Genomic DNA, 288,358 nt, shown 5'->3' on the forward strand with positions numbered 1-288,358 from the left:
TTATTTTAAAATTTCTTTTCTTCTCTAGAAGGGGGTTACAGTTCCTTGTGTTTATTGAGTGCATTGAAGTTTATTGCTGAGCTCTTTGGGACACATATAAGAAATGAAGCTGGGGCATTTCTCCCTATTTGGAAGTGTTGCTGGATTTGGCTTTCTCACCACCTTAGCTCATTGGTGTCATAGCCGCCTCCTAATTGTGAGTTGCTTTTTGTGGCACCTTCTGATTTAGCATAAGGTTTTTGTCTAACATGGAAACGTTCCTTGAAGGGGAATGCTGCATCCTAAAATCTCTGGACAGTATGTGTGTGTGTGTGTGTGTGTGTGTATGTGTGTGTGTGTGTATGTGTGTGCAAACGTGAGGCTGCGGAAGGAAACCATAGGCAAATCCCAGAAGAGCAGGGGTCACCTCTCTAGGACAGAGCGGCTTGAATTCTAGACCATAAGGACCCACCCAGGATGGTTCCACTGGACATGACAAGATTATCACATGCCCTGTAACACTCATCTGCTCCAACCAGCCTAGGCTGGTTTCCTATTAGTAGAACCATCAAATTCCCAGCCTTCTTCTCTGATCCTCCACACCCAACAGCCTCCTGCATCTTTGGGGAGGAGTGCCCACCTCCCAAATGTGCAGGAGTTGGGAGTTTCCCCAAGCCACCTCTGATCCCTTAGTTTCAACCCCTCGTGTTTTCTACTTGTCCATTTCTTTGAACAAGACTTCGTTACCTATATCTGTCTGTTTTTCAATCAGAATTCAGGTCTCTTTCTTTTATTTATTTATTTATTTTTTCATTTTTCTTTTATTATTCATATGTGCATACAAGGCTTGGTTCATTTCTCCCCCCTGCCCCCACCCCCTCCCTTACCACCCACTCCACCCCCTCCCGCTCCCCCCCCAATACCCAGCAGAAACTATTTTGCCCTTATCTCTAATTTTGTTGTAGAGAGAGTATAAGCAATAATAGGAAGGAACAAGGGGTTTTGCTGGTTGAGATAAGGATAGCTATACAGGGCATTGACTCACATTGATTTCCTGTGTGTGGGTGTTACCTTCTAGGTTAATTCTTTTTGATCTCACCTTTTCTCTAGTTCCTGGTCCCCTTTTCCTATTGGCCTCAGTTGCTTTAAGGTATCTGCTTTAGTTTCTCTGCATTAAGGGCAACAAATGCTAGCTAGTTTTTTAGGTGTCTTACCTATCCTCACCCCTCCCTTGTGTGCTCTCGCTTTTATCATGTGCTCATAGTCCAATCCCCTTGTTGTGTTTGCCCTTGATCTAATGTCCACATATGAGGGAGAACATACGATTTTTGGTCTTTTGGGCCAGGCTAACCTCACTCAGAATGATGTTCTCCAATTCCATCCATTTACCAGCGAACGATAACATTTCGTTCTTCTTCATGGCTGCATAAAATTCCATTGTGTATAGATACCACATTTTCTTAATCCATTCGTCAGTGGTGGGGCATCTTGGCTGTTTCCATAACTTGGCTATTGTGAATAGTGCCGCAATAAACATGGATGTGCAGGTGCCTCTGGAGTAACAGTCTTTTGGGTATATCCCCAAGAGTGGTATTGCTGGATCAAATGGTAGATCGATGTCCAGCTTTTTAAGTAGCCTCCAAATTTTTTTCCAGAGTGGTTGTACTAGTCTACATTCCCACCAACAGTGTAAGAGGGTTCCTTTTTCCCCGCATCCTCGCCAACACCTGTTGTTGGTGGTGTTGCTGATGATGGCTATTCTAACAGGGGTGAGGTGGAATCTTAGCGTGGTTTTAATTTGCATTTCCTTTATTGCTAGAGATGGTGAGCATTTTTTCATGTGTTTTCTGGCCATTTGAATTTCTTCTTTTGAGAAAGTTCTGTTTAGTTCACATGCCCATTTCTTTATTGGTTCATTAGTTTTGGGAGAATTTAGTTTTTTAAGTTCCCTGTATATTCTGGTTATCAGTCCTTTGTCTGATGTATAATTGGCAAATATTTTCTCCCACTCTGTGGGTGTTCTCTTCAGTTTAGAGACCATTTCTTTTGATGAACAGAAGCTTTTTAGTTTTATGAGGTCCCATTTATCTATGCTATCTCTTAGTTGCTGTGCTGCTGGGGTTTCATTGAGAAAGTTCTTACCTATACCTACTAACTCCAGAGTATTTCCTACTCTTTCTTGTATCAACTTAAGAGTTTGGGGTCTGCTATTAAGATCCTTGATCCATTTTGAGTTAATCTTGGTATAGGGTGATATACATGGATCTAGTTTCAGTTTTTTGCAGACTGCTAACCAGTTTTCCCAGCAGTTTTTGTTGAAGAGGCTGCTATTTCTCCATCGTATATTTTTAGCTTCTTTGTCAAAGATAAGTTGCTCATAGTTGTGTGGCTTCATATCTGGATCCTCTATTCTGTTCCACTGGTCTTCATGTCTGTTTTTGTGCCAGTACCATGCTGTTTTTATTGTTATTGCTTTGTAATATAGTTTGAAGTCAGGTATTGTGATACCTCCTGCATTGTTCTTTTGACTGAGTATTGCCTTGGCTATTCGTGGCCTCTTGTGTTTCCATATAAATTTCACAGTAGATTTTTCAATCTCTTTAATGAATGTCATTGGAATTTTGATGGGAATAGCATTAAACATGTAGATTACTTTGGGGAGTATCGACATTTTTACTATGTTGATTCTACCAATCCATGAGCATGGGAGATCTCTCCACTTTCTATAGTCTTCCTCAATCTCTTTCTTCAGAAGTGTATAGTTTTCCTTGTAGAGGTCTTTCACATCTTTTGTTAGGTTTACACCTAGGTATTTGATTTTGTTTGAGGCTATTGTAAATGGAATTGTTTTCATACATTCTTTTTCCGTTTGCTCATTGTTAGTGTATAGAAATGCTAATGATTTTTCTATGTTGATTTTATATCCTGCTACCTTGCTATAGCTATTGATGATGTCTAGAAGCTTCTGAGTAGAGTTTTTTGGGTCTTTAAGGTATAGGATCATGTCGTCTGCAAATAGGGATATTTTGACAGTTTCTTTACCTATTTGTATACCTTTTATTCCTTCTTCTTGCCTAATTGCTCTGGCTAGGAATTCCAGTACTATGTTGAATAGGAGTGGAGATAGTGGGCATCCTTGTCTGGTTCCTGATTTTAGAGGGAATGGTTTTAATTTTTCTCCGTTAAGTATAATGCTGGCTGTAGGTTTGTCATATATAGCTTTTATAATGTTGAGGAACTTTCCTTCTATTCCTAGTTTTCTTAGAGCTTTTATCATGAAATGATGTTGGATCTTATCAAAGGCTTTTTCTGCATCTATTGAGATGATCAAGTGGTTTTTGTCTTTGCTTCTGTTAATGTGGTTTATTACGTTTATTGATTTTCGTATGTTGAACCACCCCTGCATCCCTGGGATGAAGCCTACCTGGTCGTGGTGAATAATCTTTTTGATGTGTTGCTGAATTCGGTTTGCCATTATTTTGTTGAGGATTTTTGCATCAATGTTCATTAAGGAGATTGGCCTATAGTTCTCCTTTTTGGAGGTGTCTTTACCTGGTTTTGGGATAAGTGTAATACTGGCTTCATAAAATGTGTTTGGCAGTTTTCCTTCCCTTTCTATTTCATGGAACAGTTTAAGGAGGGTTGGTATCAGTTCTTCTTTAAAGGTCTGATAGAATTCAGCAGAGAATCCATCAGGTCCTGGACTTTTCTTTTTGGGGAGACTCTTGATTGCTGCTTCAATTTCATTTTGTGTTATAGGTCTATTCAGGTGATTAATTTCCTCTTGATTCAGTTTTGGATGATCATATGTATCTAGAAATCTGTCCATTTCTTTTAGATTTTCAAATTTATTTGAATATAGGTTCTCAAAGTAGTCTCTGATGATTTCCTGGACTTCCATGGTGTTTGTTGTTATCTCCCCTTTTGCATTCCTAATTCTACTAATTTGGGTTTTTTCTCTCCTCATTTTAGTCAGGTTTGCCAGGGTTCTATCGATCTTGTTTATTTTTTCAAAGAACCAACTTTTTGTTCCATTAATTCTTTGTATGGTTTTTTTGGTTTCTATTTCATTGATTTCAGCTCTTATTTTTATTATTTCTCTCCTTCTATTTGTTTTGGGATTTGCTTGTTCTTGTTTTTCTAGGAGTTTGAGATGTATCATTAGGTCATTGATTTGGGATCTTTCAATCTTTTTAATATATGCACTCATAGCTATAAACTTTCCTCTCAAGACTGCCTTAGCTGTGTCCCATAGGTTCTGGTAGGTTGTGTTTTCATTTTCATTGACTTCTAGGAACTTTTTAATTTCCTCTTTTATTGCATCGATGATCCATTCTTCATTAAGTAATGAGTTATTTAGTTTCCAGCTGTTTGCATGTTTTTTGTCTTTACTTTTGTTGTTGAGTTCTACTTTTACTGCATTGTGGTCAGATAGTATGCACGGTATTATTTCTATTTTCTTATATTTGCTGAGGCTTGCTTTGTGCCCTAGGATATGATCTATTTTGGAGAAGGTTCCATGGGCTGCTGAGAAGAATGTATATTGTGTAGAGGTTGGATGAAATGTTCTATAGACATCTACTAGGTCCACTTGATCTATTGCATATTTTAGATCTTGGATTTCTTTATTGAGTTTTTGTTTGGATGACCTATCTATTGATGATAATGGAGTGTTAAAGTCTCCCACAACCACTGTGTTGGCGTTTATATATGCTTTTAGGTCTTTCAGGGTATGTTTGATGAAATTGGGTGCGTTGACATTGGGTGCGTACAGATTGATGATTATTATTTCCTTTTGGTCTATTTCCCCTTTTATTAGTATGGAATGTCCTTCTTTATCTTGTTTGATCAATGTAGGTTTGAAGTCTACTTTGTCAGAGATAAGTATTGCTACTCCTGCTTGTTTTCGGGGGCCATTGGCTTGGTAAATCTTCTTCCAGCCTTTCATCCTAAGCATATGCTTATTTCTGTTGGTGAGATGAGTCTCCTGTAAGCAACAAATTGTTGGATCTTCTTTTTTAATCCATTTTGTCAAACGGTGTCTTTTGATGGGTGAATTAAGTCCATTAACATTAAGTGTTAGTACTGATAGGTATGTGGTGATTCCTGCCATTTAGTTATCTTAGTTGTTTGAAGGTTTGATTGTGTGTACCTAATTTGATGTTACTCTCTACTGTCTTGCTTTTTCTTATCCTGTGGTTTGGTGCTGCCTGCCTTTTCATGGTTAAGTTGGGTGTCACTTTCTGCGTGCATCATCCCTTGCAGAATCTTTTGTAATGGTGGCTTTGTGGTCACATATTGTTTTAGTTTCTGCTTATCATGGAAGACTTTTATTGCTCCATCTATTTTGAATGATAGTTTTGCTGGGTAGAGTATCCTGGGGTTGAAGTTATTTTCATTCAGTGCCCGGAAGATCTCACCCCACGCTCTTCTTGCTTTTAATGTTTCTGTTGAGAAGTCTGCTGCGATTTTGATGGGTTTACCTTTGTATGTTACTTGTTTTTTCTCTCTTACAGCCTTCAATATTCTTTCCTTAGTTTTTGAACTTGTTGTTTTAATGATGATATGTCGTGGAGTAGTTCTATTTTGATCTGGTCTGTTTGGTGTCCTGGAGGCCTCTTGCATTTGTATGGGAATATCTTTCTCTAGATTTGGGAAATTTTCTGTTATTATTTTGTTGAATATATTACGCATTCCCTTCACTTGCACCTCTTCTCCTTCTTCGATGCCCATGATTCTCAAGTTTGGTCTTTTGATGGAGTCAGTGAGTTCTTGCATTTTCTTTTCACAGGTCTTGAGTTGTTTAATTAATAGTTCTTCAGTTTTTCCTTTAATTACCATTTCATCTTCAAGTTCTGAGATTCTGTCTTCTGTTTGTTCTATTCTGCTGGATTGGCCTTCCGTTTTGTTTTGCAGTTCTGTTTCGTTCTTTTTTCTGAATGAAAAAAGAGGTTTTTCATATCCTGGCTGTTTTCTTCTTTATTGTTGTCTATTTTTGTCTTGAGTTCATTTATCCATTTATTCATTGTGTTCTCTCTTTCACTTTGGTGTTTATACAGTGCTTCTATGGTTTCCTTTATTTCTTCTTTTGCTTTTTCAAATTCTCTATTTTTGTTGTCTTGGAATTTCTTGAGTGTCTCCTGTACATTTTGGTTGACCCTATCCAGTATCATCTCTATAAAATTCTCATTGAGTACTTGTAGTATGTCTTCTTTTAAATTATTCTTGTGGGCTTCATTGGGTCCTTTCGCATAGTTTATCTTCATTTTGTTGGAGTCTGGATCGAGTTTCTGTTCTCTTCATTCCCCTCTGGTTCCTGTACTAATTTTTTGCTGTGGGGAAACTGGTTTCCCTGTTTTTTCTGTCTTCCTGTCATTTTCCTTGGTGTTGTTACTGTCCCTGTACTGTGTGTAATTAAGTATTTTCTAGCTTGTAATAATAACAATGGTAATATTGAGAATGGAAGAGTGAGCTGAGATGGAAAGCAAGAAGTTAAAGAAAAGGGGAAAACAAATATACAGACAAGAGGGAGAAAGCAGAACAAGGTATCAGACAAGAGAGTTTCAAAGGTATAAACAGGGAGTGTTAGTGTACTAATCGACAGTAAGCTGAACAGACAATAGAGAGACAGAGAGAGGATTGAAAATCAAAGATAAAAAAAATAAAAAATAAGTATATGAAAGTAATATCTATATATAAAAATGAATTAAAATAAAATGGAAAACAGAAAATTAAAAAAAAAAAAACCAAAAAACTTCCAAGTTTATATGCAATGCAATTTCAGTCTTAATAATTTGGATGTCCGTCTCAATCTCCAGTCCTGGAGTTGGTGCCTCAGATGTTGTTCTGTAGTTGTCTCATCAAAGGGGATGCATAAAGTAGAACAAAACTACACTCACACACACACAGAAGAAAAAAAAAAAAAAAGCCCCACCAAGTGTCCCCAGTTCAAATGCAATACAGTTTCAGTAAGTTTTTCGGCTTGCAGGTGTAATTCGGTTGTTCTCTCATCAAAGGTAGGGAGAAAAAGAAAAAAAAGCGTCTGGAGGCAGTTCTGAGAGTGGTATCTGCAACTGTGGCTTGCCTGCCTGCTGCTCTCAGCCTGTAGCTGGCGGCGTTATTTATGCAGATCTCTGGGGTGAGCTAGCACTCACCTGGTCCCACAGGCTTTGTTTGCTCAGAGTTCTCCTGTGCCGGGGCCTCTGCCACAGGCTTTCCCCTTTCCAAGCACTGGGAAAGGTTCCACTGCCCCGCGTTGTCAGGCCTGCGTGTTTATTTACAGTTCACGTGGGAAGTGGGTCTTCCCTCCTCTCACAAGCGTCCCTGCTCCTGGTTGCTGGGCGCGCGCCCCGCTCCCGCCAGAGCCTCTCCGGCCCGCCTGGCCTGTTTATTTACAGTCCCGGGAAGGGTTCCCTTCCCCCAATCTTCAGCGCTCAGGGCGCCCCACCCTCTTTCCAGCGTGTCTTAACTGTTCTTATTGCTTATTACTCAGTTTCTCTTTTTTTTTCCCCGGGTGGAGGTCAGTCTGTCCAGGGGGCTATGCTGCTCTGGCCCAGGCTTGTCTGTGGGGGAACCGCGGTACCGCGAAGCTCACCTGGTCCGCGTCTTCCCAAGCCGTATGGGCGCCGGCCACTGGCGGCCCGGGGGGCCCTCCTCGGTTCTCCGTTTAACGTGAAGTGGAGATTCTCTGCGCCGGCTGGAGATGTGGAGGAGTCAAAGTTATGCCTTTTCTCGGTGATTATGCCTGCAAAGTGTGTCTCCAGCATCTCTCCAAGATTTCACTATAGGAGGCTCGCTTTCTGCTTCCTACCTCTAGCCGCCATCTTGGAATTCCGATTTCTCAGGTCTCTTTCTGATTAAAGGCTTCTGAAGACTTCTTGTCGCCTTTAGGACAAAGGCTAAGCAACCAGGTGCAGCAGTTGAGATTTGTGGAATCTGGCTCCTGTGTGGCAGCCCGACTTCCTCCTCCTTCTCCCTTCTCCTTCTTTTTTTTTTTTTTTTAATTTTGTGCTGTGGATGGACACCAGAACCTTATGCATTCTAAACACATACCACTGAGCTACAGCCCTGCCCCAACAATCTCTTTTCCTAATTCCCCAACCTGTTTGGCAAAGTTTGAGTCTCTTTGCCTTTGTCTGTAGTGGTCCTTCAGTCCGGAATGCCCTTCCCAAATTTTCTGTACGGCAAACTCCCTTTGGCCTTTAAGCACCATCTCTAGGGTTTTCCCATTCTTCCTGGATGATAATAAAAACAGTTAACGACCAGTCTAATTGGATTCTGAGCAATTGGAACAGATGCTGTGGAGAACTAGTGGGATGGCCTTGCTTCAGTGTGTCAGGTAACTGTCACATGGATCTACCCCACCCCAGTTGAGTTGTCATGCCCTCCTTCGAGCCACAACAATCCATGTGGAGGCAGATATTGGCCATCCAATATTTATTCAACAAACATTTAATAATTGCCTATTGTGTTTAGACCCTGGGTAAACCTGGGAATGCAGTGACTAACAACACAGTGTTTCTGCTCTGGAGATGCTTGTAGTACAGTCACAGAGCATTCGTCCTTACACGGTCATCTTCTGTAAGACCAGGAGCTCCTCAGAGGGTGGGGACCAACTCTTTTCTCTTGGCATCTTGGGCGGCATGCTCAGTCAGTCAGTACTTGTGCTGTAAGGGTGTGTGACTGATCTGCAGCATCTGGGCCTGTGGTTCAGGGTGTCAAGGGATGAAATTGACTCAGGGTGGATTGGTCATGGGCAGAAGGGCTCTAGGAAGAGGTGTAGGTAGCAATGTTTATTTATAAAGTTCTACCTGAGAGAACCTGTTCCTGGGGCTTCTCTGTTCCCAACTCAGCCTTTTCTCCTTTTCTTCTCCTTCCTTTAAGAATGGAAATAATGTCACCCACTCACTGGTTTTATATAGCGCTCACTGAAGTAGAATTCAACGGGAATCATGCCTATTAATTAAAAACCCAGAATGTGGGCAGTTTTTGAACTGCTAATTAAAACGCTTACCAATTGGGTTGCACTTGTGGTTTTAAACCTTTTTCTTTTCCCCAACCTAGAACTTTCCTTTCAGAGAAGATGACTTTGAAAAGGATGATGGCCAAGAAGGATGGTATCTTGTTCTTAAAAATGGCTTCATGTGCCTCCAGTGAAATCTGAGTCGGGCATTTCCTTGGCACTGAGAAGGTTGTTAGTGAAGGTTGCAGGGGACAAGAGGCTTCCAGGTCCCCTCCTTTCTGCTTTCAGAGAAAAGTTTGTGCCACCTGCCCTCTGCAGATAGCACAGCAGATGTTCAGTAAGGAAGATGTCTTCCTCCTCAGGTGGGTCAAGAGGACGCTGTCTCACCAGTTTCTAGGGGACCCAAATGAATCTTCTGGGCACAGGTGGTAGGAGACTCCAAGGACTTGGGTTCTGCCCCTGTTCTGCCTGCATCGGGACCGGGTATCTTCTGCAGAGCCTGTGGATGCTGATGCTCATTCAGGAGTGTGACTTTCTGGGCAAGGTGCCAAGGACTCACACAAGACTCCCTGTTCAGTCCAGGCTCCATCCTAGCCTGACCTTTTTGGGGGTAGCCCAGCAAGGCTCCCCTTGTGACTATAATCAGAGTTTGCATGGGTTCCCAAGAGGTAGGCCTACGTGAGGGGCGTGTGGTGGCTCCAACAAGTGGCCCCATTGTATCCTGGCCTGGGAGGGCATAGAGAACGGCTTTTCTTGCAATGGAGGAGCCCTGTGTTTTGGTAGGGGTGGATTCCATGGAGCCAAGCGAGGCCATGTGGGGAGCATGTGCTGGGGGCCGCAGCGGGGGCCATAGCTGGCCATGTGGTTTGAGTTTGGGTTTCCTTTCTTTTTCAGAAGGTGGTGGATTCATGCAAAATGCTTAATGGTGCCTGCCATGTACCACGCGGGGGATCGGATCCCCTTTGATGTACAGGGTCTTTTTGGAGGTTCCAAAAAACAGTTCAAAAGGTTTACTTTGGACACCACACCTCCAGCACATGTGAAAGTCAAGGCCAGGCTCCCCAGGCAGCACACTGGAGAAAACATCTTGTGGCGGCTTCTTCATTCCTCTGTTTTGTCTTTGCTGAGCACAGGTTTTAAGACTTTACATTGTCCTGGTGGTGAATAGGGAGATGCAGCTAAGGAAAATAAGCGGCTTGGAGCTTTTGAGCCTCCAGGGAAGCAAGGGCACACTGTGTCTTCCAGTTCTGCTGTGAGTAAGCAGTGAGGGCGAAGCAGATGACTGTCCTGTCCTGAGGCATCTTCCTGTTAGTGCCTCTGAGCTTGGAGCTGTGGGGAAAACAGGCAGAAGAGAGGCCATCTGGCTGTCCTGGGTGGGTCAAACTGCAGCTCTCCCTGGGTTTATTTTCAAATTGAAGGCATGGGTCTCTTCTTGTCCACAGTGTGTGGACTTAGGCGTGGCTAGGTAAGGATGGAGGTGCTGGATGCACATGAAAGGGAAGATGGGGACTTGCAGGGAAGTCATTTACTGTTTTGTACTTCCTGCCATGCCCTGTTCCCCAGGCATGGGCACAGTGCCTCCAGCTCTGCTCACAGGCTGGAGTCTGTCAGGGTGAGGTGAGGTGAGGAAGCAAAGCAGAGCCATGTCTTATTGTTGACTTGGCCATGACCTTGGAGTCAGAGGCTTGGGACAGGATTTTCTTCCTTTTCTTCTCTCTAATTCTCAAGATCTCTTGAGTCCCTTGGCAGGGGTCATTTTTTGTTCTATGGACTGTTTACCCATTGGCTGGGGTGGATGTTTCTGCTGTGACCAAACTACTGTATACAAGCGAGGAGAACCAGCAGAACCCAGATGCCCCAGTCCTTCACTCTGATTTGAAAATCTACAAATCAAGGGACAGCTCAAGCTTCCTACATGGGCTTAGCACAGGTAGACAAGAGTGCCATTGAAGAAGGGAGGAGAAGTGGAGGCTCCCACAGCCCTGCCATCTGTACCCTTGGAATTATATTTCATTTCTCTCCTCTCACAATGTAGGTTACTGCCCCTAGCAGCCTCTAGCCTCCTCATCAAAGCTGGCTTCTCTGAAAGGCCACAAATGCTCAGTCAGTGTCCCAAATAATTTACCACAACATATGGAAGTATCTGGGCCAGCCCTACAACCATTTAGCAAATTATCAGTACATAGAATCATATACTAATTTTTATTCAGTCTACTCAGACTTTTGTGTCACTCTCCAGTTCCCCTTTTTGGATTTTTCCTTATGATCCTTCTTGACTCTGATAAGGAGGGTCACCCCCACTACACAGCCATCATGTCTCCGTTAGGGCTTGCTCCATTGTTCTGTTCATAGAAGAACTCAGTAAGTGACTTTTTCTTTCCCTAGCTCTTGTCCTTGGAGATTCCCTCCAGTGTCAGATTGTTCCCACACACTTTCTGTCACTTCATGCTGTGTCTTTGCCAGTTTTCTGAAATCTGCCCTTTGTAGAGAAGGTAGGTTTCTGCCCAGGAATCATTTTCTTTGTCTTTATGTATCATACGCCACTATTCTTTCCTCCACATGACTCTAGGCTCTTATTTTTATTCTAGAGCACGTGGGAGCATTCTTTTAAATGTCCACTTCTGATTGAGTTAGCAACTAATGATTAGTTACTCTGCAGCAAGCAGTATGCTAGGCACTTTCATTTATCAGTGGCTTATAGAAAAATTCTGCCTTGCTCTTCCATTTTTACACACAAAATCTTGTCCCTTCCTAAGTTAGGTTGGTAGTGAGTAGCTGCTTTAGCAGAAATCAAGTTCTCTTTTCTCTGTATCACACATGGTTCCCCTCATAGCTAGATGGAGAGCTCTCTCAAATCCACATAAATCTGGAAAATTTTCCAAATTTCCACATAACAAACTTGGAGATATAATTAACCCAAAGTGATAGATGAAGCTCTGCTTCACATGTGTGTGCTTTATTTAATGTCAGCCAGTATGTGAACTACTTCCTCTTTTAGTGAGCAATGAAATAATTGATTAGTTTAAACAATCAGTTCTAGATTCCCTTGCCAATGACATACAATGAGAATCAATCTGTATTCGTCATTTCATCAGTCTACTTCCTGGTTTTGCTCAGGTTTGCTTATCTTTTCCTTTCCTTGCTTTTGTGCTTGGGCACCCAGGCCAATTTTCACAGCCACTTTTCTCTGGTTCCTGAAAAGCAGTCATTTAGCACGAAGCACACAAAGGTCAACACACCAAAGCAAGAAGGTTTGTTGTTTGGGTGGCAGGAACAGAGGCTCCACGAGATTATCTCCAACATTAGAACAAAATATGCCGTGGGGTGGGCTCACTTCCATGAACTCTAGGACCAGAGAGCGGATGACATTGGACAGGCTGGGGAGCTTAGGTCATAAAGTCAAAGAGATGAGGTCATTGATAGTCATACTGGGACCATTTCCTAACCGGAAAGTCTGAGGCAGAGGGGAAATAAGTGACTCAGGAGAGGGAAAACAAATTCAAACACCACACAATCCCCTTGTTTCAAATTGGGTGGCCCTAAGGAATGTCGTGATTGATGAAGATCAAGAAGCATGGCTATATGCTCACCAATGGTGCCACTTGTGTGGAGCGGAATGATGTATCAGGCTGTTTTGTGGTATTTTTGTGTCTGTCTGGTCTTTGTGGCTCCGGACTAAACTTCTTGAGGGCTGGATAATGTCATACATCTCAGTGCCAGTTATAGTGGCTTGAATGGAGAAATATTAACTGATTAGGAAGTCAACTGAGATATAATTAGCATTTAATTGAACAAGAGACTTGAATAGTTTGTTGTTTAGGTGTATATTCTATCATCAGTATTCTAAATCGAAAGTCCTGTCTTTGTTAGGGCAGGCTAAGGTATGACAACAAAGAACTCAAAATACAGAATTTAAGTTTGCTATTCTCTTATGTAACAGTTCAAAGGTGAGGTCAGTAGGTTGGGACGGGGTCCAATACATCCATGATAGCTGTAGCCAGCATGGTGGAGGATAGAGCCAGTGTCGGCTTGTGTTCCAGGGCCATAACCTGGAGAGGTACCTATCCTGCTTACTTGCCATTGGCTAAAACTTAGTGATATGGCCACACTAAAGCTGCATGGGATGTGGGGAAATGTAGTCTCTAGATGAAGCCCATGCCCAGGTACGAGTTAAGAGTTCCATTATTAAAAATGTGGAGAATGGATATTTGTGGGTAAAGTAGCCTTTGATATAGTTCAAAAGCTGAAATTTCTATAAGAGCCTACCCTTAATCTGAATCAGTTGCAAAACATATTTTGAGAGGAGCCAGCTTTTATTTCTTACTATGTGTGGGTGTAGTGGTTTTGCTTATTTTGACAAAGTGGCTCTCATTTATAATTCTACAATTCCATGAAAAAAAGATTTAAAAAACTTTTCACAGCCCAGAAATTTATATTTTATTTTTTATATGAAAGATACTCCTCCATAACCTAATAGGACAGGCAAAGTATACTATCAAGAAGACTCTTAGATATCCCAGAAAGGGATATTAAGAAAGTGAGCCAGGATGAATTGGTAGGCGGAAAGAAGGGTACAAGAATGCTAACAACCAGGCTTCTATAGTTTGGAGTGTCCACTCTACTTTGTTTTAGCCGTCATGTGAGCTAATGACCATATTACTTAACTCCTTTGATCTCAGTTTTCTTTTCTGGAAATATGGATAATCATACCTTATACTTCCCATTATAGAATAACTCCCAAGAATAAAAGAGTTAATGATGGTCAAGCATTTGTGCAGACTGTAGTTCACAGAAGTTACTTGGTGAAACTTTGCTCACTCCTTCCCTCCCTTTCTTCTTTCTTAGAGACGGGACTAGTATTGTCTTTGTAAAGAAGTGGAATGAAACACCTAAGTCTTTCCCTGTGATTACCCATGAATACACTCAACCTGGGAACAGTCCTTCACAAGTTAACTAAAGAAAATCTTTTAAGCTCTGATCTAAACACAGACCAGTGATCAAGCCAGTCAAGGGAGCTCAAAACAACGTTCAGGCAACTGACTGCACAGGAGAGATTTCCCTTTCTTTGCAATGAATACATCTGTCAGTGGTCCCGGCCCTGTTAAATTGTATAATCAAGAGCTGAGGGCATGCAACAGGTGTCTGGGAGCTGGAGAACATGATACCCCAAGCCCTTTAGAAGCTGTGCAAGGAGGCTGAGAATGTTGGGGAGGGGGCCCATTGTAAAGTGAAAACAGAACCCACCTGATGAAGGTTGGAGAAATGAGACAGAAAACAGATGGTTACTAGAGAAAATAGGCTTAGCTTTCTGGGTTGGCCTATCTATTGGCTTGTGTAGCAAAGTAAAGGCAAGGGTTGAAAGTTCAGCCAAGCTTTGGCTCCAGGGCTCAGCTGGGAGGCATGACAGAAACGGTGAACTCTTGGGAAGCTGGAAGGCCTCCTTCAGGGCTGCAATCCCAAGGCTGTCTTAGCATCCAGGGCCAAGGGAGGAAAGCTGGAGGGAGTTAGACACAGTGGGAGATGGTGGATTTCTTCCATGATGAAGGCAGTCCCTCCTAGAGGCAGATGCTCTTGTTTGTTTATAATGTGGAAGGAAATACTTGATTCTAAGCTAGTGTGCTAACTTATGCAGGGGAGAGAGGTAGAGAAAAGTCCTCAGGAAGCAACTATTGTGATAATACTATTTTTTAAAGCTTATAAACTAGAACCTATTCATTTGGAGACAGTTTTAGAAGCATAAGTACTATCCCATCCTTCCTTTGGTTCTTTGTTCCTTTTCTCCTGACTCCAAGAGAAAAAGGTAGAATACCTTTTTTCCCTCCTTCCCCTCCTTTCCTCCTTCTCTTCATGCTACCCTTCCTCTTCCAACAGACATTCTAATAGACATTCATTCTGACTGATTACTTGCCAGACACTGTCATAGGAGTTGGGGAAAATAGGGCTGAACAACAATTACAATTCTGACTGGGGAGTCAAACAACTAACCATCAATTGTTGGCTTAAACCGTCTCTGTCTTATTTTTCTGACGGCCACAGCTATGCTAGTCCGTAACAGGGCAGCTGTAAATGGCATTCCTTAGTAGTCAGAGGGGTGATATGCTTTGCAAGGAGGTGTCAGGGAAAAGAGCAAAACGGCTGCTGAACACTCTTTGTAAACCTCTTGTAACCTTAGAGATGTTCACACTACTGAGCTACAACCTGAACTTGAAGTCTCCTCCCCTGGAGGCGTATTAGAGATGGAGATGAAGTTAGATGATGAAATCTCCTGAAATACAGAGGTGAACTGTGGGAGACCCAAAAGATTTCTGCTGAACTGAGAACTGGAGTAACTGGTTGGTTACAGGGAACATTTTACGATGGACACAGCATTGTCAAAAACATTGTGTTTGATTTGTATTATGTTTCATCCATTAAAAAATTAGTACACATGCAATTTCAGACATTTAAGGTTAATCTTTTTAAACTTGGGATGCTCCTATATATATATAGGATAATGTATATATATATATATATATATATATATATATATATATATATGTTATAAATAGATCTTCCACTGCTGAGGTTGGTTTTAGGTACAATGAAAGGAGATTTGGACTTTGACTCAGAAGACTAGGCTGTGAATGTCTCATTGTGACCATTTTAGCCACGGTGGCTAATCTATGAAATGAGAATAACAGAAGAAGATTTAGAGAGGTTATGGTAACAAAATGTGGTATGAAAATACTTGGAAAACTTTCAAGTGTTATACAGATGTTCGCTTGTGCCATGATTGTTATTATTGCTATTCAAGTGTCAGTTTACTTTTAAACAATTTTGAATAACCTGGTATCAACCTGGGCATTTGGAAAATCAACTACTAATTATATAAAACTACAAAGCTATTTGTTTTTTTTTTTTTCATTTTTCTTTTATTATTCATATGTGCATACAAGGCTTGGGTCATTTCTCCCCCCTGCCCCCACCCCCTCCCTTACCACCCACTCCGCCCCCTCCCTCTCCCCCCCCTCAATACCCAGCAGAAACTATTTTGCCCTTATTTCTAATTTTGTTGTAGAGAGAGTATAAGCAATAATAGGAAGGAACAAGGGTTTTTGCTGGTTGAGATAAGGATAGCTATACAGGGCATTGACTCACATTGATTTCCTGTGCATGGGTGTTACCTTCTACAAAGCTATTTGTAATGGTTGGATTGGGACTATAAAAATCAGCATCCGGGTACCTTTTGATAGAACAGTTCTCTCAAGTATTTGGAATTGTCCTTAAAGATATCTTCAAGGTTCACTTTCTTCCCCAAGACTTAGGTAATTGTTTTGGTGAAAAAGTACATTTTTTAAAGTGGAAAAACATATCTGCCCCGTGATAGTAGCCATGAAAACTTCCTGGCTAAAAGTACCCGTATGTGACTTCTTTCTTCTTTCTTAATGAGAGGGCAACTTGTAGAAATCTTGTAACTAGATGGTGAAGTTTTAAAAAAAATCAATGAATGTGTTATTGAAGTTCACTTGCTTATAGATGATGTCATTATGTTAGCTGCAGAATACCCCAAATAATTCCAAGATCAAAGGAAATCCATGATAATACAAACAGCCCTTCCCTTGGATGGTTTTTATGGCTGTCACCCGGAGCTGGTGATATAGAACAAAAAGAGTCTGAAAGCCATGCGTGTATTCCTGAACAATCCTAGCCTGAACAGAAGACTCATCTTTTCTCTGTGTCGGTTTCTTCCTCTGGGGAATGGGAATCTTTGCTGGATTCCTATCCTACCACCTTTTTCTGTGGCGTGCTACAAGACATTTGCATGCCCAAGGTTGGTGGCTTTTAAAACTACCTGGTCTTGGTTTAGAAAGTGCTAGAGGAGTCCCTCTGTGAGCTGAAAGAAATGTATTCCAACTACTGGACTTTGCAGCCCACACCTTCTAGGAAGTAATATGGGCAAGAAACCAATGATCCACCTCCTGCCAGGTAGAAAGCTATGCCTTGGGAGTCAGATGAAAACTATTCCTGCCTCTAAAGTGCCATTTATTATCTTATAGAATGCTCATTTTGTCTCCAAAGACCTGACCCAGTAAGTAAAATAAAACAAAATTAGCTGTACAGTCTTGTAAATGAGACTGTTCTGATGACAACACATGGTGATAAAGAGATTGCTAGGAGCTGTAGATGTTCTAGTTATTGTAAGCATAGCCCTGTGGTTTTCACGGGATTGCTAGGGAAGGAATCATTCTCATTGTAGTATCTGCATGTCAATCCAGTCCTACTTGTATTGAATGCCAAAGACTACAGTTGAAACAGTTGGGATCTTCACTCCTCACTGACAGACTGCCAGTGGAGACCTGCTGTGTTCTGAATTGCAAAATGTGGGAGGGAGGGAAGAAGAGAGGGAGGGGAGGGACTGGGATGGAAGAGCCGTTGCTGCTTGTGGCACTGGTCCAGTTGGTCGAGCGTGGAGGTTGTAGGAACCTAGAGAGAGCCATTCTGATAGGCTTGGCTTCTGGGTAAGCATATGGCTGGCCACAATCCAGGCATTTGGTTTCTGACCTTCTTGGTGAAGCCAAACCACATGCATTTGGTTCTGAGAAATCCAACCTATAATCTGAGAACCAATTCCAGGACAGCCCAGCTGACAGTTTTATGGAGGCTAGTGAGTCTGACCATATTTTTGTTGCTCTGCTGTCTGCTCTTTCACTTGCCTGTACTGGGTTCCATCTGTCTTTTACCCTGGCACAAGGACAAGCCCACACTCTGCTCTGAGCTCACCCCACCCATGACTTGACACACATGTACCTATTTCTTGAAAATGCAATAGCCATGTGGTAAAACACGGTTAAGGCACCAGAGCACATCTCCTATGCCATTTGTCAATAAATATGGTTCATCTCTATCACCTCCACCCAGAGGACTCATGTTGAAGATCAAATCAGGAGTGGACTTAGGGTTCATTTTCTAATCTACACTCCTCACTTTTCAAGATGAGGAAACGGGGTGGGGGCGGGGCCCAAGAGTTAAAGTGACTTGCTAAGACCGCGGCTGGTCAGTGGCTGAGCTAGACAGAAGGGCCCTAGTTCCTGCGTCTTCCATGTCATGGTTCACAGCCCCAGGATATGATGTGATAATGGTCTGGAGTTGTGTTATGACTCCTAGTCTACTGTCCTCTCAACACCAGGCCTTTGGGATCATGACCCTTTTCTCCTTTGTCCTTTCTGTGGAGGTTGTCACTGCTATGGTTTGAATGTATGAGTCCCTCTAAAATTCAAATACTGGAACTTAACCCCCAAGATGATGGTGTGAAGAGACGGGGCTGTTAGGAACGGATTAGGCTATGTGGGCTCCACTCGATACCTTGATAGGGTTAGTGTTCTTATAAAAAGCTGTGAGCAAGTTTGCCCCTTTTTGCCCTTCTACTTCCGCTACGTGAGGGTACAGTAAGAAGGCACCATCTTGGAAGCAGAGTGAGCCCTTCCAAGATATTGTATTATCTGGTACCTTGATCTTGAACTCCCCAGCCTCCAGAACAATGAGAAATAAAGTTTTATTATTTATGAATTACCTAGTCAAAGGTATTTTGTTATAGCAGCAGGAAAGGACTATGAAAATTACCTCATGTCACTGGGCCTCTGTGTGTTGGTCAGCTTTCTGTTGCTGTGACAAAATACCCAAGAAAAACAACTTAGAGGGAGGCTTGTATTGCCTCACAGTTTCAGTCTGTGATCACTTGACTAAGTTGCTGTGGGCCTGGGGAAGCACAGTACATCATGGTGGAAGCTGGTGACCCAGGAGGTACTTATCCAAGCACTCCACCACTTGAGCTAGGCCTCCAGCCCTTCTTGCTTTTAGTTTATTTTTCGGATAAGGTCACCTGCTTTTGCCTGGGCTGGCCTCAAACTGTGATCCTCCTGAGTAGCTGGGATCTCAGGCATGCACCACTATGCTCAGTCCTTAGGCTTTGCTTCTGAAAGTTTATAGTACTTCCACTTCAGGCTGGGGACCCCAGGCTGGGGCACCAATCCTTTAGCATATAGGCCTTTGAGGGACATTTAAGATCCAAACTGTAATACTCTGATTTCTCAAAATAAGAATCTTACACAAATCAATGAATCTGTTGGCTTGATATTCGTAAAAATACCAAATAGAAAATGTCTGTTGTCGTTTTAAAGCATTTTGCTGGCATAAGATGTGTTAATATAAATGCCTACTGAATAACATTGTCATTCTCCTTTTTTTGGCCTGGAGCTTCTTAATCCCTAGGTTGGCCTTAATTAATTTCAGGTATATGATTAATATGTTAATGATGCCCTCCTTCAGCCCTGGGCATTTAATTGTCCTACAATCTCTGGACCACCAATTGAGTCTGTAGTCTCAAACTCAGCAGGGGACAGTCTACCTTTAGCTCATTTTGAAAATCCCCATTCCAACAAAAAGATAAACTGAAGGACTTATCATAATTACTGCAAATCAGTTCCAGAGAACCATTGATGAGGCTCTGCTGGTGCACAGAGACTGGCTCAAGTTACAAAAATTCAATGAACATGTGACTGCTGTTTAAAATTAGGAGAAATACGGTTTTAGCCTCAAATCACGGGGATCTTAGCAATGAATATAGGTAAATGGTGAATCTTGGCAGGGTAGGGAAAGAGTTTAAAGTGGCCTTCGTGACGAAGGAAGAAGCATGATATTTGATAAACAAATTTTAAATCAATTCATGTAACTGGGCTTACATGACCCATTCCAGCCTTCTCCTTTCTCTATGACTCTGCTGTCTGTCACTCTATGGGTGACTATACAGGCGAGTTGTCTGTATCTTCTAGGATATCTATAGGCAAGAGAAAAAAGGAAGTGTGTAAAAGTTCTTATTTTAAGAAATTCTTTCAGAGTGCAGCCCCAAATGTCTGCCTTTGTCTTTCTTATTTTGCTCTGGGAGGATTTGCTGTCTTTGCTTGTCTGGCTTGATGGATAATTTTTCCAATATGGAGGAATACTTCGGACTGGAAAGAACAGAATCTTAGGCATTAGAAAAGCTTGAAGAATTCGTTTTTCATACCTGCTGCCATGTGTTAATGACCAAAGGTTACACAGAACATGAAGTATTTGGAGCTCCTGATACGGAAAGTTAGCGAAAATGCTTCATGCCATTTTCCATGGCTGTTCCAAGATCACATCTGTTTGGAACTGAACCGTGCATGTGTGCTGGGGAACCTGTATGAAATTAACTTTTATAGCTGACTTTACAAGCAGGATCTTTTATTGTCTACAACTTGGCTGGGATTCAGGAAGCTCCCCAAATGATTTATTGTCTTATGCTCCTATTCTATGGCGGCTGATGAAACTGATATATTAAGGAACATATGCAGTCATTCTGGCTAGAGACGACAGATCATCTAAGCCTTTTATCCAAAAGGATCGAAGCGTTCACATTGTGGAAGGGGAAAAAAAAAGTCGAGTATTTTAAGTGAAATAATTACTTGCAGGAGCAAAACATTTGTTACCAATCCTGTCATTCTTTTCTGTTTGCCAGTAAAGTAAAAACTTATTAGAATCTAGAATATATTCTTTAAATAAATATTTTAAGGTCATATTTCCCCAGTAAATGTTTGATTGCATTCTTATAATATCTGAGATGCTGAGTTCAATTTATTTGATTATGATAATAAGAATAAAGATCATGAATTTAAATATCTTTCAGGTTCTCTAACGCAACTCATTCCCCCAAACCTCTTTTAGTTTAACGGAGGGCTTCCTTCTATCCAACCATCATCTTCCATATGGTTAAAAATAATTTTGGTGAGGTAGTGGATAATACAGTGGAGTTTCTCTCTAGTAGGAAAAAAATCTCAAAAGCTTGTTTTAAATTGATGATTCAGGGGACTTTCCATACATAGATTGGTTATACTTTCCAGAGCAACTATTTGTATTTGTTTAAATAAATAAAAAGATTAAATATAATTCTAGAATCTGCTCTTACAGCATCTAAAACTTTTAATACTATGGGAAAATCTAACATTTTGGGATTCAATATGAATTGACTCAAGTAGCTAGCTAATTGGCACACATCCATCTTTCAATTAGAAAAAAGTAGTCAAAAATCTGAGCGTTTCAGATGGATTTTGGAAATGAAGCCTCAAGATTCCAGACCTTATAGGACTGTGTTATTCAGTGAGAAGACTTAGGTCCAATTTTCACGTTACAATGTCAGTAGAAAACAAGAAAATCTCTAGGTATTATATAAACATTGTCTAACGGGTCATTTGTAAGGCAACGATTAGTCACTCCAAACGGAATTAGTTCTACTTGAGTTTTTGTTTGTTTGTTTTTTGAGACAGACTCTCTCTATGGGCCCAGCTGGCCTCGAATTCGCAGTCCTTTGCCTCTGCCTCCTGAGTACTGGGATTATAGGTATGTACCACTATGCCCAATTTTTTCTCCCTTTAATGTACACACCCACTTTTTGGAAACAGAATTTGGAGCCCAGTTTTGGGATCCTGCCTATTCTACGCTAATCCCCTTTATTCCAAAACAAGTTTTTGTTTAAAATGAAAGTCATTTACATATTACCACCTCACTCATCTTCATAAGAAACTTAGTTGTCAGTAGATATCATTAGAAAGATAAAAACTGAATTTAATGAGTTTAGGATTGATCACTTAACTACTTACTATTATCCCCTAAATTCTGGCACTATGTTTCTGTCTTTGACCTGATCATAGAACAAGAGTGAGTCCTGGTTGTGCAAATGTCTTGGTTATTTTCAAAATTTGTCTTCCATGGCTTTCATGTATTGTCAGAGTTCCATGGTAATAAACTGATTTCCCCAACAGGTGAGTTAGCGTCACATGGTGAAATAATCTTTCAACATGGTGGACAAGCCCCCTAACTCCAGGTAATCACATTGGAACTGTATGATTCTGTATTTAGATGGACTAAGTAGAAAGGGATGTCTCTGTAAACTCTGAACTTGAGGCTGGCAGCAAACCGTTCTAGTGCACGTCTTATAGGCAGGCACATTGTCTTTTTGTACAAAGAAGGACAGCACATTTTCAAAGGACTTTGAAACAGTTGAATTTGAGTAATGTTAATTTGGTGTAAAACTTCCAGTGGCACGTTACTAAAGCTGGAGAACAAAGCGATCGAGGATCTGGTGACTAATTACTAACAGCACTGTCACTATTTTATGTACGTGTGAACAAGAATCATATGTTTCTTATAGTTCATCCTTGTTGATGTACTTAGCCTTGCTGGTGAAAGTATGAGACTGAGGAACTAGCAGATTACTGAGAGCTGGTGTGGACTCCTCTCCTTAACCATGTTTTGAACTGAGGCCCAGAGGCCCTGGGGGCAGTGGACATTCTTTAACCAAATGAAGCCATTTAATAGCTGTGATTTAAAAGCAGTATCACAACTTGAATTAGGAGACCCTGTGGTAACAATCTGAAGCTAACAGAGCTCTAATTTGGTATTGCAGGAAGTGGCAGAGACTACCAAACGTGGCAGTCTACATGTCGCATGCAGTGTGTCCTGCCTGTCCTGGGAATTCTGGTCTTGCTGTGGAAACACAGTGAAGAGATATGTGTGAGTATGGGGGATGTTTAAGGATTCCGGGTGGAGATGGGGACTTTGAAGACCAAATCAGTGGCTGTGGATTCCTGGCTTATTGTAAAATTTACAAAACATGTTTTATTCAAGAATCAATGCTTATGATAGGACAAAAAGTATTTTACTCTGCAATTCTGGTGGTTATGAAGTGAAAGGACTTCAGAGCAAAAGCTGGCTGTGTTTGGTGGCATATACTTATAATCCCAGCCCTTGGCAGCTTGAAGTGGAGGGTCTCAATTTTGAGGCCAGTGGACTTAAAGGAAATAATTTATAAAATGTGGGGCTAAAAGTGATATAAAGGCAATTATTTCATCTGCCATTTAGCTGACTAGGTCCAATGACATTAGGATCTCTAGTGTTAGAACTAGAATCAAAGTGTCTCCTTTGTCCCAGTCCCATTGCTTATCACTTCCTTAAGAAATCTAGCTCCTCAGTGCTAAGCCCATCCTTACCAAAAAAGCAGCTGAGTGCAATTCGATCTTTGAGTCGATCAGTCCCTCAATAGATAACTGTAGACCTATGTAGATATCTGGTCTCCTGCCTGACACATCTCACTCCTCATTGCTAATGAGCAAACATACCATCTGGGGTGTGCCTTTAAGAAGGTTCAACCACTTCCTAGGGCCACTGGACTGGGAATCGGAAAATCTGGCCTCTGGCCTTATTTCTGTCAAGTCACTTAATCTCCTAGGTCTGTTCTGTTATTTGTAAAGTTAGAAGAATGATTGGGTGATCTCCCTTGGCCCTTTCAGCTCCAAATTGCTAAGATTCTATTTGAACACATTTGAAGAAGAGACAATGGGGCTGTTTCAGGACAGGGTTGTGACTGTCTTTTTATATGTAAATGAGCATTGTGAGTTCCGAAAGGGACTGTGGATATGAACTACTAACGGAGGGGCACTGACCCAGGTGGCTTGACAACGCCAGAAGCCATGTTGGAAAAGACCTAAGCAGTCATTGAATAAAATGATGTTTAGATGAAAGGAATGACAAATGAAACTGGTAAACAGAGAACCTAGGTTAAGTTCATGGAGGGCCCATGGGCTGAGGGCATGGGAGAAGCCAGAGCTTTGAGTTTCTCCAAGTCTATCCCAAAAATGTGATAAGAAAAAATTATTGTATGATCACATACATTTTTATAACACTGAGTAAAACAAAGTTAAATTGGTGTCTTTAGGAAGGATTTCTCAGAGTCTTCGTCTGTCTGTATGTATGTATGTATGCATGTGTGCATGTATGTATGTATGCATGTGTGCATGTATGTGTTCACTGAGACAGGGTCTTAGTATGTAGCCCAGGCTGGCTTTAAATTTATATAGTCCAGATTAGCCCTGAACTTGCAATTCTCCTGCCTCAAGCTCCTGGGTGCTAGAATTACAGGCATGTACCACCACACTTGGCATTCAGAAACTTTAATATGATTAAATGCTTTAGGAATCTAAGAGGTGCAGAATTTCCCAGATATGTTTGGTGATGGAACTCATTGTTTTCTGGTATATTCCATGAGAAATGCTGTCCAGGAACAGATCTGGACAGAGCACAGAGGAGAATTTGAGGTCATCCTTTAGAACTTCTGGAGTGATGTGGATCACTCTGACACCAGAGCAAGTCCAGAGCATATCTGAACTGGGTGCTGGTGGTTCACTCCTGTAATTTTAGCTATTTGGGAGGCTGAGATTGGGCAGATCAACCATTCAAGGCCAGTCTGGGCCAATAGTTTGTGAAACCCATCTCCAAAATAACCAGAGCAAAATGGACTGAAGACATGGCTCAAGTGGTAGAGCACCTGCTTTGCAAGGGTGAAGCCCTTAGATTTGAGGGCTGGTGGTGTGACCCCCATGGTAGGGCACTTGCCTACCATGCATGAGGCCCTGGATTTGATCCACGGCACCTAGGGTGGTGGTGGTAGAGCATATCTGAGCCTAGGACCGGAGGAGCACTGGAATCTGCAAGGTGGTGGAAGAGAATGTGATCTTGAAATGAAGGCCCATGATAGAGTACATGCCTTCATAGTAGGTGAACAAAGCTCACACACTGTCTCATGCTTTCAATGGTACCAAGCAGGCTGGGCTACTTCCAGTTGTTTGTTGAGCTGTCAATGGTACAGCAGAATATTCTGCTGCTCACACTGAAGCAAAGAGTAATTTTTCTCTCTATAAAAATTAATTTTTCTGTGTGCAGTTTGGGGGTAGATTAGAGCTCCCAAACAAGGTCTTGGATGAGGTCATGTGAACCTGAAGTCCTTATCTTGAGCTCCGTGAACACACATTGCAGGATCAACAGATGCATGATGGGCCCACCTACTGCTTCTCTGGAGCAGTGGCTTTCATCAGATTCTTGAACGATCTATGCTCTCAGAAGTGGTCAACATGCCTTACTGTGGCTCATTGTACAATGTAAGAAACTAAGGGCCAGAGATGTCAGAACTGTTTTCACCTGGTTAATGGCATTGATGACACTGAGAGTTGGTAAGCAGCAGGTCTGATGGCGACTCCGCCAGGAGTTCATCTATGGTTGGTTCCGGAATTGCCCTTGAGAAAGAATGTGCTAGGCTCTGTGATGAACACCACATTCCCCATCTTACAGGCAGGACACAGATAATACAAATGAGTCAATGAAACTTGAATGTTTGCACTAGAAATCCCAAATCTTGACTCTCAGAAGAAATTACTTCTAATTAATGTTATGCCTCCCATATAGAACAGACAAACCCAGGAATGAATTTTGGTTTTAAACATAGGATAATAATGAAGGTTTCCTTTGGGTACAGCATCACACTGTGCTTTTGCCTGAGCTACCACAAAGATTTTGAAATCAAAAAAGGTGTTCATTTTACCTTTCAGGAATGTGGTATAATTTATCTGCATGATTGCAGTTTAATTAGCACTCCCACTGCCTATTTAAGCATGCAAAGATAGAAAGGGAGACACCACACAGGAAGACACATAGCCAAGGTGTGTGCTACTGTGATGTTACTGAGCACTGCCTTGGGATAAAACTAAGTTTAATAGCGTGAACTGGCTCAAAACACACCCATTCGTACGCGTGATGTTGTACATAGGGTTAAGCTGCCTCAGCAACTGTTGACACTTAGGAGTCTTGCACAGCTCTGAGGATCTTTGAACATTCTTTGGGGGTAAATCAGCCATTTCCACTATTAAAAACCTTAAAAATAGAAGAGTTTTATAGGGTGCACAAATCTTGGGTGGTTAGGTGATGATCTGGGGAACCCTAAAACAACATCAGAGCTCTACCTGTGGAAGTGGTGTTGGGGCTGGGAAGGGGAGAGGGACAGATGCAAGCTACAAAACTGACTTAATTTTGGAGGGAGGTTTTAACTCTCCTTATAGCACAGAATGAAGCAGGAGCTCAGCACAGTGTGTGCTGCTGTTCTGAGAGCCTGTACTTTTCAAAATCCTGAACTAGGCTATTGAGGTTAAATAAATAAATAAATAAAGGTAAAGTGAAGAGAATTTGCCCTTCTGGACCAACTCAGAAGCCTTAGCTTGAGCAGCACACTAAGTACTCCCTTTGTGGGTTCAGCTGATGGGGCTGACTCCATCTGCCTTTTTTGGCTACGGCTAGTCAGATGAGCTGTAACTCAGCCTCTGGCCAGTTAGCCATGATTATGCTTTCTCTGTTAGCTTGCAAAGTTAAGTTGAGGGGCTGGGTGTTGTGGTGTATACCTGTAATCCCAGCTCAGGAGGTAGAGGTAGGAGGATTGCTGTCTGAGGCTGGGCCTGGAAAAAGTAGAAGAGGCTGCGTGAAAAACAAACTAAGGGCTGGTGGAGTGGCTCAAGTGGCAGAGCACCTGTCTAGCAAGCATGAGGCCCTGAGTTCAAACCCTAGTACCACAAAAAAACCCCAAAAAACCCTAAAAGCAAAAGTGGGCATGTGGCTCAAGTGGTAGAGATCTTGAGTTCAATCTCCAGTATGGCCTAAATAAATAAAATTTAAAAAAACCTAAGTTGATAATTGATTTATATAATAGTGTATAAATATTTTATAAAAGGTAGTCATGCACTACATAGTGACATTTTAGTCAGAGGCAGACCACATATATGACAGCGGTCCCATGAGGTTACAATGGAGCTGAGACATTTCTGTCCCCTGCCGACATCATAGCTGCTGTGAATCTAGCATGGTTTATTGCTCACATTTGTGGTGATGTTGCTGTCAACCTACTGTGCTTCTAGTCACATAAAACCATTACCTACTATCACATGTGGTACATACTGATAACACATGGCCGTGTTACCTGTGTATTTCTTAGAGTGCACCTTCTATGGTACGTTAGCATGCACCTGTATTTCACAGATTAACTCTAAAACAGTGTACTGTGCTACACCGACAGCACCCTCATTTCCCTCATGCTTGCCAGTCTCTTGATCATGATGTCAAGAAGCCACATTGAGTGATTGACCTGGCCATCTAGGTATGTATTAGTACACTCTATCCTGTTGGGAAAACCGTGAAGTCACCTAATGGTATGTTTTCAGAATGTCTCCTGGGGATGAGTGACTCATGACCATATCTGCTATAAGATAAAATGAAATAACTATGACAGGGCTTGCTCAAGTATGCGTTGTCACCTAAGGCTAGGCTTCATTGAAATGAAGTACATTCACTCTTCTCTTAAATCACATCATGACCAAAAATCTCTAGAGGAAAAAAACCTCATATACTATGTAGCTCTGCAAAAGAACCTGAAGCAAAATTAGAACAGGTGACACCAGTCATTGTCAGCCCTATGATTGTGACATCTTATTGAACAGAACAAATCAATTGGCAGAACTATATATATATATATATATACACACATATGTATACATTTATATATACATGTGTATGTACATATACATATACATCTATATGTGTATATATATCTTGGTGGCATTGAGAATCATGCATCTTTCAAAGGCAGTACATTTTCCATACTTGGAGTAACACACCATGATACAGAGTTTATTCAAAAATAATTTTGTAGTGATTCAATTGCTCTAAAAAAGCAATAGTTATTTCTTGTATGAGATGTCCTTTGTATCCTGGGCCCTAGATATGATAAATAGCAAGAGAGACTTGACCTCTGAACTCTTAATGCCTAAACAATATACCTTCAACTCAATAACTGACATTACTGATGGAAGGGCCCCATGTGATGACTTACTCGTCTTCTGCCATCAAATTCCTCATAAAAAAAGAGGGAAGGGTGGACAAGGAAACAAGGGAGGCAAGCCAGAATGAGAGTGAAAGCACACACTTTCTGCTTTTTCTCTGCAGGCCCATTGAGCCTTCTCTCTGGTAAACAGGCCTGTTGTTGCTTTTGTTTCGTTCTCCTCCCTCCCCCATTTGTTTAAAGCATTGAAAGTACTACAACTGCCAGTGGCCATCATTCTCCCAGAATACAGCCTACACAATGGCAGGGGGACAATGGCCATGGGAGGCTGGCTGGATCCATTTGTGTCTGAGGGTTTATAGGGATTTGTCAGGTCAAAGCAGCCACTGTCCTTATGTACTCCTGGGATGGACAGGTGGAGCAGGTTCTCTATGGTCCATCTGTAGGAACACATTTTTTTTTTTTTTTTGCCATTTCAAAGTGTCATGGAGTAAAAACAGAAAGTACTCCCCAGTTCTCACTAGTTCCTGTTGTTCTGACTTAGCCTGTGTAGGGTACTGGGTACTTAGAGATACAATGCTCAGTACTAGCAGTGTCTGACTCTCAATGACATCTAGGGCTTTGTTGACCCTCAGGCCTGCCTCTACCTCCTTTGCCTCTGTTGTGACTTCACCCAATACTTGGTGGCATGTCCCAGGCTTGGAGAGAAAGGGAAGGAAGATGACTGTAAAACCAGAGAAGATGTCTCAAGACTACCCATGAACAGTGTGGGTCTTGGTCCAAAAATATTCACAGCTTTTCATTTCCCATGCACTGTATTTTCCTAAGATCTGGGTTGGGTCTTCAAGATGTTGTGTGATCTTACATAGGTCACTTATATTCTCTGCATTTCAGAGTTTTCAACAATAAAATTAGAGTGGGTCAGTGGTTCTTCTCAAAGTGTGAACCTTGGACCAGCAACATAGCAGGGGAACTTGTCAAGATCCCAACAGAGATCTGAATCAGACCCACTGGGTGGGGCCCAGCCATCTGTGCTGTTTCAATCAGCCCTCCAGGAAATGATGATGCAGGATCAAGTTTGAGACCCCTTGAGATAGAAGTACTTATAGGTTCTTTCTACCACTGGCATTTCTATTTTCTTTTTGGCAGTACTAGGGATTAAACTGGGACCTTGAGCTTGCTAGGTAAGTGCTTGGCCCCTTGAGCCATGCCTCCAGCCCTTTTTGCTTTTAGTTATTTTTCAGATAGTGTCTTGCACTTTTTGCCTGGGGCCAGCCTCAGACTGTGATCCTTCTACCTATGCCTCCCATGTAGCTGGGATTACAGATGTGTGCTACCATGCTCAGCTTTAGCAACTCTTAGCTTCAGTTCATCAAACTGAATAACTGACTTTCAATGACCTCTAGGGCTTTATTGACCCTCAGACCTACCTCTACCTCCTTTGCCTCTGTTGTGGCCTCACCCAATACTTGGTGGCATGTCTCAGGCATAGAAAGAGAGGGAAGGAAGATGACTGTAAAAACCAGAGAAGATGTTTCAAGACCACCTGTGAACAGTGTAGGTATTGGTCCAAACACACATTGATGTTGGGCAGAGTGAAATGTGTCAAAAGCACCAGCTGTGAGCATCTGTGCTCACCCATCAATGGAGAATATCATGTGATGAAAGAGACATGTGAACTAGCTTGGCAGTAAGAGCAAGCCACTGCACTCAAACTTCTGAATCCCTCTTAAATTGACTCAAAATGATTTCCCAGGATGATAAGAAGTACTCGACTCTTGTTGGAGTGCTTTAAGCTCCAGGTACCCGTTTGCTTGCTCTGAAAACAGAAGTTTTTTTGTTCGATCATTTGTTTTATTTATCCAGGAATCATTTCTTTCTTTCTTTGATAAAGATGGCTCCAGAGCATCAACAATGTCGTGTGGCCTCGAATGTTAAAGTAACTTCCATGTTAAGTCTTAAGGGTGTGTTTCGTCCTTGACCCTGCTGATGTCGGCTTCAGGGTTAGTACAGTCGAGGTCTGACCCAAGGCTCTGTCCACAGCAAATGTGATTTCCCCTGCTTCCTATGCGCTGCTCTCTCCTTCCTCCTTTCTTCTGTAACTTCTTAACTCTCGGGAATTTGTAGGATATCAGTCTCTCAGGACGCTCTTCCTGACCTTCTACAATTGGGTTAGGAGCCCCTCCTCAGTGTGCCAGGGCCCCTTGTCTTATCTGTAACACAACCATCAGCATCGTGGATCATCCAGTTCCCTGAGTCAGTCAGCAACCTAAGGACAGGGATAGTCCCTCATTGCTCATTTCATTCTCAGGGTCTGCCAAGGTGCACCAGGAGTTATTTATGTACGGACAATGGCTCCATGTCTTGGCCAACCTGTTAGGTTAACTATGCCTTCTTTCCTTCATTTGTTTATATATTGATCAATCAAACTGTGGTCTGATGGAACATAGTGCTGGGTGCGTCAGGGATTTGGAAAGGAGCCATTGTAGTCAGTCCTTGAGGACCTCACAGTCAGGGGCTTCTTTGGCTTCTTTGTGGTTTATTTTTGCACCTCAGCTGCAGAAGGCCAGGCAATAGCATGCTGAAAGCCCTTGTCTTCCAAGGCTCCTTCTTAGTTGCATAATTTCCTTTTACTCCTGTTCCTTGCCCTATTATTGTCTTCTCTGCAGGCAAGTAGCTTAACACATCTATGTGTAGTCTTTTATTTGTCTGTAGTCTCATAAAAGATATGTTTTTGTAAACTTGTGTTTTAAATTTACATATACAATACAGAAAAATTCTCATTCTAGCTGTGTATGGTGGTGCACACCTGTGATCCTAGGCTGAGGCAAGAGGATTGAGAGTTTGAGGCCAGTTTGGCTGCAGAGTGAGTTCAAAGCTAGCCAGCCTACATAGAAAGATTCTGTCTCAACAAAACAAAACAAAACAACAACAAAGAATAAAACAAACCAAAAAATTTTCTACTGCTTCTGCCTTTTTCCTGGGCATGCAAAGTGTCTATGCTGCTGTGTGTACCGAGCTGGCACTTGCTCACTGCTCCCTCCAATTCCCATTACCACAAATGCTTCCATGATTGTACTCATAGATGTCCCTTTGGTGACCTACGAGGGATCCCTAAAAATCAGCAACGTGTGTGCCCTCTGATTTGGGGGAGGGATTGCTGGATCAAAACATGTGTATGCACTTACATAGACTGAGTACTGTCAGATTCTCTTACCAGTGATGTCCTAATCTTAGAGGTTTCCAGGAATTTGTATTTACAACATAACTTCTACATTATAGTCTTTTGTGTGCTTTGACATTGAAATATCTTCTTCTGAAGTGTTGTTAGCTTTGCTCATGGTCCTTTGCTTCAAGAAAAAAAATCCTTTTGATTTCTTTTTTCTCCCCTTCTTCAAGATGTACAACAGAGATGACCCTAAATGATCTTTTGATTATGAGCAGAAGTGGGTATCTTTTCATGCTAACATAAGTTTTGCCTTAGATAGCATCACACACATATGGACCTCAGAATGCCTGAATGAGTTAACCAGTTGAGCCGAAATGCAGAGAAACACTTAAGTATTAACCACAAAACTTTCGCCTACATGTCAGACTATTTTGGAAATAGGACTACAAGTGTTGTAAGGAAGTGTTACAAGGAAGTCATGCACATTTGCGATAAGCCCTATAAATAATCAAAACAAGAGAACAGAAAAGGAAAAAAAATCGTGAGAAAGTATTTGTGACGTTGGAACTTGGAGCCTAGGGATCAGAAAGACCCAAAAAGCCAAACTGGTTTTCCATTGGGCAGGCCTTTGGATTCTTCCTTGTTGAGAATTCAGGAACAACACTCCAAGAGTTCCTGTTGTTTCTGTGTATTTTAGTTTGGCCAGCAGGTAGTCTGTTAGAGTTACCAAAGCTTCCAAGGACTGCATGTATTTTCTTCTTTTAACATTTGTATTAGCATATATTAACTGTACAAAATAATGGGTTTCATTGCAGCATTTTCATACATGCATATCACGTGCTTTGATCACAATCAACCCCCCACAATTACTTTCTCTTATGCATGTTTCTTTGTTTTTAAATTCAAATCTCTTGGTATGTGTTAAGAGCCACCTAGCCTCAATTACAATCCTATGTGCTCTTTCTAGGCCTTCCTTCTCCTCTTCTGGTTGATGAAAACCAACATCAAGTCACATATCACAATTCCCTTTAGCATGTCACTTGTGTGCAAGCAAGGCTAGTGTCTCAGCCTGGAAGAGATCTGCCTCATGGATTTTTTTTTTATCCATGCTTAAGACCCAGTGCAAGTGACATCTCTTCTGTGAAACTCCATAGTACCCATAGTATCCCATGCATCAGGTACAAACCTCAATTAGTGTGTATATTACAATGCATTGCTCTTGTTATGTGTCTATTTGCTCCAGATCCCATTTAATTTCAAGCTTTGAGAAAAGAGTAGGGTCGTGTTCACTATGTGTCACCAGTAGAATCTCAAATATACAGTGAAAACTCAATAATTCTCTCCAACTTGAGTGAGGCCATTAAGATACCATCTGATAGCCCAGGTCCTTAAACTTTTAAGATATCAACTAACTAATCTGACGAATGAATTCATATTTTTATGTTACTGACTGAGTGTGTAAAATCTTCCACATGCTATTTGCATTTTAAAAGGAAACTTTGCAAACAGGGGCCTCAGAAATATATAGAGGAATGACTTTAATAATGGATTTGATGGGGAACAACATGGTGGCTTTGGAAGGATAGAGGATGTTTGGGGCAGGCAGTCCTTTCAATGCCACTGGAATGACTTCCTCTCTGTAAATTATCAACACCTAGAGAAGCCCTGGGTACATCCACAAAGCTGACTTTCCCCTCCAGGGCTTTATACTTAGAGGTTTCTCAATAAAGTGGATAGGTGAGTATATGGCACATGGGGTCTCTGAGTACCTATACTGATATAGATCAAATTTCATGACAGCAACAAAACACTGATGCTTGCCTCTGAATAAGAGTTGTTTGATGATTTATTTTTATCACCAGAAGAGTAGGAATATTTCTCTTCAAGATGAAGATTCACTTCTCAGGATTCCCAGTGAATGCTTCCCCTTCTCCAACCCTCACTTCTCTTCCTTGGTCCTGAACATCAGTGGAAGGGTCCTTGCTCCAGGGATGCTGAAGTCAACTGGACCTATCAGCCCTAGAGACAGGATACTCATTTGTTGGACCATTTGACACTCAGGCAGAGTCTTTCTTCATTTCTCTTTTCTATCTCTGTATTCTTGTTTTATTTTCATTTCTTTGTTCAGCATGGTGGCTTCATCTTCCCCTCAGTTCACCTGGTGGAAAACACAGCCACACCCTTTTGCCTACCACTGAAGTCGTATTCCAAAGTCCTAGGGTCTAGAATTTGGGATTCTCACTTATCTGTGATGGGTCTGGTGCCCACTCTTATCCCAGTCAACATGGCCTGGTGTACAAGGTCACATTGAATGGACATGGCTTCTGGAAGCTTCCTGTGAGCAAGGCAGGTGTAGAGGGAAGCTCTGGGAAGAACAGTGTGGGCAATGTACCAGGCATGAGCTGTGGTGGCGATCTTTCCATAAGAAAGGGTTTCCTAGGCACTCTTGAAAATATCCAATTTTGAACTGGGGTGTGGGTCGAGTGTAAGACCCTGAGTTCAAATCCCATGCCACACATACACACACACACACACACACACACACAAAGGTTAGAGATATATCCATTCCTTTTCATCCCAATACAAAGGAAGGAAGAAAAGAAAAAGGGAATGGAAAGTACACAACCAGGAATGTGTTACAATAAAGGTTTTGTTTTGCTCTGTGTAATACATGTATCTGGGTATGATGCTGTGTGTACATATGTGTGCACACGTACAGCAGTGCACATCACCAGAAACACTGAATTTCAAACATATAATCTCTCGGGAATCCAGCATTTGAGGTTTCCAGTGCACACCCCATACAAAAATTTTCCAAGGAAAGCAACTAATTTCAAGTTTTAGGAAAGACCAGAATTTGTTATGATAATAACATTCAACAAGTGTAACATTCTGCACTCAAGGCAAATGTCTTGTGGGGGAAAAAAGTGCTAAAAAGGCTTGATTGGGATTTTAATGAGAAGTTTTTTTCCCTCTACTCCACCCTTCATTCTCCCCCACCCCCTGGTTATTTTCTCTAGCAGGCCAGTCAAGAGGCCTGTGCTTTGGAACCTGGGAGATGGTTAGCAATTCAACTCTACCAATTAATTGCAGGAACTTTCTTCTTCCAGCTCAGCAGGGTCTCTCTTGCAGGCCGCTGAAAACATAACAATGAGCCTCACCATTGTGAATGCATAATGATATGTTCATCGGGGGAGCTTAAAAATCTTTGGGGGCTACAATATCTGCTGTTGGGCCACATTATAGAGGCTAGAACATGTCTTATGTGGTAGCAAAATATGAAGCAAGAATGCCCTCTTCAAAGAGAAAATGCAAACCCCACGGAATACAGGGCTGTACATGGCTCTGACTTAAAATACACATGTGAACACTCCCTCTGCATCTGGTACCCTGCCAGGAGTGAAATGGCTCCCTCAAGAAACAGGCTTGTATTGTAGGGGGGCTGTCACACTCCACATCTGCATGAAAGTTTTAGAAATGGAGTTGGCCAGTGAGTTTTCACCAATAGAATTAAGCTCAGTGGTTGAGCACTTGCCTAGCATGTCTGAAGCCCTGGGTTCAATCCCCACTACTGTAACAAACAATGACTAAGCCTAATATGTATTGAGAACTATTAAGGCTGTATCTCTGTGTTAAGAGAGATGAAGAGCAACTGAGTAAGTATAGGTCCTACATTTGCAGTGCACAGTCTGGTATTGGAGACAGTACAGAGGTAAGGGGTAGATAGATTTAAGGGAAGACACGAGGCTGAGGATAATTAAGTACAAATAAGAATCAGTAATAGCTAGGGCTGCTCTTAGCCACAGCTCAGTATAAAGGAAGAAGGGAGGGGGAGAGAATTGGATTTCCTTGAGATTCCTCTGTTTTTGCCTAATTGGGTATGATGAATGTGTTTGCCCCGGAGTGGCACACAGTGACTTAGGAAAGGAAGTGATAAATTCTGTTGTGAAAACAGGGACATGTAAAGGGCCCCAAAGGAGTTGGTTTTTAAGATCCAGCTGAATTTCACTGTAAACTTTACAGTTTGATGTTGTATCTTTAAACTAATGATTCTTAACCAGGGGTTGTTTTAACTATTGAAGGTTGGGTGGGAGACATTGGTTGAAGGGGAAAAGCAGGGAGAAAAGTCTGAAATCTCAAGAGCATGAAACAGCTGTGAGAGAATAGAGGGAATGCCTTCTGCACAGAAAGTGCTCTCCAGGTTTACAGTGGTTCCACTTACGTGTAAAGTACAGGGATTTGGTTAAGACAGCACCCAACCCATTTCCCTTGTACCTGAACCTCATATTGATGACTTTGGTTCTGAAGTGTTTTGTATTCCCAACACTGCTCTCTCAACCTGTAGAAGTTTATCTACATGGATAGGGAGTCTTTTCTAGGCTGGTCTTGGAATGACAGAGAGAAAGGAAGGTTTGGATCATGTTTTCAATGGTGTTCTTAGGGTCGGGGGAGGAGTTCTGGAAGGGTAAATTCCTCTTTCTTCTTTATACTCACCTTACCTCTTAGAGGACCCTTAGTTATCCAAACAAAACAAATCAGAAAAATGGAGTCAGAGCCTGTGCTGTCCATTGGGAATGGCAGAAGGAGAGCCATTTATAGCAACTGTGGACATCAGACCCAAGTAAGAGTAAAAAATTCTATCATACTACTCATGCCAGAGCTCATTATTCTGAAAAGGGCAAGATCAAAGTCACATAGACTGTGGGGATGTCCATTCCTCCCAGGAGATTACATTGTGATGTCTCCAAAGAAAATTAATGCCTGACTTGGCAAGATGCCTTTTTTGCAATTCCTAAGGAAACCAGTTGGGAGATAGCCAGAGTGCTCCTAGGTGGAGATTAAAATATTAACCAGAAGTGGGTCCTCAGTTTTATTCTTATCCATGGAACGGGAGCTCATCTTCTGCCCCACTCATGCCCCGGATCAGCTAAACTTAGGGCATTTGCAAGAAGCAAGCAGGAACCCAAGGGTTAGAACTCCTCCTCTTCCTGGCTAAGAGGGATGGGATCTACAAAGAGGAGTAGGTACTCCGCATTAGGAGACTTGAAGAGAGGAATATGGAAAAACAAGACAGGGTCAAAGAAACGGGGAAATTCAAGAGAAAGAGCTTCCCAACTGGACATTATCCTCACAGAACTTCAGCCCTGGAGGACCTTCTTCCCTTATTGACAGGAAGGAATAATTAAGTTAAATGATTTTAATTTCTACTGTTCTATACTGGTCAGTTCACATTGAACTCATCCAGGAAATATAGTTTAAAAAATAAGATGCCATTCCAACTATAATAAGAATAAGACAACATTTAAGAATTGGTTTAACCATGATTACATCAGACCTCTATGAAGTAAAGCTTTTAAGCCTCTAATAAGACACATAGAAGTGATATAAATAAATGCCATATTCTTGGATGAACAATTTAATATTACAGAGATTGTGATTCTTTCAGCTGGGTTATTTCAGGAACTCAATAAAGTTTTGAAAGAATAAAGGTTTACCATAAATCTTTATCAATATTTAAAAAGAAAACAAAAGTAAAAAGGGGGACTTATTCAAGTATTAAAATATACAACAGAGCCATAGTAATACAAATCATGTGTAGTCATAGATACATAGACCTATGAAAGAAATTAGAAAGATCAAAGGTAGACCTGAGCATTTTAGGAACCACATTTTTGTGCTTCAAGTCACAAGGCACTATATGAATTCCTTAGATGACTGAGAAAAATAGTTCATTGTTCAGAAAAGATGAAGGCAAGAATCCCCACCTCATTCTACATAGAAGGGTGAACTCTGGCTAGATTAAAGGCCTACTATAAAGCATGGGTGAAAAATAAAGCTATCAAGTTAATAGAAGAAATTTTAGGGGAATATGTTTATAAGAAAGGTAAGAAAGGATTTCTTAAGTCAAATTTAAGAAGTGTAAACCATATAGCAAAAAAGATATAGGTTTGTTTATATCATAATTAAGAATTATTTCTTAGCAGGACATTATAGACAAAGTTGGTGTAGAAATAGCAGAATGGCAGATATTTCACTATCTAAAACTGACTAAGTATTAATATGTTGGATATACAAAGAAGGCATGCAAATCAACTCAAACAGAAAATGAACAAAAAGTAAGAAGACGTGTTTTAGAAAGGAAGAAACCCAAGAGGCAGTAAATATTAAAAGAAATGCTGAATAATCAGAGAAACCCAAATGAAAATTAGATTTTGCTTTCTATTAATTTATCCAAGAAAAAACTTAAAATCTGGGTGATGTAAATTGATGGTGAAGAAAAGGGTTTGGATTATCTAGAGTTTTTCATACACTGCAAGTTAGATATAGACTGATATACAGCCACCTTCAAGTGAAATAAGTTACCACCGGGATAAATAAAATATCTGTATAGCTGTGACCCAGCTATTCCATAACTTTTCATATGTCCAAAGGAAATCTCTATAGTGGTCTGTATGGGGGAATATATAAGGATGCTTATATCAATGCATTGCCATATTATTGTGTTGATGGAGAGTTACTGGCCATCTGGCCACCTAGAGAGTGACTAGGTAAAATGGGGTAGATGTATGTCATCTATGTGAATCCTATGCAGTGATTAGAAGCAATGGGCTAAGGGTGCAATAGTGACAGGATTCTCTCAGAAACATAGTGCTGATTGAAAAAAAAGCAGCTGAACATAGCAGCACATGCCTGTAACCTCAGCACTCAGAAGGCCAAGACAAGAAGATCTTGAGTTTAGGGCCAGCCTGGGCTATATAACGAGGCTTGTATCTTTAAAAAAAGGTATGAGACAGATTGTGCAATACACAGCATTTCTGTGAGTTAAAAATACATGTATACCAAAGAGCAATAAGCATTTTGTAAGAAAACATACAAAAAGATGGATGTAAAATATCTAAGAATAATTACTTATGGGGAAGGTCAACGGGGGATAGATAAACAGAGTGACAGACAGATAGACAGACAAGAGAAGGGCCAACATATGGATCAAAGATGATGCTGTGTCAAGAGCTATCATGTATGACTGTATACATCAGTGCTGCACATCTAAGACTGAAGAAAGATTTAACTGACTTGCCAGTAAGGACTTCCCTAAATACCCGTCAGAGTTGAGTGAAAACCAGAAAGTCAAGAAGTAACTGGAGACAGATAACGAACACCTTAGTCATCTTGGGAGGCACAGAGAGGTGGGTCTGGGATGAGTGGTGTGGACAGGCACTGGTCTCTCCACAGGTTAGTGGGTTGAGTCACCAAAGTTAGGGCAGTGGCCAAGAAAAAGTTCCCAGCACAAGAAGCAAAAAGACTGAATTCCTTGAGTATTCTCCTTGGTTATTTAGCTTATACTCTTAAGGCAGAAACAAGGGACCTTACGTCTATTACACAACAAAGCTGAAAAAAAAAATTAGAATAGAGGGAAGAGGGCAGGACATGTGAGGCCTGGGCGGGTCTGGAATGGAGGCAGTGAATAAAGTCAGCCAGAAAGAAGCCAAAAGAAACCATGGAGAGGCATGGGAGATCAGGTTATGGAGCAGTGGGAAATGAGAGGCCCAGAGCTGCAGGCATGGGAAGGGCTGGACTTGGTGATGTAGGTACGGAGCAAGTAGCACATGGTCCATGCCTTCAACCTTTCTGTCACATGACAAGTCAGCCATTCCTAGTAGTTCTGGCCTGGGAAATGCCACTTTCAAATGTGCTGCCTAGACACTTTAGTCCTGTGTGGACAGCAGGACAAGGCTTTGTGTCCCAGGGTAATGTATGCCTGTAAGAATGCAGTGAGTGCTCATGCTTGTGTGGAAATCCATCTTCCTCATCTGCTCCTGAGTACATCCAGGGAACTTCTGATAGCCCAGTTTATTTAGGATTATTTTTGACCAGGCTCCCTATGTCTCCAGAAAGCCTGCTCCTTTCTTTCCTTGAGGGCACCTGGGCTTGGAAGGCATCCATCCGGTTCCTTAGCACTTAATTCTTGTCTACAATTCTCATTTTGTCTTCTCTACACCTCCTCCTTCCCCACCCCCCACTTCCTTTTTCTTATACACTCATGTTCTACTGTTGTGTGTGGGGGAGATGACAACTGTTGGCTTAATTACAATGACATCCTTCACTGGGCTTTCATGATGTTGAATTACATACCATTCTTCATGATGCTTTTGACCTTGGGAAGCTCAGAAAAACCAAGGCTGATCACCCAGAGTGATCTACAGCTAAAATCTCTAGGTAGCATGACAATGGTGTATACGTAGGGACAAGTAGAGGTGAATGCAGTGTAGAAATACACTTCACCTTGGTCTCTACCCTTCTTTCATCTGCCTTGCTGACCCTCTCATATTAACTTCAGTGAAATGTAACTACATTGTCAAGTGCAGGAGTTTTGTATGTCTGAGTGTATCTAGACTTTGAATATATTTTTGTGTCTCCATGTTTCAAAAACATTTCACTTCAATAAGAAAGAGGCTTGGTGTTGCTAGGAGGTTTCTAAAATATATCATTGACCTTCATGAGCTCCACCATTGCCCTCCTGCTTTTGCTGATGGAGGGAGAGATGACATTTTCACCCCCCTTCAAGAGGGCGTTTGTAAGAACCAGGAGGCAAGCACACCTTGGAAACGCTGGGGGAGGCTGAATGCAGAGGGAGAGGGCTCTCAGAACGATGGTGGTACAAACCTGCCTGGAGCTGTCATATTTTTTTAGTTGGTCTTTGAAAGAGAGGGTGTTCCCTGTTTAGCGCATACCTAAACACACATGTGTATACATGTTATTTCTGAATCTTCCCCCAGCCCTGGAAATCACACGTTTAATCCCGTGAGTTTCAGAAGGAAGGAAGGAAGAGAAAATCTGTTGGGCCTGGCTAAGGAGGGATTATTTTTAGCAGTAGGAGGAAGGTGACGTCCGGAACAAGCTTGCTCTTTGCAGGGGAGGGACATAGTCAGATGGGGTTCACCCTGTGTCTTAGTCAAATCCAGCTGCTATTGTGAAATACCATAGCCTGGATGCCTTAAACAACAGAAATGTGTTTCTTATAGTTCGGGAGGCTGGATGTCTGAGATGCTAGTATGGTTGGGTTCTGGTGAGGGCTCTCTTCCTGGCTTAGAGATGGCTCACCTGGCCTTTTCTAGCTGTGTGTGCCTGGAGAGAGAGAGAGATTTCTGTCTTTTCTTTTTTTTTTTTTTGTCATACTGGAGTTTGAACTCAGGGCCTTGCACTTGCTAAGCAAGTGACCCAACACCCAAGCCATGCCCCCAGCCCTTTTTGCACAGCCTGGCCTTCAAACTCAATCTTCCTAATCTCTGCCTCCCAAGTGTCTGTTATTTTAGGTGTAGGTCACTGTATTTGGCCTCGTCTTCCTCTTGTCATGGCAATGTCTTAATCCATTTGGCTGCTATAACAAAATGCCTTGAGCTAGATAATTTATAAACAATAGGACTTTACTATTCACAATTCTAAAACCTGGGAAACCCAAAATCAAGGCACCAGCAAATTCAGTGTCTGCTGAGGGCTGGCTCTCTGCTCTAAATATGGCACCTTCTTGCTGTGTTCTCATGTGGTGGAAGAGGGGAGGAATCTCTCTCCAGCCTCTTCTATAAAGGCAGGCAGAATCCCATTCAGAAGGGTTCCATCCCAATGACACAATCAGCTTCCAAAGGCTCTACCTTCTAATGGCCACACCTTGGGGGTTAAGTTTCAACCTATGAATTTTGGGGGCTTACCAACATTCAGATCATAGCAGTCCTTAATCTGGAGGGACCTCAGCTAAAATTAATCACCCCTAAAGGTCCTACCTTCATTTATCACTGGGGGCTAAGGACTTCAACATATGCATTTTTGAGAGGACACAAACAATACCTTGGTAGGCTAGGAGGATCTCAGTGCCCAGCCTGCCCACAGCTACTCTTGCCTGGTCCCTTCCAGCCCTACCAGTGGCACTCTTTGCTTTGTGCACCTCCCCTCCTGGTGGGAAGGGTCACAGTTACAAGGAACCAAACTGGGAGAGAAGCAGATGTAACTTCTAGGAAATGTAACTCATGGCTAGCACATTGGTCTTGGGTTTTGAACTAGGCAGCTCATTGGGGGCTTTCTAGTTGGTAAAACAAACAAGCAAACATACAAAACAAGCAAATAAAAAAGCAAAAAATAAATTTTAATTGCCCTTATACTTAAAAAAGTACTTAGTAAAGCTTTTTATTATATTAATTTAATAATTAGATGTCATATATAATTATGATATGATCTAATATGGATTGTGAACAGCAACATTTTCTTGTCATTTTAATTAAAAAATTTTAATCATTTTATTTCAGTAAGGCATTTTTCTTTACACCATTTAGAAGACTTACCTATCCATTTAAGCAAATTCTAATTTTTCTTTTGTATCTATTTCTACTTTTTTTTTTTGAGACAGAGCCTCACTATGTAGCCCAGGTTGGGAGAACTTTCAATCTCCCTGCCTGGGATTACTACCATGTCCATCTTGTATCCATTTCCCCATCACTCTATTCCTGGTGGTACAAAGCAGTGCATAGGATGACTTATTCTTTTACGAGGGCCATTTTATTGTAAGTTATTTTATTTTTAATTTCTCTTTAGCACTGTCTTTGGCAATAAAAACCTTGGACTATGCTTGCAGTGGGTGTTACTTCCTGTGGGCTTGAGTTTTGCATAAGCGGAGGAGGAAGAGGGGTCCCCTGATGCTGAGATGCAGCGGGGGAGCCTGATGCAGGGGTAATGGAGGCGATGAGGCTCCCATTCCCTGGCAGGCCTACACCATCAGTTTGATTACCTCTCCATTCAGGGCACTCACCTCCTAGAGAGGGAAAGAAGATGAGGAGCAGAGAGAGTTTATTTTACTAGCTGCATAAAAGTCTCTGTTTTTGTTTCTTCTTCCTTTTCAATTGGATTTGCATCAAATTCTCAGTCATTTGTCACTGAGAGTCTACTGTAACTTCACGTCTTATCCCAGTAATCTGAGCCTGAAAAGCACCTCTCATCTTTCGTTTTTGTGTGTGTGTGTGTTTTTGAGATAGAGTATGTAGCCCAGGTTGAATTCAAACTCTCCATCCTCCTGGCTCAGCCTCCTGAGTACTGCAACTTTCACCATTTGAAAAGACAAAGCAGCCATGAGAAAGACTGACTAGTCTCCTTCCACGTATGAAAGCCCTGTCCAGCAGCACTGTAACCATGGCAGTGTTAATGCCTCATTTGCTTTAAGCAGATACAGAGATTTGCAGTTTTTGAAAACAAATTTAATTAACACCTTTCCTTTGAGGAATGTTTCTTTTTTGCCCTTCAAAAGTCATTTACCCCCTGTCTATTTATAGATCCGGGCTGTTGGGGAGTGCTCCCCTCACCCGGGGCTTGTCTATGGTGAAATAAGTTGTAGAAGTCAGCCCTTTCCAGTCTCATATTCACAGTTACTAAAGGAAACTGCCAAATTATCCTCCTGAATGTTGGAAGACCCAGGCTGACCCTAAATTGTGCCGTGAGAGGAAACAGATGGGAAAATAAAAGATGCCCTTTTAAAAAGAAATCCTTTCTTGTATCAAGAGGCTTCTATAAAGAACTGTCCCCCCATTCCTAAGAATGAGGGAGTCTAAAAAAGCCCCATGCTGCTGATTGGCTTAAACAATCTGGTGGAGGGACAGATATATTGCTTGATCACTGCATTGTAATTGGTTTTGAAAACACATTTAAAAAATGGCAGGAAGCCAAACACTCGCTCTCTGCCTTGCTTTCCATTCTAGAGGGCGTGTTCTGTATTGAAAGTATTTTTCTTCTCTGTGTCCACTAAACTTCTTCTGAAGAGGCAAAATCTCCCAAATCTTTATGACTGGGTCCTGGCTTCCATCAGCCTGCACCTGATGAAGAGAAAACAGAGCTCAGGTTTGCTTATTTTTATAGCAGAGTAGAACTGGCCAACAATTTACTTGTGTAGTGCAGCGCTGGCTCAAATATGAAGCAGATTGGATCATCTACAGACTTTTGGGGTTATGATGCTGGACTCAAAGTCTAATAAAAATAGAGACAAATAGCTCTTTGAAGGCCTAGGAAGCATATGTGGGCATGAGTGTGTACATGTCTGCATTATTTTATGGCGAGATTGCAACAAGTGAGGTGGGAAGGTTGGAATTTTGCCGGGATTCTGACGTCTTTTGTTCCCTTAGTGCCTCCAGTTCAGAAGCCAGGCTTAACCTCTCCTCTTCGGAGGACAAGGGGGAATCCCAGGTGAGAGTGAAACCTGTGCTCTGTCTTGGTGACTGGGGTGTCTGTGCTGAGATGTCAGTGATGTTATTGTTGTGATGGCATTGGAGAGTTATGTGATGGTGCTGTGTGTGTATATGTGTATCTGTGCACACACACACACACACACACACACACAGACACACACACAAATGTGAGTAGACAGAGAGCTTCAGAATTAGATTCTCCAGTGTAGAAGTTTCGGCCTTTGTTTTAGCTTTTGTGCTATGAAGAGTTGCACACAGCTATAAATATGATTTGCAATTGGCAAAATCTGAAGATTAAGAAAAACCTATGACGGGCACAAAATACTCTGTCTAATCACATATTGGCAGTGTCTATTCATAGGATGAACATATGAACATTCTGGAATTTGTCCCTGCCCTCCTCCCTGCTTTTATTTATTTATTTATTTTTGAGACAGGGTCTCTCTATGGAACCCAGGCTGGCCTTGAACTCTCAATCCTCCTGCCTCAGCCTCCCAAGTGCTGGGATAACAGGTGTGAGCCAGCAAGCCTGCCTTTCTCTCTCCCTTTTTTAAAGGCTTACTCCTTCTCCATTTATGTGCATTTTTCTTCTCCCGTCTCCCCTTTCAGAGCAGACTGACTAGAGATATGTAAGTAGGCTAACTTTCAAGATTGTATCTGTTTAGATCAAAGGGCAGGGCTATTCCCTGGTGTTGGCAAAGGGATTATTTCACAAGCAATCCTCGCAGTACAGTGTCAGTTTGACACATGGGATGACATGGCATTTGGGGGAAAAAAGGTATAAGTCAATATTCCCTTACCAGCTTCAAAGTTGGAAATCTTTTTACATAAGTTATATTTTATTCCTTGTCTGTTACTCCCCCATTGGAACTGACACCTGAAAATTTTCACATGCTAATTTTTTATTGTGACTTTTGCTACCAAGCTACTTCTTTAAAATCTTGGCTGTAAGATTGCCTTTGTGAAACAGTGGAGGCATTTATGGAATCTGATCCCCCTTCTCAAGCAAGAATGGAAGGAGGTTTGCTCTGTCTCAGGATTTAAACTGTTCAACATTTTCCTGCTTTTTACACTTTCTGATTCAGGAGTGGCTGAAAGTATTGGACATCTACATCCCTTTGTATTTTGCAGAACCAAACCTGTTAGGGGAATTCTTGTGAATTTGTCACAGGTGACAGCCAACCTGAGGAGGAAAGACCAGATCACAACCATTGGGAAATAGGCTATTTAAAGTAAATGTATCTGCTTGAAGGCACATCCCAAGATGGACTTCTAGCATGTAAAAGACTGTGTAACCCTTACTCTTTAAAATCTCTGACCTGTCTCCTTCCCAGAACCTGGAAGACAGTTTGAGAGGAAGGAGACATAGGTAAGAAAGAACATTTCAAATATTCTCCACAGGCTGCTCAGATGCCAGTGTGCATTTGAGTCCTTTGAGCCTCTTGTTCAAGTGCAGGTTTGGGGAAGATGGGGCCCAGGATTCTGCACTTTTGAAAGTGCCTGGTGATATTTGTGAGCCACGCGTAAAGGCCTAAATGATCCCCTCTCTTTTCCTTGAAGGCACCGGGGTGGGGGTGAGGGGTGGGATGAGCATGTGACAGGGTACACAGGTTCTGGAATATTCCTCTGACTGTTCCCAGCCCCAGCAGTGTGCTGCTCATTTGCAGCCCCTGGCCAAAGATATTTGGAATCAACTAAATAATACCATGCTCTTTCAGGAGCCAGCCTGGGGGAGAGGATTCAGAAAAGAATGAGATGAGACAAATACAGAGAAAGATAAGAAGTGAGTGAGGCAGACAGCCTCTTCCTTAATTTCTGTCACTCTCTATCTCTTCCATCCTTTCCTCTGTTTCAATTTCTTTTTTTTCCATCTTGTTTCCCTCATTGCTTTTCTGTCTGTTGTAAGATAACAGAGTCATTTCACTGAAGCTCAGAGGCGGTGGGGACTTAGAAAACAGCATCTGAGCCCCAGCTCTGCCACCGGGTGTGGCTGGGCCTCAGTTTCCTTTTCTGTACTGTGAGCAAGGTTGGTTAGAAGGTCTCCAGGCCCTTTTTCAGCTCTGCAGTACTAAGATTTATAATCCATATAAATATGTTTATCTGTTACTTGGGGCAAATCTGTTTAACTTTCCATGTAAATGAGTTAACTATGATGTCCGCAGGGTTAACCAGAGAGCGTAATTCATAGTTCTGCCGGCCATGTAAATGTCAGCTCTGGGGTGGGAATTGGCCCCCAGCACTGCTGGTGCAGGCCAGTGTGCCTCTGTCTGAACGAACCGCCCTCTGGATGTCTCCGAATTAAAAATCTGTTCTTCCACAGGGCTTTTGCAGCTTTTGTCATCCAGCAACTTTAAAAATTGTCTTTATTATTATTCATATCATTCGAGGGACAGATTCTTATCTTATATCCCCAGAGTCAGAGCACTCACTTGGAAGACTTCAAAGCTACTAACCGTGAAGCTTGTTTTATAAATAATGTCACGAGTCGTTTCTTCTTGGAGAAGGAACCCTGTTGGTTTAAGAGATGCGATGTGGTGAAGCTAAGAGTGGGTGAACCATTGCCTTTCTTTTGCTTTTCTTTAAGTTGTCAGCTTTACAAGTGCAATAACCAACAAGTGACCCAGGTACAAAAGCAGTGGGGAGAAAACAAAGAGAAGCCATTGCAGCACTGGAGTGTAATAAAAGAGTCTGACACCACCAGGAAAGGCCCCAGCCAGCTTCTATCCTCCTTCCGGTGACCGGAATCTGTGGGAAAAGTGAACCAGTTGGGAGAGAAGTTGATGTTATTCTGGAACATTTGATAATGATGCAGAGAAGTAGTGCAGCAGCTCAGATAGCGTCAAAGAACAATACTACAATCATTTAATGTAAAGATCTTAATTGGCTTTATTTTTAATACTAGACATGGCATCACTTGATTCCATAAAACAGATTCCAGTGGCTGAACAGAAGGGGCTGGTTTTACAGAGAAGGGCTGCAAAAAGCAGGAACAAAGAACAAAACAGGAAATTACTTATTTCTAAATTACCTTTCTTGTAAGGTACAGACAGGAAGACAGAGCTATAGTAACCTGTTCAAATTGCCTCAATTTACATTTTTGGGTAAGGATTAATTCATTATCAAGCCAACTGAAATTGGACTGGTTGGGAAATTTGGTCCTTATCACTCTAATCCTGATTCCTTCGAGGGTCAGATAAAACTACTTAGTTTTGGTTTTATGTCACAGAACTTTAGTGTGAGTGATGACTCCATTTTGGTGTTTAGCTTGGGCTTTTGGGACCAGAATAGGAATCTAGTCCAAACCAATAGCCTCCTGTAGGTAGGGGTGTTCTGAGATTGCTTTTTAGGACTGGTGACTCACAGGAGGCTCTTCCTTTGTGTTGTCAGATTCACAGGTTTATGGGGACCTGAGATCACTTAGCGAGAAGGGGTGGAGCTAAGACAGCAGCCTCAAGTCCCAAGCTTCACATCACCCTGCCATCTCAAAAGCAGCCTTGACTTGAAAGGCCAGGAATAGTTGCCTTTTTTAAAAAAACAAGAAAACAAAAAACAAACCCAAACAAGAAATACTAGTCTCACTATGTAGCCCAGGCTGGCTTGAAATTTACCATCCTGAAGCCTCAGCCTCAGTCCTGGGATTACAGGCATATGCCACCAGACAGTGCTCAACAGTTGCCTTTTGATGTTCAAACAACTGCCTGATGAACAGAAGATGGCAACTCTGTCAAGAATGCAAAGCTGCACTGTGGGAATAATGTCCAGATCATCACCTGCCTTTGCTGGACGTTAGCCTTGACCCTGTGCCTCAAGTTGTATTCATGAATGAGCAGCTGCTGGCCAAACTAAACATGCCAGTTGGGCAATCATTTTCCGGAATTGCCTCTTTGGAGAATTTTCTAGTACATTTGTGGACATAGGAGATAGTTGTAGTAAAAGGAGCAGACAAAGCTGGCCTGGGAGGGGTGTGCTACTGTCCTGGTGGAGTTTTGTTGTGATTTTTCTCTTTATTTTTTCAGGAGGAGTTTCTATGAGCTCATCAAAGCTAGCTAGCCATCCTAGCTGAAGATGCTTCCACAGGTCGCACATTGCCATTCAGAAGTAGTCTGCATTTATTTACCTGTAACATCTTTTCTAGGGGAAAGGCTTGGAAGTCTCTTGGTCAAAGGTCCTGTTCTGTCCTGAGTCTTTTACTTCCTTACAATTTACTTCCTAGAGTGTTGCGTCACTGTTTCTTTAACGCTGACACCTTAAATATAAAGATGGAGAGCAAGTCCCTTTGAGCAAAGGGACAATAGTCTCCATCTTCACCACTGTCTGCCCACTCTGAGCTGTGCACTTACAGTAGCTTCCCCTCCCCACTGTGGTGCTGGGGATGGAACCCAGGGCTTCTGAGCTACATCCCCAGTGACCCTGCTGTAGCCTCCTGATAGACTTCGACACTTGCCTTTTTCCCAAGGAGTCTCTTCAACGCAGCCAGAAGGATGGTTTTGAACTGCAAATCAGATCATTCTACCGTCCATTATAAATTGCTTTAATAACTTCTCATGGCTATTTTTAATTTTTAATATAATAAATACCTAATATTTATTAGTATTTATTTGTATTATTACAAATACGAATATGTTGCCCACAAAAATGAAACATGTAAGATGTTCATGTGTCTCAGAGCGCTGTGCACCATCCCGTGACTCTGCTAACTCACTCCTTTGGGCCTGTATTTAACTATTCTCTCACTTTATGGAAATAGGTTTTGCAAAAAACTTTTTGTAAATATATTTACACATATATGTAATGTCTAAAAAATGTCTTGCTAAATTTTGGTTACCTTTAACTTTATGAAAATTTCCTCCTGCTCTGTTTTATCTTCTGGAACTTGCTTTCTTTCATTTACTCTTTTGCTGAGATTCATCCACACTGCTGAGTGTGTCTGTAGTAGATTCGTTTTCACCACCTTTTAATATTCCATTGTATGAATATACCATCCTTTATCTATTGGCTCTCCTGCCGTCTTTTGGTCACTTGCAGAGTTTCTCCAGAGTTCTACTGTTGATTTTGAACAACCTTCCACTTTTCTAGTGTGAAGACAAAATCCTCAAAGTCTCGGTCTGGCCTGACACTACCTTCTTCTCTACTCTTGCTCATTTTTACTCCCCTGACTTCCTATGCTTCCCTTCATTCCAGCACAGTAAAGGGAGGAAGAAAGATGTGGTCAAGAAATTGAAATAGATTACTTTTTTCTTCCCTTTGTTAACTTCAATATTTCCTATAAACTCCAGATAATCATTAATTTATACTTTGATATTCCAGAACAGGAAGTCAGTCACCTCTTTTGTTGCTTCATGCACCTCCTCTTTGGAATCCTGGCTATGTTAACCATCTTTAGCAATTGGCATTTGCAGAGCTGTGCGATTTACACCTGCTCTTCTGTTGGCTTCTGAGCTCTGAGAGCAGAGACTGTTGGTTACTGTTCACAGTTGTAACCCCAGGACCTAGCACATTGCCTGGCACAAAGCAGAAGCTCCATATAGATTTTAAATAAACAAGAGTAATCTATAAGGAGTCGAAACACAGTGGAAATGCAGGGTGACACATGGCAGGGCTTAGTATGCTCCTTCCTTAAACTCTGGAGCAGGAGAGGTCAAACATTTTTTCTAAAGATCAGAGTCAATATTTTAGACTATGTGGGACACACAGTCTCTGACAAAAGGACTCAAGGTGGCTGTGTTTCATGAGAGCAGACACAGATAACATGTAAATGAATGCAACTGGCTGTGTTCCAATGTAACTTTATTTATAGACACTGAAACTTGAATTTCTTATCATTTAAATTTTCATGTGATGCAGTGTGATTCATGTGTTATGAAATATGATTCTTTTGATTTTTTTCAACCATTTAAAAGTGTGAAAGCCATTCTTAACTCATGAGCTGTACAAAAGCAGGTGGTGGGCTGGAATTGAGCTGTGAGACGTCATTGGCAAACACTGCTCCAGTGTCGCCCTTGCCTGTGCAGAGACCTTGGATTCAAGTCAGCCTTTATCACTATTTGTAAATAAGTACAAAAGACAGCGAGGAAAGGCCTACAGTTAGTGCCTTATTTAAAACTTTTAAAGTTTTTTTTTTTTTTTTAAACCCGTTTCTCAAAAAGTTACCAAATGCCTTTCTTACTGAAGGGTATTAGAACTAAAACTCCACCATTTAAAAGGGCATCTTATGGCAATCATATCGTCCCCCAAATTGCATAAGAAAGAAACTGCCCATCCTCTCACTTGCAACAGTTCTTTTCCTGGCTCACTCTGGCTCACTCAACTGACCTATGGGCTGTAGCAGCAATTCCCTGACGCTTTCACATAGCAAGGTCCTGGCTGGGCTGGCACCCCCTGGTCGGTCTACCTTCACATGAATGCAAGCATGGGCTCACCAACATTACCCATAAACTGGGAAAGCAAAGCAAAACAAAACAAACAAAGGCTTCTGCCTTGCAATATTTGTTAATATAAAGCCATGTTGACATACTTTTTAATCTGTCAGCAGACAAACCCTGGAAGGTAGCCCATGCTGCTGGCGTGTTAAGTTGTTCTTGTTCACTGAGATGGAAATATTAATTCGTTGGAAGGGATGTGTATCTGTACAGCTCTGAAGAAGCGGTAGTGTGCAGTCCTGGCGTGTGTCATTGTGGGCTGGAGAGAGGAAGGGAACAAGGACAAGGGATGCGTACCATTGTCCTATCATGGGCCTGAGTTGCTCAAGATGGCAGAGACAGACTCTTGTCTTGACTGACAGAGGGGAAACTGTTAGTGCCATGTATCCCTACTGACGGAAGATCATTTAATTCTGCCCTCTGCATCCAGAAACTCATCCAAGTCCTTTCCTGATCTCTACTTGAAGACTGATGGATATTCAAGTCCCTGTTGTCCCTTCATGCTTCTTGGTGGGTGGTCCTCAGATAGCTCTCCCTCACTGAGCAGTTCTGGGACTGAGAACCGTTTCCTGGTTCAGATCTTTCAAAAGTCCTACTTGGCTAACTGCTGTATATACCTGATCACAGTTATCAGAACCCCATCTTCCATGCCATATCATTGCCAGCCTGAATTTTTGTATGAACTGGTAGTCTTGCTTTTCCTTTTTGTTCTAATAATCCATTCTTCACTTAGACACCAAAGTGATCTTTGAAAAACAGAAACCAAATCTTACCCTTTGTCTACTTAAAATCCTCCAAGGGGTTACATTTAGAATAAAATCCATATTTCTTATCCTGTGTTATGAGTTGAACTGTGCCCTCCTCTCCCCCATACCAAAAAAAAAAGACACTGAAGTCCTAAGTACCTGTGAATTTGGGCTTATATGGAAACAGGTTCTTTGCAGCTGATCAAAGTTGAGATGAGGTCAGTCAGATGGGCACTAATCCACTATGACTGGTGTCCTTGTGAAAACAGAAATTTGAACACTGACTGACATGTGTAGAGGTAAGGCAATACCAAGGCAGCCAGATATATGCCCAAGGCCACCAGAAGCAAAAAAGAGAAAAGCCTGAAACAGACCGTCCCTCAGCTCCCCAAAGGAACTGTGCTAGCTTTCTGTTGCTGTGACAAAATACTTGAGAGAAAAAGCAGAAGCAGAAGGAGGAGGAGGAGACAAATATCCACTTCAAAGTCATACCCTCAGTGACCTATTTCCTCCAGCTAGGCCTCACTTTCCAACTTTCCACCACTTCTCAATAGCACCCCCAGCTGGGAACCAATCCTACAACACAGGAACCTTTGAGGGATATTCCAGATCTAAACTACAACAGGAACCAACCTTGGTCTTGGACTTCTAGTATCCAGAAGTTAATACATTTTTGTTATTTAAGCACCCAGTTTATGGTATTTTGTTACAGCAGCCCTAGGAAAATTGTATATCTGCTTAGAATGGCCCATGTGACGTGGGGCTCTTTGGCCTCCTCTGGAACTTTGTTGTGGTTTCATATCTCTCCACAGGACAGCATTACAACTGCTCAACTGGCATTGGAAAAGTGTGTGCATGCATGTGTACTGTATAGTTTTGGTAATCAGAACTAGGAGCTTTACTGGCATTTAATGGTCAGGGAGACCAAGGATGCTAGAAATTTCCAAATATATGGCATTGTCACTGTTGGATTCATTGGGATTATTGCACCATGCTGGCCTTTCTTCAACTCTGTGAACCTTTTCTCTACCCTCACACCCGCCCCTTCTATCTGGACCACTGTTCCCTGCTCTTCATAGCATTAAATGTGACCTCCAGAAAGACTTTCTCTGACTGTAAAGTGCTCACATGTCACTTCCTTTTCATGTTAGTCTTTAAAAATACTCCTGCATAGAGAGCATGATCACTAGCAGATATTTTTGGCCTGTTGGTTTATTTGTTTGTCTCCTCCCATGAAAGTATGAGCTTGGTGGGGGCAAGGACCATGCGTAGTTGCCCAGGATCCAGAGCAAAGCTTGGCACCTGGTAGGTGCTGAAGTATAAATGCTGGTGCTTGAATGAATCAGAGGGTTCTGATGCTGAGAACTGGTGAGAGCCTAAGGTCAGGGCTGGAGGATGAGGACTGTGGTAAGAGACAGGGTAGGAACCAGGAAAGAATTAGTGATACATGGTGGCAGAGGCAAGAAGGCACTGGCAGGGCAGTGGACTTAATAGTAGCCGGACTCAGACTGAGAAACCCACGTGACAAAAGTACACAGTCCTGGAAGAGACTCTGCTACCACACACTTCATATAGCAGTAAACAGGCTTGTAGAGCTCATGTTCCAAAAAGATGGTGGAGATGGAAAATAAGATGGCTTCCCTATGGCATAGAGAAACTCATGCACAGCAAGTTGCCTTTTATTGAGTTATTTAGGATAATTGGGAGCCAGGTATGGGAGAGACCCGATTAAAAAAATTGACATTAAGGAAGACATACCGCCTTCTGGATAGGATATGAACTTCTCCAGTGTGACCAACCTTCCTTTCAGATTAGGGACTTATCTCTTTTTTAAATAGAGACTGAATAAGTATTCAGCAAGCTTCTACAGGGACCTTCAAATTGGCTCATTTCAAAGGACATATGGTAACCAAAATGAGGTTATTTTTCAAGCCAGCTGAAGCTTTATTATTCCTGCAGAAGCCCTGTGTTTTGCTCAATTTTCTTTATATAAAGTTTCATTTTCCATCTTGCTGCAGACTCAGAACTTTGGAGAGAAGGGACACTGCCCCTGGTTGGGCAAGGGATGGCCTGGGTTGTAATTCTACCTCGGCTGCTAATTTGCTGGGTGACCTGTAGTGTTTTACTTAACCTCATAAGGGCCTCAATTATTCTATAGAAAATTTGACGAGAGTATGTTACACTCCAGGGAACTGGTGATGGTGAAAGAAGGAAATAATATGTGTGAGAGCATGGTGAGGAACTTTCTGCAGTAACTTTCTTTTTCTTCATTTTATTGTTTCAATGCTGTCCCCAGGCCTTTTCCTCTGGGTAGCCCTTCACCTTTCCCTCATCCAGGTTTTCCTAACTTCAGTCATTCATTTACCAAGTTTATAATCTGGTATATTTGAGTACTAACTGCATTATTCATTGTGTAATATCTTCCTTAGTTTGCTTCACTTTTTAAATTAGTTTATTTAAAAGGGATTCTGTATTATATCAGTGTATATAACAACCATCAGTTTGTCAAGTATACACATTTATATTGCTACATGATCATTACAAATGAAAAATGCTGACACTTATTATAGTGATTATGGAAAACACTGTGGAGATTCTTCAAAATATTAAAAACAGGACTTCGATATGATCCAGCAATCCCACTTCTGGGCATATATCCAAAGGAAATGAAATTAATATGTGGGAGAGATATCTATACCCCCATGGTTCATTGCAGCACTGTTCACCATAGCCAAGATAGGGACTCAGCCTAAGTGTCCATCAATGGATGAATGGATAAAGAAAATGTTGAGCATACATATACAATGGTTATTTATTCAGCCATTAAAAGAAGGAAACCCTGCCATTTGCAACCTCGAGGACATTATGGTAAGTGAAATAGGCCAGGCACAAAAGACAAATATTGTGTGAGCTTATTTATATGTGGACTCTCAAAAATAGAGTTCATAAAAGTAGACTAGAACTGGGGGTACCAGAGGCTGGAGCAGTGAGGAAGCAGGGTGGTAGAGTTTATTGGTCAAAGGTTACAAAATTTCAGATAGACAGGAGGAATAAGTTCAAGAGATCTATTGTGCAAAGAACTGACAGCTAATAATAATATATTGTGTACTTGAAAATTGCTAAGAGAAGATCTTAATGTTCTCAAGGCAAAAAAATGGTAAATGTGGGAGGTAATGGATATGTTCACTAGCCTAACTTAGCCATTCCATATACACATTTCAAAGCATCATGTTTAATACCATAAAAATATACTGTGTTTACTTGTCAATGAAAAAGGAAAGCCTTTATCTATAGAGTCCTGATTTAAGTACCCTTTACTCCGTGTCAGTTTCTGTAGCGCCCAGGTTGTGTCAGTCCTCTCTGTTGTATACCTGTGCATCCTCTTTTGTGACATTATTCACATCCTCCTATACTTACCACCTCATATTTACCTCCTCCACTGGAATATGAGCTTCAAGAGGATGGGAACAAGACTTGTATAGTGGGATCTGACATAGTATCTGGTAGGTAAAAGACGTTCAAAAGTTTTTTGTGGAATTCAATAAAGAGGTCACTTCTGTACTGACATAAGAGACTGGAGACCACTAATGGAAACTGCAGTATGCAACACCTTCTCTTACTTTTAGCCCCATGCCTTCCAACCTGGGGACATTTATGGTACCCGTGAGCAGCCAGGCCAGCAGGAATTCATAGGAAATGGTGGGACACATAGCTAGAAGTCTAAGCACTTCCTCCATTCATCCTAATTTTAAAGATTAAAATATGCAGTGAGCAAAGAGCGTAGGCCTCTGAAATTCTCAAAGCTATGAGTTATTGGGATAGATAAGCAATGAGTAACTGGCAATGTATTTTTCTGTCCAACAGACCTCTTCCCACTAAGGTGTTTTCCCACAGGGAGTGTTTTACTATTGATGATGATGCTAGGCAGTAGTTAAATTTCCATGAGGTTCCCCACAGGAGGCACTGCACCTTACTCACATCTGTTGTTGCCTTGACCTGCCACATTAGAAGTTTCCACGAGTTTCTGAACATCTGAGCAGCAGCAATGGTGCAGGTATTGTAGATGTGTGGCAGGTGTCTGATTCTGCATGGGTACTGAGTCCTTGACAGTGGTTTTCTAGAAAAATGATGTGCTCCGTATCTATTTGCTAATTCCTTCCACATATCACAAGACTTTTCTGTAAATTCCCATCAGTCTTGACAAAGTTATCTTGTAGACTTATGTAGTGATTTTGATGGCTGCATAGAGCTGTTTGTCTTGTTCAGAACTAAATTAATAACACCATGATGGCACCTAGTTTAGCACCAAACTTCTTAAACTCTCCTAATGTACTAATCAGCATGTCAGTGAAATATTTTTTTTCCGGATAAAGACAAGCCTGGTGAAATGGATTAGACACTCACATGGCATTGTGTAATTCAGCATGCCAGTACGGCGCATATGATTTGCATTAATAGCCTGCACTGGAAGCTGCTGCTCATAGGTTTCTCTCATTAGGTCGAATATGGAAGATTCCAGACTGTCAATCAATTACAGTAATTTCCTTTTCCATATTTATTCCATCACTATCATTGACAGCTACCATTAAGTGACATTAATACAATACAATATCATCTTGCATTTCTACAGAACATTTCAGGATGTCTCGTGGTTCCTCTCCAGTCAAGAAATCATATTACAAAGGAAAAAGCGCCCTCATTCTCCATGAAGAAAACATTCTTCCAGCTCTTGGATATGGTGGGAGTTGCTCAGGATCTCCGGAGATATTCCCAAATTCTGGGCAGGAGTATTTATTTTTCTCTTGGTCCACAATGTCCGAGACTGTGACTCTAGAGATGGGGGTGGCTTAGTGGGTATTGTCGGCTTTCTAGGGAGCACATTCAACCACACTTCCCACCTCTGCCCACCTGTCACTTAGGACATGTTTACAAGGCAGGGCTGGTGGGGACCTTTGTGAGGAAATTTAATTTTCTTAGAAGGGCAGCAGTTAACTGTATGTATTATTTTGCAATATTTTTTTCCTTCAATGCCTACCTGCTCTACTTGCTTTGCACAATCATTTGAAATGTGATTAGTCACCTTGACTCAGTAGAACGGGGAAAAGCCCTCCTTTGCTTTTGTGTGTGCAGGTTACCAGCATTGGCGTATTCTCTCTTCTTCTCCTGTAATCAGGGATTATTAGAGTTTTGCAGCACAGAAGCCATCTCTGGTGTCCAGGTGTCATTGATGGATGTATAGATTAATCTCTTGTTCAGTTTTGGGTGACACATCCAAAACCCTACTAGGGCTTTCTGATAAAACGTGGAATTCCCAGTTATGTTTGAATTTCATATAAACAATGAATGTTTTGACGTACATATGCCCCAACTATTGCACGGGACATATAAAATGATCCACTGTTTATCTGAAGTTCAAATTTAACTAATCATCTGTATTTTCTTATTTGCTAAATCTGTATTTTTTTATTTGCAACCTCACCCACCAGGTGACTCAAAGGCCTATGAACCAAGCCAACTAAAGTATTGAAATCCTAGGTGAAAGCAAATCAAGGTCATTATGTGTACATTGAACCAAAGTACTTGCAAAGTGCTGAGCTTACAGCTGTGAGAGATGCAAAACACTGTCAGGCCTGGAAAGAAAACAGGATAAGAGAGGAATGGCTACAGGTCACAGAAAGATCATTGTACTGGTGGCAAAAATTGACTGAGGACCTACAGAAACACAAAGAGGTATTAAAAACCAGTTTCGAGTGCTCTTCTTGATCTATAGCCTTTTGTGATGGATTCTTGCAGTGGGAACTTCTTCACAGTCCAGAGGGCTAGAGAGACTGGAAGACAGACTGTGCTGCTTTTTAAGGAGGCTGGTGGACTTAGCACTTGCCCTATCTTTCATGACTGAGGTGGGGCACCCATCATACTGACAGGCGATTGAGGGAGCTCCTGGGAATAGTAATCATTAGGTATTTGTGAAGTGGATGGCTAATAAGTTTTTGACCAGAAAGAATAGGATGAAAGCTATCTTACCAAGACTGTTTTGGAGGGATTATGGGAGAGAACACAGAGGATGCAAAGCCCCTTGGAAAACTGGGAAAAAAAAAATCATCCATCAACCATGATGGGGCCAGTCTCCTACAACGGACAATACCCAGCATTGCCATCCCTGCCCCTCCAATAACCTTAGTGGCGTGGGCATCATGTGAAACAGATGCCTCCAGCACTCCTGGCTATTTTAGCAAATGATTGCAGTGATGCTTCTTCTGAGAACTGGGAGGATAATTATTCACTATGAGTGGAATTTGTAGAAAAAAACTACAAGACAGAATTATGGGAGAGAAGGGACAGCACTAAAAAGGGTGAATTAGTTACAAAGCAGATTAGCTGTGAGAATAGCAAGCCATTTTAATTTTTTTTCCTGATCAGTTGAGATTAGTGTGGTTGGGGATAAGGTACCATCTAGGACTCAGCATCTACTCAGTGCCTCACGTGAGTCAGCTCCGCATTACGTAAGAAGTACTTAAGACAAGGGTTTTCTTCAGCTCTTAATTTCAGAGGTTTTAGTCCATGGTCACTTGACCTTGTTGCTTTGCGCTTGTGGTGAAGCAGCATATTACAGCTCGTGAGTAGAACAAAACACTCACCTCATGGTGGCTGAGAAGTAAAGAGAGAGGAAGAGGAGAGGCCAGGGTTCTAGTATCTCCTTCAAGGACACGCTTCCAATGACCTAAGTTTTTCCCAGTAGACCCCATCTTCTAACAGTTCCATCACTTCCCAATATCTGTACAGGCGAGTGACAAGCTTTCAATACATGTACTTTTGGTGGATGCTTGTCCAAATCATAGCAGGCCCTGTATTTTTGCTTCTGTTATCTGCAAAGGCTAACTTTATCCTTGTTTCACTGACTTTTCAAGCAGTCAGATTCCTTCATAAGAGTGTACAGCAGCAAGGGCCAAACCAGCACTAGAGAACAGGTCTTTCTCACTCCCAGACTTATTCCGGCCCACTTCCCAGACTGCCTGTCTTCCTGTTGAAAAAACTGCTCTGCAAAGCTCTGTAAACATCTTGTCCAGTCTCACAGACATGAATCCTCCCAGACACCTGCCAACCTATCTCTTTCATGTGTGTGTTGCATTTTATTTTGCTGTTTAGCACAAAAAGAAACTTCCACCATGGATTCAGTATGTATGATACTAATGACCTAGGCTTGCCTCTGTGAGAATTTTATTGCAGAGATAATGTTATAGAACTCCCTCCCATTTTTCACTTCCTACGATGGCCAACCTTTCTATAAAAAATGGTATTTCAAGTAGTGACAATGAGGTCACCTGGCAATTTGGTAAAAGAGTGAGCCATGGTATTTCACAAAAAGAACTATAATTAGATGTCTGCCTGCAGGAGGAAGTGCAAAGCACAAAGGAAACATATGTCATCTTTTAAAAGATATGGAGATTTGTTTCTGAGGTGATGGAAAGGCCTTGGAATTACTGGGAAGAGAAAAAGATACTAGAGTTGAAAATGATCTTTGTGGTACTTCAAGGTGCTAGAAGGTTTGGGGAGAATGAACATGATGACACCCACATGATAAACCTTAGGTGGTCACACCTTTCCTACAGAGCCTGTTTAGAAATCAAGAAAGTGTATGTGCCTCCAGATTTTCAAAATTTAGTAGAAAAGAAGGACTTCATCCCCTCTCCCACTTCCTCTTCCATTATGCTTTGTTTAGCTTCATCACAGATTCACATTTTAAGTAACTAATAGTCAATAAAAGGGTACCTGCTACAGCCCGTGTTTTTGCCCTTATGCCAAACTTAAAACAGGGCTCCACACTTAACTTTCCCACAAGGAAAATTTGTTCCACAATGGAGAGAATGCAGCTTTTACTGAAGACTTTATAAAGAAGACCAGAGAGGAAATTTTTACCTCATAATGCTGAGTTTCGTTCTCCAAATTGCTGTTAGACATCTCTTAACTAATTCTATTCTCAATTGTTGGTTTTTGGGTTTTTAAAACCTTCTACCAAGTAACTTCTTAAGTTCTCCAGTTCAGATCATTCTCCTCTACTCATGGTTCTCTTTTTTTTTTTTATATTGTTTTTATATTTACTCACATGTGTATACATGGTTTGGGCTCATGGTTCTTTTGCCAAACAAATTTCACTTTTCCTTACCTGTTATAGTCTTTGACACCTGATCACCACAGGCCTGAGACCCAGCCTTGGTCTGGTTTATCAAAGCATCCCTGTAAATATGCACATCTTTTCTTGCAAGCAATTTGTGTAACCACTGCTAAGAAAACTGAGATTTGCTTTGTACTGTTACAGGAGTATAATGTACCAGGGAACACTATCTGGTAAACTTTGCCACATGCTTTGGTTTTCCTCCTTTTTAGATTATTTTCTATCTTCTTATCCAAAGCTGGAGGATGGGTGTGGTAGCAGAGGAGATGAATGGAATCTTGTCCAAGCATACTTTCAGAATGTCATCAATTCTTTTTCCACTCTTAAGGGAATGTTTCCAAAGCGTTCTGAGTTGGTATTTCCCCAGGAGATGAGAGAGAAACTGGGGACTTCTTCATCTGTGAGGAGTGGCCAATGACTTTTCATCCTTCCCTTTGTTTTTGGGGCAACCTTCCTTAGGATTTCCCAATGTTGTTCATGGAGACGATGAACTTGGGCTTTCAACTGTGATAATAATTTCTTTATGCCCACATTAACTCCCAGATTGTAAAATCGTAGAATTACTACACTAATTTTCAGGCTTTAATTTCATACTCTCGGGGACACAGAAGACAGTGACCCTGCACTTGTTCCATAGCTTTGGGGGAGTTCAATATGTTTGCTCTCAGACTGGCTTAGCAAACTTTCCTCCTGGCAATTCAGGCTCCTGCAGTTTTAAGTTACTTTTGCATAAATGGTGCTATTAAGATCATATGCTTTTGAAGTGAAAAGCAGGCTTAATGTGTACTTGACATGCACCAGGATATAGCAAAGATTTTTTTGTCAAATCTGGAAAATTCAGGATGTGTTGTCTATAGATCCATGAGAGCAATATCTGTTCAGAGGCCATTATGTTTTGCTTATTTTTCGTCCCTGAACTTTTTTTTTTATGGCTGTCATTTTTCCAAACCTGAGTGAACTCTTTTTCTCCTGTGATATTCTTTCATCACCTCATCACTATTTTATCAGCAATTCTTCTAACGACCTCCAATTTTCCCTCTTCTTCCTCAACATACTGACTTTTATGGTATGTTTTCCTTCTCAATATTTTTTCCTAGGGCAGGCATTTTCCCCAGTCATCCTTCATTCTTGTGTGTGATGCATGTCACATCTGAGGGGCATCAGCTGCTGCATCCACCCCTCCTCATTCCCCTCTGTCCCCACAGGACCTTCCTGTAGCTACTGCTGCCACATTTACTCCATGTCTTTCTGCTCACTCTACTTCATTTCTACCCTTGTCAGTCAGGGGCAACAGTTCAGTGATCTTTCCCCTTTTCTGTCCACTGAGTTCATATATAATTTACAATCCAAACAGTTTCTGGCTGTCAGCTTGCCTGACTGTGACCTCTAATATTACCCTGCTCTCCCTGCCTCCAAATCTTCCCTATCATCCTTCATTTCTGGAGTTTGTCAATATTCATCCCATGTTGTTTCTTTCTTTATCCTTGTCTCTCTCTCTCCTTGTACTTTTTAGTTCTGAATAAATGTAGATTTGACAACAAAGGTAATTCAGAGTGAACAATTTACCAGTGTACCCTTTACCCAGTTCCCCCCAATTGTTACATGTTTTTTCTTTTATTAGCAGTATTGGGGTTTGAACTCAGGGCCCCATGCTTACAACCCTGAGCTTGCAAGGCAGACACTCTAACATTTCAGCCACCATGCCCCGAGCCCAATGGTCACATCTTATGTAATTATAGTCTGGCATCAAAATCAGGAAATTCATATCAGTAAAGTGCATGTGTATAGTTCCATGCCTCTTTATTATACATGTAGATGTATAGATACAGAACTACTTCATCACCACAAAGATCTCCCTCGTGACATCTGCGAGACTTTGAATAACTGTCCTCCAAAGGCCTGTGCAACGAACGCTTGGCTACCAGCCTGTGCTGCTACTGTGGGGAGTTAGAACTTTTAGGAGCTGGCCTAGTGAGAGGAAGTTAGGTCACTGAGAGATATTGGGACACTGACCCCTTCTTTTTCTCCTCCTTCTGTTTCCTGACCACTGTAAAGTGAGTAGCTTTGCTCATGATGGGCTCCCCACCATGGTGTGCTGCCTCCCCACAGGCTCAAACGCAATAAGGTTAACTGATCATGAGTCCATGAAGTCTTAGTCAAAATAAGACTTTCTTCCTTAGAAGTTGATTTATCTCAGGTATTTTGTTATCATAACAGAAAACTAATTAACATAGTATCCTTTTGTAATCAAAGTCACCTATGATCTGTCACCCATAACAACCAGTAGTCTGTTCTTCAATCTATAATTTTGCCATTTTGAGAATGCTATGAAGGTGACGTTGTACAGGATATGATCCCACTGACACTGGCTTTTTTCAGTTCAGCTTGATGCCCTTGAAGTCCATCCTAGTCATTGTGTGTAATGGTAATCCATTCATTGTTATTGGTGGGTAGTGTTTATGGTATATCCATATGGTATGTCCACTTGTTAAGGGACATTCTGGTTGTTACCAGTTTTGGGCTTGCAAAAAACTTTTGCTCTCCTTTTATCTTTTTCTTATAGATTGTTCCTTCCTAGCAAGTATTTGTAGGAAAAGAAGATCTTCAGGGAGAGGAAGACTTACCCATTGGTTATTCTGAGTCATTCCGGCCCAGGTCTATCCAGAGTGACTGACACTGCAGCAGAACAGATTCCTTTTCAGAAGCAGCCCTGAATCTGGACTTAGACCTTTTTCCAATTCCTGCTGGTTGGTCAATGCCTGCCGGGGGTGAATGCATTGGATCTCACTCCACAGAGGTGTTCTAATCTCTCTCTCTTGCAATTGGGGTTTTCAACTCAGGGCCTCATGCTTGCTAGGAAGGTGCTCTACCACTTGAGCCATACCCCCAGCTGCCCCTCCCCTTTTTTTTCTTTCAAATAGTGGCTCCACTTAGGACTGTGATTCTTCTACTTATGGCTCCGGTAGTTGGAATTACAGTCATATGACACCACACCCAGTCCAATATAAATCTTGATCACAAACAAAAATGAAGCTTAATTATTTTAAGTTGAAATATTAATTTAAGATAACTACATTAATGCAAGAGCCTTGGTGCCCTTCAGAAAAGCCTTCCAGTTCTTTTTGACAAAATGGATTGAATGTAGCAGCCGTTAGAACTCAGTGCTCACTGGGAACCGGACACTGAACTGCAGCTGCTTATCTGGAAGAAGGGTCACCAAGTGGCCTTTGCTAAAGAAAAAAATTCAAAGGTTCATTTTCCAAATGAGTGTAAGGGTCAGAATTTGGTTAGCCCCTGTGTTCTTTGGGAGGGCACTTCTGTGCATAGGTGGGACTAGTTTTTTCAAGGTCCTGCTAAATTAGAGAATTTACTTGGTGTTTTTGGCACACAGGGATGAAGGTTGTCATGGTTTTCCCTTTGTGAGTGACTTAGTTTCCTTTATATTTGAAGAGTTCCGTATTTGCATAAAACCTGAGTTGAGGTGATTACATGCCAAAGACACGAAAGTGCAAATATTTAAGCATTACAGGATATTTTGCAGTCTTTCAGGATGAAAGAGGGGTTTAGGATATGTGAAGTGGACATTTGGATAGCATATAAAGATTTCCTTTCTTTTCTGTTCTTTCTTAATTTCTATCAGAAATATAACATTTTGATAGTTAAAATAATAGTTAGAATCTTCTCTATTTTGTTAAGTTACTAGGTCCTCTTTGCTTTGTTGGGACATTCACTTTGGTTAACATGTCTGTGAAAGTAAGACACCCCCTCTTGCCTCCTCCTTCCTTCACTTCTCCCCACCCTGAATCTGAATGCTCTTTCATTCCTGTGAGGTCAGAACATCTTGTATGGAGGGGTGGAGTGGGTGGTAAGGGAGGGGGTGGGGGCAGGGGGGAGAAATGACCCAAGCATTGTATGCACATATGAATAATAAAAAAATAAAAATTAAAAAAAGAAAAAGAACATTTGTATGTATAAAGCTTGAATCAGGAGGAACTGAAAATGCTTTGTACATTTCATGTAACAAATTCATAATTTCTCCCCAGGTAGGCAGAGGAAGGTGAGGATGGACGGGTCCAGTGGAGGTCTGCGAGACAAGTCCTGAGTCATTGAAGGCGTCACAGGCGATGGGAAGGGAGCGTTCCACTCAGGCGGGCATGGGTGTTTTTAGCATTTGTTTTCACAACATCCCAAGGTCTCTTCAGTGTCTCATGAGGTCACTGTAAGATTTGCATACCAAGTTTGAATGAATTTTAACCACAAAAAGCAAAAGAACAAAACCACAATCACTTTTGGAGAGTTTCTTAGGACACATTGTAGAACAGACCACTTTACAACTCAAAATGTCAGAGACATGTTCCATTTATGCAAGCTCTCGCTCTCCTTCCTCCCTCTTTTCCTCCCTCCTTTCTTTCCTTCCTCACTTCTCTTCCTTCCTTCCTTCCCTTCCTTCCTTCTCTCCTTTCCTCCTTTCTCTCTTCCTTGCTTGCTTCCTTACTTTCCTCTCTCCCTCCCCCCACCTCTCTTTCCTCTCTTCCTCATCTTTTGATGTGTCAAATCCTAGAACTAGGCCATTTAGGGAAAAGGGAGGGAAATCCAGCTTCCTAGGAAGTTGCTGGTCAGAGTTCTTGGCTTTCTTTAGTAACCTCATGAGCCTATCACCGGCTCATATTCTAGGCATCAGGATCCTTTATTAATCAATCTTCCTGCACATCTGCAGTGTGAGAATTGATACTGGCAATAATGATGGGTATGAACCATCTTGATCTTGATTGAGAACCAAATTTTACCATGCTTATGGTACAAACACACAGTTGGTGCTCCTGCCGTCTCTCCCTATGTGAATCCCTGAACACTGGAACTTTCTGAGACTGGTCATAGTGGCAGTCTAATGCCCTGATAATGTGTACATTAAGATAGACCTCACTCGTGTTTGTGGGTCATGGAAGCCCAGTTAAAATACCTCCCAGGCAGTAAGACTTCTAATCCCTAAACCATCTGAGAGAGTGGGACGTGGCTGTTAGCGTAAAAAGTATTTTGAAGCAAGGCAGGGATCTGGGAGAAATAGCGTACATGCTGAGAAGCAAGGCAAGCAACAGGAACTTGCACTTACTGATATGTCTAGAATGGCCCAAATATTGCACTAGGGTTTTTAATACATGTGGTCTCATTTGTCACTGAGAAATGACAACTAAAAAGTAGCAGGAGCTTCACCAGAGGAGGTTTTGGGTAATATGGTTTCAGTAGAAAACAGCGTGAATTAGGGTGCTTGCCTTGACAATTCATAGATAATGTGAAAGTGGCTTAAGCGATATGTACACTTACTGGCTCAGGATAGGTTGATCCATTGTTTTAATGATGCTCAGAAGTTATCTCTGAGATAACTGGGGTTATCTCTATGCCTGCGTGTGCTGTGTTGACTTGATCCTGGGACTGGTTCTCGTTGTGAGCATCAGATGTTTACCAATGCCTTAGTGCTAGAGTTCCATTATCCATGTCCAGAGAAAGACAGTGAATGCAAGAGAGAACTGATTGCTACTACTTCTTCCAGGAAAGCAATGTACCTCCTTTTCCAGAAGCCCTTTACCCTTTCCATCTCATTGGCCAGATCTGGATCATACGGCCTATCTTCAACTGTTATGAGGAAGATGAAATTATTATTCTCTGAATCCTTTACTGCTACCTCCATTGAAGTCCCAAATCATTTCTTACCTGGATTATGTCTTCTTTCCTGCTTTCTCCCCACCTCCCTTTCTCCATATTGCTGCCTACATAGAATTTCAATCTGGTGTCTCCAAAACCAAAAAGCTTTCACTTTTCCTTCAGGACTATCCTGCTTCACTCTACCTTCTTCCCCCAAAAGCTCCTTTGCCCTCTGGCTTCCAGCTGGGTTTGGACAATGGGGAGTACTGGTGAGATAGGGGATCATTTATCTCCCTCACTCCTTCCCTGAAGCTCACTAGAGGTTGGCTGACTCTGACAATTGATGTTGACATCTCCCATCACATGCCTTCACCGACTCTCTCCTCCTCAGTGACTGTTTCTCTCCTTATTCTTCCAACTCCAAGGATGGCAACAGGGCCCCTTGTGACTTCCCCACATTCTGCCCACACCTTGAAGTAATCCCTTTATAAGCTCTTCTTAAATGACCAATTTCAGCATGCCATATGTTTCTTGCCTGGACCATGACAAATATATCCATGCTCAAAGTATGTCACTGGCTCCATCTTGCCCAGAGGAAAAATGCAGTATTCCATGCTGGGGATGAAGAGTCTGATTTTGCTGCAGCCTCATTACCTTGTGATACACATGTCACACTGCTGCACACCAATGGGCTTTCAGTTTATTGAACACATTGTGTCTTTTTCTTCTTGGAGATTTGTAAGTGATGATTTCTTTCCAGATTTATCTGTCTGGGCATTATCTTTTTCATCCTTTAATATTCTTCTCAACCATTACCTATTGTTTGTTGGTTTTGCTGACTTTCCCTGGCAGAGTTAGTTGCTTCTTTCTTGATATTCCAACATCACATTTTATATGGGTCCATTAAAGTGCTTATCATCACTATAATTATTGGTTTATGTCAATTTTCCAGCTATTCTTTCTCAACTTCTTGACTGCATAGACTGTCTGCTATTTTCTTTGATCTCCGAGTGCCTGCTGTTGTTCCTGGTAGGCTTAATAAATATTTTTGAATGATTACATTTTATTTGTGGACTATATTATTTCTCACTCCATTCATATAAACAAGATTACTGCAACGAAATACTACCTTCATTATGCAACTGTGCACATCCCATTCTTCTGTTTTGATGAATATTTTTTTGTTTTGTCCTCAGGATAATGATGAGAGATGGTAGATGGGAGACAAATCCCTCCCAGTTACCCAGATTGTTAGAGGCAGAACTATGCCAAGAATCTAGACCTCTTGATACTGATTTGCTTCTCTTCTCATGAGGTTATTTTTGCCTTATGAGATTAAAAAAAAAAAATCCAACAAGACCCAGGGGCAGGCTTAACTAATGAGCACTACCCCAAGGGCCACTTCAGATGGAAGGCAACTCAAGCTGCCATAGAGATAACTGCACGTGATTACAAACACATGTCAGGAAGGCTGTTTGGACAGCATTTGTTGTCAGAAGGGTCCTAGCGAATGGAACTGGTCACTTTACCGGAACCCAACTTCCTGTTGCATGAGAGTTATGTCTGATGTAGGCTTCAGAGATGACCAGCAGAACATAACACTTGGATTAAAATTAGGATATGAACATCAAAAAGAAGTATTTTGCGACCCTGGGGAAGGGCTGGCAACCAACAGAGGGAGGAACGGGTTGTTGCTGTAATTCAAACCATGTCTCATGAGAAAGTAATTTATAGGCAGCAGCACAAATAAAGATAAATTTGAGGGCATTTGGGGCAATTTCTGCTATGTCAATAGAAGACTTAAAGGTTCTTCCTTCTTTCTGCCTTCGGGGATGAACGTGATGTTGAAAGCACTGCTGATAATGTAACTCACTTGTAAGGAACACTCACAGAGTTACCATCAGAGCATTTCAGAAGGAGAAGGGACTTTGAAGGTTGTCTGATGCTAGGCTTTTGACTTTTGGATCTTTTCCAACAGGAAGGAAAAAATGATATCTGTATACTCCAGTTGGTTGAGGGTGAGGACAGACTAGTCTCAGAGGCAACGGGTAGGCACTCCCTGACTTGATCTTTGCAACACCCTATGTGATAATGTGTTTGGATCTATGTCAGAACCTCAGAAGCCAACATGACACACTCTTGATAAACCAAAACACTCCTCACTTGTTTGTAATACCCCCTATTCTCCAATGAAGACAGAGAGGTAAGTTACCCAAAAATAAAGGAAATAAAGAAAATACATTTCTATGCATCCAATTTTCTCTCTTAAACTTTCCCTGCTGTTGCTCTTGAACTTAAAATTGTGAAAGAAATGCACAAGTTGTCAGATTCAAAATGGAGTCATTTATGTCAACCCGAAAGAGAAAAAAAGTAAATAAAGCTGGGAGATTATGCAGATAGGGTTCTTATGCTTGATTCCATGGTGGTAACTATCACAAAAGGCTGCCAGAACCACAAGTTTGCACAGAGGCCACCACAACCTTATACAAGAAGTACTTCTGCAAGGACATCCACCCGGCAACTGTCTGTTCAACCTTGGACTGAAGCCACTCCTGTTATTAATCATTGTGACCAAGGATTATTGTTTCAAAATATATGATATCATCCTCTTCCCCTCTATTTTGTTTTCAAAAACTTCTCCTTGACTCTGTTTCTCTGAACCCACTCATGATTTACTATGGCACATGTATTTATTCTCATTGTGGTGTTCAGCTGTTCCCAAATAAATCTCAGTATTCTTTGGAGGATCTTCCTCTGATGACTTTTTATTTAGGTTGACAAAATGTTCCCATCTTTTGGCCTAATGATTCCCTTGTTGGGAATTTATCTTAGGAATCTAAGAAGAATTGTAGACAAAGATCTGGAAGAAGCTTAACTGTCCAATAACAATAAACACATTAATTAAATATTATGATAGAATATTCCACTGTTATTTGCATATGCTTGAGAGACATTTACTCACCTAAAGGTGCTTATGATATAAATGAGAAAAGCAATGTACAAGCCTATACCTACGGTACAATCCCTGCCTAATTTTTGTAAACCTTTTTTCTCTGACTAGACACATAGCTCTAAAAATAGAAAAATAGCAGAAGGAAAACCTCAAGATGAATTAAGAAAGAATTAGAGGTGTATTTTATTTTCTTCTTTGTGCTTAATTCATTTTTCAAAGTTGATTGGTATAAATTGGAAAATAATTTTAAATTATATTGAAAATCCTTCACTGGCTTTGCCTTCATTTCTCAAGATAAAATCAAGACCTTTAGCCTATAAATAGTGGAGTTCTTAATGGGTCTGGCTGCCCAGTTCCCTGGCTCATCTTTCTCTACTCTTCTTGTCCTGCCATCTAGCAGTGCTGATGCTAAATGCTCTGTGAAGGTCTCATCTCAGTTCTTTCAGCGTAGGGATCTTTGTTCATGTTGTCAGTATTTGCATACTCCAAGGGCAGCTCAGCTCTCCTGTCTTTTGTAAAGGCCCTGTAGAGGATGCTGCAGTGTGCTGCCATACAGCCAGGCTTGACGAGCTCGTGGCCTCCACATAGGGGCATTGTCTGCTGCTGGCTCACGGATAAATCTCCCCCTGAGAATTGTCCTAGGCTCAAGGGAGCAGGCTTGCTCAAGGCAGGCCAAGGACCTCCCTTGTGGTACTGCCCACATTTAGCCAGTGGTCTATGCAGAGTACCATGGTCTGGTTTCTTTGTCTTAATGACATCTCTGAAAGTCCATCTCAGCATCAGAGGCAGCTCCCTGTGGAATCAGCTAAGGTCTCTGGCAACTTCACCCATCACTCCTTTAACAAGTGAGTACTCTCCAGGGAACCTCTTGCACATAGATCTGAGTCTGTTTCTTGGGGAAACCAACTGAGGACTCCTCCTGTGACCTCTAACTTCATTCCCTAAATTAGAGACCTCTCCTCTGGGCTTCTCCATTTTCTTTGTTCATCTGCATGTTAGCACATATCACATTGTGCTGCAAACAATCACAGTCTTAGTGCCTCCCCACCCATCTCCCTTAGAAGTCTCATCTCTTGGTATTTGTAGCACCTGCCATAGGGCCTGGCTCCCAGAAAGTGATGAATGAGCAAGTGTGAGAAAGGAGCTGATAGTAGAGAGAATAACGGGGACAGATTGAAATAGGGCATTGAATAAGAACATTACTGACAAAAATGAATGGCATAAATCCTCTGCATCCTTCCAAGTGCAGTTATATTTCCTACTCAGCCTCTCTGTGCATCCACAATAAACAAAGCTCTGGTTTTGAGTTGCTTCGTAGCTCCTCTGACTTTAAACGCCTTGGAGTTTGTCCTTTCTTTTTCCTCTTGCCCTGTATTTGCAAGACTAACCCTCCTACACTCTCTTTCTTCTCTTCTTTCTTTTTCAAAGTATGCCTAACATCGGCTTGTAGTGTGTGGCATTACAAAGATGTCATAGCCAAGGACTGGTTCACTAATAACTCCTGTTCTTCAACAAGCTGCAGAATGGGAGGTGAAGGTAGAAAAATTCCATGACAGGTTGACTTCAGGCAAAAGACCATATCTGAAATATAAGCTAAAAGCAAAAAGGACTGGGGGTGTGTGGCTCAAGTGGTAAAGCACTTTCCCAGCAAGCTCAAGGTCTTAAGTTTGAACCCCAGTACTGGAAAACAAAACAAAACAAAACAAAAAACCCAGAGGAAAAGTTGGTGCCTTTTCTTTGCCATTCTTTGATGAGTAATTCTTGGAGTAGGGGTGTCCTGTGTTCAGGTCTCTTGTTTCTGAGGAATGATTCAGATGAAGCTCCCCCAGGAGAACTATTCCAGGTTTCAAAATTAATCACAAATGTAGATTAAGCCCCTGGCTGTATGCTCTCCAAATTGAGTCAGTAACACCCAACTCTTAAGCCACAATCAGAGAATCTCCTCCCTTCCCATCTGTTTCACTTTCATGGGGCCCGTTCTTGGATGAGATCTCTGGTGCTGAAAATGTTCTATGTGGTGACAAAAGACTGCTTCACATTTATTCTAGTTTTTAAAAGAACAACACTAGTGTTTTCTTTTAACATGGAATCATCTCCATGCCTGTGTGAAGTGGAGTTGAACTATTCAGAAACCCTTTCCCATTTTACACACACTTGGACATCACTGGGGCAGAAGACCCAGAGGACAAATGACCTTGATGACCTTGAGTCACTATACAGCTGCTTAATACCAGTACTAGGATCAGAACTCCAGGCTTCGAGGCATAGGTCTGTATCTGTAGCATGAGCCCTTGCTGTGGGCAGTCCCTCCATGGATACATTCACACCCCTCAGATTTGAGAGTTGTCTTGAATCCCAGAACTATAAAGCATGACCACAGAAATGAGAGCTGTGAGTATGTGCAAATGTATGTTTGTATGTGCATGCTTGTGAGTGTGTATGTGTTTGGTACCTCAGCCCTTAAAGACAGTCCTCCCTATTGTAGGAATTAGATGGGAACATTTATTCCTCACTCTTCTTGTTTCCACTGGGCATCTGCTTGCATTGAGTAAATCTCCTGGGCTTTCCACATCCTGTCCTTCACTTCATTGGAGGAGGAGGAACTTCAGTCTGGAGATGCAATTGAGCATGTGAGCCTCAACTCTCTCTCTCTCTCTCTTTTTTTTTTTTCGGTGCTCAGGACCGAACTCAGGGCCTTGCCCTTGCTAGGCAAGCGCTCTTCCACTGAGCTAAATCCCCAACCCCTCTCTCCCTCTCTCTCTCTCTCTCTCTCTCTCTCTCTCTCTCTTTCTCTTTTTAGCCTAGCAAGAAGTAAGCATTCACTGCTTCTTCAGGCCTTAAGTTTTAAGGGACAGATTTCCATGTGGCAAAGGTTTCTGTCATCTACCTGTCATTGGCTGGGTGACTTGAGTGGTAGAATATTAATAATCCCAAAGTCCTGAAATCATACTTTCCAACCAAGACTTTGTCAATTTAAATAACAACAATATTCTCCCCTCTATCTGACTCTGATTCCTATGCTTTTTAACTGATTTAGAACTTAAGCAGGAAAGAGGGATTCTATTTATTGGACACCTTAAAACCTCAGCATCAGGGAAGGCTCCTGGTTGCTTTCAACCTTGGCATGGATAAGGATTGGCTTTTGGAGATCGACCAAGAATTTGGGGGAGAGAGGTTGCTATAGGAACATAGGTGAGCTTACATGAGATGCTAACTGGGCAAGGGTGTTCCGTCTACAGTTGATGACTAAAGCAAGATTCTGACTCACTTGGGGCTTAGAAAGAAAGGGAGTGTCCTTCTCAATAAGTCACCTACTCTTTAGGTGCAGTCATAATAGTTGTGGAATAAACAAGTTTCTTGCCAAAGTGCTTCCCTGTTCCTGCAAACTTTTAAATTTGAGTAACTGATGAGCAAGGAGGAACCCAACAGTGCCTACAGCACTTCTCTTCTGGGTTCTGAAATCCAGTTCATACCTGAACCATTAAACTAATCTGTCTCATCCAAGCTTCTATACCCATTGTCTAGAACTTGTGTTTGAGACTCATTATTCCTGATTCATTTTATTATTGGCTCAGTCATTGTGATGGTGGTTCTGTGCTGTCTGCACTTGCTCTAAAATTCAAAGGTTTTTATTTTTAAAAATTTATTTATTTCTGGCAGTACTGGGCTTTGAACTCAGGGCCTTATGCTTGTTAGGCAGAACCACTGTCCCAGCCCTTTTTGCTTTAGATATTTTTTGAATAGGGTCTCACATTTATGTTCTGGCTGTCCTGGACTGCAATCCTATTTATGCTTCCTGAGTAGTTGGGATGATAGGTGCTTACCACCACTCCCAGTTTTTTACTGGTTGAGATGGGGGTCTCCCAAACTTTTTGCCCACGCTGGTCTTGAACTGTGATCCTCCCAATTTTTTGTCTTCTGAGTAGCTAGGATTACAGGTGTGAGTCACCACATTCAGTGATTTTTAGTTTATTAATTACAAGAACTATGTCTTATACCTCTGGATTTTACCCTACCCTCCAAGAGTCTGACACAGAATGTACTTACCTTTGGTAGTATGAAGAAAAATGAAGGTCAACCAACAAAAAGTAAGCAAAGCTGTTTATTTAGAGCTTGCTGCAGCAAGAGAGTCAGCCACTATACCTGTGTTTTGGCTGTGACTCAAAGGCAGGCAAAGCAGTGGGAGGGCTTCAGGTATGCGCCCCCGCCCCCGTGGAGGCTGTTGGTGTGGTGAGGCTGGGGGTGGGCTGACTAGAAGTCAATGACTGGTTGGGTGCATATTTGGCTTTCTTTGGTTGATTCTATGTTGGAAACAGGGACAAAAGTGAGAGAAGCTGTCAGTTGTTAGCCAAGCTCTGGCCATTTGGGGCCAATCATTGTAAGGTTATTACTCAGCTTGCTGGATGGTTGATAGACAGTGGTCTGACTTGTTACAAGTCTGACTTATGATGGCAGGGTGGCTTCCTGGATTGGCTCTGTAGATTTTGGGTCATAGCTCTATTTTACATGTAGCCCAGCCACTATCCATTTGTATATCCATTATCCATTTGTATATTCAGGCTCTCAGTCAGCATCAACAAATATTGGTTGTTTAATTAATGGATTTCTTTGACTATGGTTAGAAGCACGTCCTTTGAATTGATGTTAATTCTCTTTCTTTTTGATGCTTGAAAACTGTTTATTTAACAAATATTTCTCAGCTCATTTTTATAACAAGATCCTAGGAATGTCACAAGGGAGAAGGAAACTATGTTTTCATCCCTTTCTAAATCATTATCTTGGAGTTTGAAGCACTGGTGAAAATGCAGTCACAGTGAAAATTGCTTTAGTTCAAGTCCCTCATTTTATAGATGAAGAGACAGAGGCCTGGAGACTTGCCAAGGTCACCGTTCAGTGTTAAGCTAAGACTATAAAGGAAGTCACCATGGAACAGGTAGATGGCCAGTCTCCAGTTCTTGCCTGTGGAAACTTTGTGCATCATGTTGAGGAGAGGGGAGAGAGACCAACAAAAATTTCAGGTGGTTTTTAAAAACTGGAAAAAGTTCAAGTTCCTGAGAGTGGAGGGTTTGAAGAATGTTGCTTTGGAAGCCATGAAGCAGGAGTGCATATGGTGCAAAGTTTGTTGGGTTCACCATCATATATGTGCGGTGCGTTCATCTCCATGGTGTCCTTTACAAGGTATCATGATTGGGAGGCTTAAGACAACAGACATTTATTTTCTTCCACATCTGGAGGCTCAAGGTATGAAACAAAGGTGTTGGCAAGACTAGACTCCCTCTGAAACCTGTAGGAGAGAATCCTTCTTTGCCTCATTAAGCACTTGGCATTTTTCTGACAATGTTTGGATTATAGATCCATCATTCCTACCTCCATCTCTTGTTCTTATATGTCTCTGTCTCTGAATTTTCAGTCATATTGGATTGTGGCCCTCCCTATTTCACTATGACTTTATTTTAACTGATTACATTGTCCACATCCCACTTCTAAATAAGAGGGGTTGGGGGTTAGAACTTCAACATGTCTTTTTTGGAGGATGTAGTTAAATTCATAATACACACCACCAAGCAGAGCTACATCCTCTCTATGGACCTTTGGAGTCATGAGCTCCTGGCCTTCTGTCTGTTTCCTGTCACTGCCAGCACATGAGGAAGCAGTGCTTCTCCAGGAGAGAACAGCAGTGACTAGAAGGGCTGCAAACAGGCAGCCTGGAGAGGAGAGTAATAAGAAATTGTCACTTAGAATAAAGCCACCCAGTTCCTTTGTAAATATGTGTCAGAGGGCATTTAGCATTGTCATACCCCACCTACTGCTGCACGTTGGTGGAACTATTAAGTAAATTACACACTCATGTCTTTTTTGGGAGTGTCTTATTCACAATCTTCTCTGAGCCATATTTGTCTGAGGGAGTGTGTTCACCCACCTTCACGTCAGCATTTAACCTTGTCTGTTTTTAAAATTCACACTGTCCCAAATTCCTTTGCATCAGACCTGTCACCTCTGTTAGTCATCTCTTACCACTTTTCTTTCTTTTTACTCTTGCAGGACGTCATGTTTCTGCTCAGGTAAACATGTGATAAGAAAAATGTTTTGCTTGTTTGATGATTCATCCCTTTGCTTTTTACCATTTCTAAAGGCCGGGGGGGGAAAACCATTTTATTAAGGACATTAATGGATGAACTTGGTCAGTGGGATGAGCAACTGTATCCCAAAGCACCTTTGACGCACAGCAGTGATCTTGCTCATTTATCTTTTTATTCTTCTGGACAGTGGCATCATGGTTCTAACGCCCACTGGAATCCATGAGGCTGACTTCCCTAATGAGAGACTGCTTTCTACTGACGCTACCAACCTTCCCACTTCCCCATGCTTTGTTGTGTATGAATCATGGCAAGATGGATGTCATCTGAGCATTCCACACTCACTTCATTTGTGGATCCCAGCCATAGATTCAGAGTGTGTGTTTGAGTCGAGAGAGATCTGAGTTTATTCAGTTGAATAATGAGCTCCTCAGAGGGTGTTATGGGGCTGAATTGTGCCCCTCCAAAATTTATATATTGAAGTCTTAACCTGATGCAGTTGTATTTGGAGATAAAGTCTTTAGAGAGATAATCAAGTTAAAATGAAGCCATATGAGTTGGCCCTAACCCCTTCTGAATGGTGTCCTTATAAAAAGAAGATTAGGACACAAAAGGAAGATGACATGAAGACAGAGAAAAGATAGCCATCTACAAGTCAAGAAGAGAGAGCTCAGAAGAGACCACCCTGCCAATACCTTGATCTTGGACTTCTAGCCCTCAGTACCATGAAGAATAAATTTCTGATGTTAAATCATCCCGTTTGTGGTATTTGCTATGGGTATTTGGCATTATGGTATTGCTATCTTGAATGGGATATCTTCATGCATTAATAGAAGGCATTAATAGAAGCAGAAGTCTACAGTGGGCCTGGGACTTTATTAGAGGCTATGAGCCTGGTGCCAGTGGCTCATGCTTGTAATCCTAGCTACTCAGGAGGCAGAGATCAGGAGGATTGTGGCTCAAAGCCAACCCAGGCAAATAGTTTGAGAAAACTAACAAAGCCCTATCAAATGAATGGAGAGGGAGACATGTTGAACATGTGAAGTGTGCCTTTGATAGGCACCATATCTACCAGGGTCAGACCCTGACTCCTGATCCAGCTCTTACTCTTATTTTCTGATCAGAGATTGTGTTTGTTATGAAAAGATCACACTTTCCTACTTCATTTTATGAATGTAGCTTAATTGGCATCTCAGTGGTGGCATCAATTCTTTTGCCATTTTCTGCAATACTAAAAGAGAATTTTCTAAGCTGTTTTTTTTTTGAAAGCTACAAAGATGACAAATGTTATAAACGAAATCCAACCAGAGTATATTTTCATCCCTTTTCCTCTCGTCATGATAAGCCAGAAGTATTTGTTGCCAGAAATGGAAAACAGCTTGCTCATCAGCCAGATGATCACAGCATTCAAAGTTCCACTCACTTGCCATGTGTGAAAAGTTAAGAACTGAAAACAGACAGGCTTACTCTGCTTAAACCGTGAGCTCTGTGAAGCAAGAGATATTTGGATACTAGGGGAAGAGCTGCAGAGATGGCATTGACAGAATGAACAGGGTTGACTGCTCTGAGATGGGGCCTCCAGGTTGACTTGATAGTGTATATCACTATTCATCAACTGGTGAAACATGAGCCTAAAGTTATGTGTTTTAGAACAAATCCCAGGGTACCATGCAAACCTGGCTCTTAGATTCCTGTTATCTGACTCTAAGTTTCCTAACATTTCAAATACTCTTGAATATCTTGAAAGGGATATCTTTATGAGGCATTAGTAGAAGGCAGAAGTCTACAGTGGGCCTAGGATTTCATTAGAGACCATGAGCCTGGTGCCAGTGGCTCATGCCTATAATCCTAACGACTCAGGAGGCAGAGACCAGGAGGATCGCGGTTTGAAGCCAACCCGGGCAAATAGTTCAAGAAAACCTATCTTGAAAAAAACCCATCACAAAAAAGGGCTGGAGGAGTGAGCTCATGATGTAGACCCTGAATTCAAAACCCCAGAGAAGAAGAGAGACAAACCTTCAGGTGCACCTTCTTCTTCTGGGCTTGAGTCAGCTTCCTCTTTCCTACTCTTTTTCAGGGTCTCAGGTTTTGAGTTTGGCAGAGTGCTCAGCAGAAGGCCACAACTCTCTTTAGATGAAAGGACAAATCAGAAGGTACCTATTACATGTCTGTGAGCAGAGAAACAAAGGCCTGGCTGCTGACACCCTCCCACTAACTTGGGTTTTAATAGTAGGTTTAATTTCCTCACGCTAGCTGAAAGAAAGGGAAAACCCAAAGCAGAGACAGCCAGGGTGTGAGTGGCGGCTGTGGGGGGGAGGTGACAGCTGTTGTATTCATGGTTAATCAGGTGTGTCTGTCTTTGTGTGGCATCTGTCTGCTACTGTTGCCGGGCCACATGTGAAAGGGGATGGAGGAGAAGGGCCATTCATGTTCAAAGCCACTAGCACTGACCTCTGCTTCGGTCTCCTCGGGGTAGGAGAGCTTGTCTATTTAACTTTCTCTATTATAGGAAGCTGTAATTCTACTCTGTTAGCCCACCCTAACCATTTTGGCCTGACAAATGCAAGCTGCATCCAGAAGGCCGTAAATCTGCCTGAAAAGGAGGCCTCCTCTTGCCTCCCCATGCTTTTCCTTTGGGATTCTATTTGATTTGTCAAATGAAAGAACACCAGGAAGAGAGAAGCAAATGAGAACTAAGGGCATCTTGGTTCACCCTCCATCTGAAAGCCACCTGACACTGAAATATAGATTTGCCCTGCTCAGCCAGAGCCGTGAGACTTCCTTGTAGCACGCCTAGAACACAGTTTGCCTCCAGAATTATTTGGCTCACCAGTCCACCCCCCCAACCCCGCTTGTGGTGCTTGCGTCAGATCTGAGTCATCTCCCCTGCATCCCTTAGTGCCCTGCCTCCCTGCTGCCTCCATTCAAAGGGACCAGCTATGGAGGAGGAGGCTACTTCCGGTCTTCCCTGGAGCTGGGCCCGTGCTCTGGTTACTGTTACCCAGGCTTGCCAGACATGACTCTTATTGGCTGGTGCAGAAAACAGCTGAAATGGGCACCATCCTGCTCTCCACCCTCCAGGGCATCAGACTGCATTACAGCTCAGTGTCGGAGTGCCCATGTCTTTTCCAGCTGGTGGCTCAAAGTGATCCCCTGTAATCTGGTCTTTTGAGGCTTTCGTCTCATCTGTTAGGGGCTGCTTTGCTTCCAGCCCTTCTACTTTGGGGCCAGCCCTTGTGTTTCTTGAAGTAAATGGTAGTCACCAGCATTTTCAAGCTGGGGGGCTCTGGCCCCAACTTTGGCTGTGCTAGAACATGGTCCGCTGTAGACTGAATACAGAGCTCACAGGAGCTTGCCACCGCCTTTGATTTGGACAACCACTCAAAATAGGCACTGACCTTCACCACTCCTGGTCAGTTATTCTAATGGAGAAGCTGGAGTTGGGCTTTGGGATGTGGCATATTCATGTGTGTGCACACACAGTTGTCTGTCTTTTTAAAATCAAAGTGGTTACTTTCCTAGGACCAGTAGCCACTGAGTGTCCTCTGTCCACGGGCCTGTGCTGATTGCCATGGCTACACTGTTGACCTGCAGCTTTGAGATCAGAAAGCCTGTTTTTGCCTGGTGCAGATGGACATTGGAAAACTATCCCACTGCCCTGTGTTCTGCCATCCTCCCTCTGATGCCCCCTGGATCTCCAAATTTCAATGGTATCAATGGGCAAAGGTTCAGCTCCTCATAGAAACCTGGTATTTTGCCAGGCTCTGCAGGGCCTTTGGGAACCTGTCATCCTGTGAGATGCCCAAGGCTGAGTGAACCAAACAAGCAATAAAGTAAGGCTGACCATGGAGTCTAACTTACATACAGAACAGGGCACACATCATAAACACCCAGCTTGGTTTGGATTATTTCTAGGTGAATATACACATGGAATTATCACCCAAGTTAAGAAAGAGAATATTAGAAAATTTCCATTTATGTGGGCACCCCACTATATCTAAAACTCTTCTGCAACACAAAGGGCACAGAGGTTTAGCTTCTGTGGCCAGCGAGGGTCAGGGATGGGATGATTTTTATTGAGTGGGAGGGATTTGCCACAGCAGGATTTGAATGTGATGAGAGTCGGCCTCTTGTATTGACTTTAGAGACCACTGTGGGGCTGGTGCTCTTGGCTCTGTGGGAGGGTATAGAAGATTTTGGCAACCCTTTCCCCCTTTTCAAGTTGTAATAAAATACACATATTTTATACATAATATAAAATTCACTGTCTTTAACTATTTTAAGTGTATAGCTCAGTAGCATTAAATATGTTCAAGTTGTCCTGCACCCAGTCTTCAGAACTCTTTTAATCTTGTAGAACTGAAGAGTCTCTACCCATTAGACAAAGACTTCCCCCCAGCCCCTGGCAACCACCATTTTACTTCCATTCTCTATGAATTTGACCACTCTAGGTACCCATAGAAGTAGAATCAGAGAGTGTTTGTCTTTTTGTGACTGGCTTATTTCACTTAATGTTCTTTAAGTTCATCCATACTGGAGCCTGTGTCAGATTTTTCTGCCTTCTTAAGCTGGAATAATATTCCATTATATGCATATGTCACATTTTGTTTATTCATTCATCTACTGATGGACACTTGGGTTGCTTCCACCTCTTAGCTATTGTAAATAGTACTGTCATGAACATAGATAGATTTCGAAATATCTCTTTGATTCCCTGCTTCATTCTTCTGGGAACATACTTGGAAATAGAGCGGATGAGTCACAAGGTGATTCTAATTTTGCTTTTTCTGGGGAATTGTTCCACTGTTTGCATCACAGCTTCACCATTCAGGCCTTCTCTTAGATTTTCTCCTAACCTGCCTCCTGGGTGACATCAGAGGGAGCCTGACACATGGACTGGGGTCGTGGTAATAAGACTGTGGCAGGGACTCTATCTGTGGCTGGTTTGGAGAACTTAGAACCAATGAGAAAGGATGGGGGACAGTCAAGGCAATCCATGGTGAATACTTGGAAAGTCCAGTGAGCAGAATTTGAGTCATTTATTTTGCACAAAGATGAATAATTTTCGCCTTTATTTTTTGGAGGATGGAGGGTGAGAGGTTTATTGATTATGAGATAGTCACAGGCCTAACACCTGTTCAGTGTATCACTTTCAGAGTATCTTTGGGATTTTAAGTCTACGCATTGGAGTATTTTCAGAACAGGTGATGGAACTTAAGCAGATTAAAAAAGAATAATAATAAGAAGAAGGGAAATGGCAGCCATTAAAACAATAGGGGATGTGAGAGCCTTGCGCTTTTGTGTGCTAGGGCCTGCAAGGATAGGGGTGCTAGTTGATTGGATCTAGGGGTGTGGTGGTATGGCCTTAGTACTGGATTCTCATGCCAAGAGCTGCCCTGTATAGAATGCTCAAGGTTCCTTAAGCAATTGTGAGTACTTCTGCATTCTAAGTCTGGCTGCTTTCTTGCTAGGGGTAGGTGAGCATGAACATCAATCAGAAGAGGGATGATGTGGAGGACAGAGAAAAGTCTTTAGCACTGTAGATTTTGAGGACCCCTTTGTGTTGCTAAAAGAACACCCTTCTTCCAAGTCCCTTTGCCTTGGCCATCTCCCATTTCATCATGGAAAAAAGTCTCAGTGAAATTACTACATACTGAAAATTTTTTTTTCCAAAAAACGAATGGCTACCACCTAAAATGTATAAAGGAAAAACATAAGTGCCTATCTCCAAAAGTAACTATTAAACAGCTTGCTTTATTTTCTTCTAAAACATTCTGTATACATTAAGCACCCACATATTCCCACTCATTCACATATGCTTGATGTGACAGTTTAGTCTGTATGAGTGAACACCACCAACAGCACAAAAAAATACATGTGTGTCTCTTTACCATTAGATATCATTGAATCTCATCAAATTGCAGTAGCTCCCCCTTATCTGCCATTTTGCGCTCCAGTTTCAGAAACCAGCAGTCAATGGTGATTTGAAGATGTGAAATGGCAAATTCTAGAAGTAAACAATTTATAAGTTTTAAGTTGCTTGCCATTCTGAGTAGTATGATGAAATCTTATGCTGTTTGGCCCCTTCCAGCTAGGGACGTGAGTCATCCATATCACACTGTACCTATGTGTAGGGAAAAACAGAACACAGAGAGAGTGTGGTGCTACCCTTGGCTTTCAGTGACAACTGAGGGTCTGGGAAGGAATCTTCCATGGGTAAGGAAGGCTGCTGTATTCACAATTGGTATTATTCTCACTTAACAGGAAAGAGAGGGTGGAGAGATTATGACACTGTCCAGATTCACACTATACACTTGAAATGTAGTTGTGTCAAGAATTCAGGTCCTTGCAGTGAGCTGTAAGTCCACAGATTCTGTAGTGACCATTAGAGATCGGACCACACCTTGAGAAAGATTCAAAGAAGCTAGCATCTCATCGTCATAAAAATTTCACAATCTTATCTATCCCATGGTGTCAATTTACAATCTACTTCATCTTCTATTTGGAGGCACTCTGAACTCAATTACAAATAGAGTAAGAATTGAGATTGTTGGGATAAGCATAACTCCAGCAGAATTATAAAGAAGACAACTGTTAATCTGGAAAATATTTTTAATTTTTATGGGTGTGTTGATACCAGTTTATTTATGACGTTGTTTGGATAATTGGCATGTCTTGAACTCTATTGCAGAAGCTGATGAGAATTAATATGGAGTCATCTTCTTGCCTAACTGTGGTAAAGATTCAATTTCAGAGCAAACAGTTAAGAAATCTTCATCTGACTTTAAAGCAGCTGAGGCCAATAGGAGAAGGGGACCAGGAACTAGAGAAAAGGTTAGTTCAAGAAGAATTAACTTAGAAGGTAACACACATGCACAGGAAATCAATGTGAGTCAACTCCCGGTATAGCTATCCTTATCTCAACTAGCAAAAACCCTTGGTCCTTCCTATTATTGCTTATACTTTCTCTTCAACAAAACTAGAGATAAGGGCGAAATAGTTTCTGCCTGGTAGCAAGGGGTTGGGGGGGTAAGGGAGGGAGCAGGGGGGAGGTGGGTAAGAGAGGGGGCTGGGGGAAGGAGGGAGAAATGACCCAAACATTGTATGCACATATGAATATAAAAAAAAAAGAAAAAAAAATAGAAATCTTCATCTGGCTGTATGTTATAGTGCAATGAGTAGCTTCTTCCTGCTCAGTATATTTTTGTCAAGTATGTAAGTTAATAAATAACCATGTAGGGCAAGGTGCTGTGGCTAATGCCTATAATCGCAGCTACTCTGGAGGCAGATATAGGAGTATGTGGTCTGAGGTCATCCTGGGCAGAAACATGAAACCCTATTTGAAAAATAACTAAAGCAAAAAAGGGCTATTGGTATGGCTTAAGCAGTATAGCACCTTCCTAGCACATATGAGGCCCTGAGTTCAAACCCCAGGACCACCAAAAATATCAATAATAGCAACAACAAAATCCCTATAAAAACACATTTACCTAAAGATATGTTCTCTTTCCTATCAAGTGTACATTGAGAACACAGCCATATATTTTACATAGTGATAGAAATGCTTCTGCAAGTTATTTTTTTCTTCTTACAATAACTGTGCAGGGAATTGTTGATACTTCATATTTTATTTCTTTTTGTAATAAAAATTTTTGCAATACAGCTTGCAAAAATAAAAGTTATAAGTTGTGTATCCTTTATTTGTTGCTCCCTCTGAGAAGGGTTAAGAAAGTGAAAGAAGATTCAGCAACAGCCATGGTAGGTGGATGAGAAGCCACGAGTAACTGATGGACAGGAGGGGGAAGACAGTTCCTTTGGTGCACTGGACTGATCAGGATCAAACTCATATTTATATAGGAGAAATACCTTGCAACATTCCCCCAACCTCCAAGTTAATTTCTCCCTCACATAAAAACCGTTTAGAGTTGGTACTCCAGGGATGGGATGGTTCCTCCATGAGGTTGTCAGATATTCAGTTCCCTTCTAATTCATTAGTTCATCATTCTTAGATTGTAACTTTTGTCTTTATGGTCTTTATGATTCAAAATGGCTGCTAGGACTCCAGAGATCATCAATGCAGTTCTTTTAGAAAGAAAGAACTTCCCAGAAAATACTATGCCTTTGTGTCCAGAACCTAGTTATGTGGCCACATTGCAAAGAAGGCTGGGAAATACAGCTTTTTTTTTTTTTAAGTAGGTGACAATAAGCTGTAATAAAAGTTGATTTTCTGTTGAACAGGAGGATATGGATATTGAAAAGGAATAGTATTCTTTGATCTGCTACCAAGATACCCATGCAAACTGTCCTTTTACCTTCTCACTGCCTGGATTGTGATTCTAAGGACTGGACTGTCAACACCACATTGACCATGATGTAAACTTGGGAATGAAAGCCACACATGAGAGAGAAATAAGATGTACTTCAGCAGAGTCCCTGGCACTTCTAGATTTTTGTGTGAGAAAGAAGCACACATCTATTTGATTAAGGCACTTTTTGTTTTGATGATTGCTGCAGAGTCTAATTTTTATTGATACAAGCATAACATAAACCAACAAAGTAGCTTTCTTTTTAGGGTTGCATCTTACTTTGCTTGCCAGTGCAGCGGACTGACCATCCACCCAACCACACTGGCTACTACAAGGTCACAGGTACACAAAGATGACTAATGTAGACCTTACCTCCAGGAGCTCATGGGCAGCGAAAGGTTCCAGTTGTTTCAGTAGAAATGCACAGAAAGTACAGTGGAGCCCAGAGGTATTTGCCATAATTCCTACTGTCATCTTTAGGATGGCAGAGCCAAAACCAAAACCAAGCAATAAGATTTATGAGTAAGTTTGGGTGTTGACCACAGCATAGTTTTTTCATCATTAACAATTACCATCTTATTAATCTCCTGTAATTAATTTTCAGCTATACAAAATTCAGGCTTCATTTTCTGTTGATATGGGGAGGGTGATGTTATCAGATTAAATGCTAATTTTCCCTTGAGAATCTTTCAGTGTACAGGAGTACAACATTTTGCATAAAACTGAAGGTAGGTTGACTGACCATAATCTTGTTCAAGAGATGGTGAGCTAAGAGTCTTAGGTGAGAAGAAACGCACTTTTCTTATTAAGTCTTAGATAAAATGTCTTCTTATTTACTTTTTGTATCAGATTGTGATAATAATCCTCATAGTATCTCTGTGTTCCAAACAGCTCTCAGCCAATCTGTTTTACAGATGAGGAAACTGAAGTTCAAAAAGCCTTGGTAATTTGCCCAAGGTCACCCGGCTGGTAGAGTGAGTCAGGATTTGATTTCAGGTCTGAAAGGCTTCTGAATGTGATTCATGTGATGATAATGACTTTTCTCTAGAGACTTAGTCACAAAAGCTGATGTAGAAGACGAAAAAGGTTCAGATTGTTTGAAGTTTCCTTGCTCAGCTAGGAGACACTGCTGCACTTATCAGGTAATTGAAGTGTCAATGCGACACGGTGAGAGAGGCTGGATGAATTTGTTCTGTGGCTCTGTAGTGAGCTGCACACACAATTGCAGTGCTTAGGTGAGGAGGCACCCCGGCCATCCTGGGGTTTCTCTTCAGATGTAACTCCGCAAACATGCAAAATCAATGTCACTGAAGTTTTTGCTTATGTTACTGCCTTCAACACTTGTTTGATCCTCACATAAAAGAGACATTTGTCTTTTGGCAAGACTGAGACTGGAAAGAGGTGGTGGAGGCTTCTCCCAGCTGGGTCGTACAAATGTCTGCTGACTGCCTGTCCAAGTTCCCTGTGGCATGTTTTCCTAGATGGGTCCAGGTCAGGGAGGGCCCCCCCACCCTTTGCCCTTTGACTTTTGACAATTACTGCCCCCAACTCCTGACGTGTTGGAAGGACAAACCTCCATCATCTTCCCAACTCTTGATCCATTTTCTTCTTCCTGCAAGTGTTTATCAGCCAATGTAACTGTCCTTTCCCTTTCCTGGTATCCTAAGTTCTCTGTCCTGGCCGTCACCCATTCTCATGGATCAGAACTTCCAGAACTAGAAATGTGAGGAGTTTATGGAAAGCTACTTGAGTTTTTACTGCAGGCTCTTACTTGACCTTCTTCCAGCGGCCTGGGCAGTTGATCTTCCGGGCTGCCTTGTCTCTCACAGCTTGTTTGCCGTCCTGGAGGGGTGAGTTGCAGATCTTGTATTTGGGCATCTATTTCTGCTACAGCATCTATCTTTGATGAAATGTGAGGAATTATGGGTGATTAGGATGATGTCAGAGGCGTACCATAGAGGGCTGGAGGAAACCAAACTCTAAATGTTAGTTATGTGGCAGAGGCTGTGAACATATGTTCAGAGGCCTGAATGCCCCAAAGGCAAGGTGAGATGGCGGGGGCTCTGATACAGGGGCCCTGTGCCCTACTGTGTGAAACTGCAAGAGCAGAGAAAGCCTTGGTGAGCCCCTGAGATAACAGGACTTACAGCGTGCATATCCAGGGAGGGAAGCAAACATGGACACCACCAAGTTCACAGCTGGATAACTAAAGCCTGCCAGAAATGGTGCCTTCTTTCATTCTGCCACTTGAGTGGCCCCTTCTCCTCTCCTACTGCTGCCTCTCCCACCTCTTGCTCTGAACCTCACAACTTTTTCCCTGTAGGCCTTGTGGCTTTGGCTCATTGCCACTTCTCTTGATGCCTGTTGGCTTACTTGCTGCTGTCCCAGCTGCTCTGACTGCTGCTGCTGACTCTGACTGACTCTCACAATTTCACCTACTGAGTGGAGGAGACCCAGCTGGACAGGACTAACTACACAGTGCTGAGGTTGCCTTTCAGGCAGGCTGTCCAGGCTCCATCTTATCAGAGGCCACTGTCAGCCTTGCCTGACTAGGAGCAGCTCCTCACATCAGATGAGCTGATGGAGGCAGGACCTGGCTGGATGATGATGATCTTGAATGAGGAATTGACCAAGGTGAGCCCATTCTTCAGAGAAAGGCTGTGCACTGTGGTAAAAGGGAGACTTTGGCTTGTATTGAGCAGTTGTGACTACAAGTTTGATCTGAACTGCTCTACATAATGAAGAGAAGGTTGATTTCTGGAAGTAATCCTTGAGAAGCAAAGACGCAGGTGCTGGGGTGGAGAAGGGCAGGCGATGAGAATCCGCCCACACACCGTCCTGGTGTAGCTGAGAGGAATCTGGTAGTATGGATCATGGATTCATTATCTGTGTGGGATGTAAAGCTTTCTTCTTGCTTCCCTCTCTAAGTGCTTGTTAATTACTCTGTAGGAGTGGTATTCAATACAGGAGGGGGTCAATATGACACAACTGAGGGACAATCTGTGAGGGGCCAGAGACAGAGGGCAGGCATCATGGGAGAGGAAGTCCTTTAGATGGGCTGAAATTAGAGGGGAGACTGAATGTTCAGAGGCCTGGGATTGTGGTGTGTGTGTGTGTGTGTGTGTGTGTGTGTGTGTGTGTGAGTATGTCACCCAAATCTCCAAGGGACAGGGAGGTCCTACCACACCTATAGGTGTCATATAGAAGGCTGTCTTGTGGGTAAAGAGGGTAGACACCAAAGGCACAGTCCAAATGACTGCTGAGTCCAAATGGCTAGATGACATGGAGAATCAGGAGATCAGAGTTGAGAGGGGCAGGGTGGCACCTTCATGGAGGACAGAAGGGACCCAGAGCCACTGGAAAGTGTAGACAGGGATTTGTGCATGGGGTGGCCTCACCAGTGAGTGGAAAGCATCCCTTGGGGACCCTTCAATGACTGAGGAAAAGAGAAGCAAGGAGGATGGAAAGAGCCAGGCACTCAGTCAACACCAGTCCCTCCCTAGTGGTGCCTGCTGGTAGGTGTGATAAAATAGCTAAGAAAAACACTTCCCAGATACGCTTTCCTTCTTTCTCCTTTTTAGTTGATTGTCTCCACTTCCGCATTCCCTTGGGCCCTCTGAAAGGTAGACGAATCCTCAGTCAAGGCTTTGTTACAACCCAACCTTCATACACGCCACATAAATGAGTGAATGAATGCCAAACACCGAGGAAGGAAGACACAGAGTGGATTTTTGAGATTGCATTGGTGTTGGTCACCTGCTTCCTTTTGCCTGTAATAGGAGTCATGCAGTTTAAAAACCCTGACTGTTGATTTGAAAATTTACCTCATGCAGTGATTGATAATAGAAGCTTTCAAGAATGAATAAAAAAGAGAGGGGGAGGGGACACAAGCAAGGGCTGGGGAAACGTGAATAAATGTTCAGATGTTGAAAATGAGGATGATTAAAACTTAAACCATTCATCTTCACGGAGTGTGGCTTCAAACATCCAAATTCTCCATGTCTGTGTGACAGATAGGGAAACAGAGGCACGGGGAAGGAAAGGCGGCTTGCCAACTCAAGTTCATCTTGGTATCATTTTCTAAATAGCCGTAGTGTCCAGATCACCTCTGAAGGCTTGTTTTGAACCACCCATGGCCATTCACACAATCTCCTACGTTCTTAGTGGCCATTTGGCCATTCCCGGGGTGTTGCTGTGGGCAAGGGGCCATCTAAAGAGCTGAACAAGGCAGAAGTCTAGAAACCAAAGCAAAGCAAAGCAAAACAAAAGACATTTTCTCTGACAGAGGAATTCTCCAAAGAGGGAAGACATTCTCTTTTTCTCTGCTAGCTTTGGTGCAGGAGCTTTTCCCTCACTTGGAGTTTTTAGTTAGTTTTTTTGAGACCCTTGGTTCTGTTAGAGATTTTCTTAGGTACCATGCGGGGGTTCTGATTTTAATGGAAGCATGCTAGGTGGGACATAGCCTCACTTATACTGAGCTAGGGACCAATGTGAATAATGTTCACTGTTGTCATGGAAGAGAGAAAGAGGGAGAGGAAAGCAGAGAGAAAGGGAGATAGGAAGAAGGAGAGAGCAAGGGAGGGAGAGACCGGATGGCATCTATCATGTACTCTGATTCTTAGAAAAACAATCTTAAAGAGTCAGCATCCTGGAGGGAATTGAGAGCCTAGAATGTGAGTTCTAAAATGCAGCTGTGTGATCAAAACACTTGGAGAACTTTTGAAAAGTATAATGCCTGGGCCCCTCCCCAGAGATGCTGATTTGCTTGGGCTGGGGTGGAGACAGCATGGGAAGGAACCTTGCAACTCTCCCAGAAGACCACAGTGTGCAGCCAGGGGTGAGAATTGCTGCTCTAGATGGTTCTTTCCTAGCATCCAGGAGCAGCTGTTTGGAAGCGAATCTTTGGACAGTGGGGTTCCTGATGTTGTGAAAGTTGGACACTTGCGTGGGAAAATGCTTCTGCAAGCAGAACACTATCAAGAGCTTTGAAACCCAACCAGGTGACTGGGAAGGGACTTAGTTGAAAAGTTCTTCCCTATGACCCATTGCAGAGGAGCTTGGATTTCATACCCAGGGTTCAGAAAGCAAAGTGCTTGCCACCCTTGTGAGCAAGCTTGGAAGACAGAGGCCATCCAGCCTCCTTCACTCCGCTGCTCTGTTTCCTGGGCTTTGTGATCTGTGGTTTGGTTTCCTGAACTGACCTAGCCCCTAGGGAGGGAGTGCCCTGTACAGACAGCTGGTCTCAGTGCTTGGGCCAGGAATACAGTAGAGCCTTATATAACCCTGCGATTGAACTCTTGGAAGGACAGGCCTGCCCAATGTGAAAATGTTTAATGAGTGGTGAGCCATTAATGGGCGACGGGCTCTGTTCCCAGGCCGACTTGGAGCAAGTAGTGCCTGGTGTGTGGGGGCCAGAGCCCTCACAATGCGGTGCTCACTCCTGACTCATCTGTGACTCACCCAGCACACGCGCTGCAGGCAACCCAGATGTCCCAGTGGTTCATCCTGAGGCAAGGATTCTGTTTCTATCTTGGGCTTGCCCTGAAAACTTGGTTTTGATATTTTAAAGGACTGGCAGATAATATCTTCTCAGAGTTCTTGTGTGGATCTGTTTTTTCTGTTGACACTGGTTGTCTGGCATCTCCTCTTCTTCCCTGGCAAGTTAGTCTCAAACAAGAGGAACTGTTCTCCCATCTGAGTCCCATGTACAGCAGAGGGACCTCCAGCTATTCTCTCAACTTTCCTTGTCCTTGGTTTGCTCACTAAAGACGATGAACTTGACCGCTCCACTGCTCTGCCTTGAGAGCTGAGGGCAGACTTAGCCTTGTTACAGGTACAGATCTAGAGAGTTGGCCTAATAAAAGCCACTTGAGTACTTAAAATAAATGTATTAATAAAAGGAAAGCCACATTGGTTCAAAGACTTGCTTTAAAAAACTATCTCATATAAGGTGCCACTGTAACTTCTGCATGAATACAACTGTCGTTTCAGTTCTCTCTGCTTTTGGGTCTTATGAGCCAGGGCTCTGGTTTCTAGTATTGATATGAGAATAATAACAGCTTCCCTTTTTTTGGTGATACTGGGGTTTGAATTCAGGGCCTTGCACTTGCTATTCAGACACCCTACCACCTCAGCCATACCTTCAGCTCTTTCTGTTTTAGTTTTTCAGATAAGGTATTGAATTTTGCCTGGGCTAGCCTTGAACCGAGATCCTCCTGTCTTTGCCTCCTCAGTAGCTGGATGACAGGTGTGCACCATAGCTTCTATTTTTAAGAGTTCAAATCAGGCAATGGTATCCTGGCTAGCCTAGAATCCAGGTCTAGAAGCCAGGATTCTGGAAGGCCTATCCTCTTTTCATTACGTGGTACTTCTTGAGTAACATTGCACTTTCTTCCCTTGATTTTGAAGGGTGTTTCCTAAAAACCCAAGATGATTCAATGTTTAGCGAGGCCTCTCACAGGTTAAGTCTTTCAAGAGTAGGACAGGCAATCAGAGCCCAGAGAGGACTCAGATTCAGTTGAGGTTCATATTATATACCTTGTTTAGACGTGAAGGGGGCTTAGTTGACATGGTAGAACTTTCCACTGACCAAGCCTTAGGAGAATGGGGCGTCATTGTGGTGCCAAATCCCACTGAGCTCTTTTTGAAAAACTGTTACACAATCAAGCTTCCTGGGTCACCATGACCCATGGGAATGGATAGATGTGTATGCTGTAAAGTTAAAGCTACTATGATTTTGGATGTTTCTACTACACTTTGTGTTTTATTGTCATCTTTTCCTCCCACTTCACCCAGATCTACCCTTGCCCTCCACTCTCCATCCTCTGGTCAGTGCTGCTCAGTGATCCTTGCATGGGCTCTATATGTAATTGGCATGATTACCATCCCCATGTCACAGATGAGGACTTCAGGCTCATCCCACAGTGGGGAGGAATTGCAGGGACAAATCCAGAGCTGGTGCAATTGGGATTTGCATCTGCATCAGGTGACTCCGTATCTGCTGCCTAGCATTGTGCGTGAGCTCATCCACTCACGCTGTTTTAACATTCGTCTGTGGTAGGTGGTTCTCAAGGTACATCTGTAAACTAGATGTGCCTCAGGCTCGGGTCCATCTACCAACAACATGGTCACTTAGTGCCACCTGGACTTCATACCTCATGACCCAGTCAGAGTTCCAGATTGTCCTGTCCCTTTTCAAGCATGTTCCTCCCCCAGAATCCCCACCTCAGTCAGCTCATCTCCATTCAGTTACTCAGACCTCAGCGCGGGAGTCACCCGTGACTCCTCTCTTTCTTTCACAGCCCACACCCAAGTCATCAGCCAATCCAGTGGGACTCCTATATCCAGGATCCAACCACTTCTTACCACCTCCACAACTACCGCTCTCCTCACAGCTGTCAGAGTGAGTCAGCCTTTGTCACTCCCTTGTTCAAAATCCTTTGTGGGCTTCCTGTCCCACTCAGGACTTGTTAGTTATTAAGTTATTGCCTCTCAACTCCAAACCAATCCTTTTACACTTGGTTTTATGTTGCTGGGGCTGGACCCCTGAAAACCTCATTTCTCCTTTGTCAGCAGGCTTCCTGTTGGTCTCAGCCAGTAGGGAGCACTAGAGGCAGCCTATGCTGCTGGAGGAGAGGGAAAGGCCTTGCTCCTTCCTGTTCTGTTTTCTGTGGATTTCCTGTTAGTCTGCAGCTCCTATAAGCTTCACCCCAGTCTGGCTGCTTCACCCTAGCAGTGGCAGTTTCTTCTTGTAGCAACCATTCAATTTTCCCCATAGCAACTATCACCACCTGTGTTAGTTTTTTGTTACTGTAACAAACTACCTAAGATAATCAGCTTATAAAGAGGAAAGGTTTATTTTGGTTCACAGTTTTGGAGGTTTCAGCCTAAGATCATTTGGCTTTATTGGTTTTGGGCCTGTGTCAAGGTAGCACATCATGGGGAAAATGTGTTGTGGGGAAGCTGTTTACCTCCTGGAAGCTAGGAAGCAAAGAGAGAGGAAGAAGAAGGGCCAAGGTCCCAATAACACCTTCAAGGACATGTCTCCAGTGACCTAACTTCCATTAGGTCCCACTCCCTAAGGTTCCACCATTTCCTAATAGCACTATGGGCTGTAGAGGACATTCAAGATCCAAACTATAGTACCATCTGATAGTCTGTCTATTGACTTCTTTACTTGTCATTTACCCCTGTCCTTAGACAAGAATATAAGTTCCTGGAGAACAGAGAGTTTTCTTTCTTTAGTGATCCCTACATCTCAGATTATCTAATGGTCTCTGGCACATAGTAAATTCTTGATAAATATTTGTTGAATGAATAAATACATGGAAGTTCTGAACTCTCAAGACTAAGACTGCCCAGGCCAAGGTCTGCTGCTGTAGGGAGGATTCCAGAGAGGATACTGATCTTACAGGACAATGGGTACACATGCTTTGCATACCAATGTGTGAGAGACATCAGGACTGATAGTGTGCCAATCCTGGTGTATGTCTTTCTCCAAATTGCTGTTGCTAGATCTGAAGAAATAAAGCGTAACAAAATTTAGATGCTGCTGCATCTGTGACATCTCAATTTTACCTTCAATTTGTCCTCCAATGGCTTTTGAAGTGACAGATACGGAGGATGCATCTTACTAGAATATTATCCTGGGGACTCAATAGAGTATCCTAAGTGTTTACTGCTTCTATGAGCTTAACTCACAATAAAAGAGCCTGGGAGTCTGGGTTGTTGGCTTTTTGTTGTCACCTACGTGGAGACTGTGTCTGTGAGGCCCTGTTGTGAGGACTCCCACCCGTTCATTTCTAAGGTGGAGCTTTGTATTCTAATCTAGGAGAGCTGACAACAACATTTGCAGACCAGGAAGAGGCAAGAGAAAAATTTATCGTTGGAAATTTCACAGGGTCGAAGGTTGAATGGACCCTAAACCCAGTTCATTGCAGGTTATATCCTGCCTTGTTGGATTGTGGGTGAGCTCCTTGGATTACAGTGGCAGCTGTTGGGTTCTCACCACTGTGATTCATCTGTTCAGTCTTGTTTGCCTTGGATTTCAGCCACCTGGGTTTTAGAAGGTGCTGAGCTGGCCAGTGTGCTTGGCTGCAGAACACAGGTGTGATTGGTGCCATGTTAAATGCTAGCGGCAATTATGGCTGCTGATTTGAAAGGAAGCTGAATGTACTGGCTTTCATCAGGTCAGCTTTGCTTGGCCACATTCAACTTTCCACTTAGGGAAATGAGGGCTGAATTCTTGATCCAGACAGACTCTTTCAAGGTAGTGTGTTTCTGCTCTCAAATAATGAAATGAGACAACCCTGTGAAGTTGGGGGCTGTCTGCACGGCCACTGAACTTGGTGCCCCGTGGAAGGAGATTCTTAAATACACAACATCTTCCCCTCAAGTGTTTGGATTTTGCTCATTTTTGGCTCCAGAATTTGCTCAGTTTAGAGCTACTCTGACCTTAATTTATTGTGCCATATTTGAAACAAAAAAACCTCAATTATGCTTTAACTCTTAAAATGCAGAATGGATAATGAAAAGGCACTTCCAGAACACCTAGCATTGTGCTATGGTTGCTGGCCTCAGGAAGCTCCCACTGTATTTAGACAAGTAGGAGGTAGACGCATTCATAGACGCAGTAAGACACGAATACACACAAGCACTAAAACATGGGTGTAGACAGGAGTGTTATAGATACCCAGAGAATGAACACATAATTGTTGACCTGTATTTTCTGGAGAAGAAATCAGTGAAGTTTGATGTGGCCTGAGAAAACAGAGGTATTTGGAGTGATAAGGAGAAAGGGAAAGGCCTATGACTCCTGAACAGGGTTTGGTGGCAAGACTGTGTGGCATACTTGGTGTTATGCAAGTGGATGAAATCTCTCCAAGGGAGTCATTAGAAAGTGAGATGAGCAGATGGGAAAGGACAGAGCCTTGGAGGACACCCAATCTGGTTGAGTAGATGGAATATGTGCAGAAAAAGAGATAAGCCAGACTGTTGTGTGTGCAGTTGAAAATATTAAAAGAAGAGTCAAAGGAAAAATGATAAGTAATACTTGACAAGAGCCTTAAAAACCAAATGAAAGATACAAGTAAGGAGTGCTTCAGGACCTCAGAGGAGGAAGGAAACACCAGGGCTGGCTTTGGAGAGGAGCACTGAGAGGGGGAGTAAGTCTTAGGATAGGGTAGGACTTATGGTGGGTGAAGGGGCTATCAAAGGCGAAGGTTACTCTAGAAGGTCTCTGACTACTTGTGAGAAAGGAGATGAGAATTTCAGCCAGCACTGAGGTCTTAAAACAAGATGAGGCAGATTAGCAACAGTCATTCTGGGGAAAGAACTCAGGGAACGGATGAGGAGCAAACCTCAGGGTAAGCACTGGTTAGGGCCAAGTGGCGTTTGTCTGGTGTGAGCTTGTTGTGGGCTAGGTCTGGGGAATATGGGGACCAGCATTGGGAGGAGGTGGGGCTGCCTGGAAGGGAGGGCCATGAAAGATGAAGGCCAGTTGCTGATGTGCAGCCTTCACAGCCAAGTAGGTCTGGTGAGCAGGGGAAGATTGGGGGAAAGGGGAAGATTGAGTTAGGAGGCCATTGTGGAGATGGGGTCAGTTGTCTTGCCCTGACGAGGTTCTGGGGAGACCTTGTTGATGAACTTGTCAATGGGCTGAGAGGAATAAAGCTAGAGTAAACTAGAAGGAGATTATTTAAGATGAAAGCAGAACATTAAATACTTGCTTTGATACTTCTCTACGTTAAGGACCTTGAAGTCATCAACATTACTATGCATTCGTGACATGATAACAAGCTAACAAAATCTCACAACCAGTTATCCCCCAAATTTCTTTGGATTCTCACTGGTTTTTGCCCAAACTCATTGACCACTATTTGGTTAATATTGAGTTTGGAAACTCAGTTGCCTGATTTTCTAATATCAGGCTATGGACAAACTACCTCACCTCTCACCCTTGATTTTTCTGTTCTTTGTTTTCTCATCTGTGACATGTTTCTGATGGAGCTGTCATAAAGGTGAGCATTAGGTTCCCACAAACAGGGACCACTATTATCTTAAATCAGATGCAGAGAGTTTGTGCATTTCATGTGAGCTGCCTGCCCAGCATTCAGCTTTGCCCATCTTTCCTTTCTTCCTCATCCCTTACTTAGTAAACATGACCATTGAGAATTGTGGCTGGGAGTGTGGACTGCTGAGCCCTGTTTACCAGAAGTAACCATAAGTTGCTAATTACCTCACTTTTAGGCATGGTAAGTGAAAAAATTAACCCGATGAGTTGGGCCATTTGTCTCAATCTTTTGAAGCCAGTTGGGATTTATCTCTCCTAGATTGTCATCGGCTTTGATGACTGTCCCTTCCCACATGGACTGAGTCAGTGGCTGCTATGTGCTGAGTAATGTGACCCTTTCCTGGGAAAGAAGTGGGCTGACTAGTCAGGGGCCCTGAGAGTAGATGACGGTGATGTCGTAGGAAACTCTAACGAGCTCTGTGAGACTCATGTGTGGGTAAAATACACATGGTCCCTGAGTAGAGTTTCCAAATCTAACTCTCATCTGTGAAATGTATCAGAGAAAATTAGAGTCCAGGCATGAAACAAGTTCAGATACTTGAAAGATATGAAAGAAAGGGGAAAAAAAATTCTCCAAAAGGTTTCATTTCACTTTTCACTTCTTATATTGAAAACAATTTTGCTTCTCTGTCTTTTCTTGAGGTACATTAGCAAAACCATACTCATTAGCCAGCTATGATATTTCCACTTTAATATTCTGTGTGAATGAGGTTCAAGTTCCTCGTTTCTTGAGAAGTTCTGGTTCTTTGGCAGAGGACATAGGGATTTGAATGGGATTTTGTTTCTCTCTAATTTAACTTATATAAATTACAAATGAAGATATGGTGGTCTGAGGCCATGAAATCACACTTCTTACTTGCCTAACATTTTTTGCCTGTTGTTCTCTGATCTGGTATGGGTTACTTTTATGTTGCCCTTACCAGAACATCTGAGAACAACTTATTTAGTTTGGCTCATGGTTTCAGAGGTGTCAGTCCATCATGACGGGCATGGCAGAGTAGAGCAGTTCATATCATGGCACCTGAGAAGCAGGGAAAGGGAGACAGAAACCAGGGACAAGATATAGCCCCAAGGACACACTCCCAGTGACCTACTTTTTCCCATTAGGCCCCACCTCCTGAAGTTTCCAGAACTTCTTAAAATAGTACTACCAGCTGGGGACCAAAGGGAATAACACATGAGTCTGTAGGGGACAATTCATATTCAAAACAGAACAACAGAAACTTACCTCATCAATAAGAGTATTTGGGAAGACAGGTTAACATTAAAAACGGATTATAATTCAAGCATTTCCATTGTATAAATTTGTCAAAGAAACAGATCTTGTTTGTGTTGTCCCTAATTTCTTTGCTTTTATGAAGAGTCCTGGAAACTTTCTTACTCTAATACACAATCAAAATGAGTATAAAGTTTGGTCATTTGAATGTACTTGGGTGTCAAACTCTGCCACACAAAGCCATTGTAAAGTTACCCATTGGGGTATAATTTTGGTGCCAATATATGGGAAGGGGTAGCAAAGAATTGTTTGTTAAAAGTTCAAAATAGGCATCTCTTGCTGTTGAACCTTTCATCAACCAAATCTTTCCTCTCAGATCTTGGGAGCCAAATTGATTTAGATAAATGAGTCACTCTTTGAAATTTCAATTCTTGTTTCTCTGAAACGCAGGAACCAAGTAGATTTCTTCTTTTCCAAACCCACTGTCCAAATATTCCCTATCAGAACTTGGAGTCAAGTAAATTTAGATAACGAGGGATACTTTCCTCTTCTTCTTGCTTATTAGACATCACTTATATACTGCAGAAAATTAGGAAAGTACACAACAGTGATGACAAAAATGACTCATTGCCAGAGGTATAATCCTGAATGCTAATTTCCTGGTAATGGTTGATGGCAGGAAGCCTTCCTTTCCCTCCTCATTCTCTCCTACTCAAAAATATTCAGAATCTGTGAGAAATTAAAAATGATTGTTTGATTGCTCAGGTGTTGGTTTGAAGGCCTGTTTGTGTTTGACCAGCAAGTTGTATGCACTGAGATTTTTTCATTGCCAGCCTTCTGCACTTGAATCATTGAGACTTCTTTTGGTGGCCAGCTTTCCAGTGTTAATCTCAGGCACTGGAGGACAGTCTACTAGCATGGTTTTTCAAGGTGACATTTGTAGTCATGGGATCCATGAAAGCATGTGACCGATCATTGAGAGTAACTCATCTCCCTAACTAGTATATGGGGATGAAAATGTCAAGTTGAAATTCAGCTCGAAGTCCAAGCACAAAGAAAGTCAAGAAATTAAAGTGATGCAGAACTGATGGCACACACTGACTTAAAGAAGTACCTTTTCCCCCCAGACCCACCCCAAGTGCTTAAAAAATAACCACCATTGCCTTCTGGTGTCCAACTGAGTGCATAAGCAAAACAAAGCCAGATGTAGTAAAGCATCCTGTGCAACACTGCGTAAGGGACACCAGTGTCCCTACTGCACTTATTTTCTCTAAATAAGCCCCATCAGTTTCATCTGCACTGCTCTTGGGGATGTGGCCACAAGTGAAGGAGCAGGAAATGGAGAACCTAATTGGTAATGTAACTAGAGTGCAAAGGCAGCTCGCCATCCATTGCACATGCTGGTTCCCAGTATCTGAACAAAAATGCTCATCCAGGCTAGGACTCCCTCCATAGGAGCTATTTGCAAATGTTTGCTTCATGTGGCTGTCTGCAAAATAGTATTAAGTCTGAGAGTTGCTCCATTTCTAGCTAGGAATCAGGCTAGACAGATACTATTGGGTATCTGTCAGGGAATTAGCACTCCTTCTGGGCTGATGAACCTTCTGGGCAAGGAAGCAGAGAGCAGTGGCTTCCCCCAGTTGGATGCAAACCTGCTCAAGGCAGAAAGAGGATTTGGCCTTAGCTTCTACTTGTGCCCTTTTGCAGTTTTCAGACTGCACAGTCATACGTGCAGCCTGGTGAGGTAGCTAAGCATTGGCCAGAAGATATTGTGGATGAATTTCAGATCACACACAGACACTTGTCTTGCATGGAGTGCGGAGTCCCCTGCCTGAACTCTCACTGTTCCTGTGCCCTCAGGGCAAAATTTTGGCTTCATAGTCAGGCAAACAGAAGCCCAGTGAGAGAGATTACTTACCAGAGGACCAGGGAAGCCTGTGGTCCTGCTGAGACCAGAACCCTGGTCTTTTAACTGGTTCTGTAAATCCTCTCGTGGCACTTGACTGAGATTTAATTTAGTTTTTAAGTCTTGGCAAACTGGATACTGTGTGTTTGTGTAGCATTGCTCCATTTAAAAAGGTTCATGCAGTTTAGATCTTGCATGTAATTTGTTACATTAGCTTTGGGCAAAAACATTTGCTTTTTGGTCCTTTGTGGTTAAGCTTCTTCTCAGCATTGACCTGGCATGTTAGAGAGAGTGGCGCTGTGGAACACAGCAGGATTTGGGAGTTTAGGAGAGAGTCCATGCAAGAAAGCGTGTTACCAATGGCAGCTTTTCAGACTGTAGGCGTGCATGTGTGATTTTCCTGGGTTAGTTCGTTGGTTGTTTATGTATTTTGGATATTAAACTGTTGAGAGTAGGAAACTGAAGCAGATCAAGTGAAACTTTCTAAATTTGAATTAAGGTTGGGAAAAATTTTCTCCTGATATGTTGGACTAAGTAAGTATCACTTTGAGTTTTTTGCTCAAAGTGACATTCACATATTGTAATCAACCCAGCACCTCAAAGTTTGGCCATCTTTGAAGTGAACAGACACAGGAGGGGTTATTGCAACCAAGAATCTGGCTGTCTTTTTGGATTCTCGACAAAAGTTAAGCCGGTTAGTACTGCAGAATTAGTAATTGGATCTAATGCCTATGTACTCATTTTATGAGAGGGGTAGCTGCAACACAGAAGAGACAGTAGTTTCCTCTTATCCATGGTTTCAGTTACCCATGGTAAGCTGCAGTCAGAAAATGTCAAATGGAAAATTCTAGAAATAAGCAATCCATAGGTTTATTTTTCAATGGTGGGGACTGAGCCCAGGGCCTCACGCATGCTAAGCAAGCACTGTAGCACTACCCCACATCACAGCCCAATTCATAAGTTTTAAATTGTGTATTGTTCTGAGAAGCACGGTAAACTCTTGAGCCATTTTGCTCCATCCTGCCTGGGACATGAATTATCCCTTCGACCAGCATGTCCACGCTGTATAGGCTACCTGCCCAGTAGTCATCTGAGAGCCATCTCAGTTATCACATCCACTGTCAGGGAATCACAGTGCTTGTGTTCAAGTAACCCTTATTTTATTTCACAAAGGCCTCAGAACACATCACTGCTGGTGATTTGGGTCTGCTGAACAGAAGCCAGGAAGTTCTTCCTTTAAGTGAAAAGCTGAAAGTACAATAAGATCTTTTCAGAGGGAGAAGATCACAGTCATGTAACTTTTATTACAGTGCTTTGTTGTAATTGTTCCATTTTATTATTAGTGATAATTATTTTTGCGCTCTCAGGGTTTTTTGATTTTGTTTTTTTTTTTTTTCTTGTGGTGCTAGGGATTGAACCTAGGGCCTTGTGCATTCTAGGCAAGTACTCTACCACTGAGCTACATTTCCAGTCCTTGTTGAACTCTTATGGTGCTTACTTTACAAATGAAACTTTATTTCTGTACGGATAGAGAAAGGCACCATGTATGTGAGGTTCAGTACTATGTTCGGTTTCCGGCATCTGCTAGAGGTCTTGGAATGTATCCCTGGAGGATAAGGGTGGGGAACCACTGTAACTACATTACTTATAGAGTGAATCTCAAAGCACAACTTGGCTATTCTGGAGCTAGCCTATGAGAATAAGCAGCTTATGAGCATAAATCTTGTAGCTATAGTAATTTTTAGCAGTTTTCTGCCTCCCTTTCTCAATCTGCCCCTCAGCCTCTGTCTCTGTATCTGTTTCTGTCTGTCTTTCTTTTTCTCTGTCTTGTTTGGTAAATTGATGAATCTTCCACAGTAGTATATAGCACTGGCATGTGCCATATGGCAGATTTTGGTTCTTATGTAAGCATGGAAGGTGAGAATCTATATATGTTTTTTAAATTCATCCTTAAAATGTCTAAATTTGCCAATTTTGTGTAGCATACATAGTTTACATAGCACACAGTTAATGGTATATAAAATATGTATATACTTAATATTGCCTAAGCAGTAGTTAGTTTTACAGTACCATATCTTTAAACCTTAACATCTTACCCAAAGGCTCTGAGAGATAACTGAGAGTGAAGATTGATTCAGGACAGAGTATATTTATATCTCTTGTCTGCTCACACCAGGCAGGACATTTGCTTGCAGAATAAAATAGTTGGTAGAATTGCCCACATAACTAGACAATTTCCTGTGTCTCTTCCTTTCCCACCTTCCCTCCCACCCTATGTACACCTTGTTTTCTTTCCCTCTCTATTTTCTTCCCTGGATGGATATAGTTGAATTTGTATAAGGTCAATATACGTGTGGTATCATTTTACTACATGTCTTACTGATACTGCTGTAAGTCAATGAATGTCATTATGATATATAAGAAAAGAAAAATAAAAGTTCTTGCTTGTCTGTGCTCATTTGCAGGAAAATGGCCTGATAGACTTTGTGTTTTTATGTTGGAAGGATCAACCTACCATTGCAACATGGGTTTATGGTTAATGCTAAGTTAGTAGTTTACACCAGAATGTTAAATTGTTTAAGCTAATGAGATCAATGTCCTTTTAGAAAAACAGGGCTGGTGTTCTAGTCTGGGGTGCACTGCACCAGGAAAACATACTTATGAGCAAGCACAGTACATGTTAAAAAGCATTTAGGGAAGAATTCTGGAACTTCCACAACTGAGTATTGTACAACAGGATCTTTCCATCAGACTGTAAGCAATTTCCTCTCAGTTACCCTAAAGCATCAGTACCATACAGCAAGGTGTGATAGTAGCAGTGGAGGTAAGGAACTTCAAAGAATTCACAGACAAGGAGAAATCCCTCTGGAAAACCATCTCTGCAACCAGCTCCAAGACTGTCTGCTTCATTAGCTATCTGTTCAGTCTCAGATCCGTTTCTCATGTCCCTGCTGTTTTTTTTTTTTTTTTTTTTTTGGTTTGAGTACTTCCCACAGGAAACTCAGGAATTATTCCTTTTATTTATTTACTTATTTATTTAAATTTATTTTATTCATATGTGCATACAACATTTGGGTCATTTCCCCCCACCTCCTCCCTCTCCCCCTTACCTCCTCAATACCCAGCAGAAACTATTTTGCCCTTATCTCTAATTTTGTTGAAGAGAGAGTATAAGCAATAATAGGAAGGAACAAGGGTTTTTGCTAGTTGAAACAAGGGTAGCTATACAGGGAGTTGACCCACATTAATTTCCTGTGCATGTGTGTTACCTTCTAGATTAATTCTTCTTGATCTAACCTTTTCTCTAGTTCCTGGTCCCCCTCTCCTATTGGCCTCAGTTGCTTTTAAGGTATCTGCTTTAGTTTCTCTGCGTTGAGGGCAACAAATGCTAGCTAATTTTTTAGGTGTCTTACCTATCCTCACCCCTCCCTTGTGTGCTCTCGCTTTATCATGTGATCAAAGTCCAATCCCTTTGTTGTGTTTGTCCTTGGTCTAATGTCCACATATGAGGGAGAACATACAATTTTTGGTCTTTTGGGCCAGGCTAACCTCACTCAGAATGATGTTCTCCAATTCCATCCATTTACCAGCGAATGACAACATTTCGTTCTTCTTCATGGCTGCATAAAATTCCATTGTGTATGCTGTTCTATATTGCTTGCCACTGACCCCAGATGACATTGCCACGTTTGGCCAATGAGAGGCATTGGAAGGTAGGAGAAAGGAAGAGGCCTAGATATTTCTCCCAGTTTTCTGCTTGGGATAACATATTTGGGGTTACCTGGGTCTCATCTGTGGAGCCATGCCTCTGTGGTGGCTCTGTTGGGTCACCCTCACCCTGGACACTTATTTCATTGCCTCCTCTGCTTATTTCCTCATGCTGGAAGCAGAGTAGCTTCCTGCCATTGCTAATCTTTGGGTTGGCTCACAGTCCCATTTGGGTTTGTACAACTAAATGTTCTATATATATATATATATATATATATATATATATGGTGTACAACATGTATATATGAGTGTGTGCATAAATACACACATTGTGAAATGCTAAATCAAGGTAATTAACATATGTGTGACCTCACATACTTATCTTTTTGTTGTTGTTTCAGCTCTTCTAACACCTTTGCATCAAGCATCTCATATTAAATTGTCTTGATTGAGCTACTTGATGTGGACTATGGTTTGTTATTTGTTTGTTTTCCTCAGACCCCAGTTAATGCCCATCACATTCCAGCTTCTATTTGGGGGTTTGGGTCTTGGCTTGATGGATTTTTCCCTAGGTCAGACCTTAGATTTAACCAACCCCTTGTTCCTCACATCTGTCCTACTGTGGTTGGTTGCTCTTATGCTACGTGCTCTGCCAATGGCTTTGACACTTTATTTCCTTCCCTCTACACTTTCATCTCTGCAGGAACAATACATCATTTGAGGTCTGAGGTACTGAGTTTTACAACCAGAGGAGTCCTTAGATATTTGACTCTGCTCCTTATTTTTAACACTGAGGACACTGATGCCTAGGATGGGTAATGACTTCCCTCACATTGTCAAGTTCATGGTGGAAAGGGAGGACAGAAGAGAAGTCTCACACTTATACGTAGATAAAGATTGTAGCACCTTACTCACTGTACCTTATGACAAGGTTTGAACTCTTAACAATTGAAATATTGATTACCCAATGACCCTTCTCATTTCCTGATCTTTGCCTTTAAGCAGATGTTTTATACCAAGTGAACAGAAATACTAATTAGTTAGTTCAATTCATATTTATTATTAATAAGGGCAGAGCTTAATGTTGGATGCTTTGGGAAGGACAAATATGAATAGGAAATGACCCACATCCTCAAGACACTGTCTTTCTAGAAAGAAGTATTACATATATATCAATGATTCATATGTATATTGTGTATGTCATACCCAAGATAAAAGCTATAAGCTCCAACCAATGATTCATATGTACATCGTGTATATCCTATTCAAGATAAAAGCTATAAGCTCCATAAGAGAGGTGAAAATAAAGTGGAGGAGGGAGAAAATTGCTTGTTTGAGTAGTATTAGAGAAAACCTCACAGTGCAGCTGGTAGGCAAGGTATGGAGGAGGAGTGATGAAAAGCAAGTGAGGAGGTAAAGAGTGGTTCAATGTGGCTGGAAAGCTGATTGCCTGGAGGGATATTTCAGTAATAATGAGTGATAACAATCATAATACACATTTAGTGGACTCCTACCACATACCCAAGCACATTGCTGAGGGGTTTTTGTGCTTTATCTCATTCTATAGTCAGGTATTGTTATTTCTGTCTTGCAGAAGAGGAAACTAAGGCTCAGTAAGATTAAATAATTTCCCAAAGTCACCCAGTTAGCAACTGGTGGAGTGGAGATTCTACAAGGGTTTGCCTGATTCTCTTTGGAGCATGAACCACTAATACAAACAAATAAGCTGTACAGAAGGGTGAAGGGTTTATCTAAAGTCTACAAATGTAGAAGTGAGTTCTCAGAAAGCTATTAGGAAAAATGAAAAGACCAAGATGCAGAGACCTAGAAACTTCCTTGATCCAACATTTCATAAATACATTTTAACATATTTCTCAACATAATGAAGTACAGATGAAATCAAAATATTTTAGAAGCATATTTTTAAATTTATTAACAATGCAAAAAACATTTTTGCTTTCACGAAAATAGAGGCTTTTAAATATTTATCATTAAGCTTAGTAAAGTTTTATTAATCCTGGAATATCCATTATATGACTTTAGGCATTGTGAATATTTGCTCTCAAGTTCTGCATTCTTTTCTTTTGATGTCTTCCTGCTACTATGCCAGGCTACTAGCTAAGGTCACAATAGATACTTAAGGCAAGGATCATTACTAATTAAACCCAGGACCTCATGCATGCTAGGCAGGTGTTCTGTTACTTGAGCCACACCTCTAGTCCTGTTTGCTTTAGTTATTTTTCAGATAGGGTCTTATGTTTTTGCCTGGGCTGGTTTGGACCATGTAACTGGCACACACCACCATACCCAGCTTATTGGTTAAGATGGGGTCTTGCCAACTTTCTCCCCTGGCTGGTCTTAAACTGAGATCCTTTTGATTCCTGTCTCCTGAGTAGATTTTAATGTTTGTAGTATTTTCAACCTGTGGTTTCTTTCCGTGAATCTCTTACTGTTTTTCAATGATTTGAGGGCTAATTTAGTTAAGATTACATATTGTAATGCACATAGGCACTGAACTAGGTACAAGTAGATAGCAAAATGTGCTAAAATGCAGACATCAGGCAAAAAATCCCTCCATGTTCTGGGAAGTTCCTCCATTGCTTTCTTATTTTAAGTATTACTAATTATGTGAAAGGTCTAGGTCAATCTGAATATAAAACATTGGCTAGGCTTAATTAATTTATTTTTAAAATAAAAATGTATCATGATAGTCTAATGGTTTAAATTCCTACAGGCTTTTATTTTGTTGAATAACCAAAACTGCCCATTTTTGCATGCAACTTACCTTTCTAGAGAAAAATATGAAAGAAGAAAGGGACAAAAATTCAGATAATGTCATTTCCTCTAGAAAAATCTAAAATGTGACTCATAGTCCTTGAAAAAATTCTCTGGAGTTCCTTCAGGTGTAGTTGACTAAATGCTATTCTAAGAGGAAGATGCATTTCATATGTATAAATGTTCATGATTCCTATATATTAGGGTTGAAGAACTCAAACATTTACAGGAAATTAAATCCTATTTTCATTAAAACTCCCCTGTTCAGAATCCTTAGAGTAGATAGCCTGACATTTAAATTGGAATCCACTCCTTTCTTCATTTTTGTTGACCAAAGTAATGCTGGGAAAATATGGGAATTATCTGTTTACCAAAGTGATACCTATCTATATCCAGCTATGCTAAACTAAAGTCCAAAGCCTGGTGCGTGAAATATCTACCTCCTGTTAAGGCCACCAGGTTCAGTCCCCACTGGGATGGCAGTTTTTTCAATTAAATTTCCATTAACTTTTTGCCTCTGTGTCATTAGACACTAATTCTTAGGTATGGCCAAGATGAAAGAGTACAAGGAACTATCGAATTCATGCATCACGCTCCTGACAAGTGAAATGTGACGATGACAACTTTTTAATGTGGAAACCAGCAAGGAGACACTGACCATGGCCCAGGAGTAGCAGCAGCTGTAGCAGGGAAGGCAATTTGGAAGATAGTGATCATACAGTAGGGGCACTCAGGCTGCTTAATGCAGGGATGTGGGGAATGCACTGGCAGACAGAACAGTCTGTGGGAAGCCTCCAGCCCTGAGGAGGGGTGGTTGGAAAGCACAGGAATGAGGAGAGACAAGTCACTTCATGAAGGGAAAGAAAAGAGGGAAGCTTAGAGTCAACCACTTGGTCCATGCAAGTATTCTTAGGTGAGCAATAATATATAAAACATCTAGAAAAGCAAGTAGCTAAGAGGTACTAAAAGTGGTTCATGTATTTAATCGTAGAAAAGATAGGAAATGTAGGCTGTGAGAAACAGAGGCTATTTGTTAGGTAGCTTTCTATTATTGTAACAAAATACCTAGACAACTACCTTAAAAAGAGGGAATGTTTATTTTGGGGATTTCACTCCATCGTTGCTTTTGGGTCTATGGAGAGGCAACCTATCATGGCATGAGCACACAGAGGAGAAGTCTGCAGCTTATGACCAGGACCCAAAGAGAAAGGAAGATGGAGACCAGGATTCCACAATCCCTCAGAAGCAGGTTTCCGATGACTTAAGACCTCCCGCTAGGCTCCACCTCTTAAAGGCTCCACAGTCTTCCAATAGCATCACAGGCTAGAGACTGAACCTTTAGCACATATGCTTTGGGGGGACATTTAAGATCTGAACCTCAGCAGGCTGCAACAATTTTGCCAGTAGGAAAAGGAAAGAGAAGGAGAACGAGGAGGAGAAGGAGGAGGAGGAGGAGAAGAAAGGAAATGGTTTTTAGAATTTCAGTACACAAATCTTAAACAAATGAGGCTTGACAGAGAATTTTTTTTAAAAAGCAGAAGCAAAAGAATTAGGGACAACTTATTCACTAGAGGTTTCTGTGTACATTTGAGGTGATGAATATATAAAATCTGGATGATGCAATTTAAAAATCATCCCATGTTTGAGAATTCAAGGTTCAATGCAAATGATTGCACATACATCTCACATATACACACACACAGCACATGCATACTTTATATGTATTTGTGTATATAAAGTAGAATTGACTTTTCAATGCCTACAATCCTGCCTTTATTGAGTACTTACTGGTCCCTGCACTATTTTAAACACTACCCATTTACTGTGTTAAACAAGATGCATTTAGGTTGTTCATTATTATGACTTGATTCGGGAGTTCTCTGTTTCCTCCCACTTTCCAGATGAAAACACTAAGGTACAGAACTCCAAGTCCAGGTTCATAGGGTCACTAAGTCTGGTCACTGGTCCAGCTAGGATTGACAACCAGGCTTTCCAGTGTCAGAGCCTATGTTTATAAACATGATTTCATGGAAGGTCAGTTAATAATTTAAAGTTTACATCTGGAGTAGGTTTGAACATGCCTTTGTGTAATGTTCTGAGAATATTTACTTCAAAATAAAGTAATAGAGCCCAAGTTGAAATAAAATAGAAAGGCTGACTCAATTCAGGGGTAACTATTATTTATTTTACTGCTGCAAAGAAACCACATCACTTCTTAGAACGATGGAAGACATCAGTTTAAGATAAAATAGGTGCAAGTTTTTGTTCAAGTCTTGACCTTGACTGGTGTCTAACCCCGATGCTGTGTGCCTGTGCACACCTTGCGGTGTGCTTCATTATCTCCCTCCATGCACTTGACCGTTTGGAGGTCCCATGCCTTGGATCTATCTGCAGGGTTGCTTTAGCTTCTCCTGTATAGGTGTCAACATCTTGAAGAAACCTGGTTCCACTAGGCCATTGTGTTGGTTTGGGGAATGCATGTGGCACAGCTCTCAGTAGCTTAAACAAATAAGGGTATATTTTTCTCCCGGAGTGGAGCGAGAAGTCTGGATCAAGGCAGTCGCTGGTACTGGTTTAGCTGCCTGGCCTTATCAGAGTTGGAGGCTCCGCAGTGCTCTTGGCCTCTCCGTGGTGTGTGCAATATGGCGATATGGAACAGGCGGGAACAGGCAGCAACAGCCCTGTCTCTTCTCTTCACCATGCAAGCAAACCTTCTTAAAAGAGCCCCTGCCCTGCCCTTCTCCCTCGAAGCTCCAGGGACTTGGCTAGGGCCTGGTTGTGCCTGGCTGCAAAGCAGGCTGGGAATGTATTTGGGTTGCAGGGGAGGAGGAAGTTGGATATGGGTGTGGAATAGCTAATCTGCAGCGTTTGCCCTGGCATCCAAATAGACTTCCTGATTTAAGGAGTAGACTGAGTCGCAGAATTGGGTAATAGATAATCAAATAACTTTCAAGCTTATGTCATGAGTCAAATTGTATGATCTCTAGATTGTTTACTTTTTTTTTTACAACATCGAGTTCATCTTCTTAGACTTTTACCTCTAAACTCTTATTTAAATTATTTATCTTCATTGTCATGAAGAAATGTCTTTTTAAGCAAGAATAAACTTCAATTCAGATCCTATCTAAGTGATCTCAAATTTCAAAACGTCGGATTCCAAATGAGTGAGCTTTTACTACACTCCACTTATTTGAATAATATTTACTTCTGCATCTATGCTCACTTGGATGAGATTTACAGAGCAGAACTCAAATAAAATTACCTTTTTCATGAAACTTAGAAAAAGTTAGCAGTAGCCATTATCATGTTTCACTCTTGGAAACACAAAATATATTGAAAACAAAATTATTCAATATAATTTCAAATAGGAAAATTAACACATGTGGGAGTTGTGTTTCTGCAAAAAACCAATCTGCCCATAAGAGGAAAAATTTAAATACATTATGAAAAAGAAACAAATAAGATTTTAAAAATTATTTTAGATTTTTTATTAGGATATATTCATTATATGGGGGGGAAGTCATAGTGACAATTCTGATTAGTTTTATATTGTACATTATTTACATCCTCCCCATTGTTTCTCCCCCTCGGCCTCCTCCCCACCCCACTTAAAACAATTGCGAGAGGTTTTTTTGTTCTGTTTCATATAGGTATATGAAGTCCTTCTACCATATACCATCACCTTAATCTCCTTCATTCACCTTCCCCCTTCCACTGGTTCTCCCCTCCCCCGCACACCTTGTGCCTATTTTTCAGTCTTGATTTTTGTTATTAATATTTAAGTTGACGTTCAAAGGGGTGTCTCAATGCATGCCTGCTGTGGGTGTGCTTTACTTTGGTCTATTCAATCCCTTTGAATACTCTCCCTTACCCTTTACCTCCACAAATAAGATTTTAAAGGCTGATTATTATGAAGAAGGCCTGTGTACTTAATGACTGACAGTGGATCCTACTGGGGAGGTGGATGATAGGTAAAGGAGCCACACATTTGTTATCTGTACAGGGACAGTTTTAGAGTGAAAGGAGTGCTATTAAAACTTACCCCAAGATGACAGACATAGACTGGCATAGTTTCAGGCGGAGCAAGATGGGTAGTCACCCTAATTGGACAGGGGTTTGAGTCCAGACTCAGAACTTTGTAACTTTCAAGATTTGTACCATGTTTTCTGAAATGTTTGATTTTGTACAGTCTTATAGTATATGTGTCATTTGAAAAAGGTCAATAAAGATTTTTAAAATATGGACCTGTGAGTCTTGCATTAAAAAATATTCAGTAAAAATCATTGTATTTTTAACCCACGCTACCACTTCAGGTAGCAAACTGCCAGTTGTTGTAGACTTAGCACTTAAGTTTTTAGTTCACTTTTTGTCATTCATTCAATTTGAGTAATATTAACTAAACCCATGTCAGAAGCAGATTTTACCATGCATTTTAATCTATATGATGTTGCTACAAAGTGAGCCTTCTTAATTCAGTTTTTTTAAAGAAATTTAATTCTGTAAAAATAAATGTCTTGCCCAAAATTTCTTGCCTCGTATATAGTAGAGCTTGAATTCAACCCAAAGTCTAATACCTTGTGCTATAGCGCTTTTGGTTTTTTGGTGGTAGGGGGGTTTGAACTTAGGGCCTCACCTGCTAGGTAGGTACCGTACCCCTTGAGCCACTCTCTCAGCTTGTATAGCTCTTTTGAATGTTGTTATTTATCAGGGTTCAGTTTTACCTTTTGAAATATGTGCTTAAAATGCGTGCTGCCTTCTTAAGTGCACTTTAACAACTACATTTCAGGGCCAAATTTGTTTCCACTGGAATGCGCCTCTAATTTTATAATGGTATCAGTGGGAAAATAAAAGAAGGCTGTATGGAATTTTGCTTTATTGCCAACCCTGTGGGAGAGGTGTAAGAATTATAAGCCTAGGATTTGAAGACAGAAAAAAAGTCAGCCATGCCAAAGCACGACTGTTATCAATAGAAAGTATTCGAAAGTAGCAGGCATGTTTATTTCTAACTGGATCTCCAAGGATCCTGACCTTGGCCAAAATGCAGTTCCTTGTAAAGTAGACGTGACGTAAGATGGGAAACATCCAATACCTACAAGAGGGGTTTAGCTCGTTACTCAAATCCTGTATGTGATCTAACTTCAAAAGAAAGCACAATATGGAACCTTATGGTGAGAATCTCATGTCACTTTTATACATTTAGATGTGAAAGCTTTTTTAAAAAGAATTTCCAGGTCAATTTACCCAGCACTAAAATAAAGATCTCAATAATATATAGCATCTGTTTAATCAAGTACAGCAACACTGCACAACACTTTGGGGCAGGAGGCAAAGATGAATTATACTGATAGGCTGGGAAGTGTCAACATTATTTGTGCTTTTTCTTTTAACCATCAGTCTTGCCTTCTCTATTACCCGCTTCTTTGAAACGATTTCACTGAAGAATGCAAAATAGCTCAATCCATTCATTTTCTTTATGTTCCCTTAAAATAAAACACCAGCACTGTAATTTGCTAATCATATTCCATCGTTCACGACAGTTGCCACATCAAGTAATGGTTGGTGAAATCGCTAAGCGTCTGCTGGGCTGTTATTGTATGAAGAAGTCCTGTTTTGGCAATGGGAGAATGTATTGATCAAAAGCAATTCATAGCACTCCAGATTCCATACAGAAATGCAGGTCCCTGTTAAAGATTTATTTTTACCCCATAGTGGCTCTCCACTTTCTATGACAACGATGAATGTTATTGACCTAATTGTTCAAAACAGTGGATTTATTCATCCAGTTGAGTGAAGGCCATGTGAGTCGGATAAAAAGGAAACTCTTGCTTTTACAGTGGCTCCAATTCCAATGAAAAATATCTCTATTGGTGACTTCAGCAATGGTCCAGCTGATTGGCATGGTGGCTGAACAGTCAGGGACATGCAACTCTTGACATGTGGCTGGTCTGCGATGTGGATGATGTGGCTGACATCACTAAGAATGCATTCTTTTAGTCAGAACAGACATGATCTTATGAGCAAAAGCATTTTGCTGAGGCCTTCAGCAAATACATCATGTGATTCATTTGATTTCCCAAGAATCTGAAGTGGTCAGCAGTAGTGTCTTGTGTTATGAAGGAGGAAGCTAAGGCTCAGAAAAGTTCAGGTCACTTGTTGGATTACACAACTAATAACTGCACTGTGTTTCATTTCAGATTACTGTCCCCCAAGTTCATTGTTGTTTTCTTTAGACAACAGTGGTATTTCTCAGTAGCTGGCACTCATAAGAAATTTTCCTGGGTAGAGGACAGACTCAAAGGCAGTCAGCAGATGAAGGCTGACTGCAGTTAGGTGAGTGAGCATGAAGAAGTACATGCTCAATGAGCCTTGGGTCGACAAGTAGTCTGTCTCATTCCAGAATTCCTGTAAAAAGTGTGGACTCTTGTGGGTAGGTTGTGCAAACTGTTTCTTCTCTAGGAGAATTTTCATTAGTGTAGCAAACCCCTTTGCCTTCACCCTGGTGTGGAATGATCCAGTCATTGGAGACATTTGCAGAACAGGTATAACAGATCCTGTAGATCTGATGGTGTAGACAAGCATAAGTTCGGCTGATTCAATGTCTCCTTTTTAGATTTTTTTTCATTCCCCCTTCCTCTGTCTCCTGTGATCTTATGTCTCATGTATACTCCTGCACTACATAACAGTGTTTCAGTCAACAATGGATTGCATATATCACAGTGATCCCATAAGATAATGTCACCTAGTGACATTGTAGCCATCTTAGTGTGTGTAAGTACACTGAACATTTGCACAACAATGAAATTGCCTGACACCACATTCCTCAGAATGTGGAATGAATGAAACCATGACTTTCCGTGATTGAGACAAAATATCTGAGACAATTGATTTTTAAGAAGGAAAGGTTTATTTGGACTTATAGTTTTGGAGGTTTTAGTCCAAGGTTGCTTGGCCCCATTGTCTTTGGGCCTGTGGTAAGCAACATATCATGGTGGGGAGCACATTGGAAGGAAAGGTGTTCATCTCATGGCAGCCAGGAAGCAAAGAGAGAGGCAGGAAGGGGCCAGGCTCCCAATATCCCCTTCAAGGGCACACCCTCAATGACCTAACTTCCTCCCACTGGACTCCACCTCCCAGAGATTCTACCACCTTCCAATAGTGCCACAGGCAGGGCACCATGAGCCTTGAGAGGAAGGGGGACACCCCAGATCCAAACTGCAGAGCATAAGCATCTCCTAATGAGAGGTCCTTTCTGTAGCATCTCTGGTATGACACCAAATTCTTCCCACAGAATGTGGGTTTGTGTCTTAATGTTTGTTCCTTCTTAGATGAGTGACTTTGGTCAGCTCACTTTACCTCTCTAAGCTTCATGAAAAGTCACCTGCCCCATAGGTATTGTGTGAAAATCATTTAGGAAGGTGCAGACAAGAGCAGTCTGCTAATCATGAAATTCTCTACAGACCTTAGATACTAGGTGTCTGCCACCTCCTTCCTCTGGAGCCAGTTACCCTGTGGAAACTTCCTCCCCAGTGTATCACTTAAAATATATAAAGGACATTTGGATCTGAAACTATTTGAAGGATTCTAATTCCAGTGATAGTAAAAATTCTTGCCTTGACACAATAAGGACTCTGGACCTCATTCCTACAGTGTCTCATATTTCTTTCCCTGTGGAATTCACCCCACAGAATTGTATCTGTTATTCTATTCCCTTTCCTTAACAACAAGGAGCCAAGGTTTGTATCTGTAGTACTTGACTGACTTTTGCACACAATAGCCACTCAATAAATGTTTGATAAAAATAAATAACATCTATGTCAGTTCACTCTGTGTTGCTGCTTCAAATGCTTTCATATTTTAATTCATTTATTCCTCTGGTCAACAAAATTACCTTCATGTTGATGATGGAGCATAAATTCAAGGATATATTAAGTACTTGTTCAAGTTTATTAGCTCATAAATGACAGCTTTGGAGTGTCTCGGATGTGAACTTTGGTCATCTAACTTGAGACTGCTCTTAACCATTACTTTCTTTTTTTTAGTGGTACTGGGGTTTTGAACTTAGGGCTTTGTGCTTGCTAGGCAAGTGCTCTCACTTGAGCCCAGTACTTTGTGGCTTTAGCTTATATTTCAAATAGAGTCTTGTACTTTTTGCCTGGGCCAGCCTCGGACCCTAATCCTCCTTCCTAAACCTCCTGAGTACTTGGGATTACAGATGTGTACCACCACTCCCAGCCTTTAACCATTACTCTTTAACCATTACTATCTTTAAGACATTAGCATTCATTGTGAAAATTTGAACAATAACATAGCTAGGAGAGAAATATTATTTCTTTTACTATTTTACATATAAACATAATTCTGCCACCTAGAGATAACTGCACTCATCATTTTTCCTCATTCTGTGGGTGGTATTTTGTATGGTGGAGTTTATACTGTAAATGGATTTATAGCTATTTTTTACTTTTAGCAAATCATAATCATTTTTAATGACGAAAATATCCTTACATGAATGGATGGATTATTATTTACCCAAACATTCTCCCATAATTGGACACTGTATTTTTCCTTCCAGTTTTAAATGATTGTGTAATTAACATTTTTGTGCATAAATCTTTTGTGCATATTATATTTCTATGTGGTTCACAGAAGAGGATGTTATTGATATTTTTGACACACATTGCCAAATTGCTGTCTACAAAGATGGTGCTAATTTACACGCCCACCAGCAGGGTCTGAGCAGGCCTCAGACACTGGAGAGAAAGTTTGCAAGGAGGCATGCACAGGGATTTGAGATTCTGCCTAAGGAGAAGGAGATAGCACCGGAAAGCAGGGAGTTAAGCAGCACTGGGCTTGAACAACCCTGCTCTTTACCTCCTTCAAACAGACGGAATGAAACAAAAGCTGCCCCCAGCCCCAAAGTAAACTGAATTCTATTGCCTCAGGCAGGTCCATTTTGGTCTACGCACCAGAACTGTTCTAGTCTTGCTAAGTGTGGCAAGTCATCAGGTTTTAATTCATCAGCAGAATGATGTTATAGTTTTAAATTTGACCAACAAATAATGAAGCACCTTTCAAAGACCTATCAAGAAAATATTTCTGTCTCTCTACATCTCTCTCTCTCTCTCTCTCTCTCACACACACACACACACACACACACACACACACACACACCCCATACAAGGCAGTGGCAGTGTGGGGATATCAGTTTGAGAACAGTTGCCGGTAAGGGGAAATCAACTGATCAAAGGACTTGACTTTGCCATTTTCCCGGGTTTTCTGAGCTTATTTTGTTAGCTTTGGCACACTGCAGTGAATTTAGGGTACCACACTGTGGTCTTTTCATTAATTCCTGGGAGGCTGTCTTCCAGCCTATGGTGCTCCAGTATAAGAATTAGAAATATATGATTCACTGAGTGTCTAACTTCATATCCTGTAAGGCCCCAGTTTTAATTATCCAAGAGAAGCATTTACTTTTCTCTGCCTTTATCTTGTGTTGTGAGTTGGTGTTTTGGCTTTCCCCATCTTTTCCTCCTTCCTTTCTCTTCTTCTTAACTCTAGCAATTGTGTCTTGACTCCAGGGCACTCAGATTTCCCCCCCAATATATTCAGAGACTCCACATTTTTATTGTTTGTCTTCACAAACAATTGTTTATATGTCATGGATTTTTTTTCCTTAAGTCCCAAGTAGCAATTGCTTACCTTGCTTAGCAAGAAGAGGGTTTCTATACACTTTCGAGCAGCAGACCTGGCCACACTGTGAATGTGAATCGGGAGCAAAAGAAGCTACTAATTATTTGTTGCAACAAAATTACCTCCATTAACAAAAAGGATAAGAACCCAGTGGGAGAGAATTGGTAGCATTTTTCTTGAGCCTGTGAAAACTTTTCATTTTGGCAGGTACCATTGTAATTAATACCATAGGTTTCAGAATCAAATTACTCTAAATCAGAGGGCTGACTCCACTTAACTGTTTATGAATTTAGCAATATTTTCTGAGTTTAGTTACTTCATCTACAAAATGGAGATAATGGCATTTACCCTATAAGGGTGGTTGGAAGGATTGAATGAGATAAGCCATACAGACCAGTGAGTGCAAGGCCTGGCCTGTGTGCTCCATGAATGTTGACTGCAATTATTTTCATTATTATTTATTATCACCATCATTATTTATTTGACTCATAGAATGAATTTCTCACTTGGCCTATCCTGTAGGATGAATTATTACTTTTTTAAATGTAGCCTCTATTTTTCTGATACTCTTGAAAGATAAAGGGTAAGTCCTTTCCTAGGAACCTGTTAATACTGTGATAACAATTTGCACAATTGGTGTCATTCTCTTCCTTTTGCTATTGTTTGGGAATGAGCTGTCTGTTTCCATGGTTCACCCAGCAGTGTTTGATTATGGGGTTAACTGATCCCTAAATGGATAGGGAGGGACATGGAGACACCAGAGGAAATATTTATGGAGAAGAAAGCATTTCTGACATAAATATGTATCTAGTTAGTAATAGAATTGATCTAGCCAGTGCTTGGAACTGCCACCTGGATACATGGCTGAGTACTTACTGAGGCAATTTCACATAGTCTCGCTTATGGTATCTACTATAAAAACAATAAAATAGTAATAACAGAAAGGGGGTTTTCCTGAAAATTCAGCATGTTACAAGTTGTATGGCATTAACAGCAATTCTATAAAGATGTAATTTGAGGTATACATTTTCAAAAAGAGCCTACCCCAAATCTATGGCATGCTTGATTCAAATTGACTGCTGTGGTCTAACGTGTCTCCTTGAATTTTACCTTTCATTGCTCGAGTCCTCTTGCACAATTTTTCCCTTCCCTTTCCTCCTACGATCCATTTCCGACTCGCACAAAGCATCAAATCTCTGAAAGGTTGGCTTCTCAGTACTTAGCAAAGCTGTCCGTCTTTCTCCTCTGTCATTCTGGGAGGCGAGGGGAAAAGCAAGAAGCCTTTAAAGTCCTTGAGTAATTTTTCTGTGGGTTTTAAAAAATACTCTTTTTTTCTTCTGGGTCTTGAATCATTTTAATAGATTGTCCACAAACCACTTGGGCTTTCTTCTCATGTAATAAACTTAGTAGAGGACCATGAGCCTGCTTGGTTGGAAGCAGGTGCCCCAGGGTAGATGTCTGACCTCCACGTGGACAACTGGCCTCTCTGGTTTCACCATCATAACCTCAAAAATTGCCAGTCAGTAACTGGAGGAGAGACTATGATTGGGCCGCATAAAATCACCCATTTTCATATGCCACCCCCACTCAAGTCCTCAAGAAAGACAACCGAAGGTATTTATCTTCTGGTAGTAGTGAAATGGGCTCATTTTACATGTGAATTCTTTGTGGGATGAGATAGAAATAATTGCAACTTTTATAACTTTGGCCCAAATATGACTTTTTTGAATATTTTGGTGGCAAGGGTGGGTGGGGTGTGATTGACAGATATAATTCATCTTGTAGGTGGGAAAATGACATAATGTGAAAAGAGATGTTCCAGACGCAGTCCTTACACAGCTTAGCTTAGCAGGAAGTGCTAGAGTGCTCTGCTAAAATGACAACAAGTTGGGGAACAATTTGATGTTCTGTATTTGATGGTGAAAGTTTGGAGAGAGGGAGAGCACCGTGGGACTCTTACAGAGTGATATCTGTGTCTCAGGGTATATTTGTAAGTTCCTGTGCATTGACTCATTGAATGTTCACAGTACCACACTGTGGTAGGTGCTGTGTGCATTTGTAAACAGGAATGTGTGCATTTATTGAGGTGAAATTCACGTACATAAAATTAGCCATTTAAAATGAACAATTCAATAAGATTCAATACATTCTCAATATTGTGCAACCCATACCTGTATCTAGTTACAGAATATTTTCATCATCCCCAAAGAAAACCCACATCCATGTATTAGTTTCCTAGGGCTATTGTAACAAAATACTATAAACCGAGTGGCTTAAAACAACAGAAATTTATTGTCTCACAGTTCTGCAGGCTGAAAGCCTGAAATGCATGTGTCTGTGGCACCAAGTTCCCTCTGAGATTCTGAGTAGTCTTCCCTGGCCTCTCCCTAGCTTATAGTGTGGCCAGAAACATTTGGTGACCCTTGGCTTCTAGTGCATTGCTCCATCCTCTGCCTCCATATTCAAATGGCCTTCTCATTGGATGTATGCACACCATCTTCCTTCTGTCTCTGAATTCCCCCTTCTTATAAGGACACTAGTCATTGAATTAGGCACCACTCTAATGACATAATTTTAGCTTGATTACCTCTGAAAAACCCAATGTCCAAATATGGTTACATTCTCAGTTGCTTGCATCTAGGATTTCAACAAACCTTTTTGGGGGAGCATAATTCAATCTATAGTATTCATTAAGCAGTTCCTATTTTTTCATCTCTCTCTCTATCCCTGGCATACACAAATCTGCATTCTGTTTCTATGGGCTGAACTACCCTGGATAGTTCATATAAATGAAAGCATATAATATATGATCTTTTGTATCTGCTTCTTTCATTTAGCTTAATGCTTTGGAACTATGTCCATGCTACAGAATGTTTTCTTTCCTCCCTCCCTCCCTTCCTTCCTTCCTTCCTTCCTTCCTCTCTTTCTCACTTAATTTTACTTTTTATGGTTGAGTAATATCATACTTATTTTCCAAATGAAGCAACTGAAGCATGCAAAAATTAAATAATATGTCAAAGGTCCTACAAGACCTTTGAGCAGATTTTGGAGGTGGAAATTGAACATAAAAGGGTAGTGAAAGTATCTATGTGTCTTTTAGGAGCAAAAAGGAAGTGAGCACTGGAGAGGGGTCCAACAATGCAAAGAGAGTGTGGCTAGAGAAATGTCCAGAACCAGGAAGTATCCAAGGGCTTCTTAAGAATGATTCCTAACCTGTAATTCCAGCACTTGGGAGGCTGAAGCAGGAGGATCATGAGTTTGAAGCTAGCCTGGTGAGACTCAAAAAACAAGAACCCCCAAATAATGGCACCTCATTTTCAATGTTAAGCTGTTCCTATACTGTTCTGTACTGTGCACCTTTTTCATTCTTCCCACAGTCCTCCTAACTTTACTGTTCTATTAGATGTGCTCTGAGAAAACAAGAAAAGGGCATGCAGAGTTGAGGTAGGAATTTGGAGATGAGGAAAATATAAACCCTTGGATACTTTATGAATTGACAGTTGTCCAAGTAAGCCATTTGTGGAAGTTTTAAGGGAAAGTAAGATGCCATGGGGGCGGAGGACTTGGTGAATAGACTCAGATGGCCTTGTGTCATCACGGAGAAGCTCTGATGTATAATCCTGGCCCCTTCACGACTGAGACACATTGCATCTTCTTAATCTCCCCTTGGACAACTGGATACCAAAGGGATCTGTGCTACAAGATGATGAAGTTGTTCCTATGTCAGGTTGTTTCCAAAATAGTTGGAAGATTTAAAAAACTGTGTGAGCCAACTTGCCAACCTAGGAGACAGGGCTCTCTACGAGGCAATTGGAGGCTATATTTGGAAACTTCCATGGACTCGTTTCAGGAGCTAGGACAACATTCTGGTTTCTTAAACAGTTATGTGTTTGCTCATAGTTCTGGAGGCTAGATAGGGTGTCAGAACAATTGTTCCTTCTGGGAGCTCAGAAGGGAGTCTGTTTCACTTGGATATGACCAGGGACAATGAACTTCTGGTCTAAGTCCTTGGTGGGAAAAGTCATCAATCCTTTTGCTCCTGCTGGCAACGTGAGAATCAAGCCAGTTGTGTGTAGCTGTCTGAGATCATATGCCACCAGGATATGGAGTCATTGCTGTCTGAGGTAAAACATGGGTCTACAGCCATACCACCCTGAACACACCCAATCTTGTGAGATAAAACATGAATGTTTTGGGTTTAGGTCACGTGAGATATGTAGAGGAAGGAGAGGCTGAGTAGACAATGCAGAGTGTAGACAGAATGGTCTGAATGGTATTAAAGTTGCTACCTGCTTGTTTTTGTCATCTATTGTAGGGTGTTCATTTAAAATCTATGCACAGTCAGTCCTTTCCACAAGTTCCACATCCACAGATTCAATCAACCTTGGATTGAAGATCCTTGAAAAAAATTTCATGTGAATTAAATATGTACATTTTTCTTGTTATTCCCTAAACAATATAATATAACAATCATTTATCTGGCACTTACATTGTACTAAGTACTACAAGTGATCTAGAGAAGATTTAAAATATTCAGGAGGACATGAGTAGGTTCTATGTAAATACTATACCATTTTATATGAGGGGTGCGAGCATTCACAGGTTTTGGTACTCATTGTGTGGGGAGTGTTAGAACCAACCCCTGTGTATACTAAAGGATGACTGTATCTTATTGTGTAGGTAATACTGTTTCCTCCCCTTGTTTTAATTTTTTGCAAAGCAAAAATAAACCCTTTCAGTTAAAAAAGAAAGGTGCATATTTAACGAAAATTTAAGTACTGATGTTTTCTCAAGAATGTTGATGAGTATCTAGAACCTTGTCTAAATGCTTGTCCACATTGACCCTACACGTTGAGGGGTCAGTAACATAACTGACCACAGGTAAACATGGAAGACAAAGTCTCATGGAAATGCTATTTCAAAAATGAGTGAGTATTTTAAGAAGGTTGTTATGGTGGCTTTGCTTTAACATTTAACACATGGAATTGTGTTTGTCACTCTGGGAAGCACAACTCTCCAGTTAGGTTAAACGATCATTCTTCTATGCTTAATTTTGATTTTTACCTTTTCTTGTGTGCATAAGGAATGAAAAGTGATACTATTAATGAGATGGTGCCATTAGCAGAGGAACTTCACAAGTTGTTAAGTGGTGCCATTTCATATCAGTTTCTTCAAGAGAAAACCTGCTAATTGAAATAATGGCTTGATTTTTTTTTCCCACCCAATTCATGGAGTCAAAGTAAAGCTTCCAGAAGTTCATTCTGTCAAAGATAAAGCATCTGACATTATTGTAATTTATAACTTCACTTTAAAACAATTCAACAACAAAACTAGCAGAGGTACTACAGATACAGATTTTGGTGGAGCACAGCAACATAGGAAAGGGTATCATTGCTAAATTAAGAACTCTATGGAACAGAAGCATGTTTGGAATTAGATGCTGTACGTTCATAGTTCATAATTGCATCCAAATAAACTGTGATACACTCTCAACAAAATCGAAGCTGTAGTTGACACACGTAAACATTTCTATTTATACACAGAGTAATGGAATTACAAAATATTTGTGATAGAGACCATGTTGAATTGAGAAAGTGCTACAGCATGGCAGAAAGTACTTTCCAAAAAAATCTTCTCTACATGTCCTTGATTTTAGAAATGTTCAAATCTTTGAAAGGCTACTTTGAAAACTAACTCAAGCATACTACAATAGATATTGACCTTTATTTTTTATAAAAAAATAAATGAACCCTCTAAATTTTGTTTGCATTTTGTTTAAATCAGTTGATAATCCTTGGTTGAGCATTCAAGGTAAATCAAAAGACTTCAGCTCTTGAAGCTTTTAGGAAAATGTGATTATTAAAAACAGAACTACCTACAAAGTAAGCTAAGCAAACAAATTAAATAATTTAAATTTGAGATGAATATTATGTCTGTATTATCTTGGTTTATGGGAAGAATATTTTGATGGAGTTTTGACATGAAGTTGAATGAATTGTATACCACAACAGGATACAATTGAGAAAGCCTATGATTTTTAAGCATCTAAATTTAGCAAGAATATTTTTAAAAATTATAAAGATCACTCGTTTAATGAGATTTGCTTTATAAAACATTTGTCAAAGAAACTTTTGCTGAATGAAAGAAAGAGGGCAGATGCAGTGGTACAGACCTGTAACCCCAGCATTTAGGAGGGTGAAGCAGGAGAATGGTGAGTTTGAGACCAGCCTGGGCTACACAGTGAGACCCTGTCTTGAAAAACAAAACCCAACCAAACAATAAACCAATAACAAAAACAACAACAATAAAAAAACCCCAAAACATAAAAAGAAGAAAAGATAATGAAAGAAAAAAAAGAAAAGAAATATAAAAGGACAATATCCACAAAAAGATTGGGATTGAGATATTAAGACATTTCAATAAGAAAAAATAGAATTGAGAATATCTTCATTTATTAGAATTAGTTCTCAGTTTATAAGGTGACTTAGAGCTTACAGAAGGAGTATCTTCTCTGTTAAAAGTACTATGGTCTCTGGCTGGTGGCTCACGCCTGTAATCCTAGTTTCTTGGGAGGATGAGATTAGGAGGATCATGGTTCAAAGCAGTCCTGGACAAATAGTTCATGAGACCCCATCTCCATAGTAGCCAGAGCAAAATGGACTGGAGGCGTGGCTCAAGTGATAGAGCACCTGCTTTGCAAACATGTAGCCCTGAGTTCAAACCCCAGCCCCACCAAAAAAAAAAAAAAAACCAAATAAATAAGAATCTATGTTAACTGAGAAGAGTCAGTTAAAGGGTCAATTGTAAATTTATATTTCATTTTATATACTGTAAAATCTTACTTTGAAGCAGATTGCAGTCAATTTTATGAAAAAATTAAAAATATATATTAAGGTATATTCTCTAAAAGAATAGTAATAATACAGTATCAAATATGTCTCCAGAACTGATTAAAATGATTAGGAGCCAAGAATAATATTCTGCTTACATTATTTTTAAATGTTCATACAAAGCAATCTAATGAATTTTAAAATTTGTTTTAATATGCATTTTTTTTATTTTTAGAAATGATTTTACCTAAAAATTATTTTACAATAATTTATGACTTGAACTCTTTTGTAGATTTATCATTATATCAAACAACTGGTCAACTTATAAATGCAGACTTGAAACATTACATGGTTTTATTTATTTTTCTCTCAGTCTTAAAATTATACCAGTGTGGATAATAAACTATATAGTCATGCAGTTAAAATAGGTGTCTATCTTGAGTGCTGTTTTTTAATTCCATTGCTTCATTTATGGTTTTTGACAATGATTTGGAGTCATCCATCTACTTCCAGAGTCCTGAACGTCAAGGAGTGAACACTATCTACTAATGAGTAGGAAATTCTTCATCTGGACAAACGTGTACTATGGCTTCACCACCCCCCCCAACTTTGACTAATCTCTTCCCACAATCATATCAGTAATAGTGACTTCATCTCTCACAGGGAACTCTTCACTCAGTAATTAATCATTTTTAGAAGTTTATTTTGATAATTATATTTACATTCATTATCTTTAACAAATCATTTTATTGTTTGTTTATATTGCAGTATATGATTCCTTTCAGTGTAGAAGGAAAATGTAATTCCTTCAGTATTATCTCATACTATGCACAAACACAATCACTAATGAGTTCATTAAGAGTCAAATAATTTGGTAATTGGTGTTTTAAATGCCCTCTATCACAGAGAAATCTACAGTGGGCTGTGTTATAGGTAATTAAAAAATATAGGTGACATACAGAATGAGTTTTTCTCTTTAATGTAATACAACATGGGCTCTTGCTGTCCCAAAATTTACTATTCAGTGCAATTTCAGAAGAGGATTAGATTCAGATAGTGGAGATCACTTAACATCTGTCGAGTGACTTTTTGAATGCCATGTTCTGTTCTACACAAAGGGGATTCAATAGAGAAAACAGTAGACAGTCTATCTGTATGGAGCTTATCTTTGGAAGAAGGAAAGAGATGTTAAAATAAACATATAATATGAAATCTGTCATGGGGAGATGCATACGAAGAAGGAAACCATGCTAAGTTAGAGGGACACAGACACATGGGAGAGGTGTTACTTTATTTGGTCAGAAAGTCTTTTTGGTAAGGTGTATCGACCTGGATGAAGTAAGAAAGGAAGCCAGTGGGTGTGAGGCAGGTCAGGTAAGAACTGAGACTAGAAGGGACTTGGCATGGTTGAGGAAGAGAAGGAGACAATGTGGGTGGGAGCCGCGGGAGAGGAGGAAAGGACTGGAGGGGCTGGGGATGGGGGAGATCTTGGAGGACCTTATAGGTCAGAGAAAGGATTTTGGATTTTATCCTGAGTGAAATGAGAAGCCACTGAAAGTTTTGAGCAGAAGAATGACATAATATGACTTATATTCCAAAGGATCATTCTAGCTACTGTACAGAGGAAATTGCGCGCGTGCGCGCGTATGTGTGTGTGTGTGTGTGTTGGAAAACAGAAGAAAGGTAGAAGTAGGCAGACCTGTGAGAAGGATCTTGCAGTGATCCAGACCACATGGTGGAGGCTTAGACTAGGGTGGTCACACTGTGGTGGTGAGAAACAGTGGGATCTGGACATATTTTGAGGGCAAATCTGGTATGACTTGTGATGAATTAGAAGTGGGAGGAAGGTGAAGGCTATTTGTTTGAATGTAAGGAAGAGTGGAATTACCATTTACTGAGCTGAGGAAGACTGGGAATGGAATAGGCTTGGATAAGGTAGAGTGGGGAAGGCAAAGTTTAGTTCTGGACTTGTTAACTTTGGAAATTTATTTAGGACATCCAAGGGGAAAAGTTGTGGTTGATGACTTACTTCTGTTCTCTGGTTACTTCATCAGTAGATTGAGGCTGCTTTGGTTTTGGTTTTGCTTTTTTGAAGGTACTAGGGTTTGAACTCTGGGCCTCGTGCTTACTAAGAAGGCACTCTGCCTCTTGAGCCACACCCCAGCTCAAGGCTATTAAATATTACTCTGTAATAGGATCACTGTGGACATTAAAAGAGTTTAAACAGGTTAGTGTTTCTGCAACGTTCACAGTGGTCACTCAACTATTATCATGAACATCTTTGATGAATTAATATTTTCTAAGAAAATTCATGCCAAAAGAAAGAACAATGTACTATGTGCACTAAAGTGTATACAGTCACAAGTGATCTTTAATCTCCACTAATGCAAACCCTTATTTTACAGATGAGAAGACCAAAGATGGCCAAGAAGTATCCTGGCCAGTCTAGAATCCAGGTCTAAAAGCCAGGATTCCACTACATGCTACTTTTACACTAACACTGCACTTTCTTCTCTGGGTCTCAATTTTGAAGGATGTTTGCTAAAAATACAACATGATTCAGTGTTTAGCGAGGCCTCTCTTAGGTTAAGTCTTTCGAGAGCAGGGCAGGCAATCAGAGCCCAGAGAGAACCCAGCTTGAGTTGAGGTTCATGTTATGCCTTGTTGAAGGGGAGATGTGAAGGGAGCTTAATTGTCATGGTGGAACCTTCCACTGACCAAGTTTGTTGTTGCCATAATGAACCCCACTGAGCTCTTTTTGTAAAAATGTCACATGATCAAGTTTCCTGGGTCACCCTCACTCTGGCCCATGGGAATGGATAGATGTGTGTGTTACAAAGTTAAAGCTACTATGAACTTGGATGTTTCTGCTACATTCTGTGTTTTATTGCATCTTTCTCTCCTGACTCACCCACATCTTCTCTTGTCCCCCACTCCCTAGCCCCAGCATCAGTGCTGCTCAGATCTTTCTCATTCATCTTGAGAAGGTGATTAAAACATAATTTATGCTCAAGTGCTTGTAAAACTGTGGTTTCTGCGAAAGCAGTTTGTGATAGGTCTGGAAGTAAGTTCATTGGATTCTTTTTCATGAAGGCCCTCAGCACTGTGAGCACTGGGAAGCTGAGGGTCTGGCATATTCCCAGGGCTTTCTAACTCTTCCCAAACGGGGGACACCTGCAAAACCAAGCAAACTGACCCACCTCTCCCCTTCTACCTAGACAACCTGGCCTTGGCCAATAAGAACTGACTCCAAGTAGCCATGAGATGGAAGAAGGAAGCACAAAGTGAAATGCGGTGTGTACACTTATGACAGAAGTGTGGTCCTGCACAGCAGCAAGAGCAGCAGGTCCCTGGGACTTGGGTCAGAACACGAGGTTTATATAATGGTTAGGACAAAAGTGACTGCATCCAAGCCAGAATATACCTGGTTTCTTTCAAGTTAGTGCCAAGGACATCAAGTATATTCTTGTACATTCTTTGTGGCTCATTTATAAAGCTGCACACACCATTCTAGTGGCTTCATTTACTACATCGGGAAACTCTTCAGGGAAAACCGACCAGGGCTTCTCAGGGGCAAGCATGACAGTTATAATTCAACATGGCGACAGTTAGGTCAACTTGCACCTCTATACCTCCCTATGGAAATGTGCACACAGCCCAGATGCTGATGGCCAAGCTCCCTGGGAGCTCTGCTTTGTAGGTTAGCCAGTGGATTGTAGCAAGTAGGAGAGGAGTGGCTGGGCAGTGGTACCTGGACATAGTGTAGGCTGCATGTGAGAAGTCAGAGGTACTGAGTTCTGTTTAGGGGTGAGGCAGTGTGGTGAGGAGGAAAACACATCAACACTTCAAGTCCCTTTCCCAGTATCCATTTTCTTAATTTTGTTTGTAGCAGGAATGTTATAAATGTGTGAATTTGCCTGAGGTGAAGGCATTTCAACAAGTTCTCCTTAGCCGTTCCTTGTCAAGGCAGAAAACCAGGGTGTGAGTGTGGGTGGACTGTGCACAGGTGGGAGCACTTGAGTAGCTGCAGCTGGTGTGGAATGAGGGCCTGGGGCTGCAGGAAAGGTCCTCACACTTACATCATGAAGAAGGAATGTGTGTCCGTGTGTGCCATGCTGGACCTTGGATGGTGGTAGGTCCAAGAGTGATCTGTGAAAGATGGAATTCTAACTTTCTTTTCTGTTTGGAAACTCTTGACTCCTTTTATCTAGAAGCTGAAGAGACCTAGAGTGTGATAGCTAAGGGGACAGAGTTTCTTCTTGGGATAATGAAAAGATTCCAAAATTGATTCTGGTGATGGATGTGCAATTCTGTGACTCCACCACAAGTCACTGAATTGTATGCTTTAAATGTGTAAATTGTATAGTATTTGAACTATATCTCAATAAAATTGTAAAGAAAAAGAATGCTTTGCTGGTTCTTCATTGGCACTAGGATGGATTCGTCTGGATCTGGTTTTTGCCTGTCTCTTAGGTCTACTCATCTGCTGGCATGTGTTTGCCAGATGCGTCGTTACTCCCCAGCCACAGATGGTTTTTCTTTTGTCCTGGTTGCAGGTGTCCGGTCTCTGGGTTGCATTGTTGCTTGTTGTTTCCTCTTCTTCACCTAGCAGAACCCTAGTTTGGTTCTGCAAAGTTAAGTTCCACTAACATTTCTTCCATAAACCCTTACCTTGCCATTAGGTGCTCCTTACTTTAATTTTCCCTGGTGGGCTACAGGCAACCTGAGGGCAAGAACCGTGTTGTATTTGGTTTGTCTCCAGTCAGTGGCATTCCAAGGGCAGTGTGGTGAGAGGCAGGAATTATCTCTACAGGGAGGGATCTTCATTGCTGACATTGTTTAGGATGGTCTTCACACAATGATGGTATAAAACAGACTGATGTTTAGTTAGTTTCTTCATTGTTCTTGTATTTTCTACAATGTACTCCCTTGGTGCTTTGCATACAGAGGTGACTACTCCCACTATCCCTGCCTCAGTATGTAGTGTCTTGCATGTAGTAGTTGCTTTATAAGTGACCAGAGGTGATGAATTTGGGAACCAGACAAAGAACGGGGAGGAAATCCTGTTCTAGGTGACAGAAACAGCCAGAACACAGAGACACTTAACAGACTATGCCAGAGAGAGAGCCTGGGGCCTATAGAAGAGTCAAGAACTCAAGGAAGATGGTAAGCTGATAGGTCTGGAAGAACATGAAGTTAGTTATGAAGGTATATGATGATGTCTTAGTTTGAGATGCTATAGTGACAATCACGGACTAGGTGGCTTTTACAACAAATATTTTTCTCATAGTTTTGGAGGCTGGGAAATCCAAGATCGAGGACTAGTAGGTCTGGTACCTGATGAGGGCATGCTTCCTGGTTTGCAGATGATTGCCTTCTTGTATTCTCACATGGAGGAGCGCAGAGAGTGAGAGCAAGCTCTCTTGTCTCTTATAAACAGCACCAATCCCATTCATGGAGGCTCCACCCTCATGACCTAGTTACCCTCCATAGGCCCCACTTCCCTACACTATCACATTTGGGGTTAAGATTTTAACATATGAATCCTGGGGGACACAAGCATTCAATCCTTAGCAAATACTGCTATTTGAAATTTTTCCCATGTTCCTTTTTCTTCAGCCACTTTCCCTGTACATCTACCCACTGGCTCTCCATTCTGGGACTTTTCCTCTCTCTCATCAGCTACAAGGGTTTACGCTGGCAAAGATTCTTTCTTAAGGGCCTCTAAGGAAAGGAGCTAGTTTCACTTCTCATAACCCTTGGAATTGTTGAGTATCTACTATGTTTCAGGTGCAGGATTATGCTAGGAACCTACTAGATATCAGACAGAACTAGGTATTCTAAATGTATTATCTCATTCCATCGGTTAATGAAATCTATGAGTACGTCAGCTAGGGTAAGTAACATTAGTTGCTATAACAACCCCCCAGAATCTCATGGGTTCACACAGTAACATTATTTTTTGTTCATATCATTGTTCAATGTGGCTCCTATGTATGAGTGTGATTGTGTGTGCATGTTTGTATATTTGTGCATGTGTATTTGTGTGTATGTGTGTGTGTTTGTGTCTATGTGTTTGCATGTATGTAGTGTGTGTGTGTATGTGTTGGGCTGAGAGGCTTTGCTCATTGTCGTGTCTCAAGGATCCAGAATGCTTCCATTTAATGACTCTCTTCTGGGTGGCCCCTGCATCCCCTGTGGGATCTTTGTATCTGGATAGCTAACAAGGAAGAGACTCTCATGGGAGTCTGTAGGACAGGCTTTTTTTAGGGCAGGCCTGAAAATGGCGTTCAACTCTTTATCTATATCCCATTGGCTAGGGCTCATTTACTTAGGCACTGCAGAGCATGCTGGGAAATGTTGCTTAGCTGTATGCTCAGGGAGAACATGAGCTGGATTTGTTGAATACATAGCATTGGCACTCTCACAGAGAGAGTTATTATTGTCACGATTTTACAGATTGGCCAGCTTAGCTGTCTTCTGGCAAACAAGGAGCTATTCCCTGAGGGGGAGCTTGTCATCTGCATTCTAAAACCCTGTCACCTTACTCAGATTCTGACACATAGGAAGTCTGTACTCAGCATGTCCTTCTTGAAATTGGATTGGAGAAGCTAGCCCCCGTGGCAGTGGGAGTTTTACATCCCTCCTCCTTCTAAGGCTCCCTGGCTTTCCATTTAGCTGGCAACCTCCCATTCTGGGTGACAGCTGGAAACCCTAACTCCCCCTCAGAGATGATGCTGCACAGTGAGGTTCTTCAGGTAGGTAGCCCAGTTCTTTGGAATGCCCCCTCACTTAGTTGTTTTCAGTAGGATAAAAAAAAAAATCTAATGATGAGAAATATAAGGGGAGTGGGATAGGAGAAGAGAAGGGAGAGCAACCATAGAGACTGACAATTCCATCTTTCTCATTGCCGAAGATGGATGCATAGCCCAAAGCAGAGGGTTGTCTACTTGTGTTAAGATGATTGCTTGAGACAAACATTTCCCCCACTTTGCACCAGGCAAGCTCAAGTCCAGGTTCAAATGCTAGTCTTGGAGAGTGTTCCACTGTGGCCCTCTTGTTTCCTCTTTGCCATACGCTGAATGTTATACCTGACCCGTTAGAGACATGTCATCCTCTTCTACCTCATTGGTCTTCTTGCTGGGGAAAACAGCTCATAAAATTTCAGGTTGTTTGTGATCCAGATGTTTGACCTATCAATGCCTCTATGCTACTTTTTTAAGTTGGGTTTTAAAAGAGTCATGGTGACAAGCCTGCCAAGCATGTGAAGATTGTCTAATCCTCTGAAAGCCAGAATGGTTGCACGCCCTGCGTTTCCTGTGTCCTTCCTTTGGGGCCTTTGGGAGTGTATCATGCAGGTGGTAGGCCCCAGGAAGCAGGTGGTAGGACACAGACCTGAGATCTGCCAGTTTATCCCTGTGGTTTGATGGTGGGGTTCTGAGAAGTTTCCACAGGGCTGGACAGTCTGATGGGCATGTCTAATTGAATATGGAAAACATTCACTAACAGTCCTGGCTGGGCATTGACCAATCAGAATTTGTCAATCACAACATGGTCACTATTTTAACAACAAGCTCACTGTTTCAGGTCATGCTGACTGAACTTTGGCCATGAGAGTATCATCTCGGTAATTTGTGTTGCTGTAGTGATTGAGCCATGAAATCAAACTGGATCTCCCTGGTGTAGCCATTTATGGGTTCTTTTGGTATAGATTAATCGGGCATCACAGCTCAAGTGTGCACAATTAAAGGACGCCAAGTTTAGTCACCCTTTACCTCTCTGATGTTCTGATGTACATTTCCTTAGGGGGCTGCCTCCTTCCCTGTTTGGTCTCTTTCCCTACTAGGCCTCATGCCTGCCCCATGTATTTTAATCCAAGGCAATGAGAAGGCAGGCACGGGTTGTCATGAGGATGATAGGATGTGAAATGACCACTGTACTGTTTTCATCTCTCCAAGACAGCTGCCTGGTGTTCTGCATTGCCAGCTCATTAGAGGATGTCACTGAGAAATGCAAAACAACCCAGCTCTAGCATTATCAGTTCCTTCCAATTCCCTCGGCACAGGACGTCAGAGCTGGAGTGTGCTAATCTCATTCCATCGCTGGGCAGAGGAGGCTTTTACTGAGCTCACTCAGAGGTAGCTGCAGGGAAGATCCATGCCTCTGTGTGTGTGTGTGCCTCTGCACTCACATGTGAGTGTGAGGAGGGTTTGCAGACAGTAGGTCTGGTTCTACTACCTAACGTATATCATACCCGTGCCTAAAAGGGTTCCAAGTTGTTTTCAATCTGACCTGCTTCTGCTTAAACCTAAGACAGACAGCTCTGATACATTAAATTTTCTAAGAAGGGAGAAATTAGGAATAAAAATTCCCTACATAAAAGGACTTTTGACTTTAACAAGTGACATTCCTTCTGACTCTTCGATGCAATTTAAACTATGTAAACCCATAATAAATGGACAAATTCCTTTATTGGAGTGGAATGGGTTCAGAATTGTCTCACAATGTTTTTGACACTTTCTCCAAAATTCCCTGATATCAGAGACCACGGCTTTGCATCCCAAGGGGTATAAAGGCAAGTTCAGAGGGAACTGCAGCAAGTGGAACTTCTTCAGTCACGTGTTTTAGATGTAAAAGTAAATCTTGCATGGTGCTTCATAACCTGTTTTTAATATGAAAAAATATATTTGACTTTTTGTTTGTTTGGAACAGATCTTTTATATATCCCAGACTAGTCTGAAACTTATCATGTGGCCCAGGCTGGCCTCAAATTTACAATTCTTCTGTCACAGTGTTCTGAGTGCTAGGATTATAGAAGTCTGCCATTGCACCCAGCCTTCTGACTCATTATCAAAGAAGGTCCCTTCACCTTCCGGCGCAGTTGGTAAAGATAACCTCCTTTTGTGTCCTGTAGCTTATTGTTGTCCCAGGGCTTCCTCCCTTTTGCAGTGTCTGTCCCAAGGTGCTGGTTTTCTGCAGGCAAGTTCAGGTCACACACATTAGTGCAAAGAAGGAGCCTGGAAGAGCCCTCCCCTTGGGGGAACCAGAGGTCCAAAGGCCTCTGATCAACTCTGGCATTTCCAAGTTTTCTTGGTTCCAAGGATCTAGTCAATTTTGCCATTTCATCCTCTTTACTTTAGAAATAATTTGTTTCACTCCCAGGTCTACTAATTAAGAGAGAGAACCTGGGGATAGGGGTGAGTATATACTGTCATTTTCCAAATTTTCTATTTGCTTTAAGTTTGAGTTGGGATAAAACCCAATTTTCAGTTTTTCTATGTATAAAATATAGCTCATAAAATTCCCTCCTTAGAGAGAAATGTAATATTATGAGGGCTATTTATAACTTAAAATGCACAAGTCTCCACTCCCCCACCCAAATGGTGATCATTAAATACCATTTAAAGGAACCAAGTCTCTTTAAAGGAATGGCTGATTCCAGTCAAGGACAGTAAATCTATAAGATGAATTTAGAAAACCTTGTCAGCCCAAAATGCAAACAAACTTTTAAACAAGATTCAGGAACCAACCTGAATAAGGTTGTGCTGTCCTAAGATAGGGCAATCTGGGCATGAGTGAGATAAGTACTGCAATGGTTGGGATACATCCAACACCTTTCTACTCATGAATTCATAAGTCATTCTTAAAAGAAAAAACTCTCGTTGGTCATCTTTGGAGGGATCTAGGAAATTGCTTCATTATTTTGAAAACTGGTAAATGAAAGAATCAAGCATTTACTCTCATTTACTATATGAATTCTACCTCAAGGAAACCAAATAGTTGACCAGGAAGTTTTTTCTTTAGATGAATATTCTGCTTGATAAATTAAAAATGCATGATGGAATTAGCACAAACCCAAGTGAGTGGGTGGATCCAGCCCAGGGCCTCTCAGCTTTGCAGTACTGACATTGTGGACTACATAATTCTTTGTGGTGGGAATTGTGCTGTGTATAACAAGGCATTTAGTAGCATCCCTGGCTTCTCTCCATGATATTTCAGTAGCACCTGTCTCCCAGCTGTGACAACCAACAATGTCTATAGGCATTGCCAAATGTTCTCTAGGAGGCCAAAATCACCCTGGTCAAGACTACTTCTGTAAGCAATAATCATCAATAATATCACCAAAAAAAAAAAAGAGAGGGACAACAGCTTTCATATATTTTCTTATGGAAGTACACAGTATCCCTTTGAAATTCTTGGAAGAAACAAAACCATGAAACAAGACAATCAATAAAAAAATACTGATCTGAACTAGCTCTACATCTAACTCTCACTTTACCAGACACCTATGAGGCACACATGCAGGGGCATGCACTTACACATATGTGAAAATATGATTAATGTATTGATAATTACTGAAATGGATGATGGACATATCAAGTTCATTGTGCTAGTATCCACTTTTCATATTTTTGTTGTTTTTTGTTTCTAGCTTAGTCTTAAGGCTTTCATCTGTAAAGTGGTTATAAACCCTGACAGGGTTCCAGAGATTTGATCATGAGTCTTTATAATGTGTCTTTTACAGGATATTCGTTCATTCAGCAGATGGCCTAAAGCCTAAGTGTCCAACTGTGATCAGGTGTCACTCTTATCAGAAACTTGTTTCTATTGGTGGACATCCTTGAGGCTCTTGCTAAACTGTGTCCAGTTTATTTCTACCAAGATAGCCATTCTCCAGAAGAGCCCTGACCAGGAATGACATTAGATTTGGGTGTATCAGTGAGCTGAATCATAGAGGAGACAACTCAGGGAAACACATAAACAAGGGTCATACTCTTAGGTCCTAGAGAGAGGAGGGCAGCACACCTCTCAGGACAAGTGGGGAGTCATCAGGGACATGTGTGCTCAACCAGTAGGTGTGAAGGATGAGAGAGAAAGAGAGAGAAAGAAGAGAGACCTATTGGCCAAAGTCTGTATCAGGGCATTACCCAAGCAGGTTTCCCAAGGGAAGTTATAATTGGTGAATTTAGGACAAGAAGGCATGAGTTCTCTGGAGTCACACTGTAACTGTGAGGTGGTCACAGTCCACACGGGATATGGGGTCAATGAACAGGCAAGTAGATTGAATCTAGCTGTGCCATAGGAAAGTAGTCACCAGAATGTGGTTGTTTAAGGCAGATACCAGGTCTACCACATTGAGGATCTAAGAAAAAGAGAATTGGAAACTTTCAAGAATGACTAAGCCCTGCTTCCGGTATGAGAAAGCCCACCTTATATTCAAATGGAAGGTAAAGTAATATAAAGTTATAAAAATTCACTATACATATATCTGACTATTTCCATGATAAAAAGTTAAAAAAGATGCACCAGACTTCCAAAGAAGTCCTAACATTACTAGAAAGTTCATTTAGTCCCTCCTATCAGGTCTGTCTCATCCAGCCTGACTTAAAATACATAGTGTCAAAGTGAAGTCCATTTTTTGACCCTGGAGCTGAGTCTGGAGTCTGCAAATGGGTGCTCAGGAGATAGTGGAGATGAAGAGAAGGGTCAGGTCTGGCTCTCATGTTGATGAGTTATTAATTGTTGTAAGGAATGGATTACCCGATTCATAACTTTATTGGCCATCAAGTTAAAGAAGATCCTTATGCCATACCTCTTGGCATTCCTTCCCAGCTTATTGCTGAGCATGGCTATGCAGGGAATGACAGCTACCTAAGTTTTGAGCATGAGGAAACTGATGTATTGTATACAGAAGATAGAGAGAGTGGAGAAACCCAGGGATAGGGGTAAAAATGTCTCAGTGAATTAATAATGCATATGTACTGTGCATCTGTAAATAGTGCAGGTAGGCACTGTGCATCTGTGAAAGAGGATAATGGCTTTGATGAATTAACCCATGTCCTCTCCACTCCCCTCCGTTCCTCATTCTCTTTCTGCCAGCCCCTGCCTCCCTGAAAACAGCCAGGCCATCTAATGCTTATTGCCTCAGAGGAAGGATGTGGTAGGATACAAAGCAAACGTACAGCCTGGTGCCTTTTGGTGACTTATACAGGTTTCAAAGAACTGTGCCCTTAGAGAGGAATGTCAGAAGATGAGGCTGGCTCCCTCCACTCATCTTCTCACCCTCAAATCTATTTGAGGCTTCCCCGGAGTAAAGAGAGAAGGAAAGACAGTGGGGCAACAGATGATTCCATGGAGAAAGGGGCTTGCATGCATCCTACTTCCAGGAGCTGGCTGCAGAGTGAGACCAAGTTGGTGGGGCCTCCAGTGACATTGTAGAGATTGCCATGCTCTAGGGTGGCATGGGCCAGTCCAGGATTCTCCCCCTACCCTTCACACACCTGAGCACAGACTGGTAAGAGAGCCTGTGCGCTGCCAACTGCCCAGCAGACAATGCTGTCTCAGGGTCCAATAATAGCCTCCACACAGTAGGTGGCATAGAGACCTGAGTGACACCCTTCTATGACCTTGCTTCATGGAACTGCTCTACCCAGGAAAATGGAGCTATAGAATTGGGCAAGATAAACTCTGCCCACCCCTCAGGTAGAGTAGGGGCTGAAGTAGATCTTTGGGACTGAAGTTCACGGTTACTACAGCAAAAATGCCCAAGTTTTGGGGAGCAGTGATTGACACTTGTGTCATCTTTTCCCACTTCTTTTTCTCTGCAGTACTGCACAAGGTGCTCGGTAGGTTTTGTGCACAAAGAAGGGTTTGGAGAGGTTATGGAGCACAAGTTCTGAGCCTTTGTCTCTTGAGCACTCAAGGATGAATTCTGAACTTGTTAGGAACGTTTGCTTGCAAGTGAGTGGACAAGGGTTTGAACAAGTTTACACAATGAGGGGGACTTTGTTCTAAGGGTCTGGGATAAGGACCCAGGGATGAAAGGGAGCTGGAGGCAGGTCTCTCATCACTTCTTTCTCTGCATTGTTTCTCTCGCTTGCTTCAGTCTAGTCTCTTTACACAGCCCTCAGGGCACTGGTTTATAACAGGAGGGTCTTTCTAAGGGTGACCCAGAGACCACCTACATCATCAAGCCTGGGAAAGTGTCCTGGGATTCTGAATTTTGGAAAGACTTCTAGTCTTCAGATTTATCTGCTCTGAAGTTTGAGATCCTCTGAATGCCAACTTCAGCCATTGGAAAGAAACCAAATTGATGCTGTCTTTGACTCTAAGAGAAATTTCAGGGATTTTGGACCTCCTTGAATGAATTAGACACTTGAACCTGGGCTGGACCACTGTGGATTAGGGAGTGAGACCATGTGATAACAAGGTTGCTGCTCTGAAAATCTCATGAATGGAGTGAGGAGGGATTCCAGAAGGTGAGAATGCTGTTCACAGGGGGAAATAGTGTACACGGTAACCAGAAAAACTGTAGGCATGCACCCCACATTTTAATGGGCTTCATAGAAAGTGAGGATTTCAGGACTTGCCAGTTTCTCAACCCCAGTTACTTATTAGAAATCTCCTCCTATTTCCTGAACACCTGGTCCCCATCTTTGCTAATCTCCCCTAGACTCCATTTCAGCACCTTCTTCCCTCAGTCCATGGATGGTCATTCTTCCTGCTTCAGAGTAGAATGGAAGCCCACAGCCCAAACAGCCTCCATTTCACTAACCACAGCTTCCAAACTTCTTGTTTTGTCAGCTTCTCTTAGGTGTTTTCTCCTCTTTTCTCTTCTCTTCTCTTTCTCAAAAGAAGGGCTTGCCTACTCCCTTACAAGGCTTATTCCTTCACCGCTGCTCTTTCCTATGTCTTCTTTGGATTTTCTTCTTTTTCATGGACTTCTTATCCTTTCCTCTCTGCTGAATCTTGTCCAGAGCACATCTGCTCTGTCCTGCCTGTCAGTCAAGCTGTTTCCCCACCCCTCTTTTTCCTCCTCACCAAACCTTATCTCTAAAGTAATAATGATATTTATTGCCTTCTGCTGTTTCCCCTTTACACATCTCATTATCACAAATAAAGAGAGGGTGGTCTCTATCTCTCTATGTGATGGATTGTGAACAAGGCAGCCTTGACCTCCAAAGGACAAATTCCAGTGATTTTGTAGTATGTGTTGCTTTGGCACTCTGTCCTGGTATCCCTGCTCTGTTGACCTCAGGGCCCCTACACTCAGTCAATTTTCTTCCTGCTTCCAATGCCTCCCCCTGGCAGTCTCCTTTGTTTGCTTCTCTTTCCTCGTGCTCTCTTTAAATTGGCACACATAAAGTTGAGGCTGGCACGGTGACTCACATCTGTAATCCCAGCTACTTAGAAAGCACAAATAGGAAGATCAGGTTTAAGGCCAACCTTGTGCAAAAAACACAAGACCTTATTTGAAAAATAAACTAAAAGCAAAGAGGACTAGGGGCGTGACTCAAGTGGTAGAACACCTGCCTAGCAACCACAAGGCCTTGAGTTAGACCCTAGTACCACTACCACACACACACACACACACACAAGAGCAAAGTTGATTCTGCCACCACTCCCTCCTTGTCTCCTTCTTCCTCCAAATGTGTCCTGTATGTCCTGTGTGGAGATGACTCATATACATGATGCGCTTCCAGTAGCTGGGGGACTTTTCTGTTGTTCATTGTAAGGGTAGTTCTGTATAATCCAAGGATACATGGGGTCCAGATCCAAAGATCCAAAGATATTCTTGAATTAAGGGTATCTGTGTAGCCTCCAAAGGAGCTAAAAAAATAACTCATATCCTTCACACTTGTGTTCAAAGACCATCCAAAACGGGCCCAAGCACAGACTTCACAGCAACTGGTTCTCCTGTTTGCTTCTCCATTCCTACCTTCCCCTAAATTATCCAGAGGCTCTTGCTTTCCAAATCCTAGAAGATCCTCTCATCCCTTCCCATCTTTCCTTGCTCTGTGTACCTTCCCCTCGTGATGGCAGTACTGTTGTCATGCTGCACCCCCAGCTGTCCTCCCCAAAGTCTGAAGGCTCCTCATGCCATGGCTGCAGAACTTTGAAAGTGGAGACAAGAACAGTGGTCAGAGATGATGACTCCGCCTTCGTGGATCCTCCCCTCACTCCCTTCCATATGCATTTCCCCTTTCCTGAATTCTCTCTCCTTTAATAGCACGATGTCCAAACTAGAAACCTTAGATTCTCCTCTCTCTCACAGTAGATACGTGTGGGTCATCAGCTCTTCTAGATTCTATTTCAGAAATGTCTCTTGACTTTGTGCTTTTGCCCCTTTTCTTCTTGCCACTGTGAAAGCTTTGGTTCAGCTCTTCCTCAAATCTTAGTTAAGATAGTTCAGCGTGTGTTAGCTGATCTTCCTGACACTGGTCAGTCTTCTTCCTACCCAGTTGCTGTTAAAAGCAGATTTGGTCAGCAACCTCTGTTGTTTGGCAATCTCTCATGGCTTCCCATCCCATGCATCTAGTTCAGGTTCATTACCTTGGTGCTCACAGCCCTTCGCCATGTCTTTCTTTCCAGTCATTGCCCTCGTCATTCTCCTCCATGACATCCTGGATCATTATTTTAAGGTTTTTTTTTTTCCTGTTCCTATAACAAAATAATTGAGGCTAGATACTTTGTTTTAATTTTTTTTTTTCCCTCATAACTCTGGTTATGGTGGGGGGTCAAAACAGCAGGGCATGGCAAACTGTTGAAGACCCTCTGGCTGTATCACAACATGGAGAACTGCCAAAGGAACTTGGTCTTGTGAAGAAGGGTACAAGTGCGAAGGGTGGCCTTTCTTTTTAGCATCCTGCTTTTGAGATAACTAATTTAGTTCGTGAGACCAGCATTAATCTCTTCATAGGTGGTGCCCTCATGACCTAATTACCTCCAACTAGGCCCCATCTTTTAAAGACACTTCTCAACATTACCATAGTGAGGACCAAGTTTGCAGCTCATGGGCCTTTTGGGCACACTCAAATCATATCCAAACTGTGCTCCCTGGAACATGTTCCGGCCTTTACAATGTCACTTACCACACTCTCTTCATCTTTTCTACTACATTGTAAGCTCAAGAGCAGGGGCGTTATTTATTTTGGAAAATCTCCAATACCAGCCCACAGAAGTTGCTACATAAATGATGTCTTATCCACAAGTGAACAAATTAATGTTTGCTCTCCTTCAGTGAGCCTCTTCATCATGTTATCCTGTGATGGGTAAGAGAGCATTGATTCTGGCCTATAAGGACTGAAGGTGGAAGAATTTCACTCTAAACAGCAGTTAGGCTATCTGAATGAGACAGTGGAGGGAATTTATTACTGTGAAAAGATTCAGTTGCATCAAAGCTATTGTGAGATGTATATTTTTCCAGCTGTAAACAAACATTCTAAAGTTTGAAAAGAGATTTACAAAGCAGATATATTATACTTCTGTCATTCACTTTGTAAATGAATTCCCCTTTGTGTCTCCTCTTCCTTCCTATTTACTCAGTACCATAAGACAAGAGAAGTAGTCATTACCAAGTCCTTTCTCCTAAAATCTCTGTAATTCAGTGACTTTTCTCTATCTCCCTTGCCTAAGCCCTGTCTTAGGTCAAGTTCATCTCTTTTCTAGGTGATTGCAACTTCTTGGACAGGCATTAGGCTTCAGCCTCAAAAGTTATTCTTTTCAAGCACTTCCTGTCCTACCCTCCAAGGACAGGGTAGGTGACTTGCTCCATGTTCCTATCCATTGTTTGGTAACTGTCTTTTCACTTATCTGGATCCTTTGTAAGAACAAGCTTATTGGTCCTTAGCATACAAATTCTTTCACATCCCAAGCCTACTTGTATCTTTATATCCATTGCCTGTAGATAAGAAGTCCTCAGTAAATATTTATTGCATGAAGCAATTATAAGGCTATGCATCGAGATCTTTTGAACACATACCTTTTTTTTTTTTTTACTGCATGGAATCTACTATCCAGAGCAAAGCACAGTTTTATTTCGATGTGAAAAACCAGGCTACTTAGCAGATTGAACCTAATTAGATTAGGAAATAGCTCTTTCATCCCCACCTTTGTTTTTGGCTTTTCAGTACAGATTAAGATTTGTCTAACCTAACATGTATTGAGAGTTATGTCTCTGACGTGAGGCTAGGCACTTGGACATCTGTTCTCTCTTTTTCCACAGTTTTTCATCAGTTAATTGGAGGTCGCAATTAGATGTGTTAACAGATAGTGCTGTGAAGAGTGGCTTTCCATCTTGAAGGAATATGCATGTTTCTCTTAGCATCTGCATTCCTACTAGAATGTGTTTCGTTCCCTGGGAAGACTAAGCCAGGGATTCCAAATGGTTTTGAAGTCCCTTAATGGAAACAGGTCTATCTAGCTATCCATTGTACAGCTTCAAAGCTCTCAGAAGAAATGCTCAAGTTTTACATTTTTAAAGAAATGAGGTCGAATGTTGTATTTTTATACACTTCTTCAAGTTAATCCCAGTATTATATCTCTTTCTTTGTACCCATGCAGGTAACTTCTAGCAATTTGCTTTTGGTTTCAAACTTAACAAGAGGAACTTTTATGAAACTCTGAGGGGCATGAGGTAGCTTCTTCAAATGAACTCAATTGAAAAAAAAAAGACTTCATGAAAAGTAGGACTGCAGATAAAACAGGATGTTAAAAAATACAGGAAGTGAGTCAAGGACTGGCTCTCTTTTTCCCTCACTTAGCCATAGATGAGAGCTGAATTCTTACAACCACCAGGAAAGAGGGACATGTGAGATCTGTGTCATCAAGATGTTTCATCTTTCCTTGTCTGTCAGCTGCATCCATGGAAAGATTCCTGGAAGAGGAATCCATGGCCCAAGAAACAGAGACATTGAACCACTCGATGACAGCAAAGGTAGACTATTGAGACATTGCACATGGAAGGATAAAATGCCCCACCTGCTTCCTTCACCAACCTCTGTAAGATAAATTGGAACGAGATGCTGTTTTGTTTTGATGCTGTGAATGAGAAGACTCATCACAGAAGGCATGAATTGGGGGAGATTATAAATGATGGCTCACAGTGCAGAGAAAGAGGAGACAGGAGTGGCACCTCAATGACAAAGGGAGAGAAGGACAAGCCTGTGTGATGTGATGACAGAGGTCTGCAGAGGAGACCATCAGGTGTGTGGAAGGGACTGGGAAAGACCAAGCTAGAAGTTAGGTGGAGGCCACTGACTCCTTGACCTTGGGAGACCTTGACAGCCATCATGCCATTCCCAGGGGTGAACAAATAACATTCTAGTAATAACTTAGGTGCTGAGGGAAGATACTAGAAGACTACAAAGCAGTGGGCATTGGGGCCATGTCAAGCGCATGCCTCCTTGTCAAAAAGCTTACTTAGTCGGGGCCAGTGCATATAGAATGTGAATCCTACAGATGCTGGCAGTGGAGGGAGTGGATGCATTAGAGAGAAGAGGGAACCTTCATGGGATCAGTGTTACAGGTTGACTGTGCTCCCTCACAGTTTGAAGTCCTAATCCTTGGTACCTTAAATATGAACTTATTTGGTGATAGGGTCTTTCCAGAAGTAATCAGGGTAGTATGAGGTCATGAGCGTGAACTCTAATTCAATATGGCCGGTGTCCTTATAGGAAAGGGGTATTTGGACACAGACACAAACACATAGGGAGAACAACAGTGAACATGAAGATGGCCATCTATAAGTCAGAGAGAGACACCTGGATTACATCCTTCCCAACAGCCCTCAGAAGAATCCAACCCTGCTGGCACCTTGATCTTGAACTTCTAGCCTCGGGTATATGAAATAATATCTATAGTTTAAGCCACAGAGTCTATGGTACTTTGTCAGAGTAGCCCTAGTGAACTAATACTGTTGCCTGGTGCTAGAAGATTCTCTCTTCCTTCAGGGAAGCAGAGAGAAGAGAAGACAAAGCTTCTAGAAACTCTGCAAAGAACAGGTGGGTTTCTTCTGGCAGGATGCCTAGAAACCCCAGTCATATTTATTTACATAAATGAAACAACTGGTTCATGCCTTAGCTGATCCAATGATTTCTGTCCTCTTAACAAGCAGTGTTCATTGACTCACAGTAATTGTGTACTTGCTTCATGATCAGCTGCAAACCAACAAATTAACCTTGTAGGCACACCCTGGTTGATTCTGTGTCTGTCTGCAGGAAAATGTTGAGATGTAGTGACTGGGAGCTGAGCTGGAAGTTTTCCTTGAGGTTGCTATAGTTCGCCTAAGGCTGGCCTCCCCAGTCATTTCTGATTGTGAGGGTTTGGAAGAATCCAAAGTTTGGGCCAAAAAAGCTACCTAACATATGCTGTCTCTGTCTTGGGCTGAACGGTGCCTCCATATTGAATTTCCATTCATCTGAAAAAGACAAACTGTTAGCAAGAATCAAACGTTCATATTTTCTACACGTGTAAGTGATTCTCTGAAAGTATTTTTTCTTTCCTTTTTTTCCTAAAAACATGTAGAAAGTATGAATGCTAATGAGGGTACACGTATCCTAATAGTGATCAGTTTACTGGACATGGTAAATAGATGTTCACCATAAGAATTATCTGGCGGTAACATAGTGAACTATTTGTTGGAGAAATATGAAAGAGGAGAAGAGAGATGAGTACACACTTCCCACCTGTACACATGCACAACTAATGGGGACGTGGCCCACAGTCTTGAACCCATTGACGCCTTCATATCTCTGTGGATGGGGTTCTAGGCCTGTGCCCTGCCCTCAGCATTTCCTGTAGGTCTCAGGTGCAATGTGTGTTTCTACCCTATGATGTTCAGTTAAGTCCCACAATACTTGAGAGCCTGCTACGGCTATTGGAACAGCCAGTCAAAATCTTAGAGAAGGTAGAAAGTGCAGTTGGAGTCAGAGTTGAAGAGACACGCCTACAAGCAATTGGCTCTGTAGAGGTGGGGAGTTTGGACTCATGTCACATTGTTCAAATATCCTCTCCTCATGGGCCTCCTAAATTATTTATGCAAGAGACTTTTGCACCCATCAGGGATAGGTCCCTCCCAATCTAGCTTTTCTGAAAGGCAAGGCAGCATGGTACCTACTTGCCTGGACATTAGAGATAGGCCAGCTGGAGTTGGACTTGGGCAAGTTATTTTTAACCTTGAGTCTCAGTGTTCTTAACCTTGAACCTTAAACTTAAACTTTCACCACAACATTAAAATGGGCATAAAACTCATTAACAGTAAAATGGAGAAATAAATTATAGCATATTCATGTAATAGGAAATTCTGCAGTGAGGGAGATGAACAGTCTACAACATTGCAGAGTGATAATCCAACTACGCACAACACTGTGGATGAATCTCTCATACCTAGCATTGAGTGAGGACGCCATATATCAAAGGGCATATCATGTATGCATATAGGAAGGTCATATACATACAGAAAGTGGAGAAAGTTTGTGAAACTCATTCATGTCGGAAGCTGAGATAGTGGTTATCCCATGAGGAGTAAGTGGATTAAAGTGTGGGTGAGCTGCATGTGTTCTCTTTCTTCTTCTGTATGTAGTTACCTAGGTGTGTTCATTTTGTGTAATTCACAAACTTAAACTTTGTGTATTTCTGTGTATGTGTTACACTTTATAAAAAGTTTTTTTTCTTAAAAAGCAGATCATACCAGTACCTAATTCATAAAGATGTGAGGATTGAGTGAAATAGTAAGTGCTTGCTATATGTTAGCAACTTACTATTGCTATTTTTCTTACTGTCTTGATGAAGGCATTGATGACAATTTTTTTCCTCCCCCAAAGGCCTGTCTCATCTGAGTAAGCCGGTGAACCAGAGTTTTCAATAGGAAGGTATGTAAAGGGCCTAGGTCTTTATTGGAGGCAGACCTGTTAGCATCCAGCCTATCTTATTCAGAGGCATGTATTCTGTGTGTGTGTGTGTCTGTGTGTGTGTGTGTGTGTCTGTGTGTGTGTCTGTGTGTGTGTCTGTGTCTGTGTGTTGGGGGGATAAGGAAAAAATTCAGCTCTGAGTATTCTTATTGAGGTAAGATAGTTGTCTAAGTATTTTTAAAAAGGAAAACAAAAGCCTGTCCCTGTGTCCTCCTGAGTGTGCAAAAATAACTTGACAGGCCGGTTTCTGCTGTTCTTAAACTCATTTATGCTTCCACTAGCTTCCTCCTATGATAAAAATAGCAGTTTAATCTATTGACAGACAAGAGCCTTCCACAGTATGAACTCCATTTGGAGCCCTTGCTCTTCATTGTTGATTTTCTATAATACAGATGTTTTTGGCATAATGTATTCTCCAGAACGTCCTCTGTCAGCTCAGTAAAGAAGACAAACAGCAGCCTAATCTTGAAAACAGGGCCTCTCCATAAGCTGGCTGACAGACATAAGCTCAATTGAGCTTCACCCCATATAAAGACTTTAATAAACAAACCTCACTGGTCAGCATATTGCTCTGGCATATTTAAACATATCACATGCTTTCTGCTCCTCTTCCTGGCTCTGTAGCTTTTGCACAAAACAAGCTCTGGGTTAACAGAATGCAATGAATCTGACCAGGCAAAAAAGTCTCTTTTCTATACATCACGGCAGATCCACAGTGTGAAAGCATTAAACAGCAGGCTGTAGTGCCAACTGAGGTTGGAGGCCCAGCACTCAGAACTGCAATTTCTGCAATGAGTCAAAGAACCTTGAGAATAATCTGTGACCCACAGTCCTGACACACTGGATCTACTCCCACTGGGCCTCTACCCACTTCTTCTCTTCTTTCCTTTCTATTTTGTATCGGAACGTCATCTGTTTTTCTGGCTTGTCATTCACCTACGAAGTCTGTTCTTCTGGCTATTGGATCAGATTCTCTGGATTCCAATCCTGGCTCTGTAATGGAACCTTTCTTAGCCTGGGGCTGTTCATCTGAAAAAAAATGAGGATCATGGTAGACCTACCTCATTGGGCTGTTATTGGGATTAAATGTGATAATGTATGCAAAAGCTCTTAAAATAGTGCTTGGCCAGCTCATAGGAAGTGCTCAGTAAATGATGGCTATTTTTCAATCCTTTTGTGAATTCAGGCCCTTCTGAATTATTCAGGTCCTCCATCCACATGTACACAGTCATTCATACCATTCTCATCATGGAGAAAAACAATTCAGAGTGATTCAGGGACATGAATTGGACTCAGTGAATTGTAAAATAGGGAGATACTTCCTAAATTAAGGGCAGAGTATAAAAATTAGTGGTTTTCTTAGTAGCACTGCTGACATTTGGGGCCACATATTCATTGTGGTGGAGGACTGACCAGTCTAATATGTTTAGCAATATCCCTGTCTTCTATCCATGAGCTGCCAGTAGCAACCCCACCCTAAGTTGTGATGACCAAAAACATCGTCAGACACTGTTAAATGTCTCTCTGGGAACAAAAATGTCCATTGCTGAGAATTGCTAGGCTAGATTGAGATTCCAATTATAGAGCTAGAACACTAAGGCATAACAAGAGAATTGTGCAAAGAGAAGGTGCAGAAGGTTAGCTCAAGACAAAGTTTTCTTACTGTGCTGGTCAGCTTTCTGCTTCTGTATTAAAAAAATACTGGAAACAGTCAACTTTAAACATGGAAAGGTTTATTTTGGCTCACAGTTTTGGAAGTTTTAGTCCATGGTTAGTTGGCTCCATTGCTTTTGGGCTTTTGAGGCAACATATCATGATGGGAGGGTAGTGGAGTAAAATACTCACCTCAGGACAGGAGAGAGAGAGAGAGAGAGAGCAAGAGAGATTAAGAGAGAGATTGAGAGAGAGAGAGAGACTGAAAAAGAGAGAGAGAAAGGGAAAAGAGTCCCAATATTTCCTCACAATGGCCTAACTCTTCCACTAAGCCGTAGGCCCTGCCTTCTAAAGATTCCAACATCTCTCAGTATTCCTCTGGGCTGCAGACCAAGCCTTCAACATATGGGCCTTTGCGGTGCTCTTATCCAAACCATAGCACTTACCTTACAGGGAGCTTTGAAAACAGATAGGAGTGGAAGGCCGATTCAAGATCCTACCAACTTTCACTTTGGCCTACAGGCTATTTACTACTTTATAAGCAATGCTTCCTGAACAATTTCATCTCCCAGGAGTGTGTGGGGACGGGGGAGTAGAAAGAGAAAGGCTCTTTCCCGAAGGGCTGTAAAACATGATCAAATCTCTAATCATACCTCAGCTTTTAGATCAGTCTTTGTAGATATATTTACAGCATTTCACAAAGGTTCCTTCATTTAGTTATTTTCCTTTCAGGGTTAAATCTGATAATGTTTAACCACATTGCACTGCCTGATTTCCAGCTTTTTCTCCATTGTGTTATGTTCATGAAACTTTCATTTAATAGCGTTCCATTTTCCCATTTCCCCACTTATTTTTATAAAACCACAGGGGAAAAATGCAATAAAAGTTTTCAAATAATTGCAGAAACCTTGCTGTGCAGATAAAACTGGCAGCACCACCCAAACTCAAGTGTTGGGTGACAACACCACTATGCACTCGTTCAAAATGTTCATTTTCCAACTGATTTGTAAAGATCTGAGTTTGGTGAGGTGTCAGTGTGAAATGTGTGACTGGATGGAGTATACAGAAAGTTCCAGTCCATGAAAGCTGCAAGGCATTAGTGATTATGACAAGATGAGACCTGAAGGTGACATACAGGCACTAGGTCATGGTGTATATTTTATCTTCTTAATTAGATTATAAATATTTCACAAGGAAGAAAGGATTTTCAAAAATTGCTTCAGAATCCTATTATGTATACAATAAACACTTATTAATTTCTAATTTAATGGGCAATGAGTACAATAAAATTAAGAGTTTCTTTCAAACAAAGTGTCAGCTTAAGGATTTCTTAAATGTTTAGATCAAAAAGTCTTTGAACTTGGTTAATGAAAGTTATATGTTACATAAAGAGATAGATATCTATAGGTAGATAGATACAGAGATGTCTATAGATATAAATCTATAGATTTATAGAGATAGATATAGAAATCTGTATCTATACATATATATTTATATTTCATAAGGTATATATAAATATATATATTTCATAATGCATCTATATGTGTGTATATACATATATACTCTTTTTGTTTTGGGCAGAACTGGGGATTGAACTGAGAGCCTCACACTTGCTAGGCAAGGATTCTACCATTTGAGTTTTTTTTGTTTTAGCTATTTTTTAGATAGGGACTCATGTTTTTCCCAGGGATTAGGCTTTAGGCTTTTCCTCCTATCTCTTCTTCCCAAGTAGCTGGGATAACAGATGTGTACCACCACGCCTGGCTTGCGAAATGTACATCTTTATTTATTACTTTTACTCAGTATTCATTTAAGTCATTTGTTCTGTTTGCTGTTGCATCCATCAGGTGAAAACAGACTGACCTTCAGGCCTTTCTATACTTGGGTTCTGCTGTGCCCAAGTATTTGCTTATATGCTTAGGTATATGCTTAGGGCAACTGCTGTCCGATGGAAGGTTGCTGCATATGTTCTGGAGATGTAGAAGGCCTGTACTGGGGCAGGAAGAGCATAGTGAGTACAGCTTGGGACTGCAGGGGCCGCAGGCTGGTCACAGCCCCTTGGCTGGTCCCCCTTGGCTGTGAGAATCGTTCATATTTACACAGTGTGTCCCACTAGTATTTCTTTCCTGTATTGGCCATACCCTGAAAAGAGATTGGTTAGAAGACCAGTTCATTTTATTCTTCCTCTTTTCTTTATGGCCTGTTTGACCTTTCCATGAATTAGTTCTTAAAATGTCTTTCTAGTTGCAATGGATAGCTGTTGATTGCATGAGACATTCTGGTTTAATTTTTTCTTAATGGTTTCTTTCAGTCTGCTAGAGAGAAGAACTAGAGAACCAATGGGTGGCAATTCCCAGAAAGGAAAGTGAGTTTGATGCCATAAAGAAAAAAGTTGGGGGCTGGGAGTATGGCTCAAGTGGTAGAAATAGTACAGGGCCCTGAGTTCAAACTCCAGTAGTGCCAAAAGAAAATTCAAAAATAGAAAGAAAAGAAAAGGAGTTCCTAATCTCTTGAGCTGGCTGGTGATGAAGCACTCCATTGTACATGGAGCATTGCAATGTACATGGGAAATAGATGCAGTACGATCCCTGATCAGGGCTGTTGAAACGGGTGCACATAGGTGGGAAGGGGGTCCAGGGCCTCTGATTGGTGCACTTTGGACTGTCATCTGACATGGGTATGGATGTAGAAGGCAGTGAGCTCACCCTGGGAGGGGGAAGATTTGGTTTGTATTTTCTAGGAATTTTAAATAGGAGATTTACCTTAGATTGACTTATCTTGCAAATAAGGAGTGTTAACTTTAAACAGTTTGCCATTCAAGAGCTGGGGGTTAGGAGATAACTTTAGAAGCTATGAAAACCAAAGAGTTAGCTTGTTCTAGTCAGGAGCAAAAGCAAGGAACTTCTCCCAGCTGTTCAAGGGATTTTGCTTTTTCAGTCAATACTTAGAGTGCTAAAGATGAGAATTTGTCTTTGTTTCTATCCTATTTCTTTGTTGTATCCCTTTCAGGAAGATCTTTCAAGGTTGCTCTCTGCATCTTGAACATACATCTTGAACATACATCTACAGAACTGCTTATCACATTGTACAGTCTTCTCGATGGTTCCAAAAGATCCACCCCCACTGTGGATACCAAAGTCTGCAGATGCTTAGGCTTCCTATATAAAAATGGCATAGAATTCACATATAGGCCATGCACACCCTACTTTGAATGATCTCTGGATCACTTACCATGACAATGTAAGTGCTATGTAAATAACTGTTATACTATATTGTTTAGAGAATAATGGCCAGAAAAAGTTTTGTGCACTTTCAATACTGATGCAATTTTTTTCCTGAATATTTTTGATCCAAGGTTGGTTGACTCTGCTGATGCGGAACCCTGGATACAGAGGGCTGACTGTATTTTAATTTACTTTTCTGTATTCTTTACCTTTGATCCTCATCACAATGCCTGACATGGAGTAGGCCTTCCACAAATGTTTGTTATAAAAATAGTGGGATAAATCAATTCTGGAAGAAAAAAACCCAGATTCTATATAATAGAGGGTCATGCTGCCATCTTCCTAAATGAGTTTTTAGACAGAACTCACAACCTGCATTTCTCTCTGTTCTACAAAGGATGGAGTTTCTTGATTTTTCTCTGGTAGACTGAATTAGGAAAGGAAAATGCATTGGGACCAATTTTTGTGGTGAGTTCACTGGTATAATATAACAGACCTACTTAAGGTTAGCATGAATCACCCTCTTTGGGCTAAAGTACAGGCTGAGAAGACCCAACAGTTGGCCAGGTCAACTCCCCATACCCCTAATAGTGTTTTTCAGTTGTAAGATCAGGTATGTAGAGGTATTACCTTTGGTAAGACTGACTTTGATTTTTCTCGAAACAGTCACTCAGCCATTCTACAGAACATATATTGGAATTTTCCCCATGATGTTTCCCAGTGGCCACTGATCCCAGCAAACGGAGCTCTTTCCTGGGCAGGCATGAAGGCCTGGCTTCCTAGGCTATGCGGCAAGTGTGCTTTGAGTTTTCTTAGGACAGCTGGTAGGTCCTTGCCAATTTCCTTAAATATCCTCTTCCAGGATTTAAGTCTTTTTCAAAGACAATGGCAGGGCCCTGAAGACAAAGACTAGTTGGAGAGGATTTGTCTGGGAAATTCACTGAATTTCAACTATGAAAATAATCATAAGAAAAGTCATTTTATTATAAGAAATTCTGTGTGCTTAAAAATAGTGTTGAAAGCAAACAGTTTTATTTTTGAATCACAATACTCCAGGCCATTTGCACATTGTCTACTTGCCTGTCTCGTGTTATGTCTGTTTGTGACAGTTTTCAAGGATGAACACTGTTCACAGTTTGCCTCCTAAAGTATGGAAGATTTTAGCCACAGAAAGTAATTTCTGCTGTGAGGTAGGAAGCTGCTAGAAGCACCTTATGTAAAAGGCATTTGATTTCTCTCTTCTTGGCATCTTACCATCCTGAATAACATCTATGTGACCTCTCTACCTGCTTAGGAAATTTAGGAGCCAGTCTTAGGGTAACTGGTGTGGAAGTGAAAGGAAGTGCTTGCCTTGTTTCTACATGTGCAAGCCAGGTCATTTCCTCCCTCAAGTACTAAACACGCAAGATCTCACATGAGAGTTAAGATACAGCTGTACATATCTAGAATATTAAAATGCTTAAACAACTCAGCAGTGAAGGAGAGAGCCTGCTCTTTGGCTTCTATCCAAGCCTTTGATTTGTGCACAAATTTGTAGATGGCTTTTCAGAGAGTGGTTTCTGACTTTGAGATGCTCTCACTCAGAATCCAGAGGCACTCCACACCCAGTGCAGTTTTAAACAAATACCTTCTCTCATTCTTAATATTCACACAGACACATTCATGACCAGAGAAATTTCTCCTGGGGGAGAAATTTCTTTCCCTTGCCACTCTCTTCCTCCATCATTATTCATTTTTTCTGGTTAAGAAGATTCAGTGACATGAGCAAAAAGAGGATGATACTGCTTGGAATACAGGGACTATCAGGGACATGGGCTATAGAGTTCTTGAGTGACAGGACTTTTCCAGTTGTTTTATAGCTTCTATCATGTTGTACTGTAATGCTTATTTTTGTTCTTTTCTCTGGCTCAGTGGATTAAGAACTTGTGGAGCACAGGAGTCATGCCTCATTTATCTTGTACATCCAATGCCAAGCTAATATCCACATCCAGAAGCTACACTCAACACATAATGGTTGAGTCATATGCTATGGTTTGAAGTGTCCCCTAAAAGCCCATGTGTTAAAGGCTTGGCCACTAGTCTGTGGTACTATTGGAAGGTGGTAGGACTCTTAAGAGGTAGGAGGAAGTTAGGTCACTGGGGGCATGCACTTGAGAGGGATAGTGGGAGCCCAGTCACTTCCTGTCTTCCTCTTTGCTTCCTGGCTGACATAGGTGAGAATCTTCCTCTGTCATGTACTCCAGCCTTGATGTATTGTGGCACCACAGGCCCAAAAGAAACAGATCCATCCAACCATGGATTGAAATCTCTGCAACTGTGTGTCAAAAAAAGTTTTCCTTCTTTTAAGTTGATTGTCTCAGGTGTTTTGTCACAGTGATGGAAACCTGACTAACACAATGTTCAATAACACTAATGTACACTGATTCAACTCTGATTTAGGGGTGAATAGCATCACTAGAAAAGAGTATAGTGGGTTGACTAGTGATTTCTTAATAATACATTTACATCTTAGCCCCCAGGATCTGTGAATGTGACCTTATTTGGAAATGGACTTGGCAGATATAATCAAATTAAGGGCCTCAAGATGAAATCACCCTGGATTATCTTGTAGCCCTAAATCCAATGACAAATGTTCTCAAAGAGACAGAGAGGAGAACACAGAGAGAAGAGGAGTTGGTAAAGACACAAGCAGAGACTGGAGTGATATAGTCACAAGCCAAAGAATGCCAGGAGCCACCAAGCGCTGGAAGAGATGAGAAAGGGTTCTCACCTAGAGCCTCCTGAGGGAGTGTGGCCCTCCTGACAGTTTTTTTAGGGCACCAGAACTGTGAGAGAGTAAATCTCCATTGCTTTAAGTTTCCCTGTTTATGGTAATTTGTTACAGAAGCAAGAGAAAACAAATATAGGGTGATCTGCCTTCAGAAACCCAGTAAGAGTACATGGGTCGAGTGGAAGAGTGCCTACCTAGCAAGCACAAGGCCCTGAGTTCAAACTCAAGCACCATCAAAAACAAGACAAAATGACAACAAAAAGCCTGAAAACATTAATTATAGTTGGGCATAGTGGCTTACACCTGCATTCCAGATACTTGGGAGGTAGAGATTGGGAGGGTTGCTGTGTAAGGTCAGCTTGGGCACACAGTTATCAAGACCCTCATTTCAACTAACAAGCTGGGTGTGGTTCTGTGTAACTGTCATCACAGCTACCGAGAGGCATAGGTAGGAGGATCATGGCCCAGACAAAGATGCAAGACCCTATCCAAAAATTAACTAAAGTGAAAAGGGACTAGAGGGGTGCCTTGAGCAGTAGAGCACCTGCCTAGCAAGCATGAGGCCCTGAGTTCAAACCCCAGTACCACCACCACCAAAAAAAAAAAATCCATTAAAAGCAACACATAGCTTGGCTCACCACATTGGAAGTAATAGGCATGGTGGAAGGATTTCTGATGGCAGAGCCCAGAGGACATGGACTAAATTGCCAAGAGGCCAAGAAGGCATAGATCTTAATCTCTAGGGGCTGTGAGAAAGGGAAAGGAATCTCAACCTAGGCTAAAGAGTTGGAGCAGCAGGAGCTTATAATTCACCATGACTGCATCATTTAGACGTGACTAACTTAAGTTGGTCAGAGTATACTTCAAGACTTTGCATCTGGGAGAAGGAAGAGCTTTACAGAAGACGGGGAAAGGGGGTGGAGAACTATCATTTCTCTAAGCCAGGCTTATGAGAAACCATCTTTCTTCTACCACAGATTGCAAGAAAAGAACCCAGGCAACAAAGGTTTCTCATCCCAAGTAAGTGATAATAACCAATTAGATTGGCCCGGACAAGAACCAATTAGATTAGTTCATGAGTGTCCTGCGCTGCCTCAGCCTGAGATCCCACTGCCACGCAGGTTCTCAATCCTCATGCCCAATGGCACGTGAAGGAGCCAGGCCTTCTTCTTCAGGGCGGGAAAACATCAGAAATGTCCTCAGCATGAGGGCCACATCTGTCGTAGCAGACTGTGTTCTTGTTGCAAAGAAACAAAGGTGAGACCCTGGAATTTCAGGCCACGCGGGGCATGGGCTGTGCACTGAGTTGATTGTGTCATTGTCAGTCCAATGCAGCCATGCAGTAGCTGAATTGTGTTATAGAAGTAAGCCAGCTGCCTCGTCTTGGACAGGAAGAAGTTAACTAAGTTGCCTTCAAGGTCTTTATCACCCTAAGAGTCTGTGGTTGTTGCCTGGCTATTGACCTGTGGAGAGCCCTTCTCTTAAGACACACAAACCAACGTGAAACATTTCCTGCCATACCTCCTCCTCAAACCACAACCAAATAAAATATTGTATATGGTATGCATGGAGAGAATCTTCCCAAAAACATGCTGCAAGATTAGAATATGGCACAATATGGGCATTGGACCAATGTTGAATCCATGGGTGAAGGTTTATTTTCCTTTTCACCAAAAATATAAGTTGATATAACATAATATAATATACATGGAAAGTACGTTCTGGAAAAAGGACTACACAATTATAGCATGACATAATGTGGGCATTGAAAGAATGAATGATAAAGAAATGAATGGAAGACGGGCATGGTGGTGCACATCTATAATTCCAGCAATGGGAAGCTGAGGCAGGAGGATTGTGAGTTCAAAGGCCAGCCTGGGCTATATAGTGAGTTCCAGGACAGCCTAGGCTACATAACAACACTCTGTCTCCAGGAAAAGAGAAGAGAAGAGAGGAGGAAAGGGGAGGAGAGGAGTGGGGGAAGGAGAAGAGGAGAGGAGGGGGGAAGGAGGAGAGGAGAGGAAGGGAGGTGGGAAAGAAGGGGTAGGGAGGGGAGGGGAGAGGGGAGAGAAGAGTTTGAACTCAGGTCCCTGTGCCCACTAGGCAGATACTTTATCACTTGAGTCATACCCCTCACCCTTATTTGCTTTACTTATTTTTTAGATAGGGACTCACTTTTTGTGATCTAAGGTGCTGCGATGTTTTATGTGACGCATAGTAACTGGTCATAGTCAAGATTTCATCTGGTCTTAGGAGACAGGAGGCAGGGGAATGCTGGGACCTGAGGGAGGGTGGCTCCAGGTCTACCACAGGTCAAAGTCAACTGCTGTGGCTTATACACCTGTGGATGGCAGAAGACCCCCACGGCTTCACCCCACTGAGAAGTGGACTTCCAACCAAGAAGCTCTACCTAAGAGGGGTTCCTGGGGGGAGCCCTTTGGAGGCTCTCTCTCTCTCTCCCTCTGTCTCTCTCTCTCAGTCGTGGACAATGCAGGACTGACCACACTGATTGCACTGTGGATCAGAATGTTGGAAAGGCAACAGTGACAAAAGATAGTGCTTTTCTCAAGTTTCCTTCTGTACTGGCCTTTTGTCTGCCAACAAGGCCTAGGGAGTAAGAAGGTTCTGGGAAGATAAGAAACATGCTGTTTGTGCATTTGGCCTCATGTCTAGCCTACTAGCCAAGAAGTCCCCAAAAAGAAGGGAGAGGGCACCAAGAGGACCAGTTTGAGGCTTCCCCTCAGCACGGGGTGGTCAGATGTTTCCGGGACTGCATGAGATGGCTTGGGATTTCATGAGTTGAAACAAGAGAAGTTCCATCTAGGATTCTGAGCCCCTTCTTTCTAGTTCAGGCCCTAGTTCACTGACCAGTGAGTGACCTTCAGAGTTGTTTACCTTCTCCAGGATACAGTTCCCTCATCTTTTTCAAAAACCTAGCACCCAAAACCATTGTATATTTTTATTTCTCACGTACTCAACGTATGCGTGTAGCAAATACTATTTTCCAAGTTAGAATATCATTTTTCAAAGCCCTGGGCCTGTGAATGTTTTTATAAACTATACATTAAATTTGCAGCCATTCTCTCATTTAGCAGTATCTGTGGAGAGTGTGGTCTTTCTACAGGCATAGAGGAATTAAATAGTGATATGCTGTATAGCCGAAGTGGAAATATTTATTACAGACTATAAGACTGCTTCCAGGACTTGCCTTTCCCACAAACAGAAGGGTCAGGAACTTAGATGTATGACTTTTTGCTGATACATTTCATTATATAATTGGAATATGAACCAAAATGCAAATATTGACTGACTAATTTAACTCATACTAACATGTAATTGACTGATACCAGACCCTAAAACAAAGCAAAACAAGGAAAGGGATGGAAGCTGCAAAGGTGGCAGAGTATAAGAAAAAGGATTAGAACATGGCAAGGCATGACTGGAGTTTCCAGGGATAAATTTCTCCTTTGCTTCTTCCTTTTTCTCTAAGGTCAGACGGAAATCTGTGGTATAAGATCTAATTTCAGAGAATGTCATAGTCTCCTTGCTTTATGTCCCTGGCTAATTTTCAAGACCAGAGTACTACTTCTGAAAAAATCAGATAAAGCTGCCAAAGCAAACCCCGGGATCTTGAGGGAATTTTATGAAACAAAAACAAGTTTTTCTTTTTACATCATGCATTCATTCGAGGGGGGATATAAAACACACCTTAACTGTGGAACATTTAGATGCTACAGAAAAAGGCAAAGAAAAAAAAAAAGAAAAACCATGTTCAAGTCTACCACCTTTAACCTAACAGTGCATTTTTTTCTCTACTCGTAAAGGGAGTTTTCAGGACTGTGTCTGCAGCACTTTAAACAGAGGAGGTAGCGAAGCCACCATGGCAAAAACAGGAGAGAGGCTCGAAGCGCTATGTCACATAGCTAGTGAAATAGCTAGTGAGGACCAATTTTCTGGGGGAAACCAAAATCACACAGTGAGCATTCGATGATGTGGGAGTTGTATTGGGGGGGAAGCTGGGCCCATTTAGAAGACACTGCTTTTTTTCATTCTGTAGATGACCTGAAGAGTCTGTTTGCACATTCCAATCAGAACTGAGTTTTGAATTAGTTGCAGACTGTGAGCCACAAAGATCAGAGAAACTCTTTGTATGCGTGTGGTGTTCCAGTATGTGCGTGCACGCATGTGTACATGCATGTGTGTGCGTGGGTTTGCAACTGCATAGAGATCAAGTAACCAAATTGGGAATGCACTCCTGTTTCCATCTTTACGACTTGCAAACAATGCCTTTCTTCACAAACTAAGTCAGGCTGTGGTGGAAAAATCCAGAAGACTGGAGGGAATTCTCCCTCCAGGCCTCTCTGCTGCAGAGAAACCCGAGTAGGGCTGGCTGTGCCCACTGTGGGAAGCCCCGGCTCCAGGTGAGACCACCATCTCTTGGCTGCTCAGAAAGGACCTGGCAGTGACAATAAATATCATTTGCTGACATGGAGTCCTGGAGCTGTGCTGACCACAGGAGTTGCGGTCCCCAGGACGCAGAGACTTCTCACAAAGCAGGCATTTATGAACGGGTTGGCTTTGCATTAATTAATTCCCCAGCCATTCACCAACAGTAACAATCCCCTCAATTAGAGTCCAGACCCTGGAAAGCCCTGGTGTTTATTGGAATTGACATCTGCATAGCAAAGTGTGACTGTGTTAATACGGAAAAGCACAAAGGGACCCAAGGCCCCTCTCCTGCCTCACGCCTTCTGTCCCCAGTAGCTTCAGAGGGAGAAAGAGGACTTGGCTCTTCTAGGAGCGTTGAATTTGGTGGTTGAAATGTTTTCTTCTGCTTCTCCTCCAGTGGCGGGTGAGTTCTCGTGTGGAGGCTTCTGTCATGAGGGCATGGGGGACGGAAGGGAGCTGAGGCAACCTGGGGCCTCACAGGATCGGCCAGGGATGTGGGCCCCACTGGGGAGACTGGGCACAGCCTGGCACCCTCTCTCCTCACAGAGGCAACAACTTGGGGGCCATCAAGAGGCTGGGGCTCCATAGGTCTTCGAGATAGAGAGCTGAAGGATGTGGAAAGTGTAGAAAGTGGAGCCAATGGGCAATTCCAGGAGGCAGCAGGGAAAACACCTCATCTCAGTGCGCAGGCTCCAAGTCAGTGCTGGATGGTGGCTGACCCTGGCTTGATCCGGACACTTGCCCTTGACTTCTCTAGCCAGGTTGCTCAGTCACTCAGCTTCTTTTATCTCTAGTTCTCCCAACACCTCCGAGGTCCCTCCCAGCATTGCTGGACCAGAGCATGCACTCCTGCTGGGTGGTATCCTTCCTGTCTCCTTGCTTGAACCCCAAGAGACAAGACTGGAGCCCATGACACCCAGCCATTTAAGTTTTGCTACTTATTTAGTAGGTCATCAAAAACTCCTTAGTTGATATGGTCATTTACTACTTTCAAAGTCTTTATGTTTGGTTTTGGTTGTTGCTTGCACTTTGAGGAAGTCAATTTTTAAAATCTTTTCTAGGTACACCCTACACTAGAAGACAGCAAAATGATTAAGAAAGCACTCCCCCTTGCCACTAGGAAAAGGGATTAAACATAAGTACATTTGCAAATCACTGGAAGGTGGGATTAAGACCAGCTAGTGCCTGAAGGCCACGTAGAAATAAGGGAATAGGAAATCCTGGGAAGCAATGTGCAGCTGCAAAGGATTCTGTAGGCAGCTGTGATGAGTCCAGAAAGATGGTCAACACTTTGCCGAGCAAAGTGGGAAGGGGGGCTTTTGTTGATGGGACCGGGTCACCTGAGGGTGTGTGTTCTGAGAAGAGTGAGCAGCACACTTTGGGGTGATTTGGATTGGAGGAGTGGATAGCACCAGTACTTGAGAACTTTGTCAGTCAGGGTGAGACATCTGTAGTAATTCTGGCAGCCATGGGAACCAACAGGGGAGGTGACTTGGGGGAAGGAGAAAGCAGATCTGAGGCAAGCAAGGATGAGGCAAACAAAGAACTAGGGCCCAGAATTTAAGGAGACAGTTTCAGCAGCCAACCAGCCCATGTAGGACCTTGCTTTGTTTGGATATGGTTTGAGTGTGTCCCCCAAGGCTCATGTGTGCTGGAAGCTTGGTGCCCAGTGTGGTGATCTTTAGGTGGTGGGAACTTTAAGAGGTGGTGCCTAGTGGGAGGAGCCAGCCCTGGGAACCACTAAGGTACCACTCTTAGAAGAGATCAGTGTGGTTCTCTCAGGACCTCAATAAGTTTCCTCAAGAGGGCTGTTATTCCTGAATCCCTCTTGCTTCCTGTGTTACCTTGTGACTGCTCTCTCTCTTTTGCATACATTCCCACCGTGATGCCATCTGCCATGTTGCAGTATAGCCCAAAAGCCTTCACCAGAGACTCTGCTGGATTTTGGACTTTCAGCCTCCAAAACTGTGAAATAAATAAAGTTCTTTTCTTTATGCATTTCTTGGTCTCCGGTATTGTGTTCTAGCAACACAAAACAGACTCAAACAGACTTTGAGAGTGGTATCTCTCACTGGGAAGGCAGCGAGCTGGAGCAGAGGTTTTATGATTAGAGTTGTGTGTACAAATATTGCTGTGAACGCTCTGTGCAGGATAGATTGGAAAGGTGGTGGTGGGGGTGAGACCATACAGAGTTAACACACATGGAGAAGACACGGCCCATGCAGGACAGTGGGGAACGGTGTGGGCACTCCTTTGAAGGAGTCAATACCAACAGAAACAAACAGCAAAGAGAACAGGATGGTGATGAATGTTCTAGAAATTGTGCCAGGAATGGTTTCAAAAGCTTTACACAATTAAGTCATTTGATGGAGCCCTGGTTGGATCATTGGGTTGAATTCTTGTCTAGTTCTGTGGGAGAACCTTTGGCCTCAATTCTTCTAAACATAAAACAACTGAGTTATATTAGACAACTGCAAAGGGGCCTGAGTGCTGTAAAATCTCATGTAACACAGGACATATGTTACTGTCAGCTGACCCCAAGAGAGAACCCCAGTCTTGGGCACCCCGATCAATCTAGGCTTATCCAAGGGCTCTCAGCCAGGAGCCGGGGGGTGGTAAGTCCCTCTGTCCAAGCTCTTGTCTTTCCTTCATTCCTTTGTGACTGATTTCTAGCATTTCTAGGTGTTAAGTTCCCCTTGAAGAGATTCCAAGTTTCTCTGTTCAGCTCTGCCTTGTCCTGCTTCACCTTGTGTTACCAACACCCAGGCCTGGCCCTCACTTCCTTCCCTCTCCCTCTGGCTCTGAAGTCATTAACAAAACTCCCCAGACCCTTGCAAAGCCCCTACAGCAGAATTGTCCCAAGAGAGAAACAGTGGATTTAATAAGCTTCCCCTAAATGGCCTCAAATCCCTTCCAGTTGATTAGGGGGAGAAAACAGCGACAAGCAGGACAATCTCCTGGTGCAGGAGGTGCGAGAGGCGAAGAAGAAAGGAAGTTCCTGAAATCCTGGGCCTCAGGGACCAAATTAAGAAAGCACCACCGATTATTCAAAATCAGATGAATGTCAGCAGAATGTTTGTCAAACAAACTTGTCATTATTTGTCACAATTTGAGGAAGTATCAGTCAGTCCTTATACTCAAGCGTGTAACAGAGTTATTTATAGCTGCCAACCTCCAGTTTTAACTCATGCAGGGCCAAGGTTGGATGTTATAAACAGCTTTATTTTTAATGATTGTGTGGCTATAAATAGTTTGGTTTGCTGGGTGTCACACAATAGCTCTGGGATGTTCTGCCAAAGCCAGAGCCAGGAGAAGGGCAACAGCAGGGAGATGGATCATGGTTTTCCTCTTCTGCATGGATCCTATCTGAGTGTCCTTGGACAGGGTACATCTTCTTCCTCCATGTCCCACTTGGAATGGGGCACTGTGCTCCCCAATGCTCCCAGGAGCTGGTAGAAGTTACTCAACTAACATCTGCCCCCAAATCTTCAGTTGAAAGGGAGCCGGTGCAGAGGACTCTTGTCTCCTTTGTGCCTGTCAGAGACAATGAGCTAATTACAGTCTCTCTCTCCTGCAGCAGGGTGGAGGAAGACATCCTGTTATTCCAGTGAGCAGGCAGCTCTCCAAAGGTTTGTTTATAGCCTCAGATTTAATTTGAACGACAGCGTAGTCTCTTCTAAAAATAAGAGGTTGTCAGAAATTTAGAAATTTACTACTTTCCTGTGTCAGCAAAGCCTTGTCTAAGGAGTGGAGGGAGGGGGAGAGGAGAAGAAGAGAGGAAGGAAAATATGTATACATAAATTTTACATGGGAAATACATAGGTATGTCAGCTTAAAAACTTATCATTATACTGTTTGGCACAGGGCAGTATTCTTACCATTCCCTTCAGAATGCTAATCTACTTATCATATGGAAGTTTCTAGATTTATATCTATTCCCACTCCATCCCCTGAAACCTTACAGTCCTTTTTTTATACTGTTAGGCTCAATCTTATTTTGCTTTTTTTTTTTTTTTTTTAAGAAAAGGTATGCCCATGAAAAAGAATTTATTGGATTTTAATTTGCAAGATTAGTTCTGGTTCATTTTATTGCTGTAATTTAACACTCATAATGATTTTCTGACACATATGTCTTAACAGCAAGATCTACTTCCTCTTCATTTTTCATTTTGATACAGCGAAAGTGTATCAGGCAGGATGGTACCAATCAGAGCGAGCAGGGCCCTGCAAGAAACTGACATCACGCTGATGTCTTGGCTATGAGCTGGTGGCCTGGCACACATAGGCATTTGGGATGGAAGGAGATAAGAAATCCTCCCTCAAAACAGATTACTTTTTTCCCCCATCTTTCATCATCAACATAATTATCATCACCATTATTGCAATCCTTTGTCTAAGGGTTCTGTGAGTCCACTAGAGCAGAAGCAAAGAGAGACTGCTTGAGTAAATGACTCTACGACAGGTGATATGGAGCGTGGATACCAAGGGGTCAATGCCACAGGACCCACAGGGGATGCTTCTCATCCTGACCCATGTGTTCCAGAAGGCATTCTGAGGAGGTGGCATGAGTAGAATCCCACAGGTGGTTCCTCAGGGCAGCGACTGTGTCTTTTGTTTCAGAATAGACACTTCCTGCCAGAGCAGGCACATGGTAAGTATTTGTAGAGGGCAAAGGCAGGTTTACTCTTTTGGAATTTGACAGTCCCTCTGAGAACACTTGTGTTGTACATTTGCAATACATAAATATATTAATGAATTAAAATGGCTAAAAATGAAAAAAAAAAAAAAAGAGAGGAGAGATTTGTGGAGTGTGTGCCCTGGGGTGGAATTTGGAGATCTTCTGAATGCCAGTGCTGAAGTTCCTAATCAAATAAGCCCTCTATTGGGCTATGGCTGGGGGGCATCCAAGGCCAAGGTGTCAGAAATCCAATGGGACCACGTGCGTGCTGAAGTAAACTGAGCTGAATGACCTGACAGGCATTTCTACCATTTCTTCCCTGTGCATGGGGCTAAGACCTCATCCACGGTGGGTTTCAATTCTGTGCTGACGAAGGAGATGGTATTAAGCCAAAAGGAAGAGGCTGCTTACAAGGAGAGGAATACCACATAGAGTTTCCCTCATTGTCTTTCATTTCTTCTCAGAGATTTGGGGTGGGATTTCATTTAAAAAGGAGAGATTCCTGATGTTTATTTTAAAAGAAAAAGGACAAATGTTTTTCCACATTGCTAATTGGGTGAGGGGAGATTTTAATATTCATGTTATCAAGCAAGTCATTTCAGAGAAGATTCTTGGAGTTGGAAATGTGTTGGGCCAGGCAGAAAGAGCTCCCATCCGGGCAGTGTCATTTATCCTACATCTAAATGTGTCCATTTAAAGTGAAAGAAACAGCACAACAAATTTTTACAACCCAACATGCTGACAGCTTATGCTTAGTATTTCGTTTATTTCTGTTTCTAAGATTTCTCCCCAGTGCTGAAGTTCCAGCTGAGGAGAAGGATATAAATGTATGAAGTAGCTGAGGGTCTTGGCCACTGGTTCTTGGAAGTGTAGATTTTAGAGCTTCAGTAAGCAGTAGGATTTTCTACTCCATTTCCACTCTTTTACAGCTGAGGAAACTGAGCCTGGGGGCTGAGTGACTTCCTCAAAATCATTTGACTTCTGAGAGTCAGAGGACAAAGAACTAACTTCTCTGCCTTATAGAAACAATAGCTAATATCTGCTGAAAAGGAATGGATGTGCCCTTATGAAGGCACGGCACAGTGGTTAAGGATGGGAGTGCGGGACAAGTCTTGCTTTGAAACTTCTTGAGAGGAAGTGGCCATGTTTCTTCTCCTTCTCTAAAAAAAAAAAAAAATTTTTTTTCCGGCATTTTGGGGTTTGAATGCAGGGGCTCCTGTTTGCTAGGCAGGTGCTCTACCACTTGAGCTATGCCTCCAGTCCTTTTTGCTTTAATTATTTTTCAGGTAGGGTCTCATGTTTTTGCTTAGGGTGGCCTTGCACTGTGACTCTTCCAATCTCTGCCTCTCCTGTAGCTGGGATTATAGACATGAGCTACTGCATGTGGCCTTTATTCCTCAACCTTCTCTTCCATAAAATGAGAATAATAAATAATGACCCAGCAACAGAGGTGTTAGGAGGATTGAATGAAATAATGCAGGATAAGTGTTTTATGATGGCTCCTGGAATGTGGAACACCTTCAGCATACAACAGAAACAACAGTGAGAACAAATCAAAAAGCAAAATGAAGAAAACATTCCCTGTCTCCAAATGAGGCTTCTTATTCTTCCAGCCTGGCAGGACAGGCCCCAGAGATCTTCCTGGCTTAGTCTCTGCACAACCTTTTTTACATACTTATTTTATTTTCTTGGGGGGTTGGAGGCACCTGCCCTAACCCCATTAGACTTTGGGCACACAGACAGATCTGATGGCCTAGTAGAGAGGGGTAAAAGGACAGTGAGAGTAGGCCCTGGTGAGCAGACATCATGAGAAAGTGCGATCTGGTATGACCAGTAGGCCCAGGGAGTAAGGGTCTGCATGGTAGACCCTCTTTTGGAACTCAGTTCGTACCTGCTGTGGGTGCAGCTTTGCTCTGGGTATCCCTTTGTCCAGCAGTACAATTCCAGGTGGAGTGAACTCCATCAGAGAGATTGCCACACTGTCTGGCCCTTGGGCCCTGAACCCTGTGATAGGACATGGCAGATAAGGACAGGTAAGGTGCTTTGAGAAACTGTAAATGATTTGAGAGGAAGTTGTTTATACAAGACTATTTCCAGTAAGTCAGGCAAGCAGAGTTGTTGACCGTTAGAATGTGGACCCATCATCCAATCACACAATCCATGTCATTTCACTCGTGTCCTGGGAAACACTGGCTGTACAAGAAATTATCCCATTTAATCCCTTGATGGCCTTGGGAAGTTTATATGGTATTTTTACAGATCAGGAAAATGGAGGCCCAGTGTGATTTAAATCACGCACTTAAAATGACAGGTATCAAAATGAAGCCTATATGGAAAACAAATACCGGTTTCAAATGTCCACAGCTAAATCTGACTTAAATGCATTTTCCATCCCACTTCCCTTCTCACTGTGGCTTGCTGCTGGAGAGGTGGCCATAACTCCCTGTGGCTGAGAGAAATGGCGGTGTGTCTGGGCAAGTAAGCCAAATTTGGAGCCAGGCTGCAGGAATCCTCATCTTCCCTGCGGGAAGCTAACTGCCTTGTGCCTCAGTATCCCCACCCGTAAAGTAGGGTGTTTTTTATTGCATTTGGAGTTGCAGGACTTCATGCTCACAAAGCAGGTGCTTTCTACCACTTGAGCCACACCTCCAGTCCATTTTACTCTGGTTATTTTGGAGATGTGAACTATTTACCTGGGCTGGCCTCAAACAGTGATCCTCATGATCTCCAAGAAGCTGGTATTACAGGTGTGGGCCACTAGTGCCTGGCAAGTGGAGTAATTTATAAAGGAAAGAAATGTGTTTCCTGTAGTTCTGGAGGTTGAGAAGACTAAGAGCATGGGGCCAGAGCCTCCTTGCTTGGTCACTACTCAGATGAAAGCATCATAGGGTACTGTGATTTAGAAATGACCTAGATGCTAAAGGCTTAGTTCTCAGCCTGTGGTGCTACTGGGAGGTGGTGGAACCTGTGGAAAGTGGAGCCTAGGGGGAGGAAGTTAGGTCCCTGGGGGTGTGCCCTTGAAGGGGAATTAGGACCCAGTCCTTTCCTGTCTCTCCCTCTCTTCACTTCCTGGTTGCCATGAGGTAAACAGACCTCATGGGCTCCCACCACAATGTACTATATCACCACAGGCACCAAGCGTTGGGGACTGAAACCAGAAGCCAAAATAAATCTTCCCTTTTTATGAGTTGGTTATTATAGGTATTTGTTACAGTGATGGAAAGCTGACTAGCACACATGGCAAAAGGGAGCAAGCAAGCCAGCTCAGGGCTCTCCTCCTCTTCTTCTAAAGTCACTAATCCCATCATGGATGCCATACACTTATGACAAAGACTAACCCAAATTACTTCCCAAAGGCCCACCTTCAAATACTACCAACATAGGAATGTGAAGACTAAGTTTCCAATACATAAACCTTTGGGGGTCACATTAAAACCATAGCAAGTGTATTATATAATAATATATAAGTCAGGATTCTCCAGAGAAACAGATCCAAAAGGAAATAGGAACAGAGAGAGAGAGAGAGAGAGAGAAAGAGAGAGAGAGAGAGAGAGAGAGGAGAGAGAGAGAGAGAGAGAGAGGGAGAGATCAAGGAATTGGCTCAGTGAGGCGCAAATGGTTGTGGATTTTGGGGAGGTTGTGGATTTTGGGGAGGAAAGTTTGTAGTCTGCAGAGCTGGTGGGCAGGATAAAGACCTGGGGAAGAGCTGAGGGTCTCCTGAGGCAGAATTCCTATTTCCTCTGGGATGCAAGGGTTGGAGGAGACCTCAGTCTTTTCCCTTAAGGGTTTGAACTGATTGAAGGAGACCCATACACAAATTATGTAGGGTAATCATCTTTACTCAAAGATCCCTGATTTACACATTAATCTCATCTAAAAACTACCTTCATGCCTGTACCTGCACTCGTGTTTGACCAAATACCTGGGTACTGTGATCTAGCCGAGTTGATGCATCAAATTAATCATTGCCTGAGGCTAATAAGATCTATCTCCTGGGGCTGAGTGTGTGTGGGGGGATTACCTGAGCTGATGTAGGTAGAGTTTAGAACTGGGTTGGGCTCTACTAAGTTCTCACTAAGTACCACCCATCCCTCCTTCCCAGGAATGGGCACGCTGTTTCTTGCTTGGGCTCAGACACATCATTGGTGCCAAATGCTCCTGAAGTCAGCAGGTTTTGTTTCTCTTCCGTTTCCTTCTCTCCTGTGGCTTCAAAAGGGCCCCTGTGCCTCCTGTGTGGCAACCCAGCTGGTAGATTGAGTTTTGGTGGTGCCTCATGCAAATTAGATGATGCTAGGGCTGCCTCTGATTGAGGCCCGAGAAAAGCCCAAGAGGGACACTGTAGGTAAGGGCAGCTGAGGACAGACTTGCACGGAGGGGATGTCTGTTGTTGTTTATACCCTCAGCAGGAAACAAACACATTGCTCTTTAATTTTCTTTGGCTGAGTGCTTGGGGCTGTGCTGCTGCCAGCCAGTCTGTGGCCCTGTTGTGCCCTCACCTCCCCCAGCCCCAGGTGGATGGCCCTCCCTAAAAGGCTTTCCTCCTGGAAGGAGAACACACTGCAGCCCTTGTCGCCTGCCTCCCTTTCAGTTCCAAACTCAGCTCTATCTCTTTTGGCCAGCTGGATCTCGGGTGGCTTCTCCCTACCTGACAAAGGGAGATACCTTTGATAGGCATGCACTGCCTGAGAGGCCAGCAAGCTCTGCATGGAGACAGGGAAATTTCCATTTGGCTTTGGTTTATTGGGGAGGGGGATTAAAAACTGGGTTAAATGCAAAAGATCCAAGAGGACAATAAGGGAAGGAAAGCTATGGGCGGAAGAAGCAGACAGGAGGGATGGGAGGGGGCTGGCAGCACCCGAGAAAGAATAAACTTAGCTTTCATCTCAGAGTCTGATCTGTTTCTGAACCCTGATGGGAAAGGCCATGAATTTTAAAACATGTCTCTCCAGCCGACAGCTCCAGTCATAAAACCAGCCCTCTCTGAAGCTCAGCTGCCACGGGAGGCTAAGTGGAGGGAGTTTGGATATCCTGAGGCTGGGGGAGCAGCCAGCCCTTGTCAGGCAATGGGATCAGACACAGTCTGAACATGCTGGCCTGGACAGGCTCCCAATTGCCCTTGGATTTGGACATGACCAAAGCTGAGTCCTAGCCCTTCTCTGCTCATTAAGGTTTCCACAGTCTGACATCAGCAGACGACTTCCTGAGTGGACCTCACAGTACTGCTGGCTGCTTGTGTTAATTGCAAAGTCACACAGATACCTGCTGCACCCCTGCTCACCTGCACTGACCCTGAAGAGCAGGGACCTCAGGGACTAGGACTTTCTCACCAGGCCTCGAGGATAGACCAGTACGAGAAAGGTAGGGTGCCTCACTTTGAAAGCTGTCCCCAAAAGGGGAGGCTAAGAGTCTATGGTTCTCAAATTTGGTGTCCTCCATGTATTCTGTGATGGAAGGAGCCATAGTGACCTTTGTCCTTGGAGCTCTTGGGAGAACCGTTTGTGTGTCTTCCTGGAAGAAAAGTGTATGCTCTTGACAACAGAGTGTGGGAGTGTACTCTGTGTGTGTGTGTATGCTATATACCATATATATATATATATACACCTTATATATACATATATATTTTTTCAGATCTTAAATAGATACGTTCTTTTTTTGTGTGTGTGTGAAAGAACCCTGAAGATGGGCAATCATGACTTACCTTTTATAAACTAAGTTAAGAATACTGAGTTTTCTGGAGCAGGGACATTGGTAGTGGAAAGGAATGTACATTTGTGGAGCTGTAATAGGGCTCAGAGCCCTGATAGCCTCTGGTGCTGCTGCTTCTTGGCAACTTGTACTGAAACAGGGAAGCAGAGTTGGTGGTCTTGGGATGAGGGACAGCCATGCCTGTAGAGACCCTGGGGACTCCAGGAAGCCCCATGAAAAATGCCACTTCCTCATCTGGTTGTGACCTTCCACCCCTTAGAACTGTCAGGTACCTTTCTAGGAGTTGGATCCCTGTGGAAGAACTCACTGGTGTGTACCTTGGGAGTCCAAGTCTCTGTATGGGACTTTAGAGAGCATGTTGACAAAATAGCCTCTCCTTGTGTTAGAAAAAAATTATTTAGTATTGTAATATACACAAAACATAAAGTTTACCTTTTTATCCATTTTAAAAGTACATATTTTAATGACATCAAAGTCATTCATGCAGTGCCCCCCTCATCCATTTCTAGAACTTTTTCATCATTCCAGACTGTGTACCTGTTAAACATTAACTCCCCAGATCCCTCTCTGGCAACCACTTCTCTTTCTGTCTTTGAATTTGCTAGATATTTCATACAAATGGAATTATACAGGATTTGTCTTTTGGGGTTAGCTTATTTCACTTCATGTAATATTTCCAGGTCCATCCGTATTGTAGCATATGTCCGAATTTCATTTATTTTCTTTTTTATTGTGATAAGTATATACACATACAACAGACTATCATTTTAAGAATTTGTGATGTGTGGGGTTCAGTGACACGAAATGTACTCAGTGTTGTATGACTGCTATCTACAGTTAAACCTTTTTTCACCCGGCAGGAAGTCACCCATTCAACACTAACTCTCACTTCCTTCTCTCTCCAGCCCCTGTTCACCTCTAGTCTACTCTCTGACTCTATGAATTTGCCTGTTCTAGGCACCACAAGTAAGTGGATTGAACATTAATTTCCGTGTCAGGGCAAGGATTATAATGGGTTTGCGAAGTCCCCTCAGAGAGACAGATGACCAACATACAACAGGATAAAAGGCTGCATATTGCTCTGTTGATAATGGATTCTTCAGAAGGAGTTGGCAGGCCTGCGATGAGAAAACAGAACAGGAAACACCCCAAGTCAGGTTGGACAGGACCCCCTGGGCCCAGAGGGTGGATGCTGTGCTGGGGATGACCAGATGATAAGTTGAGCTGCTGACAGGCCAAGGGAGGCCCTGAAAAGCTTGTTTTGATTCCATGCTCAGTAAGCATCCTTCTGAAAATTCAACTCTCCACAGAGCCTGCTCATAAGAGCGGAAGCCCAGGACAGGGCCACTTGGTTGCTTGCTGGTTTGGCACTTCTGCTTGCCTTGGCAATAGAGAGGAGGGGCAAAACAGGAACACAGGAGTTGTTTGTGAGTTTGAAAAGTGGCTCTCCCATGTGCAATGCAAGACCTAGACCAAGCTGAAAGCTGGGGATTGGGAGAGTGGCCATCTCAGGTACAGATAGGCACGTGACAAGGAAAATAGCACATAGCATGGGAAAGTGCCCTCTTGAATGCCTGCCTCACAGTCAATGCTCGGCAGTGACAGCAATCATAGGAATTCATCTTGATGTTACACATCAGTCTGTTGAAAGTTTTGCTAGCATGACTCACTATCCTCAAGTCCAAACAGCTTCAAGACATTGACTTTGGGGGTTCACATGCCCCAAGTTCAGACATTTCTGTGAATTTACTGAGATGAATAACACATTGTCCACCTCAGGTTTGTCGCCCTGATATCGGAATCTCACCACCACCAAACCTTTTTTTTTTTTTTTTTGCAAAATATGGATGCTTTAATGAAATTCCCAGAAGTCTAGAAATCCTTAGAAAACATGTCAGTTCAAAGCCTCTGGATTTTAGGATTTGCTTTCCTGTCCTTCATTTTTTTTTCTTTTATTATTCATATGTGCATACAAGGCTTGGGTCATTTCTCCCCCCTGCCCCCACCCCCTCCCTTACCACCCACTCCGCCCCCTCTCTCTCCCCCTGACCCCCTCAATGCCCAGCAGAAACTATTTTGCCCTTATTTCTAATTTTGTTGTAGAGAGAGTATAAGCAATAATAGGAAGGAACAAGGGGTTTTGCTGGTTGAGATAAGGATAGCTATACAGGGAGTTGACTCACATTGATTTCCTGTGCGTGGGTGTTACCTTCTAGGTTAATTCTTTTTGACCTCACCTTTTCTCTAGTACCTGTTCCCCTTTTCCTATTGGCCTCAGTTGCTTTTAAGGTATCTGCTTTAGTTTCTCTGCGTTAAGGGCAACAAGTGCTAGCTAGTTTTTTAGGTGTCTTACCTATCCTCACCCCTCCCTTGTGTGCTCTCGCTTTTATCATGTGCTCAAAGTCCAATCCCCTTGTTGTGTTTGCCCTTGATCTAATGTCCACATATGAGGGAGAACATAGGATTTTTGGTCTTTTGGGCCAGGCTAACCTCACTCAGAATGATTGTTCTCCAATTCCATCCATTTACCAGCGAATGATAACATTTCGTTCTTCTTCATGGCTACATAGAATTCCATTGTGTATAGATACCACATTTTCTTAATCCATTCGTCAGTGCTGGGGCATCTTGGCTGTTTCCATAACTTGGCTATTGTGAATAGTGCCGCAATAAACATGGGTGTGCAGGTGCCTCTGGAGGAACCTGTGTCACAGTCTTTTGGGTATATCCCCAAGACCCACCAAACCTTGATAGAAATAGAGACATGGGAAGTGTGAGATCATTTCTGGGGGAGGAAAAAAAAACTTGTCCTGGTGGTGCTGAGGGTTGAATTCAGGTCCTTTGCTAGGAAGGTGCTCTGCCATGTAAGCCACACCCTCAGCCATTTTTTGCTTTAATTCTCTTTTGGATAAATTATCTTTTTCTCCTGGGCCAGCCTCACACCTTGATCATATTAACTATGCCTCCTGCATAGCTGGAATTACAGGCATGTACTCCAGGCCCACCTTATTTGTTGAGATGATAGCTCATCAAATCCCCCCCTCCCCCACACACACACTGGCTGACCTTGAATCATAAGCCTCTCAATTTTTGCCTCCCAACTAGCTGGGATTACCATGAGACATCATGCTTGACCTTGGGGAAAGAAATCTTAAATTCCATCCTATTTGAATTTGTGGGAACTGCCTGGCAGAAGATGAGAGACCTCGTTAGAACAGTACAGACTGAGTGATTTAAAATCTCTTCAGACAGCCAAGTTGGCTGAATTGACCAGTATGGGCTCCATGGTAAAGGTATGTCAGGGGTCTGGAAAGCCCTGCAGGAGGAACATCTGTGTCCTGTCCTTTGCGTCTTCAGGGGCTCTGTTCCAGGTGAGAGCAACTGATTTTACAATCAGCCTGCGGCCTTCATGGTCTAGGAAGGAGTGTCCTTTGGGTGGCATTGCCTCTGACAACGGTTCAGACATACTCACATAGGGCAGATCCAGGCCTCTTCAGTGGCCTTTGGAATAAAAGCCTGCTTACTGGTGTCCTGTTCAGCAGCCACAGGGTAGATTCTCTTTCAAAAGCCTCCTGGGTCCTTTTTTGCCACCTTGCACCCATGGGTTTTTATTGTGGTCTTGGTCCCTTTCCTGTCAGATGGCCGCTCAGTTCCTGCACACATTTGCTGAAGCCCTGGGCTCCCGTTAGTCATGGGCGTGTCTGTGAGGGTGATGAGCGTCCATCTGCCTGCAGACCCCAGTTGGGTGGATAAGTTAATGATTCTAGAGTACTTTGAAGGTTGCAGGGCTAATTATTTAGCCAGTCTCCTCCCTTCCCCCAAGTCCCTTTGACAGCCTTTTGTGTCTCCCCCTCATGGGGTGTCCTCTGAAGTAAATGGGAAAGGATGAGTCAGGGGTTAGTTAATAGGGCTGGCCATTGCAGATGGCTGGCCAGAGAGAAGCAACTGGATGCTGTTCCACCGCAGGAGCTGACATGTTCTGTGGAGACCAGCAGCACGAGTGAACTTTCTTTCTATTAGAATTGGTCAAGGCTCCCAGGCACTGAGGCTACCTAGTCTCCCAACTGGACAGAAAATGACGGTTCTTCATTGACTTCTGTGTAGCTTTGGTCTCTTTGTGCTTATGGGGTTTGCTGCAAATATGAGGGTAGAATCCTTTACCTATTAATTCGTTCTCCTCTCTCACTTGTGTTACTCATTTCCACAGCACAGCCCCACAGAGTAAGCAGGGGGGCTTGGGCTCATTCCTTGGGTATTACACACTGAGCACCCTAATCTGAAACCTCCAAATTCCAAACTGGCCCTGAAATCTGAAATTTTTTGAGCATTTTGTTGACACTGAAAAAGTTTCAAATTTTGACCAGGTGTAGCCGATGCCCACTTTTAATCCCAGTACTACGGAGGCAGAAACAGAAAAATAGAGTTCAAGGCCAGACAGAGCTATAGAGTGAGATCTTATCTCTAAAAACCAAGGGCTAGGGATGTAGTTCAGTGGTAGATTGCTGGCCTGCCATACACAAACACTACCCCCCCCACACACACCCCTTCCAATTTTGGAGTGCTTTTGATTTCAGATTGGGGTGCTCAGAAAAAATATTACACAGTCTGAGATCTAAAACACCTGATCCTAAGCATTTTTGATAAGGGAGGATCAAACTGTAGCATGCTGGAGAGAGTCAATCCTAAACCACACTGTGGGAGCAGTGAGTTCAGGCTGCCTTGTAGAGTGAGAAGACCATATTATTTAAGACATGCTTCTCTCTGTGTCTCCCTACAAGCTATGATTTTGAAATGGAATGTATTTTTCTAGTACTCCCAAATTTTGAACTGCACATACTTATTTTAGATAGAAAAACCCAAGGATTAAAAAAATACCATAAGTAGTAAGATTGTGTTTCTATAGCTCCTGTCTGAGCTCAAGACTTCTGTTGACCAGTATACATATCAAAAGAGGTGAAGTTTGGAACTAAAAACCTGGATTACTTTAATTCACATACCATGTTTATCAAGAATCTACTTCCTCATACAGATGTTTGATACAGAGAAAGGACAACACCCAGTTCTACAGCTATGTCCAGTCCAATCAGGAGAAAACATGCAAACATAAATATGACAGGATAATGTGCTGAGTGATTGTTTTGTACTTTGCTCTATTTTTTACATCCTCTTAGATCAACAGGTAGGTGGGCCCTTTGCCTGTCCTTGCCTCAGGATATTTTCAGGGCAGAAAACCGACAAGGCTTGAAGTCAAAGGCTTTTGTAAAAGTTCCAAGCTCTTTGAAAAAAGGATGTTAGGGGTCCCAGAGGTGGGAAGGACAAAGGAGGCGTTTGAGGATAGCAGGGGGCTGGAGAGATGAGCCTAGGGGCTCGGGGCTGAGCAGGAGGGCTTTGAGGGTAACACAGGAGGAGAGGGAGGAAGACAGAAAGGCAGGGAAATGTGGAAAGATCACCAGCGGGTAGGTGGGTAGGTGCAACAGATCTAGAGATGTCAGTGAGGCCCAGGGTTCCCAACTTCTCTCCACACTCCCAAAATGTGAATTTGAGGCAACTGCTGCTTCAGAGGACCATGAGGGCTGGGATAATGAGGAACTCTGGGGAGCAGGAGGAGCTGTAGAGGGCCAGTGCCATGGTGGACAGGCTTCCCTAGCACTTTGGGGATAGAGCAGGTTGGTCACTGCACAGCTCTGGGGGCAGGTGGTCCTGGAGATGGCTATGCTGGGATTTCTGCAGTCCTAGATGATGACAGCTGAGTGGGATCTTAGATGGTTTAAAATAAAAGTAGTATGTTCTGCACACAAGAGTGATAGATTCTGACCAAATACTCATGACCCAGCAGTGACACAATTAAAAACAAGCAGGGGTCTGGAGATATGTATAGTAGTCAGATTTGTAGAGACAGAGAGTAGAAGTGCAGGGGAAGAGCAGTGGAGAGCTGGTGTTTGTCAGGGGCAGAGTTTCTGATCTGGGTGGTAAGCAGTGTTTTGGAGATGACAGTACAGCAATGTGAATCTGCCTACCACTATGAACTGAACACTTAAAATAGCTCTGAAGGTTAGTTCTATGTTTTGTATATTTTGCCATGCTTCAAAAATAGCAAGTGGGTTTGGCCAATCAGTGTCAGGTACAAAAATGGTGGTAGACCTAGGCCAGCTTGGGATGGGAGGTCAGGGAGAGATTCCCAGTCAGGTGCCAATGCCTGAATCGCAAAAGATGAGGGAGCAGAAAAGAGGTGAGGAGGGGGAGGAAACAGAGGGAGTGGGAGCTGAAGAGATGAGCACACACACACACAACTGGCCCTGCAAGGGAGCAGGCAGAACATGTTAGGTTCAGCTGCACAGTGTGGCAGGAGTTCAGCTTGTGGAGTGGAGTAGGGGTTTAGGGAAGGAATTGGCTTGTCTTACATTTTATCTGGAGCCATCAAGTATTCTTGGCAGAATGGTGGCGGGGGGTGACATAATCAAATTGGTATTATAGCAAGATTCTCCTGGCTACTGTGTGGAATATGGAACTGAGCCCAGGGCTAGAGCCCCACATGGGACTGTGCCTGTAGCAGAGGGACAGTTTCTGAAGGCCCTGTTGCTTGCTAGGCAAGTGTCTACCCCTTGAGACACACCTCCAGCCCCACCTGTGGCACATGCAACAGAAAGCAGTTCTAACTGAAGGCAGCATCGCAGTCCTTCTCCAGCAAGCAAGACTCTACCATGTACTGTGGTGAAGCCTTAGGAACAGTGTGCAAACTCTCTGAGCCTCCCTCTCCCCCCCAAGTCTAACATGAGGGGAACTGGGCTGAAGGTGTGGGTCAAGTGATAGAGCACCCGCCTAGCAAGTGCAAAGCCCTGAGTTCCACCCTCAGTACCAGCAATGATGATGATGATGGTGTTGAGCCCCAGGAGGACTGAGTTGCCATGGAGTTTGGGAAGAAGGCTCCCAGGGGACAGGAGAACAGGGCTACGCTATGGTGTTTGGTAGGTGAGGCATATTAAATGCATCTTCAACTTGCACTAGGTGTATTGGGAGGGAACTCCATTGCAAGTCAGAAGCATCAGTAGGGAGGGTGAGGTCATCCGGAGTAGGACAGCTTCTAGTCCAGTAAGGCTGGTGTTCTTGTAAGAAGATGCTATGTGAAGACTCAGAGCCTGGGGAAGATGCTATGTGAAGATGGAGGCAGAGGTGGGCAGAGCAATGTCACTGCAAGCCAAGGAATACCAGTGATTGCTAGCACTGCCAAGAGCTAAGGAGAAGTTCGGAGTAAATTCCCCCTTGAAGCCCTCAAAGCCATCTGTGCCCACACCTTGATCTTGAACTTTGAGCCTGCAGAGCTGTGAGAATAAATTTCTATTGTTTTAAGGTGCCTGGTTTGTGTTATTTTTTTTTCTACAACAGACTTTGGAAATGAACACTATCCTATCATTGCTATATTATAGAAATGAGTTCAAACTTCTTAGCATAGCATTTGAAGCTCTCTCTCTCTCTCTCTCTCTCACACACACACACACACAGTGCTTTAACTACACAGTACATCACACCAGACTGTTTGTAATTTCACCAATAAATATTCCTGAAAACATTATTTGTAGTAGGAATAAATTATTTGATACTTGCCATTCCTCCTTCAGTCTACAGAGATCCAGCACCCTGAGTCCTGTTTATAGCTATCTACAGCTCAAAGACAGTGTGGTGCAGTGAGTGGCTGTCAGACAAGAGGAGAGTGGGCCAGGCTTGGGAAACTTGCAGGGCTGGGGATAGAGGTCTTAGGGGCAGTGGCATCAAAGGAAAAGAATAATACAGGGTTGGTTCCCAAGGGCCATGGGAAGGGAGAATTCTGGAGAGAACCATGGTCTGTTGTGGGATGGTGATCATTCCTACTCTCTCTCCCTATACATATGGTAAAATCCTTGACCCTTTGATGCTCATGGCAGCCATCCCCTCCCATCCCTTCTGCCCTCCCAGGGGTTGGCAAAGGGGCACCTGCCACTGAATGGCTCAAGCTGAAATCAGAGGCTGAGCGGTGTGAGTGAAGCAAGTCCAAACCTGTGTGCTTTGCATGCTATTACCTTCACCTGGGACACCCTTCCCATTTTCTGCCCCAAACAACACTCATCTTTCACGTGTCTGACTCCCGGGAACATTTCTGCCATCCCTCCCCTCTTCCAAGGCAGAATTGCGATTAACTACCACTTCTGAATTCCCTTTGAGTTTCTCCCATCCTTCTATGGCAGGGCCACTGGCCTCTTTGGGTCATAATTAATCTTTGTCACCCTTGCTCTGAGCACAGAGTCTGGCATACAGAGGGCACACAGTGTCTGGCATAGAACAGGAGTGAACAGAGGCTCTCCTGGGGGTGGTGGGATTAGAGAGGGGGTAGGGAAATCTGTACCAAGGAGAGGAGATAAAAAATGAGGAGGGGAGGGGGAGGAGGAGTTAAATGATACCCTTCTTTTAAACACCCCTTAGAGACATCTAATTTACATAATTAAAATCTAAATAACTAGAAGAATGAATGGTGAGCAAAGGGGGAGATAGAATTGTAGAGATGGGAAAGAAAACACAAAGATGAGGTGAAGAAGCTTAAAGATGTATTCATACTAGGATTTATAAAAAAAAAAGACAAAGTAAAAGGGGGCAGAAATAGAACAGGAAGAGGATAGAATGGGGGGTAGCAGCCTAAGATTTGATTTAATAAAGGTATGATGTGGGAGTTTCTGGACCCAGGTGGGTGGGTAATTGTGGTGAACTTGGCCTAGAAATCTAAAGAGGTGTCTACATGGCCATCAAACCTCTGAGGCATGATATTCAGAGGATGGGAGAAGGTGGCAGGGGAAATTAGGAAGACCAGCCAAGAACTGGAAACACACCACCAAGCTCCATGGCCCTTTTTGTGGGGAGGGAGGAAACTGGATAATAATACACTGTAGAGATAAATTAATAATACTAAGCTACCTCACCAGGGTGTTACGGTGTTAATTAATTAATTATTGTTTGCAAAGCACTTTGAAGGTGGAAAGGCTCTGTAATTATTATGAATAAAATGTCAGAGATAATAATCCAGCAGAAAGCAATGACCTCATCAGCACCTCATTTGCATGGCAGGAAGTAAAGCAAGCGATTCAAGGATTCTCTGCCAGAGGGAGACCTGCTGGGGACGACAGATGCCGGGCTCCCTGCCCCACCTTCTCCTTGCTGCATCTCTCTGTTCCCAATGCTATAGCCTCTGCTCCCTTGGCAGCAGGTCCATGGGAAACTGTGTGAAATGATGATATTTTTATAAGTTGGAAAGCTCTGTGTGCAGTAAGTGGGTAACTGGATTACTTTAGGATGGGGAGTGTTCTCATGTCGGAGGTCTGGGGAACTCTGCATACCCAGCAGCTTTCCACTTGCACGTTGTTTTGTTTCTGAAGAGATGAAAAACATCTCTTTGGGCCCAACTCTAATGGATAAGGGTGGGGAACAGGGACTCCGGGAAGGGGTGGGGGACGATGTCCTGAGGAAAATGGAAATGAAACAACGAAGGTACAGGCTCATGGAGCTGCCATTCTAAATATGGGTGGTAAATAATAAACAAACAACAGTTGCCATGTATACGTACAATGTGTCAAACATCACTGAAGGCAAAGAGGATAGTATGATGGAGAGAAATAGAGAATGGGGGACAGGGCTGTAAAACTGGCTATGTAGGAGACATGGGTCTGTTGACCGCTGTGAGGTCTTTGGGGTGTTAATGCTGAAAACACAGTGTTTGAGGACATATGTTTTCAGTCAAGTGTTTTTCTAGTTTGGATGACCGGGCAAAAGGATGACCACAGGGAGTATTGATCAACCCTTGACCCTGTGTCAGGGAAATAAAACAATTTTGCTAACAAATTCCTCTTCCTCCGATATGGAAGAGAGAGGGGGTAATTTTAATATAGGATAAGTATCATTAGAGTTACATGCATGGAAGGGAACACAAAAGTGACTATCAAGTAGAGACAGGATTTCACACCAGCTTATACCAATTTATGCCCCCAAAGTAGAGCAAACAGTGAAGACTCTGGTTGTCTTCTTGAGACAAGAGGTCTCACCTTGTGTTGGTCTCATGTACATTCTGTGGTAGATCCCGGAGCTAAGTGCAGAGGGTAAGTGTTGACAGCACTTAGGGTCAGAAGGCCCAGAACCTTGCATTGAAAAATCAAAGGGTCAGACTTCTTATTGGGCCTATTATGTTCTTAAGGAGACACCCTGAAGAGGGGAGGGTTAGTAAACATCAGCATCCCTCCTCAAAAAAAATTCTACCATTCTACCCTTTTGTCTCTTGTGGTATTTATTCATCAACTTAGACCTCAGCTGAGCTGGTCATTGGAACTCTGCTACTATGAATGTGACACCTGTTTCTGTGTAACCAGTCAGCTCCTGATTCTAACCCTGGGATCCTAAGAAAAACAACACATGGCTTCAGCCCATCTTTTGCTAAGTATGAATTTGAGGCAGTGATCCTCCCACATCAGAACTCCCTGGAGGACTTAGGATAACACACATCCCAGGGGCTGCTTTCAGAGTTTCTGATTCAGTAGGTCTGAGTTGGGGTACAAAAATGTACATCTCTAACAGCTTCCCAGGTGATGCTGTTGTTGTTGGTTCAGGGACCACACTTGGAGCATCACTCATTTAGAGAACTGAGGAATGTGGTTTTGAAGTGAGGGACTGGGTGAAGGAAATGGGTACGGATTAAAGAAGATGGGGACAGGTGAAAGGAGTAGTAACAAGATACAGTAGCTTGGCTCATCAGAAATCCATGTTGAATGGGGGTTATTTCCAGTAGGTTAGGAAGGTAGCTCTTCTCCCCACCTTTGGCAGCCTGGTCTCCCTCCTCCTCCATCTTTCCCATCCTCTCTGAGATGCTCGGGCAAGGACAGCGCCTCTAAGGAATGTGTGTTAGTTAAGTGAGATAGTCTGCCAGGAGTGCCCAGCACAGAGGTGGGAGCTCGGTTGTTATTAACAATTAGGAGCTCAACAGGAAATCAAACCAAAAAAGTGTCTTCAGAGTACTGAGGTATTTATTTGCACGGAGAGTTTGCCAAGTTCTTCTGATTCTCTTCCCCTGCCATCCCCCACCCGGCAAGTCAATGGCTTTGAACTGGGACTTCAAAGAGAAGCCGGGCTCTTTTCTTCAAACAGGTTTATAAAGAGATTTTGATACAAGACAACAATACTTGTCAGCAGTGCCCAGTTATCGTCCTTCCCTTTGTAGTTTTATTAGGAAATAATTTCCCTGCCGGTATGGCTCCTGCTGGCTCGCTTGTTTCTCCATTTGCGATTGGATCTGCGCACTAGAGGGGCTGCCCCTCATGCCGCAGAAGCTTTGCCAGCCAGGGGCTCCAAAAAAGACATCAGAAAGACATCACCAGAATGGGTATCCTTGCAGCCAATGCACCATCTGCCCTTCCCCAGCCCTCCCCTTCTTTACAGCAAAAATGCAATTTGTGTGACCTCTGGGGATGTTTCAAATCCTGGCTTCTCAATAGCCCCCCCCTTACTGTTATTATCATTTTAAAGAAGGAAGAGAAAGAAGAAACTGTCTAGAAAAGAACACTTTTTTTTTTTTTTGTAGGATTCACTGCATTCTAGGCTGGCAATAGGATTCACTAGTAGGTAAGAACCAAGGGGCTCAGTTCATTAGGGGAATAAACCAGGACTTATTTGGGGGGAGGAAGGGAGGGCAGGAGAAGGAGTCTGTTCTGTCAAGCAAAGATAAGGTGAGACTTTCCAAAAAGAAAGAGCATTTCTTATTTGTTCCTTGGAGCTGTTTTCCTGTCATTTGGTATAAGTGACAACATCAGTTTCCGAAGGTGCAGAAATGATAAACATAGGATTTCTATAGTCACGGTGGGTCTCAGCACGGGTGGTTAAAGATGAATGCACAGCAGACTTGACTGTTTACACAGGGTGCTGTCCTCCTTCCCCCCAAGAGAGGGAGGAACTGGGCTGCAGGAGCTCAGCAGACTCTTGGAGGGAGGCTGTTCCATGGCTGTTTTTCAGAATGGGACCATTTGGATGAATTTCCATAGTGGGAAAGGGGGACAGAGGGTATGGACGCAGGAAGAAATAGGGGAGGGAATATGATCCTGGGAGAGGCAGGACAGAATGGGATTGGGGCAGATGGGGGCCTTTACTATAGAGGAAAAGACCCTTTACTTCCTTTTCATGAACTTGGGGAAGAAACATGCAAGATGATGCCCATCACTTAGAGAATGGGAGGGCAGGGGATGTGGGCAAGTTCAATTTTCCTGCCCCTTATTTCCTCTGGGAAGTAGGAGTTAAAGGCATCTGCTGAGGAACAGGAGGTGCCCAGTGGGATTTAAGAAGTTCCAGGCAGAAGGGTCTTGGAGATCATTTAGTTCAAAGCCCTCATTCAGAGGGATGTAGAAGTTTCCCGGGGTAATTAACATGTTGATGAGTGATGATGCAGCAGGGATTCTAACCCAGGTCTGCAGGCACTGAGGATGCCTGCTGCACCCCTGAGGGAGCAGTCCTGTGCTGCCTCCCCCTGGGAGATGAGAGAAGCCAGCTAGCCAGCCACTAAGCTTGCTGAATCCTCAGTCTCTGAAGGATTCTTGACAGTACTGGTGATCAGGTTGGTCCCAATGTCCTGGTTCTCCTGAGAGGAGAAAGCCTGATGTCACCCAGGGTCACCCAGACCACTACCCAGTGAACAGAGCACTCTGGGGCTAGGGGACTCAAAGAGTCAATGGAATCCCTCAGACTCTGAAGGATTTTGTTGACCTGGGGTTATTCATCTCTAGTTTCCTGCTGTTGTCAAAGGAGAGTAAAATGCTTCCGCTGCAAAGCCACATAAGACTTGTAGTCTCTGAGCCAATGTGCCTGACCTCTTGGTTACTGCCTAGTATCTGTGTGATGCTATTACACCCCATTGTACTGATGGAGAAACCTGAGGAGAAAGACCAATGATTTCTGAAGATTTAGGCAAAGGCATTAATAAAACTCACAGCTTGGTGTGCGTTCCACTTCTTCCTAAATCCTCCTACTAATTGCTTCTTTTCCCCATAGAGCATGAAGCATTGACCACAAAGAAGACACCAGCCATGAGGCCCTTTTCCATGAAGTCTGGCAGGGTGGATCTCAATCTCAGCCACTTATATAATTTTTGAGGCAACCAGTGGGGGGAAAAATGAAGATACAACACAAGAACACCACCAAAATCACAATATGTAGTTTATATATTTGAATTTAGGGTTGCTAAACTATGGCTTGCAGCTAAAATCTGGCCTCCAGTCTGTTTTTGTACAGCCTGCAAGTTAACAACGGCTTTTACATTTTAAAAGGGTTGCTAACAACAGTAACAACAAATAAGCAAAATAAACAAAGAAGATGCTATAGAGATTTATGTGGCCTACAAAGTCTTAGATGGCAGCTAGTTAGCCCTTCACAGGAAAAGTTTGTCAACCCCTGATAATGAAAGCATGCTTTTATCACAAAAAGACAGTGATGTGGGATTGCATTATTCACTAGGTAGGCAAAAGATTTATTTAAAATATTCATTGATTATGCACTAAAGGTAGGGTGGCCTTGTAATGAGGTGTGCATTCCAAGCTGCCTGACACTGCTATTTATTCCAGTCATGTCAGCTAATCTCATTGTCTCCACTGGACATAAGTTCAGAAGTAAACCTTGGAGGTCTTTGGGACCTTGAGGTTTGGCCCTGGTGGCTCCTGGCCCAGGGTTTCCTTTAGCTGGAAAGAGCACCTATAGGCTGGCTAGCCAGGTTTCCCCTTGCAAACACTTGGCATCTTAGTTTCCCTGGCCTGCTTATGAAGCTCATCTACTCATAAAGTGAAGGAAGCCTTGTCGTTCCTTAGTTCTAGGGCAGTCTAGCTACAGATTATAGCAGATGTGGCCAGGGACACTGTGGGGTGTGAGTGACCAAGGCCTTGACTCCCTGACCAGTATGTGCATCCTATGTATCTAATGGGGGTTGTAAATTTGCTGAAGGTTGTGTCACTGCAGGTAGAGGAACTGTGTTCCTCAACTGCCAAGCCCACTGGGCAGAGGTTGCCCCTGTGCTCTGGAGCCTCCCCATGGAGATGCCAAATGAGCTAATACATGGTGACAAGTAGCAGCTGGCCAGGAGGAGCCTGGGGATGGGCACACACACTGCATTGGGCAGTGGGCAAGGGAGGGGAGCAGACTTAGTTCTCCTTCCTTAGAGCCAGAGAGGCAGAACAGTGGCACGGTATGCCAGAGCATGTGGGTGCTGAAGCCACAAAGATGGGGTTCAAATCTTATCTGTGCCATTAATTAGTCATGCAACCTTGACCAAGCATCCTAGTGTCTTGGGTCTTTGTTGTTGTCATCTGTAAGATGCAGATGACAACAGTACCTTCCTTGTGGGGTTGATGGTAAGCTGAGAGGGGACTGGATACAAAGGAATTGGACAGAAAGGCCAAAGCAAATGTCTCTGGAGTCATTATATCCACTTTACTTATTTCTGCATAAATGCTTCATCCAAAGACTTGAGGGGAATCTCTGATGGGGGGGACAGGGAGGTACACATACATTTTGGAGTGCAGGAAAGGAACAGAAAATACAAGTTTGGAAAGGGAAATTGTAACTAAACAAATTAGTCAGTACTTCTCAGCAAATGATAAGAATGAGAGAGACACTGAGTCAGCAGACACCTTAGCGATCACATAGTGAATCCCATCCTTAGATATTGGTGTGGGGGGGTAGAGAGGTAGGAAGCCCCAGGTTCAAATCTCAGCTCTGCCATTTGCTCGTGGTGCTTGATGAATGACTGAAGTTCCCTGGGCCTTGACTCCCTTGTTCATAGTTAGGAATGATAATAATCATTCCTGAACCACAGGTTACTGTGAGCATGCGTGCTTGACCTCAGGACCATGCTCTAAGGGACATCGAGGACCAGGTGCCTCCAGGTGCCAGGTTTGACTATAAATAGACAGACCAGGTTGTATGTCTCCACTGGTGTCCCTCAGGATTCAGGTCTCCACTTAATGGTGCCCTACGGAGGCCTGAATAGGCTTCTCTTTGTGCAAGGCTAGCAGACCCGTTGGAGACTGAGTTCTATTAAATGACGACAGTAACAACTCAGAACCTTCTAGCCTATGTCACTGAAGTCAAATCCAAGCAGTTAATTTCCTGTTTGTCTTACGGGTTGATTTCCCTTGCTCTTGGTTAGAGAAAAATCATTTTTGAAAACACCCCTTGAAATAGGCGTTGCAAAACACTAACGCATTGGAATGAGCCTATTAAATTCTAACAGCTCTGCTGGCAGGAAAAGCGCATTTATAGACTTACAAAATACTCACGCTGTTTGCTTGTTGGACTGCTGGGGCCATTTTAAGGCAATATCGTGCTTAAGGTCAAGGAGCTTCGAGAGGTGGATTGTTTCTCCAACTTGCTCACCTCATGTTGTCCTCCTTTGCAGCATAAATTGCGGGGTTGTTTATCTGCCTCTAGCTGAAGCTGGCTCCACTGGAACCAAAAAATATCTATTTGTTAGCTGTCAATCTCTCAAAGGGATTTTGTTACCTTGGGGCTTTTCTTATCCTAACTCTGCCCCAAATAGTTGAATGTTCAAAAGGTACTGATAAAAAATAAATAAATAAAATTCAACTCTGAAATCCTGGAATTAAGTAAGGCTATTTGGTTGTGTAAGTCAATAGCTTAGGCCAGGAAGTTTTTGCTGATGGAGAAGGATCTAGAGTAAAGAACAGAAAAAATGTTGGGCTTACTGGGAGCTAGGAGGAAGAGGAAAGAATATATTGAGAATGAAAAAAAGTCCTTGGAGAAGATTCTCAGTAGATAGAGGAAAGGAAAGATACCAATGGTCATCAATACTCATGGTCATTTACGATGTCTGGTGGAAAGACCGTCTAGGGTGAAGTGTTTGCAACCAATGCATTTTGGAGCCAGAGGAAGTCAGAACAAGGTAGTTAACTGGAAAATGTGGGGACTTAGGGTATCTACATCCAAGGAGACTTCTTACAGTGCTTTATTGTGCATTTTGACCTGTAGTTTTCAGATGGTAAGGCAGCAAGGAATGAATTTCTATATAGCAAATGTAGTTCTCAATATGGTATAGAGTCATAAAATGACGTCAGAACTTGAGAAAATATGTTTAAACTAGACTGTTTTTACTTTGTGAGAATTCAGTTCAAAGAATCAGTAATGTTTTCATGTGGTGAGTGTCATGGATTTGCAAAGAAATCTTCTGAGCATACATAAAAAAGACAAAAAACTCTATCATTAAATCCTTCTCTGACCACAATCTCAGACTGTCTTCTGGGTGTCTCTTTCATACACACAGAAATAGTCTTCTCTCAGCTTCCATTGAAAACTTGTAGATTTTCCCCCTTTCTCCCCTTTCCTAGTACTGCTCTCAAACTAAGATCTGACTGAGAATAAAAGCAACAGAGGGAGAAACTTTTTCTTTGGCAGTATTCTTCACTGATTTGTAGACTTCTAACCTCTTTTCTTTAACCCATGTTGGAGACAAACTGGTCTAACATGGCCAATATGCATGAATGTGAAGGAAAGAGGGAGGGATTCTTTCCTGATTCCACTTCTTGAGGTTAAGCTGCAGATATCGTCACCTGATGCATTCGACTGTGAAGGCTATAAAGGTTCTAGATCTGTGCTAGATGAGACCAGTCCCACCAATGCCCCTTCCCCAGATGGCATTAGGACAATTTCTTGGCTTTCTGGCAGCTCTTGGAATCGGTGATACTGTATTCATGTATCACATCTCTCACATGTGCTTGTACTAAGCTGAACAATGGCACCCAAAAATATCCACATCCCAGCCCTGCAATCTGTGAATGTTTTCTAAAGGAATTTTGAGGCTATAATTACATAAAAGACCTTGAGAGAGGAGTGTATTAGTCTGTTTTTTTTTTTTTTTTGTTACTATATCCTGAAGCTGGGCAACTTTATAAAGAAAAGAAGTTTCTTTATCTCACAGTTTTGGAGGTCAAGAGTCTACATCTGACCATGGTTTTCTTGTTCCTGAAGCCTGAGGTGGGGCAGAGCAGCACATTGCAAGAGTTGGAGCACGTGTGTGTTCGTGTCCTGGTCTCGCCTCTTCTTATAAAACCACCAGTATTCAATCATGGGGGCTCTACCCTTGAGACTTTATCTAATCCTAATCACCTCACAAAGGCTCCAACAAACACTATAGTTGGGTCAAGTTTCCACCCTCTTAATACCTCACAATGGGGGTTACATTTCAAACCATACCAAGCTATAGCAGAGGGACTATGCTGAACTATTTTAGGTCCTAGCATCCTCTTTTTTTGGGGGAGGGGTGGATAGTACTGGGGATTGAACTCAGGGCCTCATGCTTGCTAAATAGATGCTCTACCACTTGAGCCTCTCCAGCCCTATCTTAGTTTCTAAATATAACTACAAGTGTCCTTATAAGAAGAATACACAGAAGTGATGATAGTAGAGGATTGGAGTGATGCTGCCAAAAGTCAAGGACTGTGGGCAGCCATTGGAAGCTGGAAGAGGCAAGGAATAGATTCACCTCTGAAGGCTGCAGAATGATCTGTGCATTAAAATCAATATATTGATTTTAGCCCCATAATATCCCTTACATATTCCTAAGCCCCAGAACTATTGGAGGATAAGCTTCTGTTGTTTAAATCACTAACTCTGTGGTAATTTTTAAAGGAAGAGTAATATGCTATTCTTGAACAGTATGAAGGAAGCCATCCTTTAGTTCTTGTCCATCTGCTGTTGGCACACAGAAAGGCCACCTACCCAGCCCCTTTCTGCTCACCTCATGTAGAATACCCTGACAGTCTTTGAAGGGAGAAATCACATGTCTCCAGTCTGTACTCTCAAGCCACTTCTCAGAGCATAGCTCTTCTTAGAACAATGGCAGATGGCTGATACAACAGAATAAATCAGTATCTTCTCTAATCTACCAATGTTGACCCAGGTAAAGGATTAAGTTATTTGAGCACATCTCAGAAACAAATCTAATTTTTCAATTTAATAACATCAAGAATTCTTCCTGACCAAAATTACAAAGGCCAAAGTTCCCCAAATGTGTGGACAGTTGGTTGGTAGGTTTTAGAGACCTCAATATGAAGAAGTTCCTTAGTCTTTCTAACCTGTGCAGGGGGTACTTGGATGTTTCTGGAATGTCTGTGCTTTTTGGAGGTAAGTATCTGAACCTAGGGGTTATCAGGTTACCCCTTTTTCTCTCTCTTTCTTTCTTTCTCTCTCTCTTTCTCCTTCCCTCTCTCCCTTTCTTCCTTCTTTTCTCCTCCTCCTACTTCTTGATGGTATTGGGTTCTGAACTCAGGGTTTTGCACTTGCTAGGCAGGCACTCTACTGTTTGAGCCACACCTCCAGGCCTTCCCTTTTTGCTCTGGTTACTTTTTCCTTTTTTTTTTTTTTGTTCTACTGGGGGCACATTGTGACATTTACAAAAGTTCTTACAATATGTCATAGTTGAATTCATCTCCTCCATCATTCTCCTTTATCCCTCCTCCCCCATTCCTGGAATAGTTTGAACTGCTCTCATTTTTCCATTTACACACATGTGTACATAATATTTGCACCATTTTCACCCTCCTATACCCTCTCCCCACTTCCTCTCCCTTTCCACTGGTACCAGTCCCCTAGACAGGATCCATTTTGCCTTTCTCCTCTCCATTTTTTTTAAAAGACATTTTTGTTTGTTTAAGACAACTAACAGGGTATTTCATTATGACATTTTCATATATATATAGATGTTATTGCCTGAATTAGTTCATCTCCTCTTTTTCTGTCTTTTCTACCTTAGTCCTCTTCTTAAGGTGATTTCAACAGGTTTAAAAATCCCATATTCATTCTTGTATAGGAAGTGCATTATTTCAGATAGGATCTTGCCTTTTCCCCAGGTGGCCTGGACCATGACCATTCTATTTTATACTTCCCACCACGGCTGGGACAATAGGCCTGAGCCTGGCCAGCTGTTGGTGGAGATGAAGTCTCATGAACTTTTTGTCTGGGCTGGCCTCAAGCTGTGATCCTTCCATCTCAGCCTCCCAAGTGGCTAAGATTACAGGTGTGAACCACTGGCACTCCCTTCCCCCCACTTCCCTTTTTATTGTCTCATTTTGCTTCTTCTCCACTTATTCACTTATAACCCAATATCCCATTTTTAATCAAGAGTCCTTCCCCTTTTCCCATCCCCCCAAACTTCCTGATCATCTTGCCAACCATGTACTTTTAACACACCTCTCAGAGAAGGTGTTATCCTTCTTTTTGGACAGTTGAAGAATTTCTGAGTTAGAAAGGGCTTTTGTGAAGTTCATTCCAAACCCAGGAAAGTAAGTAACTTAGTTCTCAGGCAGCCCAGAGGAGGAGTGCTGGGGCCGAACACCTACAGACATACACACACCCCAGGCAGTTCTGAGAAGCATTTTGGGAAACTCTAACAGAGACATGGGACTCAGGCAAGGAAGCAACGTTTTATTGTGCACGCATAGACTCAGCAGACTCATGTCCAAGGGCTGAGCCCCGAGAACAAAGGGGTTTCACCTTATATACCCTTGCAAGCAGGTTACAGAGGAAAAAACCTTGAAGTTTAACCCACATATGGTTATATGCAAGTCTATAGGCTACTTCACCTTAGTGCTTCGTGACCTTCTTCATGTTTGGATTCTTTAGGTTTTATCTCTGCTATGCCATCCTTTCCTCCCTGATACTTTATCAGAACACAGGCCTGGCTGTTTCTTTTCTGGTCCTTCTCCCTGCTACTCCTTGAGACATGATGGCAAGACTGGTCAAGAGTGACACAAGCAAATGGGACCTTCTTTCATTCATTCTTTTTTTTTTTTTAATAGATTTTCCATGACAGCCATCCTAATGTTCTTTTCTCTTAGTTCCACAGAAGTAGAAAACAAGCCCAGAGAACTGTTCTTCTGATAGCAATGGGCTGATCTGTTACCTTTGGCTTTTGTTTGGCAGATCCATGGTTGGGTTTTGTTAAACCTGGAAAACTCATAGAAAAACCGATGTTCACCAAGCTTGGACCAACGCTGCTGCATTGCAAAGACATGTCATTGAGATGCAGAGCTCTCTGGGGAAGGAGCAAGCAGTCAGGCAAACCAGAAAGATCTATTTAACCAACTTAGGAGACGGGCATTTTCTGATGAGAGCATTAACCTTCTCTGGGCTGGCTGTCATTTGGAAATGACAGCAGCATGCCTGGCATTTCCAAGAAATCTTTTATCCATAAGAGAAAAAAGGGGAAGGCAGGGTCACATCTAAGATATTATAAGCAGAAAGGAAACCTTTAAGCAATTTGAGAACCTTTGGCCTGTGGATTTTTCCCCCTACAGAGGTGGTGCCTATTTAAAAGGCTTAACCTGGGAGATGTTTGAGAGAAAGGTTCAAAAGAGTCTGACTTAGATCTGCCTAGAATGGTAGAAGGATCTACCCTCATGGTCAGGCAGGAGGTAAAGTCTCTTGCGAGTTGGGTCCTGGTCCTTTAGGATTCTCCTGGCTTCAAGTGACAAAAAGCCAAGTTTGTATTTCCTTAATTTAAAAAGGGGAGAGCTATGTCTCAGGTATCTGAGCGGCCTCACTGCAGATTGGGCTTTAGGCACAGGTGAACACAGAGGCTCAGTAGTATTAGAAAAACAATCTTTTCTGTCAAAGTATATGCCACCCTCTTAGATTACTTAAAATTCCTCAGGTCACCATCTCAGGTTCTTGCATTGTTTAAAGGGTTCCTGTTTCTTCTTCCAGATTCTTGTACAGCCCCATTGCCCACAAAAATTGCCCACCAAACTGTATGCCCTAACCCATCCCCCAAGCCTTTTAGCCAATCGAGAAAGACTGTGCAACTTTGACCTGGACAAACCCCAGGCGAGGGTCAGGTACAACTACATAAGGGATATAAGGAGAGGCCATTGTCAGCCATTTTGTGCTTGTGTGTCTGCTCAGCTGGAGTGAGCACATGCTTGCACCCTTTTGATCAGAAGAAATCGCCTTGTCAAGATTTTCTCTGTCTCTCGTGTGTCTGTTTTCAGGACTACAGGGTCTTTAATTCCAACAGTGGTGTAGTTGAGGATCTAGTTGGACTCTTTCTCTTCCCCTATGTAGATTTGGTTCAAGCAGGCTCTTCCTTACTGCTTGCAAAAGGGTGGTCAGCTACTGGGAAATACAGACTTCCAGGTTCAAATCTGGTCACAGTCAGAACCTACTTTCTTGATTGCTAACATGAGTGTGGGAATTAAATTCTCTTGGTACTAGCTGGCCTAATTCATCATTCTTAGGACAGTTACTGTGCAAATGACCTTGTCAACACCCTGAAAATTTTAATGTGCATATGGATTGCTTGGGACTTTTGTTAAAAGCAGATACTGGGGATGGGGGTGCAGTTCAGTGGTCGAGGGCTTGCCTAGCATGCCCAACACCCTGAGTTCAATCCCCAGCACTACAATATAAATGAATAAACAAACAAATAATAAATATCTTAAAAGAGACAAACACTCAGGAGGTCTAATATGGACTTGAGACTCTGCATTTCTTTTCTATTTATTTATTTATTTATTATTTGCTATATTGAGGATTGAACTCAAGGCCTCGAGTTTGTTCTACTACTTGAACCATACACATAGTCCTTTTGCTTTTAGCTTGTTTTTCAGATAGGGTCTCATGCTTTTTGCCTTGGCCTTGGAATGCCAGCCTTACTTTAACCTCCTGACTGGGATTACAGTGCTGCACAGCCACAGCATACCAAGACTCTGCATTTCTAATAAACTCCTGACAGTGTTGATGCTGCTGATTCAAGGATCATACTTGGAGTAGTGGGGGGTATAGACTGGGCTTGTTGCCTTTATCGAGGTGATATCCATCTCTGTGACCTGAGAGTAGTCTGAGCTTCAACTGAGGACAAGAACTGAAAGTTGAGGTAGGTAATGGTGGAGAGCATTCTCCCAAAGCACAGTATATATTGCAACCATATGGGGGAGGGGACTGTAGTCTTGTTAACCAGGTGGTTTAGATTTTGATAGCAAAAATAACATCTCTCCACTACTGGCTCTCAGGACATTTTTTTATTAACTATAACATAAAATCTAGCTGGCCAGTGATGTTTAGGGCTGTCTGAGATTGTCTATGCCTCAGTAGTACCCCTTGCAGCAATGAAAAAAGTGACCTTTAGATGAGAGACAAAGAGAAATACTCTTTAAACATTTGCACATGACCACCATCATTACCATTAATTATTAACTGAGGAAGGACCAACATGTGCTCAATGTGGGTAGAGATTTTGTTTAAGCACCAGTCCAGAGAGACCTGGAAAGGAAACCAAAGGAGAGGCATGAATTATAAATAGAGATCCTGCCATCAGAAGCTGATGGGAGCATGGATGCCTGGAATGGAGAAGGTGTCTTCAGGCTCCAGACTCTGGAACTGCAAAGTGGAGTTAATGTGTACCTCCGGAACCAGAACAAAGCCGCATGTCTGTCATGTCATACTCCTTAGGGGACTGGCATCCATGCCTCCTGTGAAAGAGGATCAGGGCCAGGGCAGGACCATGACTTTGTGTATCTTTGGAGAAACTTAGCATTTCTTTGACACCTATTATGTAAGTGGGAAAAATATCAGATGCTTAGACATTTATCTTTTATTTAATTGCTTTGAATTCAATGGCAAAGAGGTAGTTAGACCTGGGTATCATCTAATTACTTCATAAACCATGACAACAAGATGTTATTCTGGAAAGCATTCATTTAGAATGTGGCAGGTAAGGGGATTGGTTGCATAATTTAGATATTTGAATATCAACATGTAATAAGCAACAATAATAACCACAACAATCCCTGCTGGCTATAGAATGTTCTGGTGAGATTCCCAGGTGGGAAGCTGTAATTATACTCCTTTTTTTTTTTCTTGGTAATTTAAGAAGTAAAGGCAGCATCAGTTTTGCTCTCACACTGTCCTTTCCCTCCCTTTATTTCTCAGAATCCTGATGTATTCTGGCTGTAGCAAGCAATCTCTCTCTGCTTCCTTCTCTTCCTCTCCTACCTCCTTCCGCTCCACTTTTATCTCTCTTGGAGCCTGAGCTGTTAGTATTTTGCTGCTGGAAATCCTAGCATAATGCAACTTCTTTCTTATCAGGCGAGCCCTGTGGCATCTCTCTTAAACCAACATGGTAGAGAGACTGTCAAGACATTAGTGCAGGGGTGAGGGAAATTTCTGGTCTGGTCTCTGAAGGGCATGAACTGACAATAGATCAACAGGAAAAAAGCATATAAACATACTAATGTGCATGGAGGTGGGGGAAGGGGTGCAGAACCAGAAGCTGAGAACCCAATGACTCCATAAAATTCAGAAAAGCACACTCCTTCTTTATAGGGAAGGGGGCATGGGAAAATGGAGGCAATTTTGAGTAGTAAATTATTTTCAGGGGAGTTGAACGGGCCCAAAGAACACACAATAACTTGTAAATGATTCTCTTTGGAAGTTGGATGAATGAAGAACAGATAATAGTAGGTGACAAAGTCTGTCTAAATGTGGTGACATTCCTCAGTCTTCCTTCCTGTGATAGGAGTTTAATCTTCCCTGGCTAATGGAGTCTCAGGAGGGGAGCAAAAGCAATTGTGTCCCTTTTTGGCAGATTTGGTCTTTAGATAGATAAGTGATTTTAGGGAAAAGTCTCTCCCTGTGCTTGGGGGTGGGTGAGGGGAATAAGGGAAGGTTGGAGAGACTTTGGATTCCTTTTGTCTAAATGTCTGTCAAAGCATCATATTTTGGGGCACTATTTGTTGAGTCCTGACATTACCTAGAGCAGAATGAGTTATCAAGGCAATTTCCAAAGCTGTAGATGCATTTTTGAAGTGATCCTCTTCTATTCCCAAACATCTTGCAGTTTCCAGTAGAAAAGTTAAGACTGGATCATTTTTTTCTCTTGTTTTTAATTCAGTCAGTTTTTAGGCAGTTCTAGAGTCTTGGTTTCTTCTACAGGTTTTGAGCACCTAGAGACTCAACTTTGGGATAGCCACCCTCTTCTGCTGTCTGTGGACTGCTGCCCTTTGACTGTCCTTACCCAAGATCCTTCTTCCTCCTGCTTGGATCTCAGGATGCAAATTCTCTCTTTATAGATACACTGCCCAGCTTTCTCCTTCCTCCTTTCATCAGATATTTTTAAGTTTTTGCTCTGTTTTTTTTGAAACAGGATCTCGCTGCCAAGCTGGCCTTGAACTCACTTTTGTAGCCCAGGCTGATCTTCAACTCATTATCCTCATGCCAAGTGCTGGGACTGTAGCTTTGAGCCATCATGCCTGGTATGTTTAAAAAATGATAATTCTTGCCCAGAATTAAGTCCAACAGGATAAACAGAATCAGAATAATTGTCTACACTTGATTTGGGTGTGGCAAGTTAAAAATAGGAAACAACAATTGTGAGCCATTGTGCTCTGGTACTAAGTCCAACTGGCCTTCAAAAACAGGAGTGAGAAAATGTGATTCCACAGGCTTAAGAAGAACCATCCATCTGACTGTGTGATGCTGCACTCAGCACAGCACTCCACACTCTGACAACTGTTCCCAACTGTGGTTTCCCTTGTCAGGTGGGAAGCACCTCAGCCCAAACTGTGCCTGACTCTTGGCCTGCACATTTCCAGAGCCAAGCACAGTGCCTGGCTTATGTGAGTGCTCAAAGCAAATGCCTTGAATGTATTTCTTCATCTTTTCAGTGTAGGGCTGTGAGAACAAAGGCAGTATCCTCTTTTGCAGTTAGAGTAACAATCCATTAAAATAGAATTTTTGGGGAAATAGTGAATACATTTTTAATCGGTCCAGAATCTAGAAAATATGACTATAAAGAAGGTAGTGCTTAATAAGAATAATAAGACACTAATTCCTAAACATTAAATTACATGGGATTCTTTTTCTGAAGTTCATTTAGTACTGAAATACAATGAACAGAGAAAAGTTCACAAGTCACAACACAGTTTGGATCTTAACTGTTTCCCAAATGCCCATATGCTGAAGGCTTGATCACCAGCCAGTGGCACTATGGGTAGGTGGCATACCTTTTGGAGGACCTGATGAGAGATCTTAGGTCATTGGATGCATGCCCTTGAGAAGGGTTGTGGGACCTTGGTCTCTTCCCTCTCTCCATCACTTCTGGCCATAGGTGAAGGCTTCATCTGTCATGTGCTTCCACCATAATCTACTCCCTCGATACAGGCCCCAAAGCAACGGCCAATTGACATGGACTGAAACCTCCAAAACTAAGCCAAAGTAAACCTTTCCTGTTTTTAAGTTGATCATTCCAGAGATTTTTGTTATAGTAATAGAAAGTGAACACAAATTACATGTATTTACATCTTGGTGAATTTTCACAAAAGAAACCAACATAGGTGATTACTCCCAGATGAAGAAACAGAATCCTGCCAGTGTATCAACCCCTCCCCTGCCAGTATTTCCCCCTCCAGTTATTTCCCCCGCAAAGATAGCTCTTATGGCTGGGTACTGGTGGCTCTTACCTATAATCCTAGCTATTTGGGAGACTGAGATTGGGAGAATCATAGTTCAAGGCCAGCCAGGGGAAATAGTTAGCAAGACCCTATCTCTAAAACAGCTAGAGCAAAATGGACTGGAGGTGTGGCTCAAGTGGTAGAGCACCTGCTTTGCCAGCGTGAAGCCCTGAGTTCAAAAACCCAGTCTCACCAAAAACAAACAAACCCCAAAACAAAGAAAGCTCTTATAAGTTTCATTTCTATAAATTAACTTTGCCTGTATTTGAACGTTATATAAATGAGATCATAAAGTATATTCTCTGTTGTGTTTAGCTTCTTTTCATCTACAGTACTACATTTTATAGTTGCTCATTCCTTTTCCTTACTGTATAGTTTTCTACTGTACATATATGCTATCATTTGTCTACCCTGTGATTGATGGCATTTGTTTTATTTTCAGTTTTTGTCTATTGATAATAGTGCCACTACGAACATTCTTAAATGTCTTTGTGTGCTCATACATTGAGTGTATAGCCAGGAGCATAATTGGTTTGGTCTGTAGCATATTACATTTTTTTCTTTTGGTGCCACTGGGGCTAGAACTCAGGGCCTCATGCTTGCTAGGCAAGCACTCTTACCCTTTGTGCCACTCCACCAGCCCATGGTATTGTCTTTTTACTTAAGCCATTCCAGGATGTGTGCAATGGAGTCTTGCAATGATTTTGATTTGATGCTTCCTGATGACTATTGGGATAGAGCACATTTCATATATCCTTGGGCCATTTGGCTGTCCTCTTTGATCATGTGCTTGTCCATGTGTCTGCAAACTGTTCTATATATACTCTGGCAGGTAGTATTTAGGATTTGTCACATTTCTTTAAAAGCTGAAAGGAGATCTTCCCAACTTCATGAGAAACTTTAAACCTGGGACTGTGTCTTTCTTATTTAACTTATTCTTTGTTCAGAGCACCAGACTCTTTCTTCAGATGAAGTCTCAGAGCACTGACATTCAGAGCAAGTCACAGCAGAGACATTCTCATGACAGGATGGACAAGGAGCTCAGATCCTTTCCCATCTGTGACCCAGGATGTGGGTCACTGAACCTCAAAACCACTGCCTTATGGTAAAGGTAGTCTTAAAGATCGAAGGTAACAAGCCAAGAAACATCCTCACAGACACTTCACAAACACTTGCTAGCATCAAGCAACAAAGATAACAGCAGAAATTAGACCATAAAAGGTTTTTTATTGCTTGGACGGGTTTTAGTAGACATCATATCATTAACTTCCATCAATGCTTTCTTGTTCAATGGAGACTTCTCACCATCTCCTTTACCATAGTCACAGATGCTTTCAAACTCATTTTGATTCATTGCAGAACATATGCACACCAAGAGGCTCTGTGTGTGTGTGTGTGTGTGTGTGTGTGTGTGTGTGTGTGTGTGCTGTGTGCACAGGTACATTTGCATGTGCCTTTTATCCAAATACTTCGTGATGTCCTGAATCCTGGTTTCATGACACAAAAGTACTTGAACATTTCAAATGGAAAAATTTTGTGATCAGTTTTATTAACACAGCTGGATAGGCACTTTTTTGTTTCCAATGTCAGAACCCAGCACTCCTCACAGGACGGGGTATTTTATCAGCCCCCTTTATACCACCTCATCTCTCCCCGCCCCAGACCCTTGGAGGGCCATTCGGTCAGGCTTCCTTCTCCTCCTTTGCCTTTATTTCCCCCACAGCTTCACATAGATGCCTCTACTTCTTCACTACCATCTGCTTTACCTCCCCTTTCTTTCTCCCAATCCCCACTTTCCTTTTTTCTAATTATCCCCACCAGGAGTGACTTGCAATCTGTAGGTATAAGAATCTAAAAGATATAAGGAAGTAAATTTGCATATGATAGAATTTAGCAAAAGAACCAGTTCAGAAGTAGGCAGGAATTATTATGGTCTTTCCAAATATGAACTCTCAATGGTGGGACCTGAGATGATTTTCCACAGTACACTTAATGAAAAAAATTTTTTTTGAAAAGTGATATATTTATTTTAAGGGTAGTAATATATTTCTTTTATTTGTGGTAAGATATGCTTTTCAGATTGATAAAAAAATACTTTTGAATATGTGTTTAAGTTTAGAGTAACTGTGCCATGGCAAAGCTTGTGAATTAGTGATGTTTGGGAAATGCCGAATGGTTCATATTCATTCAATCAGAACAGTTTGCTAGAGGGCTGTTTTCCCACCAGACCTTGAAAAGCAGAACTGTGTACATAATATATCAAACTGTTCTCTCAGTGTAAACAAGTACCAGAATTTAAAAAAATATACAAGACAGTCAAAAATAATGGTTTTCAAGGCATAACCCACGGACTCCTAGGGGTGCTCAAGTCACTTTCAATGTGTCCAGGAAGCTCAAACGTTTTTCGAGAATACTAAAATGGTATTTGCTTCCCCCCCCACCCCCGCATATGTTGACATTGGCACTTTTGATCCAAAAGTAATGGTGATCAAATCCATCATCCTAAGATGGTGCCAGGCAGTGGTGACTAATGGTCAGATGTGGTGGCTGAAGCCTGTAATCCTAGCTACTTGGAAGACAGAGATCAGAAGGATCATGGTTTAAGGCCAGCCTGGGCAAAAAGTTCATGAGACCCACCCCCGCCATCTCAACCAATGGCTGGGTACAGTGGCATACACCTGCCATCCTAGCTACATAGGGAAGCACAAATAGGAGGATTGAAGGCCATGCTGGCCTGGGCATAAAGTGAGACCCTATCTAAAAAATAGCCAATGCTAAAATGGCTAAGGGAGTGTTGAAAGTGGTAGCGTGCCTGCCTAGCACCCCAGTACCCCCCTCCCTCAAAAGGTCAGAGTCTCCTGAAAATGACAAAGTGGTAAATGTTACTAACTCTATTAAATCTCAGCCTTTTATATCTGTGAAATTCTGTGTGATCAAACAGAAATAAGAATAAAACATTCTTCAGTGGATCAGGAGAATGGTTGGCTCAAGGAAAGCACTCATTTTGACTTGAGCTAGCCACTTTTTTTTTCAATGGAACATTTTTTATTTGAAAGAACAACTGACACACTATGGTTATTTAATTTTATTTTCTTTTTGCAGTGCTGGAAATCAAACCAAGGGCCTTCTACGTGCTAGACAAGCATTTTACCACTGAGCTACATCCCCAACCTATGGTTGTTTAGACTTGGATATTTGGTAGATATTTTTTCAGAAATACATATAGTAGATTTGTTACTTCAAGGAAAATAAGTTGCAGTTTTGAGAGTCAATAATAACATTTGGGTTACATACTTAAGTGAAAGTTTGGGTTTTAGGGAACTTGTTTTCTCTCCCATGAACTCAACTGGTTCCTAATACCTAATTCCTAGGACTCATACTGAAATTGTCTGTAATATTTGAAAATATGATTTTTTGGTGCTCTATAACAAGATGAGACTACATTTAGAAGATCTGTACATTTCAGCGAATTGATTTTTTTCCAATAGCCAAAATGCATGATGTTATAAGAATCATATATTGATAGATTTGTTCAGTGTACAACATAAGGCCCTTGAATTTTAATGTAACAATGTGAAAAAGTCACTGATAAGGTATGCAATTCCACATTCTGCAACCTTTAAGACACTAGCATTGTCAAATTTGGGTACAGTATTAGAAAAGAACAACTGCACAAAAAGGCTATTAAAATATTTCTCCTTTTTCTGTGACATGCCTACCGACTAAGATTTTCTTCATACTCTTTAACCCAAACAACATATTAAAAAGTTTAGTACAGATGCAGCTATGAGGACTCAGCTGTCTTCTCTTTAGGCAGATATTACACAGGTTTCTAAGAATGTAAAACATTGTCATCTTATTTAATTTTTTTGTTTTAGAAAAACAAAATATTTTTATTTTTCATAAAAATATTTATGTTGGCACATGATGGATGCATTTTAAAAAGGATAAAGGAATATTCTTGAAATGTCTCAGTTTTTGTTTCTAACACAGTATATAACCTATATAACCTACATAAGCAATATTTTTTGACAGTAGTCAGTCCTGAGGCCAAAAAGTATGAGAACCAGTGTTCTACATGACAGGTTCTTGCCCTCAAAACACTTTACTTCTCATCAAGTGATTGTGGATTAAGTGTGTGTTTGTGTGTGTGTGTGAAAGAGAGAGAGAGAGAGAGAGAGAGAAAGAGAGAGATGGGTACGTGATAACATAGGATCTTTTTATCACAGAAATTTTAACAGCAGAGGATGTAATGACTGTTCCAAAGTTGAGGTTAACTCCAATTCATTACAGAGAAATTTCACTACAAAGAAATTTCACTAGAAAGAAATACTAGACTTCTTTTGTGAAAATATAGACAAATTTGTGTAAAACTGATGGTTGAGACAGAAACAAAGACAGAATACAAATGTTGATTCAGAGATTTTAAAATGTGGTAAAAGATATGATTCTTTTTTCCTTTCAGAGTACATTATGGTAGACAAACACTCTTTAATGTGACCCCCAGTAGCTCTTACCTTCTGGTATTCAGACCCCTGTGTAACCCTTTGGGTTTAGTAACTTGTATCTAGTCAATAGAATTCAACAAAGAAGATGGACATTACTGCTGAGATTAGATGACAAAAATGCCTCATGTCTGTTGTCTGCCCTTTATTGCTCTTGCTGGCTTCAGAGGCCCATGTGGCATTGAACAGGTAGGTTCCCAGCCAACAACCTATGAGAAACCGAGCCCTTCCAGGAACCATCCATGTCAGCTGAAAATGAATTTTCTTTTATGAGACTTTACCTGTGACAAAAATCTCTGAAGAAAACAGACAGAGGCACCCCACTGGGCCAAGGCTGAATTTCTGACCCACAGAAACTGCGAAATAATAAATTTTTGTTATTTTAAGCTGCTAAATTATAGGGTAATTTGTTACACAGCAATTGATAACAAATGCATGAATAGTCAAGTAAAACTTGCATGTAATTTCAAGAGACTTTGAGACATCCCTGCAGCCTACTAATGAATAGGCTATGGACCTCATTAATAACCCTTGTTTGTAGGAGAACCTGAAGAGAAAGGACAGCAAAGAAGAAAGAAAATGAGACAGCTAAGTGAGGGATGGGTGGGAAAATCCAGACAGTGTAATTAGAGACCATGAGGTCAGGGAAGTAAAACAAGGACCCTGAGCCATAATGGGAAGGAAGTTTTACTAGAGTTTTCCAAGGGGATAGATTCCCTGAGGATAGTAGCTAAATTGGTGAGACAATCACTTTTATCTCACAATAAAATGGGGTGACTCTACCACCAACAGAAAAAATGATCTGTGTTTTGTAGGAATTTAGGTGTGGGAAGAAAATTTTCAAACCATCCTGGGGGAGGCAGAATGTCGAGTAACAAATTAAAAGTGGGATCTGGGAATGAAAACACATTCATGTGTCAGAAAGGACTCTAAATGACAAGAGGTCTAACAATGTCCTACCTAATTTCAAAGTCCAGAGATTGAGCTAGCCTCAGGCATGACTGGATCCAGGGACTTTGGATGATGTCATCAAGTGCCCTCCTTTGCTTATCTTTTCAGTCAACCCTGTTGGGTAGGGGATGAGCCAGTGTGCCAAGAGAGCTCCAGGCTTCAGGAAACCAGAGTGATGCTCAATGAAAGAGATTTCCTTCCTCTCAATGTCCACCTGTAAAATACAAGAAAGTTCTCTGATGGCCCTTCTTGGTTGCCATTTTCACCCCAGGTACCCAGCACTACACAGATTGGCAGGAGGAAAATTGCCCAAAGGAAAACCGGGTGCTGTTGTCAGACAAGGAGAAACAATGCTGGGGAGATAATATGACATATGTCTCCTGTGGTGAGTGACAATAACCAGGGGCTGGGAAGATTGTTTAATATTTAAAGTTATGCCAAACTAATTCAATAACTTGAGACTTAACGCAGCTGTGGAGCGTTTGTGTCTTGTCAGCTCCTCATTATGGGAAATTTGGGTTGTGTATAAGAATTGACTTGGATGATGGAGTCTAATGAAGAGAGTCAGGACAAGGGCAGCACCAGAGAAGGGGTTTCGGAATGAAATTCAGACTCAGATTTTTAAGGAAATGTTCAATCCTTTCCCCCGTGTCAGCATCTGTTGTTTTCTTCTGGAGCACAGAACCCATATCCATTTGAATAAAGGCCCATCAACCACTGTAGCAAAGGCTTAGCCACCAGATGCTCTCCCATGTGACAAGGTTGGGTTTCTACCACTCTGGAGTCCCTGGGAGTGGACTTGGCTTCTCGGGGGACTCCCAATATTTTGGAATTAGGAATTTGGTTCCAAACTGACAGAGCTTTAATTTTCAAATACATTTCCAAAAACACTCATGATATTCTTAGGTTGTAAATAAAAACTTAATGATTAAATTAAGGTTCTTTTATTTTTTTTTAAATGTCACTTCTGTTGAGATCAACCAGTAGTAATGTAGAACTTGGTAGCAGAGGCCCCCATCTGTGGTGGCCCATCTTTTTTCTCAGTCTGCCTACAAAGAGTGTCACAGTGGGGTTTGGTTTGACATTGGAAAATGCTAAATAATAAAACAATAAGTAATTAACATAGAATAAAGTAACCAATTTTCAACTTTTGTGACCTTTTTCATATTTTAATTTTGTCAGTCATGATATATGGACAATATAAATGTTAGGTGTCGATTAAAAAAAAAATCCCATTGCAGCCACTGGGGACAGGTGCTCCGGCCTATAATCCTAGCTACTCCAAAGGCAGAGATTTGGAGGATCACAGTTCAAGGACAGCATGGGCAAAAGGTTTGCAAGACTCCATCTTCTCAACTGATAAAAAGCTGAGTGTGGTGGTGCATGTCTGTCATCCTAACTGTACAGAAGGGTAACTAGGAGAATCTATTTATGCCAGGCCTGCCTGGGCATAAATATGAGAGCCTATATCAAAACAAAGCAAAAAAAAAAAAAAAGGACTGAGGACCTTACTCAAGTGGTAGAAGTATTTGTCTAGCAAATGCAAGGCCCTAAATTCAACCCCCCCAAAAAAAACACATTATATTAAAATTACTTATTTTAAGAAATGGAAATATGACTTTTAATTAGAAAGGTATGTTCTCTGTTGTGCTCCATGCTTCTGTTCTAAGGTCAAATTCTTCAGTAAGCTTCTGATGTTTTGTTTCTAGCCCTTTGGTTGGAGACCCTGTCTTTCACTTGATGGCCAAACCACTTTGTAAGGACACAATTTTTTAAATCTATCCTCTTAATACTTGCATTAAGCAAAAGCTTATGGTATATCTCTGGTCCAAACTTAAGAAATCTGATTGTGGTACTTCCTACTTGATGTTTATCTTGACAACCACCTAAGATATTAATAATACCCCTCGCTTAAAAGATTTTTAACATCTGTACTCCAACACTCTACAAGGGGCTCTATCGTTCAAAAAATAAATACTTTAGATTCTGTCCTATTTGTGCTCTATGTCCTGCCTTATATTTTCCATACATAAATAGCCCCAAAATTACAAGAGGAAGAGGCCAGAGAAGTGTAGGGAGAGACTGTATTTTTCAATAACTATACTTTTCAAAGCTGAAGTTACAAGAGGGATTTGCTTTGGATCTTTGGACTATTTCCTCTGGTTTCTGGAAATTACTGCCTTGGAGATTCTATTCAATATTGACTTTTGGAAAGGAGGGTAGAGAGCATTCACATGTCCCAAAAAACCTTTTGGGTGGCTTTCAATCAATTCGTTTGGGCTCAAAAATGAATTTTTGAATAAACTATATGCCATCACAGTGTCAGGCATCAAGGATGAAAAGATGCATAAGACATGATTCCTGGCTTGAATGGTAGAGCAGCTGCCTACGAAGCCCTAAGTTCAAATTCCAGTACTGCCAAAAAAAAAAAAATACAAAAGAATAAACAGAGGAAACTAAGGGAACTTGACCAAGCATCTATCGTTCATTCATATTGAGGGACATATTATTCTGAGCACTCACATCTATTATCTCATATCACATAGTGATTTTGGACATCACCATCCTCTGGACATCACTGTCCTCATCTCAGAGACTCAGAGATATTGCATATTTGTCCAGGTCACACCACTAATATGCCATGACCTGGGATTTCAATCAAGATTGGACTCCATGCTTATTTGTCCTATGTTGCACTATTCCATCCTCCACTACTGGTCAGTGTGCCCTACAATTAAATTCTATAAATTCCATATCATTTTCTCTACTTAAGTTTAAAGCTGATAATGCTGAATGGTGGAAGGGCATGCTTTCTAAGAGTCTGAAAACTGATCAATCTCTGTAGGTTGTGAATCAACTTTCACATGAATCTATTGGGATTGGAGTTCATTTAAAGCTGACTTTCTATTTTTGAAGAAGTAAAATTATAATGATACCATGCACACATGTTGTGGGGTTTTAACAAAATATCTTTTAAAAGGAGATTATGGTTAGATTGAAAGTGCTTGATGGGCAAGAAATAGCTTTTTACAGAGCAGCATTCAAAAACATTAAAGGAATAGGTGTTTAGAAATATTTTTAATATATTCCACTAGTCTTAAATCACATCTGGATTTGACCAGTATTATCAGCAGAATCTTTGTTTAAGCCCAATATATATACTACATTTTGTCAAATAAAGGGCTTAAACATATGTCTTAGAATTTGTGTTACAGAAACTCCCTAAATTGAGGTAGGTAAGCTGATTTAGTCTAATACTTCCAAGGGTTCCTATAAAGACTGATATGACTACAGATTAATCAGCAATCTGTGTTAGTAAACACAGACCTAACATTCATTATTTAAATACACAGGAATAATTGTATGAATATACATACATAAGCACGATGGGCAATTGGGTCATCTCATGAATAATACATTAGGTAGTGAGCATTTAGTTTTATTCATCCTTCAGGCCTAGGACCATTGGTCTGTCTCTCTTGGGCCTGGCTACAGCTGGTCCACAGGCACGGCTGCCCCAAAGTCAATGAAAAGTGTGTGGAGGCTGCAGGATGGAGCCTGTGTTTGTGTAAGAAGGAGCCTGGTGACATCATGTTGGTCTCATATTCCAGAAGACTTAGAGCCCATGAAACAGCACAGTCTTTAACCGACTCCACAGAGACCCCCCTACAGGGATTGCTGTCTTTATGTTGGATTTCAAGGTGAAGTATGTTGGGAAATTCAAGGGGAGACTTGGGCTGCTATAGATTTTTCTGCTTCCCACAATGGTTGATTAGCCTCATACGTGGTATTTGATTAATGTCTGAGAGCTCTAATTAGCAAAGTCTAATCAGTACCACATACACCGGGCTATTGATTCCTGCATCTAGGAAGCTAATCCAATTGTGTTCCTTATCATTAGCAAATGGTTCTTATACTGAGATGATGAACCCACCTGTAGGTTAGAAAGGCTGCCCCATGTTGAGGGCTTTGGAATGGGTCAGAGTGAACATGGAGGAAAGTCCAGAGGCTGCCTTCCCAGGGGTGATGGAAGCACCATGTTCTATCTCTTTGCTGCTGCTTTAATTCCCAGAAGGGAGAAGTGTACCAAATACTCAGAAATTTTCTTTCTAAATTTTTCAGGAGAAAGTGGGCATAGGATTGTAATGTGCCATTTGGATCCCAGAGAAAAAGAAGACAAGTTGAACCTGCTGGCATCTACTACCTTGTGGAACACTTACCTGTTGATCTATGCCCACCTTCCTGACACCCTCAAATGATAACAAGTTGTCCTATAATAATTAAGACATCTCCATTGCTCCTGCTTTGGGTCTTGTTTTAAGGGACTGCAATGCAAAACATACTAAATCATGACGTGATGACAATGGTGGCACGGCACTAAAATGTACATAAAGAACATACAATTTACCAGGAGTTTTATTTTCTTGTGTAAATTATGAACTCACATTTTTAGTGGCACTTTTTGAATAAATCAAGAGCACCCTGTAGTAAGGATGTCGCCTTCATTTCTCTACATATAGCTCTGGTCTTAAATGTTCTGAAAATATTGAAGTCTAAAATTTGATCATTTGGAAATTTTCTTTGAAAAAGCCCTAAGGAGTTATAACTCCAGCCACAGAAGAGTAATCCACGGATAGTCCTGTCTGCTGTTGCCAACCCTAGTGAGTATTACTTTGTGCCATTACTTTTGTGCAATTCTTTCTAGCATTTATTCTTGTGAGAGCACTTATCAAACTGGATGGCAATTATTTCTCTCTCTCTCCCTCTTCTCTCTCTCTCTCTTTCTCCCTCTTCCTCCTTTCCTCCCTTTTATTAGGCCGAGAGGTCCTTGAGGGAGAAGCTTTAGCTCATCCATTGGTGCAAAAACTGATCCAAGCGATGAGGTCACATTTCCAGTAATACTGTAGATTACCACAGGTAGAAGCCTCATGTAGTTGCTGGTAGTGTCAACCCACCCCAGATGCCCCAGGCCTCTCCAGAGCTCCCTGAATATCTCCTGGTGCTCAATTAAGATTGGGCCTGAGCTGCTGGTTCTGAATTCCCCTCATCAGAATCCACACTGGGTCTGCTGCTGTCTGCTAGCAGGCCAGTGTCACCCAGATCTCTGGGGACAGTGTTGCTTCTTCTGGCATGTTGGGTGAGGTGATATGGCTTCCTTTTGCCTGTAAGAAGACAATATGGCTACAGTAGGGAGAAGGAAAGGTATGAAATGGAAATGAAGTCTGAAGTCAGGTGGGAACTAGATTATTTAAAGGCTGTGGATGTTGTAAGGAATTTGGTTTTTATTCCAAATGTAGCTGGAGATAGTAAAAGAGAACCATTCAGTCATCAACACATCACATATTCAAAGTGGGAATGCAGAGGGTGATGATTTGATAAAATATATTTGAAAGATTACTATGCTGAAAAAATAGTGGGGTCACCCAGCAATACAATGTGCAGAAACACTAGTAGGAGACTGTCTCCACCAGCCAGAAAATAGAGTGTGACTGATAGATAGGCTGGGATTGGAAGCAGGGATGGGAAGAAGTGGATGTGTATGACAGAAAGGACCATTGTAATTCTGATCTGTTATGAAAAGGGATGAGTTGAATCTGACTTCTAACTTTTCGTTGAGCAAATGAGTAGATAAAGGCATCATTTCTTTAGAAGGGGAATACATTTGGGGAAATAGGTTTGAAACTCTCAAATCAAGGATTTCTTTAGGCATGTAGTTTGAGAAACTTACTGGGTAACCAAGTGGCTATATGGAGAAGACAATTGGATATGCAAGTGTTGAATAAAGAAAAAGTGAAGCCTAAGAATATAAATTCAGTACCATCAAAATATACATGATAGTTAAAGACCTGCTTGGAAAAGATGAAGAGGTAGAGAGTACAATTATAGAAGAGAGAGACCCTCAACCAAATCCTGAGATAGCTGAGCTTGCATGGAAGATGGAAAGATATCTGAATGAGAGTATCTAATAAAGTAGGAAGAAAACCAAAGAGAATGACATCTTAGAATGTAAGAGAGGGGAGAATTTTAAGACACAGGAAGTAGTCAAGTGGAATGCTAGGAGCTTGACTAATGTTCATTGGTTTCCTCTTCAGCCCAGCCCAAGGTGAAGTCCCAAGTTCTCATTTTGTATTCTAAGGCTGTGGGAACAGCCCTGGCAAGGTCAGAATCTTAGAACACAGCACAGTAACAAATTTCCCAAGGTGTGTTTTATTTGGTCTTAAATAACACAGCATGTAGGACACCCCCATCCCAATACAGACTGAACTACAAAGAGCCTGGCTGTAGTCTCCTTCTTTTATCCTGATGTTAGACTCATGCCTGACTGTCCTTCTCTTCTCAAGAGAAACAAAGGTTTTCTGGCATAGAAAACCTTCTCTCTTCTAGATCCAAAGGCATATTCCTGCCACTCTATCTCTAACAAAAACAAAAAGAACAACAACAAAGGGAAAAAAATCAACAAAGGCTTTGGTTCAACCACAAGGTAAAAATTTACAATTAGAGACAGCTTTGTTCTCTTTCTAAAACACAGCATTACTGTCATTTCACAGCTTTAGCTCTGAACAATGGTGGGTGTTTGCTTTGCATTTGGTAATTAAAGATTCTACCCAGGTTGTTTATCCAAACATGGGAACAATCTGACCCAAAGGAGATTGAAGGTCAGTCTCTAACTCTTTTGCTGAGTTTCAAAATGACAGTTTTTGTTCCTTGAAGACAACTTATTTCTGCAGGCCTACTGTCTGTGCTCAGAGGCAAGAAGTGGTCAGTTGCTATTTGTTGCATGAAAGAATGAACCAGGAGGCTAAGTGATAAAATAGAAACAAACCACTTAATTTAATTAAAAGATCTGGATTCTTGGGAAAGCATTTATATTATCTGAACCTGAACATTCTCAAAGGTGCCACCTCAAAACCGAGGAATTTTAAAGCAATGTGTTGAAAAGGCACTGTGCAACAAGCAAAAATAATAAAAACAAGTTACATTAAATGCTCACCTGTCTCAAATGAAGCTAAAGGAGGCACAATTACACTGGCCACACGGCAGGTTCAAATCCCTCCTGCTTCATGCCCTGAAGTGGCTCTCAGGTGCCTCTCTTCTGAATGGTGAGAGTTGTACCTCAACTTGCCTACCCCATCAGTGCACAGAATCATAAACTTTGCAGATGTCTGAAGCCATCACGGTCTACGAGACATAAGCATTATTGAGTATCCTAACTACAATTGCTTTTATTTCATTCTCGCAAAAGATAAGTTTTATCTTTATAATAAATGTGCAGCTGTTTTCCCTTTTAAACATGTTCTTAAACAAATAAAAGTAAATTGATGTCCTTATAAAAAGCAGCTAATACAAAAACCATCTAGAAGTAACTTTCAATGCATTGCTAAGTTTATTAGTGACAATCATGTACAAAGCACAGTGTAGAGTGATAAAAATCTGTGCTTAAACCATTCATTTAAAAATACTTTTAGTTACTATGTGCATTTGTGGTGTATACACAGCACCTTCAATGAGCTGTCAACTTAAAAAGACAGGATTCAAGATTTCTTAAGTAGCACTTTGACGGCAAAAATCCAGAAATGCTGTTTTTTCCATTCAAGATGTGAGGTTTGTGTTTTTATAAAAATCACTGAATTCATGAGTATTGTTGATTCTCAAAAAAGAATAGGAAATCAGATCAATTCAGTATTAGTTATCTATTGTTGCACAATAAATTACTCTAAAATTTAGTGAGTTGAAACAACAGGCTTTAGTTAACTCCCAATTTCTCTGGACCCCTTGTGTGGGAGTGGTTTGGCTGGATGGTTCTGGCCTGGAGTCTCTTTTTTGGTTGCAATCATGGCAACAAGGGTGGTTTCAATCATCCGATGCTTGTCTGGGATTGGAGAGAGATTCTGCTACCATCTGGGGGGTCAAAGGTAGCTTAGTTCTTATGGGCTGTTGGCCTCAGTGTCTCACAATATGGACCTCTCCACAGGATTGCTGGAGTTCCTTCACAACATGGCAGCTGACTCCTCTCAAAGAGTGGTCTGGAAGAGCAAGGAAGACACCTTGCTACTTTTATATCTCCATCTTGAAAATCACACACCATCATTTGTTCTATATCTACTTGCTGGAAGCAAATTGCTAAGTCAGCCCACATTCAAAGGAAGGAGAATTAGACTACACCTTTTTGTTTTGTTTTTGGTACTGGGGATGGAACCTAGGGCCCTTGTACATGCTAGGCAAGCACTCCACCACTGAGCAATATCCTCATTCTAGACTCCAATTTTTGAAAGAGGAACATTAAAGAATACTCCTCTTTAGATACGTTGTAAAACCAACAGAAATTCTTTGGTATAAATTGCATTATTCCATTGTTTATATTCCAAACAAAGTATGGGTTTTTCCAGGATAGGAGTAACTGTTCATGTTATGTATTGTATTCTGAGAGCAGAATGCAGTATACAAGTCTATTGGTTATGGAGGAAATGAGTTCAAAGGCGTAAGTGTAGAAAATTTCAGTATCTATATCTAGACTTAATTCCAGAGGTCTGCATATAATTCCATGTGTCATCAGGTTACATCTAAATAGAGATAGCAAAACCAGGGCTCTTTACTGTACAATATTTTTCCAACTTCTGGCTACGTTAAGGATCTTAAACATCTGGATTTAAATTGGAAACATCCTATAAAAAATCCAGATATTTTCAAAGATGGCTTTTGAAAAAGCTATCCCAAACCCCTTAATGAATGAGTAAATGTGTCTGCTGAGTGGTGATCCCATTAAAAACCCAATTCTTGTCCCCAGTTTATGTTATTTCAAGTGGAATGTCTCCAAAGTAATCAACTGTTAAACTGGAAGTTTGGACTGAGGCAAAGAAATATAATAGATGTCTGATAGCAAAGTAAGATGTGAGACAAGGTACTAAGATGCACATTTTGCAAGAAGGTATCTGGAAATTTATTCCACAAACTTCTGTGCCTCTCTTACTCAGGCTGAGGTTAAGTCAGTGGGGTCTTAGAAGGAAGATTTTGGAGGAAGGCATTTGAGTGGTGTGAAGCACAGAGGGACTTCAATGAGGCCACTCAGAGTTTATCACTGTTCTCTGTTGGCTGAAGACACAGGAACTGGTACCGTCTCCTGATCACAGTGTTTTACCTAAGAGAAACGGGAAAATTCATGGAAAGTTCATGGATCTTTACCCAAGAATCATTGATTCTACTGTTATGGTTTCGATCTGAACAACCTCTAAAGGTCCATGTGTTAAATAAAGGCTGTTCCCTAGAATGGCTCTACTGGGAAGTGGGAAAAACTTTAAGAGGCAGGCATAGTGGGTGGTTTTATGTCATTGGGGGTGTGCCCCGGAAGGAGATTGTGAGACATGGGTCTCTTCCTCTCTCTTTTACATTCTGGTCATGAGAGGAGCTGTTTTGCTCCACCACACACTCCCTGCGGTGATGTACTACCTTGCCACAGGCTCAAAGCAAGGGAGTTAACTGGTCATGGGCTGAAACCTCCAAAACTGGGTCAAAGTAAACTGTTTATCTTATTAAATTCTATCTCAGATATTTTTATAGTAATGGAAAACTGGTTAATGCACCCACTGAATAACTGAAAATAAAAATAAAGAAACTCATATTATTACTCCTCATGCATTCTCTATGTTTAACACAGGTGCCACTAAAATATATCATTTTCTGCCTTTAAAAAAGGTGTGGTGAGTTATTAAGAAAAGTGATATCATGACTAACAGAGTAATGAAAGAAATTACTTTGTATGTAACAACATTTTAAAAGAAGTCAATTACAATGATGTCCCCAAGGTTTGTAGAGATGTATGGAGTTGTTTACCTGAGATTCATATGTTTACAATTTTCCTGCCACCTCATCTGGTTGTTATGTTGTCTGTTGTCATTTTTGTTCATTTCTTTGTATCACCCCCCTCTTTCCTTTTTAGTTGATAGCAGGGAGATAAACTTGTGAGTTAAATGAGATTAAATAGGATTATTTTCTTTGCTTGTTCAGCAAAGATGTATAAAGAAAGTTGGTGGGTAATGAACTAGGGACAAGAGAATTCTGATTCAACTGATATGTTGGGCAAAAAAACCACAAAAAACCCAAATCTAAAACAAAAACTACAGGCATGGCTGGCCATTGTGACTCAAGCCTGTAATCCTAGGTACTTAGGAGGCAGAGATCAGAAGGATCATGATTTGAGGCCAGTTTGTAGAGGAGTTCATGAGACCCCCATCTTAACCAATGGCTGTGCTTGGTAGTATGTACCTGCTCTTCTTGCTACTCGAGGAAGCACAAAGAGGGGGATTGAGGTCGAGGCCAGTCTGGGCATAAAGCAAGAACCTGCCTTAAAAGTAACCAGTATAAAAAGGGCTGGCAGAGTGGCTCAAGTGGTGGAACGCCTGCTTAGCAAGTGTGAGCCCCTGAGTTCAAAACCCACTGCTGCAAAAAACCAAACCAAACCAAAAAACCCATGGGCATGTAAACACAAGGTATTCACCGATATTAAATATTTAATTTTGGCTTCATTTTAAATAGAACTCTTCTTTAGATATTTTTTCCTCATCCAGAGAATACATTCTGAGTGCCTACTATGTGCCAGATGCTAGACTCATATCCACTAATGCTGGTGTGGATTAAATTATTTAGTCAATTGCTTCTATTTAAATTCGCATGGTCAATCCTAAATGTTACTCCGTAACATGGACCAAGAAATGGATTTTCCATATCTTTTGAGAATGGCAAATCTCTCATGCTACTTAAGCAGATGAAGAAGCAATGGATTTAGCACCAGATGGGGAATGAATTCTAACCCCATGAATGGCAAAGAAATTGCTGTGGGGCCTGATAGTAATAAAACTAACACTTTACTTTTATACAATGCCTTAATTTTCCAGATTGCTTTAATAATTATCTTCCCATTGTACTTTCACAACAACCTTCCAAGGGGTAAGACAACCACTCTGAATTCTGTTACAAGTGAGATTAAGTGTTCTAATGGCCCACATCCAGTGACCAAGTCAGGGCCAGAGTGCCATATTTACTCTGTGAAATCCAGTCTTCTCTCTCTTCAGTCATGGCTCCCAACTCCAGTGGGTTGTGTCTAATTTCTGCCTGTCTGATAGGGAGCTGGTTTTGATGCAATTCAGATGAGGTATTTGGGGATGTGACTAGATATCTTTATAGCCAAATGGTCTTCCAGAGCTTGAATGCATCATTAGTGCTTCTGTTTTGGAGCCTACACACTGCTGACCTTCTGGTATACTTAATGAAGACTTGAGATAACAGAAATAGAATTGGAGTCCCAGACTGGCTTGGGTGCATTGAGGCCATGGCATAGGTCCCCAGTAGCAAACCTCTGCCTTCATGTGGCAAAAAGCTGAGGGAAGGGCCTGTTGCTCAGGGCTGGAGAACATGGGGAGAGTTATTTCCCCACCCTGGGTCATCGCAGATGCCTCTAGTGAGGCGACAGGAGGGACTGAGGTGGGCAAAGGCCCAGGATATCCTAATCACCATAGACTTCAGAAGCCCCGAGTCTTATTACAGAGTAAAACCACCAGGGAAAAGAGAAATTGTCTGCCCTAATGATGTTCATTCCCAGAAGCTGAGCTTCACCTAGGGAGCAGTCAGACTTCCTTTGCTTGTCAGTTTTGGGAAGGTCAACGATGAGCAAGCCATTGGGCTAAAGCACAAATTTTGGGTTTGCAGCCAACTCCAGTGGTTTCCTTATTGCATATATTGTGTCAGGCCAATGGTCTGACCAAATGTTTACTAACTTCATTGTGGACTTTCTCTTTCTAATGAGTCCTTTTCTTCCAACTGCAAATAAAGAAGATGCTAAAAACATGACATACACTGCAGATGGGTCACCCACATTTGGGTTTTTTATCTTAAAAGGCAGGGCCTGGGGTGGGGAGGATGGCTAAACAAGATGTGGGTGGCCAAGGGTAAGGTGGGTAGAGAGATGGAGGAGTGAGACTGAATCATCTGCTATTCTGTCTACTGAACAACAGACTTATCCATTGGGATAATTACAATAACGATCCCAGCCCATGACTGTCTCAGAACTGGAGACCAATCTCCGGCCAAGGTATAGATTTGGGCACCTAAAGTGCACCTATGAAACTGGCATTTGCCAAAAAAATCCATGTGCACATGGATATTTGCATGTGAAAACTGGTAATTGTGTGTGTGTGTGTGTGTGTGAGAGAGAGAGAGAGAGAGAGAGAGAGAGATAGAAACAGAGACAGAGACAGAGAGAGAGAGCTTCTGTACAGTTATCAGTCTCTCCTTAGGATGTCAAAAATAGTTTTTTGTTCTTTGGAAAGCTGCCTCACAATTACTGGTGCAGATTTGGGCCTTGGGTGTATATGAGATGTGTGCCCACGGTCCAGAGCAGTCACTGAGGTGAGTCATTATAGATATACTGACCGTCTGTGATGCACATGGCGCTGTAACATGGGCAGGAGGAGCAGAGAGTCTGGATTCAAATTGCAGCCCACAACAGCAGTGACAAAGGCAAAGGGACATGAGAAAGAGTGTTTTGTCTCAGGAGCTGCATTTAGCTCGGCCTGTTTGAGTCTTGGTCTGCACAGTGGTGTAGTAGAATCATGAAAGTATCCAAGGAAATTGAGATTTGGTGTCGTGAGGTTAAATATATGACAGAACAGAATTTGAAACAGGACTGTCACCTCTCTCCCTTTCTGGCAGTAATGGGGCTAGGCAAGCACTCTTGCCTACCATGAGCCATACCCCAGCTTTTTTGTATTAGTTTGTTTTTTGAGATCGGGTTTTGCACTTTTGCCAGGAGATTGGCCTTAGACTGTACTCCTCCTACTGCCACTTCCTTCATTGATGGGAGCCCAGGCATGGGCTACCACACCTGGCCCTGGCACTGCACCTTTTTTTTTTTTTTAATTTTTTTTTCTTTTATTATTCATATGTGCATACAAGGGTTGGGTCATTTCTCCCCCCTGCCCCCACCCCCTCCCTTACCACCCACTCCGCCCCCTCCCTCTACCCCCACCCCCTCAATACCCAGCAGAAACTATTTTGCCCTTATTTCTAATTTTGTTGTAGAGAGAGTATAAGCAATAATAGGAAGGAACAAGGATTTTTGCTGGTTGAGATAAGGATAGCTATACAGGGCATTTCTATCTGCTATCTTCTATGGATGTTCTGAGAGTCCTTGGTGAAAAATGGAGCCAAAGGACAATGATGCTCATCATTATTTTTCATAGGAGTTTCCCTCTTTTGTTGGGAGCCACCTGGGATCCTGAAGAGACACACATACAATTTCCACAGCCAGTGCTCCTGTGGTCAGTACTGAGGATCAAAAAGTCAGGAGATAGCTAGGCACTAGTGGCTCACACCTGTAATCCTCATTACTTGGGAGGCTGAGATTGGGAAGATTTTGGTTGAAGGCTGGCCTGGGCAAATAGTTCACAAGACTCCCATCTCAACCAACAGCTGGCTGTTCTGACTCATGCCTATCCCAAGCTACACGGGAGACAGAGATTGGGAGGATAGTGGTTCCAGGCCAACCTGGGCAAAAATGTTTGTGAGACCACATCTCAAAGGAGAAAAGCTGAGTGTGGTGGCACATGCCTGTCATCCCAGCCACAGCAGAAAGTGTCATGTTGCAGGCCAGCCTGGGTAAAAAGTGAGACCCTATTTATAAAATAACCAGAATAAAAAGGACTGGAAGTGTGGCTCAAGCAATAAGGCACCTTTCTAACAAGTGAGAAATCCTGAGTTCAAACCCTAATACCACCCCCTGCAAAAAAAGCCATGAGATGCCAGAAGTCTATCAATCTCCTACTCTAGCTTTGACTGTGACTTGGGCTGAGTCTTCTACCTGGAGTTCACCTGCCTTTCTTTTCATTTATCTGTGTTCTTTAAGCTCAGATGAAGATCTGCCTGTTCCTGGAAAATAAATAGCCCTGTGAGAACAGGACTAGCCTTATCCCCATTATGTAGGTGAGAAGATTGACTCACAGAGAGAGAAACTTAACCAACATCTTAGAGCCGGTATCTGGCAGAACTCCTAATGTTGTACCATGCAGTGGCACAATGAGAATCACCTAAAAAGAAAAAAGACTCTAGAGCCTCTTGTAGTCTTAGAGCTATCATGAACCCAGTGTATTCAGCGATCCCCCACCCTGCCCTGGCAGTACTGGGGTTTGAACTCAGGGCTTCATGCTTGCTAGGCAGATGTTGTACTCATTGAGCCACACCTCCAGCCACCCCTCAGTGAATTTTTGGTGAAGATGAAGAATTTGTTCTAATCTTGGATAGATTATCAACCAGCCTTACGGTTAAGGTGCATTTTGGTGGTTTTATAACATTACCAGAGGAATACAAAGAACAACCAGGAGGGATGGCCGACTGTGGTCCTTCATGACATTTTTATGCCACCAGCTGGCTTCAGATGGTCTACCACCCCAAAGCAGTTCTCCTCAGAGGAGCAGCAAGAACCAGGCAGAAAGTACTCCTGGTGCTATGGTGTAAGGCATGAGAGCCCCAGGCCCTGTTACCAGTTTCGGTGGATGTGTTTTTTACTGCAGCTCCACTCCCCACGCCCATTGTCTTCCCCCACCCTCTGCAGCAGGCTCCAAGAAACCCACCCACATCCCTCCCTTTCAGAAGTGACACCATTTTTGAAGTTTGTTTCCTTAAAACCCTTCAAAGAGAAACACAAAAGGCCTCTTTTTCTTTAAGGATTTTACTGTTGATCTCAAAGGGAAAACACAGCATCACCAAAATAGCAAGCATAGAGAAGTAATAAATAGGCAGCATCTTCATTGTCTTGATCCCTTGCATATGGTTGAAACTCCTGGGACCACGAACGGGAGCTTCCAAGGCCTTCGCCCTCTCCAGAAAGGAGAGTTAACTGAATGTCCCACCGTTTTCTGTTTCCTCCTTCAGTGAGATTGTGGGGATCATCTCCTTCATATGAGTTTGTTTCCAGCCTGAACATGCAGCCCATCTGTTGGTTTCCAGTGGGTATCAGACTTCTCTGAAGACTCTAGAGTAATGCTGATGGGTTTCATTGGCTGTTGCCTCTCTGGTCTTTGCCTGCACACATAGCAGTTCCCCAAGGACGGGACCATCCTTCTGCTCTCTTGTCCCCACTTTTTGGAGGGTTTATTTCTCATAGGCTTATTATTGTCTACACAAGTAATGTAGAATTCACTTATGACTTGACTTGGGGGATTTACCTCTGAAAGGCACCCAATTCTCTGTTGGTAAATTTGTGCCTTTTTCCTTAGCATGAGTCCAAGGGTCCTTTAGGGAGGTAAAATTGTTATTTAAAACAATGATAGCAAATAATAGCAAATGTAGGAATAGGGGAGTGGGTTGAGCCAGTCTGCTTGGAAATGGCTTGCTGGGATGCTGTCTCGAGTAATGAAATAAAGAATTTTGGGGGTCAAGGGACACCTGGATATAATGTGGAGGTGCAGGAAGAGGACATCCAAATGTTCTTATTGTGCTTACATAATTTGATGTCTTAAATATCTAGTGCCAGAAAAGCAAAGAGAGACAGCTGGGAAGAGGCAGGAAAAAAGAAAGCAGGATCAAAGGACTTGAGGAAGGAGCAGCCAGACCTGCTACCAAGGCTTAGAGACCACGCATCATACTTGGGCTGGGAAAGGCAGGATTTAATGAGGCAAAGGGGAGAAGGGATATGACTGAAGTGTGACCAGAGGCTGCAAGCAAGCAAGAGCCAAAAAGGAATATCGACCCCAAGGTTTGCTCTCCCTTCAGTATGGGTGGTCTTTTCCTGTTCCCTTGTCTGCACTTCCTCAGGCACTTGTGAGTGATGAGACCACCCATCAGAAGTGATAAGTCCTCAGAACCTCCCTTATGTCCCTTTCCTTTTCCAGCTAAGCCATTTTTACACGGTCTAGGCAGAGGGTTGCAGCCACCACTCCCAGAAGACCACCATGAGCTTGTCATGGGAGAAACTGTTCTGGAAAGATATAAAGAGCAGATGAGGATAATAGTCATTATTATTTTGGCAATCATGGAGGATCACATATCTTAACGGTGTTAGTCATCCAGTTTATGGGAATCTGGTATCGTTTCAGAAGATTGAGCTTCTGGGCATTTAGTAGTCAATCCTGAGACTAATTTCAACATTTTAAAATACATGTCCACTGTAAATCAGTATGTAAAGACTATAGTGAGCTAAATAATAGTTATTATAATTCACATTGTCCTTGAATGTGAATTTCTTATAGTAATCTGATCAGCACAGGAAGTTCACTGACAACATTATCATACAGATGACAATCTACTAAGGAGACACTACAAGAGCCACTTTGTAAATCTGTCATTAGTTACATTAGCTATCCAATCAGTATGCATAAAAACATTTATGTATGTCTCCGGGCTCTTCTTAAATTAGCCCATATTTAAGTTAGTCCAGTTCTGTCTGAATGGGATCAGTGTCTTCTCCAGAGTCTTGTGGGACACTAACACCTGTTCTAACATCTCCTATTCTCTCCTACCAGTTTCCTTCTTTTCAACATGGAGATCCTATCTCTTATTTTAACTCCCAATTGGTCTTCAGGCTGCTATGAGTTTCATGGACCTCTCACCTAAGTTGGATGAATTATTCAGCTCTGATTGGCTGTCAGACTCTCTTTCCAGAGTATATACACCTGGAATCCCTCACCATTCACCTAAGATCAGATCATATTCTTTCAATATTCTTTTTGCTAAATCAAAGAGTTGGCTTGGGCTGGTGGAGTGGCTCAAGTGGTAGAGTGCCTGCCTAGCAAGCATGAAGCCCCAAGTTCAAACCCCAGGACCGCTCAAAACAAAACAAAGAGTTGGCTTTTTGCTTAGCTCTGAGCAAGATAGTCTCTGATATTGGACCCTGAAGGGAGGCCCAAAGAAGCTGCTTTTTATAAAAAGCATGGTATGTGTAGAGTTTAAAAGTCAAATACAGCTCTTGGTGTTATTAGTAAGAGTCAACACAACACAGCAGTCTTCGTTCCTGGTCCTCAAGGAAAACACTTTCTACTCCTTCAGATGTTTCTTCTTCTATTTCTCAAGTAGTAAGTTTATGCTTCTATTTTCCAATTTTCAGTTTTCTATACTACGAATTTATTCTTTCCTATGAAAGATAATTATTTAGCTCCTGACTTTCCCTGTGAATCACGTATCTGTGACTGCATAAGAAATTACAGTAGCAGTTACTGCCATCAAGCAAACAGTTAATATTTCACAGCTATTGTGGTTCAGAAATGTAAGATAACTTAGCTGAGTGATTCTAGCTTGAGATCGCTTGCAAAGTGGCAGTGATTGGAGAATTTGACCAGAGCTGAAGGATCTGACTTTGAGGTCATGCACGTGAATGGCCTAGAGGTGTTGGTTGTTTCCCAGAGGCGTCATTTCTTCACTTGGACCTTTCTACTGGTTGCTTGAGTGTCCTCATGACCTGACAAGTGGCTTCCCAAGAATGACTGATCCAGGATTGTACAAAGCAGAAGTTCCAATATTTCTGGGATCTCGCTTTCTTTTTTGTGGACCTCCAAAAGGAGGGATAGAGTGTCAGAGAATTGGTGACATATTTTAAAATGATTACCAATTTCCTACAATTTTTGATTACATGTTAAGATTTGATTGTATTACTATGGCTACTGTATTAGTTTTGTATTGCTGCTGTAACAAATGACCACAATTTCAGTAGGTTAAAAACAAATCTATTATATTCTGGAGGTCAGAAATCTTAAGTAAATTTTCCTAAGCTGAGATTGAGTTGTGCAGGAGATGTTTTCCTTTTGGAGACTGTATGGAAGGATCTGTTTGTTGACTTTCTAGCTTCTAGAAGCTGCCGAAGTCTTTGGTTTAGAGAACCTTTCCATCTTTGAAGTCATCAAAAGGAGCCCCAACCTTCTCAGATTTCTTCATTGTGTCTACTACCTCCCTCAAGTAATTTCGGGTCTTACATTTAGGTCTTCAACTCATTTCGAATTGATTTGTGTACAAGGGGAGAGATAGGAGTCAGTCTGCATGTGGATATCCAGTTTTCTCAGCACCATTTATTGAAGAGGCTGTTCTTTCTCTGATGTGTTTTTTTGATATCTTGCTGAGAATCAGTTGGCTGCAAGTGTGTGAGTTTACTTCTGAGATTTCTATTTTAGTCCATTAGTATATTTGTTTGTTTTTATTCTAGCACCATGCTGTTTTGGTTTATGGCTCTGTAGATATTGTGATATTCCCAGCTTTATTCTTTTTGCTCAACATTGCTTTTGCTATTCAGGGGGCTTTGTGCTTCAATATAAATTTTCAGATTATTTTTTTCCAGTTCTAAGAAGAATATCATTGGTATTTTCATGGGGGTTGCATTGACTCTGTAGATCACATAGAGCAGTATGGACATTTCAACAATATTAATTCTTCTAATCCATGAACATGGGATGTATTTCCTTTTTTTGTGTAACTGTCTTCAATTTCTTTCATCGTGTTTTGTATCTTTCATTGCAGAATTCTATCACTTCCTTGGTTAAATTTATTCCAAGATGTTTCATCTTATTTTTGTAGCTATTGTAAGTGGAATTGCTCCCACAATTTCTTTTTCAGCAAGTTCATTATTGGTGTACAGAAATGCTATTGATTTTTATATGTTGATTTTGTATCTTGTGACTTTACTGAATTTGTTATCAGTTCTAATAGTCTTTTGGTGGAGTCTTTAGGATTTCTATGTTTAGAATCATAGGGATTTTTTTTTCAGTACTGTGGTTTAAATTCAGGGTCTTGCACTTACGAGGCAGGCACTTTGCCACATGAACCACATCTCCAGCTCTCTTTTCTTTAGTTATTTTTCAGGTAGAATCTTTCCCGTTTTTTCCAGGGGCCAGCCTCGTACCATGATCCTCCTTTCTATACCTTCCTTTTTAGCTGGACATTACAGTCTACTCTACCACATTTGCCCTGTTTGTTGAGATGGGTCTTGCTAATTTTTTTCCCCAGGCTTGTCTCAGACCACAAGTGTTGAGACCACTTGGGAAGATGCAGACCACAGGGTGAACTAAGCAGCACACGGATCTCCCACAGACAACCCTGGGCCAGATAAGCATAGCCCCCTGGACAGACTGACCCCCAGAGAAACTGAATAAACAACAACAACAAAAAAGACACGTAGCAAAGAGGGCAGGGTATCTTGAGCGCTGAAGAGGAGGGGAGAGGCAATCCCTCATGGAACTGTAAATAAACAAGCCAGCCACAGAAGGCAGGAGCGGTGGTACACACCCAGCAACCAGGAGTTGGAAAGCTTGTAAAAGTGGTGGGAGGAAAACTCCACGGGAGAGGGGGGAAGGGCCACTTCACATGTGAACTGTAAATAAACATGCCGGCCTGAGAAAGCGGGTGCAGTGTCACCTCCCCCAGTGTGCTTGGAAAGGGAAAAGCTTGTGGCAGTGGCAGAGAACTCTAAGTAAACAAAGCCTGAGGGGCCAGGTGAGTGTTAAGCTCACTCCCGAGATCTGCATAAATAAAGCCTCCAGCAACAGCAGGCTGACAGCAGTAGGCAGGTGAGCCACAGCCTCAGGTAGCCATTCACAGAACTGTCTCCAGACTCTTTTTTTTTCTCCCTTCCTTTGATGAGACAACAACTGAACTACACCTGCACGCTGAAAAACTTACTGAAACTGTATTGCATTTGAACTTGTGACACTTTATGGTGGTTTTTTTTGTTTTGTTTTGTTTTTTTCCCCTTTGATGAGACACAGCAGAACTGCTTCTCAGACACCACCTCCAGGATTGGAGGCTGAGGGACTAACACCAAAATTATTAAGACTGAAACTTTATTGCATTTGAACTTAGAGATTTTTTTATTTTTACTTTATTTATTTATTTTTTTCTCAATCCTCTCTCTGTCTCTCTAATACCTGTTCAGCTTACTGTTGATTAGTACACTATCTCTCCCTGTTTATATCTTTGAAACGTTTTTTTTTGTTTGTTTGTTTTTACTTGTGTTTATTTGTTTTTCCCTCTTTCTGTAATTTCTTTGCTGTCCTTCTCCTCTCACCCTTCCATTGTAAATATCAGCATTGTTATTATTACAAGCTAGAAAATTCTTAATTGCATACAGTACAGGGACAGTAACAACACCAAGGGCAATGACAGGAAGGCAGAAAAAACAGGGAAACCAGTTTCCCCACAGCAAAAAATTAGTACAGGAACCAGAGGGAAATGAAGTAAACAGATACTGAGATCCAGATTCCAACAAAATGAAGATAAACTATGCCAAAGACCCAATGAAGCCCACAAGAATAATCTAAAAGAAGAAATACTACAGGTAATCAATGAGAATTTTACAGAGATGATACTGGATATGGTCAACCAAAATGTACAGGAGACACTAAAGAAAATTCCAAGACAACAAAAATAGAGAATTTGAAAAAGCACAAGAAGAAGTAGAAGCACTGTATAAACACCAAAGTGAAACAAAGAACATGATTAATAAAGAGATAAATGAACTCAGGACTAAAATAGACAACATTAAAGAGGAAGAAACTCAGGATATGGAAAACCTCAGAAAAAAGAATGAAACAGAATTGCAAAACAAAATGGAAGGCCAATTCAGCAGAATAGAACAAAGAGAAGACAGAATCTCAGCACTCAAAGATGAAATGATAATTAAAGGAAAAACCGAAGAACTATTAGTTCAACAACTCAAGACCTGTGAAAAGAAAATGCAAGAACTCACTGACTCCATCAAAAGACCAAACCTGAGAATCATGGGCATTGAAGTAGGAGAAGAGGTGTAAGCAAAGGGAATTGGTAATATATTCAACAAAATAATAACAGAAAATTTCCCAAATCTAGAGAAATCTATTCCCATACAGATGCAAGAGTCCTCCAGGATACCAAACAGACCACACCAAAATAGATCTACCCCTTGGCATATTATCATTAAAACAAGAAGTACAGAGACCCAAGAAAGAATATTGAAGGCTGTAAGAGAGAAAAAACAAGTAACATACAAAGGTAAACCCATCAAAATTACAGCAGACATCTCAACAGAAACATTAAAAGCAAGAAGAGCTTGGGGAGAGATCTTCCGGGCACTGAATGAAAATAACTTCAACCCTAGGATACTCTACCCAGCAAAACTATCATTCAAAATAGATGGAGCAATAAAAGTCTTCCATGATAAGCAGAAACTAAAACAATATGTGACCACAAAGCCACCACTACCAAAGATTCTTCAAGGGATTCTGCACACAGAAAGTGAAACCCAACATAACCATGACAGGGCAGGCAGCACCAAACTACAGGAAAAGAAAAAGCAAGAAAGTAGAGAGTAACCTCAACTTAGTTACACACAATCAAACCTTCAAACAACTAAGACAACTAAATGACAGGAATCACCACATACCTATCAGTACTAACACTTAATGTTAATGGGCGTAATTCCGCCATCAAAAGGTACTGTTTGAGGAACTGGATTAAAAAGGAAGATCCAATGATTTGTTGCTTACAGGAGACCCATCTCACTGACAGAAATAAGCGTAGGCTTGGGATGAAAGGCTTGAAGAAGATTTACCAAGCCAATGGCCCCTGAAAACAAGCAGGAATAGCAATACTTATCTCTGACAAAATAGACTTCAAACCTACATTGATCAAATGAAATAAAGGAGGACATTCCATACTAATAAAAGGGGAAATAGATCAGAAGGAAATAGCAATTATCAACCTATATGCACCCAATGTCAATGCACCCAATTTCATCAAACATACCCTGAAAGACCTAAAAACATATATTATCTCCAACACAGTGGTTGTGGGAGACTTTAACACCCCATTATCATCAATAGATAGGTCATCCAAACAAAAAAATCAATAAAGAAATCCAAGATCTAAAATATACAATAGATCAAATGAACCTAGTTGATGTCTACAGAACATTTCATCCAACTTCTACACAATATACATTCTTCTCAGCAGCCCATGGAACCTTCTCCAAAATAGATCATTTCTTATATTTGCCTCAGCAAATATAAGAAAATAGAAATTACACTGTGCATACTATCTGATCACAATGCAATAAAACTGTAACTCAACAACAAAAGTAAAGACAAAAAAAAATGCAAACAGGTGGAAACTAAATAACTCATTGATTAATGAACAATGGGTCATTGATGAAATAAAAGAGGAAATTAAAAAGTTCCTGAAAGTCAATGAAAATGAAAACACAACCTACTAGAACGTATGGGAAACTGCAAAGGCAGTCCTGAGAGGAAAGTTTATAGCCATGAGGGCATATATTAAAAAGACTGAAAGATCCCAAATCAATGATCTAATGATACATCTCAAACTCCTAGAAAAACAAGAACAAGCAAATCCCAAAACAAATAGAAGGAGAGAAATAATAAAAATAAGAGCTAAAGTCAATGAAATAGAAACCAAAAAAACCATACAAAGAATTAATGAAACAAAAAGTTGGTTCTTTGAAAAAATAAACAAGATCGACACATCCCTGGCAAACCTGACTAAAATGAGGAGAGAAAAAAACCAAATTAGTGGAATGAGGAATGCAAAAGGGGAGATAACAACAAACACCATGGAAGTCCAGGAAATCATCAGAGACTACTTTGAGAACCTAAATTCAAATAAATTCAAAAATCTTAAAGAAATGGACAGATTTCTAGATATGTATGATTATCCAAAGCTGAACCAAGAGGATATTAATCACCTGAATAGGTCTATAACACAAAATGAAATTGAAGCAGCAATCAAGAGTCTCCCCAAAAAGAAAAGTCCAGGACCTGATGGATTCTCTGCTGAATTCTATCAGACCTTTAAAGAAGAACTGATACCAACCCTCCTTAAACTGTTCCACGAAATAGAAAGGGAAGGAAAACTGCCTAACACATTTTATGAAGCCAGTATTACACTTATCCCAAAACCAGGCAAAGAAATCTCCAAAAAGGAGAACTATAGGCCAATCTCCTTAATGAACATTGATGCAAAAATCCTCAATAAAATAATGGCAAACCGAATTCAACAACACATCAAAAAGATCGTTCACCACAACCAAGTAGGCTTCATCCCAGGAATGCAGGGGTGGTTCAACATACAAAAATCAATAAATGTAATAAACCACATTAGTAGAAGCAAAGACAAAAACCACTTGATCATCTCAATAGATGCAGAAAAAGCCTTTGATAAGATCCAACACCATTTCATGATAAAAGTTCTAAGAAAACTAGGAATAGAAGGAAAGTACCTCAACATTATAAAAGCTATATATGGCAAACCTACAGCCAACATTATACTTAACGGAGAAAAACTGAAACCATTCCCTCTAAACTCAGGAACTAGACAAGGATGCCCACTATCTCCACTCCTATTCAACATAGTACTGGAATTCCTAGCCAAAGCAATTAGGCAAGAAGAAGGAATAAAAGGAATACAAATGGGTAAAGAAACTGTCAAAATATCCTTGTTTGCAGATGATATGATCCTATAACTTAAAGACCCAAAAAACTCTACTCAAAAGCTCCTAGACACCATCAATAGCTATAGCAAGGCAGCAGGATATAAAATCAACATAGAAAAATCATTAGCATTTCTATACACTAATAATGAACAAACTGAAAGAGAATATATGAAAACAATTCCATTTACAATAGCCTCAAAAAAAATCAAATACCTAGGTTTAAACCTAACAAAGGATGTGAAAGACCTCTACAAGGAAAACTATAAACTTCTGAAGAAAGAGATTGAGGAAGACTATAGAAAGTGGAGAGATCTCCCATACTTATGGATTGGTAGAATCAACATAGTAAAAATGTCGATACTCCCAAAAGTAATCTACATGTTTAATGCAATTCCCATCAAAATTCCAATGACATTCATTAAATATCAGACCCCAAACTCTAAAGTTGGTACAGAAAAGAGTAGGAAATACTCTGGAATTAATAGGTATAGGCAAGAACTTTCTCAATGGAACCCCAGTAGCACAGCAACTAAGAGATAGCATAGATAAATGGGACTTCATAAAACTAAAAAGCTTCTGCTCAACAAAAGTAATGATCTCTAAAAAAAAAAAAAAGAAAGAAAAGAAATGATCTCTAAACTGAAGAGAACACCCACAGAGTGGGAGAAAATATTTGCCAGCTACACATCAGACAAAGGACTGATAACCAGAATATATAGGGAACTTAAAAAACTAAATTCTCCCAAAATTAATGAGCCAATAAAGAAATGGGCAAGTGAACTAAACAGAACTTTCTCAAAAGAAGAAATTCAAATGTCCAAAAAACACATGAAAAAATGCTCACCATCTCTAGCAATAAAGGAAATGCAAATTAAAACCACACTAAGATTCCACCTCACCCCTGTTAGAATAGCCATCATTAGCTACACCACTAATAACAGGTTTTGGTGAGGATGTGGGGAAAAAGGAACCCTCTTACACTGTTGGTGGAATGTAAACTAGTACAACCACTCTGGAAAAAAATTTGGAGGCTTCTTAAAAATCTAACAATTGATCTACCATTTGATCCAGCAATACCACTCTTGGGGATATACCCAAAAGACTGTGACACAGGTTACTCCAGAGGTACCTGCACACCCATGTTTATTGCAGCACTATTCACAATAGCCAAGTTATGGAAACAGCCAAGATTCCCCACTACTGATGAATGGATTAAGAAAATGTGGTATTTATACACAATGGAATTTTATGTAGCCATGAAGAAGAACGAAATGTTATCATTTTGCTGGTAAATGGATGGAAGTGGAGAACATCATTCTGAGTGAGGTTAGCCTGGCCCAAAAGACCAAACATCGTATGTTCTCCCTCATATGTGGACATTAGATCAAGGGCAAACACAACAAGGGGATTGGACTTTGATCACATGATAAAGCAAGAGCACACAAGGGAGGTATGGGGATAGGTAAGACACCTCAAAAACTAGATAGCATTTGTTGCCCTCAACGCAGAGAAACTAAAGCAGATACTTTAATGCAACTGAGGCCAATAGGAGAAGGGGACCAGGAACTAGAGAAAAGGTTAGATCAAGAAGAATTAACTTAGAAGGTAACACACATGCACAGGAAATCAATGCAAGTCAACTCCCTGTACAGCTATCCTTATCTCAACCAGCAAAACCCCTTGTTCCTTCCTATTATTGCTTGTACTCTCTCTTCAACAAAATTAGAGATAAGGGCAAAATAGTTTCTGCTGGGTATTGAGGGGGTGGGGGGGAGAGGTAGGGGGCAGGGGGAGTAAGGGAGGTGGCGAGAAGAAGCAGGGAGAAGTGACCCAAACATTGTATGCACATATGAATAAAATACAAATTAAAACCCACAAGCGTTCTGCTCTCTACCTCCCAAGTAACTGGGATCAGAGGCATCAGCCATCATGCCCAGCATATCATGTTTGTTTCTTTTTTTTTTTTAAAAGAAAATCTTTTCTGCTTTAAAGTTGTGTTTCTAGGATCTCTTGTCTTTTTCTTCTTTGGTTTGCTCTCTTACTTTCCTGAATCACATCTTTCAGTGGCCCCTTGAGAAAGGGGTGCTGGAACTCCTTCAGTCATCGCTCCAGAGCTGTCCGTGTGGTGGAACCTGGCATTGATGGAGCCTGTATTGACAGACTCCCCACCCTCTGGCTTCCAGTTGACCCTGGCTGATGGGAGTTACGGAAATTGAAGGAGTGGAAGGAGGAAAAAGAAGTAAGGCTTTTGCTTCCTAGCTCATTCCTTATTGAGCAGTGAGTTGGTGGTGGCCATGGCTCCTGTCTCCTCTAGCTGTAACTTTCTCTCTGGACTCAGGAACTGCTCTCTCTCCTACATTCCGGATGCAGCTTTGAACAGCTGCCCACCCTGCCAAACTCAGGATGGTTTGCCATTCTGTGAAGCCATTTCCCTGTGCATTGGTTACTGACTTGCTTGAGTTCAGTGAGCTGGAACATCTGCACACAGCAAGCTGTCTAAGCAGATTTATTACTTATAGTAGGCAGCAAGGGCAGCAGAAACCTAGGATTCCTTGCTAGCTGGTCTCCTGAGGCTAGGAAAGGTGCATGGGGTGGGTGGAATCTCATCTGCCTGAGCCCCATTTGTGCTGAAGAACCTCAAAAGAAGCCCACTCTGGGTTTTTTATTCATCAGTGCCACACAAGTTGCTGGATGAAGCATTGCAGGACATCCTGGAACTGGGGGAAGCTGGAACACAGCCCCACCCCATCTCCAGTTACTGCCTTCCCAGCACAGTCTACAGTTATGTCTGAGAACCACAAGCAAGATTGGGGAGAGCCCACTGGTTGGTTTAAGGGCCTCAGGAGGGCTGCCCTACACATTTCTGCTTGTTTTCCCTTAGCCCTAATGATACTTGTGAACAGTTAAACTTCCCTCAATTTGAATTTTATGCCTGAACTGAGTGATATAAGAAGTAAAATTTGGTTGATTGCATATCTGAAAATGTCTTTATTCTACTGCCAATCTTAGTTAATAGTTTCAGTATAGGCTGGACACCAGTGGCTCATGAGAGGCTACTTGAGAGGCAGAGATCAGGAGGATGGTGGTTTCAGGCCAGTTCAAGCAAAATGTTTGCAACATCCCATCTTGATGAAAAAAATATGGGTATGGTGGCACACACCTGTCATCCTAGCTTCTGTGGGAAGCATAACGAAGAAGATTGTGGTCCAGGCTGATCTCAGGAATATGTGAGCCTCTTTCTCAAAAATAATCACAGTGAAAAGGACTTGAGGAGTGACTCAAACAGTAGAGTGCTTGCCTAGCAAGTATGAAGTTGTGAGTTCAAACCCCAGTGCTGTCCCCCAAAGTAATTTTGGCATAGGATTTTAGTATTTTAAAGGTGTTCTGTCAGTTTTCCTTATCACTTTTTTTGGTAGGGGGAGAAGGGAAGACAATACTGGGGTTTCAACTCATGGCCTTGTACTTACAAGGCAGGCAGTCTACCACTTGATCCACACCCCCAGCCCTTTTTTGCTTTAGTTGTTTTTCGGATAAGGTCTCTTTTTGTCCAGAGCCAGCTTTGGATAGTGACCCTCCTACCTATGTCTCCCATGTAGCTGGGATCATAGGCTTGTTCCACCTTGCCCAGCTTGTTTGTTGAGATGGGATCTGGCTATCTTTTTGCCCAAGCTGGCCTTGAGCTATGACCTTTCTGATCTGTACCCTAAGTAGCTTTCCAGTTACAGGCAGGAATCATCACACCTGGTCTCGATATCACTTTTCTTTTTTTAATGGCAGTACTAGAGTTTGAACTCAGGGCCTTGTACTTGTTAGGTAAGTGCTCTACCCTTAGTCATCTGATATATTATCCTTCTTATGCGACTAATTTTTGCTGTTAGGAAGATTTGGGAGTTCTTGTCTTTATTTCCAGTGTTTCGAACTTTTGCAATATGTCTTGGCATAAGCATTTTTTTTTTTCTTTTTGAGATGGGCTCTGTTGCTCAGTCTGGGATGGCAGGTGTGTTCCATGCACTGTCATTGCTTTGTTTTGCTTCGTACTCTGTGGCTTCTTTCAGTGGAGAGTCCTGGGAAATTTCATTCTATTAATTATTTGATAAATTTCTTCCTTCTCTTTTTTCAGGAACTCCTTCTAATAAAATGACTAAGTTCGTGGAAAATTTCCCTTACATCTTAATTTTTCTTTCCTGTTTCAATTCTTTTCTGTTTGGTTTTCCAAAAGACTTTACCATCTAACCCATTACATTTTTTGTCTATCAGATTTTTATTATTTCCTATTTTTCTTTCACAGTTGTAACAAATTTTATATTATCTCCTTTAGTCTCTCATGGTTGAGACATTCCTTAAATTTGTGATAATTCAGATTTGCCATTTTATGTTTAAAAATGTGATAACAAATGTCTGATCAGAAGCTTTCTGTGTGTGGACGGCTTGCTAGCTTTTGAGTTTCACTATGAATGATCAACAAATGTCAGTCTCTAGGTCTTTTCTTTCAGCCTGGTTGGCTTCCCCAAAGAGCAATTCTTGAATCCAGTGGTTTCCAAAGGAACCCTAAGTGATGATGGAAACACTCAACATCAGCATTGACCATGTCATTAGCTGTAGGTCACATATGACTGTTACACATGTAACAGTGAATTCTTAATTTTATTTTATTTTACTTAAGTTTAACTATCCATTTGGGGCTAGTGGCTGCTATATTGAACAACTAGCTCTAACCTTCCAACTTCACCATCAGTCTTCTACCAGTTAAGGCTGAGGAAAGTTGGGGTGTCCCTGTTGAGGGTACACACATTAACCTAAATTTCCTTTTTGCAATTCTGCCCTAAGGTGTTTGGACTCTAGACTTTCTCGTTCAACTTCCTGCCTTCTCTGGCAACAGTGAAAGAACCATTGCCTGAGCGCATGCCATAGAGGACAGGGGGAATTAAAAGAGACTTTAACACTTATCCTTCTTTCTTTGCCTCCAAGGGACTTGTAAATAGGGGTTCTCTAGGGTTCTCCAGGATAAAAACACTTATTTTTTGTGACTTCCTCTTCAAGTTTTAAGTTTTGGCTCTTCCTGGTTTTCCACTTCAGCTCTTGTAGTTGACATCAGTTGTGTGCTGACACTTCTAGTCTCTTGACCATGTTGGTTTGAGGCACATTTTATCTTTTGCCTATGTTTTAGTGACTTTTCTGCAGAGAGAAAAGAAGCATGAGTGTGTCAACAACTCTGTGCAGCAGCTGATCCCTTGTTTCCACTCTTTGTCCAGATCTTCTCCCAAAGGCTTGGGACTGTTTATTTTTCCTGCAAAAGTTCGTATGATATTTTAAAATAGAAGCTATTGCAGTGATTGCCGCTATACGATTTATTTTACCAAATAGTGGACTATCTGGTGAGGTGGCCAGATGTTGTGGCTCTGTTTTCATGCCATTGTCCACAGACTTCATTTAGTGTCTGTAGCAGGACAGTCCGGGGTGTTTAACAGGATTTCTCAGTCTCACACTCCAGTTCATACAAATGAAGTCATAGTTATAAAAATATCCTTATTGGCTGCAAAATACCAAAATGCTTCCAGGATTCCTTTCCCACATTTTTTCTGAGACTCTCTGGGATGTTTCCATGCATCCAGCAGCAATTACTTCTGGTCATTTGTGACTTCATTGCTAGCTAAATCTGAACCATACAATGGCTTTGAGCCAGAACCTTTCCCTTAGTGCTGGTGTTGAAGGGGTGCCATGGTTCATGAAAAAAAGCTAACTCTCTCTCAAAATAGAGAAACTGGGTCATCTCCCCTGGCCCTGACATCAGTCACCCTGGGGAGGTGAGAGATAAGCTCTGGTATTGACCACTTGGGGATGGAGGTTCTCAGGACTTTCTGATTTGCATGTACTTACCCTGACATGGCTGAGCTTTGACTTTCCAGCTCAAACTCTAATACACATGCAGGAATGCGATTCTCATCAATCTGCAACCTCTACTCATTCACAGTAGATCTTTGTTAATCTGTTCAAGCTCCATCTCTGTGGTAAGAGAGAGAATACTTTCTCCCCTAGCTTTGCAACCTATCAGCAGGAGTTTCACAGGAGTTATGTTCCTAAGTCCAACATAATCTGTCTCTATCAACTCACACTGTGCCCCACCCCCAGCATTCACCATTGTCTAAAAATACCACTCTCTAGGGAGCTCCCCCTCAGAGGCCCTCTGCTTTCTCTGTCTTACCAGCATCTACTAGTTTCCCTTGGTATGGACAAGTGTGTCCCAGTTTACTGTGAGGATGGATTCATTGCTACACACCTGTGACCATGTAAGCTTTCTGAGGCCACACCCACTCATCATACATGCTTCTGTATTCCAGAAGCCCAATCTACTTTTTCCTCCAGTCCCTGACTGGATTAAGAACAAAGAGATACAGGGGAGAATCCCACCCTCCATCATCCCAATGTTACTGGTCAACCAAGCCCAACTGGTAAGTGCACCTGAACAGGTGAGGGATAATTTTGTTTAAGACAACGGTTCTCCAAAAGAGCTAGAAGTTGTGTCTAGCAGTGTGTTTTCCATTCCTCACTCCACAGCAACTACCATAGCTAGCCAATGGGACCCCATTGGTCTACACCTCCCGGTATTCATACCTTGTGTAGACCCCTCCCATATTGGACCAGAGGTGGTTGGTGTGGTAAGCAGAGTATGACAAAAGTGATAGCACAGCCTTTCCTAGATAAAAGACACTGTGGCTTTTGTCTTGGCAACTTTGCCTTGTTCTCTTTCTTTCACATGAGTTATCATGTGGTGAGCAGCCCTGTCCTAAGTGTGCTGTTGCTTGGGTAAGTGTCCCCTCAAAGGCCTGCCTGTTAAAAGCTTGGTCCCCAGGATGGTGCTATTGGGGGATGATGGAGTCTTTGGGATGTGAGGCCTAGTGGGAGGTCTTTAGGTCACTGGGAGTGTGCCCTTGGAGGGGATATTGGGCCCCAGCCCCTTCTCTCTCTTGCTTTCTGGCTACCAAGAGGGGAGCAGCCTTGCTACAGAACCTAGGGAGACAGAGCCAACTGACCACAAATTGAAACGCCTGAAACCATGAGCCACAATAAACTTACAAACCCTTTCTCTTAAAAGTTGATTATCTTAGGTATTTTCTCATAGCAGCATCAAGCTGACTAACACAGCAGAGATGAGAAGCGTCCCCTCTTCGTGAAACAGTTCAGTTTTGCAAAGGTTACAGCAGTGTTCTCAAGCAGGTGTGCTGCACTGCAGCAAGTGTAACAGCAGTGGAATGGACACCTTCCATGGGTTTCAAGAGTCCTTCCTGGTTTCAATTTTGGCTCATTAAAGAATTGCCTTTTAAACTGGAGAAAAGAAAATAGATGACCTTGAGGCAAACTGGGGAAGGGGGAGAGAGTCTTTTCAGGCAAATGGCTATGCATATAAGGAATTGAGTTAATAACAATCTAGTGGTGGGAATAAGAACTTACTGGAACTTTCTTTTATTTACTGCATTGGAAATGTAAAAAAATGTATGAGGGAAAATGTCTGTCTTCTAAAATCCTACCCCTTCCAAGATTGAAACTATGAGAGACCACTTGAAAGTCTTAGACCACGTGAAGCCAACAGTGTTCAATATGGTAGTCATTCAATTGGTGACTGTTTGGCTCTTGAAAAGTGGCTAGTTTGAATCAAATATGTCCAAAGTATAAAACATCAAGATTTGAAGACTTAACCAAAAGAAGTAAGCTGTCTCATTCATAACTTTTAAAATTGATTGTATGTTGAAATTATATTTTGATACAACAGGTTACACAGAACACATTATTAAAATTAATTTCACCTGTTTCTTTTCATTTTTTAAAAAGGGTCTACTAAGAAATTTAAAATTCCACCTGTGTTTTGCCTTGGTGGCTGGCATTGTCTCCATCTGTGACAGCATTGTTTCTTAGCATTGATGCTGCTTTTGTTATACCACCTCCCCCCATCGAAAGTCTTTTACTTCAGTATTCTCTAAGGCATCTGTTTCCCTTTTGCTTCTAAGGTAGCCCCCCCACCCCGAAACACACACTCTTACCTTTGGCTTCGCTTTCCAAGGTTTTAATTACCTGTGTTCAACCACAGTCTAAAAATATTCAATGGAAAATTCTAGAAATAAGCAATTCTTAAGTTTTAAATAACTTTTATTATAGTGCCTTGTTATAATTCTTCTATTGTATTACTAGTTGTTGTAAATCTCTTACTGTGCCTAATTTATAGACTAAGGTTTGTCATAGGTAGGTATGTATAGGGAAAACTTAGTGTGTGTGGGATCTGGTACTATTCACAGAATATCTTGGAATGCATTCCACATGGGTACAGGGGACCTACTGTGTGAATAGGAGGGGATAGAGGCTGTGTCAAGAGAAAAGGAGGAAATGTACACACTTGGCAGTAGAAGGAAGGTCTATTTTACTTCTTTAGAGGAGTTAAACCTAGTCTGGACACATTCCATTTGTTCTCCTAGAAGGTCTGAGATTCTAGCAATTCTTCATCAGGCCACATGAGTTGGGATCTTTGCTGGGTGAAGTTTGGGTTCATCATACCTTATGTATTTTCATTACTAGTGAGAAACCTGGGCTCTGTTGGGCAGAAAGGCAATAGGAGCTTCCTGGGTCTGATGAATCTACCACTGACCAATAATCTTGGAGATTGATGAGGTAAATTGACAGTAGTCATGCCAGCCCTCCACCATGCTCTGCACTGGCGCATTGGTTCTATTCCAGTCTCAGATCAGAACACTGACCAATTCCGGGAATGTTACAGGGGTAGAAATGATCCTGGATACCTCTTACCCATCCAGGCTACTCCAGTCAGTTATAAGACCTGAGCTCTGAGCTACATACACAGAACAGACCCAGGTGGGATATTTCTCCTGATGTAAGATGATACAGAGATTGAGAGAAGATAACTCTAGTCTGCTGGACTGCCATATGAAGTACCTTAGGTTGGATGACTTCAACAATGGAAATTTATTATCTCACTATAAAGGAAGCTGGAAGTCTGAAATCAAGGTGTAAAGCAGGGTTGTTCCCTGAGGGCTGGTAGAAGAACTTTTTCCAGGCCTCTGTCTGTGCTCTGATGTTTTGCTGGTGATCTTTGGTGTTTGTTGGTTTGTGGACACATCATTTGACCTTATTTAGGTCAAATTCTGAGGTACTGGGGTTAAGACTTCAACACAGAACTCTGTGTGAAGAGACACAATAAGCAATATTCAAGGGAAGTATTGATAGTTTTTGGCTTGTGTCATTTTATGCACACATAGTAGCTTTGGTTGAGTAGCCTGTCCCTTGTTGAGGGATAAATATAAACTGCTATTTCTTCTCAATAACTGCTATCAATTGTGTTCTTTCTTTCTTTCAACTGTGTTCTTTCAAACATCCTTTCATTCTGGGTGCTGCTTCTTTAAGCACATTCTACACTGATTTCACAACATTTCATTTATTCAAATGGACTTTCTTGATTGCTATGATAATGATCTGTTCTTCCTTGAATAAGGAGCTTTATTTCTGATGCTATGTTGGATTTAATGAAAATACTGATTGAAAGAAAGAAAGAAAGAAAGAGAAAGAGGAAGGGAGGGAGGGAGAAGGAGGGACGCAAGAAGGAAGGAAAGAGGAAGGAGGGAGGAAGGAAGAAGGAAATAAGGAAAGATGGAAGAGATATTTTTGAATGCACCACTGAGTTAGAATAATGTAAGAAATTTTTTATTTTGGAATAATCTTAGATTTATATAGAAATGGCAAAGATAGTACCAGTTCCCTTGAAAGTTGTCATCTTACATTATTGTGGCACCTTTATCAAAAATCCCATGTGACATCGGTACATCACTCTAACTAAATTCCAGACTTTCTATAGAGTTCACTGATTTCCCCACTATCGTTCTTCCTTCCAGAGTCCTGTTGAGGATTAAGTTGAGCTGTCATCCCACATTAGTCTCCTCTGGTCTGATCACTGGCAGTTTCTCAGTTTCCCTTGTGTTCTATGACCTTTACACTTTTGAAGAGGTGTCTTGTAGAATGTACCTCCACTTGGGTTTATCTGATGTTTTTCTTAGAATCATAGAATTTTTAACCAAAATAAAAACAGGGACACTACGAGTACTAGAGTTGGCTTTCTCCCCAGAGTTTGCTGCCAAATCTTAAAGACCTGAAACCTTGAGCCTTAATCTGATGGTTTCACAAGCCACGTGAGACAGAGCACACAATCCAGGGCTTTCCCAAGGTGCAGAACGTAACACCGTGGAAAGACATCATCCATTGCGCAGCGCACTGCTCATGCATTAAGCTGGAAGCCCAGGGAACTCTGGTCCCTGTTAGATTAATGAGAAATAAACTCTGCCATACAGAAAAACTGACAGTTAGAAAATGTATCTGTCAAACCCTAGGGGCTGGGTGGAGGAGAAAGCATTTCCGTGAGAACTTGTAACCATAAACCACCCTTTGTGTGAGTCTTCAGTCAGAACTCATGCTACCACCTATGTGGGCTGACAAGACTTTATGCAAAGCAACAAAACAAAGTAATTTAAAGAAACTCCGAGTCAATATCACAGCATGTATATTCAGTATGTATATATATATATATATATATATATATATATATATATATATGTATATATATACTAATATAATACATACTGGTATTATATATGTATACTAATATAATACATACTAGTATTATATATGTATACTAATATAATACATACTAGTATTATATATGTATACTAATATAATACATACTAGTATTATATATATGTATACTAGCATATATATGTATATATATCAAAATGTAATGTCTAAAACCAAAAATGCATATGTAACTGGAATTTTTTTTTTAAAAATCAGTGATTAAAAAGACTAAAAAAATGGTGACCCAGAAGACTGATCTAAACAAATCATTCAGTCTATTGTGAGACAGAGTTGGAAAATATGAAAAAAGATTAGGAGAAAATAAGACTAAAATGAGGTCTGCCAGTCCTGCCTAATGGAATTTTCTCCAGTGATGGAAATGTTCTAAATAGCCAGCCACACGTGGCTCGTGGCTGCTATGGTACACATTGCTGAGTTAACTGCTGTCTAACCAGTATTCCAGAAGGGATCATCAGAATGGGGAAAATGGATTATCCTAAAACATAATGGCTGAGAATCTTCCAGAATTATTTAACAATTCTAATTCTTAGAAAGCCCCTGTGTCGGCCCATTTTTCTGATTCTATAACAGAATACTTGAAGCAGGTTAACATAAAGGAAGTTTATTCAGCTACGGTTCTGGAGACTCCAGGGCGTGAGACCAGTGTCAGCTCAGCTGACAGCTGGCAGATTGTGCATGGGAGAAACACATTCTATCTTGAGGCAGGGAACCAGAGGAAGACTGGGGTACAGCAGTTCCTTTCAAAGCACTCCTTCCAATGGACCCAAGGACCTCTCACTAGGCCCTCCCTCTTAAATGTTCTTCCACGTCTCAACACTGCCGCTTGGGGAGTCTGGCTTCTAACTCACAAACCCTTTGGGGACACTCTCAAGCCATTTCCAAACCACAGCAAACTCCGCAAGCCTAAGTAAGATTAAAAAAAAGAAAAACATACCCCTTGACCCATCATAGGCCAACTGCAAAGTACCAAAGGAGAAAAGAAGATTTTTACAAAGCTCTCAGGAGAAAAGCCAGATCACCTACCTAGGAATGGGGATTCAGCTGATGGATGCTTTCAATGGTGGAAGTTGCTGCACACAGGAACAATATCTCAATGTGACTCAGAGAAAACTTGTCAATTTTCAATACTTTGTCCTGCAAAATTACCTTTTAAGAATGAGGATAGAGACAAACTACATTTAAGTTTATTACAGAAAGGCTGTCACTAAAGAAACTTCAGAAAGATTCTTATAAGTAGAAGGAAATTATTCCAAATGAAGGATCTGAGATACAGATAGGAATGGTGAACAAAGCCGAAGTTAAGGCTAAGCAAGAGCTGGCTAAAACAATAAAAATGATGTCTAGTTTATATGGAAAGAAGGCAGAAGAAATTAAAAGATTGCTGAAACAATAGCATTTAAGATGGGAGAGGCTTGATCAGAATTACAGATGTAAATATGGTCCTTTTCTTTTTGAAAGGAAGAGTAGGCACTTAAAAAATAGACTAAAGACTTTAAATTGCAAACAGCTAGAGACTTAAGATGGAATAGGAAAAGAAAAATAGTAACTCACCCAGAAGAAGAGATACGGGAAGATTTGAGCAGCACAGTTATCAAGCTTAGTCAACTGGACCCATATAGAATATGGCATTCAGTTCTAAGAGAAATTGTTATGACAGAATACCTGAAGTAGTGTAACACACACACACGCATGTGCACACACAGACACGAATGTTAAGGCAGATTGCCCAAGTGCAAAGCCATAAATGCAGCATGTCAAAATATTGAACTCACCTGTCTTACAGTCTCCATTCACAAATAAATTTAAAAATAGTGTATTAAGTAAAATGTAGAATGTCCTCCATTCATTTGGAAATTAGGCATACATACATGTTTCCAAACAAATTATGGGTCAAAAAACAAATCTCAGTGAAAAATTTAAAATACTTGGAACCAAACCATATTTAACATGCTGTCAATCAAAACTTGGGAAGGAAGTTAAACCAGCACCTAGACGTTAATGCTTACAGTAGAAAAGCATGAAGTTAACTGCACTAAGCATCAACGTTAAGAAGTAAGAAAAAGAACAGCTGAATGAATCCCCCCAAAAAAGTAAAGAGAAAAGAACAAATATCTATTCATATGCCATGTTATATATTTTATTCATTAATTAATTCAACCAATATTCACTGAGTATCTAGTATACTCTAAGAAAAGATGAAGTCCTTAATTCATGGGGGTACAGACAGTAGACAAGAAAATGAACCAATAAATGAAGGAATGACATAATTTCAAGTAGCAAGAAACATGTTGATGCTGAAGAAATTACAGCAGAATAAAGGAATAGAGGGTGATGAGAGGTGAGGAGTTGGTGGTTATTTTAGACTTCAGGATGTGTTTCAAGGACAGGAACCCAGGTAGCCATTAGGAAATGTAAAAGCCCACATCCTGAATCACAGTGATGATGGATTCCCAGCCAACATCTTCTTTCACGTGGCCATTTGTGGCTTGGTTAGGGCTATAGATTGGGATATTGACAATCTGGACAGAAGAATAGAGCAAGTGGATCATTTCTGTCTAAGACCTTGGCTTCAGAAGTTCATTTGGAATCTATACTTGATTCTGATTTTCAATTTGTCCCCACCACATCCTCATGTTGTTCTTGGCTGTCCTGACCTGTCTCCCCACCAGCCTTTTGTGGAAGGCTCTCCGATGCTCTGCCCACTGTCCTTCAACCTACCTCTGTCAGGCTTTGTTCTGTTCCTCCAGGAGCCTGGCAGGATGGACAAAAATTGGGCAGGTAGTCCCAGTGGCTAGATTCTACATCCAGCTCTGTGATGTTAGCTCCTTGGGGCATGTCTTCATCTGGAAATATGTATGTCAGTCTGTGATCTGTAGAATCTTCCATTGCTATGATCCCACAATGCTGGGTGCTGAGGGATCCCTAAGAATGCATCAATGTGGAAAAATGCTCATCTTTCCCAGACCCCATTACCTTTTTGACAACATTCCACCAAAGAAGTGGGGTTCTTTCCACCTTTCAGACCAGGTGAGGATGGTGGGAAGGAGGAAGGTGACACTGTCATTTGAGAACTCCAATAGCCTCCAAGAGTGCAGAGAAGCCAATTGCAGTCACAGTTGGGAGGATTAGCAAACATTTTACATTGAGGGTGGCATTTCAACAGGCTGTGGAAAGATGTGTAGGACTTTAATAAGTAGAGAAGGGCCTTCCGAAATAAGGAACCTATATGAGCAGCACCTCAGAGGTAGGGAAGTGGGATGGTACATGTGGCTTGTTACATTTTTCCTGAATAGAAGCAGATAGCAGACAAGTGTCAAGGACAAGAAAGTTGACTGGTTATAGAGTGTAATCATAGCAACCTCTTCCTTCACACCAGGTGACTGCTATATGGTTTATATAATTTCAAAAGTTTAATCCTCAAACTGATTCTATGAAGTTAGGTTCTACCATAATTCCCATTTTACAGATGATGAAACTGAAGCTCAGAGGGAATTCTACAGTGGTATGGCTGGGATTCAAATGCCAGTCTAACTATAACTGTAATGAACACCAGGAGTAGAGAATTCAACAGGGCTGAGAGGGAGAAAGAAACAAAAGCGTGAGCTGGGAACTTTGGGGAGGGCATTCAGCAGATGTGAAGAAACTCTGGGTCTGTGCATCTGATGTGAGAAGTTGTGAGTCAGTCAACTTGGGTGGTTTAGTGCCTCTTTGGAGGGAAAATGTTCATAATGAAAGTTCTGCTTGACAGATGATGATGGCTCTGGAGGGAACCGTGAGTGAAGACAAGTGTGTGTGCTGCATTATCCTAAATGCAGTTATTGGAGAAAACAGAATGGCACTAGGCTTGTCACTCTGCCTCTTGGGAAAGCAGCCTGTGGTGTGTGCAGTAAAGGGCTGGTAAGCTTTCTCTTGCAAGAACACACGCGCGCACACACACACACTCACCATCTTGAGTTGCAGCATTTGCTGACTTTGTGGTGTAAGTGCTGCTCCCATGACCCATTCACTGAACACAGATTTGCGAGAGAGGTGCACAGTCAGCCTGCCAGCCTCTGCAGCCAGATCTCAGCACATCTGGGGAGAGGTCCTAGGAATAGACTTGAACTTGGGGTAGATGTTGGAGTGCATTGCTCCACACTCTGCTACCCTCTAACCTGAAAGAGGGACAGTTTGCTAGAGCTTTAAAAGAAGAGATGACATGAAGCTGTGATAAAGACCAAAGGTTTAAGAAATTTGCTCTTTTCTGGCCCACCGCATAGCATCTGCAGGAGTAGCTCAGGATACAAGGGCTGAAATGAAAGACGCCATCAAAGGAGCCTATCCTGGGTAACTCCTTTAATGTGCAGCTGCTGTTTTCCTTCCAGAGGAGGGGCATCCCTCCAGGAAACTTGGAGAGTGTTTTGCTGCTGTGGTCAAAGGAACAGTCCTGGAGGAGCTAACAGGTTATAGAGTGTAATCATAGTAACCTCTTCCTTCACTGGAGTTTAGTCCAGTGTACCACTTACTGGTTGTGTGTCCTCAGACAAATTACTTAGCCAGTCTTTGCCTTAGTGTCCTCATCTGCAAAATTGGGGTGCTTCAAGTACCTACGTCACATGGCTGCTGTGAGGGTTAAATTATTACAGATAAAGCAGTTAGAGCAGGGCCAGCCTCATAGGAAGTGTCGAATGACTGTTTGTCGTCACCACCACCATCATCATCTGTAATTATTACTTTCATTATAAGTGAAAGCTACAATTAGCATGCACAAGTTACAACTTCTTTTCATGCCTTAAAAATACCCCCAACTTTTAAATAACTTTTCAATTTAAATATTCCTTGAATATAACTTCTTCCTTATTGGGGCTCAGAGTCTGAACATTTGGGTAGGTGAATGAGTGATTGATGTTTTCACAACGAACATTAAGTCAGCATCAGTTAATAAATGTGGAGCTCTGTCCATATCGTGTGGTAGTGGGTATCTAGAGAGTAATCGGGGTAAATTAAATCGACCAATAATTCTCAGACCTTATTTGGCCGGTAGCATCACCATTATTATGATTTTTTCTAACCTCAAGCTATGGATAGTTTAATGGTTGGATTGGCAGTGTCCTGCCCTCACCCTGTTGTGGTGTCTTCTAGGGTTGTTCTAACAAACAACTTGGAGGCCGCTTGGAAATTCCCCCACCTGGGACAACGAACCAATGGGTAATCAAGGCTTAGCTTCCCTCTGAAGAAACTCCTGCTTCATTATCAAGATTGTCTCAATTTAAGGAAGCATGTAACCAGCTCCTAATCAAACTAGTAAGGTGCTCTGTCCATGACACCCATAGGCCCTAGGGACATCCAAGAGAGCAATGCCATTTTCCTGCTTACATGGAGCCAAACACCTCACCCTACACAAGCTGGTAAGGTGAAGTAGGGTGGACTGGAGTGGGTGGCGTTACCTCCATGCTCTGCCTTCCTACCTGCAGTGGGTGAGAGGTAGGTCAGCAAGAGAAGTATTCACCCTTAGATTCAATTCTGTGCTTTTCAAGAGATAATTATAGTCTTGTAGTGCAGTTTATTTTCTTCAGAGACTTTCCAGGGAAAACAGCTAGATCCTAGTTGATGGAGAGAACTTGAGCTATAGGTCAAGCCACCTCATCACCCCCTTGCATGTGTCCCCACAAGAGCTTCCTTCCTGCACTGTTCCCACCCCAGAGTCAGCAGATACCTGAATTCTCAGCGGAAAAGTCTACTGGCATCTGCAGAACCTATAACCCTAAAGAAGAGCCTAGAACCTGCTAATCTTAAGGTACATGTGCATGAACGGGGAGAAAGGTTTCAAGAGCACACCATGGGTGCAGAGGTGTTGGGAAGGAGTTGGTGTCCACATTTATTCCCTGGGAAGGCTGAGAGAGGGAGTCCCATTGTATAGCACAAGAGAGAGAAATCTAACACTTTTTCTTTTTGGCAGTACTGGGGTTTGAACTCAGGGTCTCACACTTGCTAGGCAGGCACTATACCATTTGAGCCACTCCATCAGCCAAAGGAAAGAGTATCTAAGTGAGGGTATTGCTCCCTGCCCAGCCCCCAATTCTTGGTATACTAACTTTAAACCTTCCAGAAAATACCCATTGCATTAGCATTTGGAATTAACTAATCTGGGCCACGCTGTCAAAGTAGAATTGAAAAAGGGGTGGTCCCCACTCTAAAGTCACCTGATGAGCTGTCCCATTTTGGATTGCTGGGCAGAGAGGAATAGCAATCAATGGATGATGGATCTTCTATCCGAGATATCGGTAAGACTCTTTATCCTGTTTATGGCTAGAAATGGTTTATACTTAGAAACACCTCCGTCCTGTGTATAGCTAGAAACACCTCCCCATGGAGGTGACAGAAATGTGCCCCGGGTGTTATACAACTCTACTCTGCATTCTTAGAGTCATAACATGTCAAGATGTAGATTTCCCTCAGGCTCATCCCGTTTTACTGTTCTTGATTTTTCTGTACCACATCCCTTGTAGTGAGTAAGTGCCCAGCTTTTTCCTGGATATATTCAGTGATGAAGAGCTCAGCTTCCCCTGAGATTTTTAGACAACTCATTGCTGATATTTGTTTCTGCATGGGATAGTGTGTTAGCCTCCCCAAAGCTTCTATGTCCTTGTTTAATTACATTGGTGCACACAAGATGAGTTTCATTCCTTTTTTATAAAATAGACTTCTAGTTATTGAAGGTATCTTATTGCCCTTTGCCTTTTCCTAACAAGCAAGCTAGCTCCTTCATTTGCTTTTTGTATAGTTTGATTCTAGGTGATTCTAAGAGATGCTACAGAGTAGATGTCTCTGTTTAAATACAGAACCCAGAAATGAATGCAGAATTCCAGCCCTTGAAAAATCTTTAGCCTTTGGTTCTTCCATATAATACCTGACTATCACACTGCTCTATGTCTGTCACAGAAATGATGAATAGCCCTTTGTCAGTTCACTTACATTGCAGATAAAAATACTGAGGCATACACAGGGCTGTGCACTATTTCTTTGACAGGTCGCCAGAACCCTAGGAACTCCTCACCAGGAGTTCATAAATGGGTATTCTTTAGGTATGACTTCTGAGCAGTTAGAAATCCACTAAAATGTTTCTGAAACTCTATCTTAGCAGTGAATATATTATTAGAGACATTGCCAACTGCTTTGCTAAAGCCCCGAATTCTGAATGGTAATGTGTGTACTCTGTCTTTATCTGCCACCCCACCCCTACCTGCTGAGGATTAGAAATAGGCCAGACTAACAGACCTTGTTTGCAAACTCATGATGGGTCCTGTAACTTCTCTATGTCATTTGGGTGCTTATTATGACATTGCTGTCACAGAAAATTCTGGAACCTTGTCTAAGCAGCAATCAACCATAGGTTACAGAACCCATTTTCTATCCATTTCAGATAAGAAAGATCATTCTGACTCATTTCTAGCCTCCTAAGATCTCTGGGCTTCCCCCAAATAGCAGACCTATCCCATCTCTGATCTCCAGCTTGCCCCAAACATAGACAGGTTTTTGGGTTTGTTTTTTTTGCCTTTTTTTCTTTGCTTACTTTAGGTCATTTTGCTAAAATTCTGTCCTTTTCATTTTCATATTGTTTGTGTCCTTCCCATTCTTTCCTTTAAAATCTAAGTTTCCAGAGCAATGGTTTGCAGGCACAAATAATGGAATCTCTTGAGAAAATACAAAAAATTATGTACACTTATGTTAACTTCCCACCTAGACAATTTGAATGCAAACTTCAAGGGGTGGTGAAAGAATTTGCTTTTTTTTTCTTTTAAAAGTACCTCATTGCAGTCACAGTTGGAACTATAATGGGGGGAACATTAGTTTTGTTTGTTTGCTGGGACTTGGTATTTGTTGTAGATATTCTTTCTCTTTCTCATTGGCCTCACCTTTCTTTGCTTGGTGAGATGTGAACATCTGAGAAATTTCTGAAGTAGTTTGAATACAATGAACCTTCCTTCCTCATGCCTTGGAATTATGCCTTCTTTACCTTGGATTTTAGTTTTGAATCATGCTACCTTATTGTCTGCTAGTTCAAATTGTGTGAAATCAATGACTTTTTCCCCAATGCTCTTCTCTCATCCTCTATGTTAAACATGACTTTTGTTGGTCACAATTAAACCATTTGGTTTTGCCAATTTGGTTACTTGGTTGTATGCTCTTCTTTTGGCTAAATGAGGCTTCTAGTCAATTCCACTGCATTATCAAATCATGCCTATATGCCATTTTGGAAAAATATGTTAAAGATCTTTCACCTGTTTTATTCATTTGACCAACTAGCCCAGTCTGAATATTAAGCATTCACCTGGGGAGTTACAAAAATATAAAGTTTAGGATTCAACCCTCAGAATTTATAATGTAGTAGGGGAAATTTAAAAAGTCTCCTAAGCAATTTTGATACTTAGTTAGATTTGAGTAGCACTGGCTGGCAACACCACAGTACCCCTTCTAGTCTCCTCCCCATTTACTTCGGTGCGCATCCTTCCACAGACTCCTGGGTTTTCACAAAGAATTCTGTCTTCTTGGCTTTCCACTCCACTCCATCTCTTCCCCTAACAGGCCTATTTGTCTTGATATAGCACATTTCTATCAACCTACTTCAATTTCGTGCCTCTTCCTTCCCAAGCTTGGTGAAACAAGGTCATATTTATTGCCCTATCTTGTAAGAATTTCTTTCAAATTATCCCCATTTTGTTACACATGCTCTGCTGACTGGCATAAAATAAGACATCTAAGATTACAACTTTTTTTTCTTCCTTGTCCCCTTGCTCAATTGCTTTCTAGTAAAAAAGAAAATCACTAGTCACTTACTCATTCTTATTTTTTATGTCTTATCTTCTGTATTTTACAGTATGGGAGATGATAAATCACAGGATGATTTTCTTGAGCATTTTTATTTCTCCTCATCTATGTTTAATGTTTGGAACATTCTTTTTCCCCTTCTCAATTGTCTTTCCTTTTTAAAACCTTTTAATATGGAAGTGTTCAAAAGTACCCCCAATTAATACAATGAACCTTTATTTATATCACCTGACTTCAACAGTGTATTGATTGCTTCCTTTGGGTTGCAGATATTGAGATGTAGCTATGTGGGCAAAAAAACAGATGCCCAGAGAAGGAAAGGAGAGGGAACAGGGCACAGGGAGCTGTCAGACCTTGGTACAGATCTGAAAAAGTTTCTGTTAGCTCAACAAAGAGACCCAGGACCAGCCTGGTCTTCTGAGAAGTCCTGTGCTGGCAGAGATGGCTGAATGATTGGACCATGGTCTTATTAGTCATTGGCTTTGGCTAAGACTGTGACCTCAGTTCAAAGCTGGAGTACTTGATGGAGAGGGAGAGAATGGCAGCTGACCATATTTTTCAATGCTGGGTAAGAGCTCACTGTTCAACATACCCCTCTCAAGCCAGAGTTCTCCACTTTTCCATTCACAATTGTGACTGAGGAAATGAGCAAGGAAGGACCAAGAGGAATCCAACAAGACTGGCTGTATCCTCCCTGCCAACATTGTGTAATGGCCACTCTATCTTCTCCTGGTGATCAGAATCAATCACCAGTGCCAAGAGGGTGACCCCTTTCCTTGTCTGCTGGTCCCTGATACAGGAACTCAAAGTTCTCAGGCAGAAGCCCTATGTTGTGTTTCCATGGGACCCATTTGGGGTCAGAACTATTAACCCTGCAAAACCCAGAATTCCATGGATGGAAAGAATGAAGATTCCCAGTGTGTCACTGGGAATGATGGTAAATGAGCCACACCTGGTTACATCCTTGGTTCCTGGATCCCATCAGGGATACAGTATCATTTAGCATCATATGGAAGTATCTGACTCACTGCATATTCTGCTCCTAAGTGCAGTCTTACGTTCCGGTCCCTTCATGAACATCCTTACAATCCTGTCACATGAGTATTTCCCAGATTCTTCTCTCCTTTATCAGCCTTAGTATGTCCTCATCAGGATTAGGCTCAGATTTAACCGCAGTTATTGACCTGGCAGCCAAGAAGGAGATGGGGGTCAATTCTGGAGAATGAGGGGAAACAGAAGAGATACTGTTGCCATTTGGCTTTCCCCAAGGAGGAAATATTAGAGTCTTGACAGCCAAGCACCTGGGGGACATCCACCAGATATCTCCAACCTTGTGTCAAAACCCCAGGATTTCCCAGGACCTTGACTTTGGCACATTAAATATGACTCACCTTAACATTCAATGTCTTTGGAGTTGAGCTGCCATCTACTAAAACCTGCAGAAGTTCTTTTTAACTTTTTTCTGCTTTTCTGCTGCTGGAGACAAAGGCCCCTTTGTAAGATTCCAAGGAGGCATCCTGGCCTTCACACTTAGGTTTCAATTGTTTGTTAAGTGCCCTTAGCTTTTCATTATCCCTCTGTGGGATGGCAATCCACTTGATCACAAGGAGCCCACATAGGACTTGTCTGCATTGCATCCCCCTTCTCAGCCCTGTCCCTCTGCACAGGCACACTTCAAACATCTGAATTACACACCAGCCAGGATATTTCTATCCACTGCAGTATTCTCCCCAGTTACCACTGGCAAAAGTTCTGGAAATTGGGCTACATCTTGTATCAAGGACTATAGATAACACACAGACTATGAGATGGAGACTTCACTGTCAGTCAGTTATGAGAGATCTAGCTCCCACACCCATCTTTTAAAAACTGTTTTCATTGTGGCAAAGTATACATAACATGAAACTTATTTTAGTACACTCGCTTTGTTATCTATCTCCAGATCTCTTTTCATCTTGCCAGCTGAAACTCTACACCCATTAATCAACAATTCTCTTTCCTCTTTCCCTCAGCCCTTGGTAACTAACATTCTATTCTCTGTTTCCATGAGTTTGACATTTTTAGATTGCATGTGTAAGGGAGATCTTATAGTATTTGTCTTCCTGTGACAGGCTTATTTCACTTAGTGTAGCGTCTTCAAGGTTTATCCATGTTGTAGCATGTATCAGAATTTCATTCTTTTAAAAGGCTGAATAACATTCCAGTACATGCCTACACACATATATGTATATACATAGATAGATAGATATGTCACATTTTCTCTGTTTATTCATCCAACATAGACACTTGACCCAAATCCCTTCTTTCTTAGTGTGATTCTGGGGTCCTCGGCATAGTATTAAATACCATTTCAAGAGAGGCACTAAACCTATGTGCTCCATATCCAGACTCATGATCCAGCCCCTGATAGAATAGCCTTAGACTCCATTCCCTTGGTTGCTCCCTAACTCCTGCTGTATATGTTAGCTAATTTTTGCCAGTTCTTCAGGGATATAGTCCCTTTTCTTGTTTATCCCCAGTTGGGTGATGTTCAGACTTAACCCCAGTTACTGGCCCAGTAGCCAGATGTTGACCTGGAGGTAGAAGTGGACAACCCTGGGAAGGGAAAAGAAGGGAGCAGGACTGGTCAGGATTGGGCTGGGAAGTTGTCAGATTTCCATGCATGTGTGTCGTAGTGTCTGCTGGCCTAAAAGAGAGGTCTGGCGCAAAGATTTCCCAGTCCCTGGCTGGGGTGTCTATGAGAGTATGGCGTTGGCTCAAAACTGAGGTGGATGTAAAAGAATGAACATCTGGGGGCTCGCTCTACTCACCCTCTTTGCAGTTAGGCAGAGTTCTTCCTTAAAAGCTGATCAGCCTATCTCTGTGTCTGTCCTAAAAAATATTATCAACATTTTGCCAGACTTGAATTATTAAAACATTCTCCATGTGGTCAGTGAGCTTCTGGGAAAATTCTTTCCTGTCCTTATGCAATGCATGCTATTACACTCTGCCACCATCCCACCATTTTGACATCTTAAATCATGGTGTAGCTATCTAGATTCTTTCCATAATACCACCTGTACAGTCCATTGTTCATCTCCTTGATTTAATCCCAGCCACTGACATGAAGAAGCAATCAAAATACTATCTGTGCTTCCAAACCATTCAGTTTCTTGCTTCAAATTTCATAGCCCTTAAAAATATACTTCTGGTCACTTAAAATTATTTTATTTGCATTCCTAAGATGTGGCTTGTGAGTTTAATAAATCTTGATGGGCGGGTGGTATTTCTGTCACACCTCATGTACTTGATCCAAAATTTCCATCATGGTTGTTCTACAAGTACTTCCTTCCACCTCTCAACAATAAAGCTTGACCTTTCTTCTTAAGCTATTAGGGGATTCCCTTGCATTTGCCAAGAATTGGACAAGTCTCATATTCCTTACAGAACTCTAACATTGAAGAATTTCTACATTTCCCAATCCTTTCTGTTGACTTCGGCTTTACTATTTCTCCCACATGTGAGTTTCCTGGTTTTCTTATGGTATTTTCCCTTGTGTTTTCTCCAAGATCACTTAAAATATACAGCCTACAAAGAGGCAGTTCTTAGGTGTTTCCCCTGATTCTCAGTTAGGAACAGTAGTTTGCATTCACTTACAAATGTCACCCACACAGTGCAACTCCAAGGGTGACTCCTGCTAGCTTTTATTCCTCCTGGCTAGGGTTAAGAGCCCAAAGGGAAGAATATTGGTCCTTGGCATTCCTATTTGTAACTTCCTTGGCCAGATAATGAGGCAAACAGCCCCAGATTTGACAGACCTTGTTCTCTCTGGGCCATTTTTTTTAATAGTTACACATTTTATCCAATATCTCTCATCATTACCCTGACCAGAGAGAGTCAGTGATTCTGTACCATTGAATTACCACCAATTATAAATGTTTGCTTAATGATTATTAAATTGTCAATAACTGATGCTACTCTGTTACAGCCACTGGACTGTAAAATGTTGAGAAGCCAGAGAGGAAAACTCTAAGGATTTTAGTGATTCATTCACCTTCTCCCCCATGTCAGCCTCTGCTGCCCTGTCAGATTTAATTTCTGTCTCCCTGGACTCAGACCAGCAAGAACAATTCTTCTAAATTGACTATCTCCACATGCAAAATGGGATCAACATTTTTGTCTGAATTGAACAATCAATTCTTACAAAAAAGTAAAACAATCAGTTTGACTCTCTTTCTTTCCACTTAATTGTTGAGCTGAATTGACGACTGATGAAATAGCGACAGATTGTAAGGTAATGAAAAATACCTCTGGTACCTAGTCACACAATGCAGGAAGCTCCTCTACAGGAATCCAGACTGAGTCTTTATTATTCTGCTGAGTCTACAGGATATTTAAGTACTTCTGGTTGTGGGGAGACCTTGACTTTTCTGAACACTTTACCAAATTCATTTCTTAATAATTAATCTGGGTCAGGTTTCCCTGGGGTTTGATATGGAGACACTTAACAGACACACACCTTCATTTAGTTTCACCAAAAAGTGTCCTTTCAAATTAATATCTCAAAATAGAACCCAGAAAATACTATTTTATACCCATCTGGGTCTACAGTTTTGCTTTGCTCCCCACTCCATGTAACACACAATTTTGCCCCATGGCCACCTCTTACCCCCATCTCAAAGTTCACTAGGACCTTTTCAGTGATCTCAAAGATCACTAGGACCTTTTCATTGTCACTTGGGCTCCTAGTAGGTATCATAGAAACACTTCCTGATGTGACAAATGTCTGGATAAGGGCCTGTGGCGTGCCATTCAAAAACATGGACTGTGCTCAGACTCTTCCTGGTAGAAGGGAAGGCACCAAGGTATGATGCATCTTCATGGCACAGAAGGAGTTGATGAGGTTCTGTGGCAGTGTCATCATTACATCACCCTAGCCAGCAACCTCTAACCAACTTTTCCTACTGACTCATTCATCTATCAGTTATTCCTTGTCTTAGAATTTAAGGCAACATATATGATGCAGACAATAAGATAAAAATTGAAAATAGCTACTAAAAAATAAAAGCAAAAACGCTCATTGTGGATGCTGAGAAAAAAATAAAAAGAACAAACTCCAAATAGGTAGAAGCATAAAAGTGAATAAAAATAAATAAATAAATAAACAAACCCAGAACAGTAACTTGTACTTTTGCTTATGAATGTGCTACAAGTTTGTTTCTAAGCTTTGTAGTAGATGCTTAGTTTGGTAATGAACAGAGCCCGTAAAAATTAATGAATATTTACTGCACACCAAGTGTTTACTGGGCATCGTGTTGTGGCAATGAATAACATTTGAATTATAAGATTCAATTACAAAATAATTATAAAAGCAAAATTCAATTACAAAAACAAAAGTTCCTATTTTTCAACCATTTGATTGGCAAAGATAAAAAAGAATTATTTCTTAGTCCATTGTATGCTACCACACTGTATCAAGGACTGGGTAAATTGTAATGAGCTCTTGGATCTAGGGGCTGGGCAGACTGGGATCCTCCTATTTATGCTGCCCCATGGAGTTGGGATGACAGGCATGTACCATCAGACCCAGCTTTTTCCATTGAGATGGGGTCTTGCCAACTTCTTTGCCTGAGCTGGCCTGGAACTGTGACCCTCCAGCTCTCTGCTTCCTGTGTAGCTGGGATGAAGGGCATGAGGCACAGACTCCCGACTTCTCAAAGGATCTTTTGAGAATCCAGTGGATGAGGTAGGTGAAGCCCCTGGCATAGATCTGTTCTAACAAGCCACAGATCTGTTCCCTTGGTTTCTGAGCGTCATTCCTGCCTGGCCTTGCTGATTTGAATTGGAATCCATTTCTTAAACTAAAAAGAGCAAGCACTTTGATCCTTCTCTGGACCTCCATCCATAAAAGAGGTCCATTGTGCACCTATTGCCTTTTTAGACTAGGTGTCTACTGTTGTGATCCTTTGATTAACACCTACATCTTCACTGGGCTGGTGTATGTTCCGTGAGGGCTGAGATTTTGTGTGTTTTCTATCAAATCTCCAGCCAGGAAATGCTTCAGATGATGAGTGAACGAATGAGTGGATGTGGGGAAATGCTAGCTGTTAGCATCTGTGTGTTGATGGGAGGATTTGGGATACTGTCTATCTTAGGATGCTGGCTCTTTTCATGTGAGGTTTAGATAGAGAAAGAGAGATAACATCTTTTCTGGATTTGGAGTACAGAGTGCTCACCATTACACCATGGAAAATATATAGAAAGTGTTTTTTCTTCGCTTCTCCTTCCTTCTCCATCCCATTCAACTCCTAGCTTCATTGCATTTTTATTGTGAAAGATAATTTATGGGGATATTTGTGAGAGCAATGATTTGCTTTCCCAAAGCCCAGATATAGGCAGTGTAGGGACAAAGATAGTATAAAACTATCTGAATTCCTATTCTGTGAGTGCTTAAATCATTCTTGGGAGTGGGAGGAGAAGAAATGGACTTCAGACTCTTGCGATCTGGACAAACTTACAAGTCTGTCTAGTTTTTTTTTTCCTCCAAATTCTGGATTTTGCACACAAATAAGCCCAGCTCACAAGTACCTCAAGAGCAAAGACAAGCAGCATTCTGTCTGAGTTGCCCAAATTCCTCCTGTACCTGGTCCTGATATTCTGATTCTAATCAGTCCCAACTCATGAAGCTTCCACCCAGACCTGCTCCCCCCTCCCCATTCCCTAAGCTTGGAGAGACCCAGTCACATATTTGCATGAGCAGAGGACCTCGCTAGCTACCTTCCTCAACTCTCTTAGCCTTATGCTTCCCAAAGCAATGACTTAGCTATGGAGCCCAGTGTGCACCAGGCCTTCTAGAACAGTTTATTTAGTCACAAATGTTTTATAGTGATATGCTTTTTTAAATAAGAAGAGAATGAAAAGGTTGCTCTTACACTGACCAGGTCATTGAGGCAGTGACCAGAATGAAGAGGGAAGGCTGAAAGGACTGGAAGCAAGGGAGGAGCAGTCAGATTCAGTGGCCATTCATTTGTCCAGAGGTCAGTCAGCACTGACTGCTAGGAATTTTGGTTACTAATTGGCAGAGAGAGATCTTAAATCCAGGTCTTCTGATTTGACATTTCTTCTTTTTTTTCTACTTCCATTTGAAAGGGAATAGAGAGACCATTTACTCCCATCCTTCACTCATTGTGGAAAGTGGAGTACATAAGCACAGTTGTATCAAATAATCAGCAGGCTGAGTTTGGCATGGCCCCAGCTGCAGAAGAGTACAGGATGCAGTGCAGCTGCTTTTCCTAAGTTGTTACGTTCAGAGAGAGAGGAATGCAGGTTTCTCTTGTTTCAGTGTCATGCCCCTCCCTGAGAACTGTTGCTCCACCTCCTTGTTTACCCCAGGAAGTAAAAGACTTGCTGAAGGAGGACACAAGGATTTTGGATGGGGGATTTTGACTGGCTGCCACTGGCTGGTGTGTCTCCAACCAGAGCAGTTTTCTGCACTGAGAACTTTATATATAAGCTTTAGAAAAGCTAAGCTAAAGAGAACATGGAACAGTGCAAGTCTGAGGGCCAAGACTTTAACAGAGATTAAAGAAAACACGGAACAGTGTGAGTCTAAGGAAAGAGACTTTAAAGAATAGAAAAGAAGACTTTAGAAGCAGGGTTTTAAAGAATTGTAAAGGAGTAAGGCCTTAAAGAATAGAGAAGAAAAAGAAGCAATGAGGCTGTTGTGTGTCTCCATCTGAGCACCCAGCACACCTGGCCCCAACTTTATGCATGTCTGTCTTCCATTGTTTGTCCTTTCTGCATCTCCCATTGCTCCCAGTCAGGCCAGTTAGGTTCAGTAGCAACAGGAGTGAGAGAAAGCTTGCTCCAACTCAGTAAATTCTCTTGGTGCACCATGGTGGGATTACTTGTCAGGTCATTTTTCTGTTAAAAAGTATTTAGTGTTTACTTGTATCTTTTATCACCCATTGATTAGACCCACTATGGACATAGGAGAGGATACTGTGGTCATGGCTATATAGTCCAGAGGTAGAACCATTCACCCAGGTTTTGCATGGCACAAGTGGGATCCTTTGAGCATGGAGAAAGTGTCTGAGAGGCTGGGATGAAGGACAAAAAGGTGTAGCTAGTGACCAGGTCTGTGCAATAGCCTCAGAAGGTCAGATGCACTGGGATAGCTACTGCCTCCCTTAAGAGCAGGTGATCACTTTGAAAGTCATCCCCAACAGGCTTGAAGTCCATGAGAAGAAAATGCTCCTGGAGTCACTCTACCAGAGCCCTCTGAGCTACACTCAAAATTAGATGAGGCGGTAAAAGGGCAGCTCAAGGGGACTGGTATCTGGGTGTAAATTAATGCTGGCCTTGATGGAATAACTTGCACTCTTCAGCATTCTCAGCTGTGCAGTCCTGGGGGAGTTGTCTGGCGACATGTGATTTTACATATCTGACAGCTAAATCAGAGATCCAAATGCCAAATCCTGCTCTCAGGAACATTATGTGGATTTGTGACACTCCCAGGGGGACTCTGGATCCATAAAGCAATGAATGGATTACAATGAGGCATAAATATAGCATTTTCATCTGTGACATACAATCTTGCTCTATTATTTCTCACATTGTTATGTGAAGGAAATCTATACCCACTCTCTCAGGTTTGCTCTCAGAAATTAAGAAAGAAAAGAGATTTAAAGGGGGAAAAAAATTAAAGCAGGACTCTCAATGCAGTAGGGGTAAGGTAAGAACCAAGTGTGACAATTCTATAGAGGTAAACTCCAGAGTCACAGGAAGCAGCGATCTCAGACCAGTCTGTCACTTGGTCGCCAACTGACTGTGTGGTTTTAAGCAAATCACTTCATCATCCTGGGCCTCAGTTTCCTCATTTGTCCACAATTGAACTTCACAGTTATGGTGATATACTCTAAAGAGTGGGTAAGATGATGCATTGTATGGCACCTGAAGAAAATATTAGAACTTTCTCTTTACTGTTAAAATGTCTAATGGTAGCCTAGTGCAGTGCCTCATGCTAGTAATCCTAGCTACTCAGGAGACAAAGATTAGGAGGATTATGGTTTGAGATCAGCCCAGGCAAAAGGTTTTCGAGACCCTTATCAACCGTGCCGGTGGGTGCTTATCATCCCAGCTACATAGGAAGCATAAATAGGAAGATTGTAGTCTAGCCTGCCCAGATATAAATGCAAGACTCTATTCAAAAAAATGACTAAAGCAAAAAGGGCTGGGAGCATGACTCAAGTGGTAGAGCACTTACCTAGCAAGCATAAGGTCCTGAGTTCAAGTTCTCATACTGTTTGAATTAAAGGCCCTCTGGTGCCAAAAGCAGACACAAGAGAGACAGAAAATCTTTTGATCAAAAGTGTGCTGACATGTGCTCACTCCAGCTGAGCAGACACATGAGGACAAAATGGTCAACAGTGGCCTCTCCTTATATCCTCGACGTAGTTGTACCTGCCCCTAACCTGGGATTTGTCCAGGTCAAAGGTTCATAATCTCCCTCAACTGGCTAAAAGGCTTGGGAGATGGGTTAGGGCATATAATTTGGCGGGTAATTTTCTTGGGCAATGGGGCTGTATAAGAATCTGGAAGAAGAAACAGGAACTCTTTAAACAATGCAAGTTACCTAAGATGGCGACCTGAGGAATTTTAAGTAATCTTAAGGGGGAGACGTACACTTTGATAGAAAAGATCATTTTTCTTACAATACCACCAAAAAAATTCCTGACATCGTATGTGTTTTCCCAATGCATGTTATGTATTAGAACACATTTATTGTTTTTAAGTGAAGAAAATGCAGGTACTGGGACGGCGAGTTCTGAAGTACATTCCTGCTGGAAGCACGTGGACAAAATGTTTGGAAGCCAGTGGTGTAACACATCCTTGTCGTTCCATAGATGGTGAGAATGTCCCTGTGAATCTAGTAGTTCCTAATTTTGTGAATTTGAGGAGAATTCTTACTTGTTCTTCTCAGATCCTTGTCCATGACGCCTGAGTACCTCACCTGTCCAAGGACAAAGGTTTGTGCCCATTTGTGCTGGGCCAAGCTGTGTGGGCTCAGAAACCACAAGATGCAGTGAATGGACCCCTTAGTATTATGGCTTCTAGACAAATGCAGTGCTGCTCTAGCTTTGGAAACAATCCTAAACTGCTTTATTGGCTTCACACTGGAGGGTTTCCAAATCAATTTCAAAAGTAATTTTATATGACTGTCAGTGGGAGAGTCAGGATAGGCAGTATTTCCCTCTTTCATGTAGTAGAAAAGAGCTTCAGAAAGACCTAATGACTTCCCCACTGTCACCCAGCTAGGATGTGATAGGGCTGCCACCAAAACCCTGTTCTCCTGATGAGGACTCCAAGGTTCTTTGTGCTTACAACCAAGTGCAAATGTGTTCCCCCGGATCCCAGGGAGAAGTAGGTGACAGTCTGTGAGTGGGCTAGTGTAAATTCAACCTGCAGCTACTTAAAAAACAATGCAGTGCTTGGGGTCTGCTGTTGGAGGATCAATAGCATCATTCTTGAGTACACAAGACCTCACATTATTCAGGGAGGCTGGCAGGGAGAGGAAAGCAGATGCATGGGCTCCTCGTGCTACCAGCTGTCATGGCTGGCTATGCTACAGCTCCTGACAAGTGCTGTGTGACAGTCTTTCTCCACACTTGCGGGAGCTGCTTAATAGGAATGGTGCAGAAAGCCTTGTTTAAGGGGTGTGAGAGAATGAGCCGTGACATCAACTAAAGGCAATGTGACTGAAGATGGTCTTTGGGTTTGCAGGTGAGACCACAACCTAACCCAACCGTGTTGTGGCCCGCCAGTAATGGGACCCGAGGTTCAGGAGAGACCCTTCCTTCCTTGCTCCTCTTCATTCAGTCATGTGACAATGACCTGCAGAAATATCCTTTTTATCTCTAAGTGGTGCCACTGTAGCTAAGACATGTGATACTGCCTTGCTAACCATGATGGCCCTTCTGGGGTTGTAACAGAATTTAAGGGATTGTCTATTTCCTCCTCTAGATGCAAATCTCTTAAGGATAGATAGTCTGTCTTCATTTCTACATCCTCAGACCTTCCCCACAGACCCACAGAGTATAATTTGTTGGCCATATGCAATTCTTGTCTATTGAAGGAATAAATTGTAAGCAATACAGCAGCTGACCCTTTGAGGGACAGCTCTGTCTTTCTCTCTGTTATCACTCTCTCTCCCTCTCCTGCATTGGCCTTAGCATAGGACTCAGTATGTCTTAACATTCAACATGTAGGATTACTTTAATCAAAACTTGCCACAATGCACAAAGGATTACTATCAGAATATGTAAATAATATCTATGAATCAGCAGAGAAATACAAATAATCATTTGAGAAGTGTATTGACCCAGAAAAATTCAGAAAGGGGGAACCCCAATAGCATAGTCCACAAAAATACAAAAAGCCATACTAGAAATGCAAGTTCAAAATCCTGACATACTGTTTTACCCCTTTCAGAGCCACAAGCATTTAACAGTCAGACTGCACCATTGTTGGCAATGCCCTGGTACAGTGGGCTCTCTATCTCCAGTGAGTGTCCATTGGTATATAGCTCTTGGCACCACCAGGTAAGGTGGAAAGTGTGCACGTCTTGCAGCAATTCCGCTCCTAAAATATATGGTGGCAGTATTTCTCCACCGCTTCTGCAGAGAGTGAGCCCAGTCCTATGGCAACTTTGGGAAGTGAACCAGCCTCTCATTTCTGCATCTGGAATGGACTCCTTCTTCACAGTCCTGAGCAGCTTGGGAACACAGTCATTCCAGCCATCCTCTAAGATCTGTGGTTCTGAGGAGGAGCCCAAGTCGAGAAAGGCTTCACAATTGGCCAGTACACAGGAAGACCTGGAGGAAATGATCATGATAGCATTGCCTGTAACAATCCAAAAAACTTCCAGGAGACAGAGAGAAAGACAAATGAGTTGTGGTATATTCCCCTGATAGAATCCTAAACAGCAGTGAGAGAAAAACAGGAGCTACATGTATCAATAAGAGGAAATTCAAAAAAGAAAGACACAATGGATGAAAGATCAAATTGCAGCTAGCCAGTGCTATGATTCTACTTACATGAAATTGCTTTCTTTCTTTCTTTCTTGGCAGTACTGAGGCTTGAAATCAGGGTCTCACACTTGCTAGGCAGATGCTCTACCACTTAAGCCACTCCACCAGACCTTTTTTTTTTTGGCATTGGGTGTTTTTAAGATAGGGTCTCAGAAACTATTTGCCTATGTTGGCTTGGAGCTATGATCCTCCTGATCTTTGCCTCCTGAGTAGCTAGGATTACAGGCGTGAGCCACTGATGCCAGCTATTTATATGAAATTTTAAAGCAGGCAACACACCATTATTTATCCATCCTCTATATTTCCATACATACTAGAAGTGTGAAAAAAATGCAAGAGGCTTTTAAGTTCCAGAGTCAGGAGACTAGCTCCCCTTTCTAACACTCTTTGTGCTATTACATGCTGTAACATTAAGTATATTATACATTTACACAAGATCTAGATATTACATGTATTTAAGTATATATAATTTTGATATGCTATTCATACAATATATTATTCTTGTTATGATTTCCTATATTTTCCTGTATGTGAAAGTAGATAATTTCAAGAGTTCACCATGTACAAAACAATAAATAAAATACCCTCCTTCCATGCCCATTTGTACTACAGAAGTTGTGATGAATGACTTGTCATTGCATGGGCAGCACAGGAAGTTTTTCTTGAAATGACTGAAACAGAATCTGATCTTTTCCCTCCCCAGTTCAAAACCATGTGCTGGTTTTCGAGTGTTTCCTGACGAAGTCTAAACCCCACAGCCTGGCATTGGAAGTGTTGCGCAGGCTGGAGCCGACCACTTCAGAGGCAGCTCTTCAGCCTCTCATTCCTGAGCACTTAGCATTCCATTCAGGGTGGAGTGTTTGCCATTTCCCAGACGTGCCCCACGCTCTTCCATTCTGTGCTGTTGTCGGCCATTTTCACTTCCCAAGAACTCCTTCCCTCATTCCTGCAATTTGACCAATTCCTGCAGTCAAGTACCAATGCTTCATAACATGCTTACTCCTACAAGAAAAATAACTCAGTATGTACACATTTAGCCTAAGGATATTTACTGTAGCATTGTCTCTAATGTCAAAATATTAAATATAGCCTTAATGTCCAAGAAAAGTTAAATAAATACATTCTGCAGGGAATATAGCACATAAAAACACAGGCTCTGGGGCCAGGTGCCGTGTTCATGCCTCTAATCCAAGCTGCTTGGGAGGTAGAGATTGGGAGAATTGAGGTTCAAAGCTAGCCTGGGTGAAAAGTTAATGAGACCTCCCAATTCAACAAACAAGCTAGGCATGGTGGTTCACATCTGTAATTCCAGCTATGCAGAGAATCTCTATCTCTATAAACCACAAGACCCTATCTGAAAAATAACCTAACAGCAAAAAGGTGTGATTCAAGTGGAACCATAGCCCCACCCCTGTTCAAACCCCACTAATGCCAAAACCAAAAACTAACCAGCAAAGCCAACAACACAAACTCTGGAACCAAAAGACAACCAGATTCAGCCCTGTTCTGACACATTCTAGCACCTTCCAGCTCTGTGATTTTGGTCTTCCTGTGCTTATATATTCTAGTTTGTAAGCTGGAAATACACTAGTGCTTCCTTTGCAGGGTTGTTAGGAGAAGTAACTCTGTTAATATTTGTTAAAACACTTGGAATGTTAGCTGATCCATTATAAATTTGTTTATAAATGGCTAATGTTGGATGTAGCTCATCAGCAAACTTTTTTTTGTCTTGTTATGTAATCCAGGTTGGCCTTAAACTCATGATCTTCCTGTCTCCACCACTCAATTACTGGGATTATAGGCATGTGTTACCATGCCCACCTTTGCAAACTCTTGAAATGAGGAAATGCCAATTTACTTTGATGTCCTGATTAAACCTTGCAGAAGTAAGGGATTAAAACCTACGTGTTGAATTTAAGAATCAACACAATGGTAGCAGTCTTTTAATTTTGGGTTCTAAAGTAGTGACCTAATACTGAGTAATTTGTGGGGGGTCATGTGGAAGAACCTAAGGATTGGAAAGTGAGCCTTATAAGGAAAATATAAAGGAAGTAAATCAAGAGAAGAACCAAGTTGTTCTAGAGCAGCATGCAATCGTGGTCTTACAAAGAAGTGCGTAGATTCTGGAATCTGATTCTGGAATCAGAGTAACCCACTAACTCACTGGGTGGCCTCAGGGCAATTTCCATAACCTTTAGTCTAGGCTTCCTCTCCTGTTGAAGAAGTACCACAATATTCACTCTTACAAGCTTGCTGCAGCGTTTAAAAATAATAATAAACAGTAATATTAACAGTGAATAGTTTGCATTACTACATGTGAGGCACCAATCTAAACTCTTTCCATGTTATCTCATGTAATTCTTATAACAATTGCACGGGGTACTGTGGCTGCATTGTGGCTCCCAAAAGGATAGGTTGCAATTCTAACCTGGAGGACCTTATTTGAAATTGGGTCATTGCAGATGTAATTTATTAAATTAAAATGAGGTCTTACTGGATTAGGATGGACTCTAAATGAATACGACTGATGTCCTAAGAGGAGAGACAGAGAGGACGCCCTGTGAGGACCAAGCCATTGGGCTTGCACCCGCAAGCCAAGGCTAAATGGTCTTGGGGAGAACGTGGAAGAGACGAAAGAGGATTCTTTTCTAGAGCCTCAGAGAGAGAGCGGCCCTGCTGGACCTTGATTTCAGACTTCTGGGTTCTAGAACTGTAAGGGAACAAATGTCTGTTGCGTAAGTCACCAGTTGTGATAACTTGGAAATGAACATGGGTGCCACTATTTCTTCAATTATATAGATGGAGAAACTGAGGCTCAGGGTAAGTAAACTGTTCTCCTTTAGCTGGTAAACTAGCGAGGCTTTGAAACCAGGGCTGACTCAAGACTGTGCGGTCTTAATTATTAGATAATATTCAGCCAAATTCCGGTTGTTTCCATCATTTTCCTTGGGAGCACACAAAATTCATTTTCAAGTTTTAAATTTTGATGTATTTCACCATCCACCGGCCCCAAGAGACATTATTCTGTAGCATAGAGTGACATGTCACATGGTTATCTGAAATCAGTCCTTATAAACCCAGCTGCGTCTATGCCTAAATCATGCAATTTTCACAAACTTCCTATCACAAAGTCCCCCAGCCCAGCTGGGCCATAGCACACTGGTGACAGAGCCTCTTCCTCCCTGGCTCTTGGGGAGAATGCTCTAATGACTTATTCAGGTGACACCAGAGAGAGGCCTACCTCCTAAGCCTGGCAGTGCAGTGCCTCTGCCACAATGCAGAAAAAAGCTGCTGCATGCAGAACATTTCGTAGTTACTATTCTAGGGCCCTGCTGACTTGAAGAGAGAACAAGGAAGCGAATAAATGAAGTCTGAATTACCCTCAAACTCCACATTTTGCCCCAAAGCTTCCTCTTCGGTCAAAATGATTTTTTCAATTGCAACCATTAGAGGGGTTTTGAGATTTCAGCATCATCTTCATTTATTCCATTTTCTCTTTCTCTCTCTCTCGCTCTCTCTCTCCCCCTCTCCTGCCTCTCCCACTCTCTGGAGATAGTCAGGAAAAGGTATGTCTGAAAAACAAGAATGGAAGAAAGGCAGCAATCCCAAAGTGGATTTCCAGCTCTGGAATGACCTAGACTTTGCTTAATTGTTTGTATCTTCTATAGAGCAACTGCATCAAGATCCCTGTTTTTGGGAGGGTGGGGGGTGGGGAGGTTGTTTATTTGTTTTTTTCCCTGCAATCTCCAGTTTCTCCAAGACCCTGCCCAGTCCAACTCCCCAAGTGCATGTAGCAATAAGACCCTCCACGCAGGAGCTCTGGCTCTTAGTTTAGAATGCTTGGCACCTATCCATTGCCCTCTGTAGGCTCCAGGCTGCAGCAGGTTGTTATTCAGGTCGATAAAAGCTTCCTTCTCCAGGGAGAAACTCATCTACCCTGGCAACCATGACCTTGACTCAGGTGTGTAAGCTGAGCCCAGGCACACCTGTATGTCTGACAGATGAGCCGAGCTCTCAACAGCCCCTGCAGACAAGCTCGTGGAGGGCAGACACCTGCAGAGGGGCCCACACCTTTTTTTTGTGAGCATTCTGACAGCAGTCTTGATGCCACCGCTCTGTGTACACGGTCACAGTGAGACTACTTGGAGCTTCACAAAGGGACTGGATTATGCCAAGTCCAGACGTCATGCTTGGAAGGAAATCCAACCACCCATTCATAAGACGCCTCTGTTTGATGTAATGCATTGCACAGAACTTGCTGGTTTTGTTTCAGATTAAATCCTATCTTTGTCTTTGTAAGATAGGTGAGGACAAAGACGATTGAAATTTTTCAGGCTTCAAGCCTACAATGTGCCCAGCACAATGGTAGGAACTTCAAATTAAATATCCTGCTTAATTCTCCCAAGGACCCATGTGGTAGAAGAGTTGTTTTCCTGATTTTACAGCTAACACTGTGAAGAACTCTGATTTTAGAGGGCTTCTGTACTTTGTAGGACTTCATATCTAATTAACGGCTAGGCAGGACTTGAAAGCCTTCTCCCCAGGTTTTATGTCCACTAGCTGCTGTTCCTGAGCAAATCAATCCAGGAAACCCAGGGCCTGGGGTCTGGAGGCAGTTCCTTCTGTTTTGGGATCTTCATTAATGAGGCTCAGATTGTGATTGAGATTCACCCAAAACTCCAGGTGAATGGTGCAGCCTGGCCAGCAATGATTGAGTTGCAGTTGGCAGATCTGCAGCCTAGACTAGAGGCAGGTGGCCCCAAGTTCTGTTTGGAGGCATATCAGTCAGGGTTGCAAAACAGTGAGCAGTCCTCAGTGGGGGCAGTCTGTCACCCAGGAGACATTAGCAATGTCTAGAGACATTTTTGGTTGTCATAACCAGAAGGGGTGGGGATGCTATAGGCATCTGATGGGAGCTAGAGGTGCTACCAAACTTCTATTTGTTTATTATTTGGAAGCACTGGAGTTTGAACTCAGGGCCTTGCACTTGTCAGGCAGGCACTCTACTGCTCCACCAGCCCTTTTTGCTTTTAGTTGTTTTTCTGATAAGGTCTCATGTTTTTGCCTAAGGCCAGCCTTGGAGTGTGATCCTCCTACCTATGCCTCCTGCATAGCTGGGATGAGAGGTGCAGCCACCACACCTGGCTTATTTGTTGAGATTGGGTCTTGCTAATTTTTTGCTTGGGCTGACCTCCAACCATGATCCTCCCAATATCTACCTCCTGAGTAGCTGGGTTTATAGGTGTGAGCTACTGCATCCATCCCTGGATGCTTAAATGCTCTGGAAAGGCCCCTACAAGGAAGAGTTACCTAGCACAAAATGCTGAGAGTGCCAAGATTGAGAAACCCAAACCATCTTGGCAAACATGTGAAGTTCCTAGCACAGCAGCTGTTACACCATGATCACCAAATGTCAGCTAAGTTATCACCAGTTGTCAGTTTGCAAACATTACTATGTGCTGACTGAGTTGGTTCTTGGTAGGTGATCCTCCTCTGGGAGGTCAAGGAGGAACTGGGAGGTCTTCCTCCTCTCAGTGACTGCTATAACCTCTGAGTACCAGGATACCAGATGTGGCCTGCTGGCCACAAGTTCTCCCATTACAAATCAGTGCAGGCATTGGAGGGGTTGGGTTTGGTTTTTCAAATAGAGGAGGCCAGGTATATGGCTGGGGGTATGTGGCAGGAACTGATGTCTGAATGAATGCTCAGGAGGTGAGGAGGGTAGGACAGGAGGTGAGGATTGGGGGGCTGTCAAGGCAGCCCCACCAAGGGGAAGGAGCACACTCTTGGCTTGCTTGTCAGACCTGACTTTTGAATCATACTTCAACTCCTCTGAGTCACTATTTCCTCAAGGGTAACTTTTTTTGTTTTTTTGAAACAAGGTCTCCCTACACAGCCCAGGCTGGCCTCAGACTCACTATCCTCCTGCCTCAGCCTCCTGAGTGCTGGGATTACAAATGTTAAGCCGCCATACCTGGTAAGAGTAACAATTCTCACTTTCAAGGATTTGTGTGAGAATTAATTGAAATAATGCATGTAAATTGCCTAACATATCAGGTTGCATGATAAATAGTTTTATGGGACCGATCACTAGGAAAAGATCAGCACAGGCTAGCTGCTAGAGTTTGCATTTATCCCCCAAGGGTTTATGTGCTGAAAGCTTGGTCCCCAGCCTGACAGTGTGGAGATGGTGAATATTTGAGGTGAGTCCTAATAGAAGTAACGAGGTCATGGGGCACTGCCCTTGAAGGGAATTAACACTGGATGTGCAGAGCGAGTTAGTTGTTGTGAGAGATTGTTATAAAGCAAGTCAACTCCATGTGCATGGCCCCTTCTGTATGCAATTAGTTTCCTTTCTGTTTCTCTGTCATGTTGTGACACAGCTAGGGGGTCACTCACCAGAACTCCAACTCCATGTTCTTGGGCCTCAAGAACTGTGAGGCAAAGAAACCTTTTTCCTTACAAAATACCCTGTATTTTGCCATAGTAACACAAAATAGACAAATACTTTGGCCTTTGAGAATTGTCTGGGGCACAGCCTATTTGTTACAATGCTTCTTGGTGGGTTTTGTGCTGGTCACCACATACCTACCCAGGTACTTGGTTGATATTTGATTAGGCTGCCTATTCCAGGGTCACCTGAGATTTCTCAGTAGGAGAGCTGAGCCAGCCTCTGCTGTGGTATGTTTTGAGGATGGGAACAATAACTAGATTACCTGAGGCAGTCAATGGGAGAATCATGGCCGTTACCCTGTCTCCTACCTGTCTAGGGCATGGGGTGATAGAACGGGTATAGGAAGTGGTGCGTGATTGTCATTCCACACACACACTAGCTGTTGTGACCCTGAGTGTGTCACTTATAGTAGGTGAACTTTGATTTCCTTGCCTTTAAAATGCACAAAATCAACTACTTCTCAGTGGTTATGTGAGGATTAAGTGGTGATGATGATGGTGATGATCACTGATAATATGAACAGAACTGGTTGTATTGGGAACTTGACAGGTGTTAATTTTTTCTTAAGGAATAGCAAAATTCTTCACATAAGTGAGGATGTGGCCTACACATTTCTTCCATTATTCCTGGACATGATTCTTCTGCCCAGAAAGGCTGGCCACCTCTCATTCTCTCTCTCTCTCTCTCTCTCTCTCTTTCTTTTTCTCTCTCTCTCTGCATTCTTATTCCTACCTCTCCACCTTTGCTAGTAGAGATCCACTCAGAATAGCATTCCTTTTCTTCCATCCAAATCTCCCTGCTTTGAAGCAAAACTCCACTCTCATCTCTCCTGCTCACCCCAACTCCTCCTGTAGCTTCGATCACAATCTCCTGAGGACCAGAGGATGATTTCTATGTCAAATGCAACCTCCATGCCTCATGTGGCTGCCATGAATGTATGGGCTTCCTCTTCTGTTTCGAAGGCTTTGCATTTAGAGATCACCCAGTAAACAGAAACAGTCCCTGCTCTTCCTTGCCTACTTATGTCCTTTAAGTACTCTGTGTTCAAATGTGAACTAATGTGTTTTTTTTTTATTCATATGTGCATACAAGGCTTGGGTCATTTTCCCCCCCTGCCCCCACCCCCCCCTTACCACCCACTCCGCCCCCTCCCTCTACCCCCACCCCCTCAATACCCAGCAGAAACTATTTTGCCCTTATTTCTAATTTTGTTGTAGAGAGAGTATAAGCAATAATAGGAAGGAACAAGGGTTTTTGCTGGTTGAGATAAGGATAGCTACACAGAGAGTTGACTCACATTAATTTCCTGTGCGTGTGTGTTACCTTCTAGGTTAATTCTTTTTGATCTAACCTTTTCTCTAGTTCCTGGTCCTCTTTTCCTATTGGCCTCAGTTGCTTTTAAGGTGTCTGCTTTAGTTTCTCTGCGTTAAGGGCAACAAATGCTAACTAATTTTTTAGGTGTCTTACCTATCCTCACCACTCCCTTGTGTGCTCTCACTTTTATCATGTGCTCAAAGTCCAATCCCATTGTTGTGTTTGCCCATGACCTAATGTCCACATATGAGGGAGAACATACAATTTTTGGTCTTTTGGGCCAGGCTAACCTCACTCAGAATGATGTTCTCCAATTCCATCCATTTACCAGTGAATGATAACATTTCATTCTTCTTCATGACTGCATAAAATTCCATTGTGTATAGATACCACATTTTCTTAATCCATTCGTCGGTGGTGGGGCATCTTGGCTGTTTCCATAACTTGGCTATTGTGAATAGTGCTGCAATAAACATGGGTGTGCAGGTGCCTCTGGAGTAACCCGTGTCACAGTCTTTTGGGTATATCCCCAACAGTGGTATTGCTGGATCAAATGGTAGATCAATGTCTAGCTTTTTAAGTAGCCTCCAAATTTTTTTCCAGAGTGGTTGTACTAGTTTACATTCCACCAACAGTGTAAGAGGGTTCCTTTTTCCCTGCATCCTCGCCAGGCTAATGATGGCTATTCTAACAGGGGTGAGGTGGAATCTTAGTGTGGTTTTAATTTGCATTTCCTTTATTGCTAGAGATGGTGAGCATTTTTTCATGTGTTTTTTGGCCATTTGAATTTCTTCTTTTGAGAAAGTTCTGTTTAGTTCACTTGCCCATTTCTTTATTGGTTCCTAATGTGTTTTCTTGATACAAAACACTCTGTAACATAACAAAAGGTGTCTACATAGCTCTTTCCTCCTTTAAGCCTCAGGGGCCATGTGTTATTTGACTTTGTAACTCCAGAATTGACCCAAGACTAAGAAATAGGGTAGGCACTTAGATAATGATGGTTGAGTGAACCAATGCATGTTTTTTAGTGGTAAAAAATTTTCTTCCCCTTTATACAACCAAATTTCCTGTCTCATGAAGATTTGCTAAGATGGCTGAAGACATAAACAGGTGGCTATTGAGGCTCTACGGTGTTCCTGGGAATCATACAGGGATCATACAGGGATCGCTGACATCTATGGTCCACTCAGCAGAAACCTGGTTGCAGATATACCTATTTTCACAAGAATTTGAGAACTGGATCTCATTTGATACTCGGCCTTCAATAGGTGCTTTTTAAAATTTTTTAAAATCACCAACAAATTTGTAGGTTATTGTCCAAATTAAATCTCCCACAACAACTCTGACCACCCCTCCTGGGCTTGTTAAGGCTGCCTTACCTATACATTTTAGTCCTTCTTCACATTCAATTCAGAAGTTCATGCTGCCTTCTATTATTGTTAGATGGGTTTTATTTTATTGGCTGTTTCTTTTGCTTTGATTTCTGCATTTTGCTTTAAGTTTTAAGAGCATTCTTCCTGATTGGGCATAAATTCTCCAAAGGCATGGATTGAACTTCCCACTATCTTCTTCACATTTGAACACAGACCTACGCCCAACATAGATGACCAACAAAGGGTCTGTGAATTCAATGCAATCAAAACAAAATCATCTCCCTCTAAGCTGATCCAATGACTAAGGTCAGGGGGTAGGGAAATAACCCTGAGTGAGCAAGAGGAGGAAATATTCAGGTGACTGAAAAGGTAGCAGAGGGAACTGGGCATAAGATAAAAACACCGAGACTGACAATCATCCACCTGGCCTTCAGCTCCTGGTGAAAGAAACCAAAGCCATCGGATTCACTTCAATTGCTCTTGGACCTGAAATGACTCCCTCCCTCAGGCCTGGAGGAAAATTCAATTAAAGGGTCCATCTGCGAGGCAGCAGCTGAAGAGCAATGACAGTGGGGAGGCCACATTTTCATGAAGAAGAGCCCTCTTCCTCCTGGCCCACCCCCTCCTCCACATACCCAACCCTTACCTCTAAACTGCAACTCTTGCCAATTAGGCCAGCTCAGAGCAGCAGCTTTCATGTGCTCCTTTCAAATGCATGCCCGTTATAGACTTGAACAGCCCACAGATGCAAGACTTGCTGGGAGAAAGCGAGGAAGCCCATAAAAACAGACCACAGAAGCTGGAGGACTGGAGGCCTCCTGGCCCCATTAATCTTGGCACAGCAGCTGGCTTGGGGTTGTGAGCTGCTGTGAATTCCTTCTGCAGGCTGTTCAAATTGAAAGGCAAGATGTTATATAAATAATAACAATAATAACAGTAATAATATTAATAACCACAACCAGGAAACCTTCCTGGGTTTCAGGGAGAAACAAAGAGAAAGGCAGAAGGACAGAAGACAAGGGTTAAATGGGATGACCTCCAAAGCAAGTTTGTGCCATCCTGAGCCTCCTACACAGGGGCTGTTTCCCTGCATCATCCCTGCGTTGGATGGAGGACGTGGGGCCAAGCTGCTGTCTACAAGGGATGGTGGAGTTTGGTCATTTTGGCCAAGAAGCAAGTAAGAAATCTGCCAGTATCCCTTAACTCAGTGTCACTGTCAGTGTTTGCTGGGGCTATTTTAAGAGAGAAGGCTGGCCATTCCAGGGACGGAGCCTCTTTGTTCTCTCCACATTCCCTTCAGATTAACCAATGCTCACGACAGCGTCTGTGGGCAAGACTGCAGCGCAGTCTTGGCCAAGGTCTCTCACCAGCATCTCATAGAATCCTACAGTCCCTTCAAGGGACACTTTGTCTTTCTCAGGCCTCCTTCCTGCTTCCTTCTGCTCCCTTGTGGCCATTTTTAACTAGAGAAGACAGAGAAGAGGTCAGGTCACTCACTTCCTTCCTTGGTCACCTCAAGTGAGAGGGAATAGAATCCTCTTGGGATGTGAGAGTTGACTGAGTAAGGAAGGACCAGTATGAGGTCACATTAGTGACTGGGCAGTGGCAAATGGATCCCAGGCTTAAGATGCCATAACAAACTACCACAGACTGCAGGAGGGGAGCTTCAGCAGTTCAGATATTTATTTTCTCATAGTTCTGGACACTGAAAGTCTGAAATAAAGCTGTTAGCATACTTGGTTTCTGAGGCATCTCTCCTTGGCTTGCAAATAGCCTTCCTTTCCCTGTGTCTTCACGTGGTCTCCGCTCTGTGTGTGTGTGTGTGTGTGTTTGTGTGTGTGTGTCTTACCATTCTCTTCTCAAAAGAACATCTGTCAGATGGCAGATCACTCACGTGACCTCGTCTTAACTTGATCACTCTTTGAAGAATCTATCTCCAGATAGTCATCTTAGGAGCTACCCAGGGCCAGGACTTCAATATACTGAATTTTACAGCTTATAACAGTGTGCCTTGATATTCCTATCTAAAAATGGACTCATTATTGGCTAGCATAATTACTTTACCCCAGGAATTTGGGAACTTTGAGGAGAGATCAGCTTTATAAAGCACTGGAACTTTCTAGGGAGAAGTTTTTCTAGTCAGTATTAGTGTGTTCCTATTTTATTACACCAGATACAGGGTTTGCGACACTCCTTACAACTATTATGTAAAATTGTATTAGGAGAGCTCTTACTACAAGAACACCATTAATTTTCTTGACTGACCCTGAAACAGTCAAGGCATCTCTCACAGATATATAAGCAAAGGGACTTCATCTCCCTTTCTAGTGTCCGTTCAGGCTCCACCAACCTCACAAGACCCCCTTATCATTCTTTACATGTGACCTTGCTCTGCTTCCCTCTCTCTGAGCCCTAGCACAATTTGTTCCCTCTTCTTGAAATGCCACTTGCTTTCTTAAAATTGTGGTATATTCTAGAAGGAAAGCAGAGGACAAATTAGTCTTATAAACATCCTCTGACTTGTCTTCTGGGAGAAATGAAACTGGGATAGACATAAGCCATGAGTACTGCTGTCTCAAGTCCCTTCCCCCTCGTCCCTTCCCCTCGACTCCCTGGTCACAAATGACTCACTGGAAGGTGGTGCCACCAGAAGATGTACGATGCATAGCCTACTTGGTACTGCTCCTGGTAGAAGGCTGGGAGTCCTTTAAGTCACTGCCCCTTGTCATAGTTCTCTTTAGGAGCCTAAGGAAAGTTCTCTGTTTCCAACTACTTTTCAAAGCCCAAGCCACACAAACCTTAAATCAAACCTGTCGCATTGTCTTCTCTACTTTCAGTTAGATGTTGGACCAGACATACTTATACCATTTCATTCTTCCGAGTCTATGGATGTTCTGGTTTTCCATGGGACACATGGCCCATACTTCAGCCTTCCAGTCTTCTCTCTTGGATGAAGGCTTACGACGCCTATGAGCTTCAACATCTTGCTCCCTCGCCTTCCTCTTTTCCTACCTTGGAACTCACCTGAAGCTTGGCTCTTCCCAGGACACAGAGTAGTAGAGTGGGTAAAGACTTGGGCTATCTTTCAGACTGCTTTTTAATTGGAGTATCTTATCTATCCCTTCACCAACCTGGGTCTCAGTCACTCATGTATAAAATGAAGATAATGAGAACCTCCTCATATAAAGACCCAGAATAGGGAAGCACCTGTCCTGTGAGTTCTCTTCGTTGTCAGTGGTGGTGTTATTCTCTTAGTCTCAAATGACTTCAAGGCCTTTTGAATTTCAACAGATTGTAATTTGGGATATTTGGTGACAATCTCCAGAAAGAAGCAGGATTTCAGGCTCTCTGATGTCATATTCTATTTATCTGTGTTCCAGTAAGGCAAGTCAGAAAGCCTTTTTCTCAGAGGACAGGAGACAGCTATCCTCTGCGCTGCACATAGGAAAGATCCAGTGTCAAGACTGTCAAAGATCCATCCTCAGTGTGTTACCTGAGACTTGCTTTGGTGATTTGCTGAATTGGTTACTTGGGGGTTCTTTGGGAATTTATTTGCATGATTGATATGCCAATGGCATTTGTTGTGTAAAGGAGGGACAGAGGAGGGAGGAGTCTTTGTGTGGTTGTATGTGAATTTTATGTGACAAGGACAACAGGAGAGAAACAAGATATCTGTTCCCCTCCTCCCTTATCATACTTAGGACTAGCTTGGGGACTTGAATCTGAAGGAGCCATTTTCACGCAAAACTTTGTGCTTTGGGCTCAGAAACAGTCAAAAATTGAGAATGAAACTTGACACTTTTGCACGGACTCCACCGTTGCTCTGCCTGTTGAAAAATGAGGGTGTGAGGATGCAAGAGCCTTGACGAAGACATTGGTCATCTGATGATAGCCAGCCACAGCCAGCTTGATGAGGGGGACAATCCTGCAAAATCTTTGTGAGGTGAAGTCATACAGATCTTGGGACGCAACCAATGCAAGCAGGTGATTCTTGCAAGAGGGAATATTGGATAATAATCCTGTCAAATCTGCTGGAATTCCTGCCTAAGTGGATCAGAGTTTTCAGTTAACAAAACTTACCCTGATAAGGGCTGGAGTCGTAGCTCAGGTGGTACAGTGCCTGCCTAGAAAGTAGTTCAAATCTCAGTGCTGCCCAAACCAAAAACCTTACCATGACATATTTTGAACCCAGAAGTTCTGTAGTGTTTTGGGATACGAGTTGCATGTATTTCCGGTGAGGTAATCATCTCCCTTCTATGTCCAGGACAGACTGTCTGTGATGACTGAGAATCTAGCACAACAAGAAATGAGCAAGGATGTGTTGGCTTTTCCATTACTACCCATGAATGGGATTCACAAATGCTTCTTATCTGCTGTAAGCATGATCCTAAACTTCAGCACTGTTGCTCTGTTCTTTGTCGACTTCCTCTTCCTGAGCACAAATGATTCATCTATACTAAGAGGGAGTGTGGGGGAACTTTGACTGCCATTCAGGACCAATTCTACCCAATCCCAAATGAGAGGTGGAACTTTTATTCTTTTGCCTCTAGGATCTTGGGTTCTCTATAAAATGTTGTAGAAATGCAACAAGTAACAAAAATATACTAATACATCCAAAACACGTGTGCCCTATGGTTCTCTAATCCTACATTCAGTCCTCATCTACCAATTCTATTCCTAAATTTCAAACTATTCCTTTCAGGAAGTATATGTGAAAACCTGCTGGATGCCAGCAAATATACTAAAGTAGGTTTTTCAACAAATAATTTATTTTGGTGACTTTAAATGAAAAAAACTTTAAAGTTATATCGGATATCTTAAACAACAAAAATATCTTTTTTAAAAAGCAGAGGACAGGAAAGTAAAACAGTTCCTGTCTGGGCGTTGGCACCAGTGGGAAAGGGGAGGATATGAGGAAAGGTGTAGGAGGGTGAATACAGTGGAAATATTACGTATTCATGTATGAAAATGGAAAAATGTTACCTGTTTAAATTGTTCTAAGAATGGAAGAGACAGGATAAAAGAGAATGATGGATGGGGTGAATTTAACTAAGATATATTGTAAGCACTTTTGTAAATGTCACAACGTATGCCCAGTGCAACTATAATATGTAATAAAAAAGTCACATCTGACACTACAGAAAGTATAAGACAACACAAGGAGAAAGCATACAGAACACTATTGTCACTTATATGAAATAGCATGTATAATGACATGTGTGAAATTGTAAGGTAAATGGAACAATGGAAATGATACTGTTTGTTGGTGTTAGCATCAGTTATTTTTATTTTGGCATTGTGAGTGGTCACTGTACTTAGTAGTGCAATTGATTATATTGAAGAACACAAATTATAAAAAGATAGTTATCTGACAAAATATTAACAGGATGGTTCTGCAGCAAAGTATATTGCACTACAAAAAACAATCCCTACAAAATCTATTCTCTTGGATCTGCAGTCACAAAAAACCAAGATCTGCTAGAATTGTGTGTTTTTAATCTATGGCTCATTTCTTCCTTTTCAAGCATATCATGTGCTAGTGTTTTACATAAAAATCTCACTCCTAGGAATAAATCTTGATCATCTGCTTCCATATTCCATTTCTGTTCCTTATTTTAGAGAATAATTTCCCTCTTCTGGGTGTGGAGAGCTTGGATTTAAGGGATCTAAAGACCTTAACTCAATGCCAGTCATTTAACAGGGCCACTCCTTGCTGGTAATACTATGTTTCCCAAGCCCCATGCATCAAGCTCCTTGCCCTTCCCCCATAATTTATGTTCCACCCATCCCTCCAGTTGGCTCTAAACACACCTCCCCTCTGAGCACATGAATATAATGGTTGACCTTAGCTTAAAGCTTTGAGCCCATCCAACACTTGGCATCTCTGACACTTATTTAGAAACTCAACTTTACTGTCTTGCCTCTATGGAGATATTCAGAATATATATAACTGACCAATCAGAATGGACAGAGCCATGATGGGAAGGGTTGTGGAGGTCACCTGCTGTGTAAAACATTTGTGCTTCATTTGCTGATCTTGGGAGAGTCTGGGAGAAATCTGGTGAGCCAGGGACATTGGGGTATGTGGTGGGATATCTCTGAAGACTTGAGGCAGTTAATCCAGAAACATTTCAATAATTTAGCAACCAGTATGAACACAACTGTTTAAACCCACATAAACTCTATTGATGTCATTTTCTTATAGGTTGAGATCTCTCTAAAGCTTCCCGTTTACACTGGAAATTCTTTGAAGTCTAAGATTATGTCTTAAACTTCTTAGTGTCCTATGGGACCTATTCCAGAAGTATGCTTAGAGTAAGAGTTATAATTTGGTGCATGTGATTCAGGAATGCCAGGTTGGGAACTCTTGATGCTCAAAGTGATCAGTACCTGACTATAAACCAGAAATTCAAAATTGAGCAGTCCCATACTCAAGTCCCCTTGAGGTCTGGGTCTTTATGGGCTCAGCCACCTGAATGGCTTCCCATTTCAGAACATGTGGAACATGGAAAACTTGGGAGAGATGTTTCTTTAATGTAAATTAGCACTTTCTCCCCCACACCTATTTTGCTTTAAATTCAGATAGAAAGTTAAATTTCTAATTCCTAGAAATTCCACATACTGCTCCTCTTTTCCCCACTTAGGATGGGGAGAGGAAAGGGTGTTTGCAGAATAGAAATCTGTTTTTAACTAGGAATAGAAGGAAAGTTCCTCAACATTATAAAAGCTATATATGACAAACCTACAGCCAGCATTATACTTAACGGAGAAAAACTGAAACCATTCCCTCTAAAATCAGGAACCAGACAAGGATGCCCACTATCTCCACTCCTATTCAACATAGTACTGGAATTCCTAGCCAGAGCAATTAGGCAAGAAGAAGGAATAAAAGGAATACAAATAGGTAAAGAAACTGTCAAAATATCCCTATTTGCAGACGACATGATCCTATACCTTAAAGACCCAAAAAACTCTACTCAGAAGCTTCTAGACATCATCAATAGCTATAGCAAGGTAGCAGGATATAAAATCAACATAGAAAAATCATTAGCATTTCTATACACTAACAATGAGCAAACTGAAAAAGAATGTATGAAAACAATTCCATTTACAATAGCCTCAAAAAAAATCAAATACCTAGGTGTAAACCTAACAAAAGATGTGAATGACCTCTACAAGGAAAACTATACACTTCTGAAGAAAGAGATTGAGGAAGACTATAGAAAGTGGAGAGATCTCCCATGCTCATGGATTGGTAGAATCAACATAGTAAAAATGTCGATACTCCCCAAAGTAATCTACATGTTTAATGCAATTCCCATCAAAATTCCAATGACATTCATTAAAGAATCTACTGTGAAATTTATATGGAAACACAAGAGGCCACGAATAGCCAAGGCAATACTCAGTCAAAAGGACAATGCAGGAGGTATCACAATACCTGACTTCAAACTATATTACAAAGCAATAACAATAAAAACAGCATGGTACTGGCACAAAAACAGACATGAAGACCAGTGGAACAGAAAAGAGGACCCAGATATGAAGCCACACAACTATAAGCAACTTATCTTTGACAAAGGAGCTAAAAATATACAATGGAGAAATAGCAGCCTCTTCAACAAAAACTGCTGGGAAAACTGGTTAGCAGTCTGCAAAAAACTGAAACTAGATCCATGTATATCACCCTATACCAACATTAACTCAAAATGGATCAAGGATCTTAATAGCAGACCCCAAACTCTTAAGTTGATACAGGAAAGAGTAGGAAATACTCTGGAGTTAGTAGGTATAGGTAAGAACTTTCTCAATGAAACCCCAGCAGCACAGCAACTAAGAGATAGCATAGATAAATGGGACCTCATAAAACTAAAAAGCTTCTGTTCATCAAAAGAAATGGTCTCTAAACTGAAGAGAACACCCACAGAGTGGGAGAAAATATTTGCCAACTATACATCAGACAAAGGACTGATAACCAGAATATATAGGGAACTTAAAAAAACTAAATTCTCCCAAAACTAATGAACCAATAAAGAAATGGGCAAGTGAACTAAACAGAACTTTCTCAAAAGAAGAAATTCAAATGGCCAGAAAACACATGAAAAAATGTTCACCATCTCTAGCAATAAAGGAAATGCAAATTAAAACCACACTAAGATTCCACCTCACCCCTGTTAGAATAGCCATCATCAGCAACACCACCAACAACAGGTGTTGGCGAGGATGTGGGGAAAAAGGAACCTTCTTACACTGTTGGTGGGAATGTAAACTAGTACAACCACTCTGGAAAAAAATTTGGAGGCTACTTAAAAAGCTAGACATGGATCTACCATTTGATCCAGTAATACCGCTGTTGGGGATATACCCAAAAGACTCCAGAGGCACCTGCACACCCATGTTTATTGCGGCACTATTCACAATAGCCAAGTTATGGAAACAGCCAAGATGCCCCACCACTGACGAATGGATTAAGAAAATGTGGTATCTATACACAATGGAATTCTATGCAGCCATGAAGAAGAACGAAATGTTATCATTTGCTGGTAAATGGATGGAATTGGAGAACATCATTCTGAGTGAGGTTAGCCTGGCCCAAAAGACCAAAAATCGTATGTTCTCCCTCATATGTGGACATTAGATCAAGGGCAAACACAACAAGGGGATTGGACTTTGAGCACATGATAAAAGCGAGAGCACACAAGGGAGGGATGAGGATAGGTAAGACACCTAAAAAATTAGCTAGCATTTGTTGCCCTCAACACAGAGAAACTAAAGCGGATACCTTAAAAGCAACTGAGGCCAATAGGAAAAGGGGAACAGGTACTAGAGAAAAGGTTAGTTCAAGAAGAATTAACCTAGAAGGTAACACCCACGCACAGGAAATCAATGTGAGTCAATGCCCTGTATAGCTATCCTTATCTCAACCAGCAAAAACCCTTGTTCCTTCCTATTATTGCTTATACTCTCTCTACAACAAAATTAGAAATAAGGGCAAAATAGTTTCTGCTGGGTATTGGGGGGGGAGAGGGAGGGGGCGGAGTGGGTGGTAAGGGAGGGAGTGGGGGCAGGGGGGAGAAATGAACCAAGCCTTGTATGCACATATGAATAATAAAAGAAAAAAAAAACAAAAACAAAAACACGGTTAAATATGAAAGTTAATGCATATGCTAATAGCTTGATTTATCCATTCTGCATGTATGAAAACGTCATGTTTTAAATCATAAATATATAATTTATACTTATGAATTTAAAATAAAAATATATGGGAATTTAGAAAAAAAAAAGAAATCTGTTTTTAGACTGATAATGTACCCTACACATCATTGTGATTGTTGGAGGTAGTTGAAAAGACTTTGGTACCACTTTCAGAGATATTTCAGGATTCCATGGAGCTGGCCAGGGTGTTGGCCACTGTGTGTAACAACGTCTTTCTCAGTGGTCTCATCTCTGAAAGGCTGATTGATGTTGGGCTCTCTTTCAGTTAGCTATTGCTGTGTTGCAAAGCACCTCAAAAATAAGTGGCTTACCCTACCAACAATTTATTTGTTCACAATTCCGCAGCTGAACTGGAATCAGTTGGATGGTTTTTTCCTTTGTCTCACTGGTGTTTATGCATTCAGACACAATCTCTGGCAGTCCAACTGGGGCTGGGTGGTCCAAGATGGCCATGTCTGGGAATAGGTCTGGGCTGTTAGCCAGGATGATCTGGTCCTCTCCAATGTAGCCTCTCCAACAAGATGTCCTTGGTTTCTAACATGGGGTGGCAGTGCTCCAAAAGGTGAAAGATCCACGGTCCAAGCACTTAGCAAGTCTTCCCTTGTTTTTCACTTGCTGATGTTCCATTGGCCCACTGTCAGTTTGGGAAAACACTTCACAGGGTGTGCTCATGAAGGTTATGACAGACAGTGGATCGATCTCTAAGGTCCTGTAAGCCCTAATGATGATTTCCTGGGGGCATGAGATTTCAATTTTGAATATCATATTTAGAAACACACCTCTTAAAAATAAGAAGCCTCTAACTTCCCCACTGTCACTAGGACAATGAAGTAGGGTTGAACTTTTCCCTGGTGAGATACAGCTTTTTCACACATATTGACACTTAAAGAAAAAAGGGTGCCTTTAAGACTGAACTATGCATTTGTTTTATTTAGATGTGATGTGTGCAAAAGTGTAGTTGGAAGAGAAGAATTAAAAAATGAATTTGAACTCAGTTTCATACTCCTTGAGCTTGACCCTGACTGAAGAACAATGACTAATAAATGCAGGAAGAAATGTTTAACATTCTTAGCTATAAAGGAAATGCAAATCAAAACAACATTAAGATTCCATCTCACCTCAGCCAGAATGACTGTCATCCAAAAAACAGCAACAGATTCTGGCAAGGATGGGGTGGGGTAAGAGGGTGGAGGAGAAGAAATCCTTAATACACTGTTAGTGGGAATGTAAATTAGAATTGCCATTATGGAAATTCAGTATGGAGGTTCCTGAAGAAACTAAAAACAGGACCTGCTAGACCACTCCTAGGCATGTATCAGAAGGAATGTAAGTGTGCATACAGTAGAGATACCTACCTGCACACTCATATTTATTATAGCACTATTCACAACAGCCAAACTATGGAATCAGCTCAGGTGCCCATCAACTGATGAAAGAGGAAAACATGGTACATTTACATAATGGAGAATGAAATTATGTCATTTGCAGAGAAATGGATGGAACTGGAGATCATAATGTTAAGTGACATTATGACAGACTGGAAAAACAAATACTACATGTTCTCATATGCAGAATCTAGACTGTGTAAAACTGGGAACTGTGGGGAGAAAGCAATGGGGGGGGCAGGGGGAAAGAGAGTATGATGGGGCAAATAGGATTCATATGCATGAATGAAAATAGAATAATGAAACTTGCTAAAATTGTTTAAAAAAGGAGAGAAGGAGGATAATGAAGAGTACTAGAGTGTAAATTTGATCAAAGTACATTATAGTGTGTACGGAAATATCACAATGAAACCCCTTCATACAATTAATATATGCTAAAAATGTGGGGTTTTACCTATTAGGCAAAAAGTAAAAAGAATGATAACATCCAGTGTTAGTAATGCTGTGAGGAAATAAATGGAACTTTCATGTGTATTATCAAAAGAATACATAGAAATGACCAGCAAGTATTTGAAAAAATGCTCAATCTCACTAATTATTAAGGAAATGCAAACCAAAACCACACTGAGACATCATCTCACCCCAGTTAGAATGGCTATTATCAAAAAGTCAAAGAATGAAAAATGCTTGTGAGGAGGTAAAGAAAAGGAAAACCTTATATACTGTTGGTAGGAATGTAAAGTAGTCCAGCAATTATGGAAAAGATTATAGAAATTCCATAAAAAAACTAAAATAGAACTACCAGCAATTCACTACTGGGTGTTTATCCAAAGGAATATCCACACTTTATTATATATCAAAGAGATACCTGCACTCCTATGTTTATTGCAGCACTATTCACAATAGCATATGCATAATATACAATATATTATATTGTATATGCAATGGAATATTATTTAGCCATCAAAAGAATGGAATGCCCTCATTTGTGTCAAAGCGAATGGAACTGGAGAAGATCATGTTAAGTGAAGTAAACTGGGAACAAAAAGACGAATATCACAGATCCCCACTCATTTCTCAAACTAAAATATCAATCACACACAAAAAGAGAATGCAGTAACGGCCATTGGAGTTTGGGAGGCTGGGTGTTGCACCTGTGGTTGGCACCTGTAATCCTGGCTTCTTGGGAGGCTGAGGTGAGAGGGGTCATGGTTTGAGGCTAGCTTGAACAAACAGTTCATGAGAACTCTTTTCCAAAATAACCAGAGCAAAACAGACTGGAGGTTTGGCCCAAGCAGTAGAGTGCCTGCTTCATAAGAGCAAAGCCCTGAGTTCAAACCCCGGCCCCACCAAAGAAAAAAGAAGAAAAGAGTCTGGGAAGAGCATAGTGGAGAGTAGAAAGGAAGTTGCATAAGGGGCCCCAGAGCACTGTTAGAGAGGAGGAATTAGTTCTGGTGTTGTATAGCATGCAGTAGGGTCACCATAGTCTATAACAACCTATGATACATAAGGAGAAAAGAAGACGTGAAGGTTACCAATACACAGAAATGATTGAGGAGATGGAAGTGCTTATTACCAAGCTTTGGTCATTATACACATGTATTCAATTATCCACCGTTCTGTATCCCATGAATACATACAAATATTAGCCTCAATAAAAAAGTTTAAAAGTCTTTTGGGAAGTCAATTTGGCAATACCCATCAAAATAAATGTACAAATTCCTTGGCTCAGAAATTATTCTAGAAAATATCCTACAGAAATATTTATGTCCACACTCAAAAATTTATGTGAAGTATCAAAAAAGAAGAAATGATTTATGTGGATTTCAATAGAAGAATGATTATGGTACAGCTATTTCATACAATATTATGTAGGATATCCATTAGTAGGATAAAGCAGATTTGGCTGTATTGATATGGAAGGATGTCAGCTATTAAATGATATTTAGTAAAGCTCTTAATAGTATGCATATTATGACATCATTTAGGTACCCCAAATCCCAGTGTGCTCCCATATGCGTGTGTACAAGTGGGTTGTGCACAGAAATGCACAGGGATTTGGCAGGGAGGGGTAGTAGGAAGGGATGAAGGAAACCATTTTACTTTCCACCTGATAATTCTATATTGTTTGGAATTTTTGTAAGGCTCAAGTGATACCTTTGTAAGCTTAAAATAACTTTTCAAAAGAACAGTAACAGAGAATATTAAATCTTACAGAGCTCATAAAGATTATATCCACTCCCTTCATTTAAGAAAAAGAAACTGGAGCTCGACCTGGATCAACAACCCCAATGCCCCAATTCCTCATCCTCGGCTTTCCCTGTGATCACGCTCCTTTTAAACTATAAAGCTTTCGTTGTTCACCTTAAGCCATTTATCAAGGCTGTTATCTTAATCATAGCCATGCTTACTCAACAACCACCAGGACTACAATGCATTAATCTAATATATTTTATAAAATAAGCACATCTTATGTATGAGATATCAGATACTATGAAAAAACCCTTACATAATGTATTTCTTTCAGCAAAATAATGTCACATATTTTAAGTCAGGATTATCCTGTACCAGATCCAACAATGCATTCATTTTGATGATTAGCACTGAACGTTGACATAGTGAGAGGCAGACGGCAGCAGCAGTATGAAGAACTCCAGGGGCAGAGTTCTGTCCTGCACTCTGGGGAGAACCACATTGTTCTGAGAGATTGCATTCCAGCAAAGGTAAAAAATGTGATACTCGGAGGAAAATCAAAGTGATTCTTATAAACCAAAGGATGATTAAGTGCAAACAAATATAATCCTGTCTGAGGATATAAGAGAGAAGGGCGGACAGGGGGAGATTTAATTTCAAGGATGTGGGATATATATTCAGAACTGGCTTCCAGGTAGGTAAAATTATAGCGAGATTTTGAAGGAGGAGGGATGGAAGTGTCCATTGATAGATGTTCTTTCTCTCCTCCAAGAATGACAGAGATCATTTGGGCAAGATATCACATTAGATTCCATTTGCTTCATCTTCACTTACTCAGCATGCGGGATCCCAAGAGCCTAGTGAGCATGAGCAGAAATGAATAAGAAGGCAAAACCCAGCACCTGTGACCCCTTTGGAGGCATGGAAACTTGGTAAATGATTCTTTTGACATTTTAGTCTTGAAAAAAATTACTCAGTATCATAAATGGATACAATTTCACATAAATACTTAGAATTTGACCAAAGTGTCTAATATTTACTTCTCTTGGTCTATATTTAAAATAGTTTCTCTGTTTTCAAATGTGAGCCAACTAGAAGAACTCAAAGAGAGGCTAAGATATGGCCGGTTTCTCAGTTCCTGTCTTAAGGATAGAACTTCTTAAAGAGTGATTTCTCCTTCTTATCTTAAGCAGAGTTTGGTATAAACACAGATGAAATGTGTTCATGCAACATGTGTGTTCCATGACATTTGAACTAGAAACTTCCCTGAGAGGATCAATATAATCCATGATTATCAAAGTTGCATCAAAATGCCCTCAGCACAGGAGCTCTATCATGCATATGCAAAGACTCTTAATTTTCTTCACCTTACATCAAAAAAGCTGTAAAGATGCCTTCTTCAAATGAATGTGGTTTCTGCTGCTTTGCAGGCATGCCATTTATTTGGGGTACACAATCTTTTTGCTAAGAGTCACTCGCTGCTCTTGGAAGTGCTTTGTGGCCTCACAAGGGGGCAGGGGACAGATGCAATCCTGATGTCACCAGCCAATAAGGGCAGGCAGCAGCCCAAACTACAGATCGGATGCAGATAACTGCCGGAGCAGACACATGGTGTACATCCTGGTTCGTTTCCTCCCTGGTCACAGCGTGTCATTAAGACCATTTGAGTGGAAGGGAAGAGGTGACTTGGATTCAGGTACATGGAGCTCTTGTCCCTAAGGGGGTGAATATGAAGTGAATTTCCAGTAGCCAAATGGAAAACATGGCCTTGCCCTCCAATGCAGACAACATTTGCCTCGGGCTATGGGCTAGGGTAGCTCCACGGAGTCACATGAGGCACTGTGTTTACTGCTGCCATCTTAAAATCCTAGTTAATTATTTTCACAAGGACTCCATTATCTTGTGTAAACTGGGTTCCCCACATTATGGAGTCAGTCCTGCCAAAAGCCATGGAGTCCTCATCGTGGATGGGGATGGTGAATGTTTGTAGGGTATTTCTGAAGCTTCTTGGCCAGAGTTTTCTCAGAACATCCACAGAGTCAAAGGCTCTAGGTCCTCTACTGTGACTCACCTTCATGGCAAAAAAGAATTCTCCAGACAGGCTTTTTTGGGGATGTTGGTGGGAGGGGTTACTGGGGTTTGAATTCAGGGCTTCATATTTGCTGAGCAGGTGCTCTACTGCTTGAGCCATACCTCAAACCCTTTTGCTATGCTAATTTTGGAGGGTCTTGCTTTTTGCCCAGGGTGTTCTAAACTGTGAGCCTCCTATTTTAGGCTTCCCACAGTCACTGGGATGACAGGTGCATACTCCACTCCCAGCTTTTTCCACTGAGATGGGGTTTTGCAAACACTTTTGCTCAGAGTGTCCTGGAACAGTGATCTTCCTGATCTCAGCCTCCCATATAGCTTGGCTGAGGGGCGTACAACACTGCGTCCAGATATTGATTGAGATGGGGGTTTCATGAACTGTTTATCCAGGCTGGCCTCTAAACACAATCCTTCTGATCTCAGCTTTCCAAGTAGCTAGGATTACAGGCGTGTACCATTGGTGCTTGGCTACTATATAGGACTTTTTGCACTGCAACTACCAATAAAAAGTATTTAACAAGAGCCTCAGAGAGCAGAGCTGGATGCTTACAGAAGCATCAAGAGTAGGACTTGTCCAAGCACTGGACCTTGGCCTTCCTTCAATGGATGCTGTCACAACCCCAGACTGGGAAAGGCTTTATTCTTTGTGCTTGAAGGAATGTTATCATTCTTGGAGCCCGCTAGACATTTCATTTCCAAAGTCTATGATGTTTACTAATCTGGACCATTGGGACTATTTAATTGGATTGGCTTGAAAAACTTGTAAGTTTATAAACTCAGATAAAAAATAAATGAACCCTGTATCTCTCTCCTTTTGGTCTACAAAGGCCTCTTCACTATAAAATCCCTACTACTGAAGACCATGAGAAATAGATGTTGAGAGAGCTGTGAATTGTTCTCATTCACTATTTCATGGTGCTCGCTTGGAAGTTTTATTAAAACCTTTTATCCATTTCTTCATAGGTCAAAGTAATGTCATTTCCATGTGCCGTCATAGTTTTTGACTCTCTCAGGGTGTAGGCCAGCAGAGCTGGTGGGCTCTGGTGGGCAGAACTGACATGATTCATAAAGACAACAAAAAGACACCCAAAATCTATCTAAGTAAATTACATTATAACTTGAATTTTTATCAAAGTAATATATATATACAGAATTTACAGTGTTCAATAACACTACAAGCATATAAAGAAAAAGATCTCTTTCACCTGCCCTCCATATACCTGAATTCCATAACTCTGAGGTGACCAACTTTACTTCCCTTTGTGTTAGTTTTTGTATTTACATCCACTTTTAAAATATGTTATACTTATAATGTTTATTACTTATTGATTTTTTTCCAATTTAGTTATTATCTATTAACTTGTAATGAAAGATTATATGGGAAATATTATATGGAAACTTTCATAAATACCCACAGACATATTTATTCCCTATACCTTCCTAGTACAGTTATATGAAACTATATGGCTAATTAATATATGTGTTTATTTATTGTAACTATAGAAATTTTGTCGGCAGTGAAGATACATATAATTACGTATCTATTATGATAGTATTTTCCTTCTTACACAACTTTGTTTTTCCTGGAGTTATTTATAAATTATCTAGTTGCTTTTTGAATCTGTTCCATTTTCAATATTTCTGTAACTAATACTTCTACCAGATTTCCTACAGGAAATCCTTGGAAACACCTCCCTGGAGCCTCTTCTCTCCCATTCTCTAGGCTTTCTGCATGCCTATCTCCTGGCATCTGTCTCAGCATCTTGGGATATTCACTCACTCCCCTCTGTTCAAGGAGTCAGCAGTCATGGACATCATTTCTTCCTTTCTTAGTTTATTGGGATGGAAGAATGTTGTTTGGGTAGATCATTCTATCAAGTCAGTGGAGGGAAAATTCTAGGTCTTGCACATTTGAAAATGTTCTTCATTTGACTTTCACACTTTATTCATTTAGTGGGAACAGGATTTTCCTCTTTGGTTTTTCAAGGTATTGCCTTATGGTCTCACAGCTTCCAGCGTTGCCATCAAGAAGATTACCAGTGATACTAATTCCTGATCCTTTGTAAGTGACTTGCTTCTGAAAGCTTTTGGGATCCTGAGTATGCAAATTTTCTGAGTCCCTTGTTTCTGCACAGCATCTCATCCCTGCCTTCTTTTGTGCTCCCTGTCCCCAAGTCCAAGAATTGGACTGAATTTCCCAGGGACTAAACCTCTTCTCTTTTGAGACACAGGCAGTATAGTCATCTGGATACTATAAAACTTTCCTGGAGTTCTTCCTGCTGTCAGCCTTATCACTTATTCATTTATTCATCCATCCAATGATTGCTTCATACTCACTCTGTGGCAGGAGCACACTGGCTGTTGAGGATACTGCAGCCCTACCCACACTGAATGTATGCACCAGGGATGCAGCAATGCAAAGGTCTTGGGGGAGTAGATGTGGTCTTGGAGAATTCAAAGAAAAGCAATGATGCTGAGGGAGAGTGAGTTGGGTGAGGTGGGGGCAGTGGCAGAGTGGTCGGAAATGAGATGCCAGATGAAGTGGGGCCATTTTAAGTACTTTTTTTTTTCAACACTGAGCATTATGGGAAATCAGGAGGATCTTGAGCAGAGGAGTGATAGAATACAGTTAAATTTGAAAAATAACCCCAAAACTACTTTACGGGAGATTAGACTATAAGGGGGTAGGGGTGGGCCACCACAATAATCCCAAGTGAGAGATGATTTGTCGTGAATCCTGATGACAGTGGTGAAGTGGTCAAGAAGTGATTATTCTTGAGTGCTTTTGATTCTGAAGTATTTTTAGGTCATGCCAATAAGATTCACTGGTGGATTAGATTTGGGATGTGAGAGGATAAGAGCAGCCAAGGATGATTTCAAATTTTTAAAATTAATCTTCCCATTTGGAGACAATTGTAGGTGCCCCTGCAATTGTAATAAATAATAGGTCTGTTGTAATTTTTACTCATTTCTTCCTAACAGAAATATCTTGCAAAACTATAATACAATATCACAACCAGGATATTGATAGCCATACAGCCAAGACATAGAGCATTCCTCCTGTCCTCACAAGCATCCTTCATGCTGCCACAGCCTCTTCCCTCCTGTTTTGTTTACAACAGATGCTAGAATATTAAGGGGGTATGTTTTCCTTGAATTTCCAAAGGTAGTTGTTGTGATTTTTCACCCTAAGCACCATTGTCTGCTTTAAATTTCCTCAGTTGCATAATATTTGGAAAAGGCTGGGAGCAAAACTTGACCTTCACCTAATACAGCTTCATTCAGTTATTTATTTACTCCCATATTCATTTGTCTCAATGACTACTCAGCACTATCTGTTTACTACTGCTAGAGAATACTCTTGTTTCCTCAGAGCTCACAGTCTACTGGGGGCAGCACACACATAGGCAATCACAGCCAATTGTGGTTCGTGTGCCAAAAGAAGTCATGTTCAGGTGCTGTAGGATTACACAGAGGGCGTGAGTTTGCTATGTCACCCAGGCTGGGCTTAAACTGCCATCCTCCTGCCTCAGCCTATAAGTTTTTTCTTTTTTGTATGATTCTTTAACCACTGTGTTAGTTAGCTTTCCATTGTTGTGACAAAAGGTGTGAGGTAAATAATTTATAAAAAGGAGAGATTTATCTTGGCTCAGCAGTTTCAGTCCATGGTCACTTAGCTCTGTTTCTTTGGGCTTATTTCAGCACAGTATATCAAAGCAGGGGAAAGGTAGAGGAGGCCTGTTCACTTCGAGGTTACTTGGAAGCAGAGATAAAGAGAGAGAGAGAGAGAGAGAGAGAGAGAGAGAGAGAGAGAGAAAGAGAGAGGCAGAGGTCTGGATCTCAGTGTTCTCTTTAGGGTCATACTCCCAGCAACCTAACTTCCTTCAAGTAGGCCCCACCTTGAAGGGTTCTACCACCTTCCAATAGCACCACAAGCTGGGTACCAAGCACCAGCTTGCCTAGGGAGCCTGAGCAAGCCTCCGTGAAGGGGTGGTTTCTAGGTCATGTCTTCAAGAATGAGTAATCCACAAGGTAGAATAATGGAGGAGAGAGATGGAGACCTGCCAAGGTCTGAGGTGTTCGGGGCACAGTGGAATGCACAGAAGCACAGCACCGAGTCTAGCTATTTTAGAGCACATCACGTGCATTGAAGTCAGGGTTCACCTACCTGGTTTTCCACAGCAAACTATATTTTTGCAGGATAGTGAACTTGTATTGTCCATTGGCGCATTCTTGGTATTTTGTCCAGAATATATTTGGGCATGCAATAAGTATGTATTCGATTGAATAGAAAAAAGAATAACAGAATAAGTTATACTGGATACTCTTTGAGGGACTTTTTAATACAGTGCTAACAAGTTAGGAGTTTGTAAGTCAGCAATTCTCTAACTCTTTGACCTTAGAACCCTTTAAACACTTTTAAAAGCTACGGAGGACTCCACAGAGCTTTTGTGGAGTAGATTGTACCTATGGATACTTACTGTATTCAAAATTAAAATAGATATGTGTTAATCCAAAATCAAAATCAAAGTGTAGTCAAGGCTGCAGTCCCACCACAGGTCTGAGGCACATTCTTGCTTCTCCCCCTGCTTCTGTGAGTGACAATTCTCTGACATCCCTCAGTTATAGCTGTGTCACTGCAACCTCTGCCCCCGTTGTTGTGTGAATTTCTTCCTGATGTGCCTCTCTGCCTCTGAACCTACATAGATTACCCTTTCCTTTCTCGCATAAGGTCTTGACTCACCCCAATCCAGTGTGACCTCATCTTAACTTAATTGAATCTGCAAAGACCCTATTTCCAAAGATGGTCATAATCACACAACTGGGTTCTAAAGCTTTAACATAACTTTTGGGAGAGACCTAACTTAATGCACAACAAAAGATCAAAAGATCAAAAAATATTATTGCAAACAAGACAACAGAGGGCCTGTGTACTTTTTGTTTTCATGTAGGTTTAAAGAAAATGGTGGGATATTTTACAATAACTATTCATTAAGGAGGTTATAGGGATGATAGTAGGCAGAGCTAAAGTTAACTAGAAAGAGCATGAAAGAGCTGAGGATAAGCACAGTTATTCTCAGAACATGTACACATTTATAACCTACTGCCTTAGAAAATCCTACACAGCATAAGAATCAATAAGCACACATTCCATGAGACAATCAGAAAAAGCACATGTCACATAGGCTCTAGAAAATTCCACTGTATGTTCATGGGAGAATGAAAGTAAAAGGTAAATAACATCTTAGTACTATTATGAAAATAGACTTGACCTTACGGATCCCCTGAACAGAGACACACAGGGGATCCCAGATTACACTTTAAGAACTACTTACTACCCAGAGAGGTTAAGTAATTTGCTGTAGGTCACAGCTGGTAATTGGGAAAAAAAAAATCTAGACTTTGAATCAAGGCAATAGTGAGGCCTGGAGAAAGTTTTTTCAATATGGATTAACAGAGAAGATAATTCATTCATATAAGACAAGCCTAGAATGCCTACTATGTGCTCAGCACATTTCTAGGTTTTAGGAGTATGGAAATGTCCCTCTCCTCATGAAGTGTGTATTCTATTTTAGGAGAGAGGAACAGAGTAGAGACAATTTAATAATTTAAAAAGGAAAGTGCAGTAGAAGAGGTGGGAGCATGAAATCTATGTGGGGAAATAGTTTAGCGTTTGCTAGGCAGAAGAACATAACTGAGTGGAGGAAGAAGTGCGTAAGGATGCAGGCTCATTTAGGGGATGCGGGAAGACGGGGTAGTCAGGAAGTTGGAAGAGCTCTGTGTTCTAGTTTGTTAGGAGAAGTAGGAAGGAAGGTCAAGAGAGGACAAGTTCCTTCTGATATTGTGAATGGCTTGAACTGCTATGGCTCGAATGAGTTCCCCAGTTTGTTTTGGAGACTTGATTTCTAAAGTGCTGGTGTTGAGAAGTGAGATGCTTAAGGGGTGGTTATGTCATGAGTGCTCTGCCCCCTTGCATGGATTGATGTCACTATCATGGGAGTGGGTTAGGCATTACAGAGTGGGATCCTGATCAAAAGATGAATTTGGCCCCTTTACTTTCTCTCTCTCTCCTTCATGTTCTCTTGCTCTTCTACCTTCCACCATGAAATGAGGCAGTCAGAAGACCCTCACCAGATATAGACCCCTCAACCTTGAACCTCCGAGCCTCCAGAATAGAAAGAAACAAGTCTCCCATTCTTCATAAGTTTCCCAGTCTCAGGTATAGCAGCACAAAACAGATTTAAGGTGAGTGTTGGAGAAACAGAGAGATACAGAGAACAGTGAAATAAAACTCATGAATGAAAAAAATGCATTTAAAAATCTCAAAAGTTCCGAGTAACTCATGAGTCAAACAAGAAATCATAAGAAAAACATAAAAATAGTTAATATTGCATGATGATGAAAATGCTAACTACTAAAATTTGTGAGAAGTAATAAAAGTGAAGACACAATAAAGCCAAAGCATTAAATGCCTCTATTAGCAAAGAAGAAAGGCTGGCAATGAGTGCCCTTTCTTGCTCAAAAAGTTAGAAAAAGAACAAAGAATAAAGCCAAAGACAACAGAAGGAAAAAGAGTACAAAAAATAATACAGAAACCAATGAAATAGAAAACATAATTCAATACAGATGAGTAATAGAGCCTATAGTTGTCTTCTGGAAAGACCTAGAAAATAGATAAATCTCTGGCAAGGCTGATCAAGGGGAAAAGAGAAGGCAGAAATATTCATACTGTGAGCAAAAATGGACCCAGTGCCAGATGAAGAAGTCTAGAATGACAAGTGGAGATTACTCATTGACAAGTTTATGCCTACAAATCAAAAATGTAGACAAAGTGGACTAAGCAATATACTTACTAGGAATATAGGCAAATGGGATCAAAACCATATTTTTTTCAAGTAAATGTGATAGTTAAGATTATGTGTCACTTGACTGGCCCACAGGCTACCCAGATATCTGATTGAACATTAATTCTATATGTACCTGTGGCAGTGTTTGGGGAAGAGATTGGCCTTTGAATTGGTGGATTGAATAAAGCAAAGCCCTCTCTGGTGAGGGCAAGAATCATCCAATTCATAGATGGCCTGAGTAGAACAAAAAAGCTGGAGGAAAGTTGAATTCACTGCCTGCCTGATTGCTTGAGCTGGCACATTGATCTGACATTGGCTCTCCTGACTCTCAGGCCTTCAGACTTGGACAGTAACAATAGTATCAGCTCTTTAGATAAGTAGTTCAAGTCTTTGGACTACACCACTGGTTTTCCTGGGTCTCTAGTTTGCAAGTGGCAGAACATAGGAATTCTGAACCTCCATAATTGTATGAGCCAATCCCTCTCAAGAACCCAGACTGATACACTAGAGCAACGATAAACACAAGCTTCAGTATAGCAATTACCTCTGGTGAGGAAAGTAGAGGATCTTAACAATGTAGCCCAGGTTGGTCTGCAACTCACTATGTAGTCCAGGGTGGCCTCGAACCTGCAATCCTCCTGTCTCTACCTTCCAGAGTGTTTTAATTCTAGGCATGCATCACCACATCAAGTTTATAATTTTTCCACATAGTTTGGTAAACTGTTCATGAATCCTGTCAGTTCAACAAAGATAAACAAATAAAAAGTAATTTGACAAAAGTGAAAAAACAAGGAATTTGATTAACACTAGTCTAACATAGTCTAATTACTAGGTCTAATTGAAAAGCGCTAGCCCGCACTTAGAAACTATTCTTTATCCAGATTTTTATGATTTGAGACTGGATTTTCCCTGTAAAAGATGAATGACAGGGCTTTTAAACGTTTCTTTTAATTCTTACTGTTAAATGTGTGTGTACCTTGTAAGCAGATGGGCTGGTGTTTGCTGAGTGACTACTGTAAGCCAGGACGTGGCCTGTCCTAACACACCATCTTCGCCAGCATTGCTTTACTTGATGTCTTTGGTTTCCTTCTTGGGGATGGGTGGCATCCATGAGCACTTGTAGATGGTTGCCCTGGTTTCTCAGGAACTCACGAGTCCACAGAGCAGGCAAGGGGCTGGCTTCCAGGTAGGGCTGCACCTGTATGAATCTCTCAGGGTCTCAACAACTCCGCACAGGGGAGACAGCAGATGACTGAAGTGCAAGGAAACCTAGCTGAGTCATCTCTCCCAGATCCCTCCTGCTGTGTTGCTGTCTTGGAAAGCAACATGCCCAGTCAAGAACTTTAGCTTCAGAGGACACCCCAGTTACTGCCTGAACCCTGTGGGTGTCAAAACCTGGAGGTGAGTGTTCAGCCTTAATCACAGTTCTCTGTAGTTCTTAGAAAAGGAGTTGATGAATTTAACAAGAAACACATGTTTTCATTTAGATTACAATTAGCAATTAGAGAGTTAAGTGTGCCCTAGATAGAATATATAATCGTCGTGGAGTTTGTGGCATAGCTGCTTTACCGTTACCATTCTCTTTTATGTTTTGCTTTATGATTTTATAGCAAATTTATGTCGAAGCAGAGAGAGAAGCTCTAGCTAAATGAAGCTGCTGAGTTGGAGCTATTTGGCTTCTACAAGAAAAAAGTCACAATAAAGAAAATAAAGTCACCAGACTCATTGCCTAGTGTGATTCTCTTTGCTTTAGGAAAGAAGACATTTTTCTTACCCTCTTGGTGACTTAAGTTGCATTATTTGTTCATGAGGATTACAGGGTAAATTATCTACTTCTGAGCTGTGACACTTGGTTCTATCTACCTACTGTTTGCTATGATTTCCTGAAAATTCTGAAAAGAAATAGCCAGCCATCTCCTCTTTCAGGTCTTTTGGAATGTTCCATAGTGGAATTAATATTCACCTCTGCTTTTCAATGAGTTGTTTCTTTAAAGAAGCCAAGTAAAGATGCCAAAACATACAATTTGGGGGACAAGTCAGGTGTGTTCCAGATGTTGGCAGGACCTGGCTAATGGAATTGAAGAATGGCCACTGCATGCCTACTTCTGATCCATAAAAGCAAAGCAAGTTGGCAGTCATAACGAAACCATCTAGGAGGAAAGCAATTCCTAGTGAGGAAATTCCCTCTCCCCCATGAATAAAATAAAATGTAAAGTAGAAAAATGAGAGAGATATGGTTTATGGCAAAATTACCACTGGGACCGAGTACAGTAAGAAGCATGGCCAAGACAAGTAATTGCAAGTAGTTTGAAGACCTGCACGTGTAACTGCTTGGCACCATCTAAGAACCACAGCAGTTTCTAAATTTTAGCAAAACCAGAAACAGAAGTGAAGGGAGCTTGCTTCCTGGGTACGTCACGAGCTGAGTCTTTTAGCAGTGTTTGACGTAGTTGGCAAAGGTGCAGATGGCCACGTATCACTGTAGACATAGCAGAAGGGTCATTCTTGCATTTCCTTAAAGTCACAGAAGGGGATGGACTAACCTGACTTCTACAAAACGGCCGATATTTTATGCTAGCTTCTCTTGCTGACACACCAACCTTGTCATTCACAACAACCCAGATGGATATGCCTTCCTTGTTTGCCAGGGTTCAGTGAATGTCTCTAGGTCAAAATACCAGAATAAAAAAAAAAGTTTCCCTGTCTATTGTGGCAGGAGAAAAAAAAAAAACAACCAAAAGGCTCCTGGGACTCTATTGTTGAACTATACCGCTCCGAGCAGAGTAAAACTTCCTGGAGAAGACAGAAAACCAGGTTCTACTTTCTCCTTCTGTGTTGTTTTTCATCTCATGGAATTGTTTGTCTTGAGCATCAGAGACAGGGAATAAATTTTCCTCGACAGGCTGACAGCCCTCGTGGAACATCTGCATAACGATGGAATTTATTTTGTTCATTATGACTGCTGCGTATAGCACAGGGCTTTATTTCACTCCCACAGACTATTTCTGTTTTCATAAATTATCCGGCATGCTCCTTGTGTAAATGGCCGGCAGTCTTTGGAGAACTGGCAAATAATCTCCAAGTTGTCTCTGCTTCTACATTTTGGTTATTTCTGTGTCATAAAAGTTATGACATATCACACAGAAGAAGAATCAAGAAGGCCTCTAATAAATACTTTTCAACAAGCTCCAGACAAATCTAATAACTGAGCCACAGAAGCTTCAAAGAAACCTCTGAATGTCTCCCCAACCCCAAGAGCTCAAAGGCAGACACACCTTTATGTGAAAACCAGCACCAATTTCTGCTCTGAGCATTTTTGTTTTGTGTCTAGTGATGGAAACTTCATTTTGTTCACTTATAAACTGCCCAGCTCTGTGGTGATCTTTATGTTCTTCACAATGGTTCTCTCCCTTTGATTTTCTGAAAACATAAGAGATATGAATAGAGGCATCATGAGTGCACAAACAAGCAAGAGCCGCAAGCATTCCACACGAAAGCACAACCCACACAGGAGCTCCATCAGATGCCCAACATCAGTAGGGCGTCACGTACCATCTTCTTCCCCTTCTTGCTCTCATCTCATCTATCTCTTTCTTAGGATAAGGCACACACACACACACACACACACACACACACACAACTCAGCCCTGGATCTGGAGTTGTAATTTCAAACAGTTGATCTATAGCTCAGGCTACACTCTGGAGGGTTTTCCAACAATGTCTTACTGAAATATGCATTGTCCCCCTGGAAAAGGGGGGAGTTTGACTAAGAGGGAGTTAGTCTTGAGGAACTGGGGAGGAAGGATATGAAATCTAACCCCAGAAAACATGCTCTGTCTCTTCTTAACCTGAGAAACTCTGGGAACAGAACCAACATTGCAATACACTGGGGAAACAGTCACCTACTTGATGACATCTAAGCGGTGCAAAAAGTCATGCTGTCACTCCCATACTTTCATGACAATCTGAATCTTTCCTGCTATGAAAGATCCATTCTATTGCAGAGGTTTTCAGACCACTGGATGATATCGTCATATAAACTTGGGGTTCTAGGATGAGGTAGCCATGGAACTTGGAAGGGGAGGGAGGGAACACACATGCTTGCTGCTTTGTCTGCAAGGATTGTGGTCTTCAGTTGTCAGTCTGTCGTGCCGTATGGTGCTTCATATTCGTTGGGCAATGTCATGAAGCCACAGAGAACTTCACCGAGGCTCTCTGCACCAAGAAGCATGAAGGCCAGTTCTCCCAGGTAACAATCCACTTGGAGACATTTGGAGTCTTGGTCTGTCCCAGGTGTTGCCTTGGAGCAAAATTCCCTTCTTCTTTGGCATGACTTGGTCTCTTTCGTTCCCATTCTCCTTCATCTTTCGAATCAATTCCGTCCACTTTTTCAACACAAAGATGAATACCTCTAGCTTACTGCTGACTTGCCAAGTGAAAGGCTGATTGTCAGTCACTTAAACATAGTCCTGGATCCTATACCCTCCTTTTAGATGTTTTCCTAGAAGTTTCTCTAAATCAGTGTTCCTGGTGTCTTTCGATGTGAGCCCTCAGGCCTGCAGGGGTTATTTGGAAGAAAAAAAGGAGAGTAAGAAGGGAGGGGTTAACTCCACCAAAGCCCAGAAACACAGGGTTTGTTAATTAGGTACAATGAAGGCAAATGAATCCTAAACGGAAGCTTTATTTTTAGTTCTCACTTCTGCCTGCGGAACTGCTCTGCTCTCCTCATAGTATAGCAATGATAATGCTTTTTTTAAAAAAAAGCTGCATAATTTTCTTTCATGGTTGCTGAACATTATTTATTGAGCATCTTCATGGATGTGTCAATTGTGCTGTGGAATGTCATGATATCTGCTGATGGATGAATTTATAATACACGCATGTAGCTGGGACCACTGGGTATCTGGATGCAAAGTTGCAAGTTTTCAAATACTATTTAGGACTTCCTTTCCCAATGCATCAAGCCATGCCATCTGTCCCTTACCAACCTGAAAGGTAGATAGAACAAAACCTAAGCATCTCCTCAATCAGTGCCCACCTCCCCAGTCTCCTTCAGACACAAAGCAATGACACACTGGGCTATTTATTTTCCCCAAACCACAGCATGAACTTTTCCACCAATACCAGGAAAAGTTTCCACATTCCCAGCTCCTCCATCTCATCCTCTCCTCCAATTAATACCACGGTTCCAGTTATTCTGGAAATCTGAGCTCTAGTATGTTATTAGAATCCTCTTCAGGAAAACGCAGTTCCACTACCCCAAGTCCTGTACAAAGTTTATGATTTCCCAGAAGCCACTGGGGTAGGACTGTTACCTGAAAAGTGTCTCAGGAGGGGGTGTATTTTTCCCCCTTTCCTACAGACTTTCTCTAGTGAAGAGCAGGACCCTGATGTGACTGGGCCTCAGCTGCCTGGTGGCTAGGAAGTGAGAGGAGCTAGCGATTTCCTTCTTGGAGCTTGAAGCTATGAACATCAGAGGACCTGCTCTGTCTATCACCGGACACTCCTCACCTCTGACCAAAAAGTGTCCTACTCTGAGGCTTTGAGAAACTATATTTATGCTGAACCTCTACAGGCTTTTATCTTATCATTATTTCCTAACAAATAATATAGCAACTATTTATATAGCATTTACATTGTATTAAATATTATAAGCAACTATAGATTGAAAGGCTATGGGAGGATGGTGAGGTTATATGCAAATACTATGCCATTTTATATAAGGGACTTGACATCTGTGGATTTGGGTATCCACAGAGGTCCTGGAGTCACTCCCCAGCAGATGCAGAGAGCCTGCAGTGCTCATTTGTCAAATATGGGATTTAACCAGAAGTAAACACTGACTATAGATTTACTTAAATAGTCACACTCAACATTAAGCAAACATTAAAAAATTTTTTTTTCAAATAACTGTTTTCAACTTTGCTTCTGAAGCCCCATAATTATAGGTAGGTCGGAAAAAATGAGAAGTTTCTCTGTTAAAATATAATCATCTTTTTATGAGTCTTCCTCAGATCCATCCAGAACTTTCTAGTCTATTCTGGTTAAGTCAATGACTTCACTCGGAGTTTTTAGTCTGTTCAAAGTAAACTCCTCACTGTTCAAGATGGCCACGAATGATGCTCATCTCCCATATCTGTGCTCTTGTGTGGTCCTTTTCTGCATGACATCAGGGTTGTTTTTTGTGACTCTAAAATATGTCAAAAGTCATGGTGTGGGACTTCCAGATATACACTTAAACATTCTGCTTCCACCTTACTGTGATTTTCCCTGGAAGAAACCACTGCCATGTCATAAAGGCACTTAAGTAGCCCAAGAAACAAGCTCCACAGCAACCAGCAAAAATTTAGAAAATAGTGAGTGAGCCATCTCCAAGTTGGATCCTCTGGTGCCAGTCAAGCCCCCATATAGCTGTCACTTTGACATCTTGACACCAGTCCATTGGATACCACAAGCCAGAATCATCAGCTAAACCACTCTCAAATTCCTGACTTATAATTGTGAAAGATAATATTTTTAGTTGTTTTAAGCCACTAACTGTTAGGGTAATTTGTTACACAGCAATAGATAACTAATACATTATCTGAAATATTCTTTCCATGATATCTGGTGCACAGGACCAGGAGTTTATGTGACCTTGGTAGTGAGGTACACAGCACTTAGATCCATTTGGTACCCTGGGGATAGTTCAGTTTCTTTCATGCCACAGATAGGGATGGGTACTGGTTGAACCAGATCTCTGGGCTGATTTCTGCTGAAGAGGACTTTGCCAGGGATTTTATGGTCTGTTCTCCTGGCTTAGACAGGATAGATGTCCCTTTCTGACAGGCTTAGCTTCTTGTAGCTCCTGCTTACACTGAAGACCCCATTTTCTGGTCAAGTTGTCACTCCTGGTTAATCATTGGTCTGGAAGTTCTGCCCTGAAGGTTTTAAGAGCTCCTGGTCCTATTGCTGAGGCTATAACAACCTTCCTGGCAATGTGTCAGTGTGTTCCTTTCTTGTTTCCATAGGATAGGGAAAACTTCTGGATCATTCTGTGATGTATCAATGCTTAGGCAATGGCAGGATTGCTACCACAGACATTCACACCACCATTTTTACTTCTGTTGAACAGCCTTACATGGCCACAGGTTCATTCCATGGGACAGTACTCTTATGGCATTCCAGATAGGGAGTTTGGAATCAAATCCCTCTGCTTTGGGCCTCCCTCTCAGTTCTGGGTTGCCGAAGGGTGAAGATACATATCCATAACACCTTACTTCATTGTCTCTATTTCTGTCCTTCCTACACTCCACAAGGAGGATAGTCAAGGATTTCCACTTCTATTTGGAACTTTCTTTCTTCCACGTCCACCTCCCTTCCTGGGACAGTACATTTTACTACTTGGCAGTCATAGGTAGCAGTAGCTTCTCTGTAAAATGGAAGAAACCTGTGTGAGTTTGCCAGACTCTGTTCTTGATGAAGGAGCTGCAGTGCAGTGAGGAATGAGGTATGGCAGATGAGAATATATGGACTTAATATAGTTAAGTTATGATCTTCGTCATTCATTAATTTTGATGGAACTATATAAAAATCCATTTATTTCTCAACAAACAAAATACACACATGGAACCAATTCAAACTGGAACTATACCAATATATTTATTTAAACAAGATTTTCCAAAAGTACTAACTTTTGAGTATCAAAATCATCTCCAAACTGCACCTGGACTTTACCGTAATTCATCCAATTCCAAACTTGGGCCAAAAAGCATTGTGAACAGGTGGAGTACCCTGTCTGCCTCCATAGTCAGGATGGTTACTCGGGGTAGCAAACCTCAGGAAAGTTACTTCTGTTACACATAGTGCTACTTATCTAATCACAGGCACTTGAAAAAAAAGGATTCCACTCATTCATGTACTTGGCACTCCTTTTTTCACATGGTATCATTCAAGACCTGCTACCATAGAGGGCTCTGCCCACAGAGCTGGTCAGAATAAAGTGAGCAGTCGTCTAACTTTAGGATCTCTGGCTCTACCTTTTGAATGCCGCTGAGCCTACTGGAAACTGTTCCTCAGGTGTCCTTTAGATCAGGCATGCACATCAGCAATCCTGGTATCAAACCAGTCAGATGAATTTTGTTTTGCCCAGGCATGGTTGTTTTGAGTATTGTGCATTTGAGAACATGTAGACAGTATGAACACTCTCCACTGTTTCCCTCACGGGGCTAATGGAGGCCGTCAGCAGTACCTCGTGGCAGCTATAAGAAATTCTCTGCCTAGTGATGGGAAGGGGGAGTTGCCATTTTCATCTGGGAAGATCAAGAAAGAATTCATTAGGATATGATACTTGAAGCAAGAAAGATATTTCAGGAGAAAGCAGTGTCATGGAATTCAAATTAAATTAAGAATATTAAGGAGGGGGGAATTTTCAGCAGAGTCAGATACTTCAGGAATAGACAGTAAAATGCATCCTGAATAAAAATTCCATTGGATTTATAAAATAGTTACTGATAATCTTTGAGCAGGGGAGGTTCCATGGAGTGTTGGAGATGGGCCCACACAGTACACTGTGGTTAAAGATAGGAGATGAAATATAGACTCATTTTTCTATGTGTTTGGGTATGAAGGAAAGGAGAGCTCTAGCTAAGGGAAAGTTGGCTGTTTTCTCAAAAGGGTGAATCTTGGGCGTATTTGCAGGTTTTGAGGAAGGAGCCAGGGGAGAGAGGAGGATTGAACAAGCAGAATAACTAGTAGCCACTCTGAGGAAGGAGGCATGGGCTCACCTAGTGCCTCCTTGCCTCAACAACAAATCTTCCTTAGGGGAAATTTTAATAGGCGTAGCATTTTTTTTTTCCCCAGAATACGTTTCTCATCTCTCAGAATTTTAATTTGAGTATTTGTAATGTCCAGTTGTCCCTGATAAAATCAATTGCAGGGAGCTGGTAGTAGGGAAAAACAAAGGAAGGTAAGTGGAGAGTAGGGACCTGGAGACAGGCTGCCATTGCTCTGGCTGCCCTGACAAGTGCCATGGTTGGGATGGTTTAAGAGGCTGGGAAGTCTGAGGTTAGGGTGTTGTATGTGGGGGAAGTTAGCCTGAGAGCTCTCTTTTTGACTTGTAGATGGTCATATTTTCCCTCTGCTCTCATCTAGTTGTCCCTCTGTACATGTTCATGTCCTAATCCCCTCTTCTTGTAAGAACACCAGACAAATTGGGTTAGGACCCACCAGATGACCTCATTCTACTTTAAGTACCTCTTTAAAGAAACCATCTCCAAATTTAGTCATTTTCTGAGGCACTGGGGGTTAAGACTTCAATGTGGAAATTTTGGAAGGGACACAACTTAGGGAACACTAATTTTAAGAGCCTTAAAGGAAGGCAAATTCATTGAAGTGGTGATACTCCAGTCTGCTGGACTGAGGGATCCTGTGTGGGGTTACGTGGCTAACAGAGCTTGGTGGGGTGTTCTGTCATCATCCTCCACTATGACTGACTGCAGGGTTCTATGGGCAGAACTGAAGGTCTACAGCTTTGTTATCTGAACAATGATTTGGAAAATCCTCTGTGGGATCATGCAGTTTTATTAATTAAAGACTTCTTAAAGATTTATTTACCTGACCAAACATGATTTCATTTTTACAACTACAGTGAGGTCTGAGGGACATGAACTGGCTGATGGACCCAAAATCTTAAGACACAAGATCAGAAAAGCATAAAGTGGAAAGATACAGAACAAAGACTGCTCTTTATGGTCTAAATATCATTGAAACTGTGGGCCACAAACATTCTGAAGTGTTGGGAGCAAGTAAGGACTGTAAATGAAAATGGTACCTGAGCCTTACCCTCATTTTAGGACTTAC

General features: G+C 41.8%; 1 long non-coding RNA gene across 1 annotated transcript; it reads left to right on the forward strand.

The window, feature by feature from the left end:
- The first annotated feature begins 83,803 nt into the window (after positions 1–83,803).
- LOC141425473 (uncharacterized) lies at positions 83,804–197,242 on the forward strand. The gene is made up of 3 exons (XR_012450479.1): positions 83,804–83,985; positions 192,947–193,060; positions 196,798–197,242. It is a non-coding gene; the product is annotated as an uncharacterized lncRNA (long non-coding RNA).
- The last annotated feature ends 91,116 nt before the right edge of the window (positions 197,243–288,358 follow it).

This window comes from Castor canadensis, chromosome 8 (assembly GCF_047511655.1).
Source record: "Castor canadensis chromosome 8, mCasCan1.hap1v2, whole genome shotgun sequence".
Taxonomy (NCBI): domain Eukaryota; kingdom Metazoa; phylum Chordata; class Mammalia; order Rodentia; family Castoridae; genus Castor; species Castor canadensis.